The sequence below is a fragment of the Haemaphysalis longicornis genome, unplaced genomic scaffold, assembly GCF_048455015.1.
Source record: "Haemaphysalis longicornis isolate Haplotype H1 unplaced genomic scaffold, Haemaphysalis longicornis Haplotype H1 scaffold_12, whole genome shotgun sequence".
Lineage (NCBI taxonomy): Eukaryota > Metazoa > Arthropoda > Arachnida > Ixodida > Ixodidae > Haemaphysalis > Haemaphysalis longicornis.
The window spans coordinates 81,554,622-81,835,250 of NW_027526225.1; the positions used below are offsets into that span (position 1 = coordinate 81,554,622).

General features: G+C 47.2%; 5 protein-coding genes, 1 long non-coding RNA gene and 1 pseudogene across 6 annotated transcripts; 4 read left to right on the top strand and 3 right to left on the bottom strand.

Moving 5' to 3' along the window:
* Positions 1–39,494: 39,494 nt before the first annotated feature.
* LOC144162861 (uncharacterized) lies at positions 39,495–45,605 on the bottom strand. Its single transcript, XR_013320785.1, has 3 exons — positions 45,398–45,605; positions 42,457–42,533; positions 39,495–40,813 (listed from the first exon to the last, which is right to left on the bottom strand). It is a non-coding gene; the product is annotated as an uncharacterized LOC144162861 (long non-coding RNA).
* Positions 45,606–53,545: 7,940 nt separating this feature from the next.
* On the top strand, positions 53,546–89,394 carry Yip2 (yippee interacting protein 2). The gene is made up of 10 exons (XM_077693575.1): positions 53,546–53,768; positions 56,759–56,925; positions 61,740–61,871; positions 65,097–65,213; positions 66,712–66,859; positions 67,920–68,095; positions 70,202–70,304; positions 70,419–70,516; positions 83,684–83,838; positions 88,998–89,394. Exons 1-10 carry the CDS (start codon positions 53,750–53,752, stop codon positions 89,077–89,079), a joined length of 1,197 nt encoding a protein of 398 aa, XP_077549701.1. The 5' UTR covers positions 53,546–53,749; the 3' UTR covers positions 89,080–89,394.
* Positions 89,395–93,226: 3,832 nt separating this feature from the next.
* Elob (transcription elongation factor elongin B) lies at positions 93,227–95,755 on the bottom strand. The gene has a single exon (XM_077693576.1). It carries the CDS (start codon positions 95,615–95,617, stop codon positions 95,261–95,263), a length of 357 nt encoding a protein of 118 aa, XP_077549702.1. The 5' UTR covers positions 95,618–95,755; the 3' UTR covers positions 93,227–95,260.
* Positions 95,756–96,100: 345 nt separating this feature from the next.
* Positions 96,101–97,665, top strand: LOC144162863 (S-adenosylmethionine synthase pseudogene; annotated as a pseudogene).
* A 7,043-nt stretch (positions 97,666–104,708) lies between these two features.
* On the top strand, positions 104,709–111,744 carry LOC144162866 (uncharacterized). The gene has a single exon (XM_077693577.1). The coding sequence runs from the start codon at positions 104,984–104,986 to the stop codon at positions 106,361–106,363; it is 1,380 nt and encodes a 459-aa protein (XP_077549703.1). The 5' UTR covers positions 104,709–104,983; the 3' UTR covers positions 106,364–111,744.
* Positions 111,745–113,509: 1,765 nt separating this feature from the next.
* On the top strand, positions 113,510–217,163 carry LOC144161691 (uncharacterized). The gene is made up of 38 exons (XM_077692314.1): positions 113,510–113,945; positions 115,073–115,111; positions 116,798–116,949; positions 119,219–119,307; positions 122,322–122,472; positions 124,136–124,282; positions 126,102–126,259; positions 129,558–129,921; positions 130,660–130,836; positions 132,819–132,911; positions 134,457–134,591; positions 136,334–136,450; positions 138,500–138,780; positions 141,475–141,743; positions 147,579–147,803; positions 149,649–149,916; positions 152,641–152,823; positions 154,828–155,049; positions 160,132–160,208; positions 160,566–160,762; positions 161,677–161,867; positions 164,809–164,938; positions 166,918–167,055; positions 168,478–168,684; positions 170,577–170,779; positions 174,123–174,481; positions 175,891–176,015; positions 176,702–176,881; positions 180,472–180,729; positions 186,561–186,720; positions 189,269–189,468; positions 192,951–193,282; positions 194,929–195,100; positions 196,207–196,513; positions 201,356–201,620; positions 207,880–208,057; positions 210,825–211,055; positions 216,822–217,163. Exons 1-38 carry the CDS (start codon positions 113,897–113,899, stop codon positions 216,981–216,983), a joined length of 7,191 nt encoding a protein of 2,396 aa, XP_077548440.1. The 5' UTR covers positions 113,510–113,896; the 3' UTR covers positions 216,984–217,163.
* Positions 217,164–227,951: 10,788 nt separating this feature from the next.
* On the bottom strand, positions 227,952–237,889 carry LOC144162869 (uncharacterized). The gene is made up of 4 exons (XM_077693581.1): positions 237,763–237,889; positions 237,015–237,334; positions 231,483–231,661; positions 227,952–228,537 (listed from the first exon to the last, which is right to left on the bottom strand). The coding sequence occupies exons 2-4, from the start codon at positions 237,324–237,326 to the stop codon at positions 228,327–228,329; spliced, it is 702 nt and encodes a 233-aa protein (XP_077549707.1). The 5' UTR covers positions 237,327–237,334; positions 237,763–237,889; the 3' UTR covers positions 227,952–228,326.
* Between the last annotated feature and the right edge of the window lie 42,740 nt (positions 237,890–280,629).

Here is a 280,629-nt window from a genome sequence, read left to right on the forward strand (position 1 = left end):
GGGAGTTAAACTTCCTATACCTTGCATGGGACGCGATATTCGTTCGCAGCGCCGCACAAACCCCTGGTGTTTGGGGGCGGTACTAAAAACATGGCGGCGTGTTGCATACATGCACTGGAAGACGCCATCTTAATGAGGACTGAAAAGCCGAGGGGGAGGGGGGGGCAATTTAGCGCCAAATTCAATTGGGATGCACATGCAAGGTAAATTGAGCGAGTGAAATATATTCAGATGGCCAGCGCACGACCTCGTTCCTGTTGCGCAACCCGCCACATTATCTAAAGGGCAATTGTTTTGCTCTGATTGATGAAGTTTTGCACGCCCACTTCTTTTTGCACCACTTATTCTAAGTACGACTTTGTTTTGGATTGTTAGTACACACAATCTAGACAAGACTAAAGAGTCCAGGAATATTAATTTTTATTGCCTCAATGTACCATTCATACAGTAAAAACACAACTTGGATATTTTGCGCTTTTAGTCGCAAACAAAAGTGTATGGCACATAGCCGCATGCTAATAACTAGGTATCCAGCCAGCGCATATGTGTCCAGTGCCTTGTTTGTCCAAGATCCACATATTCTCTGCTGGTGAAATGGGCAGGACAGCCGGTAGCTGCTCTAGATCTGTCTTGGTGGTAAAGGAGCCAGGTCCTGCCTTCTCGCACACTGCAGCCAAACGCGAGATCTGGAACATCAAGAAGCACGTTTGTATATTTGGGTTAGAATGAATACTAGCTTTAATGCTGCTTTCAGGCGCACATAGTTTTGAGTGAAAACTGGCATCTGTATTCGAAATAAACGTGATCTGATATATTTGGAATCTTTCTTTCTTAAATTAATTTTGGCTACAAAGACGACTTGTGACAACACCAATCGTAAAGGCACATTTTAAATAAAAATCAGCCTTTATTATTGAGACACGCGGATACGTTTTTCTATTTGTGCGATCATAATGCTCGGTGGCAACGACCCACCTTTCCTCCTAATACAAAATACATTTCTGCAGACAAAAGCAGCCATCCCACACTAGAATCGCTGAGAAATTATTCATGCATGTATACACTCTTAGTCAATTCCTGGTTATACGACCCGCATGCAGGCGGGCCGCCGCGTCATTTTAAAGCCACTTATAAAGCGGCGGTTCAGGCGGCCTCGCGCGCAAGCGGCCCCCCAAACATGCGGCCCACCGAACACGCGGCCCGGCGTTTAAGCGGCCGTATTGAGGGCCGCCTAACCAGCGGGCCGCCTAACCAGCGGGCCGCCTAAACACCGGGCCGTGTGTTCGGCAGGCCACTGGCCGTAATTTTTTTACGCGGCCCGTTATGCTAATCTATTCCCGCTTACGAAGCGGCCCCCAAATCATACGGCCCCTCAAATAAGCGGCCTTGTTGCTTTCCACCAAAAAAAGAAAAAACCAGCCGATCGGCCAGAATTGAGTCTATCCAGTTTTTTTTCTTTGCTCACATTGCCAGGTCAACGTCAGCATCCCGTGACGAATGCTCTAACACATGTTACATCATACGAGACACACAAAGTGCACATAGGCACATACACACAACCCTACGGAGACTCGAACCTGGGTCTACTACAACACATGAAGAGGCGGGTATCATACCCACTGCTCCACGACCCACTTTTTTTTTTTTTTATTGCACATTGAACAAACAGTCCCTACAATGTCTACAATGCTCTTCTAAAACGCATCAGTGTCGGTTTAAAACCCGCTCACCGAACTTCGGTTGGCGAAAACTATTATAAACATCGAAAGAAGACAATTCCTCCAAAATGGGTAGCCACGTAAGCTCCGGGCCCTGCATATTAATGACTTCCTTCAGCATACTGACATTCTGAGCAAAGTACTTGCTGACAGTCTTCGCGTCAGCATCAGAGTGGCGCACCGCCATCCGACTCAGCCAGATGGCGTGTAGGCCCAAAAGCATTATCAGGTCGTACGGCACACTGTCATGTTTGTCTACGGGAAGGAAACGGATTCCATGTGGTGTCACAGGCAAGTCTTTTTTCAGGGTACGCTGAAGAACGTCCCAAAAAAAGACGGCATCCCAGCAGTCTAGGAAAACGTGGTCTATTGTTTCGGGTTTTTTACACAAGAGACATACTGTTGTCCATGGCACAAACAACCCTTTTTCAGCCATCCATGTTTTGACTAGAAGAGTTCCCGAATGAAGCTTAAAAAAGAATGTTTTCATACATGCTGGGACTGCCATCTTTTTGACGCGACACAATACATCTTGCCCTGGCCCAATGCGGTACATAGTTCTGTACAGCGGTACTGGAAAAAGAACATCTCTAAGATCTTCTAACAGACGTTTTCTTGAAACACTTGAAAGGTATTCAAGGGAAAACCTTACACAGAGGAATCTTAAAGATTCAACGGTTTCCTTCAGGTAACCTTTCAATGTGTAACGTTCATCAACACTGGAAACAACAAACTGCGGGAGTGAACCCACCAAGACACTTTGTAGAAATGTGCGCAGAAAGGCATCACTCGCATCGCGAAGAAACATAAATCTGCTGACAAGTTGTCGCAAAAACAGATGTGATAAGCCCACCCCTCCCGTTCGAACTTTACGAAAGAGATTCGTACGGCTGGTTCTTTCCCATTGGGAACCCCAGATGAATACAGCAAAAATACGGTGCATTTTCTGCACATTTACTCGCGAACAGTGTATTACTTGCATCACATACCATAGCTTTGCCAGGAAGAACATGTTGCAGACAGTGGCACGAGCGAACATTGATAGGTTGCGGCCTCCCCACCTCGTTGCTTTTTCACGCAATCTTACTGCTTCTTCCTGCCAATGCTTGCTACTATCTTGGTAGCACTCCAGCGGAGCGCCAAGATATCTTTTCGGTACCTGAAACCACTGGATGTTTTCAAAAAAAACTCTGGTTTGGTGGGCCATACTCCGTGCCACAGACCCGAACATTTTTCCCAGTTTACAGCACTACCGGTTTGTGCGCAGAAATCTTTTGTAATCTTTGTCACTTTTTGCACGCTCTCTTTATCTGTAACAAACACTGCCACGTCGTCCGCATAAGTCAACAACCGCACTTCACTTGAGTTCAAACTAAATCCCCTAACTTCATTACTTTGGATTATTTTTAAACAAAAAGGCTCTAAAACATGCTAAAAAGGAGTGGCGACATCGGACAACCTTGCCTAACTGACGATAACACAGGTACGCATTTGCTGACCTTTTTGTTTATAACTAACTGCGTGGTACACCCCTGGTAAGCCATATGCACTCCATTGTATAGCACTTCCCCCACATTTGCTTGTTTCATAATACAGAATAACACTTCGTGACACACTCTGTCGAAGGCTTTTTCAAGGTCAATCTGCATCATCGCAACGTGGCGGCACATCAAATCACAGCATTCCAACACACTCCGAGCAACATGGATATTGGTGACGATACTTCGTCCCCTAATGCCGCACGTCTGATGTGGCCCAACTAAGGACGTTATGACTGTTTGCAACCTTTTCGCTAAAACTTTCATGAGTATTTTATAATCAACGTTCGCTAACGTGATCGGGCGGTAGCCATTAACTGACTGCAGTTTAACCGGATCATCACATTTGGGTAATAGAACCGTATATGTCCGTGAAAATGACACCGGGAAACTATTATTCTTATATGCTTCTTTAAAAACGTTCAGCAAAATAACTGAAACTCTATCGTTGAACGCCTTGTAAAACTCCGCATTTATGCCATCCGGTCCTGGCGTTTTAGCCCCCTGCAATTCGTCAATTGCTTTTTTCACTTCGCCGAGTGTAAGCGGCTGTTCTAAGCCTTCCTTAACGTCGTCTTCTAACTGTGGTATCAACGGAAGAAATTCTCTTTTGAAATCTTCCATTCGCGGAGCACTATGACCAAACAGTTTCTCATAATGCTCCACAAATGCCTTTTCTATGTTTTTTTCTTCCCTTGTAAGTGTTCCGTGAAAAACTATTTCCTTAATTTCATTTTTTTGTGCATATTTTCTTTCATCGCCTAACGCCCTTTTAGTGGCTGTTTCCCCAGCTAATAATCTTTCGCCACGGGCCCGCACTGTGGCTCCCTGATAGCGTACTTTATCTATTGCCTCTAGTTTTCCTTTTATAGCTGCTATATCTTCGCCAAATAAACCAGGCATTTCACTCTCTAGTACAAGTAACTGGTGTAGATTGTTGCGCAATTTTTTTTCCGCTGCTCTTTCTATCCGTCTTAATGCGGTTGACCTGGATATTGCACACAACTTTACGTCCTGCTTTATTAATTCCCATTTTTCTGCCCAGGAAGGACCCACTGCGCTCTCGTGCTCGACGAAAATTTTCTCTACTTTTTCTTTAAACCCTGAATCTTTCAATAATCTACAGTTTAATTTCCACAGTTCCCAAGAAAACTTCTTATCCTCTTTTCTGCCGCCTACCACGAAGGACACGAGACAATGATCACTGAAAGATACATCCTTTACCCTACCAGATGAACCATGTATGGGCTGCGACGTTTAACAACGCCGAAGCTGCGAAGAAGATTGTCGCCACTCAGGAGATAAAGGTGAAAGGACGGAAATGCCTCGTGATTGATCCGTGCAATCGGGACATCCGTGTCAAGTTACATTGGGTGTTGCACAATGTGCCAGACGAAGAAATCAAGAAAGCGTTCCAACCCTACGGCCGGGTGACCGAGCTCACAAGGGAGAAGTGGCGCGTGCAGGGTTGCGACGCACAGTGCACCATGACACGCGTCATATCGCTGCAACTCAAGGCGGGTGTAGCACCCGAAGACATCCCACAGCAGATGCGCATCGCAGGAGACCGAGCCCTCGTCGCGGTCCCAGGTAGGCCGCCGCAGTGTCTGCGCTGTGAGCAGATCGGGCACATCAGGCGAGACTGCCGCGTCCCGCGGTGTAGCGTCTGCCGCCGCTTCGGGCACGAAGCGCAACACTGCGTCAAGACCTACGCCGTTGCCGCAACGACGCCGTTTGGCTCGGAGAGATCCGAGCTGACGATGGACGAGGCGGAAGCGGAGGAAATCAACAAGGCAGCAGACGACGCCGGGAACGGCAAAAGCGGCCAGCCGACGCAAGATAACGAGAAACATCCGAAGGATATCGGCAGTGAGACGCAGGAAAGCGTGCCGTGCCAGCCTGAAGTCATCGTGAGTGGTAGCGGGAACGCGGGCTGTGTTGAACGCGCCGCGGCGTCTCCTAGCGAGGACGACGACTCCAAGCCCGACATAATGGAGGTGGAAGCCAGCGGTGAGGCCTCTACGGCAGCCAAGCGGTCGCGAGAAGAAAACGGCCCCGAGGAGCACGAATCCATCGAAGTCATCGGAGAGCCCCCGCGAAAGGCGGGACAAGGGAGGCGTGCGACACCCAAAGCCAACCTTCATGTCCCGCCAGACCGAGCGCCGAGAAACGTCAAATGATAGCCACAACGGTACCGAACCAACCAAAAGGCCTAAAAAAAAAAAAAGTGCGTCGACGGACACTGGCGAGGTGTGCTGTTCAAGTGGGGGCAACATCACGTGAAATGGTGTCTTGTGTTGTCTGGTGTGGGGGCATCAACCATGACAGAATTTCCAGGGTGAAAGCTATAGCTAGAACAATGCGTGGAACTACATCACGTTGTAACGATTCTATATTTGATGGCAGTGTTGTCAGTCTTTTCGCCGTTAGTGTAGGGATTTAAAAAAAAAAAAATGCCTCTCATCATAGGTACCCTGAACGTGCGCGGGCTAGGTGCCAGGCGGAAACAATGCCAATTGAAGCGCCTTATGATTGAGAAGGAACTTGACGTTCTGTGCGTACAAGAAACTAAAATAGAGACAGAGGACAAGACTAACAGCATGGTCAATACATTCGGTAGCAGCTTTTACGCGTGCGTAAGTCACGCTGTTGGAACATCGGGAGGGTGTTGTATACTTATAAGATCAGCAAGCGGTGTGCTGGTTAAAAATGTTCGTTCCGGCGAGTCTGGTAGATTAGTTGTATGTGACTTTCTGTTTGACGGAGATGAATTTCGGGTGCTCTGTATTTATGCTCCAAACAAAATACAAGAACGAGAAGAGTTTTTTCAGGACATTGAAACCTATCTAAATTGCGAAAAACATGTAATGCTTTTGGGAGACTTCAACTGCGTTTGTGCGAGAGAAGACCGAATAGGCGGGTTTGGACAGAAGGATCGAAGCGCCGAATTCCTTTATGAAATGTTAGAAGGCCATGAAATGGAAGACGTTGCTCACATTGCGTCAAAAGAAAACTGTTTAAGATTTACGCATTTCCAAGGTTCTGCTCCACGACCCACGGGTTGCTGGGGAGTGCAACCATGGGCTTATAAGTATTCTGCATGCTGTTGCGCGTCAAGCAGGAGTCTTAAATAACACATTCCGCTGCGAGTGACTTTCTTTAGACCACCGTTTTCGAATCACGCTACCAAAGAGGCATAATACTACGGTTTGGAGGGCTTTAAGTACATTGTTACGAGCGGAAACCTTTTGTCATGCTGTGTGCCCGTTTCAACAGTATGATGCGCCATGCGGTGATTTATTCCATCGATAAAAACGGAATTGATAACAGTTCTTCTGCCTTGTAACCAAAAGTATTCTTGGCCATTGGCGGAAAGTGCCTCCTATGACAAAGCATGCAAATAACTAGCACGTAAGGCACACTGTCGTGCTGAACATAAGAGCTGTTTGGTCACGAGTGGCAAGTATACCAAGCATTCAATGGTGTACTGAATTTTTTCTGCTCGTCGTAGCTCTTCTGATGGTGCGGTTACATGCCTTCACCTTTATTTTTGTAAGAGGGGGCGGCAGTAAATTACGTCTGTGGTAATGTAATGAACCAATAATGAATTACTCATTCTATATAACATTGTGTCGCGACGCGAGCAGAATTGCTGCGTCGCCTGAAGAATTGGTGATCGCGAGCACACAAAGAATATCTTAGCGTTTTCTCGCGCAGACCGGATAGGCGCTCGGCCGTGTAACTTGTAACCCCCTGCATTTCCAAAAAAATGCAGTTTTCGCGGAAGTTCCACCTTTAATCGTTATAATATCGTAAAGATCATTGGTCGAACCAAATTTTGAGAAACCAAAAAATAAAAAAAATGTAAAAAAATGATGGAAACTGGCGAACAGTATAACACCCTGCATTTCCACAATAATGCAGATTTTGCGGAAATTCCACTTGTAATCGTTATGATAGCGTAGATCGAGAGAATTGGCCGAACATAATTTTGAAAAACGAAAAACCAAAAAAAAATAAAAAAATACGGAAAATGGTGAGCCGTGTAACGCCCTTCATTTACAAAAAAAAATGCAGATTTGGCGCAAGTTACACCTGTGATCGTTATAATAGTGTAAATGGAGATAATTGGACGCACAGGACTTAGAAAACGCAAGAAATTTGGCTCTACAAGACTCGCACTCAAGAATGCTGAGCATTAGTAGACAATTCTCTTAATTCCTGCAATTTTTTTAAGTGGCCTCATTTAACTCGCGCTTCCGTTATTCGCGAGTTATATTATTGTACGCGGAAGCGCAAGGTCGCGGTTAGGCATTTTCAACATTTTCAAGGCCGTTCACCAAAACCATTGCACTTGGTAATGAACGCATACTTGTGCATCTGAAGTTTAGACCTCATAAAACAATGCCACCAATAAATGGGTTACAATGGCTGCAATTGCACTAACACATTCGTGATTTGTGCACTTCTGGAACACGTTCATGACCTCAGTTTTCATGCAATGAGGTTTTACCTTTATAATCTCAGTGTTTTGCCACCTGATCTATCAGGCCTCAATGCACATACCACGAATTAAAAAAAAACTCCCTATATTTATAATGCCATGTTACAAGCAAAGCTGTAAAGCAAATATCTGCATACCTTAAACCTATCCGGATCTTGAAGTGATAGTCTACTCATACGAGCTTGGGACATGAACAGAGAGCTGAGTTGGGTATGTAAATTTTAAGTATTTTGTCATTCTCGAATTCATGAGCATGCACAAGTGTGAGATTAAAATGACATGACATGTCGAAGGAACGATGTTTTCTTTTTATTTGATATCAAAAATACAAATACGAACACGAAATACTTATACTCAAATAACAAATACAAATATAAGCAGATTGCCCGTATGGAACACACAAATGAAAATATTTTGTGGAAGGGCAAAAAAGGACCTGTCAAGATGAAATTATTTTTTTAATTTATGGAGTTTTCAGCAGCTTGCTGAACAGGGAGGAAACTCATCTTTTTTGCAGGCTGCTGACTGTATAAAGCCCAATGTTTGGCCTAAAGCTGACGGGTATACCTCATGTCCTAATGTGATATATTACCAAACAAAGAAAAAGTACTTTCTCCGGGCTTCAATTATGGTCCAGGTGAGGTGAGGTGCCTGTGAGAGGGAAAGAGGTTCCCAGCCTGCACCACATATGTATCGCAGGGAGAGAAAGGGAAGAGGAGGGGGTAGAAATACACCACTTCCGATGATGTAGAAGGCCTTTGTAGAATCCCCCCCAGCAATCTTTGGCCCGGCAGCTGCTGCTTCTGGAATTTTGTTTTTGTTCTGGAACAGCGTTTTACACATTTCAGAAATGTTGGGTCACGGGTAGCATTCTGTTGTGTTGGCACTGCGTGAAGAAAAGAAACGGCAGTTGAAAAAGTGACCAGGTACAAAATTGTGGCGTTATTTATCGGCGGTAAAACAGTATAGCCTGTAGGGGCGCAGCAGAAGTATCACCAACACCTTAGCAGATATATGAAAATATCATAAATCAGGCAAGTGCATCGCTGTAGTTTAGGCAATTATTTCTTTCTTACTGCTTTTTATTCAAAAGCTCTCCAAAAGGACGTTTTCTTCATATACATAGGAAGGCCGAGCGCTTTTTCAGTGCAAAGGCGTGCGAGAAAACTTTGGCATAATTTTATTTGACGCCGGCACGTCAATTGGACGTCGTAAAAACACCCTGTTCGCTGTTACACGCGGAGGGTAATGTGCCCTAGTTTCTTTTTATGAAACAATTTCCACCAATAGTATGGCGCAAAACATTTTATTAAAGGTCGAATAAAACTGCTAGCAATATATTTTGCTAAAGCATAGGTAAACTGCGCGCACCGACCAACAGCCAACGCATCTGTAACCATAGCCTCCTGTATAACGTCTTTACAGGAGGCTGAGTAATAACATTAGAAGCCACCGCTATGAGCAACCTCCACGCCGGCGCCGCGCCGCGTTTGCGCTGCCGCGCTGCCAATGTTTCTGCAAACCTCGAGTTGACACTCCAGACAGACGACAGCCGTGCCGAACACCACAAGATGGGGGCTGGTGTTACTCGTGAATGTTGGTTCATGTGAAAACTTTACCACTTAAACGCACCGTAAGAAACTTTCCAAATCGCCACAGGATCCAGACTACTCAACGTGCCAGAACATTCACTAGCCGAAACGACACCGCGAAAACCTAGTTACGATAGAACGTTATAACTAACTTTTTGCTACTCTTACCGAAAATGGCAAGCAGTGGCCATAGAATATTGAAAAATACAAAACTCAAACTGTGTTTTATGTGGCTTGACCTTGACAATGGGACGCGTGCAAAAATGCAAATTCTTTATGGCACCACGGTATACTCATTACGGCAACGGAAGTACCCCACATGTGCAAGCGTTTTCGTTTTTCTCCTGGATCCCAAAACGGCCGCCGCACTGGGAAACCGAATCCTCTCTATAAGCACGTCAAATTTACCGTACGATCCCGGGTATCGGAGAATGGGTTTGGCGCGGGCTTATTACGACGACGCAAAAGGCATAATTTCATGGTACTTGCTACATTGTCTGCAAACACAAATTCTTACAGTCTGCGCTCCCCCACCACTCGTAAAAAAAAAATCCAGGGACTTACCTATCAGCTCGTGTTCAACCGGGCTATGCCCATAATACACACACCAGCTGGCTTGACATGGCGCCGCTGCTTGGCTTGCGTTCCCGGTGGGCGGTGTAACAGGGTCGGTGTAACAGGGGAAGCCACTGCAGTTGCTTCCCCTGTTACACTGATACCGGTGCACACATTTGATGTCAGCGGAAGCGAACGTGGTCAAGAAAGTGTGAGCGCTCGGAACTGAGTATGAACTATACAGAGCATGTGTCAAAGCGCGGGACCCCAACTTGCTCCGCGCTGAAATTACTCCATACTGCGCACGCGCGCTAAAGACAAATCACCGGACCACAACTGCCACGCGCGAACTTTTTTCCACTCCTACTGCGCATGTGCGCGCAAGTTTTTAAAGCAAGGCTTTTTACCTCTACCCCCCAAGGGTTCTTTCGCGACCGTTGGTGTCACCAGAAAACTACAGCGAACAATAAAAGAATTTACTGGCACCGCCGGGAATCGAACCTGGAATTAATAGACCAACAAAGCGAGAGCCCGTCATCTTACCGATTTAGCTACGAGACCACGCGAAGACGGGGAAGACAGGTGGTGTACTCACCAAGCACATCTGCGGGTTTACACCCTGCGTTCTTGCTGAATGCCACGTGAAAGCGCCACGCGACCACTCATGCCCGTCTAGCGGCCCTGTGCGCACCTTGCTTATGTGCTAAGAGTTACAAAAATTGAAGGAAGCTCACTCCAAAGCATGGCATCTCACTTCAAGTACGCCAATGAGCTAGAGCCTGTGGCCCCCAGTGTTCACGTAAAAAATCACAGCTCCTTGTCGTCCGCCCTCACGCCAAATAAAGGAATACATTCAAATACTTCTTGATGGCCAGGCCATCACTCCAAGCCCCAGTATCAAGATCCTGGGCCTACATCTCAAGGCTAACACCAAGAGTGACGTCTCCTTGCAGCATTTCTAAAACAGCATCAATCAAATTATTCACATGATCAGGCTAGTTGCCACCAAGAAGAGAGGCCTAAAGGAATACTGTACCTTTTGATTAATTCAAGCTTTTGTCCTCTCGAGAGTCACTTACGTCAATTCCCTGTCTTCTTCTCGACAAGGAAGACTAAATAATGCTTAGAAAGGCGGTCGAGCAGACCATTGGTCTTCTCATGAGTGCGTCCATATAGAGGCAGCTTAGCACGGGGATCCACAACACGGTGGAAGAGCTGATAGAAGGCCATTTTTCTAACTAGAAGATCCCACTCAGAACTGCGGTGGGTAACCGCATGCTTCACCAGATTGGCTGGGCAGCCCAGAATGTCACTCCGCTTGACGTACTACCAGACTCTTGGCGACCAAAACTAAAGATGCTCTTTTTGCTTAGAGATATGAACCCCTCACATGACGAGGGTCACCGAAAAGCACGGGCTCAAGCGCTAAACACCACCCTCGGTGGGGACCATGCAGTTATCTACACAGACGCCTCCAAACATCGAGGGCAGCAATACGCCGTCATCGTGGCTACCTCCAGAACCAACCTCCTTGCGTGTACCTCGCTTAGGACCCAAGAAATGACGGCAGCAGAACAGGCAGCCATTACCTTGGCTCTCACTCAACCAGGGGTTCGGAGGGTAGTCACCGATTCCCAGCAAGCCTACTGGTATAACCATTCGAGTTGGGCGTCCTGACCTGCACTGCGCGTGCTACAAAACCACTCCCCAAACGGTTACATTCAGATCATCTGGACACCCCCTCACGCTTCAATGGAGGGTAACAAATATGCCCACCCGACAAGCCTGCGCTTTTACCTCCCGTGCTAAGGAGCTGCACGAGGACAGTCATCCGCTTGTCACACTCAGGGAGATAACACAGCATTATCGCCTTATGAGACAGTCCGTACCTTCGCCTTACCCTGACCTTTCCAGGGAACAACAAACTACCCTACCGCTCATACAATCCCGGTTCTTTCCCACAGCCTACGCGTTTTCACTTAATGTATCCGAATCGCAACGACGCTGAATGTAAATTTTGCACAGAAGTAGGAACACTCGGCCCCGTAATCGGGGTGTGCGACTTTAGCCGTGAGCACCGTCCTCTCTTTCCGTCAACTACCCAACAAGAGCAATGGGAGATACTGCTGTCCAGGCCCTGTCTACCTACACAGCTCCAACGGGTGGGCAGAACACAGTCCGCGCGGAATGAATATGGACCCCACAGAAGAAGGAATTACTCCCCAGGGCTGCACTTTGGGCCGTTCATAAATGTGAACAGAAGTATTTCTTCCGGCTCCTCCACCTTCTCTGCCGCCAATCTCGCCGCCTCCGTCCGCTGCGCAGAGACGGAGAAGACAGATCGTCTAACACCGGGTTGGAGCTTTATGTTATAAAAAAAAGTTTCCACGCTTGTGCTACACCAATACAACTCAACCAAACACCGTTCATGCATCATGCATTGATTTAACCTTACCAAGAATATCTCTTTGAAGTAATAACTGGTGTTGTTAGGTGCAATTCACTTTTCTCTGGTTTTACTATTTGTAGAGCGATGTGAGTTAATTTAAGTGACGTCGCGTGGGAAATCGTCATGGGTGCCGTTTACAGCTTTGCTTTCCAACCACATTCACGGGGTGGATTGGCGCGATTTTTTTAAAAATGTTTTTCGGCTTTCGCCGCGTCGTCGGGCGCGTGTCGTCGGCCGCCGCAAAGGAACGTTGCGGGCCATTGTGTGAGCGGGAATACGCGCATGCGCCGCAAGCCACACATATCGCTCGGAGCTTCACTATTGCCCCTCTCTTTTTATTTATTTTCTGGCGTCAGGCTGTCCGCTAGTATATAGCCGTGACACGGGTCGTTGGCGCAGCATATAAGCGTGCTGTAACCACCTGAGGTTTTGTCACGGAAAAGAAGTGTCAGGGCCTCTTATATCACAGTATTGAGGCTGCCCACCGCATATAAATAGGACGCTATCTGGGACGCGACTAAGAGTGTACTTTCGCACACTGTGTATTCCTCAAGTAATTCAAGTAAATCGGTTATAAAAACATTATTTAAGAACCTCTAATAAATTACCAGCAAAAGTTAAGCCTGCATTGTCTAAATATTTATCGGCTTTTAGCTGTAACTGCGTTTTTGAGAATATATCGATCTCGTACTTAAAGCTGAAACTCGATGCAGGGATCTGAAGCGTAAATCATAATTTATAAGTGGTGGAAATATAGTTATGATTGTATTATATAAACATATACAGTGATTGCTTAGTTTGTATATTTATTGCTACAAATTCATTCTTCTATGTTCCGTTGATTCACGTGAAGAGAAAATGCAGAACACACAATTGAAACGTAATAAAATAATGTATGTAGTCACTACTGAGTTAACATAGTGCTAACAACACGATATGAACCTATGGACCCACCCTTTGATCCCAAAGTGTAGGAAGATGCCTTCATCCCGCTGTAGACATACATAGGCTGATAATATTAACGATAACAATAATACTGGTAGTATTTATAATATTCGCAATAATAATAATAATAATATATTAATAACAACGCAGGCAATCAAAAGCTAATAAAAATTGCAGATAGGCTCACACTGTTCCAATAGTTATTGTATATGTTGCCTCATTTACATTTTTCTGCATACCGTGCATTTACTTGCGCTAAAATGCAAAACGCACGATTGAAACACATTAAATCAATAACGGACGTATAAACAAACGTGTGTAGTTAATGTAGAGACTGGATTAATTGCCAGATGCTCTGCCACGCATTTCATGCGTAATTAAAAGGTCAAAGAAGACAACCTGAATGTAATAAATAAATAGTGCACGTGTATGCTCTCTTAAATTTTAAAGCTACTGCTGCAACCGCATCCTGCTATCTCGTGCAAGCGTAGAAAAGCAAAACGAGCAGCATGCAGATCCTACCTTTCGCCACCAGTATCCAAAAGAATTTTATGCGGCCTGGCGTGAAGAATTTTGCCACTACTCAGTACAGCACGATCTGTGATGACGGCACGAATCCATTCATGCGTCTGGTTCGATGAAACGAACTTTACGGTGGTAAAAACGTCCCTCGGAACACCGTGGATCGTAGCATACCTGTGGGCGCGACAAGAAACGCCCCTTTTCAGCGGTGCGAAGCAGAAAGGCGCGGTCCTCGTTTTCCACTCCGGGCGGCGCTCGTATTTTCGCAATCTCGAACTGCACCTTTTAAGTTCACTTCCATATTAAAAACTGTAATTAATAAGTAACCTGATAATAAATATAAAATGCAAAAACAGCGTTCATTTATGCTCGTATGTAGTACAGCCCCCAAACGTTAGGATCGCGGCAGTCACGGGACAGAAAAACGGCGGAGTTTCATCCCCCTGCCTTGGCCGCCGAGTTGCGCAGTTGGCTGCAGTGTCTTAGCCGGGAGCGGAAGAATTTTCCACGAGGCAAGGAAGGTCAAAATCTGCACAACAAAAGCGAAAGGGTCGCTGTAGATGCGCATCGTTGCTGCACTTCCATGCCCACTGATATCGGCTTGTTTGACTTCATGTGAGCACTAACGCAATTTGCTTGGTAGTCGAGGATTTTTTACTTTTCTAGATATAAGCAGTACATCTAAGAGCGGAACTTTTGTTATCTGCAGTCATGATGGAGACGTCGGTAACAAAACCCAACCTAATGTTGCTCACCGAAGGGCTAGGTATCACACGGAGAGAGCCCACGCGGGAGACAGACGGTGCACTCACCGAGCACATCTGCGGGTTTACCCCCTGCGTTCTCGCTGAATGCCATGTGATAGCGTCACGCTACCTTTCGCGCCGCTGTGCGCTCCGCTCACGGCACGTGTGGCGGCCGTGTGCGCTCCTTGTGCATGCGCTAGGATGTGGTTATATAAATATAAAAGGAAGCTCACAACAACGCAAGGCATCGCACTTCTCTTTCGTCTCTGCCACCGATCCCGTCGCCTCTGTCGGAAGCGATGGAAACAGAAGTGAGATCGTCTAACACCGGGTTTGAGTTTCCTTCATTTTGCAAAAAAAGTGTCCACTCATGTGCTACACCGATACAACTCAACCAACCACCGTTCATAAATCCAGCATTCATTTAACCTTAACAAAGAACATGCAAGAAAGGGTATGGTTAAGTGCATTTCACTTGTCTCTGGTTTCATCTTTTGTAGAGCCACGTGTGTGAATTCAAGTGACGTTGCATGGGTAATCACTGTGGGTGTCGTTTACAGCTTCGTTTTCAAACCACCTTCGTAGGGTGGATTGGCGGGCATTTTTTGCCCACAGGGATCGTTTTTGCTCACGTCGATGAAACCGTTGGGGGGGGGGGGTAGAGGTATACAGCTTTGCTGTAAAAAATACCTGCAGTATGTGTTGTATTCCACTCCATGCCCATGATTCCACTCCATAGAGCCAGTAATGCGCAACGGCTCCTGGCCTCCCTGGAGGTGGTACCTACATTTATTAATTGGTCCTTTCTACAGTGATCTTTTTGTAACTATAATAGTATATAACGGGTGTGATAGTATTGTTTCGCGTGCAGAGTATGTTATCCTAACTACAAATTCAGGCCGACCGATTACAAGCAACTTCTGAATAGAGTAGTTCCATATGACAAGTCTCAAGCTATGAAAGCTTTGAATATGGGCCGTTTGTTTATCCTTGCTCCTGATTTGTTCTTATGCGTGCCAGCACGCATCGCTGCGTAGTTTATGTAACTTTTGCTGTGCTCATTCATACCTGACCTACAGAAGCAATAGGTGCATGCGTCCTCAATTATGGCGCGGCCTTGATAGTTTCCGCGCCACAATACGTTTCCCCATTACATTTAGCACGCGCCTTCTTACAAGTGCAACTCATGGTGCATTAAAGTGAGGCGTCTTAAAGGGACAGACAACCGATTATTGTCGAGTGTATATTCTCTATCCCAAATGAAAGGGCATCACTTAAAGCACCTTGACGAGAAACGGTTTTGCTGATAACGCCCTAGAACTTTTTAAATCGAAATTTTTAAATCTGCGAATTTTTAAAATGTTTAGAAATACATATACAATTTAACATTGTACAAATACTTGTGTTGAAAGGTTTTCAATACGTACATAAACGTTTCAGCAGTTACAGTAGCTGCTAGGTTTGCAGGTCGGCTACCGAGTCGGCTTTCTAAGTAGAAAGCCACAACGCATTCACAAGGCCCACCTTCACCTGGAACCATAAAACACACTGGCGACGGGGATGCGTACTGAGATCGCATTTTAGGCGTGTGTATTATTCCCATCCAATCCCGAATTTTAATTTTAAAAAATCTGAGAGCTGACACTATAGCTGATTAGCGATCGCAGTGACATAGTTTGTCTCGGGTGTCTGCTAGTTTCTGCATAGTGTGTCTACTAGTTTCTACCTTTAATTTTATGCGTGGTGAATAAAACTTCATGTAAAGTTCATTTCAATAGCCAACACGCCCCTTCACCAAGTGTGTAATCATTTCCTTAGCTGGTGCAGTATTGCATTCTGGGTCAATTTTCCTGCTTGGAACTTCTGATTATGCTAGGTGGCAAGTTGAAGGTGAACTTGAGTGAGTTTGTGTTGTGGGTGCCCAAGAGTTTTTGTGAGGGTGTAAAGGTGGGCAGTCGAAGGGCCGTTTTGTAGGCTTTCCATTTAAGGAAAGACTGGTTCCAGAAACATCTTTTTTTTTTTGCTTTCCAACCAATTCTGATGAAACTTTACAGGCTTGTTCAGTTTTTTTAGCTGATTTCAAATATCTAATTAGTTTTCATGTGAGGCAACTAGTTTCTGTGTTAATTAAAAAATTCTTTGGTTGTTTATGAGAACAGTAGAAAAAAACTATTCAACAAGATTGCCAGCAAGACATGAATAGATACCAGAAGTTGTGGAGAATGAAACATGGGAAGCAGTTTTTTGTTTTGCAATCACATACAAGTTTACACCAATTCTAACTTCTAGGTTTGAACTACTACTGCTAACCAATTAAAAATAATGCTAATTAAACAACTACTGAAATGCAAGATCTGCTTCCCTTATCGCATGGTTTACACATTCAGCTTCACAGTGCGAAAGAAGTGATCATTTCTAGATGCACTACATGCTGGGATGTACTGCCGGCATCAAATGAAACGCGAACATGAAAATATGGACCAGAACCAGAACGGGCTAGGGCAAAGGCCAGTTCTTCGTCCTCCTTCGGGTGTTTGGTTTGGGTGGAGCAGGGGTCAAGAACTTTGCTCGAGCAGTCGGTGGCGGCTGAAACCATAGCTCCACGTGGCTGTATCAATACAAACAACGTGCAGATTTCCTCGAGTTCCTGGACTCGCAGCTCTCTCCGCAGGAGTGGAGATCTTGTCGAAGGCGGTCTTCTCTTGTAAAATGCGGAGGCTGTCTAATAGGTGCCTGCTCGCGGTTATCTTGGTGAGGTGCTCCAGGTGCGCAGTGTGTTGCACGGCTTGCACCTTGATTTGTTCTTCGAAAGTGTTGCGCGCACCCAACGCGTCATATTTTTCGTTTGGAGCGTGCATGGGTATTCCTAGGGCTTAGTCATGCTCATTTCTTGATGAGGCTGCTTGGTTTGCAGTCATTTTAAAATATTTACGGAATTGTGGAGTTGTTAGGGGTTTGTGTGAGGGAGAGGCTGGAAGATGGGTACTTGTTGTTAAGGGGGGATATGGCGATCCACCCGCCCCAGTTGACTGAATATTGCTTCACTACAGTTCGCAAACTGGGGTCACTTCAAATGTAAGCTGAATAATCTTGCGCAAGCGCTGTTGGGTAATGAAATTGCAGGTGTAAAACTATATTATGACCATTGATCTAAATTCCTGCGTAGGCTAAATAAATGGTGGGAAGCGGCAGCGTCCCGCGGTGTCCTACGGCTGCGGGTCGAATATGACAAGCGTTAGGTCGGTGGGGGAGCGGGGGCGATGCTACGATATGAACTAGACATTCTAGCTTCACCGTACTATCAGATCCGTTCGCCCCTAACGAGATCCGCGGCTTGTTTGGTTTTAATAATCAGTATCCTGGAGTAGCTACCTAGCGATGATAAATAAGAGTATCTAAACAAATGGCGTAAACATGCACAAGCAAACCGCGGTATGTACGTGCGTTGCTTAAAATAAGCTGCCGACAGTTTTTACCTACGATTGCCTTTGTACAGTCGCGCGGGCGCCGGCTGGCAGCTTGTTATGTAGCTTTGTGCTTTACACAAATATTGACGCCCAGGTGCAACATACGACGCGGGGCGCTGCGCGTTTCTCGCGCAAGCACGACCATTGCCCAGGTCAGGTTAGTTTTTCCAGACTGCTCTCACACTATAGTTCGCGTAAATCCATATCGCGGCCTCTCAACGCCGAAAGTGCACAACAAACGTCTTCGAATCGAGCACGCATTAATAAAAAAAAAGTAAAAGCATTGCACGCACGGCATTGGACTCGCCGGCCAATAATATGGCTCTAGCGGCGCCGGAGTGCGCGGTGTGCCGGAGCACGACCGGCTTTATGAATAGCGACCTGCGCACGCGCCCTTTTCCTACGGGGCTACGCGGTCCTGTTTTTTCCCGCCGTATACATTTTAGGGTTTGGACAATTTATTAGGCTTTGTTGACATTAACAGAGCGATGACAATGCTGACAACCTGGCAGTTGTCATTAGCTTCGCGCCACAAAGGCGGTGCGTTCGGAGAGCTATTTTTCTGCCCTACACTGAAGGTGCGGGGAGTTTCTTTGTGCAGCTGAGCCACCCAGGCTTGGACCACATGATGGAGCGTGTTTATGCTGCTGACTACTGCGCCGGACGACGGGTCGTCTGCAGCTGGCGAGCCTGCTGAAGCGGAGTGGTGCAGCCTGGCCGAGGGAGTCGGCAGTCTCTACTTTGCGGCCACGGGCCATCACGGATGCACCGCCACCATAGCAACGCTTGCTTGGGCTGGCTGGTGCGATTCTTCACGGATCTACTTGCCTGCAGACATCAGCGGGTGATGACCGCGCCTGCTGGAACATTGCCAGCGGTGGCATTGGACAAGCGGAAGCCGGCGTAGGGAACGCTATGCAGTGACTAACGATTTAATCGACGAACGAACTTTCCGTCGCCTCTAGTCCTGTAGTCAGCTCTCGCCGGCGTACGCAAGAAATTTAGGAGGGAGGGATGTGGGGATCGCGACTTTCACGCGAACCCCTTTCTGGCTAGCTTCCCATCGCGGCTGGCGTTGCACAATGCGCCTCGCTCGCGCGACGGGAACCATACGAGAGGGCGCCAGCGACCGGAGTCTTCGTTGTCGCCAGGGTGGAGGCGTTGACCCTTTTCCCCTCTGCCTTACCTGAGAACCAGTTCTTCCTCGGTACTAGCGCCACCAAATGGCGAGGTCTGGTGGGTTGTCGCATGACGAGAGGACGCTCTCTTCTCTTGGGGATGCGGTGGCGCGCGGACGTTTCGGCGGCCAGTCCGGACCTGGGAAACGCGCCACAATGGGACGTGTCCGGGCGAGCTGGGAGACTGCAACCGCGCTCGCACGCGCAGCGCTCCGCTGCTCCGGTATGCCATCGGTGATTCAAACCATCTCGATCTCTAGCGTTGTTTAATGCCACGCTCCCAGTGTTACCGTTATGGCCTACGAGTAGTCTGTATGCAGTATATTTGATTTGCACTTTGCAATAAATGCTGCCATATGGTGTTTTGCCCTCTCCGCCTCCTGCCTTTGTCTGCCTCCGCAAACAACGGACCCGTACGCAGCCGGCGCTCGCAAGGCATGTTTGCTGAGCGCGGATGGCTGCGGGGTGGGAAATAACTAGTGTGTGAAATGTAGAATCCTACTATATATATATGTATATGTGTATGTATATGTATATGTGTATATGTGTATATATATATATATGTGTATATATGTATATGTGTATATATATATGTATATGTGTATATATATATATATATGTGTATATATATATATGTATATGTGTATATATATATATGTATATGTGTATATATATATATATATATATATATATATATATAACACCACGTCCGATTCTCAAGACGCCATGTGTGTTCTCCCCAGGACGGATTCCCCGCTTCTTCCTTCACTTCCACTCGGCGGCTGTCCTCCTCGGTTTGGTAGTGGAGTGGCCGGTGACCTAGGTCTCAGCTTTTTGCTTGATGTTTTACGTCTCTACACTCGGCCACACTGCAAAGAGGTGCACCACCGAGCTATTTGCGTGGGCCCCTGGCTCTGTCTCGACAGACCCACGAAAGGCTAAAGAGTCCGTTGCAGGTCTCTTCCCGTTGGTTATGTCTCGTGGTTCGGTTCTCTTTCTTTCTGGCCAGTGCTAGAGCAAAGCTTGTTTCCATTGATGAGGAATTCTTCACTGCATATTTCAGAAAGATCCTCTCCGGCGTTTCTAAGCGGCGTGTTCTGCTGTAAATGCTGTCCGTTTGTTTGAAGGTATTCCTCCCTCTCATGGTCATTTGGTTCTCGTTTTCATTTATGCGTAAGTCCGTCTTTTGTCCACGGGCTTGCCTTCAAGATTTTTGTTGTCGGTATCGGTAATTGTCGCAAAAGCATCCTTGTCTGTAGCAGGTGTATCCTTATGGTCGTCGTGCTTTTCATCTTTCGTTCGGGCGTTTGATGCTACCTCGCCGCTGGCTTCGGCCTCATCATTTTTAGCTGAAACGATGTCCTGATCCTCAATGGATTCTCCATAAACGTTTGTAGATGAGTTTCCCAAGATGTTGGTATCGGTCGTCTTTTTGCCTTCTGGTCGCCACAAGATTCTCTTCCTGGGGTAGTTCATGTTACCCATCGTGGTAAGCGGAATGTGGTCTTTCACCGGCACCTTGGAGTTGTTGCAGGGCTTCATTCCAAGGCTCACGTTATCTTTGTTCAAGGATGTGGGCGTCGTGATGTCTGAAAAGTGGTAGGACCCGTCCTCACTTCGTTCTCTGGGCGGGGTAGGTGTGAGCGCCACCACATGCGGCTGCTGCTCCGCCAGACGTCTTGATTGCAACCGGGAGAGCGAAGAACGGTGAATGGTGCTCCTCACATTCATGTCATCGAGCTGCTGAGCCGTGTCCTGGGGATGCTGCGGAAGGACCTCGTCGCCAACGCAGCTGTTGACCGACGGGGGACGGTGGCATTACTACAACTACAAACTACAAAACTACACAACTACACAACTACACAACTACACAACTACACAACTACACAACTACCATCCTGCGGCTGGCACTGCGGCGTAGCTGTCTTTCTTACGGTGGGTATGGTTGAAAGACGGCTGCCGCCTTCGTGCCATCCTGCGGCTGGCACTGCGGCGTAGCTGTCTTTCTTACGGTGGGTATGGTTGAAAGACGGCTGCCGCCTTCGTGCCATCCTGCGGCTGGCACTGCGGCGTAGCTGTCTTTCTTACGGTGGGTATGGTTGAAAGACGGCTGCCGCCTTCGTGCCATCCTGCGGCTGGCACTGCGGCGTAGCTGTCTTTCTTACGGTGGGTATGGTTGAAAGACGGCTGCCGCCTTCGTGCCATCCTGCGGCTGGCACTGCGGCGTAGCTGTCTTTCTTACGGTGGGTATGGTTGAAAGACGGCTGCCGCCTTCGTGCCATCCTGCGGCTGGCACTGCGGCGTAGCTGTCTTTCTTACGGTGGGTATGGTTGAAAGACGGCTGCCGCCTTCGTGCCATCCTGCGGCTGGCACTGCGGCGTAGCTGTCTTTCTTACGGTGGGTATGGTTGAAAGACGGCTGCCGCCTTCGTGCCATCCTGCGGCTGGCACTGCGGCGTAGCTGTCTTTCTTACGGTGGGTATGGTTGAAAGACGGCTGCCGCCTTCGTGCCATCCTGCGGCTGGCACTGCGGCGTAGCTGTCTTTCTTACTGTGGGTATGGTTGAAAGACGGCTGCCGCCTTCGTGCCATCCTGCGGCTGGCACTGCGGCGTAGCTGTCTTTCTTACTGTGGGTAGGGTTGAAAGACGGCTGCCGCCTTCGTGCCATCCTGCGGCTGGCACTGCGGCGTAGCTGTCTTTCTTACTGTGGGTATGGTTGAAAGACGGCTGCCGCCTTCGTGCCATCCTGCGGCTGGCACTGCGGCGTAGCTGTCTTCCGAAGCATAATCGGTTCGCGCTTCATGAGCTGCGCTTTTTTTTCTCGACGATTCTTTCTATTTGCTTTCGTGTTTGTGTTCCTATTCTTGCCACTGTTAAGCCAGGTTTCCCGTTGTAAATTTGATGTACATAATAAAAACAACTACACAGAGGGACCTGGTGATTTGTTTCTGAATTGTTTTGCAAGTCCCGTAATTGCTTCGCAAAATTGATGCATTTTGTTTATTGTGCCTCGCGGTCCAATTTTTGTTTTATAGATGCATTGTACAGGAAATTATTTAACGAGTGCGGATTAAATAAATGAGTAACGTTAAATAAATTCCTCTTAAAGGGCATGTATAAAGCAGAAATCGGGCAGCGAGGCATCCCATAAAATAGGCATTGGTCATAAAAACTGGCCACAAAGCCAAAAATGTGCATGAGAATTCACGGGGTGCACCCATAGGCATTATCATGGCAACATACTTTGCCAAGATTTGTTCAATATTGGCCTTCCAGAGCTTGGCCATTTGTTGGCTTGTCAACTTTCCCAAGCGCCAGCCAATAATGGCGGCCGAAGTATTGCCAAGCTCGGACACATTGGCCAGGGCCGTACCCAGAAATTTTTTTCGGGGGGTGTTATGAATTTTGGGAAGGGGGTAATTTGGCTGAAAGCAACAGTAAGTATTGTTTACGTGCTGCCTGGAAAAGATTTCGGGAAGGGTTCGAACCCCCAAACCCCCCCTCTGGGTACGGCCCTGCATTGGCCACTGATGATTTGCCGTGCTTGGGCTTGGCAATTTCTGCTGCTTGGGAACGTCTTGTACACATTGAGGTTCGTACGTCTTCTAGTCATCTTAGTAAAGATTACTTATCAACATCTCACGGAGCTCAAGACGTCGGAGATCTTGCACAATTGTCCTGTAGATATCTCTCTTAAGACATCTTTGAGACATAAAAAATAGACGTCTTATAGCTAACTCGCATAGTGCAAGATGTCTAAGACCTTGCGTTTTGTGTTCAGTGGGCTTTTAGGCCTCCAAAATTGTGCTGGTCAAGGTAGTGTAATTAGGTTACTGAGTAGTTACTACAACATATTTTACTTATTTCTTGCCTAAATTTTTTGGCGCGTGGGCAAATTCTATTTTGCAATAGGCAGTTTTAGCATATCGATACCGTGTTTGCGTTACCGTTTACCGTGTTGGTGCACAGCGCGAGAGTTACCGCGAACAGTAACTTACCGGCACAGGCTTCACCGTCACCAGCGGCTTCCGGTAACACGGTAAACGGTAAAGAAAACGTGTCGGAAGGACCCTTTAAACCTAGTAGAGTTAGAGTCAATAGGCAGTTTTAGCATATCGTTACCGCGTTTACGTTACCGTTTACCGTGTTTGCGGGAGTCCACTGCGCAGCGCGAGAGTTACCGCGAACGGTAACTTACCGGCACAGGCTTCACCGTCGCCAGCGGCTTCCGGTAACACAGTAAACGGTAACGCAAACACGGTAACGATATGCTAAAACTGCCTATTGACTCTAACTCTACTAGGTTTAAAGGGTCCTTCCGACACGTTTTCTTTTTAAGCTCTACAGGTGATGGCTATATTGTCAAAGCAACTACAGTTATTGTGAACGCTTCATCCGAAAAGTGAAATATTCCAGCTACTTTAAACAAAAGCAAATAGATATCAGCAAAAAAAATTATGCGTGATTTGCTTTGACACTAATTCATCAGATGTCGCTACTTGCGCCGCGGCGGCCGAAATACGCAAACCGCAAACGGTGTGCTAAATAAAAGAGAGTTTTAGCATAGCGTTACCGTGTTTACGTTACCGTTTACCGTGTTTGCGGAAGTCGACTGCGCAGCGCGAGAGTTACCGCGAACGGTAACTTGCCGGCACAGGCTTCACCGTCGCCAGAGGCTTCTGGTAACACGGTAAACGGTAACGCACACACGGTAACGATATGCTAAAACTGCCTAATACATGCCGTTTTCAGCGGCAAACGGAAACTCCCGCTCCCGGTAACACGGTAAGTGGTGACGCAAACACGGTAACGATATGCTAAAACGCTATTACAGACTGATAACTACCTAAATGTGTGGTTTTGCTTTTCCACGCACTGCGTGCCCGCTTATGTATTACCCGTAAAAAGTACACGCAAGAGAAAACGGCTTGGGGTACGTGTTCTTAACGCCTGGATGAAAAATATGTGCGAACCGTTTCCTCCGAGGAAAAATTTCAGCTTTAGACTTCAATGGCCATTCTTCTACAGACATTTGCATATAAAGTGACCGTTAGCGACGTACACATTAAAATGGATCGTACCACCATGGCTTGGCCCTTTCTCGCTTTCATAAAATAAGTTTTTTCTGTAGTTAGTTAAGATTTGGTAATAATATTTCGCGATATCTTTTTCCTGCAAATAAAACAGTATACCTGTACTACCCCTAATAAATTAATAGTTGCATTTGTTAAAACCCCAACTTCATTCTTGAGAAGAGCTGCGGGCGCTACAGACTGGCACTGCGACCGCTGAAAGGTTCTATTTTGTTAATTCTCGCTCTTTCTTTTTTTGTGTGCGTTGCATATAAGTGCATTCGTTTATGCAACCGTACGGACTGGCACCATCACCGCTGCCGCGGCGTACGCATGCGAGTAACACGTTCCAGACCGCGCTCGACCAACGCAGAAGCAGACGGAAGGTGTGCTGTACCGGGTCGGACGTAACGCAGCAACCTACGTGTTGTTTTTTAATTGGCGCCGCGTATCGTAAAACGGACCATTACAAAAAGGTTGCAGGTTCATAGGGCGTCTTCATACTTTGGCTCCGCCAGCCGTAACGTTTTTTCGCGGTGAAATACGTTTGACGTAACTTCAATTTAATTTTCAGGTTACGGCGGGCGCAAGTTTCTGACTTTCGGTTACGTCGAACGTAACTCAAAACATGAGGTTAAAATACAGTCGGACGCAACTTTAATTTTAAAAATCGCACGCCTCGGTTCGAGTCACCTGAGTCGAAACTGGGTGCGTTATTCCGGGAAGGGGCTAAATGGGAAAATACGAAACGGGAAGGGCGTTTTGTACCGGGTTGAAGCGGCAGGGAACAAACGAGAAGGTTCAAATGGGAACGGGTTCAAATGGGAACAGGGGAAATGGGAAAGGCGAAGAGCTCTGATTCTCATCGTTTTTTCGCGTTCGTTGTCATCTGCATGCAATTTTCTGCAGCCAGAGCACCGGACCGGAGCTCGCCGGAACATCAAGAGCGCTCGAATAAAAGGGCTCGTTTTGGGGACGCAGGGTGCGCTGACGCTTCGTCAGCTGTTACATCTCGCTCTATCCCGCTTCCGTGTGCTGCCACAACAGAAAGCCTGCCTGACGACGCCCCCGTGGACACGCTACCAGATGGATATTCGGGACAGCCTGGAGCGGTGATCCTTGAAGACAAGCATGATGGAGGTGTTTATGTTGACAGCAGATCGGCGTCAACCTTGTTGACTACAGAAAAAGTTAAGTGGAAGAGGAAGGAAAGCGACCTCATGAGTCAAATTGTGCGACTAAACCGCTGCAACAGCTGAGAGAGGATTCCTTCAGTGCGGACCTTTCGTACATACGGCAAAAGGCCGCTGAAAACGTGTCTTCCGCATTATTCTTGCTTGAACAAGTAAGGAATTTTAAGAAAGTAAGGCCGACATGGTCCGAGGAAACAACTTGTCGCTGTGTTGTTCTCAGCCCCATATATCTACAAAGGCATTTGAACGTATACGAGGTGAAGCACTTCTGAGGCTGCACTGCAGAAGTGCTCAGTCCGGGCTTATCTGCATCCAAAGTGGCGATATGGGCTTCACAAAACTGGTTGCAGAGCGCTCGCCTTAAGACTGAGGCAAAAATCCTAAGCAAGCCACAATCAATGGGTGTAGCCCGAAAGAACCCATTCCCGTTTGACCCCTTCCCGTTTGAACAAATTCCCGAAACGCCCGTCCCGCTTGACCCGTCCCGTGTGCGCCAGTTCCCGAAACGACCTTCCCGTTCAGCTGGTTGGCTGCCTAATAGTCTTACTATGATGTCTTCTCGCTGAACGTCTGAAAGGCCCTTAGAGGTAGTATTCCCGCGACAATTTTAAGTTTCTCTAGTAAAGAAAATTTAGGCTAGAGACGACCCTGTGCTGCTTACGTTTTTGAAGGTTTGCCCTACTATGCAAACTGAGTACGCCAGAGTGACGGGAATAAACAGAATCAATAAAACGCAAAGCTAAGTTTATAGTTTTCGCCGCTTCTCATGACTGCGATTTTTTATAGCCAGATGTGGCATATGTATCCAGATACATAGGGTTACTTTATTTTTATACATATTTTTATCTTTTATAGTTTTCATCTGTTTCTTTTCGACATTGATGTACACTTGCGCTATTATAACGATTACATGTGTTAGTCCGCCAAATACGATTTCTTTCAAAGTGAGGGTGTTTTTGCGATTTTTTATTTGTGCTTCCGCGGCGCTTTTCTGGGCTTTTTTATTTTATCATTTTTTGGTTTGTTAGTTTAAAAGACTTAATTGTTTGTTAATTTAAAAGATTTGTTTATTAATTTGTTAATTGTTACTTTGTTTGTTAGGCTTTGTTAATTTAAAAGATTTGTTAATTGGTATGACGAATTGTAACCAAATGTCGTCGTCTCTAGATTCAAAAAGTGAAGCCCAGGTTTGAAAAGCAGTCAATTGAGGACTCTGGATGTACTGAGCATGCTATCGCAGCGGCTGTAAACAAACGGAAATAAATGAAAACCAATATGAAAATGTTTTTATAACGTTTCATAAACTGGGTACGTTATTCCTGGAAGGGGCTAAACGGGAAAATGTGAAACGGGAAGGTTCTTTCGCCCCGGGTTGAAATGGGAAGGAACAAACGGGAAGGTTAAAATGGGAACGGGTTCAAACGGGAACGGGCCAAGTGGGAAAGGGCGAAACGGGAAGGTCGTTTTGCGCCGGGTTGAAACGGGACGGAACAAGCGGGAAGGGTGAAATGGGAATGGGTTCAAACGGGAACCTCCCCGCTCCATAGGTGTAATCTGTCACTTGTACGATACACGACGTACGATGTACGATGCAGTGCTGTGGGTTCGAATCCCAGCTGGGTTGATGGATTTTTCAATTAAATAATTCATTTTTTTTTATTTATTACAACCTACCCGCCGTTGTCGCTTGAGCTGCGCTTCACGTATACATAGCACGCTGCGCTCGCGCTCTGCTTCCAGAAAGACTCGTTTCCGCTCCGTCCGATGCGCCGTTCCCACTTAGGGTCGGTAGAAGCGATAGTATAGCTACGTCATCTACAAACTCAGCCAATCTTTCTCCCCTTACTTCTAACTCCTCTCCAGCCTGTATTTCTTTTTTAGCGTATGGCATGCGGTTGCGCCGGCGGAGTTTTCTGCGTACACGGCAGCGCCGGATGTTCCTTTCGCGTGTCCATAAAAAGCTTCGCTTTAACATGTCGTGTATGACCAGCATTTTTTTCTTGCCTTTATTGTAGCAAATCGAGGGTTCAACACGTCAAGTATTCATCTTATTCCCCGTGCGTTTGTTTTTTACATCGAAACTGTATATCGCTAGGATACAGCAGGTCGTCCCCGTGGACGGAGACGAACGATTTTCAGCGGCGGATATATATACTGGGTGTTTCCGGGAAGACGAAGTAATTTTTAAAAATAGGCTTTCGGAGCTAAAATTGTTTTAATTGCGCCAAGTGAACAGGAACCGTGGCGGGAGCTATAAAACGGTTTCAAGTGCCATGGCATACTTAACTAGAAGTTATTAATTAACTTTCTATTTATTCTAGTTAAGTGCTTGGTTGTAATAGGGAAATTGTAAAGGATCATGAGTCCATCCGATATCGATAATTAGATTTTTGAAATTGTAATTGCGTGCAGAGCCACAGCGCTCAGAACCTCAGCTCTCCAGATGCGCACAGCGGGCTCCGTGCGGGAGCTGAGCGCCGCAAAGCCACGCCCACGCGCTCATGGCACTCAGAGCTGTACACGTCACGCGCACGCCGCGCTTTTTCTTCGGCACGAACAGAGGCAAGGGGAGTAGTTTTCATTGAACTTTCTCGCCCGCCCAAATGGGAGTTGGCATCATGCTTGCCGAGTGTGGCCGAGAACTGCCGCCATTTGCGTGCGGCGGTCACGATTCACCCACAGATAATATATAAGGAAATACAAGTAAAAGAAACTGAGAACATTGTAATCCGGAAATCCGGCTATTAGATGCTTTTCGCCTGTTCAGATGCCCCTTGCCTCTGTTCGTGCCGAAGACAAAGCGCGGCGTGAGAAAAAATGTGAGTGACGAACGAGCTGATAAGCGTCGCGTCCGCATCATGCGCCGTGATTGTGACGTACTTACCTCATACGGAATGTGTCTGAACAAGTGTATGAGCATATTGATCTGATATGTACTACTACATAATTATTTTTGGTCATTTTTTTTCTAAAAAAACCACACAAAATAATCCATGCATAATCGAATTATTCGATGCCAATTAATCGAGTTGAAATATTAACTGACACCCAACCCTATCAATTACTCTTGAACCATGTAAATTGGTTCAAGAGTCTTCAAGAGCTGTAAATTTTTTGTGCTTTACGTTATGCCGGACGTAACTCAAAACATTGGCCTAAAGTTCCGTCGGACGTAACTTTAGTTTTCAATTTGGGGTTCCGTCAGACGTAACTCTAGAAACCAGCTTAAAGTTCCGTCGGACGTAACTCTAGAAACGGGCTTAAAGTTCCGTCGGACGTAACTCTAGTTTTCGATTTTGGGTTCCGTCGGACGTAACTCTAGACACTGCGTTTTTTTATTCACCGATATTTCAGACAAGCAAAAACGCAACAAATAGAAAAAAATATCAACTGGACTTTTTCTATGACCTGAGGGGTCATCTTGGGGGTACAAATTAAAAAATTGAAGGAGGGGTCAGGACATCCGGAACCCCCCCCCCCCCTCTGGATCCGCCCCCACGGGACTCAGCGAGAGCTGATCCGCAGAGCGAAGATCGGGGCAGCTGAAACTGGGGCCCTGGAAAGAGGGCTCCACTCAGTTCTCTAGCCCCACCTTCCCCTTCCCTCCTCCCGTTTCCCATCGATAAAGTTTACTTACTGAGGAGCCAATGAGAGTGCGCCGCGACCAAGCCCAGAGGGGTTTTAGTTCGCACGTCGCGTACAAACTAGAAGTAAAAGTTGTTCGCACGAGGCGTGCGAATATGGACACTCAAACGCTCAACGTTTATAGATACTTTTTCAGTTCCGTATCTCCCCGCCGCGGCCATGGAGAGAAGGCGGCCGGCCGCGACTCTCGCCACCGCGGCGCTGCGGTTGCGAGTTGCGCTAGGAGAGCGAGCGTCGTCTGCTAGCGGGGAGCGTTCCGCTCGGCATCTCCGGTCCTCGCCGCTTCTGGCTGCGTAGTCCAAAAGAAATGACTGTTCTCGGACGTTGCTCATCATTTTGTTGCGGCCGTTGCAGTTCGAGATCTATTCGAAACGGACGGTATTATGCAAGGAGTCGTGTACGTACGCCCAGGGATTTGAAGCGGTGGCTAAAATATCAAGAACAACAGCGTTTTAAATGGACGTTCGCGTAGGCTGTCACGCGTGCACACAAATTCTCTTGCCATGCCAATTGCGCAAATTTAGTGCATCACGAAAGATATTTCCTCACACGACTGTTGGAGCAGCTTCCCTTTTCGTAGACAACATAGGTGATATCGTCCCTTTCTAACCGGCCTAGTAAAAAACAATTTGCCGACGCTGCCCCGGTTCTTCTTCGAATGCTGCCGTTCTCCAGTTGGCTGGGAGCCGTATTGCCGCACTATTCTTGACTATCTGAGCAAAATCGGTGCATTGCTGGGGAACAGGCGCCTTGGAGAGCTCCTCTTGTCGCTCCTTGGGAAAGTGCTCTCCTTTTGTAATCTCATAGCTCGTGCGCAGACGCTACCTTTCTCTTTTTAGGAGACCGCCGCCGAGTCTGCTTCTTCAACAAGTTGCTGGGAAGGTTGGGAAAGTTAACGGAAGCTGCACCTTCCTTCAGCGCCCAGTGAGCCCGGCCGAACTCGATGACGTTACGTTAATGATCGCAATATCCTCTTCGAGAAAATGAAGTCCACATACATTGCGCGTTTTGCTCATCTATTTGACCGCGCGGGGAATCGCTCTTTTTCTATTGGTTGAGAAGCTATGGATCCGATGACGGCGCTAAAAAGTGACACTTCTGAGTGTTGCTTCTGCGTCTGCTCGTACAGCCAGGTGCGGAGCACGTTGGCATTGTGGTAAGCCAGGTTTATCAAAGAAAACAGCGTCTTGACGGAGTCACGAAATCCTCGATGAAATCGGCACTGTTCAATAGCGTCACAAACTGAACGCATTGAAAGGGCAAGGGTTCGCGCACAGGGTTCAAAAACACACGCAAACGAAAGGAAGAAACTTGTAGAGACACGCAACTACGCCGAAACTTTGAGCTCGAGCCTACTGGAGCACGCGTATAGGCATGCTCTTCTGCAAGAGTGAACTCGGAAGAACCACACAAGTGGCGAAAAAAAAAATCGTTGTCTTCTGTTTATTGTAGCTGTTTGCTTTCAAGAATGTACACAATTACCAGATGTGTGCGCCCACCCACGCACGCACAGCAAACTTGCGGAGCGCTTAACTATAGTGGTTTCGCTTTCCTGCTCCAGTCGGAAGGAAAGCATAACGTAAACCGCATGTGAGCGCTGGGATGTCAGCGCACAAGAAAAGCTCTGTGCGCTTAACCTATAGAACAGGCACAGAGAAGAAATATCGGCACCACATCAGAACCTCGACTTGCCGGAGAGCGCGTGCAACGCCGTGCAAACGCAGCGCGCGCGCGAGGAAAAAAAAAAAAAAAAAAAACAATGGCAGAAACATATAACATAACCCGCAGGAAAAAAAGAAACTACGTGGCGTAACGCGTTACGTAGGGTTGGTGGTCACGTGATTTTTTTCGCTCTTGTACTCCTTCGCCTTCATGCAAATGCCGGCCCTCCCGTAGTGTTCCACCCCGGCATCTCGGATTGTGATCAGCGTACTCGAAAAGAAATAACTGTTCTTGGAAGTTGCTCAACATTTTGTTGCCGCACTATTCTATTTCGCGATTTATTTGAAACGGGTCGATTATGCAAGGAGATGTACGTACGCCCAGTGATTTTTAGCGGGGGCTAAAATACCAAGAACGACAGCATTTTAATTAAATGAATTTTCGCTGAGTATTAGCTGTCAAGAGCGCACACGATTTCGTTTGGCATGCCAATCGTGCAAGTTCGTTGCAGCACGAACGATATTTCCTGATAACCATGCGCAGCAACTGCATGTATGCTTCCTTTATGAAAGACATCCGCGCATGCTTCGTAGTTTCAAAGAAATCAAATTGTTCCGCGGGTAAAGCTAACCCAATAAATTTGGAAGTTTTGTATTGAGATTTAAACTGTATGTTTTCTAGTTATATTATGTTAGCACTAAGAATTTTTGTTTTTGTTCATTAGTCAGTTTTGTTTTATTAATACTTTCGAACTACATTCTGTCCTCCTCCTCACAGTTGTACATTTTGCAAAGGGCATAAGCATGCGCTCCATGCACGATGCGTGTGCACAGCCTCCTCACAAGCATCACTGCTAAAGTGAGCTGGAAAATCTCGCAGAGCCCACTGCGAACTACGCAAGTCGGAATTGCACCAAGCCCGGCACATGAAAGAAAACACGGCATGTTGACGGAGTCACGAAATGCGTTCGAACGCGGCCGCACTGTTCAATAGCATCCCAACCGAATGCACTGAAAAGGCACGTTTCTCGCACAAGGGCGAAGACAAACGCAAGCGGAAAGAAGAAACTTGTAGGGAAGACACGCAACTACACCGCGGCCGCAACTTTGAGCCCAGCGGACCGGCCGCGCAGGGTGTCCCTATTCGCACGCCCCGTGGGAACAATTTTTATTTTTAGTTCGCACACCGCGTGGGAACAATTTTCGCACACCGCGTGGGAACAACTGAACAGGAGAGGAGGAATACACGTCCAGTGGTCCAGCCAGGTCACTGTTCAGCGTTCTGTGGTTGTGGGAGGCCTCGTGTTTGTGCTACTTCAGGTGCTACAGGGAGGAAAAGAACAATTATTTGTAGTTGGCCCTCAACGTGTAAGTATTAGTTAATTGTATCGGCGTTTGTGACTGTATTGCAACGCTACTTGTGATACATTCAAGCAGTGCTCAGAGATCTGTCTCAGTTTGGCGGGTGGAGTTGTGACGACGGCGAACGGTACCGATGTTTGTTGTCCCGCGAAGGTTTGCGTCGTCTCAAGTGTGCGTTCGTGCCCAAGGAGTGTCGTTTTCTCCGCGCATGTGCCAGCTTGACGCGGTGGGCAAATCGGCTGCCTACGGAAGTTATGTCAACGCCTTCTAAAAATGCGTCATTGGCATTGGAGGCAAGTGAGACAGGCATACTGATGTTTGGCCTTCATCATCCTCGTTGCACTTTCAAAAGTGCCTTTTCGGCGCCAAGAAGTAACCTAGCGGTCCTGTTGCCTGGCCTGTTTCTTAACTATTCTGAAAAGTGATTGATTCGTGGTTGTTGTGATCTGAAATGTTAGTTTTTGTGTCGTGTTTTTTATCAGGCGATATGCGCACCATCTAGCCCAACAGCATATATTACTGAAATGTGACATTAGTGCAAAATTTTTAAAATAATGGAAATAATGGGAGTGGTTTTGCTTAAAACTTTTTTTTTTTTTCATGTGTGGTGCAACCCTTTTATGTATGTTGCAGGGTGTTGCAACATATAAACTGTATACCGCAACACCCTGTATATTTCTCATTAGAGGGCAGTATTATAACTGTAGATCATTGCGTAAAAACAGACTTTTTGATAGCTCTGCAGGATGGGACCCTAGACAAGCGCCCTTCCCCTCTCCTCTCAAAACTACCTGTGGGCTGATCCGCAAATATGCGCATGAGCACAACACTGAATGCTGTTCGTACTGATTAGCGTCCGCTATTGTCACTCCTTTTAATTTTTCCTGTATCTAAAGGTACTCGGACGTACCCGCAAAATTTCTTAGCGATACGGCGGACGTATCGGCAAAATTTTTAAAATTTGTGTTGGCACACTGGACTGCTCTTGACCTCTTCGATTATCAACCACTAATTGTTTGCCACCTTAGCGAGCTGATCCAGGAGCTTTAAGCCACTTGAGACACCGGCCTGGTCATAATTGTTCTAATGCCTCGTGATCATCTTGTACAGTTTGATGCTTTCCATACAGATCTGTCCAGACAGAACGCCAGCTGTCAGTAAAGTTCTGTCTGATGGAAACGCACCTCATGGTGGGAGCAGTCCTTCTTGCTTTTACTCAACCGGCCAAGCCCTTTCGGCGCACTGACAAGCCATAATCACCGCTAATTATTATTCAATACTAATAATTACAGTTGAACCTCAAAATAGTTTCGTGGCAGTAAATTAGTTTATTGTACCCGATAGGCGTTGTAATGGTAGAGGTAAAACTTGGCTTTAATGAATCGGTAATCTGGTTAGTGCAAAAATCCCAGCTACAAAAATGCATTCTAGGCTTTGAACTTACTGTAAATGAGTTAATCCTTAGCTGTCTCCTTGTGGTATTTCAAACTAAATAGGCCCAAACATGAGAACATGAAATTACAGCAGGGCAAAGATCTTTTGACAGAACAGGCCTGCATTATTATTTATTTGAAGAAGGATGTGATCTTTGTACGGTGGCTTTTCATAGCACCGAACAGGACAGAGGTTTCTGCAGTGACCACACACAAAAGGGCCTTTTCTATTTCTACAGTTTTGTGCGTCGGGAGGTTTTTCTTCGTTACAGCCGGTATCGCGTGCAGCTCTTGCAGTTCCACTTTTCGGCACTGAAATGATGCGTGACCAACCAAAGTTTGTATTTAGTTCGTTATAGCCGATAATTTGCTATATCAGTGTTCATTATAATGAGGTTCAACTGTAAAAATGATTGGACTAACTCTAGGTCAGTCCAAGCGGAATTCCAAACCGCTACCCCATGCCCGCTTTACAACATGCAGCAACAGCAGTTTTAAATGCGAATGCATTTATTAGCCGGGGGTTGTCTTGCTCCGTTGGCCGGCGTGCGCCTGCATTCCTCCAGCGCGAGTGCACGTGAGCGCGCGCCTCGTAGTTCTGCCTTCGTCGTCGTCGTCGTCGTAAATGCGAATGCATTTCTTAGTCGGGGGTTGTCGTGCTCCGTCGGCGTGCACCCGCAGGTGTTATCTCTCCGCGCTCCTCCGTTGCCGCGCAGCTGGACGCGGCTATGGAAAGTGTGCGCGTGCGCTCCAAACCCTCTGACCCCATAGTCTTGGTTGGCGACTTCAACGTTGACGTGCGCAAGAAGAGTGGCGAGTGGCTGGTTGAGTACATGCAGACCAGGCACTCTATGCATTGTCTCTCTGCCGGCTTCGACACGTGCCCCACTACCATTCACGGGAGTTGCATTGATCTGGTCTTTACGCGAAACTGTGACGCGCGTATGCTTCTCAAAGACCCTTTGACCGTGCACTTTAGCGATCACAAGGCAGTGATTGTGGCCGTCAGGTACAACGATAACACAAACAGGTGCTTATGAATAAATGATTACGTTCATACTCTCGTCATTAATTACGCCATTACTCGCAACACACTCATCGGTGCACCCAATGCATTCGCATTTCTGCACGATTCCCTTCGGGGAGGTGCGGGGGAATTTTTTAGCTGGCGATGGAGCCGCTCAACGATGCCGTTGGCACATGGATGGTACGCCGTGGTATGGCAGTGTTTTTCTTGATATTCACTCAAACTGCCAAAATGCGTCTCCTCATTGACTAGCCAGAGTCCCTGTTAATTATTAATCATTGTTATTATTGATGATTGGACTAACTCTGGCTTAATTCGGGTGGAACTCCAAGCTCCTACCCTAAGCCCATTTCACAATACAAAGCAAGAGCTGTCTGCCATGATTTTACACAACTAGCCAAACCGCTTCCATTCACTGACTAGCCTGAGCCACTGTTATTAATAAAAACAAATGATTGGACGTAACTCTTGCGATGGCTACGTCAGCCTTAGCTTCAGTGAGCAATAGCAGTTTGGCCAGTTGTGTAAAAATCAAGACCAACTGCGTGAATTGTAAAGCGGGCATTAAGTATAGCTATTACAAAACGCTATCCACGGGCATGCACACACTAAAGGAAAACTTGTGAAGATGCGAATCCATCCGAGTTCAACCTAGTGCTCCAAACTACATTTAGAGAGAGAGAGAAACAACATCTTTATTTGGCCTGCGAAAAGGGTTACCTACTACCGCCGGCCTCCTGGGGGGGGAGGCAGCGGGTTCGGCCGCTGGCGCTCGATGGCCGCTAGCGCGAGCTGAACGACCTCTCGCTGTAGATTATAGTCCGTGCTGGTTACCGCACTTTGCAGGCGCGGTGGTAGCGGATCCGCGGTTGAGTCCGTTGGTTGGCATTCCCAGAGCATGTGCTTCATGGTAGCTCGGTCGCCGCCGCACACCGCACACGCGTCTGTCTGGTATATCTCAGGGCACACGTGTTTTGCGAACACTGGCGTCCATATCGCGCGCACCTGTAGTTGGCGTATCAGCACTGCCTCTCCTCGGGTGAGATTTCGGTGCGGTGGCGGGTAGGCTCTCCTGCCCTCCCGATACCAAGCCAGCACCTCCTTGTACGTGTCGATCGGCGTCATCTCGGTGTGATCGTCCTCTTCTTCGCCTTCCGTAGGACGAGGGCTCGGGGCAGCGTCGTGGCTGGTGAGCACGCGCGCTGCTCGGTCTGCCTCCTCGTTACGGTTCGCTCCCGTTCCCACCGGGCCCATGTGTGCCGGGAACCACTTGATGGTCACTGGCATTGTTCGTTGTGGTAGGGCCCCGCACACCCTGGACGCGCACGAGGACACTCTGTTTGTGGCGTAGTTTATGATCGCACTGCGTGAGTCGCTCAGCACTGTCGCACACTTTGGGTTAGTCAGGGCAAGCGCGATGGCCAGCTCTTCCGCTTGTCTGGGGTCTTGGGCCCGCACGCTGCCCGCCGTGTACAGCTCCCCTGAGGTCGCCGCTATCACGGCCACGGCGTACGTGCCTTGGCGGTTCGGGTACGCCGCCGCGTCGACGTAGTAGGCGTTGGTGTCCGCCGCGTGCGTGGCCGTGAGGGCCTTTGCCCTGGCAAGGCGGCGTTCCCGATTCGTCTCTGGATCCATGTGCTTGGGGACTGGCGGAATCTGCATGAGGCCGAGCAGCCCGCGCGGCAGCGACAGCAGCGGCGCCCGGTCCCCCTCCCCCTGCAGCCTCGTTTGGTAGCCTACTCTCTGCAGTATCGATCTGCCGGTCCTAGTCAGTGTTAACCTCGTAAACTGCGCTGTGCGTTGTGCCTCTGCTATTTCGCTCAACGTGTTGTGAACTCCTAACTCTAAGAGCCGCTCCGTGTTGGTGTGTGTGTAAAGGCCTAATGCCATCTTATATGCTTTGCGTATCAGAGCGTCAACCTTTCGACTCTCCGCTGCTGACCAGTCGTGGAAGGCCGCGACGTAGGCCACGTGGCTTATCGCAAACGACTGAACCAGCTTCAGGAGGTTGCCCTCTCTCATTCCTCCGTGCCTTGTTGCCACTTTCTTGATGAGTCTTACTGCCGTCATTATCTTCGTTTCGAGCTTGGTGACGGTGAGGCCGTTGTGTCCGAGTGCATCGACGTGTAGCCCGAGGATACGCAGCGTCTTCGTTCGCGGAATTGTCGTTCCGTCTCGCGTTCGGAGGTTGATGTCGGGTTCCGTCTTGTTTCCTCGACTCTTTCGTTTCGGTGGTATGATCAGTAGTTCAGACTTTGTCGGGGAGCACGTGAGGCCCGTGCCTTGCAGGTGGTCTTCGACTTCGTCGATGGCGCGTTGCAGAGACGCCTCGATCTCGCCGTCACTGCCGCCGGACACCCACAGCGTGATGTCATCTGCGTAAATGGTGTGTCCGACGTTCGGGATGCTCTGTAGTCGTTCAGCAACCCCGATCAACTATGTTGAACAGCGTCGGCGAGATCACGGCGCCCTGCGGTGTTCCCGTGCTTCCCAGACTTTTCTTGGGTAGTTCCATGTCTCCTGCCACTATCGTCGCGGTGCGGTCCGTCAGGAAGTCTCTGATGTATGCGAAGGAACGCTCCCCCATGTTGAGGCGCGAGACCTGTTGTAAGATGGCTGAGTGGCGAACGTTATCGAACGCGCTCTTCAAGTCCAGGCCAAGTACCGCTCGATTGTCCATGGAGCTGGTCGGTCGGTCTAGGACTTCGTGCTTAATGAGCAGCATGGCGTCCTGCGTGCTGAGCTTGGCTCGGAAACCCAGCATCGTGTCCGGATATAGGCCCTCTTCTTCCAGGTACGCTTGCCATCTGTTTAGGAGGACGTGTTCTAGAACCTTCCCTACGCAGGACGTCAGGGAGATGGGTCGCAGGTTGTCGATACTCGGCGTCTTGCCCGGCTTTGGGATGAGAACCGTTCTGGCTTCTTTCCAGCTGGTGGGGAGTTTGCCCTCTCGCCAGCATTTGTTGAAGTATCCCGTCAGCGCCGTTATTGCCGCGTCACTGAGGTTGCGCAGCGCTTTGTTCGACACCCCGTCCGGCCCCGGTGCTGACTTGCAGTTGATGGTTTGAATGACTGCCCGGACCTCCCATTCCTCGATGTCGGCATCGAGCTTGGCGTTGGCCTCGCCCGCGTAACTCGGGAGGGGGGTTGGCGGAGTGGGTGGGAGGTATTTGTTGTCGATTCGCCGGCGTACCTCAGCTTCGCCGAGATCCTGCTTCGCCTTGTGTAGTGTCCGGGCAAGGACGTGATGTTGTGTCCCCTTCGTCTTGTTCTCGTCTAATAGATGGCGTAGTAGGTGCCAGGTCCTGCTCTTGTGTATCTGGCCATCCGCTTCCTGACAGACCGCCTGCCATTGCTGACGGCAGAGCACCTCGCTGTGTTTCTCAATCGCGATGTTCAGCAAGGCGATGCGCTTGCGGAGCTTCCGGTTGTGGCGTTGTCGTTTCCATCTGGCCCTCATCGAGTGTCGCGCCTCCAACAGGTGCGCTAATCGGCTGTCGACTTGTGGGGTCTCTTCATCCGCTTCCACCTCTGTTGTGGCTGCTTGTGTCGCTGTGTTGAGAGCACGCGTCCATTCGTCGATGTCTTCTATGTGCTCGGTCAGGGCGTCCAGCTTCTGTCTGTACTTGGTCCAGTCCGTCATCGCTTGCTTGCGGGGGGTCGGCGCTTTGCCGCAATCTCGAGGACGCAGTGGTCGCTGCCCAGCGTTTCGCCCGTGTTTCGCCAGCGAGCCCCGGCGGCGTTGCAGAATGCCAGGTCTGGGTTAGTGTCTCGTTGCGTGGATGTGCCGTGTCTCGTGTGTGTCGATGGGTTGTTTAGTAGTTGATACTCCGCTTCCATGGCTTCCTCGTAAAGGCTTTGGCCCTTTGTCGTGGACTTCGGGTACCCCCACGCCGTGTGCGGTGCGTTGAAGTCTCCGCACACGAGCGCGGTGTTGTCCCCTGCCAACTGCTTCGTCTTGTGCATAAGAGTTCGAAACCGTTGTTGGAATTGCTTGGGATTGCTGTATGCGTTCACGATGAAGACGCTCTCCTTTCGCTTGCGGCCCGTGACGACCTCGATAGCTAGGTGTTCGATGGCACTGTTTTGAAGCAGGCCGTGCTCGATGTATGTGAGTCCCTTCTTCACCAGGGTACACACCCCTTGTCCCGCACCTTTCCCAGTCGTTCTTGCACTGGGCGGGCTGGCGTACACTCTAAGAAAAATGGTAGTCAGTAGTGACTCATTTTACAGAGTCATTGGCTTGCTACAGAATTGACTACCTTTGGACTCTTATGGGGAGGGTCACCAGACTCTCTTTCAAACAGAGTCCTGGGACTCTTAGGGAGGGAGTCGTGACGAAGAGTCAAGAGTGAGTCTGCAGGACTCCTGAAAATTAGTCACAGTGACTCCGAAATGGTAAACGAAAAGAGTCTGCTTGACTACCTTGTGGCCCAGCAATGAGAGTCGTCCTGACTCTGTTTAGAAAAGAGTCTTGTGACTCTGTTAGACCGAGTCAAAAAAGGCTATGCAGGACTCTGTAAGGGAAGTCACCTCGACTCCTAATTTTCAAACGAAGAGAGTCTTCATGACTACTTTGCGAGTAGTAAAAGTAGTCACACAGACTCTCCGTTTGGCTATAGAGAGCCCGCTTGGCTACTTTGGCTACTACATGACCCCAGCCAAGTCGCCCTGACCTGCTGAAAGGGAATCCCGCGACCCCTGAGATAGAGCATGCAGGACTCTGCAGCACCGTCACCGACACTGAAAATCTGCAAAGAAAAGTCCAGTCGATTATTTTCCGACTCGAGCAAACAGAATCGCTTCAGAGTCGATAGGATAAAAAAATACCATACAGATACTATTATGACCCTATAAGGACAGCCATGCATACATGCAAGAAACATCAATGCAAAGTACCAAAACAACCATTTTATTGAAATAAAGCCTACAACCGTTTCAAATTATTCATTGGCTCAATGACTAGAAAAAAATTGACACAAAATAAAAATCACGAGTTTTTGTCTTAGACAACATACAATGGACTATAAGAAACGTGAGAAATACAAGATTCAAAATTATCACCTTAAAATTTGTGTCTCACATAACAAAAACTTGTTACATTGAACGGGACAAGCAACACTGAGTTCACATATACAAAACACAACCCTACAACAGTGATCAGCCATCAGCTGGTTGCTCACTAACTTTACAAAATGATAAGTGAATATGAAAACACAATTTTTTTAAAAACCACATTTATAAAAAAATGCTACAAGAAATAAAAATCACGAGTTTGTCTTAGACAACATATACATGACTAGAAGAAACGTGAAAAATACAAGATTCAAAATTATTACCTTAGACAACATTCGTGTCTCAAACAACAAATTGTAACATTGAACAGGACAAGAAACACTTGAGCTCACATATACAAAACACAACCCTACAACAGTAATCAGCCAACAGCTGCTGGCTCAACAACTTCACAAAATGTTAAGTGAATATGAAAACACAATTTTTCTTAAAACCACATTACATTATAACAAATACAAATATTTGAAAATGTCATTTTAGACAACTGAAGTGAAAAAAATTCTAGAACAATACAACTGGCAAATTGAAAACAGGACAATAAAATACACAAAACAGAGTTCGGGAGTGTTATTGCTTAATAAAAATTTCATATTGAACACATTCATATTTCATGCATACAGCTAGGTTCGGCTTTATGATAAGACCACTTTGACCACTCATACGCAATGCAAATGAACATTAAAAAAAAGGGTGTCAAAGAATTATTAATGGATGATTGTTATAATTTTCCTGAGAATATTTTGTTCATTTTAGAACACAGAAATTTACTCGGAGGCTATATGTTGCAACACCCACCACTTGATCTGCTGGCCCTGGACAGTGTATTTATTCCCTGGCTGTCCCTGCACGAGCTCTCAAGGTAGTGACTACCTTTGTCGCCGGCATTTAGGTGCTCAAGCATGCGCCCTTTCGCACCACCATCAATTCCTCCAAAACTGTAAAGGTCTGCTTTGCAGACTTCAAGTACTGCAGGTTGTATGCCCAGTACATGGCACATACAAGAGCGATTCCTGACGTGAAGTCAAAGACGTTAACGGATACATGTTCGCACACCACCTTAATTGAGTCGGACCACAGTGGGCTGCTCCCCGTGTACAGCAGAGTCGGTCGCGAGTATGCAGTATCTGGGTCCTGTAAAAAAAAGACAAATAATGCTGAAATTTAGCTGCTGTAAAAAAGTTCTTTATGTGGACAGCCATCAATATGTATAAATTATTACTCTGACTGTCTTTAGTATGCCACGTGGACTGAAAACTAAAATACCTGCGATGATAAGTTACATGGAAAGCTCAGTTATAGTACACTCCCCGGTTATGCGAAGACCCGCTTCTTATGATTAATCATTGGGGTCGCAGCAACCTGCCTTTAGAACCTACACATTAAATACGCCGGTTGTATAACGCACAAGTACACGAAGCTAGCTTCATGTGATGCATGACTCGCAACCTGACACCCTTATAGCGGTTCCGAGGCGCAACCCCTACACCAAATATGAATACTCAAGGTCGGGTCTAATCAGCCGGTTTTACTTTCGCCTGGACGGAACTGTACAAATTTCACGCCGGCTCCGTCTGGACGGAACGCTAAGCTCTCAGTTGTAATCCGTCTGGGAAGGATAACTCACAGCGCTCTGTTCCGTCTGGACGGAACTTTAGCACTTGTATATCGTTCCGTCTCGACGGAACGCTAGCCACAGCCTTTACTTTAACATTGCGCTATCTCCCGGCTTGTCTCTTTGTGGCACCACTTTTTTTCTACTCGTTTCTTTACTACCCCAGTATGCTCAAGGCATTATCTCAAGCAATCGCGACTGCAGCCGCTCGTGCCTGTTTTTCTGTTAGTTCACAATCGGTGAAGGGTGCTCAGAGCCACAAGGTCAATTTTTATTTTTCTGGATGAGCACAACAAACAAATGCTTCAAATGCCACTCACGCTTGGTGATAAGATCAAAATAACCGAAGAGACCGAAAAAACGCTGAGCTACCGCCGACCCTTCCGTCTACATTCGTTGCTTCTTTGTTCACGAATAACAGCAGGCAGTTCCATTTAGCAAATGTCCTGCTTCACCCATTGCATTGGCATTCTCGCACTTTTGCTATGTTCAGCTTTATCCCATGGCACACAGCTAACACAGCAAAACGTTTTTGGAGCGCAGATATTGTGGAAGTAAATTTTTTTTTCAAGAATAGGTGCTTAGGTCACGCACTCACAAATTACATGAGGACAAGTTACACAGTAAATACCATGTTGCGCCGAACCATTTACAAAGCGCTGTTGTCTGTTCATTTTCGACTTATCATGTCTGTATCTAGTCTGTGCTACTTCAAGATGTTAAAAAGCACTAGCAACTACCCCGCTGTGGATCTTCCCAAAGCTTGATTTTGCTGGCTGATATCTTAAACACACTGGTTCCTTCCCAGGGTCTGGAGTTCCCCTTAAGGCTTCTCTTTATGGGAAGTTACAAAATTGAGGTTATCAAGACACCAAAATTTTGAGTGCACTTTACCTTTAGGAAAGCAAAAAAGTACATGGTCAGGGATATTTCGCTACCGGTGGTCAAAGTAACCATAAACGTTAAGCCTAAACACGTCAGCCAGCCTTTCTAAAGAGCAACAATTTTTTCCCAGTTGCTCTCTCTTACATGTACAGCATTTTTTTTAGTTTAATATTGGGTACACCCTAATATTTTTAATGCCGAGGGCAACTCAAGCCAAGAGCCATTTTTTTTTGCCAATGTTGCCATCTAATTCGCAAATTAAGCTCACTGTTCTCACCAGTATCGTGAAGATGTCATCCTCTCTTTCCTTCACCAAATGGGGCAACCAAACGGTAGCGCTGACACCTTTTGCATCTGTAAAGAGAGCAAACTAAAGTTGTACAGCCGAACCCAACTGATGGAAACCATTTTCATCGATTTATCCAGTATGTCGAACTCCTTCCGCTAACAGTATAGTTGCAGTGAAAAATATAGCAAAAATTACGTCTATATCGAATAAAAATACAAGCGAAACCCGCTATATCGAACGGCAAATGACGCAGGAATGCGCCCCCCCCCCCCGCCGCGGTGGCTCAGTGGCTAAGGCGTTGCGCTGCTGAGCACGAGGTCGCGGGTTCGATTCCCGGCCGCGGCGGCCGCTTTTCTGATGGAGGGGAAAAGCAAAAACGCCCGTGTGTACGAGATTTCGGCGCACGTTAAAGATCCCCAGGTGATCAAAATTAATCCGGAGCCCTCCACTACGGCGCGCCTCATCGCCTGCGTTGCGTCGGCGCGTAAAGCCCTACAATCAAGGAATGCGCCCCCCTCCCCCCCCCCCCAAGTTGGCTTTTCCTCAAGGTGAAAGAGAAATACCGCCGGCCCATTTATCTCGGCCGCTCATCATCAGTTGGCGGCTCCTTACCTCCTTCTCGCTCTCCCTTCCTATCGTAACGCACCTGCGCCGTCTAAGGCGAGTTGTTGCACCCCCATGCAAAAATATGATCGTGGGCTGTCCACCAGGTTTTTTTCGTTCTTTGAGTTTGTACTGCTCGCGCTTTTTAGGCTTTTTTTCCGAAGTGTAGCTGTGGTGGCTAGCGCTTGATTGATTGTAAGGTTTAACGTGCCGACGCAACGCAGGCGATGAGGCGCGCCGTAGTGGAGGGCTCCGGATTAATTTTGACCACCTGGGGATCTTTATCGTGCGCCGAAATCTCGTACACACGGGCGTTTTTGCTTTTCGCCTCCATCAGAAAAGCAACCGCCGCGGCCGGGAATCGAACCCGCGACCTCGTGCTCAGCAGCGCAACGCCTTAGCCACTGAGCCACCGCGGCGGGTGTGGTGGCTAGCGCTAGAAACGTTTATTTGACGGCTCAGCTAGCGCGAAGCGGCCGAATTTGCATTTCGTCGTGAAGTTGGCAATTATAAATCGAGTCAAAAGCGGTGTAGAGCTATAGTACTACAAAGGAATTGTCATCTAGTGCAAGATAACGCTGAGTGCACACATGGCGTGCACACAAATTTCCTTGCCTGCTTCCTTGTGCCAGATTTGCACGTACGTGTGCTCGTTAAGGAGGATATTCCCCGCTTTTTGCTCACGAATGTGGCCTTGAAAACGCTCCTGCGCCACCCTAACGCATAATAATAGTTCACTGCAAAGCCCACACAATGCTAATATACCTTTAGACCGGCGGCCTATGAACAAAACGCTTACGGTGTGCAAGCTGCAGCAGGATGGTGCGCAATTTCATGTTTATACAAAAAACAAAACATCTACGCGTTGCTGGAGCAGGCGAGACCAGGCTTGCGAGCAAAACATAGAAATGCTCTAGTAACGAGCACAGTCTCTGCGCAAGAATCAGTCACAGAAGTAGCATTAAAAGCGTTCTGCGCACCACCTATATTCCTCTAGCACCAGCCACTGTAAGCTTACCCACGCGGTATTCAGACATCATAACCTGAAAAAGCTGAAAAATAAAAGCCGCATTTCACTGTGCCTCGCCGTACCATTTAACCACAAAGCTACGCCAGCTTCCTCGAGGTCCGTGTGTGCGGGATTTCGGCGCACGTTAAGGATCCCCAGGTGGTCAAAATTAATCCGGAACCCTCCACTACAGCGTTCCTCATTGCCTGCGTTGCTTCGGTGCGTTAAACCCTTCAATAAATCAAGCTTCCTCGAGGTACCCGGCGTTTGCTTTGGTTGATGGCTACTGAAATGGAACAGTTGATACACTTTCAACCGTTATCAAAGGGAACTTATTTAACACTAGTTTACCTTCGCAAACATTATAGTGAGAGTGAGGGATGGGGAGGGGAGGAGGGCAGGCCCATTAGTGCTAGTAAAATCTGCGGAGCGGGCAGTACTGAGCATGGTTTGGGTGCGAAGCAGGTGTCGATCGTTATTTGCTCAAGTTACTGCACCCTACATGCAAAGCTATGTCGGCAATGTGACGCCAGCACACAGGGGGAGCAGGCACTCGTGTGAGCCGAGCACACAGTGGCCGTAGATACCCTTATACTATCTCGCGCCGGATCACTAACAATTGTTGTCAGCGCTCTTGCGGCATGGCGACAAAGCAAACATGCGAGCGAGCAGACAGCAACATATCGCAGTGGGACACGCAGCCTCGCTCCCGATATCTCAACAACGCATGTCCGTGCGTTTTCCTCGGCCGCTGCCAGGAGACGGCACCGGGATCTTCGGCTGTGCGCACCGCGGTTCGTATTTGAATTGCCCATGACTGTACGCGCAAAATTATATTCTACCAATACATACGCGTCCCGCATTTGTACGAAGTGACTGCTGCTTGGCGCCGAAATAAGCCGCTGTCGAGCACCTACTCGTTTCTTTTCATGTTGACATTTCGCCCCTCTGTCAGCCTGAGCCAAATTCATCAAAGCGCACTCAGCATTCCGTGTTCAGGGTCAAATAAAAGCGCCAGAGGAAGTGAAACAAACTTTCACTGCGCCTTGGCCGTGGAGCGGCCATCGTGTTCAAGGTCGCCGTTTCGTCGGCGGCGAGCCATCGGCGGCGGCTCGCGCCAACGGTCATGCTGCCCTGTTCGCATACTGAGGCCGTCGAAAAACCTGCCACTCACGCAGAAATTAGGTTGGACGTTTCTGCCACGACTGTCCGCATAGTATTCAAGCAGCATATCTTACACAATTGAGCGTTATTCGCAAAGTGCACGAAGTTTTTTCACGAGGGAAAATCTCTCGCCGCGGTGAATACTTCACTTACCTCTATCAGATGCAGTTGCTGTGTTGCCGCAGCTCCGTCCGTATATCTTCCCTTATCATGGACGCTGTCCTCACGTGGAGCACGGCAAAAGCACTGTAAAATTGTCGCGACACTGACCAGCGAAACCACGTAGTTACGAAAACCGCCCTAACGGCCACAATACAAAGAACGCCTCGCCGGCGGAGCGCGCAGGCAGTTCAAAAGCTTCCACTCCGGCTGCTCGCCTGCTCGCGGGAAACGCCTGACGTCACACCTGCGGCGACCAATCAGAGCGGCATCTCTTTTTTTTGTTTTCTATGCTCCTCGACTAGGTTCCCCTCTCCCGCCAAGTTGCGCCCCGTACCGAGTCGAAAGAGAGTCGCCAAAATTATGACTCTGATCGGTGACTCTGTTCTGACTCACCAAGCGTTAAAGGTAGTCGCGGCGCCGGGGACTCTCTTTTGACCACCTTTTTTCTTAGAGTGTAGGAGCGGTACCCCGGCAGGCCCGGGGGAGCCTCGCTGTGCGTTTCTTGTAGGAGTATTACGTCTGGCCGCCGGCCGGCTTGTCTGATGTACTGTTGTAAGAGTGCCTTCTTTTTGCGCAGGCCGTTCGCGTTCCACTGCCACACCACGAGCTCTCGCGTTACCGCTGTTCGGGCCATGTTGGACGACTCTTGCTTGGGTGCTGCTGCTGCTGCTGTTGGTGGGTTAGCTCGTCGGGTCGCGTTAGAAGTTGTTGTATTTGCGCTAGTATGCGTTCCATGTTGGTCATGCGAATGTTCATGTCTGCTGTCGTTGCCTCCAGCGCCGCTAGTCTTCGGTTGATTGCCTCCTGGTCCATTCCAAAACGGTCCATGCGCTCTTCCAATTGCTGGTGGCGTCTTTCGATCGCGTTTGTCACCGTAGCACGTCTTTTCGCCCTGGGGCCGAAGTCTTCTTCGGTTGTGTTTCCGTTCTGCGTCGTTGTTGTTGTTTCTTCTTCAATTGGTTCTGCGACTCGCGGTTCGGCGGCGTGTGCCTGTTCGGGTTCCTGCGTCTGCATTTGTTCTTGGTCTTGCTCTTGCTCCTGGGCTCGCGCTTGTCTCTGTGCCTGTCTGTGCGCTGTCCTTGGTGATAGATCTGGGATTTGGTGTTGCTGATGTTGCGGCTGTTAGTCGGCAAGGAGCATGTCTAGCTTCCTGCTGACCTCTTGTAGATGCCGCTCTTGTTGTGCGAGTTGTGCTTTAAGGCGCGCGTTTTCATTGCGGAGTTCAATCATCTCCGGAGTTGGTTGCGGTGGTTGTTGTTGCGGTGCATTACTCTTGAGTTCCTGCGGGTTGGCTTCCCGCTTCGGTCGTGGCTCGGTCACGGCGGCAGCCCACGTCACGCCCTCTCTCGGGCTTGGCTTGACCTGATTTCCATTGCCACTACGGCGGCTCGTTTCGCCTCCTCCGGGTGCTGCCGGAGCGCCGCCAGCCGTTGTTGTTGTTGCCGCCGCCGCTCTGTTGACGTCAGCGTTTCTATGTGGCGTCCGTTTCGCGCCATTTCCGACCGTTCGCAGCTGCGGGAAGTCGGCTAGGCCTAATGGCGGCGCTCGCCGCTGCTCCTCCGCCCGCTTGCGCTCCCATCGGCGCTGCTTGACCACGTGTGGGGTCTTGTAACGATTCTTGCATCCCGCCACCCCGGTGGGGTGCGCCCCGCCGCATAGCTTGCAGCGGGGTGTGCATTCTTGTTCGTGTGTGGGGCCCGGGTTGGGCGCTCCGCACGCAAAGCATATCTCGGTGTCCGGATAGGGACACACGTCTACGCGGTGACCTAGTCTGCCGCAGCAGTGGCACACCTCGTAGTGTTGTCTGTATAAGGTACATCTCGTTAGCACAGCTCCGTATTTCACTACGTTAGGTACTTTCGTACCCGCGAAGGCCACTATTACCGTGGTGGTGTTTCCGATCCTGTGCGCTTCGAGCGCGAGTGGGTTCGCTTCGTTCACGATATTTTCTTGTAAGTCCTGCTTCGTATCTGATAGCGAGATGCCTCGAATGACGCCCTTTACGGTGCCGTCTGGCGCCGACGAGTACGCGCTGACCTCGTATTCCCTACCCGCGATTCTGAGCTGGCGAATGCCTGTGTACATTCGAGCCCTATGTTCGTGCGGGGTACTTATCACGATGATGTTCTGAGCATTATTGGTGCAAATAGTGTCTTTTCTAGACTCCTGTAAGGTAGTTCCCGCCGTCGCGAAAATGGCTTCCATGAGCTTAGTTGCCTCGGTGCGCGCCACGTTTAGCCCGCCACGTGGCCTAAGTATGATTTTGATCTCCTCTTTCGGCAGCGCATGCGGCATGCGTGCTGCCTTGGTGAGTCTAACCGCGACTTGCTTCGCGAAACGCGCCTGATTTATAGAGGCTGCAGGAGGAGTAGCCAAAGCAACAGGGACCGACTCACCGCTGCCGCCGCGGCCGCCATCGCCGCCGGCCGCCCCGATCGCCTGCCGCCGCATCCGCCGCCTCGCCACCTGCCATCCCTCGTCGTCTTCTTCCTCCGTCGTTGGGTCCGTGCCGGTAACTGCTACCGCCACCCGTCCGTGGTCGTGGTTCACGTGCATCGTAGGTGCTTGAGGGCTATCTTCAGGTAGAAAAGTGGTGCCGATGTCCATTGTCGTCGTCATCTCCTCCAATGTAGCTGCCATCTCCGTCATGGCGGCCGTCGTCGACGCGCCCGGCCCGAAGTCGTGCTAGGCCTAGGTTAGGCCTAGCTGGCCGACCACGTTGGCCGATCTGTCTTCGCCAGTAAATAGATGAAAATCGATGCAGCTCACTCGAAATTGGTGTCGATCGATTCCGTAGGTCGAGCAGCGTTGCCCTATAGCAGAAGTTCGTCGATATTTCCAATTGGCTAGGCACAAATAATCATAACCGTCGGAGCCGATGTGAGACACGTCCGCTCACTGCGGCGATCGCAGCGCCTCCCCAAACTACATTTAAAAAATTCTGCGTGCAGCTTTCCCACTCATCGCAGTCCTTTCAGCAGTGATTACTCGTAGTTATTTAGCAAATGTTAAATTTTTTGCGCAGCTAATATTGGGGGGAACTTGCTTTGTGCACAGTTTCAAGTCTCACACGTTGCGCGACTAGGTTCCTGAGCCATGGAAACTATCCCATAGAAATGCATGGGGAATAATTACACAAAAAATATTCAGAATCCTGGAAAATTATTTTACTGTTTTCATCTTCACGTTGACTTTTGCTTTGTGCCAAATATCACTTTCTTGAAGTGGTTTTGCTAGGTTCCTGAGAGGTCGGAATTTTGAGCGAGAAAGCTGGGTATGTCTGGCGTATCCTTAAGAAATTTTGCGGGCATGTCTGCTGTACCTTTAGAAAGTTTAATTTTCTGCCCCTTCCACCTACCGACACAACGATCAACTTGCCAGAGCTTTTCCACTATTTGACCTGCTCATTTTCTTCCATTAAATACTCTTATGTTGCCCTGCATGCATGCACATTTTAGGTGAAAGATCAGTGTTTCTGACCCTGTTGCTTGGACAGCTTAAGTGGTTTAGCTGAACATTTTGCGTATGGGTGCTCATATTTTTTTTCCCTTTACATATTTTCGTTTACTTGTGTAAGGCATACAGTATGTAAATTCATTAGGCTGCTGTTCTTCGCCATGGTTGAATTTTCTTCACATGCAGGCTGTCCCTGTCGACGTTTGCTTCAGCGAAGGCACGAGGGCCATCGTTGTGGCTGGTTTTATGAAAAACAGCTAATTCGGCACCCTCAATTAATTCATTCACAAGAAGTTACTGAGTGTTTTAAAAATATCTTTGAGGTGAGATTTTTCAGCAGAGGTAGAATTTCATCCTTGGGGCATTCCTTCCTCTCAACCGTGCATGCTGAAAAAGTGTGGTGTGCATTATAAACAACTGGAGGGACCGCACTGTTGCTCAGAACAGGCTTCAGTTTCTCATTGCAGCATGGTGACCATCACTTTAGCTGGGACTTTAGAGATAAAGGGCACCTATATATTTCTAGGGGCAAAGATTAGACACACAGACAGGGTGATGTAAACTTTTATTGAAGCAATAGAGGAATGTGGTGTGGGAGAAGAAGCTATGGGCAACGAGTGACCATCTTAGTCCGATTGACTGTACGCTGCAGTTGCCCGAGTTCAGGGCCCTCTGATCTTTGAGCGGGTAATAGGAGAGATTTTTTCAATTGGTGCATGTATGTTAAGCAGCTATCTGCCTCTGACTGTGGCTGAACTGACACGAGATTCTCTAAAATAATCGTCGTCATTTTGAAGTGATGTGGTATTGGTGCACAAATGCATGTGTGCCTTGGTTGGAAGTCCCGCAGAGGAGTGGAAGATTGTAGAAATCGCACAGTACGTCTTGCTACTGTGCACATCTACTCAACCTTAAAACGACAGGCAGAACAATGCACCCTCATTCTCCTGCTCCTCCACAAAATTCCCTAACCAAGGAAAACGTGCACATTATAATGCCATTTTGCTTAAAAATTTCAGCCATAATTTTAGAGAATTTAGCCCCATAAATGTGAAAGCAGTGCTTGACTAGGTAGGCTGAAATCCGGCATCGCAACAGAGAAATGGTGGGCAAAATGAATGACAGCCTGGTTACACACACAATGCACCCATGATCTTTCACAGATCTCCAAATACTATATTGTACATAGGCTCGTACCGTCAGGCTCAATTGTTATAACCAATAATAAGTGTAATTAATAAGCGGTTTATCGAAGTTGATGGTGCCGTGAATTTATTGTTATGTCCAATGATGTTATGAGTGGGTTGGACTGTATATATAATGTTCCTGTGGGTTGTTTTTATTGCTTCGAAATAATCTTTGGCTGCTACAACTCCCTTATTTCTTCTCTCCAAAACAGCCTTATTGCTGCTCCCAAACAGTCCAAAATGACGGGCCAACCACATCACTTCCAGTGGGTTCCAGTTGCTTTGAGGCCTCTGGACAGCTTGGAATGTACCCCAGAGCTTGCGACGTGTGGATAAACCTCCGAGCCAATGCGCGATCCAGCTCATCCCTGCCTGCCAGCCAGTTGGCATGACATCTGCAGGCAGTGTGGTGTGCTGGTAGGCCATCCATTTAGCAATGGGACTTGGAGCACTTTTCCCTACTTTCCACACTACCGCCTTCAGCTGCAGTATCCTCTGGTCCAGCTTGACATTGGTGACGTGGCACAGTGGACCAGATCCTGGAACAGCTCTACCTCCTTCACCAGCTCCACCATGGCAAGGCACTTGCAGAACTGGACCCCGTTGGCGACATGGTGCTGTGTGGAACGCAGGGCTGGCTTCCCGAGTGGTGTAATGTGCAGTGGTTAAATAAAAACGCGAACTCTCAGCTGCAGAAACTGACGACACTGTGGATGAATTATCTGAGGCGCTGCTCTGTAACCAACATGGGCTGGGCTTCATGCAATTTGCCCACAGTGAGGCAGCACATGTGACCTAACCCTTGTTGTAGCTATCTTGCAGCTGTCACTAGAAGCAGTTATTCCTTGAATAACTTTTAAAGAAGTCATGAAAGTTAATCGTGAGCCTCACTCGTTGCGTCCAATGCTGTGCTCGGCACCAAAGGTGATTTTACGCTCAGTAATCAGTTCTAGTACCAATGGCCCTTCAGAACTTTGGAAAAAAAACCTGTTTGGCAAATGTAACAAAAATGGCGTCAAACATGAGGAATGATGGTGGTGGCATTGTCTCTAGAGAAAAAAACAGCTTTTTTGCAATACTTTGGGCAGCGTCTGCTTAACACCTCAAATTTGTCCCCGAGAGTGAGTCCGACTTTCTCTGTGACTGCACAATGGCTTCAGACAATGACAAGAACGACAATGATCGTGGTGATGCACTGGGTAATGCTTGTGAGTAACTATGCATAAGTAACGCAAACCTACTGCTCCCTTTTTGTTTGGTGTCCGGCAGGCATTGAGGCAGAGCTGCCCTTCATAGCAGTTTTTCCTTCACAGTTTTTAAGTTAATTCTAAGCTGAAACCCATCTTTTCAAATCATAATGCAAAAAAAATTATGATTAGAGAAAATTTTGAGAATTGAATGTTTTTGTTTTTTTTTAGAAACAATGTGGAGGTGCTTGGGCTATATACCGAAAAGCATGTAACGATAGCAAGGTGAAGCCTTCTGAGATTTGGGTGCACCCATTGTGGTGAAGGAGAAGGTCAGGCTTGGAAGAGTTCGGGCGATGCAGTTGTCCCTAGTTGACAAGGTAGCGACAGTGCAGTACAGCTGGTCAACGTTGTCAAGGAAGAACCATGAATGTTTGAGCAAGGGCCAAATCTTCACTGGTTTGATAGACACGTGGTAGTTGGGTCAACCGCTAATGACAGGTGTAGACATTGGGTAGGACACCGCAATGAGATCTGGCTGCTGGTACCCTATGCCACTGCCCTTCCATGGTGTCGCCTAGAAGACACATGGCAGGTTGTGCGACTGGCAGCATCAGGTACAACACTGGGGCCTAACGTCGTAACTACACTGGATTTGTTGCAGCACTTCCTGCCTCACCATCTCAGGTAAGAACACTAGAGAAACCAAACTTAACTGTGTGCCTGCCCCTCTCAATTCCAAACATTTCAACAAAGATGGAAAAATAAAATGCACGTAGCGAACCTGTTTGCTCTCTGCTGCTAAAGACAATATACCATTTACAATATACAATATACCATGTAGTTAATAATGGTCACACTAAAATGTGTGCAGGATCCCTTGCTGGTTTACAAGTTCCCCTATCCCTCTGTAGATATCCACAAATCTAATGGTCCTGTGCATAAAGTATTAGCTGTGCATAAATACATTCGCTCCAGTTGGTTCTACCATATTGAACGCAATGAGATGACAGCGGTGCTTCCTTGGCGAAAACAACCTGCCAAATTCTAACCTCTATTACTAAAAATATTTCCTATCAACACAATACATATTTGGATTCAGCAAGCTGACACCAAAACGACAAAATTTTGATACATCTTTCACATTCCAAGGTTTCTTCTATTTAATCCTACCTAACTGTGGCTTTAAAACGTTGAGAAGTTCATGTTCTGCAAAAATTTCCGCCCCGCATTTCGTGTCTCTAAAAGATATGGTAAACAAAACACTCGGAGAATGTAAAATCAATATGTACCACTGCTTTTCCTCACCACAGTATCTTGCACGTGCCTGCTTTCCTCACATAAAGTATCAAGCGCTCTATTTCTAGAAATATGCATATTTGAATGAGCAGCACAACCGCTGAACACGATGGTTCTCCGAGAACTGCTCATCGGTCGCATATGATAGAGGCCAGAAAAACTACAGGGGTAGAGATTTTTCCGGTGGAGCAACATCAGAATGCCTACCGGAATTACAAAATAGAAAAATTAAACGGCGGAGATAAGTCAGCTTCAACACTGAACTCGCCGAAACACAATTCAAGCATTCAACCAAGAACAACTCGACGTGTGGCTCCGCGGATCCAACATGTTTACCAACGTGTTTGTCAAATTTACTGCTGCAACTAACAAACTATTGAGCTACTTACCAACTAAGATTAGCCAACAGCTGCGGGCAGCTTGACAATGCTAAGCTTGAGGTATGCCAACAGAGACCAGAGTGATTCGAAAGGGACAGCGCAAGCCGCGCTGGTCGCGAAGCGAAGCGGGCGAAGGCTCAAAGGCGTGCGAACAATTTTTATTTTTTGTTGGCACGCGGCGTGCGAACGAAAAATAAAAATTGTTCCCACGCGGCGTGCGAACTAAAAATAAAAATTGTTCCCACGGGGCGTGCGAATAGGGACACCCGCCGCGCACGCCGTCAACGCTGCCGCCGGAGCCGCCGCCGCAGCCGCCGGCACAGCGCAACTCGCGACCGGAGCGCCCTCTCAGCGCCTAGGGTAAAGCCGCGCCCGCTTTGGAAGGCGCAGTTCCGAAACTGAAAAAGTATCTATAAACGTTGCAAACGCTTACATTCAGCGCAGCCGCAGACGCCGAGTCGCAGACAGGTTGTGGATGGGCACAGGTGCTTCAATCAAGTTTCAGCATTATTATTACTTACTGATGAGCCAATGAGAGTGCGCCGCGACCAAGGCCAGAGGGGTTTTAGTTCGCACGTCGCGTACAAACTAAAAGTAAAAGTTGTACGCACGAGGCGTGCGAATATGGCCACTCAAACGCTCACATTCAGCGCAGCCGCAGGCGCCGAGTCGCGGACAGGTTGTGGGCGGGCACAGGTGCTTCAATCAAGTTTCAGCCGTTTCAGTCTCATCGCAAATCTTGCCGTCGTACAGTGTAATATTTAGGCACCAAGACATTACCCAACTACTGTTTGGACACTTTATTACCTCTTTCGCTCCCCGCTTGGCCGTGACATGACATCACTTCTGAGAGGTAAACACATCGGTTTTTCGAACTTCCTACTGCCTTGCATGATCACACGCTTGAACGTCGTGCTGTCCTTGTTGAGAAGTTACCGCAGTTCGCGGGGAAACTTTGTTATTGTTAGAACTCTCGTGTAGCTTGCTGCGAGCTGACCCGGCCGGGGCGCGGAGCGATAAAATTCTTCTCGGGAAAACAGTCGTCCAGTTAAAATACGACATTGTACGGACCGTCGCCTAGAGCTAGCATTCACCGTTAACATTGGACAAGTTTTGTTTTTCTTGCGACAGTAGAGCGAAGAGAGTAGGGCGAGGATGCATTTTGCCAGGGAAGGCAAGGTCACCACTAGTGTCACTAAATTTACTGACACTAGTCACCACCAGATCTCCCGTGCAGATACTATTTGTCTTGCCTTATCTGGCCGGTGTAACAAGCGGAAAAACTGGCTCTTCAGTGAAAGATAACCCCACCCGTCCGCTAAGCCATCTGCATTATTACTTCCTGCTCTGCGAGTTGCTTCGCGCCTCCTCCGTGCCGGTAGTGTTTTGCGGTCCTCCCGATCACGGAATGTACGGGCACTTGTAGCTCGAGCTTATAATCGACGCCTCACCAAAGGGACGCTTGCAGCGCAACTGAACCCAGCGCAAGGGAGGAGCAAAAATAGTTAAGATAACAAAAGCTCCACAAGCGAAGACTGCCATTAGCAATCTGGAATGTTCTTAAGAAAAAATGTATAAGCGAAGACTTTTCCCCGTGCACCGCATACCCCCGTGAAAATGGAAAGAGCATTTCTAGCAAGACATCATAATTTCCGGCTTCATTTCTGACTAGATTATTAGATTCTAGCTGGAATCGACAGCTTCTAACTAGACAAATTCTTAATCCAGCTGGAGACGATTATTTCCAGCTTGCGGGTTTTTTCCCTTCTAGTTGGACTGACAAATGTTAGCTAGAAGTAAATCTCGATCCAGTTAGAAATGAACTAGAAACTGAATTTCTAGCTAGAAATTCTGCCTATTTCCAGTTAGACTATTTGTAGCTAGGGGAAATTTCTGGTTCAATAACGCAGCTAGAAAAAAACATATATTTTCATTTAATTGGGAAGCACTCTCAGCCAGTCGAGAGAGCGCCAGCAGAGTACCCTGCCAGTGTCGAACGCCCGGTGCCAGCGCAATACTCACTCCCAAAAATTTAGGCATAATCCGTGCACATGAGGAAAGATGCTAGCCTGTTGCCTCCTGAGCAGCAGCAGGGCTGTTTTACAAATCCCCCTGTGTCACTCAGAGGGGAAAAAAAAACCGGCAGGCGCAGTGGCATAGTGTGCGCTGTGTGAGTGTGTGCGTGTTTGTGGTTTGTGCGTGTGTTTGGGTCCCAGGTTGGGTACGCAAGCCTAAGTATGGGCAATTCTGCCTTCTGCGGCCCTGTACGCCTGGCTCCACCCACAATGAGTACAAGTAAAGTATTATTAGTATTATCATTATTATGGGGGGTTTGCAATTTTTTGTGGGAAATATCGTGTATTCGTTGCTGCTCCCTCTTTGCTGGGGTTATCAACAGCCACTTTTATCATGTGTCGAGTCACTGACCCCCACAGCGAGACGGACCCACACTGTTATAGGATAACGACGTGGCAACAAAACTGGAGAAAAGATAACGGTTTGGTTGAGGGGGCCATGGAGACAAATACAAGTTCGTCTTATTCGAAAGATTTGGCATTTTATAGTTCCCCCCGCACTCTTTGGCTGCAAGTGATGCTTTAGTCACCAAAAAATTAATCAATGTAAGTTAAAGTTTTCATTCTACCGCCAAATCGTGTGTTTCGTGACATTTGTCACGATGTCACATGTACAGGTCTTCAAGCGAACTTCTAGTGAGCTTCTTCTAGTGCGGCGAGCTGCGGGGCCTTGTTTACCGTCATTCCTCCTAGATGGCACCACCATACTGATCCGCACCGCTATTCGCCTTTGCTTTGTTTTTTTTTTTTTACTGTATTTCGCCTGGCCTGTTTTTATTACGGGAGGTAGTAATCATTTCGGGAAACATGGGGTACGTTCGACAAATATGGCCGCGTAAGACAATGTTGCTTACGCCAATCAGTCAGTGCCGTCTGAAGCAACCCCGAGGCGCTGCACTGTTGTGCAGCTATGAAAGCATAGTGCGCGCAGTACCAACAGCAGTACGCACTATGGTACTTGTAGGTTTACTTGTATGTTTGTTTCACCCTACCATTCTTACTACTGTAAAATGAATATGCTTTACATTTAAATGAAAATAGCTCGTTCTGCAAGCTTATAAGTCCTGCCTAACTTGCATTTGCTTATTACGGCCTCAGTCAATCGCACGGCTGTGCATATGACTTCATCTGTTCTAGTGTGGGAAATGAGCTAGTGAGCCTCATGGCCCTTCCATTTTTTCCTGATTATGTAGCTTATTTGAGTGAAGTTTAGGTTAAAAATGGGGCCGTATGATTCCAACGAGGCAATCTTTGGATTTTGTTTTGTCTGCGTGGCCCCTTTAAGTGTTGAAGATCACATGATGTGAATAGAGGATTTTGTAACTGGCCAAAAATAAGGCAATTTTTCTTCTTGGCTTGTCTTACAAAGTGGCGGCGCACCTCTTAGGCACAGCATGTCAGGCACTGGGGCTGACACAGCAAGTGCCTTTCTTGCAAATTAACGTGAAGGAAGTAAGTTTCACAGAATCCTACCCGTGTTCTGAGGCCTCTGTGGTGGCACGGTTTTTTGTGCTGGTGCGTCGAGCATTTCACATTGCAAGGGATTGAGGTAAAGCTTTGGCAGATGTCTGTCTGGTTGGGAAGGTATGACTGAAGTAACAAAATAGCAAATCTCGGATTCCCCGTTTGTTGTACTTTTGGTCGGACTTTTTTTTTTTTTCCTCTGCGGATTAGGGTTTTTTTTTTTTTTTTTTTATCAACCGCATACATCATCCTACTGGTTGTGTGGAGTAAACGAACCAGCCGCTGCCTCTATTGTTCGTTCCAGGTGTGTACATAGTGGGTGCCAAGCGTACCCCCTTCGGCGCCATAGGTGGCACACTCAAGGACCACACGCCAACCCAGCTGGCCGTCATAGCTGGCAAGGCGGCCCTCGAGAGCGCTGGCCTGAACCCAGAGAATGTCGACGTCTGCGTCGTTGGCATTGTCAACCAGGTACACTGTTTGGCAGTTCTTGTACACGTGCTTATTTGTTGGCACCGGGCACATTATCCACAGACGTCTACGTGGCCAAGGAACTATACTTCCCCCTCCCCTGTTCCCTCAAAAGCTGGGGCATTTAAAAATTGCTCTGTGAGCGAGTTGCGTACTCTTTGGCCATTGAAAGCATTAAAATGCAAAGCTCCTGATATTACTTTTCTGTTATATATCGTATTTGAACTTGCGGTAAACATCTATTAAAGCTTTTTATTACCAAGGGTAAAATGAAACCTTGCACCCGCCACAGTGGCTCAGTGGCTAAGGCGCTGCTGAGCACGAGGTCGTGGGTTCGATTCCCGGCCGCGGCGGCCGCTTTTCTGGTGGAGGCGAAAAGCAAAAACGCCCATGTGTACGAGATTTCGGCGCACGTTAAAGATCCGCAGGTGGTCAAAATTAATCCGGAGCCCTCCACTACGGCACGCCTTCTCGCCTGCGTTGCATCGGCACGTTACAATCAATCAAAATGACCCCTACACTCAATCAAACCCTACAATCAATCAAAATGAAACCTTGTTCATCAAAATGAGGTATTTTTCGCGTTGGGATCTGTAAGCTTCAAGGAAACAGTGATGTTTGCGGGGTATAGGGACCGGTCACTGCTCAGAGGGCGCGACAAATAAAGTACATCCAGCACCACCCCGCGGAAGCCTGAGCTAACTTTGGGTCGGTGAGAGCCAGACTGCGCACGCGCGTTCATATATTCGGCACCACTCGGTTGTTTGTTTTTGTGATACTGCGATAGTTTTTTAAAGGTGTCTTGTGCTTGAAAACTGTTCTGGCATATAGTTTCCCCATGTCTCAAGTGCTTCTGTGCGATTTCCGGACAATTACAGGGCTGAACTACTACTGTCGGCCTCGCATGCGCGAGAAGTTAGAGATTGTACATTCCCGCGCGCGTGTGCGCCGTGAAAGAAATGGGTAGGACAGACATCGTTGCGAAGTCCTATTCTCAGCAAGGGAAGCTTATTTACAGCGCCAATTCTGGTCAGTATTAATTTTTTCTTGTTTTACAGCCTAATAAAGTGACCCCAGCGTATACAATGGCGCTCCACGACAGAAGCATGTTTGTGTTGTTTCCTCTGTTCACGCAACGACACTGCAGTTACTTTTCTGGTTGCCCTGCTTCAGCTCGGTTGGTGTTGTCACTAATTAACAATGGATTCCAAATGTTATTAGCTGATGACAAAGTAAACGCATTTCACACAGTTGGAAATCTGCTGCGGAGCTGCGGTTGTCTTTACGAAGACTCCGTTTAGTTTCGGCCTCTATCTTGTGAGTAATGTTAGAGTCGTCTTAGCGGCTAATTGTAATACAGTTTGTTCAGGCTGTTCAGAATTCTCCAAAAAAGTATTTCCTCCTCCTTCCCATCCTCTGATTAAACAATAGTAACCTCAACTTTCAGAGTATGCAAAACGCATTAAAGAAGTCAGCGCGAGTGAATGCAACCTTGCCTTTGATAGCTTGCCATGCTCTCGTTTGGAATGCGTGGCCGAACTCTGTACACTATAGGGAACAAAGTAGGGCAGTAAGCGGGATGCGTATTGACAGTCTTGACATTGCTTTTGGCATCACCCGCGAAGTGCAGTGAACATATTCTTGTGCCGCCTTTTGGCATCCATTCGGTGCAGTGAATGTCGCTAAGAAAAGGTTACTGCTGATAAAACAATAGTGGCAGAAGCCGTAATACTTTGTGTTATGCAAATACTATGACGGCATGCGATTCATCGCAGCACGCGATGTGTATCGAACACTGAAAGCAAAGGTTTTAGTTTTACGGCCCTTCGTGTCTGCGCTGCGCATAAACAGTCGTCGTACTCATAATTTTACACCTTCCACTGACAAAAAATGTCATGGCTTTCTTACAGCTGAAATCCATTTCTTGCGACGCTTATTCTCCAGGGCTACCCGAGAAACCTGTACAGAACGATGGCAGGCTGCCTTTCGCAATTGTGGCAGTCCTTCACGCAACAGTAGCTGCGTGGCCACCAATTCTTTCCTTCAGCATTTTGATCCTTTCGGACCCTGCAACTTGCAATTATAACTATGTTTCTTAAAAAACTTCCCCCACACAACGTCGAACCACATGCAGCGCGCGTGTTTTTACGTGCGCTGAACGGCCGCTCGCGACATCCACCGACCCAGAGTTGCTAAGCGGCGGCGAGAGATGGCGCTGTAATCGCGCGCAAACTTCAGTGTCCGGTGCCTATAGTGAGAATTTGTCTTGACTGAATACATCTTGACACGAGGCCACTTTATTAGCACTCAGTTACATTTCCACATGGTTTGATACATGCTTTTCTCTTGGGAAGTATGTTGGGCATCCCTTGATAATGGAAGACTAAAGCCAGCGTATCTCGTCGCTTGAAATGAAAAAGCAGGCTTTTTATGCTCTTTCAGCTTTGCTTGATCACAAATGCGATGTAATACCCGTGCCACACGTACACGAAAAATGACATTAAATGCTTAAGGCCTTATGTTTTAATGCCATTAATTTGCTGCTACATGCAAAAAATATAATGCCATTCGCTCTAATGTCATTTTTGGTTTAGGGAGTTCTGCACATCTCATTCGCCTTCACAAACGCCTTAAATCTGCCTACTCTCGAACGCGATGAGCACCAAATGAAACTAATAAAACGTTTCCCGGCCGCGGCGGCCGCTTTTCTGATGGAGGCGAAAAGCAAAAACGCCCGTGTGTACGAGATTTCGGCGCACGTTAAAGATCCCCAGGTGGTCAAAATTAACCCGGAGCCCTCCACTACGGCGCGCCTCATCGCCTGCGTTGCGTCGGCGCGTTAAACCCCACAATCAATCGAAACTAATAAAACTCTCAGCACCAGCGCGTTGACGCGGAAGCGTAGCTGAACTTAGACATACGACGATTTTTTGTGCACTCTTGGTGGAGGAGTTCTGAGGAAGACGAAGTTCACTAAAACAGCAGCAAAAGGCAGGATGTGATGTTACTCGTTGTTTTGAATTTTCTGTATTTGGCTACCGCTGGCAGGCGACGACAGCTGCTGCAGCCACTTTTAGGAACGGCTCACACCATTTTTTAGAAAACACTACTTGTCATAGCGCTTTCTTTCACAAAAAAACATTTTTAACCCTTGTAAGACATTTTTCTCTGCGTCAAAAACTTCTAAAATTTGAGTGCATTTCTCTTTTTGGTCATCATCACCATCATGCCTAACACATTTAATGCCTTTGTGTTTTCGCGTGTAGCACGGCCCGTCCAAATAATGTCATTCAGTATCTTAAGGCCTTAAACAATTAATGTCATTTTTCGTGTACATGTGGCACGGGTATAAGAAGTGTTTAGGGTGTGGAACGGCCATTGACTTTGCATGTTATTAATGAATAACTGCCAACAAGTGTTTATCTATCCCAGGCAATGCACTAACCCTAATTGACTTTGACGTCTGCTTTCTTCACCACAACGGTTAGCCACTCTGCAACGCCCCTGAAGAAAAATAAAAATGAAATAAGCTTTTGGAAAATTACATAAGATGCCTTCACTGCACCCTGAAGTTTCTGGTGCGAGAGCACTAGGTTGCCCCCCTTGTAAAGTCTTGTCTGTTGTGTGTGAAGCCTGTCAGTCAGGGTCACAGAGAAAAAGAATGCTGCTTGACCGAGGAAGACGGTCGCTGTGAAATCAAGGTCACAGTGGGAAAGGTCGTGGGATGAGCCGCTACAGCTGTCGGGGGGCATGGCTTAGCAAGCGCGGTTTTGCCTTTTGTCGTGTCACTCAAAACAACGCTGCAGTTGTCTTGAATGAAATAATGGAAGAAAAGAAAAACAGTTGCTAGGCTCGGGGTCATCGACGCTTCGGGCAGGCGCATTCTAAGCGTCATCTGCTGCCATGCTTTTCTCCACTGTTGCTTCTCTAGGCAGCCCTGCGACTAATTTCTGAACTACTTAATGCAGCTGGATCAGAGGCTATGATAGGAGCAGCAGCTGTCATATGCGCTGATGGGGAGGTGACGGGACGGTGAGAAGACTGGTGTGTGTGTGTGTTAAATATATAGCTGGGTTCTGGCTCATGTGGCCCCTGTGCAGCACATCACCTCTGTAACCTTCCTCTCGTATGATAGTTCTAAAGAACAAACGGGCCAAGTACTATTTGGCCGAAGTCAGTGCTCAGTGCGGCACTCGTTGATCCGAACAAGCGCCTAGACAGTGCAAAGCTCAACATGTGCCTGTTGGCCCCGAAGTGGTGACTAAACTAATCTGAAACAATAAAAACAAGAACACTAAGTATAACCAAGTGGTGCTTTCTTTGCTTACTGCAGCAGAACACTGTTGATACGTTCCCGGATCATACGACTTCTCAGTAACTACGCTCTCAATTGTGAAAACTAAAAATTCACCACACAGTACGTTTCTTCCCGGATAGTACATCTTTCCGGATAGTACGTTCCCCCTCGCGCTTACTTTAAAAACGTATCAGTGAGGTGTTACTTTATTACATTGCTTGCATGTGGTATATGCGCATAAAAAAAAGGAGGCTGTAAGCTGTACAATTGGCTGTACAGCAGCTGGTCTCATAAGAGAATAGGTCTTCCCATTAGTAGCAAATGAAACTAAACCAGTTGTAAACTATCCAGCAATCTGTTCTGATCAAGAAACGGCATCGGCAGCTGGAGTCAGAATGAGAATTTAGCCTTTGGCAGCACATGTACCACACGGTGAAGTCTCTGCAGCTGTCTCTCTACCTTCCGTGTGGGAGTGTTGTGGGTGTGCCTCTCCTCCTCCCCCTCCGCTGCCACCCAGGCGGCTGCCAAGGACAGCCCCTACTGTTCCCGCCACACGGCCCTCCAGTGCGGAGTCCCGCTCAAGACGCCCTGCCACAACGTCAACCGGCTCTGTGGGTCGGGCTTCCAGTCCGCCGTAAATGGATTGCAGGTAAGGCGTGATCCTTGACAAGTTGAAGGGCCTGGCCGCCTTCTCCCGACCCAGTGGACTGAGGGAATGAGTCGGTTATATTGCCACGAATCATGCATTGGGTTTATGTTTTGTTTTTACCGCCCGACTGCGCTGGGCTGTGTTATCTGTGTCCCAAGTGAAGTGCTGTTCCATTTTTTCTTTCTTATGGTGCGCGGGTTATCTCATTTGATAGGGAGAATGTTTCGCCCTAACGCCACTACCCTAAAACAGTCTTCTTTGAACTACAGTGTTCTCGATGTAATTCGACGGTTCGAGAAACACTCGCGCCGAAAGATAAATGCACACAGAGCAGACGCGGCGGCTTTCGATTCGCCGCCACTCGCGTGCGCACATCACTTTGTTGACTGCTGCTTCGCCACCTGTGTATTCTTACAGTTGTTAGGGAAGCACAAGTTTGCTCCAAATAAACTTGTTTCTCCTTCAAGACAGCTGCGTCGTCTTTGGCTTCGTGACAATATTGTTCTTTCCAGAGAGACTGCTTTGAAGGGTCAACCCTGTTGTTTTGTTGTCCCAGCCGGTAGGCCGGGAAGGTCATGATTTTGTTTTGCTGAGGTTATGCATGTTGCTTCGCTGCTAGTGCGTGTTTTCTGTGGTTGGAAAATGTTGTCGTAATTAGAAATGGGCAGTAGTACCGTGAGTCGTGCACCATTATTTCGTGTCAGCAGTGTCCTTCTGCTCTTTCGTCCTGCTCTCACATAAAGATATTGCTGCGAACCATGCGTTGGGTTTGTTAGATGTCACGAAACCAAAGACGAAGCAGTTGTCTTGAAGGAAAACACGTTTATTGGGGCGAACTTGTGCCCCCCTAACAACTCAAAGAATAGACAGGCGGCAAAGCAGCAGTCAACTAAGTGATGTGTGCAGGTGAGCGTCGGCGATTCGAATGCCGCGGCGTCTGCTCTGCGGGCTTTTATCTTTCGGCGCAACTGTTTCTCGAACCGTCGATTTACATCCAGAACATTGTAGATCAAAGAAGATTATTCCAGGCCAGTGACATTAGGGCGAAACGCTTTCCTTATCCGAACGAGATAACCCACGCGGCATAAAAATAAAGAATGGAACTTGCGCTTCGCTTGGGACACAGACAACACAGCCGGGCGTGGCTGGCCAGTAAAAACAAACCATAAATAAACAAACCCAATGCATGGTTCGCGGCAATATTAACAAGGTTATGCTGTCTGTTAAGAGAACTGACTGGGGCTGCCTCATTTTCATACCCATGCGTGTCCCAAATTATTTTCATAAATGGTTATGCTGCTCCCACTTGTGCCCTCATTCATCAGGGTATTTTTGTTTCTTGCAGGCTGACTTCGTTAGCACCATGTTCCTAGCTTCTTCGAAACAAATGGAGTAACAGTGATACAATGTCTGGATGATAGTACAACGTTTTTAGGCATTTGGCAAAGATAGAAAACAGCGCCCTCGTATTTTATTGCTTATGTCTGGGCATGTCATAGAGCTGCGAAAACTTGGAGAGTATAGTATGTTAAAAGGACAATGGGTGGGGTAAAACAGCGGATGAGACAACAAAGTCCAGCTGCCATTTTTGTATGGCTGTGGCTAGCGTTCCGTCCAGACGGAATACAACTGAGAGCTTAGCGTTCCGTCCAGACGAAAGCAAAACTGGCTGATTAGACGCTATGCTTAGTCTTCAGATTTCTGGTAGTGGTTGCGCCTCGGATAATTGCACCAATGTACCAGGTTCGATTCCCCACAGACATGTTTTATTTATTTATTTTTTTGCGTTGTGCCAGCGTTTTGTAACAGCTAACTTCACGCCCACCCTACAAATGACGCGGTGAGAGCAGTCGGTCAATTGATTTTGCACTCAACCGGCCGCTCTGCTACCGCTCACTAGAGCCACGGCCGACGTGTCCATCGCCAGAGTTCCGATCACCTCTAGTTCGTAATGGTGATTACTAATTAACGGTTATTCTGGCTAGTCAATGAGTGTAAGCAGTTCGTTCGACTGGGTAAATATCAAGAAAGACTGCTCTTGCTGCTTTTTGTGAAGCGGGTGTGGTCGAGCTTGGTGGTTCGTTTGACGGCCGATCATCTGTAATCATTGAGAGTGATTATTAATCAAATGTGACTCTGGCTAGTCAATGAGCATTAGCGGTTTGACCGGTTGGGTAAAAATCAACAAAACTCAAGAAAGGCGATCGGACTAACTCTAACTCCGTCAAACAGAACTCCAAGCCGCTACCTCGACCACGCCCGCTTCACAAAAAGCAGCAAGAGCTGTCTTTCTTGATATTTACCCAGCCGAATGAACCGCTTCCACTCATTGACTAGCCAGAATAACCATTAATTAGTCATTCGGAAGCTTCCGGCAGCTTTCACGTTGAGTGGAACGTCTTTAATTTTTTCGCTCTGGAACTGTGGAATTCGGGAATGACTAACAGAATTATAGCATAGTTCAGTGTAATTGCAGTTACCTCCTTTTGTGGCTTAACTGCAACCACATGGCCTTTCTACCATGGTCACCTCATTGCTTGCGGCTTGCTCTGTTTCTTTCACTCAATTACCGTACTTTCCGGTCTATAAGTTCGCTTTTTTGTATAAGTCGCACCCCCCTCAAAACGGCCATTTTTCCCAAAAACAAAACGTATATAATTCGCAACGGAGTATAAGACGCACCGGTGTACAAAACACACTTGTTCATCAGATAAATGGATAGGGATCAGTTCGTTAGAAAGTGTGGCGAAAGTACATGGTTCCAGCGGCCACCGCCTCTCAACTCATCTCCCGGTAAGCAGTACTAGACACATGCATCTGCCGTCCAAAGACTAGACAGAACCAACTTCTCAAATATGCTTTATTGATACACACAGATGGCATGTACTTACAGATGGCGTTTAGGCAAAACCATCGAAGCCTTCTTCCTCCGACTCGCTAACAAATTATTCATTCATTTAGACCGTAGAGCTGTGTCTCTTAACGTGCGCTGACATCACACAGCACACAGGCACCTTTTCAAGCGCGGACCATGCGCAGCCGCCACGTACCAAATTTATTCCATACATAAGTCGCACCGGTAGATAAGATGCACCAACAAAAATTTCAGGAATAAAATGCAGCTTATACGCCAGAAAATGCAGTAATTTCGTGCTAATTCTTACAGCAGCAGCGGAGCTGTTTCCGTGGCTTGAATTACAGCATGAATGTATTTTCCGTATGCAGGAAATCCTCCTGGGCAATGCGGAGATTGCCCTGACCTTTGGAACCGAGAACATGAGCATGAGTCCGTTCATAGTCCGCGGCACCCGCTTTGGCGTCAAGTTTGGCATGCAGCCAGAGGTGAGCCCGTCTGTCCCTGCCCCCTCTGCTCACTTGCACGAAAAGAGGCGTCTGGGAAACTCCTCCATCATGGGCTCTCGTTACGGGGGAACATCATCATCACCACCAGCCTATGTATGCCCACTGCAGGGCAAAGGCCTCTCCCATTATTCTCCAATTCCCCGGTCCTGTGCTAGCTGCGACCAATTTATCCCCGCAAACTTCTTGATCTCATCTGCCCACCTAACTTTCTGCCGCCCCCTGCAACGCTTGCCTCCTCTAGGGATCCACTCTGTTACCCTTACTGACCGACGGTTATCTTGCCTTCGTATTACATGCCCTGCCCACGTCCATTTCTGCTAATATGTCCTTAACACGCGTTTGTTCCCTGACCCACTCCACTCTCTTCTTGTCCCTTAATGTTACACCTATCATCTTCCGTTCCATTGCGCGCTGAGTCGTCCTCAATTTAAGTTGAACAGTCTTAGTGAGCCTCCAAGTTTCTGCCCCGTAGGTGAGTACTGGTAAGATGCAGCTGTCGTACACTTTCTTCTCAAAGGACAATGGTAGGCTGCCATTCATTATCTGAGAATGCCTGCCCAATGCACTCCACCCCATTCTTATCCTTCGAATTATCTCTGCCTCATGGTTGGGATCTGGGGTCAAAACTTGGCCTAAGTAGATATATTCGCTTACTACTTCCACGGCCTCGCCACCTATCTCAAACCGCTGTGCTGTGCTCAAACGGGGCAACACTGCTCTTTAAAAAAAAACTTCTTTGATTTCTAAATAAACTCTGTGAAACTGGTCAATCTTGCTGCTTTTCCCCCCACTGATTTCAAGTATGCCATTATTATTTGAGTAAGTCAATTAGTTTCTAAGATAAGCAGAGATAATTAACCATTTTTGGAGCAACAATAGACAGAAGTGTTGGCCATAGCACTGTAATCTTTACATTTTCCAATACTATAAACACTGGTGAATGCAATAAGGGAAGCGGTTTTTTGATGCACTGCTTGGAACTAATTTTACAGCTTCTTAAACTTTGGTGGGACCGCTGGCAAGTAACTATTTCGAATGCCCATTTCAAACACCAAAGTTTAATTTAAAAGTACCAGGTAAAGCAGCAACCTGTAATAGTAGGTGGTAGTACAGGAGGAGGTAGTCTGCATCCTTTGTACTGTTCCCATTCCTGCTCCGATCCCCCTGCACCTGTCTCGAGGAGGACCCTGCAGCATTCCAGCCCGATTCCTCCGGAATTCCATCTTCCCTGTGACATACGTGCACTCTACCACCCCAGTTGGGGTTTTATCGTAACATATTGTGTACGTCGTAACATATCGTGTATGCATTGTGGAACTACGTCCCGACTGATCGTCATCACACTCCAACAAGGGATGCTGACAGTGATGTGGGTGCATCGCGACGCGTTGTCACAGTAGCCGTAGTGATGGTTGGTGTTGTTGCCTGTTCAAACTGGCCCAGAGATGACGGACGCTCTTTGAAATGACCCTTGCAGATGGAGTGCTCCCTGTTGGCCACTCTGACGGACATGTACTGCAAGTTGCCCATGGCCATCACGGCGGAGAACTTGGCTGAAAAGTACAAGATCAGCCGCCAAGAGGTGGACCAGTTTGCGCTGCGGTCGCAGCAGCGGTGGAACGAAGGTGGGTGTACACCTTTCAGCTCCACTCAACACCTTTCCATTCAGCTCCATTCAGCACCTTTCGCCTGTGTACACCTTTCAGCTACACTGGTGCTGCAGAGTAACTCTGAAGTTGTTGTGTTTGGGGAATTCCTTTTTCTGCTCTGTGAAGGCAAAAAGAAATCGGGTGGAATACCAAAACTGGAGCCACCTCGTCACGAAGGATACATTCAGGCTGGTGGCACGAGAGATATTAAAGTTCCACACATTGCTGAATCTATTTAACGTTTTATTGGCTCCTTAAAAAATCTTTTTCAGTAAAAACATGTGTGATAATACAGTAGAACCTCGTTATAACAAATGCTGATATAGCGAAGTATCAGCTATAGCGAACAAAATACAAACTTTGGTTGGTCATGCTCTATTTCAATGACACTTATTCCTTTATAATAAAACTGAAACTGTAAGAGTAGCTCACGGTGTTGGATGTAATGAAGAAATGTTTGACCAGGAGGCTTAGAAGCTGCTTGGAAAAAAATCACCCGTAGTCCGGAACTGCAGAAGTATAAAAGCCCTTTTGTTCGTGGACAATGTGGAAAACTCCATCCTGCTCAGTGCTGTAAGTAGCCACCAGACGGAGATCACATCCTTCACCAAATAAATAAGGACGCAGGCCTGTTTTGTCAAGTGAACTTTGTTTTGTTGTAAGTTCACATACTCATGTTCTGGTTTATTGAGCTTGAAATGCTACAAGAGAAAGGTAAGGGTTACCGTGTTCATAGCGAGTTCGAAGCCTTAAAAAATGCATTTTTGTATGAAGTTTTTTGGCGCGAGCCAGATTTTCGATTTGTTATAGCCGAAATAACGAACTAATTTTCTGTCTCGATACTACTTCGTAGTGATGAGGTTTGGCTGTATAGTAGTAATAAATTTAAGACCTGAAAGACTTTGTGTACCTTGAATAGTAGCGATGAACCAAACCAAATAGTGAAAAAAATATTTGGAGTTTATGGTCTCTAATATATTTGTATATCTGCACACCTCTATTTAAATTTTGAGGTCCTTTTGTATTTCTTGCTCAGCAAACAAGGCTGGTCGGTTCAAGGAGGAGATCGTGCCAGTGGCGGTGAAGGTCAAAGGCAAGGAGGTGGCCTTCGACACTGATGAGGGACCCAGGCCGGAGACGACCATCGAGAAACTCTCCAAGCTTCCCGCCTTGTTCAAGAAGGATGGCACGGTCACAGCTGGCAATGCTTCGGTGGGTCCTACAGGGAGGTCACAGGCACCCTTGTCGAATTGTGGGCACGTGTGCATCTGCATGTGTGTATGTTCAACGTGGCCAAAGGCATTTTTTTCACGCACGCAAGAATCGAATCCGCAACCCCCCATATACGTGCGCACGTGGGAGTGGGAGGTTACGCCGACTTGTTCTTAAGGGGGTACTGACACCAATTTTCGGCGTTAATATCATTGTACTGTTCGCTTCTGTTACTCAACAGAATACCCTGGCTGAAATATGAGCGGCCTGCGACGCGAAGGACATACTTTAATTGGATCTCATTTATTGCACCGACGGAACAGCACGCGGAGCAGCACTCAGCAAATGGACATCAGCGTGACATCATCCCGTAGTAGCTAAAAGAAGTGATGTGGAAAGTGCTCATCAAAAACTCGTGACGCATTCACAAACGGGTGCATGAAGCCAGAGATATAGGCATAACCGCTGCCCAGAAAGGCACTGTTGGCAAAAATAAAGTTCCACACTCGGGGAAAGGAAGCAATAATATAGCCCGAAATCGCAATAGAAGTCACCATGAGGACTTTTATTGAAAGCAATCATTGAATTTCCGCCGCAATGGTAGGCCTAGCACCTTCAGGCAGATCAGCCGTTCAGCTCCGGCGGTGGCGCGGTCGAAACAACGGCCCCTCCGGCCTCCGCAGTGTTTTGACGTCCGCACAAAGTGGTGAGGTCATGCCGGGATTCTGTGATATGCACCTTTCGGGCTGAAAGCGCGGGACATTGAAAGGAGCCATGAAGAGAAAATGCAAGTTGGTTTTATTCGAAAGATTTCGTGTTTTATAGTGCCCCCAGCGCTTGTCCGGATACAAACGGTGCTTTATTCACTGAGAAATTAAACAATTTAGGTTAAAATTTTGATTTTCCCGCTCAATCGTGCGTTTTCGTGGTCCCAAGTGACATCACGGGAACCGACCGCTCTGCAGCCTAGAGTACCTTCATTCACGCATCCGCCGTACAGGGTAGAGACACGTAACGCTGGCGCCGCCATGTTCGGTTGCTCGCTCGCCGCCGAAGCAAGTCATTGTGTCAAAACCGCGCTAAAATTATCGCCGCAACGCGGTTTACTGAAGAAGTTTGAATCATATTGTCTGTTTCGCGTTGCTAGGTCTCGTGGGAAACGAAAAGAATAACGCGTTGAGCCCGTTGGCCCAATTGCGGCGGCACGGGACCGTTCAAAGGTTGTCTCCACCCTGTAGCGGTGTTGGTTTGTTCCCGCGTTTCTTTACGTTCCGTAACCTAGATGGCGCCACCATACTGTGGCAAGCGTTTGGTTGGTTTTTGCCCGCATTTAAACCTGGCTTGTTTTTGTTCTGGGAGAAAATATTCGTTCCCTGAAACAGTGCTCGCTCGACAAATGGGGTCACGTAAGACACCGTTGCTTGTGTCAATCGGCCAGTGTCGTCTGAGACAACCCCAAGCCCCATAGTGCTGTGCAGCTAAACCAAAGCATGCTGTGCGCAGTACGAACAGCAGAACGCATCAGTACTTCTATGTTTACATGTGCTTTCGTAACTTCCACTGTTGGTCCCATCATTCCTATTGCTTTGTAAAGAATGTGCTCTAAATTTAAGCGCAAATCGCTCGTTCGTCTAGTTTGTAAGCTCTACCTAATTTGCGTCTGCTTCTGCCAGCCTCCGCCAATCGCAGAGCTTAGCCCATGTGACATCACAGGTTCTGTTGCGGGAAATGAGCTGGTGGGTCGCATGACCATTCCCGTTTTTCCTAATTATGTAGCTTATTTGAGCGAAGTTTACGTTAAAAGTGGTGTCAGTATGATTCTAACGAGACAATCTTTTGAATGAACCAAACTTGTGTTTTCTCTTCATGGCTCCTTGAAACAAATGATTTTCAGGCCGTTCAATGTAATTATCGTGCGCTGAAGTATTTAAAGTGCTTTGTCGGGTTCGCCAGACCATTAACCATCGATAAAAGGAGTGAAAATGGAACATAAAATTTTCTTGTCAGTACTCCTTCAGTGTCGGGGTTGTTGTTCTTCCGCTGTGAGTGGTGAGCAGTTATTGTTCAGTTTCGGGCCATGCACCTGACGAATTCTGGTCTTCCCAGGGGATCAGTGACGGGGCTGGCGCCACCTTGATTGCCAGTGAAGAAGCCGTCAAGAGGCACAACTTGAAGCCACTGGCCAGGATAGTGGGCTACAGCTATGTCGGTCAGTGTCTTCTCCTTTTATCCGGCAATTTGTAGCAAACTCGTTCACCTAAAATGACATTTGGCCACGCAGTGTCAAAAGCGATTCAGTGCGTGTTCTTGCCACTGGTGGCAGGTGTCGACCCAACCATCATGGGCATTGGGCCCGTTCCGGCCATTCAGCAAGTTTGCCAGAGGACTGGAGTCAAGCTGCAAGATGTGGACGTGATCGAGGTGGGTGGGACGCCTCGAACGGAGCTGAATAACCACTCGGCTCGATCGATTCACAGTTGCCAGCTGCATGGATGCGAAAGCGCAAAGGGTGTCTGGGGAAAAAGGGGGGCTCGTATAAACGGTAAAGTTCCGAAAGAACGCTCACCCAAATTGTAAAGATATCAAGTGAAAAATACGGGATGGGCAATCTGTCGGGTCAGGTGCGAAAAACTACAAAAAGTGGCCGCACCACCAACCAAAACTGCGGAGATATTGAGAAAAAATAACAGATGGGCGAACTTTCAGCTCAAGTGCGGAAAGGACAAATAAGTGACCGTATCAACGCATGAATAGATGATTCGCGTTTATTTTGTTCACTCATCGGCACTAAAGCCATCGGTGTTAAAGGGTGGACGATGTTTGGGTCTTTTAGTAAATTGAATATTTCACCCCTAAAAGGGGGTGGGTGATGTTTTGGGGGTGGGTGTTCGCTTGGAACTTTACGGTAGTGCAGGGGTGAGACAGCTTTGAATATTGCGCAGTTTTGATACAGTTCCATTTTTCTGTGCCAAGCTGCTACAAAAGCATAGAAATCACAAAAGTTGCGCTGAGCTACTCCAAAATAGCCTGAAAAGTTGGGATTCTAATGCTCCCCTAAGTTTCACTGGGGGAAAATGCTGACTTGGCATGATCTTCCAAGCAGCCCCAGGCAACGCTGTTTTTAGTGGTTTGATTGACAACTATTAAAAAACTGGCACCGAATGTTCATAAAATTGATTGATCAATCAATAATTTAAAAAATGCGGGGATCAGATATTAAAAAAACGTCTCAGAGATAGTTTTTTTACAAAATCACAGGTTCAGATTTCATGTTTTATAGCCTGTGTGTTTCCAGCTTTTCCATCGAAAACTATTACAAAGTGCCATAGAAAAATACTTACCGTAAAGTTCTGAAAGAAGACCCACCCAAAATACAGAGATAGCAAGTGAAAAATACGAGATGGACGATCTGTCACGTCAGGTGCGCAAAACTACAAAAAAGTGGCCGCACCACCAAACAAAACTGCAGAGATATCAAGTAAAAAATACGAGATGGGCGAACTTCCAGGTTAAATGTGGAAAAGCCAAATAAGTGACCGCAGCGGCACATGAATGGATGGTTTGCGTTTATTTTGTTCACTGATCGTCGCTAAAGGTATCGAACGATGCGTCGCTGTCGGAGTCAAACACGAGCTACCGCACTCCATCCATCATGCTGTCCCCAGCTTCAGGTCCCCGTGCCGGCTACGTGCGCACGGAGGCCAGGTGCTGGTTTAACTCGCCATGTTCAGGACCGTCAAGGGTTGTTGAGATGCCGCACCGCTTAAACAATGCCAAGACAATATCTTCCTGATCTTCTATTTTTCCCATCTACTACCCTTTCATCCTTTCTGTTCTTCCCATCTACTATCCCTTCCTCCTTCTCATTCGAGTCAAGATGGTAAGGTGTCTTTTTTTGTTCATAATCGAGACATTGCCAGTGTTCGCGGCCGCGAGACGTTTAGCTCCCAGGGCGTTTGGAAGTTGAAGCTAGCACGACTTTAGGGGGTGGCCGACGTTTGGGGTCTTTTAGCAAATTGAACATTTCACCCCTAAAGGGGGGTGGCCGATGTTTCGGGGGAGGGCATTCTCTTGGAACTTTACGGTATGTCAACGGAGATTACAAACTATTGGCACAAGTTGTTTTAACGGGAATTTTTGGAGCGCTATGTCTCGGAAACATCACTGGGTGCCGTCACCTTTGTATGGTTAGATTGGCTGAGCCCTCATCTTCCACTTTTCAGCCGTCTTTTTTTTTTTTTTTTTACTTTGTCCACTCGCAGCTGCACGAACTGCAGGAAAGGAAATGTGGTGAAATAAAGAAAACGTTAGATTTAAATGCACAACTGTCTCTCTGCCCAGGCTTGCTGAATTACCTTCCCAATTGGGTGTCACTATAGCAACAAAAAACGTGCCCGGCGGCCATGTCCAGGCTACGGTGGCTTTAGAAGAAGCGACAACTGGGCTAATTGGTATTGAATTTGGAACATCTTGATGGTAGTACACTTACACACGAACACTAAGAAAGGAGACAACAATCCACAGCGCTGTTTCTTAGTGTCCGTGTTTAAGTGTGCTACCATCAATATGTTCCATATGGCAGGGGTGAGACAGCTGCGCATATTGCGCCTTTCTGATACAATTCCATTTTGCTGCGCCAAGCTGCTCCAAAAGCACGAAAATGGCGAAAATTGCGCCAAACTGCTCCAGAAGAGCCTCAACGGCACGGATTTTGATGCTCATGTCAGTTTCGGCGGGGACAAAAGCCTCCCGCATCCCGGTCACCGCTTTTATCGTCGGTCAATCGCAAACACAGAAATGGCACAAATAGAAAGACTGAAACGAAGCAAGCGATAGCTTCTAAAACTGGATTCGTTTTCCGTCCGGGTTCGCAGAAACAGCCTTCTCGATTAGGCATCGCTGTGGCAACAAACATGGCCGCCGCCTGATCTTGCTGCTACCAACGCGATCAGTGCGTATCGCCGATATTTTCCCTGGTTTATTTTACGCTATCATCTGAGTTCCAGTCTATTCATTCTATCTGTTGTGGCTCTGAACAGTGACGTTAACGCAAGGATATGGTTTGAGATTGGTGCCAGATTACGGGAAGTTGGGCGGCTGGAAAAAAAATTCATTGAAATGTGGGGCCTACGACTTCGGCGTGGTTTGTCCTTGAGTGCGAAACGCGGTGCGCGCGTCTATAATCGGGTTCGTGAAGTGAATTTTTTGGCTTGTTGTGCTGTTGTAAAATGTTGAGGTGTTGCTGTGCTTCGAAGCGCGATCGCGAGCCACGGGGATGGAACGGTCGACACGAAAGTTGCGGGCTGTGCTGCGGCGCCGTGACCTGTTCAGGCAGCGCCCAATAGCTGCAGGACTACACGGTTGCCATAGAACGCGACTATAACACTTGATGTATGCAAAGTGAAATTTAATGCAAAATCTAGGTGGCTAAACATTAACGCTACTCAAATGACCATAGGGTGAACCTGCGGCCCGGGGGCTGAAACGGGTAGGCTGGTTGGGCTATGCGACTGTTAGCTCGAAGCTGCTCAACTGTTGCCGTGACTACAGTCGGTCGTACAACACAGCCTGGGATTACAAAAAAATAATTTTAGCATTAAAACAGCAAAAAAAAAAAACGCCACAATTGCGGAGCCCTTAAAGGGGGCCTGAGATGGATTTCAAGGGGTTTTTGTTTGTGTCAGAAATCTACTCTATAGTTCTTGTAGAAACAAGTCCAAAAATAGTAAGCATATTCGCTCACGCTAACAAAAGTTATTACCCCGACGAGACAGAACTATTTGTTGGCTCGGCGGCTTGCGATGACGACATAGTCCGACCTCGTCCGAGGCGACGCACTCATTTCATGGTTGGCCGCCGGAATGTCCGCGATTTTTGACGGCGGCGGTTTGGTTTAGAGCGTCGTCGTTACCATGGTTACTTCAGCGAGTGGGTCGCACATGAGACGACGACGTCCTTTTTTTTTTTTTTTTTTAAGCTACGTTTTCAGTCTTTACGGACTTTGAGTAGGAGATACTGGTGATTGCGGAAGTCGACCTTGCATGCGCGAGAGTTTCCGTTAACGGTAACTTATTTTTACCGTCGCTACATAGCGATACAGAGGCTAGAATTTCTACCGACTGTAGTAGCGAGCCCCCTGCGCCGGCGAAATGTACGCTCGCGTTTTGATTAGATTACCGGAAAGTTCCGAGTGAACGCCCTCCCCCGAAACATCGCCCACCCCCTTTTACGGGTGAAATATTCAATTTACTGAAAGACGCGCGCCCACCCCGTAAAATCCATGGCTTTAGCGCCGATGAGTGAACAAAACAAACCCGAATCATCTCTTCATGTGTAGATGCGGTCACTTATTCGTCCTTTCCGCGCTTGACCCGAAATTTCGCCCATCTCATATTTTTCACTTGATATATCACTGTACTTAAATTTGGGTGGGCGTTCTTCCGGAACTTTACGGCACAGCAAATGCGCTGTGCTCTGCGCTTCATGCAAGCAATCTTAGTTGATGTTGTTTACTACATTCTTGCTAAATGGTGATCAGGAGCACGATAAATGACAATTTTTTTTTAGAATGAGCGAGCGAAATTTCCGCCCCTACTCCAGCTTCCCACGCTTCCAATGGTTCAGATGCCTTTATGAACTAGCATAGCTATTTTATGCTTTCAAAATCGTCTTGGGCAAGGTAATATAGGTAACTGCGGAATCATTACAATATATCTTATTCATTTTATATCGAAATATTTAGCGGTGGCGTGAATTCTGGTTAATGCAATACTTGGTCCTAATTCTTCCCACTAGATGGCGGCGTCAACGTCATGTTTTCGATTTTTTAAGCTCTACAGTAGAAGTATACGGCTCTTTTAAAAAAATGTATTGTATTGTGAGAGTTCAATCTAAGACGTCTATGATTCAAGCCATTTCAAGCGTAAGCGAACAGTTCTGGGCAACAAACGTTTGTGTCATTTGCTTTGCGACAAATTCGCCAGATGTCGCTACTCGGCAGAGCCGGTAAGCCGGAATGCAGAAACCGCAGAGTGCAATCCTTTCGTTTTCAGCGGCAAACGGCTACTCTTGCTTCATTTAACACGGTAAACGGTAAAGCGCGCTAAGGACACTAGGCAACAGGTTCATTCAGAAGGCCGGTGCAGCAAACCACACTTTCCTGCGATCATGACTTGATGGGAAGCAATGAAATGAAACTCTTTGGCAGTTGTCATTACGGGATGAGCATGCTCTTGCCGTTGTCGCGACCGCTGCAGAGAATCAGCTGCGACAGCGTTTGGGCTTGAACTGATTTATTCAGCCCGCGTGAGCGCACTTGAGCGTACGCCTCATGATCACGAGCAGTGCCCGGCGTCGTCCAAGCGCTGCGTGCGGAGCTCCTCCCACGGGGCGGCCTCTCTCGCATCCACCGTGGTCCCACGTAATTCGCGCCAGCAGCGCCAAATCCTCCCCTAGTAGTACGTGGCCTCTGAGAAACGTTGCATTAATCGCCATGGCAACGAGTGGCGAGGGGGGAAAGGGCGTTTGCTGACGTCGCGAACGCTGCTGACGTCATTCATCCCGCGGCAGCCAGGCCGTGCCGCCGCGCGCCGGCCCCTGAAACCGACGCTCGTCCAACTTTCGCGTCTGTCGCCGGTCGCTGCCTCATGGGCCGCTCGGCAATGGCACCAGGCGCGAAAGTTGGTCGAGCGGCGCCGATGACTCGAAATGGCCGCCGCCCGTCATTTGTTATGTGTGCAGTAACGTGTTTAATAATTGAACGAAGAAAACATGTAGGTAATAGTACGTTTTCTGGTGTCAAATTGTTGTCTTTGTGGTGATAATAATTGGATTGTTACACAAACATTATTTTTGCTATGCATTTATTCAAAATTCATATGAGGACGTCTTTGATTCGAAGTCATGAAAACACATGTACTACACCAATATATTGCACATACATTTTATGTACACAGTATTGGACTAAGCAAAAATATGACATATGCAAATTTAGGCATACAACATTGTACAATAGGGAAAAAACGTGCTACATACACATTTACAATAGCACGGTTAGGCGGGCTAGTTGGTATTCTGAATTCATGGCTGTAACTTTTGCGCAACTTTACACGATGACAGGTACAGGTCTTCGAGTCCCTTTTTGTATCGGTCTCCGTCTAAAGGTGCGCAAAAGTTACAGCCATGAATACACATTTAGGTACACAATACTTGATTACGAAAAAAGAACTTCGAAAGTTCTAGTCCCTTCACAGATTTTTTTTTTTTTCGCGCACACCGCGGCGGGAGAAGAAAAGAACTTGAAAGTTCCACTCAATGTATACTTATTTCTTGGGCTCACCTCGAGACAGGAGTGTTATTTAGACATTAAAAAAATTCGTTTCAGTTCAGAGACACAATACAGTGTAGACCATTTATAACGTAACCGCTTATAGTGCGGGACCGGATATAACGCGGGTTTTCGTGACCACCGGTTTGGCTCCCATAGAACTCAATGCATAAGCATACCGCTTAAGATGCGGTTGGCCGAAGCACCATACCGTTTATAGTGCGGTTTTTCGGCGGGTCTGCTCATCGATCGGCGCAGGGGGCATCGTTTTGGGGTAGCAAAAGAAAAAAAGAAATGATGAAATCGGCCATCTGACGCAGCGCGCACCCCTTGCTCTCTAACTTCGACACAGAAGCAAAAAATAGGCACCCTTTAGTTCGCGCGTACGTGATAACCACAGCTGTCCTTGCTTGATGCACCTCGGAAGATAGCGACCGGCTCCCCGTCCGCGCGTGGCAAGTTATTTCTATTAATCGTGAACCGCATGGCTCGTTTTCGCACATCGGCGTTGCGCGTGCGTTTTTTTCATGCTCGCGTCTACGATTCCGCGCTCGCGGTGGCTTCTTCGCGTGGCAGTGGGAGGAGCCTGACGACTTGCACCAATGGAAAGACGCGCACCTAATGGCGGGAGATTCGAAGCGCTCTGAGCCGGCTAGCCGCGCCAAAGGTGTTTAGGCTAAAGTCCCTCGATCAGATGAAGGGACTTTAGTTTAGGCTTACCGCCGCGGTATTTTTTGATGGGCGCTTTCACAAGCAGCGTGGATGGCAGTCTATATTCCACTTTGCGGTCACATTAGCAGCTCTTTTCTTGCATGAGTATCTTCGCTTGCGCCTCGTGCGGCATTTCAGCGAGCGGTTAGAAGTGCTCGCTGGAGCTGCCTGCACCGCTTCACGGCCAGTGCCGACGCCATGTTGCCGCCTCTTACCGCGCCGCACACATTACGTCAGTTTACGCGCCGGCGTCGCCGCGCTTGCGGCGTGCGCTGCACGTTTTCGCGAGGAATCGCTCCATGCGGTTCACGCTTTAGAACGTTGTGCAGATAAGCCACCGCTCTTCCCGAACAAGCGAGCCGCGCGAAGATTTCCACCACCAGTACGTTGCGCTGATAAGCAGCCGCCTTCGGCATCGTGAACGCAAGGTGGGGTAAAAAAAAAAAATCCCGCTGGCCTTTCTTATCATGTCCTGCGGCATCTTCATAGACGCAAAAAACGCAGCCATGGTCTTTCAAAACACAAACACAACGGAAGTTAAAGCCGCACTCGCCGTTTGTAAGACCGCGCTTTTGCAATGTGTGAGACCCGGCAGCAGCGGCTGATGTTAAAAATAATACGAAATAAAGACCCTTCCTTCGTTTTTAGGCGCTGTGCGTTTGGGTGATAAAAAATTTAGGATGACTTGAGAGGTAGGTGGCGATTTGGTTGAATTCGCGCACGTTTTGGTTATAGTGCGGTACCGCTTATAGTGCGGATTTTTGCGGCTCCCGCGACATACGTTATAAGCGGTCTACACTGTAATTGGGAATCTATATGTTAAAAGAAAGCACGCACACGTATGCTTCAAGCCCTGCCTTTCGGGCGAGTTAACGCAAAATCTGAAAGAAAGCGTTGACCCGCCCATTAACCTGCATACACTTCCGAGAAATCATGTTCACACCAACAAAATGCAGCCATAAAAAACTGTTGCAACACAATGACCGCACTGTAGACACTCTTTGCTGGATTATATCTACGTACAAAAACAATGCCCAACCATGTGCACGTCGTAGAACACAGAACACAAATCGAACGCACCCGTCTTTTCTTTGAATGGCGCGTGAATTAACAGTCTGCTTACCGGGGGTGGGAGGGAAGGCGGGGGGGAGAAGACACCCAGAAAAAAAAAAAGAAGCTTTCCTGTATTTTAAGCCGCTGATATCGGCCAGGTTGTTACAAGCAACCCTCTAACTCGCGTCTGGGCAGCGCCTCTTATCTCATCCTGTCCGATACGGCATGACCATTCTAACTTCAGAACTATGGAACACCAAACCCATTCGCGATAAGATGACAAGGCGCGGGCGCGCAGTTTAGATTGAACAGCAAAGCCGGCGATGCTACTTGGTTTTATTTATTTTTTAATGAGCGAAACGCTTGCAATGGCGGCTGAAGACAACGCATGTATTTCGGTTTGGCCTTCCTTTGCTTCATGTGAAAATCGACTTGCATTGAACACCGCGGAGTTACGTCAGATTTTTCGGAGCTCTGAAGCAACGCTTGGCAGTAGTTTCGCCGCAAATATACGTTTTGGAGCAAGACGGGGGAGGAAAAAATGCTTAGGGCGCAGCACCTCCACGCCATCAATCGATGTGGTAGTATGTACGCCATGAAAGGCAAGAAGCGCGTACAGTTGAGCTTGCCTTCTTTGTGAGCAGGTGCGTCGTGATGACATTGGATGGATTGAGGAGAGTCACCGGAGGAAACGTCCAATGAAGTCGCAAACCATCCTCGACTTGGGGCCCAAACCTAGACTCATACCTGCTGCACGAAACAACAAAAAATACCTTGATAAGTATACTGAATCGACGTTCCAGCAGTTACTAAGGCAATCATCAAAAAGCGGCAATGCCACCACAAATTGATCTTGCGAGCAAGTGTGTGCGTGCCAAAGACACGTTTACTTCTACTAAAACTTTGCGTACCTGCACAGCTGGGATATATTTGCACATTAGTTTCCACTCCAAGACGAGTGACATGTCTCATTAACTTCACGTTACATGCGCGAATATTTTGAAAACAGAAGAGTGCAATCAGTCGGCTTTTAAGGAATTCACTATAACTTGTACAAAGCTAATTTGCTTACCTGTCGTCTTTGGAGAAGGCGAGAAACTTGGTCCAACTGTACCGCCCTGTGTTGCTGCACCACAGAGCTGCGCAGGAGTGGTAACACTCCTTCCTCCGCTGCCCCATATTTAGAATACATTCGAATGTATTTTATAATGCAGCGAAACTTTCCGCCCGTGGAAGCGTTTAGGCAACCCGCGCAACCCTTCGCACGCCGGCTCGCTCACGCACGAACCGAACTGGCCCGCCGTGCGCGCCGAGAGAAAGAAAAAAAAATATTGGCGCCGGTGAGCTGTTGCGCATGCGTGAGGAGGCGCGGAAGCGTTGACGGTGTGGAAAGAAAGAAACATTGAGGGAAAGAGAAGGGCCACGCCGCAGCGCCGTGCCGCTAGGAGCGCCACAATTTCGGAAACCGAAACTAGCCAAAGTCGCCGACCAGTGCTCCTCCTTCGTCGTCGGCGCGGCGCTCCCTTGGCGCGCCGTTCGTTACCACCTCTGAAACAACGTCGAGGCTACGCTCGAAACACAGATGGTGCAAAGAATCCTTTCGGGTACAGCGTCCAAGAAAGCAAATGCAAAGAAAACTGATGATACTCTAACACCAGACACGGAGCGCTGAGCGATCACGCTGGCTGCAAGCGTCGTTGCTCCTGCTATGACTCCTGCGCTCACTGTATCCTTCCGCCGAGAACGGAGGAGCGTCAAGCCCGGTTTGGCCCGGTGTGTAAGTGCTTTACACTCCGGTATAAAACAAATATGTGTGACTGTGTAAAAGCACCCACACACAAAATATGTTTTTTGTAGCTTTCTGATGTTTTTATGCTCGTAAACAATTGATTAAATCAAGAGCGCACAAACACGTCACGATTAGTTCAAGAAATAGCCGTTGCGCTCCGATACCATCGACCCCCCAAAAACCCCCATCTCAGGGGCCCTTTAAATTTGATAAGAGTTTTAGCAGTCCGTCTGTTCCGTCGTGTACGTATACAGTTACCGTGCTCACCGGGACTCGTCTGGGCATTTGGGCATTCGTAGCCGTAGGGGGATTAGTTGCCCGCGCCCCCGCGCCCTTTCGCAGGCGCGGACCGGTCCGGACAACCCGGTAACAAAGTAACCAACAGAACAGACGGACTGCTAAAACTCTCTAATGTTAACGGCAGTTTTGTTGTCAGTGTTGTGTGCAGGCGCAACACAATACCACCAGTTAGGAAAAAGGTGGTGCAGTTAGTACTTTGTGATACTCTTAAAAACTCTTTCAGGTAAGGCTGTTTGAGTGTTCTGTGTATTCAAAACTTATAGAAATGTGCACTTGACCCTGCAAATTGATGAAATAATGATTTTTTAAGCTCACAAGACGATGTATTAAATGTCTCTAACTGCTCCAAATCAAGATTCTTCTGCTCCAAAATCGAAATTTTGCTGCTCCGGAAACTGCTCCCAAATCTGTTTGGGCTGTCTCACCCCTGATATGGTGGCTTAGTGTGCTTCACTGATCTTTTTCTGTGACGTTTAGGTTACGCTTCTGGCTGGGTTCTCGTTTAGTCATTTTATCTGTTACGGGAAGTTGTGCTGCTCAAAAGACGCAGTTCATCGCAAACAACGTGGCGGCCGTGACTTCACGTGGTTTGTCCTTGAATGTGAAACGTGGTGCATGCATCTATAATCCAGGCATGTGAATTTAAATTTTGGACTCATTGCAGCGTTATAAGACACTGAGTCACTGCAGTGTTTGGCAGCGGGCTTGTGAGATGTGGGAATGGGACGGTCTACGTGCCAAAAGTTGTGAAAGTTGCATTGTTGGGAAGTGTTCAGGCGGCGCCCCATAGCAAGGCTGGTTACTATTGCACGCAACTAATAATGCATCCCAAGTGAAGTTTAATGACAGAGGCGAGGTGTCTAAACATAGCATGATGATGATGATGAAGACGATGATGCTATGTTTAGACATCTCGCAACGCCCAACACCTAAACACCTCGCAACACCTAAACATTGAAACGTCACTCAAATTACTATTGTTGTAGACATGTGCCTCCGCGACTGAAATGGGAGGGCTTCAGGGGTGCAACGACCGTCGCCTTGCTTTGCGCCATTTTCGCCGTGGCACCACACTCCTTCGTTCAATGGTGTCTGGGGTTACAAAAATAATAATTTCAGTGTTCAACTTCCAATGAAAACATTTTACGATTGCAGTTTTTTCATTTGATATTTTTAATGGCACTCTACGTTGTCTTGCAAGTTCAGCCCCAATAAAAAGGCTGTACGAAGGTAGCAGGGTTCACGCCTTGTGTTACTATGTTAGAAAAAAAAATTTTCTCCAAAGGCGGTTTTAGTGCTGTGTTCATTCCAAACTGATTAAGAAGTGCTTTGTTGCAATCGTGCCAATGCTCTATGATTTGACAGGACTGGGGAAATTGCATATAATATCTCGCTTTACATCACATATCCCCTGAAAGTTCTGTGAAAAGTTTGCTGCCTAAGCTGACCACTCTCTTGTAATCAGTGCTTTGAGATAGTAATTTAGCGGCTGTTTCTAGCTGCCAGAAATAGAAAGAGCCAGAGCAAGAGTTTTGGAACCAAACATGGGGCCACTGTTTGCTTGGTAGTTGTTGGTCTGCTCGCAGCATACAGCTCCATTCTACTAGAATGAGTGGTTTCATGATGTGGTACATAGCATAAAACTCTTTCTGCACCGGAGGAAAAATGCCCTCCATCATCCTAATCACCATCAGATTCATTTCTGTTGGAATCATCGAAGAACCCCATTGCAAACAGAAGCGTATCACGGGATTCACAACGGTTGTGAGTGTTTGCAGCGATCACAGAGGCCTTACTTTGTTGCTTTCACAGTCGTATCTGAAGGAAAAAAAAAAAAAAAAAAGAAAGACTGAAAGTAAATCGTTGTCATACTGAACATGTACCATAATAAAACTAAAATTGTGGTTTTAAAACTGCCTACTAGGTAGCAGGACGTCCGTGAAACTATTATGGGAGGTCTGGTTAATACACCTCTGAACCTGTCGGTACTGTGCTATTGATGCTGAAGGGGCAGGTAGTGCCCCAATAGAAATGCTAGCTTTCAGTGAGTGGTATTTTTGGAATTGACAAGCATGTACAGTAGCTGACCGATTTTTCGGACCTGTATGGAAACGAAAAATAGTCTCAATAAAAGAGCAGCCGGAAAAATCCATGAGTCATTACTGCTATGAGACAACTGGGGGTTCCTCGGTAAAGTCCGGAATGTCCAGCAAGCCCGAATTTTCGGAGTCCGAAAAAGCGGTCGGCTACTGTACCATTGTCCACCTTGCTGTTAAAACATGGACTACAGAATCTGAACCATGTGTACATATGTTGGTTTGATTTGTTCCTTTTTAAGGTTCTTGTAGGAGCGATACAACACTCAGTATTATCTGTATGGTTAGCTCTAATTAGAGTCACCTCACGCTCCCTGCAACATCAGGTTTCCTACTGTAGGTAGCTCCCCCGAAAATTAATCCAATTATCGTTTCAATTATCAATGCTTTTCAGTCCATCATCATTAGCTCTGTGAAAGGCATGCACTGCAGCAAGTGGTCCAAGATAGGCCCTCCCCAGCATTCAGTCGCATAGATGATTGGGTAGCTGTGACTTGACACTTTTGTGCTAATGACAGAATCACTGCTTTACAACAATATCTATGATCTCATTCATTCCCTTGTATGTAGGACTTTTCAGTGGTGCATTGGACTGAAAGTTGTGCGGCAGATGGGCAGATGAGATCAAGAAGTTTGCGGGGATAAATTGGACGCAGTTAGCACAGGACCGGGATAAAGGGAGATTCATTGCCCTGCCGTGAGCATAAATATGGTGATGATGATGATGATCGGACAGAAGGTCTCCTCTTCCCGCCTTTTCCCCTTCCCGGTTAGCTTGACCGGTGACGGTTCCTGTAAAGGGACAAGGGAGGGGTGTGCTGTCCACATCCTTTGACATGCCCCGCTACCAACTAGCCCAAATGTCTATTCCGGCAACTTGATTTCTGTGGATGGGAGCAAAGCCGTGGCGTGATGCACACCCAGTGGAAATGGGCGATTTGAAAGGCCCAGCTCGGAGAAATAAAACGGGTCCCTGTGTGCCCTTGCTGGTGTCTGCAGCCCGAGTGTTGGCCAGTAAAGCAGTGGCACCCGCCACGGTGGCTCAGTGGCTAAGGCGTTGCACTGCTGAGCACGAGGTTGCGGGTTCGATTCCCGGCCGCAGCGGCCGCTTTTCTGATGGAGGCGTAAAGCGAAAACGCCCGTGTGCACGATATTTTGGCGCACGTTAAAGATCCCCAGGTGGTCAAAATTAATCCGGAGCCCTCCATTACGGCGCGCCTCATGGCCGGCGTTGCATCGGCGCGTTAAACCCTACAATCAATCAATCAGTAAAGCAGTGGCCCCCTTCTGTCCCTGTCCTCTCCCACCAACAGGTGAACGAGGCGTTCTCGTCGCAGTTCCTGGCTGTTGAGAAAGAGCTCGGCTTGGACCCGGCCAAGACCAATGTCAACGGAGGCGCCGTGGCGCTCGGACATCCCGTCGGGGCCAGCGGGGCCCGCATTTTGGCTAATCTCACGTACGAGCTGAGGTGTGTACGTGTGCTACGATAAGCGCTTGCATTGACACTAAAGCTTTTGCTGTAAATTTAAATTGTGTATGCCACCCGCCGCGGTGGCTCAGTGGCTATAGTGTTGTGCTGTTGAGCACATGTAGGACGCGGGTTTGATTCCCGGCCGCGGCGGCCGCTTTTCTGATGGAGGCGAAAAGCAAAAACACCCATGTGTACGAGATTTCGGCACATGTTAAAGATCCCAAGGTGGTCAAAATTATTGTGGGGCCCTTGACTGCGACGCACCTCATCGCCTGTGTAGCGTCGGCGCGTTAAACCCCTACAGTCAATCAATCAATTAATGTATACTTCTGTTTAGTGCTTTCATGCAAGGCAGGGTGCTTTCTAGTCAGTTCTGTCAGCGCAAGTTAAGTGCTTGATGAGCGCAATTGCGAAGCACATTCGAGGCGCCCCAAACAAACGAGGCATCCAGATTGAAACAAGGGTTGTCTACCTGTTCAAAGAAAAAAATTTCTCCCACCTCCCCTCACGGGAACCCCTGTGTAGATGCGACGCATACGTGGTTCCGTTGTTGTTTCCGTTAGGTTGATTCTCCCATCGCGTGAAACATGCCGTGAACCCCCTGCCACGGCTATGACGCAACACAATCCAACACAGTCCACTTTAATCCAATCCAAGCCAGGCCAATCCAATTGAATCCAATCCAATGCCCCTCGCGAGAGAGTGTTCGCTATCGGAGAGGAGAGGGGGTGAGCGGCGGAGAGCGCAGCTCGCGCGGCGAGGAGAATGGGGGAGGGGCGGACGACGACGACGCCGACGCTGCATGGACAAGGCGAGTGTATGAGATGCAGTCGCATCTAAGTGTTGTGGGATACGCCTTCTTTACAGGCATTTGCACACGCTGTGTTCAAATCTTGCCAAACTTTTTGGCAGCACCTTGTAAGTGCCCTCCTATTTATCTCTCCCCTTGTAACTGCGTGCTTGGGTGTTCAATCTTTCACTGAAATGTTGTTTCTCGGCGAAGGATATTCATTGGCATCATGATAGTAGGCCACAATAGTGCCTTGCTCTCCCGTCAATTGTTAGAAAGCTGGCATCGCTTTATAGTCCGTGGATTTATACCGTAAAAAAAAAGAAATGTAAAGGAAAAAATGCTTGGTTTGTTGTACCTAATGACAAGCATTTTTGTGTTGCATATATTGTATCATGAAACTCTCGCCCGAAATGTGTATCACCCGCAACCATTTTTGTATGTGAAACATATGTTTAATTTTTTTCTTAAGATTATGACAACGTTTTTATGATCTAAAAGGACCTCCGACGTAACAAATATGGAGTCAGAAAAAAAAACACTGGGTGCTAGCCGCTCCATATTGCAGTTGAACAAGAAAGCTATCTTGATTAGCTTCTTTTATGGGGCAAGTTAAGACGAAAAAGTAAAGTTTGTATTGCTATCATTTGTAATGACAACAAAATTGCACAATTTCGCTTCCCTGTCGCTAGCCCGTTCAGCCGCCAGGCTCGATGCAAGTTACACGCATAAACAAGACTTTTTTTTTTAGCATGCGGAAGTAGATGCTGCCCTCTCTTTTTTAATTTTTGAAGGTCTGGGAACCTTTCTCTGTCAAACCACAAATTGCGAGAGTAAAATATTGTTTGAGTTCTTGCTCCTCAGCAACATTTGGCATCAAAGGGATAAGCATATTCTTTCTATGAAGATATGAAAGCAGGCTTTGAACCATGCAGTGTTGTCATGGTGCCTCTTGTGTGTTTCTTGGTCAGTCTGCGATGTGGATGACCAGTATGTGGTTGCTGAGAAGATTGCCAACACTTCCCCATTTGCAACATGGCTACTTTTGGAAAAATTCTGCCTAGCAATACCACACAATGCATGGGCCATGTCTGATTAATTTGAGTTACAATGCTACACAGAATTTTTCCAAAAGTAGCCATGTTGCGCCTTGTACCCTGCATTTGACATCCTCCCGGCTAGCAACCCGTGCCCGTTTCCTCTACCGCGCCATGTCGGAGCCTCTCCTTCTGATGCCGCGGTCCGTGGAATGCAATCGGCTTTCACCATGGCAGAGTTCCTGGCTGCGATAGACCAGGCGAAAATTCGGTCATCTCCCGGCCCAGACGGCGTTACGTACGAGGTTTATAAGAACCTCGACGATCCGGCCCTGAGCCGTCTCCTCGATTCCATCAATGAGGTGTGGCTGTCGGGCCAAATACCAGAGTCATGGCTCCGGGCAGATATCGTCACTATACTGAAGCCAGGCAAACCACCCGAGCATCTCCCCAATTTGCATCCAATCGCATTAATGTGCACCTTGTGGAAACTGTTGGAGCAAATGCTGGCTACGCGACTTCAGTGGTGGATGGACACTTACCGGTGGTACCACCTGGCACAGATTGGGTTCAGACCCCGTCTGGGGACAGAGGATGGACTTGAGCATTTATCATCAATGGTGCTACTGGGCGGCCGATCTCACAAAGTGCGGACGTTGCTTGCAATGGACATTCACAAGGCATATGACAACGTCAGCCACAGTGCTATCCTGGAAGTTCTCCAAAGCTTACTTGTGCCGGAAAAGGTCCGATCTTTTATCCGGACCTTCTTGTCTAAAAGATCATTTTCAGTACGGATTGGTGGAGCTAGTTATGGCCATTTTATGCCCGTCCGTGGAGTGCCTCAGGGATCGGTGATTTTAGCCTTCCTCTGTAACGTAGTTATGCTGCCGCTTGCCTGGCATCTTGGCTTTATATCAGACCTACACCTCCTGGTGTACGCGAACGATATTACAGTATGGACTCCACCCTGACCTGTCTCGGCAAGCCGCGAGCCTGCAACAAGCTTTAACCGACACACAGAAGTGGTGTGAATACGCTGGTCTCTCGCTTTCAGTCGAGAAGACAGCCCTTCTGTCCGTGGCCAATGCTTGGGGCCGTCGTAGATTGGAGATATCCCCGATCGCGCTACAACTATCCGGCCAGCCTGTGCGCACTGCTACCTCTCTTCGCGTGCTGGGATTGGAAATTTCGTCGTCAGGGTCAGCTGCCTCGTGGCTTCGATCTGCCCGCCAACAAGCAGGTCAAATGCTACACCTTATCCGACGCATGTCACAAAAGGCTGGGGGCTCCTGCTTCAAAATAGCCCGACTCTTAGTGCGGTCAATACTTCAGCCTCGACTTATCTATCAGGCTCAATTCCAGCATATGACCCAAGTGGAGTGGGCCCGACTTGAATGAATTAATAGAGCTGCAATGCGGACAATCACCTTCCTCCCTCAAATAACGCCCATACCATCTCTTCAGGCAGAAGCTCAACTGAACACCCTGGATGAGCTTGTACATCAGCGCCGCTCCCCGCCAGCACAAACTTAATTTTGTTGCGGAGGCAGCGGCGTTGGCAATTTACATGGGCCGTCCTCTACCTGCCTTTCCAGCCCACCCTGTAACTAGGCCGCCCTGGCAATACCATCAAGTGACCGACAACAGGCCGCTAACTAGATTCCACAGTCGGTCGACCGGGAACGCAGACGCGCAGGCCTCGGGCGCACCATTACGAGCGGCTGCGAACCAGCCCCAGGTTGTAGAGGCATTTGTAGACGCTGGGGCCCAAGACGGCGTTTTAACTACGGAGATCCAATGTCCCTCTCATTCAGAAGCGAACCAAAACTGCACTTATGAATCACTTCGCACCTGGCCTTCTATGCTGGCGGAGCTTACAGCCATCCGGGACGGACTGCAAGCGCTACTACCAGCACTTCAAGCCCCTGGAAGTTTTACTGTACAAATGTACACGGACTCAACGGCGGCCATACGGGATTTGCGCCGTGTAGCCTCCAACTCGTCCGTTTCAAGAGAGATTCATAAACTGCTGGACACGTACCCCTGCCCTCTCCGACTGTCGTGGATCCGGCGTAATACTATCACCGCGCATATTGCGGCGGATACTTCCTGTCACCTCTCCTCGGTTCCACGACCGCTGCCCTTGCTGGCAATGGACCCACATGAACAATTTGTCCAACTAAAGGAAGATCTGCGTCGCGCCACACGCGCTCTCATCCCACCGTGTGGAACAGACCTTCCCAGTGGGCTCGCTCGCTGGGAGGAGGTCCTGCTGCGTAGACGTCGAGTTGGGGTGTCCCTGTCTCCTGCGGTAACCCGGGCGTGGCCACCACGATACCATGCCCCGTTTACCAACACCTGCCCCTTCTGTACGGTTCCTGCTGAAGACGCCGACACCAACCACCTGCTATGGACGTGCCCTTCCCTGAGTGCAGCGAGATCCAGACACCTTCGCGGCACAGGCCTGCATCCTGGGAGACCTCCTGATCTGCAACGATGGCTGTGGGGGCCCCACCACCGCTGTCTTCTGGATTTCCTCCGGGAAATGGGTACCAACTTGTACCTCTAAGCCTTTATGCCAAAGGGCATACTATCGCCAAAAAAAAAAATGCATTGTGTGGTAAAGCCTACTTTGTTTGAGATTGTACCAGCTACTCTTTGAAAAATGTGTTTGCTACTTTGTAATAATGCTTGCCAATGTTCCCGGCCGCGGCGGCCGCTTTTCAGATGGAGGCGAACAGCAAAAACGCCCGTGTATGCGAGATTTCGGCGCACGTTAAAGATCCCCAGGTGGTCAAAATTAATCCGGAGCCCTCCACTACGGCTCGCTTCATCGCCTGAGTTATGTCAGCGCGTTAAACCCTACAATCAATCAATCGATCAATGAAACCAATTAGACGTAGCTCATGCATTGTGTGGTATAGCCTACTTTGTTTGAGACTATACCAGCTACTCTCTGAAAAATTTATTTACTACTTTGTAAGAATTCTTGTCAATGTGCAAAGGTAACAATCCATCTGCAGATTGATTATTTAGACACCAAGCTGAAAGGTTCAGTGCAATTTTTTTTAGAACAAACCTAGCTTAATATTGGGGTTTAAAAAAAAAATCTTTCAGCTTTCAACCGAGGCACTACTTTGTTCTGACCAGTTTTATGCATCGTTGATTAGTGTTTTGTATAGTCTGTCAACGGAAAGCAGCTTACAAGCAGTGACAGAAAATTTTGTCACGGACAAAAATAAAAATTGAATTTTACGGGATATTTTTGCGTTTGTTCGTGTTTCTGACGATTGCTTCCACGCTTTCTCTGCTTCCTTCACTTGCAGGAACCGCAAGGGAAAGTACGCCATTGGCTCGGCCTGCATCGGCGGCGGCCAGGGCATCGCCGTGATGATCGAGAGCATGTGATGCTGAGGAAAAGGTTCAGCATGATCAGAAGAGGCCTGAGCAAAGATGCCAGTGCAAACACCAGCTCACAAGTGCTTGTCACACAGTATGCCACCCCGCATCAAATTAGTCGACAGCTTGGCATTTGAAAATTTGAGCTCTCGCAAGCTTTTTTCTAGGCTTTTTTTACAGTTTACAAAAGAGGAGTGGATGTATTTTTCTACAGTACAGAAACAGTATTTTCTAGGCTTTTTTACTGTGGTGTGTGTGTTTTGCAGGTTAGGCAGACATGCACTTTGTTGTTGTTGTCACATAAACACGCTTGCTCCAAAATAATCATCTGTGCCTTTGACTTACTGCGCACAAAGCTTGGCGGTGGCCTGTGGTCTTGCAAAGTGGCAAGCCAAGAGTGAAAGTCCTGTTGGACGTGGTTTCCAGGCTGTATTAATGCTGGAAGGGCAATGCGATGGGACTTCTACCTCAAGAAATCCAAACGCCAGTCACCGCAATGGGAGGCCAAGGAAATAAAGTTTGCGTCATAGCTTGTTTCTGGCAAGGTGAAGATCAGGAGGAGGGGGTGGGCATGGGGGGGGGGGGGGGGGGGGGGGGGGTGGGGGGTATTGCCGTGTTTGTCCATTTTGAAAACGTCCGTTTTGCATCCGTTTTATTGTGATATACTTCCAGTTGTAGGTGGGCTTTGGGATGACTTTTGCGAAACTTTTCTCGTAAACACATTTTAAATATATTTTAAACTAGTATCTTTTATGTGTTTATTGTTCCGCCAGCAAACCAACAAAAAGGGGAAGAAAAATCATCTGCTCCGAGAAGCTGCCGCTCATAGCTCTGCCGTGCTTGCGTGGCATCGCATCCGGGTGTTCGCTTTTAGCCAGTCAGGGCTTGCTCAGAACGGACACTTTTGAAACGGACACAAAACGGACAATACACGAGAATACCTTCCCTGGTCTCTCCAATGTGTCCTACAGGACTGCCCAAAATGGCTCCAGAGCAGACCTGTATTTTTTTACCTGTAGAATTAATTCCTATTGTGAGAGCTGTTATTGGCTGTTCATGAGCTGCTTGGAATTGTAAATAAGGGAGACCAAGTGCTTGCGTAAGGCTTAGTTATGCTGGAATCGAGTGGAAGGAAATTACTTGACAATCGTGGCCAGCCATGTCGCTTGTGTGCAGGTGTGCGTACAATACTGAGCTGATCGACCAGATTTGAGGGAAATCTCCAAGGTGGAGTAAGTTTCTGTGAAGTTACAGGGCTATCCTGGACCAGGACGAAGTTTTCTTCAGCTGCCAAGTTTCTGAGGAAGCTGTACAGCTTTCCTTTGTAGCCATATGGCTGCACTGAGGTGGATGTCAAATTTTTCTTCACACAATAACTGAGCTGTGTTCATCAGTATGGCCACACAGCTAAGTTGTTACATGTGCTGTGCAAAGCCCATGCTACTACGGGACCTGTACAAGTGCACATAGGCCATTGCTCCATTGCCAGCACACATATTGCTGTTGTGTTTTTCAGATGGCAACGAAAAATGAAAACACCCACGTGTTGAGATTTCAGTGCACGTTAAGGATCCACAGGTGGTCGAAATTAATCTAGAGCCCTCCAGTGCGTTGTCCCTCGCAGCCCAGAATTGTATTTGATGCTTATGCGCTTGAAAATTTGCAACGGGGAAAATGGGCTATCTTTAGCAATTGGTCATACTTATACTGCTTGTATTGGGCATGCCTGGTGGAGTGATCAACTGAAATGGTAAAATCGGTGTCTTTAGTGTGGATTTCTGCTGTGCTTGCACTTTATGTAGTAAAGTGCTTGCTTGTTAGCAAAATTTTTTTCATTAGCATGGCCGACTAGACGCACTGGAGCTTTTCTGACGTCCGTTCCTGAGAGCATCCTTCTGCAACCTGCCGTGTACATGCTTAGGCATAGTTCTTACACCAGTTAAAATCCAATTGAGTTTAGTGGCCATTGTGGTACCGTTCGTCACGACGCCGCCGACTACAGGCAGTTTTTGCATTTTGTGAGGCAGCCAACCCTTCTTGAATTCACAGCGCAAACAGGGACGACAGGTAGAGTGAGACACACTCTTCCTGTTGTCCTCATTTGTTGTTTGCACTGTGAATTCAAGAATATAAAACACCAACTCACCCAAGCATCAACATTGACACCTGCCCACAAAAGTTGGTCATCTAGTACATGACCTTGGCACTGTGGTCTTGAGCAGAGTTGAGCTATTGAGGCCACTTGACAGCTGGTTACGTTAAAGGGGTCATGCAAACAAAATACAAGTTTGTTTTATTCGAAAGGTTTGGTGTTTTGTAGTGCCCCAACACTTGTCCGGCACCAAACGATGGTTTATTCACTGAGAAATTAAACAATTTAAGCCAAAATTTTGGTTCTCCCACTAAACTGTGTTTCGTGACGCCTGCATTGACATATCCAGAGCAGGTGTTCAAGCGAACATTAGTGGACTGTTTAGTCTGCAGTGTACTGTGGAATGCCTTTTTACCGTAAGTCCTCCTATATGGCAGCACCCTACTGCTCAGGAGCGCTGTCCACACTTGCATCTGGCTTGTTTTTGTTACGGTAGGTAGTAATCGCTTTGTGAAACATGGGGTATGCTCGACAAACAGTGTCACGTAAGCCAATGTCGCTTATGCCAATCAGCCTGTGTCACATAAGACAACCCCAAAGCGTCAGACTGCTGTGCAGTACCAACAGCAGTACGCACTGGTACTTCTATTCGTAACTTTCTTTGTTTACCCCACTGCTATAAAATGAGTATGCATAAATTTAAGTGCAAATAGCTGTTTCTGCAAGCCTATAAGCTGGAGTTTGCTTTTGATGGCCTAGGCCAATCGCACGGCTGCCCATAACAAGGTTCTAGCGCAGGAAAACGAGCTAGTGGGTCGCATAGCCATTTTCTTTTTTTAGATGCGGCTGCATCTCATTCACTCGCCTTGTCCCTCCATAAGGCGTTGTCGTTGTCTGTCCACACCCCTCCCCCATTATCCTCGCCGCGCGAGCTGCGCTCTCCGCCGCTCACCCCCTCTCCTCTCCGATAGCGAGCTCTCTCTCACGAGGGTCATTGGATTGGATTCGATTGGCTTGGATTGGATTAGATTAAAGTGGATTGTGTTGCGTCATAGCCGCACCACGTCGCGTCATAGCCGCGGCAGGGGGTTCACGGCACGTTTCACGCGATGGGAGAATCAACCTAACAGAAACGACAACGGAACCCCCTATGCGTCGCATCTACACGGGTTCCTGTGAGGGGATGTTGGGAGTAATTTTTTTCTGATTATATAGCCTATTTGAGCGTAGTTTGCGTTAAAAGTAAAAGTGATGTCAGAGTTATTCCAACGAGGCATTCTTTCAAATCAACCACACTTACATTTTGTCTGCACGGCCCATTCAAGTGCAGAACATAGGCGAAAACAAGCAAAAAAAGAGCAGGTCTTCAAGCAATGCTTCCCAAATTGCCACACTGAGTGTTATCAACGGAGGCTTTGTTTTTGAGGTAAAGTTAAAACCTTCCGTCCTGCAAGGGGCCTTAGTCTACGAGAGTGGCAGCTTCCCAGGCACGAAGAATGTCTTGCAACAAAAATTGATGCAATTCCAGATGTTTCTGAAGGTAACTCTCCGAGTTTGGCCCCTAATAAGTTGCCGTTGTAAAAGCAGTTGTCAGGACAATTTTTCTAGCAATGCAAAATACTTGCCCCTTTCTTTGGATTCGGTCCAGAATAAGCCAGCAAAGCCTATGGCGTAGCATCCAGGACCCAGAGTGGATGACAGGTTCAACAGCGCACTTGTTTTTTTTTTTTCAATCACCTGAATGGTAAAACTGTGTACAGGCATGATCAGAGGCGCGTTCAACTGCGAGTAGACCACGTGCTCCCATCAACAGTGGGGCTCTTCGATTTAGTCTCGGACTCGCCGCTGATAGTCCGCGGGTAGTCCAAGGATTCCCCGAAGCCATAGGGATACATGGGAAAATCGAATCGAAGGAGTTTGCAGTTAGTCAGGGACAGTAAATCGAAGATCCCCAGTGACTGGCAGCACATTTGTTTTCTTACGATGGGGCCGTGCGATGGCACACGGTTTGCACGTGCCGCGAAGCTTCCCAGTTCGCAGTGCATTTACTCATCTTTGCAAGAATTTGCACAATCGTAAAACAACTGCTTTAATTCGCCGAATGAGTTACAGCACACCGCGAAACTCTCTCAATTGTTTAAGTACAAATTTTCTTTCATTCGATACAGTGTATACGCAAACATTCCTTTGGGTTCTCCTATTAAATATGTGCACGTATCCTCCAGCTTAGCAAAAGAACACAACCTCTCGTCACTACTCACACTGGCAAGCAATAGGTTTCTCTGGCTTAATAAAGAAAGCCCAACCGGCATTCTCTCCACCTCGTTTACACGCTCGTTCTTCTTGGCTAAAGAAAGCGACAGAAGCTCCTCGTTGCACATTGCGTTACAGAAAGAAGAGGTGCTGCAGTGCTGGTCAGGCATTTATCGGCAAGTGTCGAGGAGCAGAACCCCTCGCAGTGGTCTCCATTTGAGCCAGCGGAAAAAAGCCTTCAGTGGAGCTATCACAATTACTGCAGGGACAGCACTCGGTACTCGAAAGCATCGTTATTAGTTCGAAATAAGTGCACCGTACGTACTGGCAGACTCGTGTGGAAGGCTACACTATTTTCTTGCAATCCAAAAAGGAGGAAATATGTCCTAAGGAGTGACAGCAGTGTCAGAAGTTGGTTCTGTGGGGCCGTATCGTAGTGATGTGCATTTGGGTCAAAGGGCGAGGTTTTTTTTTTTTTTTAATCAGCTGAAAATGCGGCCTGGTCGCTCTCCAAACATACCGCAGGGTATCGCAGCAGGTCAGTTGCGAGCAAATTCAGTGAATCTCTTTTTAAAAAAATGGCAATAACCCGCTGACACAGGCAAACAAAATGCACTGTACATGCTAAGCCCCCAAACAAGTCGTGCTTATTGCAAACCGTAGCCGCCAAGCACACCTGGCCTTTACACAAGGCAGGGCCATGCACCACTCATTTGAAACCAGAATTACTCGGCCTCCAGGGTCTTGCCAAGAAAAGGTTTATATTTAGCCCCCCCCACACCAACCCCTGCAGGTCGGGAGATCGTTTTTTTTTTACAACACTGGAAATCTTCATGCACTTTCACCAACTCATGCCACCACAGTTACCCAAGCTCGCGATATGCTTTCGCATGGCCTATTAAAAAAATAAAATTGCAAGCAATGCCAATATTCTTGTGACATGTTCGGCCCATCTTAAAGATCTCGGCAAGATGCAGTGTTGTTTATTTCAGCCTCAGCATGAAACAGAACAAGTGATGAAATAAAAGAAAAACCTTTTTTCCCGGGTGAGACAGATGGGTAACAAATTTTCGGCAAGTTACTCTGACAGCAGTCCTGCGGGAATGGTGAACTTTGAAAGCGCGGGATAAAAAAAACAAAAAAAAAACCATACGTTGAAAATAAAAGATTAGTTTGGGGGAGGGGGGGGGGTTACACAACACACGCAAGAGGGGGAGAGGGTTAATGAAGAGCCGATTATCGGATTATACTTTTTTTTTTTCTTCCTGGGCCACGACGAGGATGAAACCGCAACGTCACCCCCGAATCGCGCGGCTGGCTGCCTGTGACAGAGAGCACGTGACACACGGAGGTTGGGACAGACTACCAAACAAACGTCCCTTGAAGACACTGCTTTGTGGAACGCACTTCTCCGCACCGCGTCACCCGTCGGAGCAGTTCGGTGACCACATCTTGCTCTTTTCTTTTCCGAATTGAAAGCAGTTCAGCACACAAAATCCAAGGAAACGAAGGCGACGCACCAAGTCGCAGCTGCGAGTGAATAAGTCACTGGTGACGAACCAGGAGAGCGGGGGAACGGGTGGGGGACATTTGAGGACGGGAAACGACGACGGCGAATGAGGCTGAATCCAATTGAGTCTCCAAAGGTGTAGGCACTAGCACTTGGCGGTGGTGCAGTATGGCAGGCGGGAAGGTAGAAGAAAAAACATCAGCCATCGTTGTGATAAGGACAAAACAAAAGAAAAAAAGGCGTAAGAGAGGAGAGCTCGGAGGAGAGGCCGCAGGTGCTTGGAGTGTGGTGGATGGGGAGTAGTAAGTCTTCGTGGGGCACCGCAAGCTGGTTTCTCAAGCCACCGTTTGTTCGTGGGCCTGCGACTCGGGCGGTTTCATTACGTCCGGCAGCTCCGGCGGGCTCGACAGCGGCGTCACTTCGAGCGGTTCGAACTTGCCCGTGTCGGGGTCTCGGAACGCCAGCCCCACGGTCGCCGGGGCTTGGGCCTTGGCCGTGCTGCTGTTCAGCCCGTACTCGGTCAGCACCTTGTTGTCATCCATGCACTGGTCGTCTTTGTAGAGCACCTGATTCTCCGGTGCGACCTTGGTTATTCCGGCAATCATCTTTTTCAGTTCGCGCACCGAAGTGGTTTCTTTGGCGTCGAGGAAAATGGTGGTTTTTTTCCGTCGCACCATCAGAAACACATCCATCGCTGCAGAACTCGCCGTGCGGCCGAGGCTTGGGTTCGATTGTAGGGAAAAGCAGCGTTCTTTTCTTCGAAGGCGAGCTAGCCTCTTCGTCGCACGCACTGCCCGCTGGAGGGAAGCGCTTCTTTTTTCTTTTTTTAGAAGCGCAGTGTTACCGCTTCACAGCCTCCCTTTACAGCTTGAGGCCACTACATTTAGTTAAATTTTACTTGCATCGTAACAACAAAACTTTCTGAAATATGCATACAAGTTACGTTAACAAAACCTTTTTTACTATTTATATTCCGAAAGGTTGTATGCATAATACACGCTGTTGGTCAGCAAATGTTTTGAAACACTTGACTAAGACTTGTAAAAAAAATAACTGAAACTAAAAATTTTAAGTAATGTGTCATAATTTATTCACAAATATTTTATACAAAACATTTCGTAATTTTTTTTGTGTGTCAACGCGTGCACGCTTGCACCGACGCCAGCTGCCAGGTTCGCTGTCATCTCCCATAGAATCGTCGTCTCCCGCTCCTGTGGCTTGCAGCACTTGCAGTCTTCGCGCTCGTGCACGTTTGCCACGCTTGTGAAAAATTCGAGCGCAGCGATGAGCAACGTCGTTGGGGACCACGTCCTTACGAATGGCCAAATGCCGCACGACGTTCACGACAACGAAGAGCTGGAGGACGACTCCCTGGAGACGTTCCTGTTCACTTCGGAGTCTGTCGGCGAGGGCCATGCCGACAAAATGTGCGACCAGGTCAGTGACGCAATCCTGGACGCTCATTTGAAGCAGGACCCCAACGCCAAAGTCGCATGCGAGACGGCCACAAAGACGGGCATGATCATGGTGTTCGGAGAGATCACGTCCGACGCGGTGGTGGACTACCAGCGCGTGGTCAGGGACACGGTGAAGAAGATCGGCTACGACTGCAGCACAAAGGGTTTCGACTACCGCACGTGCAACGTGCTCGTGGCCATCGAGCAGCAGAGCCCCGAGATCGCTGCCGGCGTGCACCAGCAGCGCAGCGAGGAGGACCTCGGCGCCGGCGACCAGGGCCTCATGTTCGGCTACGCCACGGACGAGACGGACGAGTGCATGCCGCTGACCGTCGTGCTGGCGCACAGCCTCAACAAGCGGCTGGCCAGCCTCCGGCGCGACGGCACCTTCCCGTGGGCGGGCCCGGACTCCAAGACGCAGGTGACGTGCGAGTACTACTTCGACCACGGCCGCGCCGTCCCCATCCGCGTGCACACGGTGGTGGTGTCCACGCAGCACTCGGAGGACATCTCGCTCGACGAGCTCCGCAAAGCCGTCATGGAGCAGGTAATCAAGTGCGTCATTCCGGCCCGCTACCTGGACCGGCACACGGTGTACCACATCAACCCGTGCGGCAAGTTCGTCCAGGCGGGACCCATGGGCGACGCCGGCCTGACGGGCCGCAAGATCATCGTCGACACGTACGGCGGCTGGGGCGCCCACGGCGGGGGCGCCTTCTCCGGCAAGGACCCCACCAAGGTGGACCGGTCGGCGGCCTACGCCGCGCGCTGGGTGGCCAAGTCGCTCGTCAAGGGGGGCATCTGCAAGCGCTGCCTGGTGCAGGTGTCGTACGCCATCGGCATCGCCGAGCCGCTCTCCATCACGGTGCTGCCGTACGGGACGTCCAAGTACTCGCAGAAGGAGCTGCTGGACATAGTGAACAAGAACTTCGACCTCCGGCCGGGCGTCATCATCAGAGAGCTCCAGCTGAAGAACCCCATCTACCAGAGCACTAGCGCGTACGGACACTTTGGCCGCAAAGAATTCCCTTGGGAGGTTCCCAAGCAGCTTGACCTCTAGCTGGCACGAGCCTGCCCCCTTCAGTCTGCTTCTGCATTTATTCACTTTGTTATGTTGATATTCCTCATAATAATCTCATTCCCGATGTTCCTTGCCCCCATTTTTTTGTGCGAGCGGCATTGATAGCTCGCAATTGTGGCATTACTGTGATTTATTATTGTCTCACCCGATTTGTGGGCATCCTGATGTAACGAGCGTGAATAAATTATGTTATACAAGCGTACCGAGTGTGTGTATGCCAGTTCATTTCGATGGCGATGAACAAGTGCAGTGCACTGTCATGGCTTCGTAAGAACTCTTTTCTCCTGTCTGTAGAACTGCACGAATAGGACTCGCTGAACCCAGACAAGTGTCTTTTGGCAAGTGACGGGAGCGTTTGGTGACGGAAGGAATGAACAGCAGACTACTGGTGTGACCAGCACTTGGCACTTTTGGGGGAACCAGTGTTGCTTGTTTTGATTTCTGTTTCGCACACAAGTAGGTCTTTATCAAGTTGGACAGTTTTGTGTGAAAGAAACCCTTCCAGAAAGTGTGGTGCAAAAGGGGTGGGAAGTGAAAGTAGAAAAGGCTGGTGTTTATGCAATCAGTGAGCGAAGATGGCCTCAGTAAGCTGCTCAAGGGGCTAGTTTTATTAGCAGTGTGAATGTAGTACTGCTGTAGAGGATGTTGAAACCACCGGTGATTACTTTACATTGACGCATGAGCAAACCACAGGGGTAGGGTGGTTTTGGATACATCTTTGTAGGCGCAGTGAAGGGTTAAACAAGCGGGGAGACTTTTCTGGAATTGTCGAACATGCAATAGTCAGACGAAGGAATGTTTAAAGCTTATTGGATTAGGTAAACACTGAAAGTTTGGCTTGACTTATAAATTGATTGCAGCAGATATGGGTGGGTCTCTTTACTAGTTCCTCAGCCGTGGGTTATCATCACTGATGTGTCAACAGTGATAGCCCAGTAGTGACATAGTGGGGATGGTCACCAACCAGATATTACAAGCCACGGGTAGTTCACGCGGACTGGGAAGGGGGAGCAGTGTCAGTGGGCAGAGGCAGGAGAAATGCTAGTGTTTTTAGACATAACTTGCTGTGAAGCAAGCATCCAATTTTGACATTGCGTGCCAAAGCCCTCTACTGAACAGCCCAATGCCATGGAGCTATCGCATGCAGGAAGACCTGAAGGAACTCCCACAGTATCACGATCGACCTCATTTGGCCAGCGATAGCTCCCAATCAGTTGCAGCTATGCTGGAAGTCTTGACAGTCGTGGCCGCCAGTACCTTATCTGGGGCCCATTCTGACAGTGATTCCACGGATGGGTCTGTGTATGTGGATAAGGTATGGGCAAAGAGGAAGAGATTGCCGTTTGTACGCATGTGTTGTGGACACACTGGATTGAAAAACGATCGGGAACTTAGCTGTGCTCTGCTGCATATACTCGCATAAAGTTCGACAACATGCATCTGCCTTGTATGTATTACAGGTTACGTAGGTCTCCTTGCTGATGATGCTAGTAATGTTGAAAACTGAGAAGCTCTCGGAGGTTTCCACGAGGGGTGGGTATGCAGTGTTCAGTTCAGCCAGGCAGCATAAATTTTCTACTTTGTTCATTTGTTTACATTATGTGAGCATGTATCCCACAGTGGGCGCGTTAGTACATGAGAATATCATTTATGCAAGGTGCAATAGCTTTGAAAGCGCAGTATCACAGTATAGTAGAACCTAGCTGTTATGCTGCCCAAGCGGCTGTGAAACACACAAGTATGACTAAGCTTTCACAGCTTTAAGGGAGAGACAAATGCAATTCACAGGAATAAAAATCTGGAATAGTTGTCCCACTGAATTGAAGAGGTCACACAATGCTGTGGTAAAACTAAAAAAAAACAGTTTTTGAGCAGGCTGTAACTGCTTTTTTTTCTTTGGTGGTAAACACTTATTATTTGCACAATTATACACTGGTGAATCTTGTAAACCTAGCCTTTTTTTGTTTTTCCTCTTCATAAAACCCGTGATAGCTATCGTGGTTTTTTTATTTTAACTCTCTCATGTTTCTGGGTGTGTCCACAAAGTGCTCTGTCGAAACTTTCTGATTGTATGCGCACAAGTAGTTTTGTTTTTCTGGGACCTGATTGTTTAAGGAGAGAAAGACTTCTCTACTGTGTGAAAGGGTACGCTCATATTCACACGGAAGTGATGGTTACAGTGTTTGTACAGCTGTACCTGTATTACGTGTAATTGATATTTCCCATTTCTGTCCATTGTTTTTCTTATTGGACCCTGCACTAGCCTCTGGCTACGGGTCCAATCAGTGTTTGTAAACTTCATGTAACAAATGGTAATAAACGTTCAATCAACCAATCAATCAAAAACAGCCAGTACAACGCACTCACCAAACTTATGTATCTCAGAAAAGTTCTGCTCTGCACCAGAAGTACGTACTTACTACTAAAAGCGTTACGACAAGCATATTATCCTAAGTGCATGTATTTGAGCCCCCAAGTATACTGCAAAGGAGATTTTTTGCAAACTTAGTATCGTAGGAAACAGTCTGAAAGCTTTACTTGCAAACACTAAATTTTACGAGTTACGATAAATAAAGAATGGAAAAAGATGGGAAGTTTCGTGTATATTGAGTTTCCAGCACGTTCACACTTGCAACAATTCTTTATTAGTGTCCTTGTGTTCCGTCAGACATGATGGACTGCAATCAGCTGAACTCGGACATATACGGTTACATGAACACAGAAGTGGCTAAAAGCAGAGATAGAGTTGGGAACTAGCCAGGGAAAAGATGTGCAGTACACTCAAACATCGTTTTAACGTAATGGGATATAACGAAATATAATGGATATAACAAAGTAAATGAAATTCCCTTTTAAAGCTTCATAGAGACCCATGCATTTGAAACCTCATTGTAATGAAGTAAAATTGACCTGTCAATGGATATAATGAACTAATTTTAGGCTCCCCCCTCCCACTCAGAAAAAAACCCGACCACGAAGCATGAAGTATACCGCGGAGTGTGACGCTCGTTTGGCGCGGCCGTTTTAAAATTTATGCGACGATCACACAGCCAACCGAAGATGCTATTTTTTATTTATTTATTTACTTATTTCCAGGGCCCATTTGCCCGTACGCATAAGTTCATGATTAAGTTCCCGCTTACGAATAAGACGCCAATAAGTCGAAGTCGGCCAGGGCAAGTAAGCCGGTTGACAGAAAAGCCGAGGGAAACGCTACCTTAACGAGCGTTTGTATCAGTTTCGGGCAAACGACTTACTACCTAGACAGCACTGAAGTCTTGAGAACTTATCTCGCACTTGTTGCGTTCACGCAAACGGGCCCAGGTACTGTTGGCCGATTGGGCCATTACAGGGGTTGGGTAAAAAACTGACATAACAACCACCATGTCAAGCGTAAAGAAAAAATGCATAGCCGATACAAAAAGAATACATCACTATACTACATTCTACAACTTCCATGCTACATCACATACATCACAAAATACACTTCACAGTACTACATCCTACAATGTACATTGAGACAATTTACAGCAAATACATTCAAATTTACAATAGAACACAGGCACACACACACACAAAAAAGCAATCATCGTTCACGAAGATTCACTTAGAAAATATTTAGTAATATTGTTTTCAAAACGTTCTGCAGTTTGAGAATCACGTATAGCATCCGGTAATACATTCCAGTCTTTTATTGTTCTAGGGAAAAAAGAGTATGCATATGTGTTCACACGACATTGAGGAACTAGATATTTTCTGGGGTGGTCACTTCGTAGGTTCCGCACTTGACTCAGATGTCACCAGACAAACTGACGCAAGTGACGACAAAGACGCCACGCGGTCTTCCATGCACAGGCATTCGACGTGCCAACGTCGTCGGAGGCACTCGATACGGTTGACTTTCTACACCGTTTCTTCGGCGCTCATGGTGACGGCGAAAACACATCAGCACGGTGGCCACTGCTGAAAACAAAGTCTTTCACTTGCAATGTCCAAAACGAAGGAGCATTGCAGGCTGTTTTCCAGTTGTCTTGTGGACAATAAAATGGCAAGTGTGCGCATTGAGCAAGCAAAATATTATTCTATTCGATGTCCATCGCATGCGTGGTCGCGTAGCAGTGCAATGGGCTGCAAGGCACTTTTTTTCTTTGCATGCTTATCGTTTTGCACCGAACTGAGCATACATTGCGGTAAACTGTTATAATTGATATAACAAAATAATGGATATAACGAAATAATTACGGGTCCCCTTCAGCTTCGTTATAACGAAGTTTGAGTGTACACGTAAATAAAGTGCCAAACACCTCAAGAATCGTTAAAATGGACACAAAGTGGTTATTCGCTCTGGCAAGGGCATTGCTCGAAGTGAAAACAACGCCCATTTTATTGTCCGAAGCAGTGCTTCACTTTCAAATATAACTATATTCGAATTGCCATACGTGATAATGTGATGACTTCCTCCTTTAAAGAGCTAAATGCCTGTTATGAAGATAGCAGCTAGAGTATACCAGTATCGCTATTCTTTATATGTTAAAATCCCGCGAGGATTGTTTGTGGGACAATAATTTGCAGATCATGGGCAGTTCATTCTTAATTAGGCCATTTACAACAACCAAAAAATTACAGCACATTTACAGTAACGCACAGAAGCACAAAAAAGCTCTTTGTGTACACAAACAGGTAAGGCAATCAAATCTTTGGTATATTAACATGGTGCTATTTCAAAAGCCTTCGTACTGGGCCGTTTTTAGCATTCTATTGTTACATGCTGGCACTGGGTTCCAAGTCCCGCTGTTTAGATGGACAGATGGCGTCGAGGCTGGCCCGAATTCTCGGAAACACGTACCAGGTCGGGTCGCATGAATCTATAGCCCCAAGTATGGTCATTGCGAACACTGCCCAGTTTGAAGCGTACGCTACACAGACTCGTCCTCTCGGGCATTGGAGTTCTCCAAGTTCTTTGATGCCAACCTTCGCAAAAGCAGCTTGCCGGGCGGATCATGCCACCTTTGCAGGCTTTCATACTAATGCACAATCTTGCCTCCTACCAACCATCCACATATGTACTTTCTCCTGTCGAGACTGCTAGTCAATGGTGCATGCATCAAGTGCAACAGTAGTGTGTGCTGCAGCTGCTTTGGCGTGTATTCAGATGCTAAAGCTTATTTCTTGTTGCTTCGGTTTCAGGTCGGTGACCAAACTAATCCCCGATAGACGCAGAGGTGTGTATGACACTGAAAGCAGTGTGGCCACTTTGGTAGCAAGGATGTTTGAAAAACCGGCTCGGCTAAGCACTATGATCACTGAAGTCCCCTCCTGAAGTTCAAAAAAGCTGGTATATAAAAATCCAGCCCATTCCGTTACGATTCCACTCCAAGTAACCTAATTTCACTCCCATTTCATTCTGGGGTAAAGGCAGGGCGAAATGATTCCGGAGTCATTCCAACTCTGGAATGGTAAACCGCAAGTCTGACTGACAGTTGTTGACTCAAAAAGCAGCTAGCCTTACTCACGCTCCAGACAGCCAACATTGATGCTATTGAGGCGGCCACGTTTGCCCGTGGTTTAAATTCCCACACCGACCTTGAATATGTCACTATCCGAGCAACTCACAATCAGCTCGTCACCACTACCAAACAAGCTGCATCTCTATTGTTCCCCATCACCCATTGTCCCTGACACCCAGTGTAGACTTTCGGGTCAAGCATTACCCCCAGGAAATGAGGCAGCTCATGCGTTTGCTTCGTGCTAATAACTTGGGCGTCCTTGCAAATTAACGACTCGCACAACCACACACCACAAAAATTCTCAATGCCATATCAATACGATGACATCTTGGCTCATTATCGGCTTCAGCGATGAACTCTGCACCTTCCTCATTTCAAGCTACTCAACAATTAAGAAACAGTTCTTCGCAAAGCGCCGGCAAATACCTTTCCCCACGAAACTCAACCTGACGAGATTTATCCCTCCCAGTTCTCCCCAACATGCAAATTCTGCCCACCCTGCACCTGCACCTGTATATGCTACCATGCATATACAGGGTGTTGCGACGATAATAGGAACGCTTTAAAAAATTTTCCTGAGCGAACCGCCGCTCTGTTCATGCTCAAACTTGCCACGAAGTTCGTATTTTGTGGTCTATTTTGTTTGATACCGGGAACAACGATGGTACTTACCTCTTTATTCTGACAATAAATAAAAACAATTTCGCCTATGGCAAAATGGCGGCTGATTTGGACGTGCGAGCCAGCGCAAGTTGATGTTGGAACGACGGAACCACCTGCAGAGTGAAACGCACGTTTGGGATTCACGTACGGAGCCAAATGGTACAGCAGACGATCAGAAAACCCGGTTTTCGTGCTCGCACGTCCAAATCAGCTGCCATTTTCCATAGGCGAAAATCAATTTTATTTATTTTCAGGATAAGCAGGTAAGTACCGTCGTTGTTTCCGGTGTCAAACAAAATAGACCGCAAAATGCGACCTTCGTGTGAAGTTTGAGCGCGAACAGAGCGGCGGTTCGCTCAGGAAAAAAATTTAAAGTGTTCCAATTACCGTCGCAACACACTATGATATGGGAATGCTCTCATACTTCGAATATGCCTCATTTCTCAACCCCTTTCCCGAGAGCACAGCGAGAGCCAGGTGCGTCCGCCTAGAACAGGTCTCTTCAGAGCAGCTCCAAGCAGCCCAAAGGCCGAAATCTGCTCCCGCCATAAACGTTCTATGGGCTAATAAAATACGGAGAAGCTTGGGGCTGCTGAGAGCTGCTTTGAGCAGGAAAAAAAAAAAAAAAGAAAAGAGACCAAACATCAGTTTCAGCTGATCCCTTGAGTGCACGTGCACAGGCTACCAAAGGCATCCGGAACAACGTCACGAAAAAAATGGAAGGGAAACAGCCGGATGCTCAGATCATGTAGGAAGGCCCAGATCTAATCAGTTAGTTCCCAGCAAACGAGGCATCTTTGGTAGTCGAACAAAAGCCAAGAAAGCTACAAAGAGCACGAAGAGAGCTAGGCCACTGTAGGCCTAAGTAAAAACAATGCCCACATGGCCAAAAAAACTTTGTAAAATAACGTTTGTTTTATTTTGCGCAGCAAGATTCCAGGCTTATGTTATATATGAGGTCGCGGTCATGGAGGAAAAAAAAGCTTTTTTTTTCATCCATGGTCGCGGTGAATGCGATATTATTACCTTAGGCGTTTTGTGTTTCTTTGCCTAAGTATTATCATCATCAGTAACATGCGTTGTTGTTTTGTTGTTGTTTGTGCGTGCGTGTTTTCCCTACGCTGAACACAAACTTACGTCAATATTTTTTTCGTTTGCTGCTTAAATAATTGCGGAGTGGTGCCCACCGGACCTGCTTACTCAGTACAGTCGTTACAAAGGAAGCCCGAAGTTGGTGAACGTACTACAAGCGCTACAAGTAAACTCAAATGCAACGAGCCCGCCAGCGATGGACATTTTGCGGAGCCGCTGAGGTCGGAGGAAGCCCTTCGAACTGTGTGTGAAATCTTTATGCCGGACCCAGGCAGCATGAAGAAGTACACGCAGCTCGCCCTAATCGTCGTGTGCATCCTCTCCGTGCTGGCGCTGCTCATCTGCGAGCGGCGCTACGCCAACATGAAGGTGATCCTCGAGGTGATGGACGTGTTCGAGACGAAAGAGGCCGCCGTCAAGTGTGACAGGCAGATTGAGCTTCTGCGACGCTCCCAACTCGACTCCGGCGCTGCTGTTACGCCCGTGGTGTTCCCTGTCTGGCGAGAAGTATTCGTCGACGAAAGCTTTTCCCTGCACGTCTATTCGGCGTTCTGGGATGTCGCAGAGGACGGGACGAATGTCTCCCGAGTCGTCGCCGTTGTCGAACGGGATTTCCCCGCTGACTTCAAGTGCTTTTTGTGGTTTGACAGCGTGCACAGCGTCCGAAGCGACGCGATGGCTGTCGTGAAGCTCGACGCTGACGGGTACTCGACGTCGGTCCTGCTGGAGTGTGCTGTACGCGGCGTCTCGATCGAGCCTGTTGGCGTTTCCTTCTCGTTTACCTCTGCGTCGGGGCACGTCGAAAAGTCTCGGGTGATACCGCTCGAGTCGACGCACAGTTCGGCCGTCGCTCGGAACTTCACCGTCTGCGTGCCGCCCCTCGTCTCTACGGTGACGCCTCTGACTCTAGTCGAGTTCGTTGTCTATCATCGGCACGTTGGAGCCGACGACTTCATATTTTATGACTCCGACGCGCTTCCTGATGCCAAGCGGCTTCTAGCAGCCGTCCCCGGGAGAACTTTGGCCAGTCTAAACCTGCTCGCATGGAACCTCCCCAATAGGTTCTCCAACGTCTCCGACTCAGTTCGCATCGCCGACTGCCTGCTACGATCTCGAAGGCGAGCGCGCAACGCCATCTTTCTGGAGACGAACCAGTACATCTCCATGAGGGCGGCGAAGGACCTAGGCCAGCTCACGCATGGACTCAAGTCCTTAACTTTGCCCAGGCACGGCCGCAATGAGACCCCGCTTGTGCTGTTTCACACGCACTACTTCTGTGACGAGTTCTCCGATGACATAGTGGCGAGCTCGCTCCAAATCCGCTTTTTGACACAGCGTAAGGTCAAGTACCACCGGCTGTCGGAGAAGCACAAGGTATTTCTGGTTGCCAGTGGCTTTGCCAAGGATGTGGTCGCTTCGCTGAGAAGTGCGAACCACCCGGTGGGTGACAATGTCCTCGTGCCTGAACGCTCGGCCGTGGTGAACGTGTACCGTGAGTGCGGCTCGCTGTTCCCAGTCAGGAACACTCGGGAGCACTACGTTCCAGATATGCACATGACGAACTTTCGAAGCCTGCTCTACTCCTCCAAGCTGTATCACTACTTTGAAAAGCAACCTTATGCGAGCCTGTTGCTCTAGCGACGGCAGCGAGCAACCGCAAGACTGCAAATAAGTGTATGATGCACTGGAGGCGAGACTGGATAGCTCGCTCTCCGTGAAGTTGCTTCGAATGACAGCAGACGAGAGTGTGCCGAACTGAGCTGATGGCCGGAGACCTGGATTCATCAACTTTTAGGCTGAATCGTCAGGAGTGGCAGTGAAAAAGGAGGAAACTGCGTGCTCAACTTGTGCTAGGTCAGGGGGAACGAGCTGACCCCAACATTGAATTGACTACGTACGGTTGCCAACGTCGTGCATCTTGGATGTGGCATTAAGGCCCCGATCTAGCCCTAACCTTAGCATCTTTGCAACGAGCTGCCACCTGGGGACACATGGACTTCCGTCTGTTAATGGCAAGCAACAGTGAAACTGTGACCCTCCCATTGCTATTCCGTGAGTCAGTTTGATGTGGTAGTAATCGTGAGCACAGCCTCGGAGCCCTGCGTACCTAGCCTCCTCTGTGCAGAAATCCCGCTCTTCCTGATTACTGACCACGTGTGAATGCACGTTCATACTGCCATCCTGAAACTTTGAGATGTGCCACCTCTGCAACACATTCGAGTGAGGTAAATGTTGCCTGTGGGACATGTAACCAGCTGTGGATAATTAATCCCGGCCACGCTGCCGCTTTTCCGATGAAGGCGAAAAGCGAAAACGCTCATGTGTAGGAGGTTTCGGCGCACGTTAAAGATCCCCAGGTGGTCAAAATTAATCCGAAGCCCTCCACTACGGTGCGTCTCATTGCCTGCATTGCATCGGCGTGTTAAACCCTACAATCCATCAGTCAAATCAACGTAGATAATTACCCTAATACCACAGTATGTATGAAATGGCAGCTGTGTTACCGTAATTCCTATTGTAGTTCTTGCCAAACCTTCTTCAATCTGCCCACAGCATTGCAGCCACTGCGTGCTTATCGTTCAGAAACAAAGCACTGTGCAAGTTTGCTTCGTTAGAAAGGCTGCACCTTTCAAACTTCACTACATTTTCACTTGACGGGAGAAACGGCACCATCGCTGAAAAATGTGCACCTACAGAGATGTATGTTGAGTTGCGCTCATTTTTCGCCATGATTCGTGATGCAATATGGAGAGCAGCCGCAAACAAATAGTCACTGTTCGTTTGAAAAAGCATAACTTGTGCCCAACCCTGGGCCACCGATCTGGTGGTCTCTGAGATGATGAGCAAAGTTCCCTCATGCCATTATAGCCACTAAAAAGAAGCAAGAAATGTCGAAAAACTTCAGAATTTCGTGTTACCGTGATGTAATATCAGCAGGAGTCCCGTATTATGGGGCAGCACAGAAAACATAGTTGTCAGTGCATTAACTGCATGTTAGCATTCAAGTGATATGGGTTGGTGGCCACCATTGCACTAACAGGATTCTGTGACATACACTGGCATCCGAATGTCATTCGAACCAGGTGTCATGTGATTCAAATGAGGAGCTTCGAATGTCATTCAGAATCCGTCGTGCTCCACTACAATTTCGATGGCATTTGAAAGCTTTAGCAATCGCTCGCCGTGCTGCTGTCGGTTTCTGCTTTTACACAATAATGCAACAATCAAATTTAGCAGCAGTCCTCGGCATTAAAATGGTACCGAATTATAAATAGCGTAAGCCTTGACACGGTTTTTGGTTAATTCTGAATCGCAATCGAGGTTTTTTTGTGCTGCCTGGCCACGCCAGTTTGTCGCTTGCTTGCACTGGTGCTGAGAGTATGGAATCATTACATCTTGATATCGTGGTTTAAGTGGTCGAGAAGTGAACAAAGTCCCACACTTAACGAGTATTTTGTTTGTTTTAAGTACGCCAGTAATGTATCTGTTCATGCTGACTTGGAACGCTGTGCGCGAGAGTGCTAGAAATGGCATTTGGAAGCCTTAAATGTCCCTCTGGGTGCTCATTTGGCTCGAATGACATTTGAGCCGAATGGCATTTCAAAACCCAGTGGTGCAGCACAACTTTGCATTTGAGTCAAATGACATTCGGACGCTAGTTTAGCAGGGGAGAAAAACTGCCAGAATGTAGCTGGGGAGTTGCCGCTGCTTCATTAGTTCTTTTTAAAACCTCGATTACTTGTATGGTGTTTGCAGCAAAATTGGAATCGTTGTTATCGGAACGAAGCAGTCTTTTTAACGAGCCAAACTTGTATCTCGTCTTCGTGGCCCTTTTAACCATAACTCATTTTGCTGGTCTCCAGTCCTGTTCAATTTGCAGCTGCTTTTACTGAGGTGAGGTGCAGTAATGTTGTTGGTACAGGTCTTTGTATAAGCGACGTGACTGGGGAAAAAAGTTCTGTAGTGTTGCCTGGGTGCTGCCGCCTCTTCTTGTGCTTCTCAACCAAAGTTGTGTCTTGTGTTCGTGGTTCCTGTAGAGTGTGGAGTGACTCTACGTGTGTACCTTTCATGTCGGTCGCATTAGCCCGTCACGCCAGGAACTGAAGCAAGTATGGATTGTTGATGACCTCTCCACTCCTGTTCACTTTTGGTTCGGCTTGGCATGTCTTAGGTTAAGCATTTACTAAGCGAGTTGGGGTATGTCGCACAAAACGGACAAGGTTGTAAAAGTTGCGTATAAGTGCAGCAGAAGCTTGTTGACACTGAAGGAAGGGGAGGGAGTTGAAAGAAAGGGAAAGGGTACAGATGGCTTTCACTCGGGGAAACTTGCAATGTGATTGAGCTTTTTTAAAAATGCAGAGCAACAAGTGACGACTTGCCAGGAACCACACAGCTCTTTGTTTAAACTACTGGCAAAATTTTGTCATACTCCTCCTTTGCTTTTGCTCCATGGTTTCATCTGAGCGACAGAAGTAGTGGGGTTTTTCGTATTTGCCACTTATGAAAAGCTTTTCTAGGGTGTTCCAGATGCAGAAATTGGTCGTCTGTCAGTGCTTGTCCGGCCTCTTTTGGCACTGATGCAGGGTGTTGTTTGAGACAGCACAATCTGCAACCTGCCAAGTCATTAAGGAAGAGTGCTACAGTACTACTGCTTAATTGTTTGAGGTGAGTCACTTAGTGCAGACCTGCCGTGGCTGCTCGGTGGCTAAGGTGTTGTGCGGCTGAGCCCAAGGACGTGGGTTCGATCCCAGCTTCGGTGGATGCTTTTCAGGTGTAGGTGTAAGCGAAAACGTTTGTGTGTTGAGATTTGAGCACGTCCTAAAGATCCCCAGGTGGGCAAGTTAATCTGGAGCCCTTCACTACATACGCCTCATAGCATGCTTTGGCATGCCAAACGTGCCAAATTTCTTTTCTAAGTGCATTCAAAATGGTGCAATTTAAATTGATGAATAATTCAAGCTGGCCCACTGTTCCTAGCATTGTTATTGAACTTGAATATCAAAGAAAAAGCGTTAGTCGAAACTGCAAAAACGCTGGTAATTTGAACGACGTTTTTCGTCGGCACAGACTGCTGTTTGGGCTGAGATGTGTTGTGTGCAGACAATACAGGAAGCTGTGCCAAAAAAAAAACACGCACTCAAGCGATTTTACTGACAGATTTACGTAAAAAAAAAACATTTAAGGTAATACGGAGGCTTGTGCATCCTTGTAAGTTGCAGGCACTTTGCCATGTAAACACTCTGGAGTGGCCCATTTGCATGCAGTGTATGTCACTAGACGTTCGAGCCCAGTTTTTTCATATGACTCCACACAAATTATTATAATGATAGGGGTGGATCGTTTTGCTATCAGTGGTACGTGTTGAGAGAGAGAGGAAATTTTATAATCTCGACAGCCCTAGTCCGGGCCGTCTCGCCACAGCCTCTTCATTAGGAGACGACCGATTCGTAGAATTCCCGTAGTCCCTCACTAGCCCAAAACAGTGAGCTGCCAGGAGTTTTTGCGTTGACTTCACGTCCTTGCCGTGACGAGCGCTCGTATGCCGGCTGTGATTGTAAGACGTATAAAATATTTACTTTGGATGAACTTGATAACGGCATCGTCCGACATAAGCAGCTGTTGCTGTAGGCCTTCCTTTTTGGAATTGAATGGCAGCATTGTCAGCGATTGTAATTATTTTTTGTTCCACCAAGTTCCAGAAATGCGCACAGTCTCTATCGATCAGTATTATCTCACTTGGTCAACCTGCAAGAGTGGGCCATATGGCAGAATCCTGTTGATGCACGGTTATGGGAACAGCGCAAAGAAAATAAACAATACGGTAAATCATGTTATATAAACGCATTCGATTCCATAAGTTACGGCAGAATTGAGCTTTTACCACTTGACTGGCAGGGTGAGGAGAGAGGACTGGTCCTGCTTTTTAAACTGTCTTCCTTTTTGGCATTGAATGGCAGCATGTTTCATTCTTGCAAGTGTTGTGAGGCAAATGTTCAGCGAGGAAAGATTTCCTTCATACTAGTTCAGTTGGGATTTTTGAGCTGGGGCCGTTCTAAAATCTTCTGGCACAGTTTTGCGTTACAAGCCACACAGAAGGCCCTCCTCATTTCGTCAGCCGCGCACTGCACTGCCCTTCTTGGTGTTCGCTGTGTTAAAGCTATGAAGATTTCACTTAGTTCAGGGCAGTGCCTTTTAAATCGCCCTGGGGTTAGTAAAGCCATTTTCATCTGATATAACCTAACAGCAGAACCAAATAACAAGGCATTCCTTTGTAATCTTGATATCCTAACACAGCCGCTCGTCCGGTTGTTAGGTGCTCGGGCTGTGTCGCTCAAGTTTGAGCACGTTTGCAGTATGCACGTTTGATAAGCCTCAAATTGAGTGCAATCTGACTTCGCAACTGGTCACCTGAAGTTTATTTATAGGGGAGGGAGGTACAATGAGATAGCCCACCCAAAATGAGCTACAGATCTACTTAAAACAGTAGGTGGGCTATATAGCGGGCACAAGCTCTGGAACTGCTCAGACTGTTAATGCGGATAAAGAAAGTTCAAGGTGATTTGTTGTTTGGGGAGGTGGGGGCATCTGTAAAGATTTTACAACGTACAAATTTGGTCGGTAAATGCTTCCATTTTGGTCTTTGTGTTGAAATAGTACGGTGGCTTTATTTTGCTTTCTCAGTGTTGTATTTATTGCTCCATGTACGTACTAGTTAGCGGCAGTGCTCTCGTGAGTGTGAGGCTCCGACAGGGCAGTCGCGCCCTGCCATGTCCAGTTTTCGCCAAGAGTTGCTCGCGCCTAAAATGCTGCCTCATCAAAACTACAGTGGCAGATGCAGTGGGAAACCTTGATGAGGAGAAGCTCAAGAAAGCACTTTCATAGGTGTATTTCACAAAGTGCAGGTCATTGAGCTACTTTGTGGAATTTATAATGACATTTGATATGACCCACCACTACGTTTGGCAAAAACTGTACAATTTTATTTTGTGTAAGTTTTTCTTTTTGAAGTAGCTATTTCACCAATACTGTGTGCTCTCACTCTCAGTAGAAGGCGGCTATATTTCAGTAGTTCACAAGTGTTGTGTGTGTTGTAAGTTATTTATAGTATGTTACTGACCACATTTGCTATGTGTAACTTACGAAATTGGGTCTTCCAGTAGCAAAGTGAATATTCGAGGGTCTCTGAAACAGGTTTCGAAAGGTTTGATGGGTCTGGGCAGCCCTGAGCTTGCGTGATCGAGAACATTTGAGCCAGGCATTACAAGGTTACGTCCAGTGCAAACTTGGTAATTTTGGGCACTTTTTTTTTTTAAATTATTGGGTATTTCTGGGTCCATGCACTTTTTAACCTAATGCATTCCGAAACTTTGTTGAAACTTGTGTCAGAGCCCTTATAAGGCTTTTTTTTTTGTTTTGTTACTTGATGCGTGTGTGACGTATTCCCACCATTTGTTCCTGCAGTTTATTTGTCATCGAATTTTGCCTTGTCACCTTAAAAGTTGTTGTACTCATGGCACATTCTTTTTTTCCAATGCAAAATATATTCATTCAAGTGAACGTTTGTTCCAGTCGTCGTCATTTTCCTGGAATGCTGTAAGTCTCTTTTACATTAAAAAATGCAGTCTTGTTCTAAAACAGATTATGCTACCAGGGCTGTTGCACATAAATGGAAAACTGGTTCGCTGCTCTATTTTTTAAGGGGGTACACTGGTCTTAAAACAACTTCTTTTAATTTTCGAGTAAACTTTGTGAAACTGGCCAGTCTTGCTGCTTTTCCCCCACTGATTTCAAATATGCCATTATTTTTCCAGTCGGTCAATTAGTTCCCAAGATGAGTAGATGTAATAATTAGCCATTTTTTGGTCATACAATAGACGGCCATAAAACTTTAATCTTTATATTTTCCAATACTATGAACCCTGGTGAATGCAATAAGAGGAGCGGTTTTTTGATGCACTGCTTGGAACTAATTTTACAGCTCATTAAACTTTGGTGGCATCTTTGGCAAGGAACCATTTTTAGTGCCCCTTTCAAGCCCCGAAGTTTAAGGAGCTGTAAAATCAGTTCCAAGTGATGCATCAAAAAAACGATTCTCTTATTGCACTCACCAGGGTTCATAGCATTGGAAAATATAAAGATTACAGTTTTATGACCGTTCATTGTTTGACCGAAAAATGGCTAATTATCTCTAATTATCTTGGGAACTAATTGACCGACTGGAAAAATAATAGCGTATTTGAAATCAGTGGGAAAAAAGCAGCAAGGCTGACCAGTTTCACAAAGTTTACTTGAAAATTAAAAGAAGATGTTTGTGTTTACACTTTGATGGGAAGAGTTCATCCTGGGCTAATTGAAACCTAATAGGCTAATTAGCATTTCGGAGGCATCTTTTGCTGGCCACCGAAATCTGCTTAGACACAAGATGAGCCGCTACAAAAAAAAAAAAAAAGCACCAAACAAAACACAAAACACAAATCCTGCAAAGCAGTCTGAACGGCTGAACGTAACAAGAAACCCCTAGTTCCTCTCATGGGAAATGCATTTTTACTGGGCAGCTATAGTTACGCATTTGTCACGGTCGAGATGAAAACAAGAAAAAAAACTGGATGTTCGTCCAGCTGTTTCTAGGCCAGAGTGGACACGGCAGTCTCCCGTTTCCGACTTCTCTTTGTATCGCACACTCGAAGCCTGGAAACAGGCCCCGGTTATCTGCTCCCGGCGCTCCGTGCCAAAACAACGGACGGCGCGAAGAAAGTCTTCTTGTGGGAGCACTATCTCCTCGGCCCGTTATCACCTCTGGCCGCGCGATCGGAAAGCTGCAAGTTGTGCGGCTGATTTGGTCATTTGACGGTGCAAGATGTCCCCGTGTTTTCTTTCTTAGCAAGTCGGTCCAGGGACGCGAGATTGGGGCCTCTTGTGTGGTCGTTTGCAAAGGACTCGAGTTTGGAGTGCTGTCGTAGTAGCCCCTGGCCGCACCTTCTGCACTTGCGTTTTCAGGAAGGCGGCGGGCCGACTCGACTCGGACAAGCCCTTCTTGGGCTTTGGAAGTTCTCGTGTACATGCAACAGGTTTCGGGGAACGAGGGGTGAGGCGTTCTGGTGACCCCCTGCCCGTTGACTCGAGCTGTGCTAGAGTGTGTAACGTGCCTACTCTGCCCGTTTACCTGCAAGAATGAAGACGGTGCCTTCTTTTGTCCTCGTGGCCTTCATCTTGGCAAATGGTGAGTGGTGTTTGAAGCGAACTGATGGGGGGGTCCTGTTTCTGCGGTTTTGAGCTTTGTAACCTGCGCATTTGATCTCTGCCTTGACCCCTTATTCGCGTAACATTGTGTATCAGAATGGCGAGTGGGTGAGCTGGTGGTGCATGTTCATATTTGACGAACCGGCGCACGAAAACGCACACAAGAAAGTGGGGAAGACAAACGCGGCGCCTTGTTTCACATCCCTCTCTGCTTGTTTACACTTTTGTGCACTGTTTCTTCAAATAGCAACGTTGTGTGCGACTGTTATTCATTTTTGTCACTGCTGATAGATGCGCTTGTCACGGAAAGGTTGGTTGTTCCGTTTTTCCGTGTTGGACAGTTGTCAGCAGAAAGAAAGCGCCGACACGACAGTAGTCTTCCTTGTCTAGGAATTGTTTTGCATGTCTTCTTGTTGGTGGATCAAGTAGGAAAAATGTTTAATATTCAGCAGTGGAATTTAAAATTACGCACGGAATAAGGCTGACACTCTTTTCCATCCTAATTCTTCATCTTTAAGCGAGACCACTTGGCATGCATGCATTTATTACTTGCGTAGTAACTTGTTCTTCATTCCGTTGTTCTTAAATAGGCGGAAATGTAGCTAAAATAAGTTTGGGGACATTTATCATTTCAGTGGTTTCCTTTGCAGCTTGAGTGAATGAGTCCACTTCAATTAGCGAGCTTTGCAGATAGGGGCTATTTTTTTATTGTTATCAAAATGAAAACAGTCTAGGCAGGCAGATGGCGCTAAGAACTTGTGTACTGGCGCAATGTAACTGGAGGAGATTGTTTTTTTACATCAAAAAGCGGGAGGCAGGTTTTCGTGCTACCCTTGGTGCAGTTGACTTGATGCTTCGTGAAAATGACGTAAGAGAGGCTTTGCCGCAAGTTCTGCTGGCGCAAAGAGTGCAAGCAACGCTTTCCCGCGTAAAAATGGGAAAAGAAAACATGGGGATGCGCCTGTTCGTACCAGGATTGTGTGATGCTGTGTGTTCCACAAGTTCTGCTGTCAACAGCGCCCAAAAAAAGCACGTCAAGCTTTCACTGCTGAAGACTCGCTTCTTTCTGATTTTCCGTTTTCTTATCTCATGGGCACTGCCCTCTAGGCCGGCACTCGACTGCTGCTGAAGAATGTGACCAGAATGGTGAGCTTTCTCCGATACTGAAATTCTCTGGCCTTGCCTTCGTTTTTTTTTTTTTTTTGCACAAATGTTTTGTCGCTCATTGATAAGGCCCACAATGAAGCAAAAGGCTGAAAGGAAAAGTTGACAGTCCCCTCAATGCAGCCGTACGTCCACACTTTTCTGTTTTGAAAGCTTGCTTTTATCTTGGGAGCTTCCCCCAAACCGGTTGACGAAAAAAGCTTCACTGGATAACTTAGCCTCAGCAATTTCAAAAATTATTCTAGTTTTTAGTACTAGTAGAGTCCTTGTGACATCGCTGCATCCTTTTCTTGCAAGGTAACCCGTCAAAATTTTACAATCAAATGGTAACACTAGTTTTGTTGCCACATTAATGCACGATTACCATACGAAACATGTAAAAAAAAAGTTGGAAATGGGGGGATTTGACTTTAATAGCATACGTCAGCTAAATGAAGGTCTGGACACACAGAGAACTCTCCTTACCCTTTCCAAGTGTAACTGCTAGTTCCAGAAATCGGTTTTGCTGTCTTGGCCGAGCAACTAAACACAAATCCTAGTTGAGTCATAAAGCAGTGTGGGAAACGAGACTGTTACTGTTTTATAACTCAGTTTTGTACCAACTGGCCCGCCTTCAATCTGTGTTGCAGACAATTCTTGCTGTTATGCTATTCTTCTGCTCAGTGCTGGTGCTTTATCATTATTGCAATGAAGCAACAAAACTGCACGCTGAAAGGGGCTAAAGTGTTGATGTCCGTAGCAAGGTTGTACTATTTCTGAAAGCCCGAGCTTAAATGTAGGCAAACATCTGGCCCGGTCGTCCCCCAGTGCGCAAAAAAGTGCAGGTGTGGGCGACCAAAAGGTGGGAGCACTCTAGTGTTAGGCTCTAACTAGCCTGAACTGGGCCTGGAGATGTTCTGTGTGCACTTATTTCTTGCACACTCTGATGGCAGCCAAAGGAAGCCCTAGTGGTGTTGATGATGATGATTGCTCTTGGTTTCCCCTTCGTAGCTTGGTGATGACGTGTCATCTTACCAAAAAAAACTTATGTACCCATGTTTTATACTCTTGGTTTAATACTAGCGCTGCTTAGGGCAGGCACAAAAAACGTATTAGGCACAAAATACTTTTTTTCCTGTCACAGGTGGTAACTGTCCTAGGCAATATTCCCCTCTCTGCTTTTCGTCCACCAGCGTTCTGATCTTCTTTTCGTCGCCTCGACAGCCTTGAAGTTAACTCCCTCAGGGCTACCTTTAAATCTCAGGGCTTCTGGAAGCCGAGTATTTCCCTCATGTAGATTTGGATGGATACCCTCGCATTCTAACACTATGTCCTGCATAGTTTCTGTTTCTTTTCCGCAAACCACGCATACCCCGTCATTTTGTGAATACTTCACCACAAAACTCTTAGTTCGCAGGCAACCTGCTCTGGCCTCAAAAAGCAAAGCACTGCCTTGGGATTATAGTAGAAAGCTTCCTTTCTGGTGTTTCTGATGTTTAATTTCTCAGCCCTGTACATCTCTAACGACGTTTTAGCTTCCATTTTTTCTCTCCATCTATTCGTTTCTATCTGCCTTGCCTCTTTTTTGGTTACCTTGGCTGTTTTGGATTCTCCACTGTTCTCTCCGTATTTCATCGTTAGCCTTCTAGTGTGAGCACTGTGTCCCTCGCTGCACTCACCCCTTTTCAGAGAACATGCTGGCCCCAGGCCGCTGGTACCAGTACGGATTCGACATCAGGGCGGAGGCTGCGTCGGTGGGCAGCACCGATGATGTTAGCGACATGAACCTGACCTGCAGAGTCAGGGTCTCCCACATTGGCAGCTGCAAGTACCTCTTCCAGGTGGGTCCTTCTTCCTGGCGTGGTGACAGCGATTCCCCCTGCACAGCCGCTAGCCTTGATTTCTTTAAGGAGGAGACACTCGTCTTAAAACAATTTCTTTTAGTTTTCAAGGAAGCTTCGTGAAAATTGCCAGTCTTGCTGCTTTTTTCCCCACTGATTTTAAATATGCCATTATCATTTGAGTCAGTCAGTTAGTTCCTAAGATAATTAGAGATCATTAGCCATTTTTGGAGGAACAATAGACAAAGCAGCGTTGCTCATAAAACTCCAATCTTTTTATTTTCCAGTTCTATGAACCCCGGTGAACGCAATAATCGAAGCGGTTTTATGATGCTTCGCTTGGAACTAGTTTTACAGCTCATTAAACTTTGGTGTTTGAAATGGGTGTTCGTAATGGTTCCTTGCCACTGGTGCCACCAAAGTTTAATGAGCTGTAAAACTAGTTCCAAGCGATGCATCATAAAACCGCTTTGATTATTGCATTCACCGGGGTTCATAGCATCGGAAAATATAAAGATTACAGTTTTGTGACCAGCACTGTTACGTCTATTGTTCCACCAAAAATGGCTAATTATCTCTAATTATCTCGGGAACTAATTGACCAACTGAAAAAATAATGGCATATTTGAAATCAGTGGGGAAAAAACAGCAAGACTGACAAGTTTCACAGAGTTTATGTGAAAATTAAAAGAAGTTGTTTTAAGACCAGTGTCCCCCCTTAAGGGGTCACACTGGTCTTAGAAAATTTTCCTTGTTTTCCAACCAATTCAGTTGAACCGTTACGGGCTTGTTCAGTATTTTTAGCCGAGTTCAAATATACAATTAGTTTTGATGTGAGGTAACTAGTTTCAAGTTAATTAGAATTTTCCTTGCTTGTTCTTGAGAACAATGAGTAAAAACTATTCAACAAAAGATTACCCGCAAGGCATGAATAGATACCAGAAATTTTGGAGAATGAATGTAGGAAGCTTTTGCGGTCACATGCAAGTCTACATCAATTCTAACTTCTTGGTTTGAAGTACTCCTGCTGACCAATTAAAAATAATGCTAATTAAACAACTAGGGAAACACAAAAGACAAAATCTGCTTCCCATATTGCGGTGTTTAAACATTCAGTTTCACAGTGCAAAAGAAATGGTCTTCCTAGCTGCTCTACATGCTGGGATGTACCTCTAAAAAATTTCGTATCACTGCGGCACCACTCGTGGCGAAAAAGTGGGGAATTGTGGGAAAATTGTTATTTTTGCTGTTGAAATCGGGCCTCTATGGCTTTTGTAACTACCTGGTACTGTTCCACGTGTGGAATTTTCAGAGGAAAAACTGTACAAATCAAGAAAAAAGTGATACCTAAAAAAATGCTCTTTTGGGCATTTTTTCGGTGCCAAAGACCTATGTGCCCACCACTTGTCCCTATTTCGCTACCTTCCCCTTACCCTCCCCTGCTGTGCTGATCCCCTGCCTTCTGCGATTTATTCTCCTCGGGAATATGTGGGGACTCGGCACGTGGGTGGCTGTTGTTGTTCTGGCTTTCATTTTTACACTGTGGCACTCTCTCCCTTCAGATCTCTGTTTCAGCTTTGGTTTATGCATTTGCTCCTCAGGTCTCGTAACTGCTTAGTGCAGCAAGGCAGCTTTTGTGTCTGCATGCTCCTTCATCAGCCCTCGATGCGCCTGGAAGCATCACCTGTAACGGGACACCTTGCTGCTTTGCCATTTATTTTTGTGTTTTGTATCTTTTTTAGTTAAAATGGTATGCAGCTTGGTGGAGGGCACTGGTTGCTGTTTATAAGTAGTGTAGACAAATACGGGCAATCCTCTCAGATATTGTATTTTGTAATTTGGTGCATACTTTCTTTGTTCTGCACCGGAGCTGTTGATGGCTGCAACTATGGCTGCAACTATGGCTGCAACCATGGCTACAACCATGGCTGCAACTATGGCTGCAACCGTGGCTACAACCATGGCTGCAACTATGGCTGCAACTATGGCTACAGTTATGGCTGCAACTATGGCTGCAATTATGGCTACAACTGTGGCTGCAACTATGGCTGCGGCTGCAACCGTGGCTACAACCATGGCTGCAACTATGGCTGCAACTGTGACTGCAATTATGGCTACAACCATGGCTGCAACTATGGCTGCAACTATGGCTACAACCATGGCTGCAACCCATATACTGCATCCATACGAGGAAGGTGTAACCTTCCTCGTATAAGGTGTAACATTGTAACATTGTGTAACATTGGCAGGTGTAACATTGCTCGCTCAGGTTCAGCAGTGCACATTCTCCTCTGGGGGCGGCCCTCCTGGCAGCAAGGAGCTGTGGATAGAGCACGACGACCTCTCGGAACTTGCCAAGTGAGCTGCCCGTCCGATACCTATATGCAGGGTGTTACGACGGTAATTGGAACACTTCAATTTTTTTTTCTGAGTGAACCGCTGCTCGGTTCGTGCTCAAACTTCCCATGAAGGTCGCATTTTGTGGTCCATTTTGTTTGACACTGGGAACATTGACGGTTTTTACCTATTTATTCTGAAAATAAATAAAAAATTTAAAAAGGTAATTACTGTCGTTGTTCCCAGTGTCAAACAAAATTGACCACAAAATGCGACCTTTGTGTGAAGTTTGAGCACGAACCGAGCAGCGGTTCACTCAGAAAAAAAATTTGAAGTGTTCCAATTACCGTCGTAACACCCTGTAGTAGCCAAGCAGGAAGGATGTGAGCGCACAAGCTGTGTGTTTAGTCACACGCTGCTAGAAGGGCAATGCCAGCCTTGGCCTGAATTTTTCGTAGCAGGTACTGTTTCCCCCTACAGTTGGCTGCAATGTAAGAACGACAATAGCACGCAGGGTTCGCACAGGTCCTTGAAAACCTTGAAAACCCTTGAATTTAAAAGTGTCAATTTCAAGGCCTGGAAAGTCCTGGGATTTTTAAATGGTCCTTGAAAACCCTTGGTTGTTCTGGAGAGAACCAATGGCCCTGTCTTTTCACAAGAATTTAAAGTGTTTGTCGTGGATTTTAGGTGTTAAAAAGTTAAAGAAAGATTGTAACAATCAAGTTTCAGTGTATTGCGTGAAATTACGAGTTTGGTGGACTCCATTATTGCGAGGCAACATTGGGAGCAGCACCCCTCAGTAGAATTCATGTCGCGAAACAATCCAGTGAAAGCTGGCTTCTGTTCTCTATCTTGCATGTTCCATCTAGTCTGTGGACGGCCGCTCATTGCATGTTTGCTGTGCCTCATACGCTCCATCTGTGTTTCCTTTTACATGCAAATGGTGGACGTGTACATAGTTCATCCTGCCTTGCAGCAACAGTTGCTGAGTTAATTTCAGCTGATACTCTTGCTGACAAAGCAGGAGATGCAGGCAGCATTAACCAAGTTTTGTAATCAAACAGCCTCGGCAAAACACCAAGAAAAAAGAAAAACCTCTAAATACCAACTATGAAATCAAAAATAAAGCTGGGGAGCATTTACGAACCCGTTAGCACCTATCTAAATGGGCAATGCTTAGGTATTCGGCAGTAAAATTTTGCATTGTGTTGGAAAAGTTATAAATAAATAATCCCAGAGAAAACATTAGATGGGGACCTTGGAAATTGCGTTCTGGTCCTTAAAAGTCCTTGAAAACCCTTGAATTTTTGCTTTTGAAGCCCGTACGAACCCTGAGCATGTGTAGTGTATCACTCCGCCAAAGCGGCGAACCTGTGTCATCAACGTGCGCAATGTTTGAACAAAGGTTGCGCTTAGTGCGTAAGACCGTCTGTGTTTCTTGCTGAGTTTGATGTTAAAATTTACACTCGCATTAACATTTGTTACCGGTTTTTATTTTGTGCTCCCAAAGCAGTCGCAGTAACCCTTACCCCATGTGCTGTGCGGAGGAACAACCGAATGCGGTGACAAGGTGGAGGGGCAACTTCTGTTGCTGTTCCTAAACTTGTAACTGAGTACACTTTAAACAATAGCTCCCTTCCAAATCTGTCATAGTGCAAGGCCGTCTCATACTGTCCTTAATTGATTGATTGATTGTAGGGTTTAACGCGCCAACGCAACGCAGGCGATGAGGCGCGCCGTAGTGGAGGGCTCCGGATTAATTTGGCCACCTGGGGAACTTAACGTGCACCGAAATCTCCTACACACGGTTGTTCTTGCTTTTCGCCTCCATCAGAAAAGCGGGTGCCGCGGCCGGGAATCGAACCCGTGACATACTGTCCTTAATTAAGCCAATGCTAGAACAACTTGGCAGCCTTTGTGTTTTGGCATACAGGTGTCTGATTTCAAGCACTTTCTGATTTCAGTCTAGGGAAATTTCAGTGGTGTTCTTTTGTTGTTTTCTTCATTAAAGGGGCCATGAAGACAAAATACGATTTTGTTCTATTTAAAAGAACTAGGCTTAGCTGGCTCACTCAGCTCCATTCCAGCAGCGAAAGATTTTTTTTTTTTAACTGAAAAAAATGCAAAAATTATTAAACAACTTTTAAATTTCCCGTCATAGTGGCATAATATGGGCAGGAGTGAGGTGTTATGGACCGGCACTAAAAAAATTTAAAGTGCAGTGCACTTTAGGAGCTCACCTTGTCGTCATAGCTCGCTCGCTGGACCCAAGGCTTCGAAAGCCAAGTGGTTCATATAGTCGTAAGCGTTCGAAACTCGTGAACCGCTGGTGCTCGTCATACATCTCCCCGTTGTTTAGCGCAAAGAAAACTGCAGGTACATTTGAGGCAAAATGTACGTAATTAACCTGCAGTGCCCGCGTTCATTTAGTTAGGAACGCTCGTTGGGTTGGTCTTTACGATAGTGGGCGAAGAAAAGTGGCAGTGCAACGCCGGCACATGCGGAAGGAAATGCAAGCGCGAAAAGAACAGAACTCCCGCTGGCGCAGTTTCAGGCAGGGGGCGCGCGAGCACTGCGAAGGTGGGAATTTTGAATTGCGTTAGGTGGTAGCAGTGAGCGGCTAACGGCGCTGCAGCCCATTATGGCGAATCACTGCTCTGCACTTCCAACAGCTTTCAAATTGAGTGGAACGGCTTTAATTTTTCTTCAATGTGTTACCATTCAAGTGAACTGTGTGTTACCATTCAAGTGATACAATCAAACAGAACTAAATGCCCCACTACAATCGCCCAGTCATATGTTTTTTGGCAGTGTGTTAGGTCGATGAACGCCAATCGCACAAACAAGATGCTGAGACGTCATAGAGAAGTCTCAGGAAAGTTACTAGAGTGTCGCCACTGCTGAATATGTTTTCTTTAATGTCTCGATTATTTCTCTGAAACTGGCGATAAAATTGGTATTGTTGTTATTTGTATGGTACAAAACAGCCTCTTTAATGAACTGAACTTGTATCTTGTGTCCATGGCCCCTTTAAGGTTCCCAGTCGTGGTGTCCCTCTCTGGAGGAGTGGTGAATGGGCTCAAAGTTTCGCCTTCGGAGCCCGAGCATTTTCTCAACATCAAGCGGGCACTCATCTCTGCCTTTGTGTTGAGGAAGTCACACATGACAGAAGGAGCTGAACTACAGGTAAAGATTTGGTCGTACACACTTCTATATTTTTATTTTTTTAGTCATTATCAGTCGGGGTGCAATTGCCCATGATTTAAATCTGATCCGGTTGGTTTATTTGGTTCAAAGGCAACATAACATACATGTACATATAGAAATGAGAATACCTATAGCTCTAAGGAAAGCTGAATTATAATTTTTAGAATGGGCTTTATTAAAGGGAACCTGAAAACCTTGACCGGACCTCCTAACAAAAATGTCATTGATGTTGCTTTTGCTGTGTTTTGAGCCTTGGGCTCAACACTGTTGATTTGCATTTTGCGTGGTGCACACAATAAGGCCCGTGTTGTCTTACAAGGCAAGCTTGGATCTAGGAAGTGCACGGAATAGAATTTAACTGGCACTGTCAATCCAACATTTTAGCAGTAGAGCTGTTTAACCTTTTCGTTCAGCTGTCCAGTGTTACCAAAAAAAATACCAAGAAAAAAGACCGAGTGCACGTGAGCATGCACCTCACGAGGAATTCCCGGTTTCAGCCAGCTCGACCTTCGAGAACACTCTGCCTAGCGTTCGTGGCATGATCTCTCACGTGTTCTTTTATACCCCTGCTACACTAGCATCCGAATGTCATTTGAACCGAATGTCATTTGACTCAAATGCCAAGTTGTGCTGCTGCACTAGGTTTTCAAATGCCATTCGGCTCAAATGACATTTGAGCCAAATGAGCACCGAGAGAGTCATTTCTAGCGCTCTCGCACGCAGCGCCTTCGATCGGCAATAAGAAATATAATACTTCTGTACGTAAAACAAACAAAATGTTTTTGTTTGTGGAACTTTGTTCACTTTTCAAATACTTAAAATACGAAATCAACCTATTTAATTTTTCATACTCTCAAAACCAGTGGGTCAGTTGCAAAAAAAATATAAAACTACGCAAACAGCCACAACATTAGAGTCAAAACTGGTGTCTCTTCTAATTTGATATCATTTTACTGCCTTAGACTGCTCCTAAATTTGATTGTATTACTGTATGAAAACGGAACGGGGCGACAGAGTGCCACTACAGCACGGCGAGCAATTGTGAAAGCTTTCAAATGCCATCGAAATTGTAGTGAGGCACGGCAGATTCTGAATGGCATTCGAAGCACCCCATTTGAGTCAAATGACATTCGGTTCAAATGACACTCGGATCCTAGTGTAGCCGGGGTATTAGTCGCCAGTTCATGTGCGTTGGCACCTGAAGTGGGGAGCACAGATGCCGAGTTTGCGAAGCCGGCTGCTGCGGGTTCTGGCGCGTGCTCACGCTATCCGCTTTGGGAGAGGCGTGAAAGGCCGTGGAAAAAACAATCCGGGCCTGCTGCTAGTCATGAAGAACTTTCAGCGGCAAGTTCGGAAATCCCAGTGAGGTGTACTAACAGCCGGGTCTCCGACGACTGCCGTTTCTTCAGCCTTGCACCACAGGGGCAAGCGGCGCAAATTTTTATTCCGTTTCATGGTAAATTTAGGTGTGTCGAATTTAAGCGTATGCAGGGAGTAAACAGTCAATGTTGCCCCCTTTCTATGTTTTTTTTTTATTCAACGTGTGCCGGTAATAAAACCCCAATGACTGGGTGGGACTCGCTTGTTATCGTTCATGATGCATTGCCACCTGCCGAAGCCTTTGTTTACCAACCTCCCGCAGCGCGTCGACATCCACGGGACCTGTCCCTGGAAGATGTGGCCCGGTGCTGATGCCGGGACTGCCCACAGCTCGAAGGACATGCTGTACTGCGCCTACCCCGAGAGGCCTGACTGGAATCTAAGTCCCTGGGCCTTCATGTGGAACCTGGTGAACCAACTTCCCTCTCTGCCAGCTTCACTGCGCTTTGTTGTGCAGAAGGAAATTAGTTACTTCCATGTTTTGTTAATTGTGCCACAGTTAAGGGGGGGAGAGGGAGTGAAAGGAAGAGTATAAACGTGTTATGTGAGATACCGTATTTTCGCTCATACAACCCGCCCCTGCATATAATCTCCACCCCCACTTTCCTTCGACGAATGAAAACAAATATATCCCCGCATATTGCACGCATATTTTATACTTAACAGGATGGATCAAAGCTACTACTCAAGCAACATTACACGTTTGTTTATGCAAAAGAACTTGCCTAGCTGGCTACGTAACTAGATGACTTGCCGTTATACATTTTTTCAAGTTGGTGTCATACATTTTTTCAAGTTGGTGTATTGTTAAGCTGTGTGCGAAAAATAAGCACTGTCTATGGGATAACAGTAGCTTGGTCGCTGTTACTGCTGTAGGGGCATCATGGACCAACGCGCATTGCGGGGAAGCTGCACCAAAGGAAATACCGCGCGTATAATCCACACCTCTAATTCACCCCTGAAATTTTTGCATTTTTGGTGCGGGTTATACGCGCGAAAACACGGTAACATGTGCTAGCTATTTCTATGCCAAAAGTATTCGTAATACAGATTACATGAGGGGGAGTGAAACAAACGCAGCTGCGAAGCTGGCATTACACTGCCATGCAATGAGGGCATGCCGGCGAGGTTTTAGAGATCAGGCTAGGTAAATTATCATGTCTTGCATTGCCAAACAAGTTAGTCAACATGAAACTCAACACAATCAATAAAATTAGAAGCAGTACGACAGCTTTTTTTCACTTAAGTTATATCCACAAAAGGAGTTTTTTTTTCTGTGAGCTATGTACAGTTGAGCCCGCTTATAACGAACACTTTGGGAAACTGAAATCAGTTCGTTATATCCGCTTTTCGCTATATCTGGACACAAAATATATGTATACAAATGGTAACGGGGAACGAAGGTTTGTTTGTTATAGCCGCTATTTCGTTATAACCGGGTTCGCTATAAATGGGCAATACTGTATATAGTTACTGGAACATATGCAACAAATTGCAAATATCAGCTTTTGCATAAAGAAATCATGAAATATTTGCTTTGACGCGCAAATACTTGCCTTGATGAAAAAAATATTTGATTTGATTTGAGCTACCGTATTTATTTGAATAGTATAAGGTGAGGTTTTTTTTCCAAAATCTGTAGTTAAAGTCATACCTTGCCTTATACTTTTTTTTTTGGCCCTCCAAACTACACCCTCACCTTATAGTCACGACCACCTTATAATTGAATAAATACGGCATGTGAACAAAATTATTATTCAATTCAAAAGCAAGACTTACTAATTTGTACTGGCCTGGTTACTAGCCCGGCTTGCTTTGTCAGTGCTAGAAGAGGCTGCTTCAGAAAGGTCAGTTTTTAGGTGGAGGTAGAGGCCTCTGGTGCAATGTTGGAACAGGTTCCATTGTTCCTATCCTCAGTGTTCCATCACTTGTTTCATCATCATCATCACCAGGCTATCTACGCCCACTGCAGGGCAAAGGCCTCTCCCATGCATCTCCAATTATCCCGGTCCTGTGCTAACTGCGACCAATTTATCCCTGCAAACTTCTTGATCTCATCTGCCCATCTAACTTTCTGCCGCCCCCTGCAACGCTTGCCTTCTCTAGTTTACCATCACTTGTTTACCACCAGTGAAATCAGAACGTCGTCAGTGGGTGTTGCAGCATGGAAAATTTTAAAGTGTGATATCGGTTTGGGTGCGAGCACTTGGAAAAACCTTTTTGTGCAGCACTTTGTGCAGTACCTGATAAACTCTACGGTTGAGTGCACTTACCGTGCATCCCCCGGGAGTGGGGACCACTTGGAGTCGTTGCACTGCCACGAGAGGCACGCCATCAAGCTGGAATCCACTCACGACACCACCACAGCCGTGCAGACCAACGTCTTGTGAGTTGCACTGGGGACAGGCAATCATTGGGGTGATGGGGGGGGGTCATCTAGCAGTTGCCACGGTTAAGGGGGCACATGGGTCCTTGGGATTGAAATATTTCCCAAAAAAGCATTTTTATAGGTATCACTTTTTCCTTAGTTTGCTCAAAAGCTTGATGTGGGCGAGTTGGTACATACTGCTAAAAATTAATCGGCGCTAAAACAGGGACGAGAGGAACACGTAACTCACAACACGGTTCCTCTCGTCCCTGTTTTAGCGCCGATTAATTTTTAGTAGTTTGCTCAGTTTTTCCTCCAAAACGTCGGTACTTGAACAGTACCAGGTACTTATAAAAGCCGAACAGACCCGATCTCGATGAAAAAAATAGTGGTTTCTCAATAATTTTTTCCTTTTTTGCCATGAGCAGTATTGCAGTGATAGGAAATTCTTGAGAAGCACATCCCAGCATGTAGAGCAGCTAGAGAGATAATTTCTTTTGCAGCATAAAGCTGAGTGTTTAAACCATCCAGTAAGGGAATTAGATTTTGCGTTTTGTGTTTCGGTAGTTATTTAATTAGCGTGATTTTCAATTGGTTAGCAGAAGTACTTCTAACCTGGAAGATAGAATCAATGTAAACTTGCATGCAATTGCAAAAAAAAAAAAAAAACTGCTTCCCACAATTCATTCATCACAACTTCTGGTATCTATTCATACCTTGCTGGTAATTTTATTTTGATTAGTTTTTTTTTTCTATTCTTAGAAACTAAATACCTTACATAAAAAATAATTAGATATTTGAAATCGGCTAAAAAAACTGAACAAGCCCATTAAGTTTCATCGAGATTTGTTGGAAAGCAAAAAAAAGTTTTAAGGCCAGTGTGGCCCTTAATGCTTTTGTTTTGTATACTGTTGAAGCTGTTGTGTTTGCATCAAATGTCGCAGAAGGGAATTAAGACGTCCTTGCTACATTCATTCTCAGCTATCATAATGCATAGTTTTGCACACTTAAAGGAGCCATGAAGAGAAAACACAAGTTTGGTTAATTCAAAAGACGGCCTCGCTAGAATCATACTGACACCAGCTTTAATGTAAAATTCGATTAAATAAGGTATATAATTAGAAAAAAAAGGGAATGGCCGATGCGACCCGCTAGCTCATTTCCTGCAACAGAACCTATGATGTCATACCAGCCAGCTCTGCAATTGGCTGAGGCCAGCAAAAGCAAATGCAAATTAGGCAGAGCTTATCAGCTTGCTGAATGAGCTATTTGCGCTTAAATTTAGGGCACATTCCTTTTATATCAGTAAGAATGGTGGGACAAACAGGGGAAGTTACGAAAGCACACATAAACATAGAAGTACCGATGCGTACTGCTCTTGGTACTGTGCGAACTATGCTTGGTTTAGCTGCACAGGACTGCGGGGCTTTGGGGTTGTCTCAGACGACAGTGGCTGAATGGCGTAACGTAATGGCGTTTACTGGTAACGTGCCCATGACTGGAATTAAGCATCGTTTGCTTCCGGACAAGCGCCGGGCACTATAGAACACGAAATCTTTCGAATAAAGCAAACCTGTATTTTGTCTCCATGGCCCCTTTAAGCAAGCATGTTTATTTTGTTTGGGAAAACATATATGTGTTTCGAAGCCTCAGTGGTAGTTGTTTATGTTTATTAAGTATTTCAACGTTGACAAGAGCCCCATAGTATTGCATTAAATAGAAAAAAAGGGAAATCTGCACGTATCACCCAAGTCAGTGCTGGGCAAGCAAAGCCTGTTTATTAGGAACCACGATTTGTAATAAAGCAGGGCTTTGAATAATCGTTCTCGACTTGGTTTGCATTGTAGTTCTTTAATTGGAAATGGTAGAAGGGAATATTGAAAGGCTCTGCTTGTGGTGTCCAGAGGCTAGCTATAAATAAGTAAATAACTGTATAACTAAATAAATAAATGAATATATGATAATCTGCCTGGTGTCTTTTGCATACTGTGAGCAGAGCAAGTAAAGGCTGACAGTGAGTGTGGCAGTTTTGCGATGAACAAATAGCGAAGCTGCAAGAAGATGTGTTAGTGCCTATGCAGGGAAATCTCTTTACAAGCGACACTGCTACAAGAGACCCTTGGTTATAAGAGACGTTTGAACAAAAACAGTTTGGTTGGTTTTCCAATGTTTGCCATGTTAGCAACATTGCGTTCAAGAGGCCTTGGTTACCGTATTTTCCGGTCTATAAGTTGCACCTTTGTATAAGTCGCACCCCCCTCAAAAAGACAGTTTTTCCGAAAAAAACGTATATAAGTCGCACCGGTGTGTGCTCTCTCCCGCACCGGTGTGAGCTGCGTGCTCTCTCCCGAGGAGGGGGGTGGCTCGCGGCGTTCTCTTCCGCGGCCTTCGCTATATCACAGGCCGGGGAGTTTTCTCCTTTTCTCCGCAATGTGGAGGGGTCTGTTTCCGGTCTGGTGGCACAAAAAGGCAGGCATAGCTGCCTGCTCGCAAGTGCGCACTCAGGCTTGTAGGGCATTTTTGAAGCATTACACGTTTGTTGTCGAGGGATTTTGTTGAAAGGAAAGTATTGAGTTCCTCACTCAAACTCCGCGCGCACTCAAAACACAAAAGAAACGCCAAAACTGTGCATACAGGATCAGGCATAGAAGAGGTTGGTATACAGCGCCGACGACGCTGGATCGTCACAGGAAATGCAAGAAATAAGTCGCGAAGTTGACCAGCGACAGCCAATAGGACAGCCATGGCCACAATGACGTCATTTAGGCCATGCCAGGGGGGTATAATGAGGAAAATTGAAGAGATCGCGGTTGGTTTTTCCACGTCTTTCACAACGATTTGCGCGCTCACTGCTTCACGTGCACGTGTAATATTTAGATCAGGTATTCCTGGCAGTGTAATCTAAACGTCGCGCAGAGACCCGCCGCGGTGGCTCAGTGGCTAAGGCGTTGCGCCACTGAGCACAAGGTCGTGGGTTCGATTCCCGGCCGCGGCTGCCGCTTTTCTGATGGAGGCGAAAAGCAAAAACGCCTGTGTGTACGAGATTTCGGCGCACATTAAAGATACCCAGGTGGTCAAAATTAATCTGGGGCCCTCCACTACGGCGCGCCTCATCGCCTGCGTTGCGTCGGCGTGTTAAACCCTACAATCAATCAAATAAACGTCGCGCAGAGTTACTTGCACTGCTCAAAGAGTGCTGCAGGGTCTCTTTAAATATGCACCTTTGCATTTGCTTCTGTTAGACCCGCTTCCTTTGTTCGCATGCTTTCAAAGAAGTGTTACACGCCTGTTTTTGTCTTCTTTCTTTCTCTCTTAGCTACAAAATGTCCCTGGAGAGCCAGGGAGTAATCGAGACGCCTGCCAGTGACTTCGGGGATCTTCTTGACCTGGTGCCGGCAGGCATTGCTTTCAAGCACCTGCCAGCCCCAGACCCAACTCTGGCGAACTTTGAAGGCGACGAAAAGTCTCGGCTGGATGAGGCGACGCGAGACAAGTTGGCAGAACTTGTTCTGACGGCCGAAACAGAGATCAAGCTCTTCACGATCCCGCTCTTCCACGAGTTTGTGGAACTCCTGAGGAAGTCGAATGATCTGGTGGGCGTTGTTGAATCTGTCGCCAACTGCAACAGCAAACCTGACAATGTTGATGTTGGTGAGAAGTTCTGCACTGGAAAATGGAAGGCGAGTTCCCCCTGGTCTCCCTTTTTTTTCTTCTTCATAAGTGCCTGCAGGCACGCTTATAAGCTGTGTGTATTTGTTTTATTGAGCTTGACCCACACATGGTGAAAATGTTAGGACGTGTAGAACAGATCAACTGTATTAGGTCTTGTTTGTGTTATGCCTATGCTACTCGTTAGCTTTCAATTGACACTTGCACTCTCACTTACAAGTGCGCCCTTTGTAATCAGAATGTGACAATCAATAGACGATTGGTTCGAACGCCTTCCAAAGGCCTTCAGACCAGTTGTGTATCGATTGGCTAATTGACTATTCAATAGCTGCGCTTGTAAGTGTGCATTGAACTGTCAGCCGAAAGCTGCGCAGGCATTAGGCTGTTGCTTCACTTAAATCGATGGCAGAAACTTGCAATCCTTGAAGGGAACGCTCTCCTCGAAACTGGAGATGCCATTTTCAATCATTAAGGGACTTGGATGAAACCAGCACATCTAGCGTATCGTGATGTGCTAGCTCTAAATTTGCATAAGCAGTAAGCACTCTCACTGCATGCAGTTGGATGTGGTGCTACTAGAGCACTCTTAGTAGAGCTTCAGTGCCTGGCAGAGCATTTCACGTTAATAATAGCTTAGCCACATGTTCAGTGTGTGTGTGAGATGGTGAACCTCAAGCTCTCCTATTAGCTAGGACTGTCTCGATTCTCCTTTGAAACGTCTAAGTATGTGCGTGTGATGTTCTGTGCAGATGCTGGCCATGTCTTTCCTGCAAGACGCTCTCATTCAGAGCAACACAGTCGCGGCGATGCGAGCCTTCCGCCACCTGGTGGCACATGGTCACGTTAACCGCGCCTACCTGCCGCTGGCTTTCCACTCGTGGAGTTTCCTATGCAACAACGACACGCGGTACCTGGAAGAAGTCTTTGTGAGTAGTGTGCACTTGTACGGTCAGGGTTCCGTGTTGACCCGCCGCGGTGGCTCAGTGGCTGCTGTGCTGCTGAGCCCCAGGTTCAGCAGCAGGACACCTGTGTGTCGAGGTTTCGGCGCACTTTATAGAGATTCCAGTGTGGCAAAAATTAATCAGGAGCCCTCCACTATGGCACATTTCATAGCCTAGGTGTAGCTTCAACATGTTAAACCCCCGTAATCTGAATCTCAATCAGGTTGGGCTTCCTGTTTGGTGCTTGCACTTGCCGGCGAATATCCGGTGAGAGTGTGCCACGTATGCAAGTTTCATCTAAAACCTTGTGGGCATATTGGGTCTAGCTACGGGATAACAAACGACCCCGGCTAGCTTCGTTAGAGACGTCGAGCGCCAAAGTGGGCTCGTTGGTCCCCTGCGGGCTAAGTGGGGTTCAGGGTGTTCCCCCTTCGCCCGGAAATGACCCATCCAAAATGCCCCAGATAGGTACGCGGCGTCCACAAGGGAGACGCCGCGACGGGTTCGACTCACCGACACAGGCGACGACAGGCTCCAAAGGGCCAGGGCGAACCATGGGGTTTATTGGCCGAGTCGTACAGTGCATAATAACGCCAAGACCGGGTTAAGAACTACACTGTACCGACACGCGTCCTACGGCGTCGCCCAAACAGGCGACCATGGCCGAGGTTGCACGCGGGCCGCTCGCAAGGTGACCAGAGGCCTACCCTGCGCGTCCGATCAGGGCCAAAACAGCGCCCGACCGGCCGGCGCGGCGGGGAGGAGACGAGCCAGCCGGGGACAAGGAGCGCCCCGGTATCCGACTCCCATCTCCTCCATTCCCCCATCTCCCCTATCCATGGGGCCAGAGCCGGAGCAAGAGCCCCGAGCAAAAGCAAGAGAGAGCGCGAAGCGCACGCGCCGCGCTTATAAGGAGCGGGGGAGAGGAGGCAGGTTCCCGGGCGAGGAGGAGCGACCGCGGCGGCAGGACAGTCGGTGCCCGCCGGCGCGTCGGCCCGCGAGGTGACGTCACGTGCGCGAGAAGCGCGCTCGTTCGAACATCGCGCTCGCGGGAGGGGGAAAGGGGATCAAGCGGATCCCCACAACCTGCACGTTCTCTTGCTTGTTGGTCAAGTTGAGGAAATGCAGTGCAGTCGCATAAAGGCTGAAAGGAACAGACGATAGAAAAAAAAAAAATCCTGGGCCATCTCCATTAACGTGAAGCCTGAGGAGGGGGGAAGCATGCAGTATACAAGTGGCAACTTGGCGACTTGGTGTTTTTTGCCAACGGAGATGAAACCGTTGGGGGGTAGAGGTGTACAGCTTTGCTGTAAAAGTCTCTTGTCTTTGAAGCACGAAGATCTCTTGTACGAGGCGTAAACAAGTGTCCCGATGTTTTTTAGCATGCGTTACGTTCTAGTGCGAGACATGAACGAGTTTCCCGGTGTTTTAGTACCGTAACTACACGAGACGACGGTTACAACGACGAGGACGACAGGAGATGCCAACAGCCCCAGCCCCTAAGTGGCTTCACCCCTAACAGAGGTGGAACAAACAATTGTTGTTTGGCATCCGCATGATTTCTGGCCCAAGATGTGGAGAAATACTGGAAAACTTAACCCACAGTATAACATTGATTTTACAAAACTCAGTATGCAATAATGTTTTCATTTTACCCCGAAAAAAAAAAAAAAAAAACTTTCATTTCGCAGCATTGATTCACACAGTTCTCATCATTTTTTTGTTTAATAAAACTCTATTTTGTCAACGTAACTTCCTGCGCATGATGACTTGGTTAGCCAGAATTTTGAATGAAGTTTGCGTAGGACCATATACGGCTCGTAACTTTTTTTTTAATTAATAAAAAGCAGCTGTTAGGAATGCAGCACCTGCTTTTCGTGAACAAATTGCTGATTGTGCTGTATGTTTTTCCCTGCAATCAAATCTGACCGTCTTTTCTTTTCCTCTATTTTTGTTGAATGTCCCAGGAAATCTGCAAGTCAACCGAGCACAAGATGTGTTGGCTTCTTGCTGGACGTATGATACGGAAGTACCACGCAAACAACGTAGACAAGAACACTGTAAGCAGCGGAAGTCTTGCATGCGTTCAAAAACAGCGTGCATCTGACAGCAACCGCAGTGAAAAAGTTGTTGCATTTTACCATAAAGTCACCGTAACGTACAGTTTTTACTCTTGCCCCACCGTTTCACATTTAAAAAGCCCCGAGTCCAGTTGAAGCTTCATATTGTGAGCTCTAATGTTGTGAAAAGTTTGAGCAGCCCAATGTCACGTAATTTGTTTCAGTACAGTAATTTGTTTCAGCATGACTTACAGCAGTCTTCTCGAACCATACTCCTCTCATAGAAGCCTGTGGTATTGACAGCAGACCGGAATTACAAATTGTTTACAATTCCGTGGGAACTAATTAATTATGGCAAGTAAATGAAGCACAGCTGTCATGATAGAATTGTCTTAGTGGCTAATTGCAGTATGATTTGCTCCAAGACGGCTGGCTACATTATGTTGAGAGTGAGAGTGCATTCGCAAGAAAGTTAGCTTTGCTGTAAAGCGTATTCTGCTGACAGAGACAAAAAAAAAAAAAGAAATCTCGGGAATTGAACCCTAGACTGTTCCGCTCTAAAAAAAGATGAATCAATAACTGCATGGGGGGGCCATAACAGACGCACTATCTAAGCAGTCAAACACGATTTAAAGGGACCCTGCAACACTCTTTGAGCAGTGCAAGTAAACCTGCGCGATGTTTACATTACACTGCCAGGAATACCTGAGCCAAATATTACACGTGCACGTGAAGCGGTGAGCGCGCAAATCGATGTGAAAGATGCGAAAAAACCAACCGCTCTCTCTTCAGTTGTCCTCATTATGCAACCCCTGGCATGACCTAAGGGATGTCACATAGGCCATGGCTGCCCGATCGGCTGTCACTGGTCAACTTCGCGGCTAGATTCTCCCATTTCCGTTGTCGTCATCACTGTGTACGAACCTCTTCTATGCCTGAACCTGTAGGCACAGTTTTGCTGTTTCTTATGTGTTTTGAGTGCGCGCGGAGTTTGAGTGATGAGCTCAATACTTCCCTTTCAACGGGACCACTCGACTACAAACGTTTATTGCTTCAAAAACGCCCTACCAGCCCGAGCGCGATCTTGCGAGCAGGCACTTATGCCTGCTTTTTTGTGGCACCAGACCGGAAATAGGCCCCTCCGCGTTGCGAAGAAAAGGAGAAAACTACCCGGCATGTGATATATCGAAGGCCGCCGAAGAGAACGCCGCGAGCCGCCCCCCTCTCCGGGAGAGAGCACGCAGCTTTTGTCGCGTTGTCCGCGGTCGAGTTGAGAGGGAACGATTATGCGCGATTTCTCATCGCGCGTAGTTTCGTTAATTGTGAACGGATTTTCATAATTCTTGCGGGAGGACATTTCTGGGACAATAGACTTTATCCCAGAATACATTACTAGTAGTCGATGGCAAGTGTTGCAGGGTCCCTTTAAAGCAGGCTGTTAGTGGCCATGATAAGCGGACTCTGGTCGCATTCACCAGTTGGCTAGTTGGCATAACCAGCCTAATGCTACCTGGCACCCAGGGCTTACCAGTGCACTCTTTCCAGGTGCCTCCCATTTCCGTCACCATCATCATGCACATGAGTGCCTTTCTGGGCTCAAAGTGCGACATTGATGCTGTCTCCTATCCGGCCAAGTACAGCAAACCCCAGAAGATGGACCACCTGGTCACGATGCTCAAGGTAAGAAACAACTTTGGTGAGTGGGCTTGTATCATGTGAGGAGTGCCATTTTAAGTTCCCCAACAAGCAGTGCTACTAAATTTCCTCCGGGAAATGTTTAAAAGTTCCTCGGGGCACTGAAGTCTCTGCTTACGTGCTTGGAAAGCGAAAGCCTGGAGATACTTATTAACAACTTCTCCACCACTGCGTGGTATTCGGGTATTTTTCTTTGCTTCTGTTTTTTTTTTCTTTTGGCATGAATTACTTTGGCTGGCTTCTTTTCTGCTGCACCGTGTTTGCGTTTCTTCCTTCACTTTCGTTTCTTCATCTTACAGTGCAAACTGCACCATCAAGCAGACTGGCACACGTCACAGCTCTCCTAGAATCGGGGTTCTGTGCTGCTGGTGTGCACTTGTCCTACTCGCGTGCCCATCATGTCCAGCCATCACATGTGGCACGTGCCGTTCTACATCTTTTACGTTTCCAATTCGTGTTTCTGTAAATTTTGTGGAGCGGGCACATTAGTGCCCCAATGCTCCCAACTCCTGGCCAATCCCCCAAGAGGGTATGTGCCACAAAAAAAAAAAAAAGGGACCAACAACGGCAACAACTTTTCTTCATCGGCGGCAAGGTGCGCAGAAAACACAGCTGTGGAGCATTGGGCTGCTAGTGCGGAGACCCAGTTTCAAATCCCGTCAGATCACAAATTTTTATTTTCTCTTTACAGTGGTGGCCATTTTCTCGACCGCTTTTACATTGGCGAAGGCGTCCCCGAACTGACCGAGAGCAAAACTTGACTGTTTAATACATGACGATACGAGTAGCGATGATACAGGAACAGCAGCTCGCAGGCAAGCTTACAACAAGACTTGGGCGTAGCAACGCTCTTTACGAGAGCCCAAAGCAATCTCTTCTGGGTCGCCGAAATGGCTAAATTTATAGCCGAAGTCTGAACCGTCAAAAGGCGTTTGCGCACGGCCCTAAAAAGTGCAAACACAGAAGTACATCCTCCACCAATCTTGTGATAGTCGGCACGCGGGTTCCCAAGTGAGGGGTGAGAGGACGCTTCCAACTGTCGTTCGGGGCTTGCTGATGGCACAAAGTACAAACACAAAACATCCTCAACAAACTTCTGGCATATTTGGCAGAGCTTATACACGCCATCCTGGAGAGAAGGCAGGAGAAGGGGACTCCAGGCGTTGTTCGTCCGGATTTGGTTGGTCCTAGGAGTGGATCATTGCCTCGAGTGCGAATGCGATAAAAGGGCTCCGTCGTGTCAACACCTGTCTGATGCACTGGCTTTACCGCGCTACACACCGGCATTCCACGTGCACACACAGTAGCTGCGAAGCAGTTGGCACCGAATTGTAACACCACACAGCTACAGCAGCAACAATACAACAACAACAACAGCAACAACAACAACAATGCTTTTTCGCAGATTGCGGCATTGAATGCCTTCGTCTGCCTATGTTTATTGCGCTGAGACTTTACATACAGGTTGTTAGGAACGTTCGATGAAGTATTGAGCTATATTTCTTTGGTGGCGAACGTTGCTTCGCTTTTTTACTATGAATTCCTTTCCACGAAAGGTTTGTGAACGAGACAAGTTTGAAACTGCTTTCTCTGGTAGGAATTTACAAGCACACCATTCAAGTTACGTTCTAAATGTCTTTCGATCGAGCCCTTACATTTTTATCTTCCTTTTTCAGTCAGAAAAAGAAAGGTCTGAGCTGCCATTGACCTTTCATGTGTTTTCACAGGCTCTGAAGAATGCCGGCAGTGCAGTGCAAGTGGCCAACCCCGTCCTGGAGCAGATATTGCTGGCTTGTGCTCAAAACGGGGACCTGCCCATTCCAGTGGCTGTGTTTGCAGTAGAGGTAGGCAACAGCGCCGAAATGTGTTAGCTAAGGACATTCTTTGGACAAAGTGCAATTCATTCATTCATTGTGCATACCTGCCAGGTTTCCCGAATTTTCCGGGAGACTCCCGAATTTTCATGGTTTTGTACTATTGTACGACCGAAACAAAAGTCTCCCGAAAACGCACCCGTCTTCGGCTTAATCCTTTTCCCAGTATGGCCACAATGGGCCGTTGCGCCGGAGGTATACCTGACAATCCAACCCGACACCAGTTCGCATCGTTATCAGTGAAGTGCTTAAAAAGTGTAGTCGGCCATGCGCAGACGGTGAACCTGTTCGTCCCATTGTTAGTTTACTGTTTATACAAACACAGCACCGCCGCCGCTTTCATTTATGCACGAGCACGGCTGTTTTGAAGATTTAGCAAGTCTCCAGTGGTGTAGCTTGTTGTTAGTTTAGATGAAACAGCAAAACAGTTCAGTTCCTGCTGTTTTGTATTGCGCTTGCTGTTCTGTATTTCCAGGACTTTCTGAAAAGGGTGGCGTTAGCAACGTCGAACACTTTAATTAAGTGGTGTAGCTTGTTGGTAGTTTGGGTGAAGAAACAGTTCATTTCCTGCTATCTTGTAAGTAAATAAAAAATGTGTGTAAAGTTACCCATTCTGTTGTTGCTACCCCCCCCCCCCCCCCCCCCTCCCCGCCTTCCCCCGCCCCTGGTAAGATCTCCCTATTGCCATCCCGGCAAACCTGGCAGGTATGATTGTGTGTAGCTTCTGGTTCTGTGAGGAGAGGTGGGTCTCAATATAACGTGTCGAGAGGTTGCCAAGACGGATGTGACCTAGAAAAGGGAAGAGGCTGTTGATGCGAAGGTGCTGTCGTGTAGTCACGGAAACCCAAGACACTATCTTTGCCTCACGTAATTTTGTGAAGCTCCTGGTAGACAGCTGGGAAGCAGCCTGAGATGGAGAAACAGATAGCATGTCTATCAAGAGAGAAATAAAGGGGGGGGGGGGGGGGGGGAACACCAGGTTCTTTCAAAACTAGCTCCACCAAAGCTGCAGTGTGTGCTTTTCGAAACGCCACTTTGAATTTGCCGCTGGATTTGGAACTGCTAAGGGGGAGGCATGATAAATGGGGTGCACTTGACTATGTAAGGGGTCCATTTCTGAGGGGAACTTCAAAACTTACCGTGATCTATAAGGGCGGGTACTGCTCTTAATTAAAACAGCTTCCTTTAATTGTTAAGTAAACTCTCTGAAACTTGTCAGTCTTGCTGCTTTTTCTCCACTGATTTCAAATACATATGCCATTTTTTCTTGAGTCAGTCAATTAGTTACCAAAATAATTACAGATTAGTCATTTTTGGAGGAACAATAGACAAGACAGTGCACTGCTTGGAATTAATTTTACAGCTCATTAAACTTTGGTGGCACCAACCAGTGGCAGGGAACCATTACGAACACCTATTTCAAACACTAAAGTTTAATGATCTGTACAGCTAGTTCCGAGCAGTGCATCAGAAAACCAATTCTCTTATTGCACTCGCCAGGGTTCATAGTATCGGAAAATATAAAGATCGCAGTTTTATGGCTAACACTGTCTTGTCTATTGTTCCTCCAAAAATGACTCCTCTCTAATTAGCTTGGTGACTAATTGACTGACTCAAAAAATAATGGCATACTATTTGAAATCAGTGGAAAAAAAAAAGAGCACGACTGGCAAGTTTCACAGAGTTTACTTAAAAATTAAAAGAAATTGTTATAAGAGCCGTGTCCCCCTTAGAACAAGAATGCATTGGGGCTAGGATGGGCTGCTTGATAAGGAAAGGCGTAGATGGTTTGACTCTAGTTTGACTCCAGTGCAAAGTCAAATGAAATAAGAAAAGGCGTAGATGGTTTGACTCCAGTTTGACTCCAGTGCAAAGTCAGATGAAATGTTCGAACCGTACTTTACACTGATGGTCGGAGCTCCCGCTTTCTTGTCGAACAGGGAACAAGGCCTGTGCCCCCACGCTTCCACAGCAGGTCCGTAATAGAGCTCCTTTGATTCAAATTGTCTCTGTTTGCAGGCAGTGCAAGAGTTTCCACTGCTGGCATACGACACCCTGTTGGCCGTGAGGGAACTTCTCGTCGATCGCTCCAGGCCTTGGGAGCTGCGCATCGCAGTCTACAAGCTTCTCACCCGAGGGCCAGACCGCTGGAAGTTGGGCATGGCAGTCTCGAGTGCTCTGGCCCAGGAGCCACGGCACTCGGAGCTGGTGGACTACGCGGTGTCGGATTTTCTGGACTCGCTTCCGAAAGAACTGAGGACGGCACTGCAGGAGGGCCAGTTTGACACGGACAGTGTCATGTAAGTCTCGCATGATTCCTGGCAATAACGCCAAACCTTATTTGAGGGACAGAAAGAGACGACATATTGTCCATAGATATATAGTAGCTGACCGTTTTTTTGGACTCCTAAAATTCAGACCTGTTGGATGTTCCGGACTTTCCCGAGGAACCGCCAGTCGTCCCATAGGAGTAATGGCTCACGGACTTTTCGGGCTGCTCTTTTATTCGGACTATTTTTCGTTACCCTGCAGGTCCGAAAAAAATCGGTCGGCTACTGGACCGTATTTTCATGTCTACAACCCTTCCCTGCATCATATAACCCACACCAAAATGTTGCAGTTGGAGCGAAACTAAAAATATTGCCCCCGCATATTGCCCTCGCTATTGGCCACATACGCAATGTAACCTTTCAACCTTAGTAAAAAAAGAAGTGCCGAGGGATTACGTTGTGTTTATTCAGATAACAAATGTACGAGTGGTTATGAAACTGGTGTTTGCATAGGGGCTGGAAATTTTAGCGTGACGAGAAGTTGTTGTTCCTCGAAATTACTAGCTGGCTGAAATTGGTTCATTCATTTTTGTAATTGGTCGAAATTCACCGAAAAAAGTATAAAAAGTATGTGCCACTCTGTGTGCTTGTTATGTATGTACACTGCAGCGTTTAGTACCCAACTGGGGCGTGCGTCAGGTTGGTTAATCTTTGGCAGACATCGTCACAATGTTTCCGAATTTCACAGCTGACACTGCAAGAGTGCCCTGGTCTTTTTAAGCCTCTAATATTTTAGGGGGGACACTGGTCTTGAGGATGATTTTTGTTATTTAGCGGCATATATGCTTGAGATGTACACATGTAGTGTATTTTAACATCGTGAGCACAAATATGCAATCAGCTTTTATCTATGTGGTGTAAATTTAGACTTGTTCAAAATGTTATGCTGTTCCGTTTCGGGCAACTTTTTCGTTACCAAGGAAGTACTCGAATACTTTTTATTCCTTTGTGCTCTAAAAGGACCAGGGAGTGCAACTATAACACAGAAGTAATTTTAGCATTGTTTTTGCGAACACTGTAAATTTGTTAAATGTCAGGTCATGAATTAACAATGTTTCTGTAAAGTGGAGGGTATAAAATCTTGTGCTAACAACAACAACAAAAAAACTCTATATTGTTGTGGCTTTAGTGCCCTGTTCAGTTCATAAGCTTTCGAATGCAGCAATCATGATACAAATCCAACCAGTACCTCCCAAGATATTGTACCTGATAGTTGACCTCGTGGGAAAAAAATTGGTTCTGAGAAAACAAGGCACAAAGTTTGAAAACATAGGCAAAAATGGTCATTTAGGCGACTTCAAATGGCGACAGCTTTGTAGACAATTATGGTAGAGCCATAAAATTTTGCAGGTGCATTCTTTGGGACCTGTAGACTGCAAATAAAATTAATACAGAAAATTTATTTTTTGGCAAATTTTTGGTCTTCACGACCAGTGCCCCTTAAAAAGGGGCACTGACACAAAAAGTTTGCATCTTGTTTTTCTTTGTTGCGATAAGTAGCTAACGACCTATTTATCACGTGCAGAAACCCCATTGGCTTTAGTGTGTGGCAGTTGTTTAATTAGAGACGTTTTTAATGCGGCCAGTCACAGCTTCAGTTCCAGCGGGTGCCGCGAAAGGCTGGATTTAGTATAAACTAAGCTGCCCACCTGACTCGCAGAGGAGAGCTGCCATAGCACTGTCGATTTTGTGTTGGTGGCAGTTTATGCTCATGCCCCCTACGTACTGATATCGTCAGCCGCTTAATTCAAAAGCGACCGTGGACGTGATGCAGGCGCCGCGAGTGCAAATTGCTGCCACGACTAGAGAACGACGCGTGATGCTCGGGACAGTGGGTGGTGAAATGCACACTGGGAGCAGCCTGCTGGTCTGCCTACAGGTCTGCCTACAGATGTGTTAGGCTTGACACTGCGGCAGATATTCGATTCAGGTGACGATTTTTAATGCAGTCCGCCATCGCATCATTAACTCCTTTCTCGTATGTGCTGCCTTGTTTGGGACTTGAGTCCCATTTCGGGCAGCGGTAACAAGCTATCGCTCGAGCCGCCTGAGCCGGCCTGCGTCACTTCGCGGCTGTGGCCGCCGCCTGCGCAGCGACCGTGCGGCTCGCTCGGTGCACTTTTCGTGCCCCCAGCGCGTTTTCGGGTCCAGCGAAATAAAAATCAATAAAAATAGAGTGCCTGGATCCGGTATAGAACTTAGGTAGCGGCCAGCTGCCCGATGAGCCAACGAAATCTCGGCACGTTTGCCGCCAACAATCGGATCGTTTGTTGCTCGAGAGCAAAATCACCGGCCTCTGATCAGAGCGGCGAGCCAGCGAGGAATGCCGGCAGTGCGGAAGCGGCCAAAACAAAGTCGTGACGTGTTTGGATGTTGTTTATTTACTCCACATCCGGGGAATGTCAATTGCACAAGTTCCTCCGCTGGCTGCTTAATTGGTTACGTTTCGCACTCTTTAAAATTGATTTTAAATATGTACTAGGCTGTATTTGCTGCTTATATTTTGCAGATGATGTATGTGTGTTCACACCCATCTATCCGTTATCTCGCCTTTAAAATTTTGTGTCAGTACTCATTTAACAAAATTCATTTTTGCAATTGCAATGGTCACACCCTTCCTTCTCCTCCTCATCCTTCTCTCTCTTTTACATCTTACATGTCCAGTCCTGGAGAAAAGTTCTACGCCTCTGACAAGCACTATGGCAGCAGCACAGGTGGCAGTGACCAGCCGCGCAAGTCCGGCCGACGAAGCTACGAAAGGCGGGTGCGGCTGCCGTTTATGCCACCAGAGCTGAGTGGCTTCGCTGTCAAGGTGGACTCGGAAGAAATATTTGGCGGATGGAAGAACCTCCTCCCGGATTTGTCCAGAAATGTCACCCTCCAGTTGTTTGGTACCGAGTTTCACTTTGCTGATGTCACCGTCTTTTTCAAAGGCAAGGGAAAGACATTTTTCCTTTTTCTTTTTGTCATAATTAGGCTGCAAGGAAACTCTTTGAAGGGGCCATGCAGACAAAACACAAGTTTGGTTCATTCGAAAGATTGCCTCGTCAGAATCATACTGAGCCCACTTTTAACATAAACTTCACTCAAATAAGCTACGTAATTGGGAAAAAAGGGAATGACCGTGCGACCCACTAGCTCATTTCTCGCAGCAGAGCCAATGATGTCATATGTGCCGGCTCTGCGATTGGCTGAGGCCAGCAAAAGGAAACGCAAATTAGGCAGGGCTTATAAGCTTGCCAAAGGAGCTATTTGCGCTTAAATGTAATGCATATTCATCGTACAGCAGTAAGACTGGTGGGGTGAACAATGGAAGTTACGAAAATACACGTCAGCATAGAAGTACCAATGCGCGCTGCTGTTGGTACTGGGCACACTATGCTTTTTTTAGCTGCACAGCAGCCTACCGCTTTGCAGTTGTGTTATGCAACACTGGCCAATTGGTGTAAGCCATGGTTTCTCAAAGTGGGTTCCGTGGAACCTAGGGGTTCCGCAGGTCCCTCCTCAGGGTTCCGCGAGCCTCTGATAAATTTTCCCTGGTTCCGCAGTCGCAAAGTCTTATATGGTAAACTTGAGGTGCGGTCGAGCTAAGGAACCTCCATTACTCACGCCCGAGTGTCAGTAAGCACATCTCGTCGCATAACAGAAACACGCGAGCTGCGCAATAAATCTCGCCAGCAGCTTGTAGCCAGCCCGACTCCGAAAACGGGCCACGTGGTTAAACTATTGCACTTGAATCTTGGCCTTATATTACCCCCATGCGCATTTCTCCTGTTTGGAGATAGGTGCCGCTAGCGTACGCATTCGCGTAAAGTCGACGAGAAAAAAAAACGATACCCCTGCTTGCTTTTGAATTTATTGCACGTTAATGTAGCATGAACGGAATGGAAAATGCCGAGAGGGGGGGGGGGGTTCCTTGGCACTTAACGGAACATAGCAGGGTTCCCTGGGACCAACATGCTTGAGAACCCCTGGTGTAAGCGACAGTGTCTTAAGTGACCATATTTGTTGAGTGAACACCATGTTTCACGAAACGATTATTTTCTACCTTAACTCTTTCACGACGGCGCCATAGGCAATCGGAAGCCAGCGTCCGATGATTGTAAATCTCCAGCAAAATCTGAAACCCGCGCTTTACAGACAACTATCGCCATCTGGTGTGTTCATTGGCAACTTCTCTTTCAATTTCGGTTTCGTTTGTTTATGTGTCTCGTGTGGTGGCGGCGTAGCAAGAGAAATTTGAACCGAAGGGGGAGAGGAGGAGGAGGAAAAATGGCGTCGGGTTCGCGTCGCGCTCCGCACAGTCGGACTGCTGTAGCAAGCACTTCGGCAGCTCCTGCTGTCGATTTTTCTTATCCCAGCAGCAGTGAGGGGTCAAGCAATGATGTGGGATCTTCAGATTTCAGTTAGGACGACGAAGCTCCGGTTCAGGTGCCTCGCACTTCAACAAGCGCTGGCAGGTAATTTCGTTCTGACTCCGTGCTGTATTTATAAACAAAACGTGCTTCTTATCTGACGACTGCGGTTTTGATATTGTGTTTAGGGTCTCGAGAACGTACGGCCGGGATATTTTGCCAAATGCACCGCGCCGTATCGCGCTATCACCTTCAAGATAACCTTGCGCTCGTGTCGGATTAGCGCTGCAGGGTTCAGGTGCGACGCTTGTCGAGAGCGCTCGATTTTTTTTTCTTGTTTTTTACCACCGAACTGAAAGGATTTTGTGCGAGGACACAAAAGAGTACACCGTAATTACCCGATTCTAACGCGCACCTGATTTTCCTGACAAAAAACCGAAAAAACTTGCACCTCCGATTGTAACGCGCACCGAACTGTGTGAGCAAGAAAAACGAATGCGAGAGAAACGGGTGATTTATTTCCCGAAGTAATCTCACTCATCTCACTCCTCGTCACTATCCGCTGACCACAACATCTCGTCCTCGGTGCCGTCAAGCACATTTGCGATGCCACACTTCTGAACTAACGTTCAACCATGGTTGATGGGATCGTGGCCCACGCCTCACACGCCAATCCCGCGAGCTTCTCCATAGGCGAACGCTTCAGCCGACCGCTCGTTTTGAACGCGTGAGAGCCGCTACTGCCATGGCTGTTATCAAGCGCGCAAGTGGAACGATTTGACGATTTGTGTGAACGCCGATAGAAAAGCCTATGCGCCTATGCTTCCTGAGTGCGAAAAATCGTTGCTAAAAGCTTTAGTGCCATCTTGACTTGGCGATGGCGATGGGTGGGACAAACTTTTTGCTGTTTTGGTTTCGTATCCGATTCTAACGCGCATGTGATTTTTCGACCTATTTTTCCGGAAAAAAATGCGCGTTAGAATCGGGTAAGTGCGGTACTTGGATGCACATTTTACAGAGACTCACTCACCCTTGAGTGCCCTCGCGGCGTGGCACAGCCGTCAGTTGCGCTAGGTTGACGGGCCCTCAAAAATCCAAAACTTGGTGTACACTGTTGATTTATATATTGAATCATAGCCAAGAAACGTAGGAACAATTTGTATATTTTAAAATACCTGAAATAATTTTTTGTCTCGGTAAAAGGGCCGATTTGTGTTTTTCGTATACTTTTCTTGGGGGCTTTTTTCTGATTACTTGATGAATAAACTGTAAGTAATTGTACCTTTATCGAAAATGCTGCTTTGTGCTTGGAAGAGCAATCTATAAGCTACAATTTCATGCATAGCAAGGCTACGTGTGTCCAGTAGCTCAAGAGAAAAAAAACGTTTTGTGGAAGCCCTTAAAATCGGCCGTTTTTCCGCCGTAACGAAAGAGTTAACAGAAACAAGCCAGGTAACAATACGGTTAAAAACAAAGCAAAGGCAGAAAACGGCCTGCCGCGGTATGGTGGCGCCATCTTGGTTGACTAACAGTAAACATACGGTGTCATTGCAGACGTCACGAAACGCACGATTTCGTGGGAGAATCAAAATTTTAACTTAAATTGACTAATATCTCAGTGAATAAAGCATCGTTTGCTTCCGGACCAGTGCTGGGAGCACTAGGAAACACAAAATCATTTGAATAAAACAAACTTGCATTTTGTCTGCATGGCCCCTTTCAGCCGCAGTATGCCCCGACGGGGAACAGTTAACGAAACTGAATGCTGGAAATTCTATACCCTATTCTAAGTTGTGGCTCTACTGTGGCTGTTAAGTGGGTAAGGCATTATGCTTTTGACAGTGTTTGTTTACCTGGTGGAGCAAGGAACCAAAATGCTTGTGACAAGATTTTAGTGCATGTTAAAAAGCCCCAGGATGAGCTGAATTAATCCATAGCCTCTCACTACGGTATTCCACATGGCCAAGGGGCAGCTTCTGTGCATAAAGCCCCCAAATTTGAAATTTTTCTAGGAAGATTTGTCACCTTAGGATTTTTGCGTCATCTTTGACACTGTAATCATGTTTTCCTTAATGCAACAGATACACTGTGGTGCTATGTGGTGCCCTTTTTTTTCTTTTATGTAACCTTTCTATGTTTGTAAAATTAAGCACAACATATATCTTGATGAGCAAACACAGGCTTTGCGCGAAAAAGACAGCACGTACAGGAAGGACGGGAGAAGCGCCTGTCCCTTTCTTCGTTTATGTGTTGTCTTTTTCACACAAAGCCTGGGTTCGTTCACCAAAGATGCACCAACTCACCCAACAAGTTCATCTAATGCCTCAAGCTTCGCGATCGCTGCGCCTCCTGCCGCCGCCGCTTCTCCGCGGCGCTTACGGTAGCAGTGCTGCATGGCTGATAGGGGCTCATGCAGTGTTTTGGTTCTTTTTCGCTTCTTTCTGCCTTTCCGCGCCCGACGCAACTTGTTACGATGGCGTCTGTGAGCAAATAGCACATTTAGGGCATTTCAAAAAACAGCTACGTCTTGGTAGAGTTCTCGAATGCTAACAAGAGCTATCCGGGGACACGGTTCTACACACTTCTAGGCCGCTCTTATGGGCGTCGGCGACCGCAGCAGCATATGACCACTGTCACCTCCGAATACTTCAGGAACATGTGAATTCTATCGTTGCCTTGTTTAGACCTTATACTGGCAATGAGAGGTGTGTTTCGTTTTGCAGCGCGGACAACGAATGTGGCTTTGTATAGAATATACATATACATCATAGAAAAGTATGTTTCGGGGATGTAATTACGCAACACCTCACAATAACTTGTGCTTTTTATGGGAATATAAGCCACATGAAAATGTTAAGCATGTTCTAAAGCTGTGGTTTGTTAAATATGTGCCCACCCACGCCTTACAGCAAGGACCAAGGAAAGTTAATGAAACAACAGAAAAATAACTGGTCTGGTAAATCCGGAAGAAGCAGAACAGCTGGTATGGGAATGAAAAAACGCAGTGCAGCTTCGGAAATGCTAAAGAGGTTTGTCGAAACTTAAGCAAGGTAGCACTCACCAGGCCAACTAGATGTGAAATGCACTGATATTTCGCAAGACATTGGCAGCAGGATGCTTAAGTATTGTTGTTTACGTATGTGAAGCGAAATCAAGGAAGGAACGTCTTAAATCACACACATGAGCTGCGCATTCACTTTCCTTTCATTTTTTGACTTTTAGACTTCAACAAATGGCTAATCACTCCGCGGACGCATTTTTTGAAGTACACTGTAAGTTCACAAGCGATAAAAGGTGTCGTTGGAAGAGTGTGGTATCTGATAAGGCCTTCTGATTTCAGTTTGTGCTAGGTTTTGCAGGCTCTGTGTGTCATATGACGATGCTTCGAAGAAGTGTTTAGCCGCGGCTGCGGATTACTCTAAACGCCCGTCTCTGCGCTGCTCGCGAAAGCTATATGTAGCAGATAATCGATTGCGAGTGCTCACCTTGCGACAAGGCAACCCAGCATTACATTTTTTGTCGTGCGCTGATGCCTGTGTAGAATTTTGCATTATCCGTTGCACTTACTTTGTTGAATGCTCGTGAAATTTATGCCACACTCGCTTGTCTAGGGTAGTGATCAATATCAGGTATGAAGCTTAACTGGCATGATCAGGTATGAGTGCTCTGCTAAATTATGTAAGCACACAAAACCGATTTACATTGTAGTGTTTAGCCATAGCATGACCATCTGAAGAAACGCTGCTTATGGAGGTACTGATAGTAAATTTCTGGGCAGCGGAATTACAATCAGCCCCATGCGTATGCCGGTTTCACGACGCCGGGTTGTGACACACGCCTGGCGCTCGTACGGATCGAATGTACAGCACTAAGATCGCATCAGAAACATTTACACTCTCATGGATACACCACATTTGTGAACAGAGTGACTCCTCCACATAAATATGTGCTTACAACACATACAAACGGTAAATCTCAGCCGTGAACAAGTTGCAAAAGCAGCAGCGACAGTGGTGAGTGGGCTGGAGACTCCCGTGACTACTTTCGTAACGGGCCGCTAGGGGGATTTCAGTGGCACCCCTACAGGCAGCGTTCGAGGCGTATAATACCTTGATATTTTACAAAGTACCTGTCAAATGTTGGCAGTGGTAGGTGCAGTTGCAGGCTCTTCTAAAATCTGATACGTGTAAGTGTTCATTTATGCATATATTGAGCAGTGTGGAGACCCGAAATATTCACAACCTGCTTAGCCATTCATTCTTGCAAGCTTTGTGTACAGACTAACCATTTATTAATTCCAACTTGCAAGTTGTTTTGCCAGTAAATTGAGGGATGTGCATTGTGGGCGTTTTTCTTTTTTTGCGCGTTACTCGAAGGAATTGTGTTCTAACGGAGAGCGGACGATTCTTGCAGAGATTGAGCAGCTTGTGCTGAGTGTGGCCAGACTCAGCGAGGGAGAGTGGCGGCCTGACTGGGACGTCTTCTTGGACCTGCTCAAGCCGTGGGGAGGCTCTTCCAGGCTCAAGCGGCCCCTGAAGCACTTCCCGAAGCTACAGACTGGGCTGAAGAAGATATTGGACCTGACGCCGCCGGTTGGCCGGATGTCGCTCACGCCACTCGTGGACTTGAACATGTTTGGTACGTGGGACGGGGTCATTTTGTTCAACGATAGAATGAGCGCCTTATCACGGAGTGTCGTGCATGTGCCTGGTTGCAAGTGACGTTTTGTTTGCATATAGCTGCGTGCATTTGTGTGTCATGACGCGTTGCTGTGATCATCCCGGTGTGTTCGTACCCTTTACCGAGGTTGGAGTAAGATGTGCTGCTCAGATAAGCTAAGATGTGCTGAGCTAAGATGTGCTGCTCAGCATGAGGTGACAGGCTCAGTTTTTGACCGCAGTGGCTGTTCTTCGAGCAAAAAACACCTGTGTTGAGATGTTGGCACATCAAAGATCCCTAGGCGGTCTAATCTAGTCCGTAGCCCTTCATTACAGCATGACTCATAGCCCTGGCATTGTTTCGGAATTGTTGACTGACCAAGTGGTTATCTGCTCAAGTGAAAAAAATTAGGGGTGTGCGAATATTCGAATATTCGAATACGAATCGAATAGTACCCCTGCGAATAATTCATTTTCTTTTCGAATAGTCGAGTGGAGCTTCCAAACATTCCCTGGCTTTGCGAAAGCGAGAGACGTCGGCGCACGCTAACGCACTGCTGCTACACCGTCTGCTCGGCAAATTTCATCCAAATCGCGCTTTCGACGAGCGCGCCTTGCAAAGGCTGTAAATTTTATCCCGCTGTGTGGAGTAATCTGCGATTGTGTCGATTAGAACCTTTTTTCGAGCCGTCGCTGTCGACTCTGGCCGCTATTTTGAATTCTGTGACCGGATGTTTACTTGTTAGGGCAGCTTCCGGCAAAGAACGCCGCCGTTTTGACAGCGCTTCCGTTAATTTAAAATCAGAAGCCGTTCTGACTGTTTTTAGTGCAGTTGGTGTAAGGTTACTGCGTGTTTACTTGTTTTCTAGACCACATTGGATAGCGCAGGCTTGTCCACGGCGACTGTAGTATGAGCTTTCCATCTGCTACATACATTATTCACATCTCACGCTGCCCGTGTTCTTGCGAAGAAGTGCCTCGTCATGGTCCGTGATTGTGGCTGTGCTGTGTTTTCGTGCCCTATTGTTCATGCCTACAAAGTGCTCGCTTCTTAATTACAAGGCGCTGTATAATGTTGCCTGTGATTGCAGTACAGAAACTCCAGTGCAAATCGTCCCCCCCCCCCCCCCCCCCCAAATGCGTATCGTGCCCGCTTCGGATTCCTAAAGTACCGCCGATAAGAGTTGAAAAGTGCGTTTTCTGGGTTGAAAAAGAACGTCATATTTCCCAAACATGCGAGTAGCGTCTGCTTATCACAAAAACCTATGAAAAATCGAGGCCTGTAAAAAAAAATTGACATTCGATATTCGGTTCGATATTCAGCTTTTTTTCCAAATTCGATTCGATATTCGATTTGAAAGTTACCATTTGGCATTCGCATACCCCTTGAAAAAATGCCAGCAATGAAGAGTGGGGTGTTGGGGACAAAAGAAAAAGATGCAGGTACTTTTTTTGAACAGGCTTTAAGCTGTGGCTATACACTTTCGACGGGTTGTTCTTGGAGAAGATTGCATTGCATGTGGCAGTCATATTGACTTTGCGCAGTTTGATAAAGGAGAGCTTTATGTCTTGGTAAGTTCAGCACTGATATGCCATGTTCAATGCTGACAGGATAGCAAGCTTGACTGCATCACTGAGAAGCCCTAGAATTTTCACATCTCTCATCGGCAGCACAAAAGTACTGAATTGGGGTGCAAGAGCTTTAGCCAAGCTCAGGCGGTTGACACTGTTTCAAGCTGTTGATGGTGTTGCTTGAATGTATTTCAAGCGCAAATACCCTCTGCTGCCTAAGCCTGGCATCCTGGGTTCCTCGCTTGTCTTGTAGGCACTGATCTGACCTTCTCGAGTTATGGCGAGATCCTGGTGGCCCTGGCCAGTGTGTTTGTGCCCCCCGAGCCACTGGACCAGTTCCTGCGGCAACCGCGGTCATTTGACGTTGTTCGAACCATCCGCATCATCGAGGGGTACCACCAGGTGCCCACCATGCTGGGTCTGCCGCTCAACTGGACCACTAGTGCCACACTGGTGGCGTCCCTGAGGTCCGAGGCGAGCTACACCGGCCAGGGCAACATCAACGTCAAGCTGCACCCCAGGTCTCGGACTGCCCTCTTGTCTTAAGGCCCGTTCACTCTTGCGACGAAAGCGGCGGGAATTTCGTCGCTTTATCGTGCAACAATTGTTTTTGTCGAATGGTCAGGACCAATTTCTGTCGCTGTGCGAGAAAGCGACAGAATTCCCGTCACTTTCGCTCGCTTTTCTCGCAAGTGTGAACGGGCCTTCAGAATGTGACGATGTGCGCATGCTTATCGTGTTTGCATGGTTCTTCGTGTTTGTGTCTCACACGGTGTCACTTTCCGTAGAGAGGTTTTTTTTACCAAATCGACAACCTTTGTTTTTTAAAAAAACAGTAAGTGCCAAATATAGAAGCATGAGCAGAAAGAACGTGTGAGGGAACAGAAAAATACGCTGCTCGCTGCTTTGTAGTCACATATCTTGGAGTGGTAAAATGTTGTGTTAAATGTGGGAAACCATACATGGAGAGAGAAAGAGAGAGATGACTTCAATGATGCCCCGAGATGGGCTTTAAAGGAAATACGCCTTGGACAATCTTAGCTGTCAGCCAGAATTCCTTGGATCCTCACGGCGGATTCCGCCATCTGGACTGCTGTGAGTTGCGACTCCGGAGAGGAGCTGATCAGAGCAGTCTCTTGTTGTTCTGTAGTCTTAATATTGTATCTTTCAATGGGGGACACTGCTCTTAAAACAACTTCTTTTAATTTTTAAGTAAACTCTGTGAAGCTTGTCAGTTTCGGTGCTTTTTCCCCACTGATTTCAACTATGCCATTATTTCATGAGTCAGTGAATTAGTTTGCAAGATAATTAGAGAAAATTAGTCATTTTTGGAGGAACAATTGACAAAACAGTGTTATACTCGGTGACAACTTAAGAACGGCACCGGAAGTTGCCGCTGTGCCTTATCACCGTAGCCGGATGTTTCTTCGTGCGGCGCAAGTAGGGCGTTACTGGGAGTATTTTGAACATGACGTGAGCCGTTCCCGTGATTTTTTTGTACTTAATATGCTTATAAACGACTCCAGTGACGACAAACAAACTGCGTGAGACAAGGCAGACGATATCACGCATTCATAGCAAACCCCTTTCAAAACGCGCGCGCACTGACGTCACGGGTCCGGCGCTTTGGCGGAGTGATACACTACATGAGGTGGTGCCATTCTTGAGTTGTAAACGAGTATAGTCATAAAACTGTCGTCTTCATATTTTCCAATACTATGAACCCTGGTGAGTGCAATAAGAGAATTGTTTTTTTTATGCACCGCTTAGAACTAGTTTTACAGCTTATTAAACTTTGGAAACACCTGTGGCAAGGAACCATTTCGAATGCCGATTTCAAAAACCAAGTTTAATGAGCTATAAAACTAGTCCTAAGCGGCACATAAAAAAAAACGCTTCTTTTGTTGCATTCACCGGGGTTCATTGAATTGGAAAATATAAGGTTTACAGTTTTATGACCAACACTGTTTTGTCTATTGTTCCTTCAAAAATGATAATTATCTCTAATTATCTTGGGAATTAATTGACTGGCTCAAGAAATAATGGCATATGTGAAATCAGTGGGGAAAAAGCAGCAAAAGATAGACAAGTTTCACATAGTTTACTTAAAAATTCAAAGAAGTATTTTTAAGAGCAGTGTCCCCCCCTTAATTAAGTGTATTGATATCTGCATTGCTACAGTAAAGTCCGCTTATATCGAACAGCGCGAGGATTGTAAAATAGTTCGATATAGCAAAAATTCGATATAGAAAGTAAAGCAAAAAAAGAACTTACATGAGAGCAATCTTGTCAACGGAGCCACGAGCTAATGCTGAACTCTTACCACCCTGCAGTTCACCATTGATGCGACACTTTCTCGGAAAGAAAACATTCATTTATTGGGGTGGAAGAACTGCGTGAGTGTAGCCACCTGCTTCTTGGAGTGCAACACGTTGCTGGTGACTGCTCGCTCCACGGTAACTAAACAGTCGACAAGCACAATACCGCTGCCCTCAATGGCACTGCAGTATTGCTGTAGCAGGGCCACGGCAGCGATGGCTTCGCTCGTGCTCGGAAGCGGTACAGATTTCTCGACGTCTTCGACAGAGTGGTGACAAGCTTGGATAAAAGCGAATAATGGCGAACCGAGCAAGTGCGGGCAGCGAGTGGCGGGAACTTGAAGATCGGTGACACCGCAGCCCGCAGCGCCCAATGTGGCCCTTTTGGCACCAATGGCAGGCATGCGTGGAACTGGTCCGCTCTGTCACGGCCGGTTTGGAAGCGCTCGACAGGGCATGGGCGCTTGAGCTCGCGCGAGAGTCGCAAGCGACACCTGCGCCATCGCTGCGCGCCGATCTATTGCGGGAAAGCGTGCCGCATGCCTAAGGAGAGCGAGAAATCCGGTGCGGGAGAGTTCGATATATCCATTGTGAGAAAAATCGCGTTCGATATAAAAAGTTTAAAATGCATGTAATTTTTATCAGAATTATACAAGGATTCGATATAGGCAATAATTCGATATATCCATGTTCGATATAAGCGGGCTTTACTCCATTATTGTTGGCTGTATATCTTTTTTGAGCTCATGGAAGGACCATATTATGTGCTGTAGGTCCGCTCTGCTGTTGCAGAAAGTGCAGAGGTTTTTTTTTTTTTTTTTTTTTTTTTTTTTAAAGTAAACTTTAACTTAGGGCATGGTCAACCTCTCCCCTATTTCTGCTGGCTGGCAGCCTTAACTGAGTTCCTCTGTCGCCTTGCCTTGGCAGTGGCGCGCTGACGTTCCTCAACCGCATGCTGTTGGACTTCCCGACCAAGACGCGCATCGGGGTGCAAGCCAACAGCTCGGCATACACATCCACTCAGCTTAGCGCCGTCGCCAACCTCCAGAGAGAGTCGGCCCGCCTGGAAGTCCACATCCCTCAGGGGGAGCAGAAGATCCTCCAACTTGTGTGAGCAACGCTACACACTAGGGGAGAAACTGTGGCAAACGTACCCACAAAGTAATTGATTGATTGATTGTGGGGTTTAACGTGCCAACGCTTTACAGGCGATAACATGCGCCATAGTGGAGCGCTCCAGATTAATTTTGACCACCTGAGGATCTTTAACGTGCGCCGAAATCTCGCACACACGGGTGTTTTTGCTTTTCGCCTCCATCAGAAAACCGGCCAGTTTTCTTATGGAGACGACGGTGTCACGGCAGGCAGCCGGTAAGACACCGTCGCTTACACCGATCGGCCAGTGTTGTCTGAGACAACCCCAAAGCGCTGCAGTGCTGCTCAGCTAAAACAAGCATAGTGCAAGCAGTACCAACAGCAGTACGCATCAGCACTTCTATGTTTACATGTACTTTCGTAACTTCCACTGTTTTTCCCACCATTCTTACTGATATAAAAGGAGTGTGCCCTAAATGTAAGCGCAAATAGCTCACTCGGCAAGCTTATAAGCGCTGCCTAACTTGCATTTGCTTTCGCCGGCCTCAGCCAATCGCACCGCTGGGCATATGACATCATAGGTTCTGTTGTAGGAAATGAGCTAGTGGGTCACATGGCCATTCCCTTTTTTCCTAATTATGCAGGTTATTTCAGTGACGTTTACGGTAAGAATGGTGTCAGTATGATTCTAACGAGGCAGTCTTTCGAACGAACCAAACCTGTGCTTTGTCTGCATGGCCCCTTCAATCTCACGCCAACAAAGTTCTAGTGTATTGCACAAGCAATATCCTCGTGCACCTTGGGTGGCATCGAAACGCTTGTTTTACAGCTCCATTTGTCGCAAAGCTTTGACTAGGGCATTGCCTTATGTAAGCCTATTATGCAATGGTGTGTGCTATGCAGCAAAGCCAGGCTTGGAAAAAAAAAGCAATGAGGGCGAGAATGGGATTTTGGTGGGAATTCAGGGTTCTGCAGGCCTTTAAAATGCTTTCATAGAAGTAAAAAATCTTTGAGGCGGTGGAGGAGTGAGTAGTTTTCTACTTTTGAAAAAATAAAGGTAGTTTATTTATGTAAGAGTGTGCCTTGACAAAGTTGCCTGAATTATGGACTAGCTATGCAGACAGGCTGTTTGAGTACTGTCTAAACAGCCACAATTGTACTCGTCAAGAGAGGCAAGGTTTTGCAAGTCATGATCTCAAAAGGACCAAAAATGTCCATCTGTAATAACAGGTTGATTTTCTGAATTAACGTGTTTAATAAAATAGAGTTCATCCTAGCAAGCATGTACTCTACTGTGGTCACACTAATTGTGCTGTAAAAAAAAACTTCCATCTAAAAAAAGGTAGTGAGAAAAATTTGTAACTTTTATTTTACTCTTGAGGCACTTGGCTGTGACACTTGAGACAGTGGGGATAAGGAAGTCGTCTCAAGACGTCACCAGCACCGGCTGCCTGTCACCCTCTCTCTTTTTTTAAGGGCACAGCACTTTAGGGGCTCGCCTTGTCATCGTAGCTCGCTCGCTGGACCCAAGTAGAGCCACGCGGCATTCTGTCGTCACGGCGTCCCACAGAGGCTTCGAAAGCCAAGCAGTTCATATAGTCATAAGCGTTTGAAACTCGGTAACCGCTGGCGCTTGTCATACATCTCCCCGTTGTGTAGTGCAAAGAAAACTGCAGGTGCATTTGAGGCAAAATGTACATAATTAACCGGCAGCGCCCGCATTCATTTAGTTAAGAACGCTCGTTGGGTTGGTTTTACGATAGTAGGCGAAAAAAAAAAATGGCAGTGCAACGCCGGCATGTGCGGGAGTAAAAGCAAGCACAACAAGAACAGAACTCCCACTGTTGCAGTTTCAGGCAGGGGGCATGCGAGCACTGCGAAGGCGGGAAATTTGAATTGTATTGGGTGGCAGCAGCAAGCGGATAATGGCGCCACAGCCCATTATGGCGAACCACTGTTCTGCACTTCTGGCAGCTTTCACATTGAGTAGAACGGCTTTAATTTTTTTTCTCTTTCCAGCCGCACTAACCAGCTGATCAAGCACGACCGCTTCGAAGAGATGGGTGACTGGAACGTGCAGCGCGTGAATGTGGACTGGTGCACGGGTGGGGGCCTGGGACGCGCGACGGGCCTGCAGCTGTGCCACGACCGATCGTACGCCAACGTGACGCACCTCATGCGGCCGTGGTTCCTCATGGCTGCCCCCGCCAGCTGGCAGCTGGTGCTGCGGCCATTCAGCGAGTGAGTGGGCCATTGACCCTCACTCGCGTTGGAGGTAGGGAGAGGAGCATGGATGGGGCAGCAAGGGCATAGGTGGTATTCACTGAAAAGTTTAGCTGTCAATTTCTTCGCTTGGCAACACTCAAAATGCTATGGACATGGCGCGACTTGTGCCACTGCGCCTTTGCGCCACAGAAAAAAAAAAACACTGGCGTCTGCTCCGTTTCAACCCGATTCTCAATGGTGGTTTCAACCGAGATGTAATAATCACACTGACATTGGATTAGAGGCATTACTTTTCGTTTAGTGAGGTAGAGTTTGGGGTAGCATTTCGGCTGGCGTACCCGCAAATTTTCCCGCCATTTTTTCGCGGGGCTACCATGGTTGCCAGACCAGGACTGTCGTCCCCTTTACGGACTGCCTTTACGGGCCCCATACGTTTGTAGTACCTCCCCTAGGGGAGAAGCGAAAAAACAAAAAAAGAACGAACCTGGGCCCGAGCCCGATCCGCGAGCGCGCAGGGGTTTGAAACCAGGGTGGGCTGACAGATCCGCGGCCTTTACGGGCCCCAAGACGTTTGTAGTACCTCCCGTGGGGACGAAACAAAAAAATAACAAACCCGGGCTTGAGCCCGAGCCCGCGGCGTGAGCGCGCAGAGGTTTGTAACCAGAGCGGGCTGACAGATCCGAGGCCTTTACGGGCCCCAGTACGTTTGTAGTACCCGCAAATGTATGATGCGAGCTAATCAACAGAGGGCACTCCTGGTCTGGCAACCATGGTAGCCCCGCGAAAAAACGACGGGAAAATTTGCGGGTACACCAGCCGAAATGCTACCGAGTTTGGAACATCCGACACACATCATGTGCTTAGCACGGACAAGCACCGCCATACTGCGGAGCTTGGCGTAACCAGTGACGATGAACTCACATGGTTGCCTGCATGTGTGCCTCGCCAGTGAATACAATCTATAAACAAGATGCAAGGGAGGGGGCAGGTTGCAGGCTTCAAGGGGGAGAACCCTGCTCAGATTGTATGTAGCCTGTCTGGCATGCGGAGGCATACCTGCCAGGTTTCCCGAATTATCCGGTAGACTCCCGGATTTTGATAGTTTTGTACGATTGTACGGTCGAAACAAAAATCTCCCGAATACACACCCGTGTTTGGCTAAACCTTTCTCCCAGTCTAGCCACATTGGGCTGGAGCTACCTGACAACCCAATCGCATCCTACACCACTGGACATCGTATTAACTTGTAAAGCATAGTTGGCAATGTGTGCAAGTTGAACTGGTCAGTACCATAGAAATGCTGAATGCGAGAGGCATTTCAGCATGGTAAAACAAAATTGCCCCCAGTTCCGAGCATCAAGTTCTCGCACAATCCAAGCTCAGTCGCGTTCTTTTGGCGAAGTGTATACAGGAACGAACATTGTTATGCTCGGCAGTATTCCCAGGGGTTCTTGAAAAAGGCGGCGTCAGCCGCATCGAAGATTTAGCAGCTGACCAGTGGTGTAGCTCGTTAGTAGTTTGGACGAAACAGTTCAGCTCCTACCCTGTTGTAACTAAATTAGAAAGGCATGTAAATGTAAATCATTCCATTTTGTTGCTACTAATTTTTGTATCCCCCCCCCCTTCCCCCTTAGGACTCTCCCTAATGCCATCTCGGCGAACCTGGCAGGTATGCGGAGGGCACATATCGTGTTTTAAATGGGACCATGGCTTGCGTGTACTATCCAGGGTTTGCTATGCTTACTATTCATTGAGGAGAATGTACTCCACTCAGAAAAATGTGCTTTGAGGGCTAAAATGCGAGGGCTTTTATGCAAGAGGAAGGTGAGAACGATAGGTGGGACAACAGTGTCACGAGGACTAGCTGTAGAGAAGACCAACAAAAGTAGCCAATGCCGTAACCGTGAAGCATTGCCCACGTCATTCCGGTGCTTTATCTTTTCCGCATCTGTAGCATTGCACATGAAGTTGTTAAATGTGGATTTCTATGAGAGAGAGAGAGAATAATCTTTAATGATACTGGTGAGGTTAGCCTGGCCAAGGCGCCTAGCTTGCTACACCAGATGTATAAAAAAAAATGAAATCGATGAAGAGATGATGATAATGACTGTGCTGAAGATGATGCGCTCATTAAGAGAGTCCTGTTTAAAAAGTCTGATCAAGTCCTGTGCTTCGCAGGAAAGACAGTAGAGCTTTTGTCGCTCGAGATGCTCGTTTAGAGTTGGTCCAAGGGCCTAGCACGTCACTGAGAGTTAGGCCTCTAGACAGCGGAAGACCCAAGGACACTAAAAGGGACGTTTTGGCGGCTCTATGCCGCGTACACTCACATAGCACGTGGTTCAAGTCCTCGCGCACGTCACAAAGAGTGCACAAGGGGGAAGCGGCCTGTTTTGTCTTGAATCGAAAGTAATTGGTGTAAGCGACATTTAGCCGCACACGGTGAAGAACCCCTTCGTCATGCTTGGAAAGTCCTTCAGGCATCCTAAAGGTCCCGTGCGGGTGTATGGAGTGAAGAGGCGCGTAATTATGCGGCGCAACAGCCCACATGGATCGCTGAAATCTCCAGGCAGCCTTGGACGCAAGGGCAGAAGCATCTTTTCTGGAGAACGATCGGTATCACTGGCCCGTGCAGATCATGTGCTATCAATGCCGCAGTGTCCGCCTTGACGTTTCCAGTTATACCGCAGTGGGCAGGAATCCACTGAAGCTCTACATGATGGTGTGCATTTAGAGCTTGTAAGTGCAATGCATGGATGTCTGAAACAAGCTGTTCTTTCGGGTACGATTTTAAGCACTGAAGGGCCGCCCGAGAATCCGTGAAGACTGCCCACTGACGTGCTGGTTGCTCGATGATGTAGGCGAAAGCAGCCCGCAGAGCGGCAAGTTCGGTGACCATGGATGTCGTCCTGTGGCTAAGCGTTGCGCTGAAGGTGGTACAGGTGGACGGGAACCAGATTCCTATAGCCGATGAGCTAGCTGTCACAGACCCATCCGTGTATAGATGGGTGTGGGCCCTGTATTTTTGGAAGAGCAGTTCCAAGGCGAAGAACTTTAAGGCAGGGGTGGCGATATCCTGTTTGCGGGTAATGCCGGGCACTCCAGTTGTAATTTGCAGACGCGGGTACATCAAAGGCGGTTGTAGCGATGGAGAATGGTGCTGGAAATGCAGAGGCAGAAGGTCTCGCACTTCAGTGGCTGAGCTGAGTGCTAATGGGTGACCTTGCTGCCGTGCTGCAAATCTCAGTTGAGCCCGAAGGACCTCCTGCGTGCCAAGAGCAAGTGGTGCCAGTCGTCGACACTCCACCATAGTTCCCACCGTGGATGTGGTCTTCAGAACTCCAATGCACACCCTCAGGACCTGCGCTTGCATACTTTGCAGGGCTCTGGCATTTCCTTTTGAGAGGGGGAGAAGAACAGGAAGGCTGTAGCGTAACAATCCTACGCACATGACGTCATACAGCCGCAGAAGAGACGGGACGTTGCATCCGCCGGCGTTACTAGATAACATGCGGAAAATGTTGACGAAGGACGCAAGCTTGTCTTTTATATAGCGGACGTGTTTTGACCAAGTCAGAGACCTGTCAAATGTCACACCCAAAAACTTACGGTGCGGAACATAGGGGATAGTGCAGCCTGCAACGGTGAGTCTATAATTTGATGCATCACACTTTGTGAAAGCGATGGCAGCGCACTTGCCAGCTGATATATCTAAGCCTCGGGTTCCTAGAAACGCTGCAATGGAATTGATTGCCCGTTGCAGTCTCGCACGCAGTACCCGCCTGTTGCGTCCAGCACTCCATATGCAGATGTCATCCGTGTACAAGGATATTTCCACTGACTGCGGTAAGCACATCTCTATGCCCATCATAGTGATGTTGAAGAGCGTTGGACTGAGGACACCACCTTGGGGAACACCATGGGTCACTCTGTATAGCGGTGTGTCACCGCTGTCTGCTGACATGTAGATGCATCTATCGGTTAAATAGTCCGAGATCCATGCATACATGCGATCCCCAAGGCCCGAAGACCTCATGGCCGAGCGTATAGCTTCATGGTACATGCAGTCATACGCTGATTTGATATCAAGAAACACAGCGATTGTAATGTTGCGCTGTGTTTTGGCTTGTTTAATGCTGTTAGCAAGGGCTAAGGCATTATCAATGCTACTCCGTTCCTTGCGGAAGCCGGATTGCTATGACTGTCCCAGCAGAAGCAAGGCCCTGTGAATGGGTACTGGGGCAGATGGAGCAATCTTTTGGATGACCTAAAAATTCATTACCTCGCAATATAATCCTCAAACAGCTTTAACTTTTGCAATGCTGAACATTGGTGTCCTAATGCTCTCTAAACATAGACAATATGAATGCATGCAGAGAACAGCACATTTTGCTGTAAATGATTTAGGCTGGATTTCCTGAAGACCAACAGACAATCGATGTACCTGTGAGCCTTTGAGCTTCTACCCCTTCTCGGCGACGCTTTCTTTTTTTTGCCAGGCCAGAACCGAATGATACTCCAAAAGTTGGTGACAGAGAGCGGCAGCATTCGCCTGATCTTTACGCTCGTCGCTGTCGCACATCAAGTCACTCGCAAAACATGCTTCGTGTGGTTGTGCTGGTGACAAGCGAAGTTTCTTTATTGTAGAATCGTAAGTTGTGACAAAGATTAGTGATGAAGGGCCGCGGCGAAAACCAGATCTTGTCACTGTCACCCGTAATGTAGCTCGCAAAAATTGCTCTATGTGGTTACCCCTTCGCAGTCAAAGGTTAGAGGTCATTTTGCCCTCTCCATGCAATGCTTGGTTATTTTTTAACCATGCTATTCAAGTGCTGTAGAATGCCTTGCAGCTTAATTTGCCTGCAAATAAATGAGAGGGAAATACTGGGGTAATTCCTACTTTTCTTACTCAAATTTGACCTAAGCTATATATAAATTTTCTAAACTCTCATTTTCACTTGGGGTGATGCATATGTTCAAATTCAGTGTTGCTCTCGGTCTTTTTTTTTTTTTTTTTTGCAAATGGTAATTTAGCAAATGGTAATATTGCTGATTTCAACAGCCAAGCTCATGTTCTTTTTTCTTCTTCTTTTCCCCTAGGGATATATCGTCTGTCGTCGTCGCTGCCGTCATTCCATCGAGGAACAAGCAATTTAGGATTGACGTACTCACAAAAGGTGAGCGATGCTTCAACCACACTAAGAACAAGGGTGACGATCTGTGCTCCAACTCGCATGACAATCCGGCACTTGGGAATCACACTGTCTTGCGCATTGCAAAACTGGAAAAAGCATCTACTGTCGCGATCTTCGAAGTTTGTAAAACTTAGTACAACCTATGAGTGCTCCTTTCGTGAAAAATTAGCTTCAAGTGTTGGAGCGGGGCGGAGAAGAAGGTGATTGAGACATACAAGCAGCGTTAACAATGCCTTTAATTAACAACAAGCAAAAAGCTTTTCCCAATAGCACGGGGTCGATCTGTGTTTGCGTGTATTGTCCCCTGAAGGGAGGTGTCTCCGACCGCTCTGCTTCCAGGCGTGACAGAAAAGACCCAGCTGACGTTGCAGAGCCAGGAGAATGGGGGGCTTGTGGCCTTTGTTCCCGACGCCCCCTTCCTGAGGGCAGCTATGACAAAGGGAAGCGTCGGTGAGGACCCGGACGCAAGCAACGCGGTGGTGACCGAGTACGCCCTGGGCTACGCACCGGGCCAGCAAGTGGTCCTCACCTATCGCGTGAGCAGGCCTTCAACGTGTTTCTGGCATCTTGAGCTGTGGCTTATATGGTACTGGGGCCTTACATTGGGGCATTTGCACTTGAAGCCTGTTTGTGCTGACGAGATTGGAAAATTATTCCATGAACGGGGAGATCCTGTTTGATGAGGAAGACACCAGACCACCCGCTTAGTTCACTTTTGGTAATCGTGAAGTCTTCGCCACTAAATTTTTTTTTTTTAACAGCGGAAGCTGTTTAGCAAATGGTAATTTTTCGAGTCCGCAGTTAAAAATACAAAGAAATTTGCCGAGCACGCGCACGTGAGTGCGGCCTTGCGGCGACTGCTCAGCAGTTAAAAAAAAAACCAAGAAAATGCAGAGCGCTCGTGTGTGCATGCCTCGTGCCAACCGCCCAGCATCCCTGGCATACGTTCGTCGTGGCGAGCATACCCACTTAGGGAGATTGGCTAAGATTGGCCAAAAAAACTTCGGCGTTCACTGTAATTGCGACAACACTTGCTCGGAATGAGAAAGACACATCATAGCGTACGCCCCTCCAAGGTGATGTCCAATGATTATCACTTCTTAAAAAATGAAAGAAGCCCACACTTATAGCAACAATGATGGAGTAAAGGTCATTGCGGCAGCGATGTGGAAGCAAATCGGCTGCAATCGTGAACTTGAACTGTCGTGATGGTCGCGAAGGTTGCATGCAGCTTCGCTACCTTCAACTCTCACACATTAGTGTGAGCTTCCTTCATTTTTTTGTTTTGTTTTGGAAGCCCCAAAGCTTTTTACCGGCCTTCTCTCCCTGTCCCTTTCATTGTTCCGCATGTACGTACGCGGCCCTCATGAGTTGAGGTTTAAACGAGGGTGGCAGGTTGTAGCAGATGAGGAAAAACTTGGCCCAACAAAGTCCCTTAATGGTGCCACAGGACCTGGCCAAGGAGGAGAAGCGGCAGAAGCCTGCCAAGGAGACCAACCGCTTCCTTAATTCCGAGGTCACGGTCGGCGTGAGGCAGCGCTCACTGACCCTGCGAGCTGGGTCCAGCAGCTACGGACTCTCCTGGAAGACAAACACGCAGCCTACGGGAGTCAAGCAGGAGCTGAGGATCAACTTTGAGGGGTGAGCCTCCCAGCTGGGTTGTTCCTTATTCTGTACTGGCGACTGTAAGTTTTGGCTGTCTTGGTACCCCGGAAGAGTTTAGCAGTCGTCTGTTTTGTTTATTTTTCAAGCAGTACCATAGTACTCAATTATAAGGCGGTCACGATTGCTATAAGATGAGGGTGAAGTTTGAAAAGTATAAAAAAAATTGCCATATATATATATAATACATACACACACGTTTAATACATTTCGGCCGAGGGACCGGCCTTCGTCAGATGTGACGAAGGCCGGCCCCTCGGCCGAAGAGTTATTGAACCTTAAACCCGTTCTTCTTTCACTGTGGTCGAAAATGTCTTTTTGTGTGTACAGTCAAATCTCGGTACAATGAACACCACATTAACAAACTTTTCAGATTAACGACCATCTAAGAAATCCCACGCTGACTGCTTGTAGTTTTAATATAAAATTATTTCACTACTACATACTTCAGAATAGCGAACTTTTCAAAATAACGATCATTTTATTTAGTTCCATGTCATGTTAACAACGCCTCAGTACTGCGAACTCATATTTTCAAGGCCGGAGATTCTTAGATTTCAGTTAAACAATCGCAGCAACTGGAGCCATATGCTAGTAGACGACACGGCAAAGCGCAGCACAGAAGAGGACGTCTTGCAACTTTCTCCGCGGAATGCGCGAGCCAATGCGAGAGAGAGAGAAAAGAGGGTGAGGAGAAAAGAAAAAATGAAGCATGGGCAGCCTTCTCCGTTCAGAAAGCCGCGGCTGGGCTATTCGCGCCCCACCCCAAGTTTTTCTACGTTGCGCCGCTGCTCACGGGGCTTGCTGGATCTTTACTGACATCAGCGGAGCTCACAACAGAGTACATCATCCAGAGCGTGAACGTCCAGGATGAAGAAGGCAGCGAGGACGGCATGAACGACGATGCCTCTGAGGGTGCCGCGGCAGCACTCGAAGACTACGACGAGCACGTGATTACTGCGGATGTGCTGGACAACATACGAAAACGCCACACATTTCCGGGGGAAAACCGCACTGTCACTGAGTCAGTCCACAGGAATGTGGAAGAGTTGGAGTCCTTCGTGCTAGGAAGCTTGTGCTGCAGGGACCAGAAGAAAATTGCCAACTACTTTAAATAAACGTTCATTGTTTCATTATCACTTGTGCATTTTTTGTGAAACATGACTTCAAAGATGCACTGGTGTACAGGTAGGTCGTTTTAGGCATTGAAGTACTATTTGTTGTCTTAAATTTTGCAATTTTCGCTACAACGACCTTTCAGAATAACGAGCAATTTTCCGCGGTCCTCTGAAGTTCGTTATATCGAAATTTCACTGTATATATACAGTTAAACCTCGTTATAACGAAATTGAAGGGGCGCCGCGATTTGCTCGTTATAGCCAATATTTCGTTATAGCCGTAGCCGACATTTACTGCAAATATTGTGCATTGTAGTTACCTAAAACAAAAAGCGGGCGAAATAGCATCTTGCTGCACGGCGATAGTCAGTAAAATAAACACATTTCGGAGGTAAAAAGGAAAAGTCACAAACCTACTTTATTGCAGTTCAAAACTCGTATTTCAAACAGACTTGGCTACGAAAAAGTCAATAATTCCTACTGCGAGCGATGGCTCCCTCAGCTGCGGCCGCTACGTTCACGCCATTTTCGCCGCCCTCGTGCGCGCCGAAGTAGCGACGCAGCGCGTCCACCGCATCTAGTGCCTCCGACGCCGTCCTTAGCGCTTCTTTTCAAGCCATGTGCAACAGCGCTGACGATGGACTCTCGGTTGCTCACGATGGTGGACAGCGTACTCGTCCACACGTCAAAGTCTCTTGCCACCTTACCACGGAGTGCACCTTACCTTCCTTCGCGCCCGATGCGACGGCTTTTGCCGTCTTCTGTTCAAGCGTGATAGTCTTTCGCTTTCGCTCCCCGCCTGTCGCACTCGCGTTGTTGGAATCACGCCGGCAGTACGATATAAGATAAGGCTGAAGACTGCCAAAACCCACGCACACACAACTACGCAGCGACGTCGGCGATACGAACAGGGGAGGAGGAGGGGGGTGGGGGAGAGAGGAAGGAGTCTAGGTGGTGTTGCGCAACCGCGCGCGCCGTGTGCATTGGGGTTCTCGGGCTCACCGCGGATAGTCCGCGGGTTCCCCGAAGCCCTAGGGATACGTGGGAAAATGGAACGTCGGACTGCACCTCGGGGAGCCCGCGGTGAGCCCGACACTGTAAATCGAAGGGCTCCATTGTCTGCAAGCTGTGCGCAGCGAGAGGAGGGTGGGGGCTTCGCGGGCGCAGCGTCCGCATGGCGCGCCAGCCAGCTTCGCGCGCGTGGCGGGAGTTTTGAACTGCTAATACAGTTGCCGCGTCACGCACTGTCTCAAATCCGCGTTGCGCACTGTTGTAAAATTAACTCAAAATTTGATTTCTCAACGAAATTTGTTCGTTATATCCCGTAACGGGGAAATTTTACCTCGTTAAAACGAGGTTTTAAATACATTGGTTTCTATGGGGACTTTCAAGGGGAATTACGATTTGCCATTATTTCGTTATAGTCCGTCTCGTTATAACGAGGTTTAACTGTATATATATATATATATATATATGTACTGAGCTTCGAATGTAATGCGGGGCATTACTTTGAGACTACGGATTTTGGAAAAAAAAAAACCTCACCTTATGTTCGAATAAATACGGTGTGTTTTGTAGTATTTGCCAACAACCTCTCTACATTGCTCTAGTGATAATTTTTCACCCCCCTGCTTGTATACTAGTACTGTAACCATTTCTTTTTTTGCTATCTGCCCCGAAATGCCCGTAGCTGCTCCAGACTGGATTTTATCTTCTTAGAAAAGATAATAAAACCTCTGAAACCTCTTCCATTCCTGGCAAACTTCTGCATTTGTTTGTTTGCTTGTTTTCTTTATTAACAGGGGGACTGATGGTCCTGCCACCTGGCTGAGGGATGTGGTGGCTGACGAGTTCTTCACCAAGGATGGCTCCGGTGGATGGGCCCACTTGCTGTACCATTGGAAAGCACCGACGACCATTGGCAGGCACAAGGTGGGCGGCTGCAGGTTGAGGCCACATTGCATGCACATTCACCATTTGCGACGCACGAGCGTCGAATGACAACTTAGGCTTTCTCTTATCAGTGACGAATAAGTGGACAAAACTGAGAGGTGCTACCTTTTCTTTGTACACCTTACACCGTGCACCTTTTAAGTTCAATTACACCGACACGTAAACACGACTGACGACTCTCGCATTGATATTATTGACAAGGTGTCCCACAGTTCAATTCCAGTTCGCAGTTTTACATTTAATACCTGTGCCACACGTACACGAAAAATGACATTTAGTGTTTAAGGCCTAAGCGACCGAATGACTTTATTTGGGCGGCCCGGGCTACACGCAAAAACACAAAGGCATTAAATGTGTTAGGCACGATGGTGATAATGACCACAAAGAGAAATGCACTCGTAATTTAGAAGTTTTTAATGTGTGAGAAAAACGTCTAACAAGGGTTTTAAAGTGTTTTTTTGTGAAAGAAAACGTTATGAGGAATAGTGTTTTCTAAAAAAATGGTGGGAGTCATTTCTAAAAGTGGCTTCAGCTGCATGCCGTCGCCTGCCAGTGGCAGCCAAATCGAAAAAATTCAAAATGGCGAGTAACACGATGTTTTGCCTTTTGCCGCTGATTTAGTGAACTTTGTCTTCTTCAGAACTTCGCCACCGAGAATGCACAAAAAATTCTCTTATTTCAAAGTTCAGCTACGTTTCCACGTCAACACTCTGGTGCTGAGAGTTTTGTTGGTTTCATTTGGTGCTCGTTGCTTTCGAGAGTAGGCAGGTTTAAGGCGTTCGTGAAGGCGAATGAGTTGTGCGGAACTCCTTAAACCAAAAATGGAAAATGGCATTAGATTTTGCGTGTAGCAGCGAATTAATGGCATTAAAACTTATAAGGGCCATGCAGACAAAGTACAAGTTTGTTTTAGTTGAAAGATTCCGTGTTTTATAGTGCCCCCAGCACTTGTCCGGCAGCAAACGATGCCGTATTCACTGAGAAATTAATCATTTTAGGTTAAAATTTTGATTTTCACGCCAAATCGTGTGTTTTTGTGATTTCTGCCATGAAGTCACAAAAGTGGGTATTCAAATGAACTTCCAATACGTCATTGGGCTGTGCAGCTTTGCTTGCTGTCAGTCGTCCTAGATGGTGCTAACATACTCAGCCATTGCTTTGTTTTTGACAGTATTTGCACCTGGCTTGTTTTTGTCCTGATAGGAAGTACTAATCGTTTCGTGAAACATGGGGTAGGCTCGACAAACAGGGTCACGTAAGACAACGTCGCTTACACCAATCAGTCAATGTCGTGTACAAGACAACTTCGGAGTGGCTGCCTGCTGTGCAGCTAAAACAAGCATAGTGCGCCCAGTACCAACAGCAGTGCGCATCGGTGCGTCTATGTTTATGTGTATTTTCGTAACTTTCATTGTTTAATCCCACCATGAATGTGCATTGCATTTAAGCGCAAATAGCTTGTTTGGCGAGCTTATAAGCCGTGCCTAATTTGCGTTTGCTTTTGCCGGCCTTAGCCAATCGCACAGCTGGGAACATATGATATCGTAGGTTCTGTTGTGGGAAATGAGCTAGTGGGTCACCTGCCCGTTCCCTTTTTTCCCAGTTATATAGCTGATTGAACGAAGTGTGTGTTAATAGTGGTGTCAGTATGATTCTATCGAGGCAATATTTCAAGCGAACCAAAGTTGTGGTTTCTATGTATGGCCCCTTTAAGGCATTAAGCACTTAATGTCATTTTTTGTGTACATGTGGCGCGGGTATATAACTCCGATATGGCATAATCCGATTTTGAACTTTTTTGTCCAACTTAGCACGCATGTGCTACTTTCAAGCTATTCTGCTGGTATTAGTAATTGGCAGGTTCATTGAGTTTGTGAGGCAAGATGCACTTAGAGAGGCATTGCGACTTTCACAAATTTCTCTCGGGTTTCTCTTCTCTCTTCCTGCTCTGTCACCAGGTGGCTCACTCCTCGCACGGTCACATTGCGACACCAAAGACAGTGTTGGACCTGGCGAGCTACTTTCTCGAGTCGGGATCACGCCAGCTCACTCAGATCAACCTCACCAAGGTGGAGAAAGGGACTCAGCGGCTTCTGGTGAGATTAAGCGGCTCTGTCATGCCGTTGTCTGGGACCGAAACCACTAAAATGCCAAATAATCTTGTAACATTATTATGAAGGTGTCAGCAGAGGAAAGGTGTAATTCTGGGTATTAGATTAGTGCAATTACAACAATGCGCTCCTCCAAATCACAATTAAGAGTGAAAATTTACTGACAAGAAATTGTGCTTCAGTGTTTATGCCTCTAAGTTTCAAAGGGGAAATCATCTGTGCTAAAGGCCTAACTGTTAGCTGATAGCCACACTGCTTCAGTTGGTGTAAGGAATACGCATATTGTTGCAATAATAAAAAAAATAATTGAATGAAAGCTTCTACATGGGTGAAAAAATGTCATAGGAGAGTGACACAGGCTGCTTACTTGTCAAAGTGCTTTCCTTTTTCTTCCAAGCACTTTTATGTTTTTACTCGAACTGTAGCATTTTGAAGTTGGGCCTGTCAAGAACAAATTCACTCAGCTCCACATGTGATGTTTATTATTACGGTCTGTGTGTGCCTCACTGTCAAAAATATTTCCCATGTTCCACGAAAGGGTCGCTCAAGCCGAGCTTCTTTTCTTTATTTGTTGTTACACCTAGTAAAAAAGTGCAATGTGTAGAGAGGGGCAGTATGGGAGCACTAGTGGGCATATAACGCTGTATTTATGCATGCCTGTTTCTCAGCACCTGGCTTTTCCAAGCACCGCATCCCTTATTTGGAGGAAACAGTAAGAAAAAAAAAATACAGCATTTTTACTTTAACATGTTCCATCTCGACCAGAGCATGGCATAATGGAAGGAAGATGTACGTTGAAAAGAATCGAGCGGATGGAACGACTACTAGTACTGGGCTTTCCAGTAGGGTTGCCACCTGCCCGGTTTTGGGCCGGTCCGACCGGTTTTTTAAACAGCGGGCCGGTTTACGGTCCGTACTTAAAACCCGGTTTTTTGGCCCTCGGGCCATGAATATGTGCGTTTGGCATTCTGTAAGCGTCAATTGAACAACTAAGATGACAAACATGTGTCGACAAGCTTCGCAAAGACAAGCGAGCAGAGAAAATACGCGGGCGAGCGCGCTGCCTGACATGGAGGTGGACCTAAGGGAGGAAAAAAAAACAACGAAATTCTTCCGCCGCAGTCAGCAATTGCGATTACTTTCCAGTGAACCACATACAGAGCAATAACCAAGCTCTCAATCACTTTCAGTACAAACGTCATGTTGATTTCTCTCTAAGAAAACGCTATAATAAATGGCACTGCATGCCAAAAACATGGCTCTTTTTTTCAACCCAAACTAAACATTCTATATATCCCCCCTTCCCCCCCGAAGGGCCGGTTTTTTTTCTGTGGAAAAGGTGGCAACCCTACTTTCCAGGGTGCCCTCAGCTGCTCCGGTTTCACTCGTTTCTCTCTGTCGTGGCAGGCCTTTGCCAACTACACGCAGGAGCACTGGCGTCACGTGAAGGGGGACGTGGCCAGGCGCAGCGCCCGCTACAACCTCACCGTGTCCCACCACTCGTGGGCGCTCCACTTTGACGAGGAGTCACGCAAGAGCACCGCTGAGGTCATCGGACAGATTCGTCTGCTCAGCGAGAGAATGCGCAGGCGGCAAGATAACTGGGGCTTCTTTGTGAGTTTGCGTTTCTTTTACACGAAGGTGTTTTATTCCGGGATACACAAACGTTTGAGGGACACCACATCCGTCACGGAAGTGGCGCCAGTACAACGAAGCAAGCGGCCTGTAAAGGGTGCACCCCTGCACACAGGGTCGTCTTGCGGGGACGCAACCTTTAGAACTAAAGGGTATGCTATACTTAGGGTTGTTCGTTTTCGGGTTTAATATTTTAACACGAAAGTGTTTTATGCCGGGATACACCAAGATTTCACTGATGCCATATCCGTCACGGAAATGACACCAGTACACCTTTGCCGAAGCGACCCGCCAGCAGGACGTCGCTTGCCAAGCACACCCACAAGACAGCCGCCGACCCGCAAACCATGCTCTGCTGCAGATTTCGCTGCACATTTCACTTTCGGGTTTTACCGATTCCTATGGCAGAGGGCTCAACCACAATTTTTTATTAAAAGCCACAGGTCTGTTGCTCTGTTTCGTTGCCTGTTGTGTCACTTAGCTTATAATGGTTACTCACCCCATTATATCGTACAATTCATTGCCATTCGCTCGTATCACGTGTTGCTTGGTTACTCGATCTAATTTATTGTTTGTTATTATTCATCGAGGGTTCCGTTACAGTTGTTAACTTTGGGACCCTTGTCTGTATAATACTATTACTATAATAATTTTTTGGAATGACTAATAAACTGAAACTGAAACTGAGGTCGTTGGTTCGTAGCCTGAGAGAGGAAAGGCATCCTTTTCTCGCACTTGTGACTTTTCAAGCTGGTCTGCATTCTGGGTAGCCTGTACCAACTAGGAGCAAATGTGAGCTGAACCAGGCTTTGGAGCTTGACCCAACTGACCTTCAGCTTTACAGTGAAGCCTTTCAGTGCACAGCCCTAAGTTGAGGAAACAGTTTTTGCCCGTATGGAGAGACTTCAAGAATTGCTTGATTCTATCGTTCAAACATGGTAGGTGCAGCGGTTTCCACTTTGACCAGTTACGTGAGCTCAGGCAGGAAGCTTACACACGGGGGTTGCAGCAGTGGAAGCAGTGGAAGATGGGGATCAGAGATTGGGCAGGAGGAGGAGGAGGAGGAGGAGGAGATGTTGCCCTGTTGCCCCGCTCCCCTTGCCTTCCCGTGCTTTGGGGGTCCTGGGTACACACAAGCTGGAAGGTTCAGTTGCAACCCACAGTGGCCATATTTTTTACAGTGGCAAAACACAGAACCACCCAGACTTACGATATTTTGGCATGTATTAAAAATCACCTGGCAGCCTGAATGTTTGTATCTCTCCGTAGCTCTTCCATTGTAGTGTAGCCTCAACTGCCGCACTTCAGACTCGAGACTTGAGCTGCAGTTCCACACTGGTATGGTAGTCCCTTGATGGCTCCCGAGGTGCGACCGATCTAAGGAACCTCCATTACTCATGCCCGAGTGTCAGTAAGCACATCTCGGAGCATAACAGAAGGGCGCGAGCTGCGCAATAAATCCTGCCAGCAGCTTGTAGCCAGCCAGACTCCGGAAACGGGCCTCATGGTTAAACTATTGCACTTGAAGCTCGGCCTTATGTTACCCCCATGCGCAGTTGCTCGTGTAAAATGGACATTCACGTGCAATAAATTCAAAAGCAAGCAAGCTTGCTTCCTTTTGAATTTATTGCACATGAATGTAGCGTGAATGGAATGAAAAATGGTGAGGGGAGAGGGGGGAAAAGGGAGGGGGTTCCTTGGCACTTAACGGAGGTTAGCAGGGTTCCCTGGGACCAACATGCTTGAGAACCCTTGGGCTATGCCAAAACATATAACGCACGGCGTCGTACATTTTTCATCAGAAAGTGTTCATTTTACCGAACAGGACAAGGCCTAGATTTCGTGTTTCTGTTGTTTCTTTGGCCCAGCAGAGCACGTGGTGGCACCCGAGCACGAGTCATCTTTTCGAAGCTGAGCTTGGGAAGACGGAGCTGTTGTGGTCGACCAGGCCAGTTCGTAGCTCCAGGAAGGACCCCGGCAGGACAGCACTGGAGGCCACTCTGCGGCATCACTCTGGGGACAGCGAGCCCTTTTCGCTGCAGCTTCTTGGCAATGTGACGCTTTTGCCTTCTGGGTGAGCACTGGCCTTGCAGAGCTCTCGCTTCTAGATCAGACTGAACGTAGCCACACGTGGTGGTTGCGACGATAATTGGAACACTTTAAAAATTTTTCCTGAGCGAACCGCCGCTCTGTTCGCGCTCAAAACTCACACGAAGGTCTCATTCTAAGATCTATTTTGTTTGATGCCGGGAGCAACGACGGTGCTTACCTGTTTATTCTGAAAATAAATAAAAACGATTTTCGCCTATGGGAAAATGGCGGCCGATATGGACGTGCGAGCCAGCGCAAACTGATTTTGGAACAGCGGTGCCACCTGGGGTATGCAGAGCTAAACGCGCATTTGGGATCCACAGTAGGAAGGAACCAAATGGTGTAGCAGACGATCAGAAAATCGCTTTCGTCCCTAGTTTATGATGATCACAAATAGTTGCATAGCAGCTGATATCAATCATAATAAAATAACCCCACGGTTCATCCTTGCCAATAAACATTGGATTTGTTTCCTCACCTGCATTCACATTTCCTGATCGTTTGTTGCCTTATTTGGCTCCTCCTTACCGTGAATTACAAATGTGCGTCCATACCCCAGGTGGCGCTGTTGTTCTAAGATCAACTTGCACTGGCTCGCACGTCCAAATCGGCCGCTGTTTTCCCATATGCAAAAATGGCTTTTATTTTCAGAGTAAACAGGTAAGTACCGTCGCTGTTCCTGGGGTCAAACAAAATATACCATAAAATGCGACCTTCGTGTGAAGTTTGAGCGCGAACAGAGCGGTGGTTCGCTCAGAAAAAATTTTTAAATTGTTCCAGTTATCGTCGCACCACCCTGTATGTGCAGGAGCATGTGCAGGATTTTAGCTGGGATTGTGAAGGGGTTGAGGAAGTGGGGAACCTAGAAAGTGGCCTTACACCTCTTCTTTTCACACTGAATGTCTGGGTAAAGAAGAAGAGGCTGGACATCGGACTTGGCAGTAATGAAATGACAGTAATTAAATTACTGTAATTAAGTTACTATCTTCTCTAATGAGCGATGTAATGAATTACTTTTGAGTGTTGGCAATTTGGTAATGTAATAAATTACTTCAGGCCACTAATTTCATAGAAATGACTTATTACTTTCCCAATTACTTTTGACTACAATATAGCCTGTCTGCTTCTCTCACGGCATAAAAATCTGACCAAGAAAAGTTGACCAAGTAGAGTTTTAATGCCCAGAGAGTTACTGGGCATTGGAACTCTACGAATGCGAAAGAAACAACGTTTCAATGAGAGCTCTGCCTGCTTTCTCGTGCCGCTTCGTTCCCTTTTCATGCGTTTTAAAATAATTTCATTACTTTTGAAAAGTAATAGTAATGTAATGTCATTACTGTCGGCCACCTGTAATTTCTAATTACATTTTAGAAAATTCTAGGAAAGTAATGAGTAATGTAATTTAATTACTTCTTAGAAGTAATTTTGCCATCTCTGGTGCGCATCTCCAGCATCAGTCCCAGCATGATAGACTACTTACTCAGTTACGTCCAAATTACTCTTGGGGCTGAACTGCATGTGCTGTGACGATGGCCTGCGGCTCCTAGAAAGGGCATGCCCTAGAAATGCATGCCCCCCTTCCCCTTAGCATGCATTGCCTAATCACGGATTCCACAAGGCAAAGTTTTAGACACGTTACCAACGTAAATATAGCCTGCTACAGATGGTAGCGTGATTAACTAATAGCTAAGTATCTGCAGATGTGACGCCTCATATGACTGCTGCAAATTCATTTCACTAAAGTAGGTAATGTTAGGCTGTTTGGATCGAGGCAATTTGAAAAATTTAGCATTTAAATTGATGCTCCCGGCTTCTTGCAAGGCCAACTCAAAACTGCGCTTTTAACCCTTTCAGACGCTGTGTACACAACTGTGTACATTTCAGTCCTGCGTTCTTTTGCAAAAAGAAATACCAAAACTGAAAGTGTTAGCTGGTTTAGCATAATTTTGTATTCGTCGTCGAACAATGAAGATTTTAGGGCCATCTGGCGGCTAGTGTGATTACTACTACCGTAAGCAAACAAAATGGCGACGCATGCGACGGCTTGAGCGACAGAGCTTTTTCAACCCCTTCTCCTCGTTTTCTCAAGACTTGCGACCCCAAACAAATATAGAAACAATGCGTATCACACAAATGTATAGGTACGTGGAAATATTCAGCGCTGTTTGATGATCCTGACCTCTGTGACGCTGTGTACACAATTCTGTACGTGACTGTAAAAGAAACTAAGATTGTGTTGGGGTCAGTAATTTGCGTAATTATCTTATTTGGTGAGGAACACATCATCGAAACAACAACAAAAAAATTGTAGGGGAAAATAGCGAGCAGCGTCTGAAAGGGAACTTAATTAAAGCCTTTGTGAGAAATTATGGTGCAGAGCTTCTGCTTATGTCTCAACTCTCATATGCAGTTCTGATGTCTCGTGGGCAGCACACTGTCACGGGCTCTGTTACATGGGGCTTTTGTTGCTGTATATTGTGTAAATGTTCCGTGGCAGAGCTATGGGCTGTTCTATACTTTGTCATTCTATACTTTGTTAAGGAGCAAATAAATGAAATGAAGTGAAATCCCCCAACCGATGGTGTGTATAGTAGGGTAGCTTCTGGTCATTTAGTGCAGTACCACAAGAGAAAGCGGCATTTTCAGGCTGTGATATTCCTTAGCAGGCAGCACGCAAGGCTATGGTGTCTGCAGAGGCCTTTTCTGCAGCCCCTGCCCCACTTGCCCTGGCCAAGGCCTTTTAAGTGCAGAGTACATTAGGGGCTCGCCTTGACATCGTAGCTTGCTCGCTGGACCCAAGTAGAGCCTCATGGCGTTCTGTCGTAGCGGCTGTCAGGGTGGCGTAACCCAGAGGCTTCGAAAGCAAAGCGGTTTACATAGTCATACGCGTTCGAAACTCGTGAACCGCTGGCGCTTGTCATACATCTCCCCGTTGTTTAGAGCAAAGAAAACTGCAGGTACATTTGAGGCAACATATAGGTAATTACTGGCGGCGCCCGCGTTCATTTAGTTGGGAACGCTTGTTGGTTTGGTTTTTGCGATTGTAAGCAAAAAAAAAGTGACAGTGCAACGCCGGCATGTGCGGGAGGAAAAGCAAGCACAAAAAGAGCAGAACTCCCGCTGGCACAGTTTCAGGCAGGGGGCGCGCGAGCACAGCGAAGGCAGGAAATTTGAAATGCGTTGGGTGGCAGCAGTGAGTGGATAACGGCACTACAGCCCATTATGGTGAATCATTTCCCATAGCTTTCACATTGAGTGGTACGGCTTTAATGTTTTGAGCCCCTGCCTCACTGGCCCATGTCTATGGCTTTGTTCTTGTCATGCAGTCTCGAAGCGGACTGGCTGCTGGGCTCTGCCAACAGCGATCTCAAATGGGAGGCCCACTCCAGGATTCTCGGCCTGGCGGAAAACAGCGCCTTGCCCCGCGAACTCACCTATCACTACACACTCCATTACAAGGGCAAGCCGTTTGGAACCTACCGCCTGCAAGTGCGCTCGTCTGACAAGCCCTGCCTGACCTGGGAGCTGAGGCACAATGTCACCTCGGAGCCTTGGCTGTATACGTCCAATGTTTCGTATGCTTGCGACCCACTCACGCACGGGACCAGCGCGGCCAAGGCCTACATGAACTTGACCGTCTTCTCGGCATCACCGGTGTGGAAGCTGCTGGACACAGACCTGAAACGTGAGTGGTTCCCTCTGCCCATGTTGGTGTTGGGTGGGCACATGGGTCTTTGGTACTGAAAAATTGCCCAAAAAAGCATTTTTTTAGGTATCACTTTTCTTTTGATTTGCACAGTTCTTCCTCCAAAAATTCCATACGTGGAAGAGTACCAGGTACCTATAAAAGCCATAGAGGCCAGATTTCAACAAAGAAATAACAATTTTCCCATAATTTTCCCATAGTAGGGGACTATAGCCTGCTAGTCGGCTAGCAGGCTATTTTTCGAACTTTTACCAAAAATTCGGCTGGCGAAACGCACCAACTTACTGAATACTAGCACTGCATTATAAGGAGCCAGCAGCTACAAAAACGTCTCGAATCGCCGAAAAGAAAATTTGCCATGATGATGATGATGATGAACGGAGCGGCTAGTTGCATCCGACGGCTAACGTAGCACCCACTTGAGGTTTTGCTTGTGTAGCATGACACCACGTCGCAAGGGTATAGCTAAACTTCACTTTTTTTGCCCGCACCGAAAACGACCGTGCGTTCCCATGTCTGAGTGCGATTTCGATTTGACACAAGTTTTGAGGGGCTACTAAGCTTGCTTGTCGGCGTGTATAGTTGTGCGTCTCCGCTGCTATCTGTGGTGTTGGTTCGCTTGTGATGAGTTCTGCTGCCAGAAAACAAAAAAGTTTTTTTTTTTTTTTTCAAGACAAGAAAGTAAATGCCATCGCTGTCCGGTACTACTAAATCCCAGCTAGTACCCTCTCAACAATTTTGAGTGCGGAAGTGGGCATCAAGTTTGTGAAAAGAAGGCGCCCTTTTCAGCATAACTTTGGTTGTTGAAATGCTTTTGGAACCGAAAAGTTTCGAAAGGCAAGTTACCTACGCTTGTGAATACGGGGGGTAAGTGACCTTGCCTCTTTGAAGCACCATGTAGTGCCTAAGCTAGGCGCAAATCACGAAGTTTTCTACTGTGAAATAAGTCTTTGAAGGTTGAGTTTACTACCTTGACCGATGTCTAGCACTCTGGTTTCGTTTCTGCTTCATTCCCGCAAGCCTTAACTCCAAACCTGGATGTAACGAAAAATTGTGAGATTTTGTCAGCTTCGTCGTATCCAGGTTCAACTGTAATGGGTCGTGCAGAATTTGTAAAAACCGGAAGATGGGAAAAATAGAAAAAATAACATTTCGACAAAAATGTTGTGGCGGAAAGTTAGATGGGCAGATGAGATGAAGAAGTTTGTGGGGATAAATTGGTCGCAGTTAGCATAGGACCGGGACAATTGGAGATTCATGGGGAGCTGCCTTTGCCCTGTAGTGGGCGTATACAGGACGACGATGATGATGATGATGATGATGATGCCGGTGATGATGATGATGGAAGCACTGATGCGTCAGCTTTGCTCTTTTGGGTTTTTTCACAGAGGTCTTTGAGTTTGGCCCTACTGGCTACGAGTCGATGAACATGTCCTCTGGCCTTGGCGATGTGACGGTCAAAGGAAGGTGGGATGCGCACTCTTACGTGAAAGAAGCAAAGTTCAGCAACACGGTACGCCCTGATTTGTACCTTATATAAAGCCTGCCTTTTGATGCGTGGAAGTAGGGCGGTGGGAATATTTAAAACTTCGGACTGTTGAAGTGGCTATACAATAAACAAGTTGGCTTTAAGATGAAGAAAAGCCGTATTCGAGAATATTTCAAATATTTTTGGAGTACATATTTCGAAGTTCAGTGAACTTGGGTATAGGGAATTCTAACATGTTAAAATTGGGAAATGTCCTTCTAAAAACGCATGCAAAGAATATCAGTGTGTTAACGTAATTACTGGATCCTGTCTTTTTGCCGAAAGAGGGGACATTTAATTAAACAGACTTATTGGGGTTGGATGTGTGTTAGCATTTGGACTGCTCGAGAATTTGGATCCTCGGTGATTATTTAAAGCAACTGAGCTCAACTTTACTTGCAGTATTCACTACCATTAGGGTTTTTCTTTTAATGTTGCAAGTGTCATTCAGATCAGTGAATTCCAATCACTGCAGCCTGCGACGATATATGAGAGAGCGTTTTCCAGGCGGTATATCATGTCTAGCTGTTTGTTTTGGCAGCTCATATTAACTGAATACCACTTGGCTAAGTCGAGCTTGCCGCCATGCAAGGCAGCACGATACGTGCCTGCAACATTTTTCACTGCTTACTGGGTAGCTGCGTGGTCCCATGCTGTTCTCTCGCGTGCAGCACATGGACTGGATTCCGGTGGAGCTCTTTTTCAACGTCGAGAAGCGCGGCTGGATCTTCGACGCCAAGTATCGCCCCCACAGCACCTCTCACGGCATACGGGTGATCAGCGTCTCGAAGAGGTCTGTGCGCAGTGGAGCGGCCACCATTTACGACGCCAAACTTATCACCAATCGACAGGTAATTAATTCCCAGCCCTGCTGGAAAGCTGTACTAACAAGTAAGGAGTTCAACCTGGCTACAGGCAGAGTTGCAGTCACTGTTGTGCCGTTGTTTTTTTTACCCCTACCCCCCTCTTTTCTTTTTTTGAACACAGAGTTGCGTTTTTAGTGACCAAATTGAATGAAGGAGGTTGAAAGGCATTCTTTGGGTTGTCTTAATAGTGACTGGAATTGTGTCTAAAGATATGATTTTTTTTCATTGTGCAGCCTGTGCAATTGTTTACTAAAATCCTCCTTTTTTACATGCAGCAAATGCAGGCAGGAGGTGTCAGTAGTGTGGCAAGGAAGTTTGTAGGCCAGTCCCCTCTTCTGGCTAATATATATACAGCTGCGCAGTTTAACACTTTCGTGACTGTGGAAAGATCGGTTATTTTTGGGTAGTCCAGGAAATATTTTTCCTTTGCCACAGAAAATAATTGACGCTAAAGTGTGAGGTATGAAATGGTAGAGAAAGGATAGGGCTTTCAAACAGTAATAATTTAGAACAACAGATTTATTACAAATTTTATTTAAAAATATCAAACAAAAAAGTAACAAAGAAAAAAATTGATGTAAACATCAATGCTACTTTGCACAAGGTGCACTTAAAAAAAATTTGAACTATACAATTTGAACATAAGGCCCTGATAGGATAATACTGCAAATATGAGCTGTGTAAAATATTCACACACATACAAAAATATAAACACAAGTGCCTGTCGATTGTTTTTGGGTAGACCAGGAAATATTTTTGTTTCTTGCCACAGAAACTGATTGATGCTAAAGTGTAAGGCATGGTTTCTCAAAGTGGGTTCCGTGGAACCTAGGGGTTCCGCAGGCCCCTCCTCAGGGTTCCGCGAGCCACTGATAAATTTTCCCTGGTTCCGCAGTCGCTAAGTCTTATATGGTAAACTTGAGGTGCGATCGATCTAAGGAACCTCCATTACTCACACCCGAGTGTCAGTAAGCACATCTCGGCGCATAACAGAAACGCGCGAGCTGCGCAATAAATCTCGCCAGCAGCTTGTAGCCAGCCAGACTCCGAAAACGGGCCACCTGGTTAAACTATTGCACTTGAATCTCGGCCTTATATTACCCCCATGCGCATTTCTCCCGTTTGGAGATAGGTGCCGCTAGCGTACGCATTCGCGTAAAGTCGACGGAAAAAAAAACGATACCCTTGCTTGCTTTTGAATTTATTGCACGTTAATGTAGCATGAATGGAATGAAAACTGGCGGGAGTGGGAAGGGGTGGGGGGGGGGTTCCTTGGCACTTAACGGAACTTAGCAGGGTTCTCTGGGACCAACATGCTTGAGAACCCCTGGTGTAAGGTATGAAGTGGTAGAGGAAGGATAGGGCTTTCTAACAGTAACAATTTCAAACGAAAGATTTATTATGAATTTCATAAAAAAAATATTAAAACAAAAAAGTAACAACAACAAAACAATTGATGAAAATATCAACGCTACTTTGCACAGGGTACACATAACAAAAATTTGAAATATAAAATTTGAACATAAGGCCCTTATAGAATAATACTGCAAATATGAGAAGTTATTTACATACATACAAAAAATAAACACTAGTGCCTATCATGCTACCGTGCGGATCAGTTTCTCGACACGGTAAAACATAGGTTGGCTGCGCATGTTTCGGAGGCAAAATTTGTTTTCTGCTCTACCTTCCTTTCTTCGTAGCCCAGTTTGCAGTTCCGGTGTTTTTCAATTTTTTGTGGTTGGTGCTAGGGACCCTGAAGTGCAGCTTTAGGGTAGACAACAGAAGGGACGATGGGGCCCGCATTGCTCAGAACAGCCCAGCAGCTGTTCAACGAGCTCGAGTCTAAAGTGAACTGATCGAAGTGCAAGCTCGTTGACAGCTCCAAAACTTCTGGATGCTGCCAATGAAATCAACGGCTCTGACAAACCGCTGTGCGCTACTTGGAGCGCTACGCCAAGGTCAACTCCGAGCCGCTTTCACTGAGAGAACCCGACTCTTTGTGCAGCTGGCGCCAAGTGGTCTTGCCCGAACGAAGCCAGAACCCTGCAGATAAGAGCTGTGACCTTTAGAATAGGCTGGATCTGTTTACATCAATGCGCGCTCGCGATACAACGGCCGGAGGAGAAAGTGGAACTCACTGGCGGATACCTGTCTATGTTCTGGGGCACTTTGACACACTTTCGCCATCTGTACTAAAGTCTAATGAATCGAAGTCGTCTTCCGTGTCTGTGCTGCTACCGTCATCTACAGATTCCAGCTCAGATTCAGCGGAATCCGTCGAAATTCGCCGGTCACGTAAAGCATAGGCGAGCGGCGTCGACGCCATAACTGAAACCACGTGAGCTTGTCTCCCCGCCGGCAAAGGACATTTCAAAATCCCCGCCGCGGCGGAGAAAAGAAACTCGAAAACGAAGCTGATGAAATACTTCCTCCTTTAGGCTTTGGATGGTGGTAGCTGTCCAGAAGCGCTCGGAGAGCGGCAAAATTTGAATTGGTATTCATCAATTACATACTATCGATGGGAACGGGTGCAGTCACGAAAGTGTTAAGGTGAACAAGAGGGGCATCTTCTTACTTGGGGTGTACCATGACAGTGAACGACCAAATGTTAGGATGCCGCACCTTTCCTAATTGACACCTAATTGTGAAATGTCTTGAAACTTTAGAGGCCATGCAGACAAAATACAAGTTTGTTTTATTTGAAAGATTTCGCGTTTTATAGTGCCCCTAGTGCTTGTCCGGAAGTAAATGATGCTTTATTCACTGAGAAGTTAATCAGTTTATGTTAAATTTTTGATTCTCCTGCAAAATCGTGTGTTTTCATGACGTTGGCAGTGATATCACAAGAACGGGTTTTCAAGCTAAACTTGGTGGGCTGCCGAGCCTTCTTCACCAATCGTCAACCTACATGGTGCCATCATACCGCGGCGGGCCATTTTCTGCCTTTGCTTTGTTTTTGACCGTATTTGTACTTCGCTTGTTTTTGTTACAGCAGAAAGTAATCGTTTTGTGAAACATGGTGCCTGCTCGACAATTATGGTACCATAAAATGCCGTCGCTTACGCCAATCAGCCAGTGTTGTCTGAGACAACCTCAAAGAGGCGCAGTGCTGCGCAGCTAAAACAAGCATAGTGCGCGCAGTACCAACAGCAGTACGCATCAGTACTTCTATGTTTACGTGTACTTTCGTAACTTTCACTGTTTATCCCACCATTCTTACTGCTATAAAAAAAATGTGCTTATAAATTTAAGCGCAAATAGCTCGTTTGTCAAGCTTATAAGCCCTGCCTAATTTGAATTTGCTCTTGCCGGCCCCAGCCAATTGCAGAGCTGGCACATATGACACTATAGGTTCTGTTGCAGGAAATGAGCTAGTGGGTCGCATGACCATTCCCTCTTTTCCCGTAATTATGCAGCTTATTTGAGCGTACGTTAAAAGTGGTGTCAGTATGATTCTAATGAGGCGATCGTTCGAGTGAACCAAACTTGTGTTTTGTCGGCACGGCCCCTTTAAAGAAAACTGCTTGGTGCACCTCAGACCGCGAGCACTGTACTCGCGTTTGTCATTGCAGGAGTTGGATCCATATGCCCAGGAGCAGAGCCTGTTCCAAGTGGTGGTTGTGCCTCGTGAGGGTGACACAGTGGTCACGGCCCTATTGAACGAGCCTGCCACTCAGAGTCTGCTCACCGTTGCTGGTGCCACCGCAGCCAGGGGCATGAGAGAGGTTGTCGCTGCCCTGTACGACCCCGGGCACCCCGTCCACCGGATGCTGCACCCGCTCACGGGCGGGACACCGCTCGGGGAATTGGCCGACATGCAACGCTACAAGGCATGTGGCCACGAGTCCGTTCAGCTGATTAGTGCCGAACAGAGTTTCTCCATATACACCACTTGTGAAACTCCCCATAGGCCCTGTGGATCAAAAGCCAGTTCGCGGTTGGCTCTGCCACGCTGAGACAAACGGGGGCGAGCAGGGGGAAATTGACGAGCCTGTCATCTATTGGCGGGAAGTTGAAGTAGTACTCAAGTGCTTGCGGCTGCTGCCGTGAGTCATAAACGGAAGAACTGTGGAATCATAAGTAAATATAACCTACCGTATTTTCGCGCATATGACCTGCACCAAAAACGCGAAAATTTCAGTGGCAAAGTAAGGTTGCGGATAATACGGGGCTTTTTCTTCTTTAGTGCAGCTTCACGGCAATGCGCGTTGTGCCGTGGAGCTCCTATGCAGTAACACTGACTAAGCCTTCCATGGCAGCGATTGCGCAAGACATACAAGGAAGAAAAAACAACGGCGAGCGCACTCTAAAAATTGAATTTTATTAGTGAATTGTGACTTTCGCCTCGCAGCCAGTGTATTCTACTTGCCAAATGTACGCTTTTTCTGTCTACATAGTATGCGATGTGTTGCTTGAGCAGTAGCTTTAGTGCAGCCTTTCCAGTATCAAATGTGCGGCAATACGCGAGGATTTTGTTTTTCTTTTACGGCAGGCTGAAAGTGGGGGTGCAGATTTATATGCAGGGGCGGGTTATATGCGCGAAAATACGGTTGTTTTGATGTTTTCTAACTTGAAAAGCAAGCTTTATTTTATCGAGTTTCGCTGTTCAGTAAGTGTTTAGCAAAGTCCAGTTTTTGTTTGCCCGGTGCCCCGCCCTTAAACTTTCCCCTGAGTTTCAATGAAGCAGGAGTACTCACACAGCCTGGGTTCCAAAGAAGGGCTTCACAACTGTGTGTATCAGAGAACTCTGGTACTGAGGCACAAATGGAAGGGGAAGTTTAAGGGGGTGCACTGGTCTTGAAACAACTTCTTTTAATTTCCAAGTAAACTTTGTGAAACTTGTCAGTCTTGCTGCTTTTAAATGCAGAGCATTTGTATAACTCACGGTGTCACCCGTGCGTCGGCGTCCGCAGCAGCCAGCCTCCCCCTACACTATAAAAAGAAATAACAGTTACCGGCGCCTGGTTTCGATCCCACGACCCTGCGGGCGGAACGCAAGGTACATGGTGCTCTACCCACTGCGCCACAAAGCCGACACAGAATGGAAGGCTACGAACGCACCTTATATCCTTGACTCATTCAAACTACGTCAAGAAGCTGCTGATACAACGCATTCACTACCTGTGGGCGGAACGTGAAGTACATGGTGCTCTTCCCACTGCGCCACAAAACCGACACAGAATCAAAGGCTACGAACGCGCCTTATATCCTCGACTCATTCAAACTACGTCGTCAGCGGCGTGCGTTGGCGACTCAGCGGCGTGCTAGCGGCGTGATAGCTGCGTGGTGTACACGTGATAGCACCAACCCCCTATGCGACTCATTTACTCGAGTCCCCCTCACTGGGAGATGGGCCCATTTTTTTTACCCTCTGATTTCAAATATGCCATTATTTGTTCGGTGGGTCAATTAGTTCCCAAGATAATTAGAGATAATTAGCCATTTTTGGAGGAGTAATAGACAAAACAGTGTTGGTCACAAAACTGTAATCTTTATATTTCCCAATACTATGAACCCTGGTGAGTGCATTAATCGAAGCAGTTTTTTTGATGCATCGCTTGGAACTAATTTTACAGCTCATTAAACTTCGGTGTTTGAAATGGGCGCTCAAAATGGTTCCTTGCCACTGGTGCGACCAAAGTTTAATGAGCTGTCAAATTAGTTCCAAGCGATTCATCAAAAAACTGCTTCAATTATTGCATTCACCACGGTTCATAGTATTGGGAAATATAAAGATTACAGTTTTGTGACCAACACTGTTTTATCTATTGCTCCTCCAAAAATGGCTAATTACCTCTAATTATCTTGGGAACTAATTGACCAACTGAAAAAATAATGGCATATTTGAAATCAGAGGGTAAAAAAGCAGCAAGGCTGGCAAGTTTCACGAAGTTTACTTGGAAATTAATAGAAGTTGTTTTAAGACCAGTGTCCCCTCTTAAAGTTAGTGCACTAGTGCGATGTTGAATGCAGCAGCAGTAGTGTGAGCAAGTCGTTTGCAACAGGCACCTCTGCTACGCTAATTGCCCTCGTCTTGCATAGCATTGAATGGGAGAGAATTTTTCGGGACAGACCCCATCGTGCATTCGTTACCTGACAACCCACTCCCCCTTCCCCTTTCATTTGTACTGCTCTAGGGGTGGCAATAAGCTATTGGCATTCAAGTTTCATCTTCAAACTGAATAATGACTGCACAGGTAACTCGAGTCCAAGCTCGAAGTCCTACTATTGGAATTCACAAATAATTCAGAACTTCGAATATTATGAGTTTTGACACGAAAGTGTTGTATTCCCGGATACACGAAGATTTCAATGACGTCATATCCGTCACAGAAGTGACGCCAGCACAACGAACACAGGAGAAACGCCAGGAAAGGTTCACTGACAGGGATGGTGCTGCCGTCTAGGAGAGGTGAAGCGAAGTAGTGCATCATGATGCTAACAAGCGCCGACAGTTGGCGTAAGTTGCATCGTAGAAACGCCAACGGGCGAATTGCGCGAACGCCGACTGATTTGATGTGAAGAGAAATGCCATCTGGTAGCGGAACGCGTTCACGCGTGCACTGTTCAAGCCACAAATTCTACCTTTCGCGTTCCACAAGCTGAGCTCGTCGCAACGCAACGGTCTGCCATATACGCCACGGAGCAGGAACGGAGTGGTCGCACCTTTCCTGAAGAGACCCGTTAGCAGGACGTCGCTCGCCAAGCACACCGGCAAGGCGGCCGCCATCCCGCAAATCATGCTCCTTTCGCTGCAGATTCCTATTCGCTGCGAGCTCGACATGTAGGTGGCGCCAGCGTCGCGCTGCTAGTGTGGATGCTCCGCTGAGCGGCCCGTAAGAATGCACACTGTGGGCGCGCTTCGTGCCTTTTTCTCGCCGTACGTGCGCTCGAAAGGTGCAAACAAGAGTGGTATGCTGTAGTTCGGTTACTCAACGTTCAATGTATAGCATGGAACCGGCAGTCAGTTTTCATTATTACGCCAAAAAACGCGACGACTCATCGGGAATTTCAGAATGGCCGTAATTGTGACAATGAACTTGTACGCTGTGGCTCGTAAGAAGCTCGATTTTTCCAGACTATGGCTTTGAGCCTTCAATAAAAGCATAAATAGAAACAAATCAGGAAGCCTCGATCTCTGAAATTCTGTTTACAACGGCAATCTCAATCCCTTTCACTGGTAGCATGACGCATTCTTGCATTTGTGGGATGCTCTGAAATGGTAACACTACTTAACTGCCCCGAAATTCTTTCTAAGAGCGTACGATATTTTTTGTCTGTTCAAAAGGCAACATAAAATTACTGAATTTTGATCAGCGCAGAGATATAAATGTAACCGTTCTAACGGGTCTTTTAAATGAAATTTTAGCGACTCTGAAGGAAGGTTTCATGAATAACGGTTTCGGATCACTTATTTAAAGCTTTCGTCGCAAGTGAACTTGCGAATTGAATTGTCAACGCACGCAGTACAATCAACATCTCATGTTTAGCTAGGTTTTCGCAAAGTGACAAGCAGGTTTACAGTGTGCAAACCAAGCTTCTGGGACCTCAAAGTGAGCACAAATTTTCTGTGACGGCTGCTCTGTTGACCATTTGCGTTCCTTTTAAAATCTTACAGGTGCCTGCAACAGAGAGATGTGTTTGCATTCTTGCGTATAAGGTCGCTTACGAACCCTAAAGATGGCAATAAATGAAGTTGCGCTGTTGCAGATGTAGTAAAACATTTCCTTTTTATTTCTAGCTGCAAATCAGCGTAACGGGTTCCATCGCCTTTGTCTTGGCATTTAATTCTTGAGGATTGGTTAAAAAATGAAATTCTGGGCATTTCATTTTTTTTTTCGGGAAGGGGAGGGGGGGGGGGGGTCCTGCCAACGTTGCAAGAGCAGCGACAAAAGAACGCATGCAACACGCGCGAAAAGCCAAACTATGGTTATCACTATTACTTACAATCGAAACTACACTAGGCGTCGTGTTCTGTAGCAGTGAAAAAGCAGTACACGTATTTTCCAAAATGATTAACCCCCCTTTGGTCCCAGATTGTCCAGGAATTGTGGGACGCCTTTTTCAAAATTGCATTGAAAACAGGCATTGTGGGAAAAAATTAAAAAAAAACAGCGAGTCATGGCACACACCCCACACACATGTGGGCAACAACGTGCATTATATTACGCTTTTTCTCCTCTTTCTTTAAACTTAGGTCCACCTTAAGAGGTTAAGACGTGAACAAATTAGGCATTTGGTTATGCTGACACGTTTCTGGACAAGGTGATTCATGTCGGATTTGAAAATGATATATATGAAAATGACACACGAAATGCCATATGACTGACGCAAACTCACAACGGCTTAATTTTACCGAACAATTCCCCTAAATACTCTTGCGCATCCATAGAAACGTATTTTAAATAATACGTAAAATTAGCAACTCGATACAGTTGAATAAATGTTTATTCCTCCTCCAGAGTATAACCAAGGACTGTCCAAAAATGGTATTTATTTTAGAAAAGGTACGGGAAGGACACGATCACACAGGCGCTTGCGGGTGTAAAATACGTGTCCGGTAATGTATGGGTGATAGCGCACGGGTCGTGTGCAGTGTAAATGTTTTTGTTTGTTTCTTCTTTCTATAAGGACACAGCTCAATTTTACAAGGGTGTGGAATTTGCACGCGTATGCACAGGTCTTGTCGCTTCTTACCCGTTTCGTGTACTAAACGTTTATCTTTGAAATAATCGCCACGCCAGCTTCAAAGATCACCCTTCGACGTTCCCGAAACGGCAGACGACTGCACTCAACAATAAGAAAAGTGCAATGTGTGGAAGCAATATTTATAACACGTTTGACACTCAACCGGTGACCACAGCGAAGATGTTTCGTGGAATTAAACCAGCGCATTAACCCGCAACGGCCGCTGATTAATGCGTTTGTAGAGGAAACGAGCACTCAGAGGTTACTATGTCATTGCTTACTGCCAAACGAGCACACATATTGGTTGTTTTGTCGCGTGCAGCACGCGTCTTTCGCCGCACGCAACGTGAAAAAGCAGACGATGCGAGAGCGCCATCCACACTAGGAGCGGTTCGTCCCGGCGCCGCCAGGGGTCAACTGCGTTCGCGCTCGGGGCGAATAACAGAGGAATCAGCCTCAGTTTTTGTAGAACATTTGAACCTCACTACTTCTCTGAACCCGACACACAAGCGTGATCTTCTAGGTCAAGTCGAGCTGACTTGCACTTCTGACCTTTGTAAAATTCAGGAAATTCTCAAAGTGTCGGCCGATGGGGCTCCGCAGTTGTGTGTTTGTATTCAGTTGAGTTTTTACCGTGCTCACTTGCGCTTCCCTTGTTAAGCTAGTGAGTAGGTTTTGTTCACTTGAGGTTACCTGCCCTTGCATACAGGACGACTCATAATGCATTTTTTCTGCCGTACTGGTACAATATCGTTCCTCACCACTGGAAGAAGTGCTGCTTTGAAAGAAGCCACTATCCTTTCTAAACTCGTGCATCCATTGCATTCAGGGGAGCCATACTTCCCTAAAACCTGTCGTGAAGCAGTGGCTAAAGCTTTAACAACGCCCATGAACAGCTTAATTTTGCACTGGGAACTACAAACTGCTTTGCTTGTTTGTGTGTTTCCTCCAACTTGCTTGCATTTACGTTTAGGCGCAAGACTTTCTGGCCAAGGTTTGGACCACATCCGCAGAAGTGCTCGGGTCTTTCCACTCCATCTACGAACCTGTCCTCTACACCGGTTCGGGGCTCTTCAGGAAGGCGGCGGTGGCTTCCGGTCTGGCAGAGGCCGCCTTCAGGCAGACTATCCCTGGTGTGTGCCATATGTTTTTCTGTGACAATGCAGAGGCGTATTTATCATTAGTAGTATCTGTTTTGTCTTCTACAGTGTAAAAATTACATTGCTGTCATATTAAGAGAAATAAGCAGCAAACATTTGCTGCTGCTGCTGCTGCTGCTGCTTGTTTCCTCCTCCTCCTCCTCCTCCTCCTCCTCCTCCTCCTCCTCCTCCTCCTCCTCCTCCTTTTCTTTCTTTCTTTCTTTCTTTCTTTCTTTCTTTCTTTCCTTTTAGGGAGGAGCATCTAGTTCCACTGGAGACATGTTTGGTAACCAAAACTTTATTTTCAGCAACTTGTTTAACTTCTTAAAAGAATTATTTGCTTTACTTCAAAAGGTAATTTTCTTAATAAACATGGAGGCAAGCCGTTTATGCTTACCCTACCTACTCCAATCTCTATGACAGGCCTCCAGTAGTATCTGATAAAAAAAATAGTTGCTGTTAACCTGTCTCTAGGAGCGAGGGCATTGAATCAGAAATAGTGTTGATTGGCTCCCAAAGGACACTCCTGTTAGTAGCAGGTACAAAATAAAAGCTCCACAAAAAAAAAAAAAAACTGTTATAGAGATTGCACATTTCAGTTGCCCAAGCTGTTCTCCCAAAAAAAAAACTTTCCAGCGTGTTTGATGCGATGTCAGTTAGCTGAAGCCTACTTGGTAAACATGTAAACTGAATCTCTATGCGTTGACCTAGCAGGTTAAGCTAAATTTTAGCCTAAATTTCTCCAGCAGGTAAGGTGGGTGGTGCCAATTGCACCAAACACCACGCACTGGTTGTGTTGGTTCAGTTTTGGTGCTTTTACATTCATTACTCGATTTACGGGTCATCCATGAGTGAGTGTACAGGCAGAATTGTGCTTTGGAATGCTGCCGTGGATGAAATCCACGTAATGTGAGATCTGCAGTTGCTTGCAGCCCCCCCCCCCCCTTCACCCTCTAAGGAGCGTGTGAAGAACATGTACTATGCCAGCAGTTTCAGCAAACCCCATACATTTCTCTCGCAGGAATTTAGGTTCACGTATTGCCAACGAGTACATAACCTGCTTGTGTGTAAACTTGGGCATAATCTGCAAATTGGGCAGTTTTGCACTGACAGGGTTGTTTGTTCAGCAGATTCATTTTAGCTTGAAGAAGAGTTAAGCAGTAAAGAGGTAATGAGATGAGTATAGATAGGTATCCATGTCTTTTTAAGTGCAGAGCACTTTAGGGCCGCGCCTTGTCGTCGTAGCTCGCTCGCTGTACCCAGGTAGAGCCACGTACACGACGTTCCGTTGTTGCGGCTGTTGTCGCGGCGTAACCCAGAGGCTTCGAAAGCCAAGCGGTTTATGTAGTCATAAGCGTTCAAAACTCATGAACCGCTGGCGCTTGTCATACCTCTCTCTGTTGTTTAACACCAAGAAAACTGCAGGGGGATTTGAGGCAAAATATACGTAATTAACCGGCAGCGTCCGCGTTCATTTAGTTCGGAACACTCGCCGGGTTGGTTTTTACAATAGCAAGCGAAAAGAAGTGGCAGTGCAACGCCGGCATGTGCAGGAGGAAAAGCAAGCTCAAAAAGAACAGCACTCCCGGTGGTGCAGTTTCAGGCAGGGGGCGTGCAAGCACTGTGGAGGCGGGCAATTTGAATTGCTTTGGGTGGTAGCAGTGAGCGGATAACGGCGCTATAGCCCATTATGGTGAGTCACTGCTCTGCACTTCTGACAGCTTTCACAATGAGTGGAACGGCTTTAATTTTTTTTTTTTTGAGGGGGGTAGTGGGGACTTAATTCATCACCAGCCTATCTACGCCCACTGTAGGGCAAAGGCCTCTCCCGTTATTCTCCAATTACCTCGGTCCTGTGCCAACTGTGACCAATTTATCCCCGCAAACTTCTTGATCTCATCTGCCCATCTAACTTTCTGCCGCCCTCTGCAACGCTTGCCTTCTCTAAAGATATACTCTGTTACCCTTAATGACCAGCGGTTATCTTGCGTTCGCATTACATGCCCTGCCCACGTCCATTTCTTTTTCTTAATCTCTACTAATATGTCCTTAACATGTGTTTGTTCCCTGACCCACTCCGCTCTCTTCTTGTCCCTTAATGTTACACCTATCAATTTCCGCTCCATTGCCCGCTGAGTCGTTCTCAATTTAAGTTGAACCCTCTTAGTGAACCTCCAAGTTTCTGCCCCGTAGGTGAATACCGGTAAGTTGCAGCTGTCATAGGATACCTAATTATTGTAGAACCTAAAAGAGTGCGCGTTTACCACAATGCACGTTGAACATTTGAGGGGGGGGGGGGGGGAAGAACAAGATGCTGAGAAATGCCAAGCCAGATAAAACAATCTCCCGTAAGATGCGCCAAGTAGGTCAACTCTGCCCCGTCAAGCGTGCGAACTTCCTCACCGGAGAAACATGCTCCCCCTTCACAACACCCGTGCCTGTGGATGCTCTCGAATTTGGGGGCCTGTATTTTGGGGCTTTCAAAAAGTGTGGTATGACTATCTGTCTTTTAATCTATAGGGAACGCTGTCTCTTCTGGCAGGTTGGGCCTTCTACTACTTCCACCTCGACTGGGTCCTCACCCACACGGTCAGCCACGCCCCTCAGCTGTCCGCCAAGGTGGCCAAGATGTACTTCACCACACCCTCCGAAGTGCCTGGCATCACAGAGGTCTCCGCACACGTCCCCCCGGCTTCTTTCGTACGACCACATCAGGGTAGGTGTCGCACTCCATATGCGCTCGTCGGCAGAACTGTTGCCGATAATCGGAGAATAACGTTGTCTTCTAACAACAGGGCTGATCGATTGATTGATTGTAGGGTTTAATGCGCCGACGCAACGCAGGCGATGAGGCGTGCTGTAGTGGAGGGCTCTGGATTAATTTAGACCACCCGGGGATCTTTAACGTGCGCCGAAATCTCGTACACACGGGCGTTTTTGCTTTTCACCTCCATCAGAAAAGTGGCGGCCGCCGCCGGGAATCGATCCTGCGTCCTCGTGCTCAGTTGCGCAATGCCTTAGCCACTAAGCCACCGCGGCAGGTTAACAACAGGGCACTCGCATCATAATGTGAGCAGCTGGAGCCTCTGTCAAGCTGGATCCGCAGCTTTTAGCTCCTCCAGCCTCCTCCTCCCAAAGGAAAATAAAGAATATAAATAATGAATGATGCAGAAAAAATGAACGAGCTTATACGTTAACCTGCATTGATGTTGGTACCTTTGAAACATTCGGGCTGCCTTTCCAAAGACTTTGCACATTGCCGGTAGTGGAAAGAAGGAAATGATGGGCCATTATCATGTTAAGGGGGGACACTGCTATTAAAACAGCTTCCTTTAATTGTTAAGTAAACTCTGTGAAACTTATTGTCAGTCGTGCCGCCTTTTTTTCCCACTGATTTCAAATATGGCATAATTTTTTGAGTCGTCAACTAGTTCCCAAGATAATTAGAGATAATTAGCTATTTCTGGCGGAACAAGAGACAAAACAGTGTTCGCCATAAAACTGTAATCGTTATATTTTCCAATACTATGAAACTTGGTAAGTGCAATAAGAGAATCGGGTTTTTGATGCACCGCTTGGAACTAATTTCACAGCTCATTAAGCTTTGTTGGCACCAGTGGCAAGGAACATTTTCGAACACCAATTTCAAACACCAAAGTTCAATGAGCTGTACAATTAGTTCTAAGCGGTGCATCAAAAAACCGATTCTCTTATTGCAATCATCAGGGTTCATAGCATTGAAAATACAAAAACTACAGTTTTATGACCAACACGGTTCTGTCCACTGTTCCTCCAAAAATGGCTAATTATCTCTAATTATCTTTGTAACTAGTTGACTGAGTCAATAAATAATACCATATTTGAAATCAGTGGAAAAAAAAGCAGCAAGACTGACAGGTTGCTCAGAGTCTACTTAAAAATTAAAAGAAACTGTTTTAAGGGCAATGTCCCCCCTTAAGCCAACCTCAGAAATTTGTTGCTTTGCATGACACATATTGTAGCAGCATATTTATACTAGGGAATGAAGCAGATTATCGTTAAAATACCACTTGTTCTCCCCAGTCTGCTTTGGGACCATACAGCCTCAGCAACGAAACCATTAAGTTGATGCAGTGAAATGGAAGACGTGTGTGCCTTTATTAGAGCAAATGGTCATAACATGCGCCCTCGGGTGCCCCGACCCGCAAACTTATGTTCTTAGCAGGGGTGCACTGTAGCACACCTATATAAGCGTGCGTGCTTCTAGGTTGTACGTTACTCAGATGAAGACTGGTCCTCCACTCGAAATGTCAGTAAACCATTGTTTTTATTTTTTTTTCACGAGTCAACCATTTTCTCAAATATTCAAATATTTTTTCTGGCTCCTCTGCTTCTACTGCTTATATATATATACACACACACACACACACACACACACACACACACACACACACACACACACACACACTCACAGAGAGAGAGAGAGGAGAGAGAGAGAGAGAGAGAGAGAGAGAGAGAGAGAGAGAGAGAGAGAGAGAGAGAGAGAGAGAGAGAGAGAGAGAGAGAGAGAGAGAGAGAGAGAGAGAGAGCTTCGAATATAAGGCGGGGTATGACTTTGAGAGTACAGGTTGTGGAAAAAAAACCTCACCTTATATTCGAATAAATACGGTATTCTTGGCCTTTTGCTTGTCAGAAGGGATGCCACCAGTTTTACCACCCATGGAAGAACGCAACTGGGCAGAACGGCAGTGTGGTATTCTGTTGGGGATTGGGGGGAGAAAAAGTGTAGGCAAGTTGAGCGGACGGAGCTGAAATTGAGGCATTGCGCACTACCGTATTTACACGATTGTAAGTCGACTCAAATGTAGGTCGACCGCCCAAAATTGCATCTTTAAAAAAAAAAAAAAAAATGTGAGTGCCGCCTAGAAAATTGTATCACAAAGCATGGCCTCCGCAATTTGCTGCCGGCGGCTGGCCGCGGGCAGCATCGCCGGCAGCACATTGCGCAGGCGCCGCCCGCAGCAGATTGCGGAGGCCACGCACAAAGAGAAGCTTTTCCGTCAACCCACACCGCGGCACAACCCGCTCGCGGTATGCGCAGTTGATGTTAAGAAAGAAAAGCTTTTGTATAAGCACCCGGAATAAGAAGAACACATTCGCTGCGAGATGACAACCATCGAAGCAACCGGCAGCGGCCACTGCCGCGCGATACCAAAACAAACAACATGGCGGCTGACGGAAGCGGCCACGCGCAATTTACTTTTGAGCGACTAACCTCTCACCAACGTGTTCGGAAGTGTACTGAACAATGTGATATGATATGGGCTACGTTAGCGCCGCGTATTGAATCAAGGGATTCGCTAATACTCATTGTGTTTATTAAAGTTGAATAAAACACTTGACGCGTTTTTGCACGCGATTCGTGCGCGTCGGCGTTGCGCGGGTGACTTTTTCACGCCCGCGGCGACGATTCCGCGCGCGCGGCACCTTCTACTGCTTTTAAATTCTACCAGTTCTACCTCGGCAAAACGCACGCCGAGCGCGGCAGCGGGAGGAGCCTGACGACGCGGACAGCCGGCTGGCGCCGCCGGAAATGTTTAGGCTTACCACGGTGACAGATATTTGATTGGCGCTTTCCCTAGCAGTGCGGATAATGCTTTATAGTGTCGTTTTCGACCACATTATCAGCTCCTTTCCTGCACAAACGTCTTCGTTTGTGCCTTCAGTGATATCTGAGAGAGCGGTTAGAAGCGGTTGCTGGAGCTACGCACACCTCTTCGCGAATGGTGCCGCCATGTAGCCGCCGCCGATCGCGTAGCGTGCAGCATGCGGATGGTATTCGCGGCAGCGTCAGTGCGGCGCATTTTCACGAGCAGAAGACGCCCCATGTGGTTCATAGTTTAGACCATAATTATGGGAACGAGGGTGCAAAGCTGTCCCCACCTCATAGCACCCCCGATTTCTCGTTTCTCTTGCCGTTACTAGCGGTAGACGGTTCAACTTCGATTCTAAGTCGACCCTCCAACATTAGATTGTCAAATTTGAAAAAGGGGGTCGACCTAGAATCCTGTAAATACGGTAATTGTGGAGAGTTTAAAGCTGACACTGGCCGAGCGAGCTATTGACTTGGGTAGCCTCTGCGCCATAGCCACCAGTGCTGTCACAATCCAAGCTACTCCTTTACGACTGCCAAGGAGCAAGGCTGATTTTTTTGTAAAGCTTGTTTGCTCTGTCGCGTATTCCAGAAGCACATCGGAGGCGTCTTCCAGGAGCACCGTGCCCACTCATGGACCCTGCCGCGGCTGGAAAAGGGCCAGAGGGTGGCGGCCATCTTTGGCGTGGGCCACGTGGTCACCTTTGACGGCGTGTTCCTCGAGTTCCCCAGCTACCCGGCTTCGTACTGCACCTACCTGCTGTCCACTGTTGTGGGCGGTCGGCTGTTCACGGTGGCGACCAGCGCGGAAGACCTGCTGGTCGAGTTCCCCGAGGTCACCATCTCCATCCTTGGCAAGGAGGGCAGGGTCGCAGTGAATGCGGGCGACGCACCCGTCCACCTTCCCCTGGTGCTCGCCTCCGGGTGAGTGGGCCACCCTCCTTTCTTTGCCTTTGGCCACCTCTGGGCTGGCCTGAAAAAAAATTCTGCCAATGCTTGATCGATTGATTGATCGTAGGGTTTAAGGGGAGACGTGGCTCTTAAAACAATTTCTTTTAATTTTCAAGTAAATTCTGTGAAACGTGCCAGTCTTGCTACTTTTTTCCCATTGATTTCAAATATGGCATTATTTCTCGAGTCAGTCAATTAGTTACCAAGATAATTAGAGATAATTTAGCCATTTTTGGAGGAACAATAGACAAAACAGTGCTGGCCATAAATCTGTAATCTTTGTGTATTCCAATGCTATGAAACCTCGTGAGTGCAATAAGAGAATCGGGTTTCTGATACACTGCTTGGAACTAATTTTACAGCTCATTAAACTTTGGCATTTGAAATGGGCATTCGGAATGGTTCCTCGCCACTGGTGCCACCAAGGTTTCACAGAGTTTACTTAAAAATTAAGGGAAGCTGTTTTAAGAGCGGTGACCCCCCTTAAATGCTGAAGCTACACCTAGGTTATGAGGCACTCTGTATTGGAGGGCTCCAAATTATTTTTACCACCCGGAGATCTTTAACATGCGCCGAAACCTGGACAAGTGACTCCATCAGAAAAGCTGCCACTGCGGCCTTGATTGAACCTGCAATCTTGGGCTGAGCAGCACAGCTCCTTAGCCACTGGGCCACCGCGGCGGGTGCTTTCAATAGGTTCCTAACTGGATGGAAAATTTCGCAGCAGGCTTTATTGGCAAGTTGCTAAAAAAAGCCACAAACGGAAGACACTTCGGAAGCTTGTTGAGGTAAAAAGCTGTTTTTTTTTTGGTGGCGGTAAGAAACAAAAGCAACTTTGTTCAAAATGCTGAAAGAGCGTTAAAGAAACTGCATGTTGTGCAAATCAATCTGATGCTGTCCACTGAGACACTTTCACGTCGAACTCTAAATTACTGTATTTTCGCGCGTATAACCCGGCCCTGCTTATAATCCGCACCACCACTTTAAGCCCATTAGAAAAGAACGATAAAATCTTCGCATATTGCCCGCCAATTTTACACAGAAAAGGCTGCTCCAAAGCTACTGCTCAAACAACACATCACATACTATGTAGACAGAAAAAGCGTGTACGTATTTAGCAAGTAGAATACACTGACTGCAAGGCGAAAGTTACAATTCATTAATAAAATTCAGTTGTTACAGTGCGCTCGTCCTTGTTTTTTTCTTCCTTGACCTTTTATGTCTTGCGCAATCACTGCCATGGAAAGCTTAGTCAGTGTTACTGCGTAGGAGCTTCACGGCACAACGCGTATTGCCGTGAAGCTGCACTAAAAGAAAAAATCCCCGCGTATTATCCGCACTGAAATTTTCGCATTTTTTGTGCGGGTTATACATGCTAAAATACGGTATATAGGACGTTTTTCTGAAACATTTCTTATGCTTCGTCTTTTATTACGATGCTAAGCCATGAAGGTTGTCTCTCTAGTCTTGCTATTGGTCACGATATGTCCTCCAAGCAGTGTGATAGAGCACAAAATTTGTTTAGTCAAGCCTGAAATGTCGTAGTGATGCTCTCATGTGAAGTTGCCTGCCAGGTTTACTGAAACACCTGTGGAATAATCTCTGCTTGGGCCTTACAGGAAGGTGAGTGTGTACCGCGAGGGCCACCTGGTCAGGGTTCGGGGACACGGCCTGGCGGTGTACTGTGATGTGGTGAAGTTCTTCTGCACTTTCGTCTTGGACCGGTCGGTCCACGGGACCCTCCTGGGTATCCTTGGAAACGCAGATGGCAACCCCAACAACGATGACGAGGTCAGTCAGGGCAGTTGGTGAAGGGAGGGAAAACAGAGTGTCCACTTGAGTAAGCCACATAAAAGCACTCGCATGCCAAGCAATCGTCTCGATATTGGCCTTGCGCCATAAAAATCCAACCATAATCATCATCAATCATCTTGATATATCAAGGTTGGACGTGAGCTCTTGCAACTTCATTTATACTGCACGTAGGCAACACATCTCCAGGATGCATAGCGTAAACTGAAGACCAAGTGCTCGGTTGTCCGTATTGGAAACTGTCATGACTGTGCACTCAGTAGACCTTATTAAAAATGTGTTCCAACAAGGATGCACTGCTACCGTGTTTTCCGGTCTATAAGTCGCACTTTTGTATAAGTTGCACCCCTCTCAAAACGACAGTTTTTCCAGAAAAAAAAAACGTATATAAGTCGCACCGGTGTATAAGTGTGTACAAAACGCACTTGTTAATCAGGTAAACCCATAGAGGATCAGTTCGTTAGAGAGTTCAGCGAAAGTACATCGTTGTGGTGGCCGCTGCCTCTGAACGCATCCCCCGGTAAGCAGTGCTAGACATGTGCATATACCGTCCAAAGTCTAGACAGAGCTAACTTCTCAAAAATGGCATTTAGGCAACACCATCGAAGCCTTCTTCCTCCGACTTGCTAACAGATAATTCATTCATTTAGACCATAGGGGTGTGTCTCTTAATGTGCGTTAACATCACGCAGCACACAGGCACCTCTTCGAGCGCGGGCCACGTGCAGCCGCCGTGTTCCAAATTAATTTCATACCATAAGTCACACCGGTAGATAAGATGCATCAACAAAAATTTCAGAAGAAAAACTGCGACTTATACACCAGAAAATACAGCATATGTTTCACTGGATTACGAGTCGGTAAGTCAATAACTTGGCGCTTTTTGTGGACCAATTGTATCAAAGTCAAATTGCAAAGTGCGAATGTACACCGCAGCATAAGGCAGCCGCGAGCACTTCCTTCCGCCAGAGAGGGAAATGTTGTTCCACAGTAGGTTGTTCCGCAGATTGTTGTTGTTCCACGAAAGGTTGTTCTGCAGATGCGATGGTTGACAACCCAAATGACCCCCAGCGTATTTCTTGCAGCTTCCCGATGGTGCGACAGCGCAGGACGCTGCACAGTTGGCTGCAGGCTATGAGCTAAGCGGCAACGCTGAGTGCCGAGCACTCGTGAACCCCGTCAGGAGCGCCCCCGTGTCGGGCGCCGCGAAGTGCTGGCAGCAGGTGCCCCAGGCACTCAAGCGCTGCCTCACCGAGACCAAGAACGAGGAGCTCTTCCACGAGGCCTGCTCGTGGGACGTCAGCCACCGGAGCAGCCCTTGCACCAGCATCAACGCCATGGCCGCTTACTGCACCCACCATGGATACTGGGTGCCTGACAACCTGCACTGCGGTAGGCTCCTTCCGGGGGGGAGGGGGGAAGCCGGGTTTCCAGCTGTGTAATATCCACTTCTTAAAGGAGCCTTGAAGACAAAAACAAAAGTTTGGTTCATTCGAAAGATTGCCTCGTTAGGATCATGCTGACGCCACTGTTAACACGCACTTCGCTCAGTTAAGCTCTATAATTAGAAAAAAAGGGAATGGCCATGCGACCCACTAGCTCATTTCCCGCAACAGAATCTATGATGTCATTTGTGGCAGCTCTGCGATTGGCTGAGGCCGGCAAAAGCAAAAGCAAATTAGGTGGACCTTATAACCTTGCCGAACGAGCTATTTGTGTCTAAATTTAGGGTACATTCCTTTTATATCACTAAGAATGGGGGGATGAACAGTGGAAGTTACGAAAGCACACGTAAAAATTGAAGTACCGATGCGTACTGTTGTTGGTACTGCGCGCACTATGCTTGTTTTAGCTGCACAGCAGTCCGCCGCTTTCGACTTGTCTTACACGCACTGGCCGATTGGCGTAAGTGACGTTGTCTTAGGTGGCCCTGTTTGGGGAGGATATTCTATGTTTCACGAAACCATTACTTTCTGCAGTAACGAAAACAAGCCAGGTACAAATACGGTCGAAAAACAAAGCAACGGCAGACAACGGTCAATGCATGAGTATGATAGCGCCATCTGGGAAGACTGACGCCAAGCAGCGCTGCAGCCGAATCACGCAGTGCAAGTTCGTTTGTATACGCGCTCTTATGACTTCATTGCTGACGTCCCCAACAAGCACGATTTGGCAGGAGAATCAAAATTTTAACCTAAATTGATTAATTTCCCAGGGAATACGCCATCATTTGCTGCCGGGCAAGTGCTAGGAGCACTATAAAACACAAAATCTTTCGAATAAAACAAACTTGTATTTTGTCCTCATGGCTCCTTTAAGCTCTGCACCATCACTTAAAGGGACCCTGCAACACTCTTTGGGCAGTGCAAGTAAACTTGCGTGACGTTTAGATTACACTTCCAGGAATACCTGAGCCAAATACAGTGGAATCTCGATGATATGATCCTGGGTAATACGAATTTCGGGATGATACGAATTTCTGAAAAGTCCGGGCGGAAATGCATTGTTTACAATGGGAAAAATTTTGGCTGTTACGAACGGACCTGCGCGGCCTCGTGGATGATCGAATGAGCCGGCGAGGTGCCCGACTGCCGAGCGAGCAAGCGACGGCGGCATACGGGCTCTCTCTCCCCTCCTTGTCACTCTTTCTCCATGAACGGCCGGGCTGTTGTTTTCTGCACGCGAAAAACGCGCTGCGCATGCTACAGGCGTGCTGACTTCGCCGCAGAACCACCCGCACGCTGCACGCAGCGTGGGCGGCGGCAGCAGCAGCATGGCAGTGGCTTTGTTCATGAAGTGGTGCGAGGTACTCGGGCGACAGCTTCTAACCACTCTTTAAAATGCTGCTCAAGGCACATAACGGAGTTGCTTGTGCGGTAAAGGAACTGATAATGAGGGCGAAAACGGTACTATAAAACATCATTCGTGCCGCTAGTGAAAGCGCCCGTGAAATATTTGCCGGGGTGCTAAGCCTAAACATCTCCGGCGGCAGTTCGACGGAGCCAGCCGGCTGTCTCGAGCGCTTCGAAACTGCTGCCACGAGGCGGGCGCAAGTCATCAGGCTCCTCCCACTTCTGCGCGTGAGGCAGAAGCTGACTGTGGCAGAAGCTGCGGTGGGCCCGGAATCGTTGACGCGGGCGTGAAAAGATCGCATGCGCAACGCCCACGCGTGCGAATCGTGTGCAAAAATGCGCCGTGTGGTTCACGCCTCGACTGTTGAGGCATGCAGGGAGCTTGGGCAACGTAAGTGAGGAGATGGATGCGAAGTTTTACGCTCTCCAGAAAGCACCGCTCGGTGAAATGTAGGTTAAGAAAAGCAGAAAAATTAACGGATTTCTTCACGCGAAAGTAACAAAGGAAATAAACGAAAACTCTTTTTAGTGCTCAATTTTTTGGTCTGTGTTGTTGGAAAGGAATTTCGAATGATACAAATATTTTTAGCGGTCCCGTGAGACTCGTATTTGTATCATCGAGATTCTACTGTATTACTAAACGTGCACGTGAAGCGGTAAGCGTGCAAATCGCTCTCAAAAATGTGGAAAACCCAACCGCGCTCCTTTCAATTTTCCTCATTATGCACCCCTGGCATGGCCTAAACGACGTCATTTGGGCCATGGCTGTCCTATTGGCTGTCACTTGTCAACTTCGCGGCTTATTTCTCTCATTTCCTGTGACTATCCACCGTCGTCGCCGCTGTGTACCAACCTTTTCTATGCCTGAACCTGTGCGCATTGTTTTGGTGTTTCTTTTGTGTGCGGAGTTTGAGTGAGGAACTCAATACTCTCCTTTCGACAAGATCACTCAACAACAAACGTGTATTGCTTCAAAAACTGCCTACCAGCGTGAGTGCGCGCTTGCGAGCAGGCAGCTATGCCTGCTTTTTTGTGCCACCAGACCAGAAATAGACCCCTCCACGTTGCGGAGAAAAAAAGAACACTCCCCGGCCTGTGATATAGCGAAGGCCACTGAAGAGAACGCCGCGAGCCATTCCCCTCTCCAGGAGAGAGCGTGCAGCTTTTGTCTTGTCCGCGGTTGAGTTGAGAGGGAACAATTATGTGTGATTTCTTATCGCGCGTAGTTTCAGGGATAGTGAATGGATTTTCATAATTCTTGCGGGAGGAGGTTGCTGGGACAATAGAGTTTACCCCAAAATACATTCTGAGTTGTTGATGGTAAGTGTTTTAGGGTCCCTTTAAGTGCAGCGATAAGCTGCGTCCCATACCTGAGGGACGCACTGTAAGGGTGTTAATAGTGCATTTTATACATGAGCAGAATTTATTTGCCCAAAGGAAAAAAAGTTGCCACGTCTAGAACCCAGGTGGTTAGTGTGGAATCATGGAGCAGGGCTGCCACAGTGCAAAGCTGAGTGCTGAACTTCTATTTAGTGGTCCCTCAAAAATGTACAGGTGATGCCCGAAATGAACCACTAGATGGGGTCGGGGTATACGGGAAAGGATACCGTATTTCCGCGCGTATAACCCGCACCAAAAACGCGAAAATTTCAGGGGTGAAGTAGAGGTGCGGATTATATGCGAGGTATTTCCTGTGGTGCAGCTTCACCGCAATGCGCGTTGGGCTGTGATGCCCCTGTAGCAGTAATAGCAACCAAGCCACTGTTATACCACTTACAGTACTTATTTTGCACACACAGCTCAACAATAAGTCAGCTAAGTAGGTTCTTTTGTATAAAATGTCCAATGTTGCTTGAGTAGTAGATTTAGTCCGTCCCCTTATGTATAAAATATGCGGGCAATACGCGGGGATATTTTTTTTTAATTTATTCGTCGGCAGAAAGTGGGGGTGCAGGTTACCTATATGCAGGGGCGGGTTATACGTGCAAAAATACGGTATTGCTGCACAACTTTGGTCTCACTTTTTCCCACTGTAAGAAGCAATAATCGTTGCAAAGTTGCGCACAGATATTTCTTATTTTGTGTTGTTCACCTTATTTTAAATGTAGCAAACTCCGGATGCAATGCACATTTCTGTTGGGCTGTCAGGATTTATATCGAGGAGAGCACGCACTGTCGTGAGCTTCACTAAAATGGTGCAGTTTGGTTATCAGTATGATATTGTGACGGTGAACTCACACGTGGAGGGTTGTACCAGGTGGAAAGAGAGAGTTTATTCTAAAAGGCGAACTTGTGCCCGACAGCAAGCCAGTCCAAGTAAGCTTCGACTTCTTTCTCGTCTTCTCCCTTGGCCCCCAAGCGGCCCGAAACCTTCTTCTTCTTCTTTGATGCATTATCAAAATCCCTAACAGGATTCCACTGAGAACGGAATCAACCTTACAGTCGTGGCAATATGTAGTCAAGAGTTCGACGAAAGTTCGTCTGGTGAGGTATCACGATGAGGACGAAATGCGGTCACTGACCAAGTCGAGGTGAAAACACAGGGACGTTTCGGAACCCGTACGGTTCCGAAACGTCTCTGTGTTTTCACCTTGACTTGGTCAGTGACCGCATTTCGTCCTCAGTTTGGTTATCAACGGCTGAAAAGGCAGTGACACTTTTACCTCCAGAACTGCATTGATGAGCAGGTGTGATGCAAAAGGACAGCAAACTTTTATGGTTCGAAATAGCGCGAAAAGATAACAGACTAATAGAGGGAAAATAGATGAGGCAAGTGCTGAGCTTTCTTCAACATACACAACCATTTGCTTTGTACTCTGAAACCATTCCAAACATTTGAAAGACGCACTTCAGGTGGTAGCTTGGTAGAGGATGGTTCATCCACAAGAACACTGAGACTGCCAACAAAGACTCAGCAATTAATATGCAAAAAAGAAGATAGTTTTGCATGACAGCAAAACTTTCTGTCTAGCATATGCTGAAAGACATTTTAATGATTGGCATACACTGCAAGGATGTCATTGGGGAACCCAAAAAACACAGAGCCATAAATATAAAGATGCTTTTTAGTGCACTCAATCACACACAAGGATTTTTCTTTGTGTGTGTACCGAGATGCACAAAACTCTTTCTGACCAGAACTTGCCTGCACCCACATGGCTGGCATTTGGGTAAATGACAATACTACTTCGTTTTCAAAAAACTTGAAATGCTTAGCGAACTCCCGTAAATATCCCAGTTAAGTGGGTACGAGTGCCTGCGACCGTAAAAAGCTTATCAGTCATTAATTTCACAAATCGCGAGTTAACCCGCTGCCAGACATGTCTCCATTTACAGTCTCTGCTGATACGCTCTCTGTGCTCCACAATAACCCCGCATGCAGATCACTGCCACAACTCGAGTGAAGCCGCAGGCAAGAAGAGCTTCCGGCTCAAGTCGGCCCCCATCTTGGAGGTGGTCGTCCTGCTGGCCGAGAGTTCGTTTGAGCCCCGGGTCGCGACCTCCGTGCTGGCGGGCACCCAGAGACTTGTGGACGCTGTGGACGCGGCGTTCAAGGCTCGGGGACACGACACCAATTTCGCCTTTGTGCTCAACGGCGGCGGGGAGGGACCCCACTACCGAAACCCGCACCTACGCACTGGAGCCAAGTGAGTGTGCGCCAATCGGAGGGCCCGTAAAAATGGAAATTGCTGACGACGTAATACCCGTGCTACACGAGCGTTTCGAAGGCCTCAGAGTCGAATGTCATTTGACTCAAATGACACCCTCGAGCTGCTACACGACGTTTTTCAAAGGCATTTGGTTGAAATGGCATTTGAGTCAAAGGAGCACGACAACTGACCTTTGAGAGTCTCGAAGGCCTTTGAAACGCGAACGGTCGTACCCTCGGGCTCAGTTTCTGTGAGCCGTAATAACAAAAACAATTATTTACGAGTAAAACTTTGTGTTTAAAGTGCACGATCTTGATAATTTTTCACTTGTTTTTGTTTTCTATCACTCACTCTACGATTACGAGGTAACTTGGTACTGTAAACACCGGCGGTGCGAAAATAGACTAAAAGAAACTGGCTACCTCGTGCATGTTTTGTGCACGCTTGTAGATAATTATCAAATTGATCTCTGATGATTGATTTTTTGCCCATTTTAACTCTAAAGTTACATTTTCGCCAAGAACGAAACATGGCAGCAGTGGCGACACCGAAACATGCCGGGCGAACGCGGAGACTTTCAACTGCCTTTGAGAATGGTCGTGTAGATCGACCGAACTCCTTCCAGTTCGAATGACATTTGAAATTTCGAAGGTCATTCGACTGAAATGTCCTTCCAAACGCTCCTGTAGCAGAGGTATAAGAAGCTCTGTCAGGTGCACAGACAACAGTGGAATCTCGATGATACGATCCTGGGTAATACGAATTTTGGGATGATACGAGTTTCGGAGAAGTCCCGGAGAAATTGCATTGTTTGCCATGGGCTAAATTTCGGCTGTTACGAACGGACTTGCGCGGCCCGGCAGATGATACGAACGAGCCGGCGAGGCGCCCGACGGCTGAGCGAGCAAGCGACAGTGACGTACAGGCTCTCGCTCCCCTCTTTGTTACTCTTTCTCCTGGAACAGCTTGGCTGTTGTTTTCTGCCCGTGAAAACGCGTTGTACACACCACAGGCGCGCTGATGAAGCCGCAGAACCACTCGCGTGCTGCGCGTGGTGAGGCCAGCAGCGGCAACATGGGGGCGACTTCGGCCGCGAAGCGGTGCGGGGCTCTCGAGTGACCACTTCTTGATTGATTGATTGATTTAGGGTTTAACGCGCCGACGCAACGCAGGCGATGAGGCGCGCCGTAGTGGAGGGCTCCGGATTAATTTTGACCACCTGGGGATCTTTAACGTGCGCCGAAATCTCGTACACACGGGCGTTTTTGCTTTTCGCCTCCATCAGAAAAGCGGCCGCCGCGGCCGGGAATCGAACCCGTGACCTCGTGCTCAGCAGCGCAACGCCTTAGCCACTGAGCCACCGCGGCGGGTGAGTGACCACTTCTAACTGCGCTTTAAAATGCCGCTCAAGGGGCGATCCCGGTTCGCCAAGCCGCATCTACAGCCAATCCGTATCCAGCTGAAATCGCGCGAATGTGCTCTGCTGCCGGTGCGGCGCCGTCATGTATGCGTTGTGAGCAGCTGTCCTTGCAGTTTTCCTTCTACAGTTCTCCTAAGTCAAAAGCATACCTAAGTAATGTTTTCGTGTTTAGTCTTGAACCCGCGTCATTCTGTCTTAGTCGCGAGCTCACGGTCATGTTAAATGCCAGCGTGCGTGGCTTGCCTGCCAAGGTCAGTTGCTGCCATGCCCAGTCAGAGGGTAAAATAACGGCACCGCTCCTGCCACGAACGAGAGAGGGGCTACCTACGGCCTAGCCGCTATCTGCAAGTAATCAGCTCGGTGCATACACCTTGTTTTGCGCCTGCATTTCTTCACCACCCCATCGTGTAATGCGCTCTTTACATGCGGGTAAAAAACAGATAACCATTGGTGTCTTTGTTATCCGAATAAGCACTCATCACTCCTTTTTCAAAGCATTGCATTATGCTGTCAGTGATGCGGAAATATCCGGAGCTATTTTTCTTTCCCCTCTGAGCTGTGTCGGGGCAGATTTCGCCTCAACGAATTTTCGCTTCAACGAAATTTTTTGCGTGTCCCGTCAATTTCGTTGTGGCGGGAGTAGACTGTATTCATTTTAAATGTGCGATGAGCATTTATCTTTGGTAGCAAATCAGGCGAAATTTGGTGCAATTATCGAGGATTGTTAAGCCAGTGTTTCGGGGTTCTATTAACCCTGCTAAGGAACGTGTCTGGAAGTGGGCAGCTGATGCATGCGCATACAAAAATTCAATAATTGTTTGGGTTTTACTAGTGGGACTTTGTGCTTAAAGGAGCCATGAAGAGACAATACAACTTCATTTAATTTGAAAGAACTAGGATTCAGTATCTCACTCAGCTCCATTACAGCCACAAAAGATGTTTTTTTAACAAAAAAAAGCAAGAAGTATTTAAAAACTATCAAATTTTGCGCCACAGTGACGTGTTATGAGCAAGAATGACGTCATACGGGCCAACAATAAAACAATTTTCAGTGCGTTAACTGCACGTTAGCATTCAAGTGATGCGGTCAAATGGAACTAGAGGCCCCATTACAGACGTCCAGTCGTGTGTCATCGCGACAGGTCAGTTAGGCGGCCATCAATCGCACAAACAAAGTTCCGTGACGTCATAGAAAAGTTGCGGGAAATTGGCTAGGGGGTCGCGACGGCTTCACACGTTTTCTTTAATATCTCCGTTATTTGTTCGAAGATTGCGATGATATTGGTATCATTGTTATCGGGACTAAGCAATCTTTCTAATAAACCAAAGTTGTATTTTGTCTTCATGGTTCCTTTAAAAGGCCATGCAGACAAAATACAAGTTTGTTTTATTCGCAAGATTTGGTGTTTTATAGTGCCCCCAGCGCTTGTCTGGCAGCAAACAATGCTTTACTCACTGAGAAACTAATCAGTCTAAGTTAAAATTTGTATTCTTCCACCAAATCGTGTTTCATGACATCTGCAATGACGCAGTAAGGACAGGCCTTTAAGCGAACGTTAGTACACCGTTTGGTCTGCAGTGGACTCCAAAAAGTCTTGTTTACCGCCAGTCCTCCCAGATGACGCCAGCATACCAACATACTGTGCAGGACCGCTGTCTGCCCCCGCTTTGATTTTGACCGTGTTTGCACCTGGCTTGTTTTTGTTGCGGTAGAAAGTAATCGTTTCGTGAAATATGGGGTATGCTCGACAAACAGGGTCACATAACACGGTGTCGCTTATGCCAATCGGCCAGTGTCGTGCGAGGCAACCCCAAAGCGACGGACGGCTGTGCAGCTAAAACAAGCATAGTGCGCGCAGTACCAACGGCAGCACGCACTGGTACTTCTATGTTTACGTGTATTTTCGTAACTTCCATTGTTTACCCCACCCTTCTTACTGCTACAAAATGAATATGCATTACACTTAATTAAGTGAAAACAGTTCAGCAAGCTTATGAGCCTTGCTTAACTTGTGTTTGCTGTTATTAGCCTCAGCCAATCGCACTGCTGTGCATATTACGTCATATGTTCGAGTGTGGGAAATTGAGCTAGTGAGTCTCGTGGCCATTCCTTTTTTTTCCTAATTATACTATAGCTTATTTGAGCAAAGTTTCTGTTAAAATGGTGTCAGCATGATTCTAACGAAGCAATCTTTTGAATGAACCAAGCTTGTGTTTCATCTGAGTGGCCCCTTTAAAATGAAATTCTAACTAGGGCCCGCTGGTGACAAGTTATTTTTACTGGACTCTTCCCACATTGCGGGGGTCCCTACACAAAAAGGTCTCTGCCTATCGGGACTAAATTGCCAGGCAGTGTTCCTCGAAGCAGTAATGGCTGCATTTGACTACACTCACACAAGCAGTACAGTGTAGACCGCTTGAAACGTATGTTGCGGCAGCCGCAAAAATGCGCACTAAAAGTGATACCGCACTATAAACGAAACATGTGCGAATGCATTCGCATCGCAATCTTCCTTTCAATCGTTCTTTGTTCATCATCACCCGTAACGAGCACCACTGAGACGCTGCAGCAGGGTACGTCGTACAAGCTGCCGAACAGTCTTACAAACTGTGAGCGTGGCTTTAACTTCTCGGGGCTTGTGCTTTGAGGGAGCACGCCTACGTTTCTTAGTGTCTATGAACAGATGCCGCGGGACGACATGATAAGAACGCAAGCGGGATTTTCTCTTTTTTTGCTTATCAGCACAATGCCCAGGCAGGGGAAACCTTCTGCATCGCCGCTCGCTATCTTCAGATGTTCGAAAAGGAAAAGGGCGGTTGCTTATCTGCACAATGTTCTTAGAGAAACAACTTACTACAAGTGAAAGGGGAAGGGCGGGACTTGCTATTTTCCAAGCTGTGTTATGCGAGGGCAGTTGTGGTTATCACGTGCATGCAAACAAAATGCACAAACGAAAAGGTGCCTATTTTTTCTTTTGGGTGTCGAAGTCAGAGGAGAGCAGGAATCAGCCAGCCACTGCATACGATGGCTGATTCCTTTTTTTTTTTTTTGGTTGTGATCCTAAAACGATGCCCCGGCTACACCGGTCAATCAGCGGAGCCACCAAAAAACTGCACTATAAACGGCATTGCGTTTGCTTCGGGCAACCACGTTTTAAGTGGTATGCTTACGCATTGAGTTCTATGGGAGGCCTACCGGTGGCCAGGAAAACCCGCGTTTTATCCGAACCTGCACTATAAGCGGTTACGTTATAAGTGGTCTACACTGTATTACTAAAGCGAACCAAAGCGGAAAGTTGGGAAAGTCGGTGACCAACTAAGGAATTCGTCGTGCTAGCGAACATCGAACGGCACTAAGTGAAGAAGCGCCGAAACACGGGCTAGATTTTAGACCTAAAATTCAACCCTACCGGGGCTTGCTGGTAGCAAATTATTTTCAGAGGGACTAGTGTGTGTTTCGTCTCTTGTACATAGCACAACAATAGTCCCAAATTTCCCGGCAGTCCTAGTACAGAGGTTTATTTATTTAATTAAACAATACTGCGGGCCACGAGTGGGCCTAAGCAGGAGTGGTGGTGTTACATTGCGTTAAGACCAGTTACACAATTTCTAGCAGGTAAAAAAAACTGTGTGAACAAGGCTGTACAAACTTATTCGGAACATATGTGAGAATTCTTTTTTTTTTTTTTTTTTTTTGTAGAAATCAAATGTTTCATCGGTACATTTCAATATGCTACTGGAAGAAAGAATTTCAGGGGGGAGATTGTTCCAGTTGGTTATAGTCCTGGGGAAAAAAACGAATACTTAAATGTGTTAGTGCGCACTGAGATAGGCGTGAACTTAGCGGAATGATAGTGGCTCGTGGGACGCGATGATAATGGAGTAAGTCCAGTGCATCAAGTCGTAAACTTCCTTGTGCTAAATGAAAAAGAAATTTTAGCCTGGCTATTTTTCTTTGACATTCCAGTGTTGGGATTTCGTTAATTTTCATTAGATTGGTTGGGGAGTCAAGACGGCGATATCGATTGTATTGAAAGTGGACAGCTAATTTTTGAACTTTTTCAATATTATTAATGTCTTTTTTATTACGCGGGTCTCAAACTATGCATGCATACTCTAAACTTGGCTGTATTATTTCGAAGCTTTATGTGGGAAGGTGAGTGTTTCAGTTTATGTCTCAGTAAACCCAGTTTTTTCCGAGCTGACGCGCGTGCTTAAATGATATGTGTAGACCAAGTTAAATTGCTATTTATCGTAACTCCAAGGTATTTGAAACTGTCGATTTGAGAGATAGGAAGGCCGTTAATTGCGTACTGATATTCATATGGCTGCTTTTTGTTAGTAATACGCATGAATACGGTTTTGTCAGCATTTAGTTTCATGTCTTAGTGGTTGCACCATTTATTTATTGCTTCAAGCAATAAATTAATTGTGTAACATTGGAACATTGTAACATAGGTGCAACATTTTACCGGACTTGGAAGAAGAATTGGTTCAGGCGCATGATGCTGTCAGCACTGCTGCTGTCAATACAAGCCCTCTGTTTCCACCCCCTTTGCCACTTCTCATGTTCATTCATTCATTCATTTTTATTTCTTCAAACATGGGTTTACAGAGGACTGAAGAGTTCATCTGGGCCCTTAGCAGTAATGCTAGTGTCGGGCCCATGCAGTTAATACATTTATAACATTGCAAGCACTCAGTTACACTACATGTAGAAACGAAAGAATACAAAAAAAAGAACAAGCAGACTATAGCATATTCAAAATATACGGTTTATAGCAGGACATAAAGAAAATATCTCGTAAACAAAATGTCCCCGTGGTCTCCCTTCAGGGACGTCTTTGTGCCCCACGTGAGTGCTGCTGGCAAGCTCCTGAAAAGTATTGGCCGGAGCAGCAGCAGGAGTGTGACCACTGACCTTGGACTGACCTTGGGCTATGCCCTGGACACCGTGCCCTTCAGTGCCGAGGCAGCCCGGGTGGTCTTGGCCATTGCAGCGAGCGACTTCAACGTGAGCGGCACCGTTCCAATTCTTCTTGTAGTTGCCCATTCCCTTGTACAGACTCGCTGTGTGCTGTTGGATTGTCGTGGGAAGTGCAGTGCATCTCTCCGTATCTCCCTCCTGATCACCCTGTGCCTTTATCCTCGCATCTCGTTCGTAGGTTTCATGTTCATATGTACAGGGTGTTACAACGACAACTGGAACACTTTAAATTTTTTTCCTGAGCGAACCGCTGCTTGATTTGCGCTGAAACTTCATCGCATTTTGTGGTCTATTTTGTTTGACACCGGGAACAACGACGGTACTTGCCTGTTTATTCTGAAAATAAATAAAAACGATTTTCGCCTATGGGAAAATGGTGGCCGATTTAGACGTGCGAGCCAGTGCAAGCCTGATCTTGGAATGACGACGCCACCTGGGATATGCAGAGCGAAACGGATGATGAGGATTCACGGTAGGAAGGAGACGTGACCTTATCTATTCCTTTCCATTGTATGAAGCAGTGCAATCATCGCAGCTGCATGGTAGTCACGTTATCAGTGGTGCTCGAGACGAAAACTGGACGCAATCTCGATTGCAGCATCAGATGCTATCAGTAGAAATCACTGGCTAATTGCAAATGGGGGATTGTAATTGCTGCTCTTTGGGTGCATGCTTTCACCTACTGTTTGTGAATTCCCCATGTGGGCAGGCATCGCGTGGGCAAAGGGAGAACAACATTTATAGTTTGTTTTCACTAGCGAGGCACGCATGCAGGCAACCATGTGAGAGTGCGTCATCACTAGTTACATCGGGCACCGTGGGATGGCGCTACTTGTCCAAGCTAAGCACATGATGTGTGTTGGACGTTCCAAACTCTACCCCGCTGAACGCGAAGTAATGCCTCGACTCCAATGTGAGCGCAATTAATAACATATCTGTTGACACCACCATTGAGAATCGGGTTGAAAAGGAGCAGACGACGCACGCCAGTGTTTTTCTTTTCTTCGGCGTGCGGGGCACAGTGGCACAAGCCGTGCCTTGTCCGTGGTGCGTTGGCCATGTCCGTGGCCGTTTCCAGTGTTGCCAAGTGAAGAAATCGACAGCTAAACTTTTCATCGAATACCACCTATTGAAGGGAAAAGATGTCGGCCTCAGGCACAAATCCTTTGCCCGCCACTTCTCAGCCACTTGAGTATTGGTGTGGGCGTGGCTGTTTTCAGTAGGGTATCCATTGTGATTGCAGAAACTATGCCGCTAACTGTTGACTTTGTAGAAGTCCGTTAACTGGGCTGCTATAGGGAAGGTTGTGAAGTGCCTCTTCAGATACAGCACAACTCTTTGCAGTGTAAGCGTTCTGTCTGGCCATGACATGTTTACCGTAACAGAAGCCTCCTGTGTAAAGGTACTCATGCTGGTTTTTCACAGCCAGTCATAAGAGTTTCCTGCAGCAGTCTAACCTACCAAGTATACTTGGCATGGGAAATGCACCCCAGACATGACTCAATTTTTAAGGAAAAGCAATGCTTTGCTCTTGGAGTGGATGGGTTAAGCTTGTACAGTAAAACTTCGTTACAAGAGACACTCAAGGGACCCAGGAAACATGTCTCTCATAACCAAGGTCCCTTGTATGCAATGTTGCTAACACGGCAAACATAGGAAAACCAACAGAACTGGTTTCATTCAAATTTCTCTTTTAACCAAGGGTCTCTTGTAACACTGTCTCTTGTAACGACGTTTTACTGTAGTTATATAGAAGTCTAGTAGCCTCAGTGTTGTTTTGTCCTGAATTTTTTAATTTAGTTTGAGTATATCTTGCAGTATTTGTTGTTCCTACATTAGCCTACCAAAACTTGTGGTCGACGGCGTTACAGATTTTTGACCTGCTAGATTTGAAATTGTTCAGTGTGCTAATTAAAGTTAATTGGCCTACAAACACTTTGCATTCAAGAACCCTTATCATCCATGCATGTTAAATAGGATGTACAGCCACGATCAAAAGTTTACGGACAAGGGAAATGGCAATTTTAGGTTATTTCTCTTCCTATACCAGTCCGACAAACTGTCGAATGCATGCGAGATGTTGTATAAGCACTGAACTAATGAAAACTTCTGCACTTGGTACTCTGGGCTGCCGTGCGGCAGAGAAATAACTCAAAATCGCTGCTTTCGTGGTCTGTAAACTTCTGCTCTTGGGTGTATGTATTGTCACAAAGCCAAAGACGAAGTTGTCTTCAAGGAAAACAAGTTTATTGGAGCGAACTTGTGCTCTGCTCTCCTAACAACTCAAAGAATACTCAGGTGGCGAAGCAGCAGTCAACAGAGTGACGTGCGTAGGCAAGCGTCGTCAATCGAATATTACTGCATCTGCTCTGCACGCTTCTATCTTTCGCCGCAAGCGTTTCTTGAACCGTCGATTTACATCCAGTACATTGTAGATCACAGAAGATTATTCCAGGCCAGTGACGTTAGGGCGAAACGCTCTCCTTATCAAAATGAGATAACCCATGTAGCATAAAACTAAAGAATGGAACGTGTGCTTCGTTTGGGACACAGATAATGCAGCCAGGCACAGCTGGACAGTAAAAACAAACCATAAATAGACAAACCCAATGCATGGTTTGCGGCAGTATTGCTGGGATAGTCTGTTCCTATTTCAAGCAAAACAGGGTACATCTGCAGTCATGTTTATAGTATAAAGAAGGGGCAGGACAAAGATCTGCTCTTGTTGTGCTGCTGTCTTTTGGAGCTGCTATACTTTCCACCTAAGGTGCGCCATTAGTTACGTCGACCGCAGTGCTCCCGCCACGAGCTCGACCGGCTGCACGAGAAGACGCACCGGTCAGGCGTGACCGTGTATGCCTTCTCTCACTACCCGACGGTCGACCAGCGCGGCCGGGTGTTTGGGGTGCGGGCCGACGGTCTCGTCTTCCCAGAGAGCACGGCCGGAGAGGAGTACCTCAACTACCCATCGCGGGCGGGACTACTCGCCAAGCTGGCGGCCGCCACCAAGGGCTCGGCCTTCCAGGTAGGTCCCCTCTGCCGAGGCTGGGGTTTCTTCGAGTTTCATACATACTGGTTCATACTGGTACATACTGGCACATAATGGTACATACTGGTATATGCTGGTGGGAAATCTGGTACCAGTGTCTAGGCAAGCCACGCTTCAGCAAGCATTCCGTCATCTAGCATGTAGGAACGTCCCAGTTGTCCTTGGCATGGCTCATGAACCGGCTGAAAAGTTGCCTGTGTCTGCAAAAACACAACTACAGTTGAACCTCGTTATAAGAGACATGGATGTAAGAGACAAATGGGTATAAGAGACACTATTCACCCACATGGCTGGCTGCCCTATCTTTCCCATTAAATTGACCTCTTTTATAACAGACATCGGATGTAGAAGATTGGTTATAAGGGACAAGTCACCCTTGAACTTTAGTCAATAATCTCGCTTGTAACAGACATTTTAACTTCAGATCCAGTGCCACCAGTCACTAATTGCAGTTGCTTCCATTGTGGAAACACAGGTGGGCGACAGATGCCTGCAGTCGCTATTTATTATCACTTCAGCAAACACACAGTGGTTCAGTCAGCTATGAAATGACGATGAGAAGCCCTGCCAATGGAAATGCAACTTGCAGAAGTGGTTGAAGCTTACTGCCATCCATTGGAGCGCGACCGCACATGCGGGCTCTCCCACTCGCGTAGCTCCCAATCAAGAAGCATCGCAGATGTTGAGTCCTGCTAGCGTAATGAACAGCATGAGCACACAGCGGAAGAAGCTGTGCGCTTTGGCTCTTCATCAGGCTTGTGAACTCAACATCTACGATTCATCTTCCACAAACAGTGAAAGGAAAAAGATTGTGTTGTAAAAAACAGTGTAAATACAGTCATGAAGCAAACAAAGATTCAGAACTGTTTCATAAATTCTGGGGGCCAAACAAATTAGAATGAGCCTTTTGCAGCATGCTGTAGCGTTCTTTTGAGCTTATTTTAGTCATACAGTGCCCACAATATAGTAGGGTCTGATTAGTAAGTGAAAACATGGTACCCTGCTTATAAGAGACATCTCGTATAAGAGACAGAAACTGCTCCCCGGTATGTGTCTCTTATAAAGGGGTTCACCTAATAATTGCTTAAATTTGTTTAATTATCACGAGAATAGAGCTCCGAGAAGGTTTTTTTGTCAGGGATTATTTGAAAGCTTCATGTAACGAGAACAAGAAAAAAAAAATGTTGCCATTTTTAGTTGATTTTGGCTTGAAGAGCAAAAAAGAGCCACATAGATAGCCGAGCCAAGTTGGTGGGAAACGTCACTAGCTGCTATTGTGGCGCCCACAATGGTGCGCGATCGCAGTGACAGATTTCCCTCTAGTATATGTTAGTATGAAACTCATTGGCATACACCTTTTGGGGACAAACCGCGAGAAAGCAAAGGGGAAACTACAGTCCCCAAAAATGAGCTTGTCTGCTGTTAGAGACAGTTTTCCTGTGGGCCTCATGCACTGCAGTTTCAAGCGAACACGTAGCGCCACCTGGTAGCGGTGGCGTTTTTTCCAAAGAAGAAAATAAACATACACAAGAGTTCGCTACAGGGCTTGATTAGAACAATAACCAGAAAATTGGTGTACAACACATCACCGCGTTTAATTACAATCGCAGTTGTTATATCAATATCAATATTCCTCTTACGAGTTGTGTGGGAATGCATGCTAAAACATTTTAGGAAGAGCCTCTTGTCTAATGCAAGCAGACGACAGTACACGGATCAGGTGCTTGCGACGCCGACGAGCACAAAGTGCATAGTACCCGATAAGAAATAAAAAAGCAGAGCCATAGATGGATTTGTTCGCTACTTGGCACGCGACCGCTGCGGAAAAAAAACATCGTGTATCCAACAAAACAGAACGAGTGTTTATTTTTGTAGCTTCCCATATAGCTTTCTGGTGTCTGTATAACTGCGCATGCATCAGAAAATGCATGGAGCATCCCACGTATATGCATGCTTCCTTTGTACGTATTGTTGCGCCAGCAAAATATAAAGACAACTTTAAAATGAAAACACAGGAAACATAGATGTTTACACTATGCAGTGGCACAACAATAAACAGATGGACACACACCAGCCACAATTCAGACTCGCATTTACAACTTCATTGAAATGACTGTCCAATATCTCTAACATTACTGTCCTGTATAACTTGTAGTTTGCATTTCTGCCACAGTAAGACCAAGGAAACAAGTTGAGTGGAGCTTGCTGCGCAAAATATTTTGCTGACACAGATAACATGCACGAACTCATGTAACTACGTACGCTGGTGTGTAGTTGCATGCTCTATCAACTTCGAAACGATCTCCATTATTCCTAATGGCTTTTTTTTTTCATCAGCACTATGCATGCGAGAGGAACAATGTAAAATCATAGTTACTGTGTTGTGCTCTACCATGTCCATGCCCCTGGCTATGCTGAGTAATACAAGGGCGAACAACACGTTAAATGAACATATAAAGGCTTTCATGAAAGCTTCCTGATGCGTATTTACATCCAGCGATATTCGCATGTTAAGTATGTGTTTATCAACATATGAACGCATTTAAAAAAAAGCATCAAACGACATTTTTTTTGAGCCCATCCAACGAACACTAATCGTAGATTCAGCAGTTTCATGTAAAGTTTTGCTGCGCAGTTGTATTTTCAAAAAACCTACATCTTCAAACCTGAATCTTCGGCTCTTGAAGCCGTGTATCCTGCGTGTCGCAATATACACACAAACATTTCGCCACAATTCCATATGCACAAAAAACATCAAATCACTTCCTGGCATTGAAAAGGTACGATGGAGTTGCGCGGGAGACATTCGCTTCTACAAGCACCATGAAGTCGCTTCACCGTTCTTCGCCTCACTAAGTTGTCCACCAACTGCTGGGTTATGCCAGTTATGCCCTATTCGGGATCCAAAGCTGAACAAATGGAAACCATCAAAGCGATTCCGGCGCCTTGGGACGTTGTGCCGTCATTGTATGCTCTTCAGGGGCCCGCGGCCCCTCAGAACAGTTTCTCCATTGGCGAAGCGATCACACCTTCTCTTACACATGCTTCCAGTAGGCGATGTACACACACGCGCGCACCTTTCTTCCTCCTCATAAGTGGGCTCGCAAGCTTTCATCTTTTTATTTTTATCTATCGTTTGGGCGGTGCCGCTGGTGCTCAGTTGAAGCCGTTGCGAAGCGACTGTGTGTCCACGCAGCGCGGAGACAGTCCTGCGCTTGAATACAACTGGTTTTGTCGTGATGAATCGCTTTCCCTTCGTTCTCGTGAAACCTTTTCAATTTATTAAAGTACCGTTTCGCTGTTTGTATCGCACTTCAAGAGAATAGCGGCCATTCGTTCTTTCTCTTGCTGATATTCGTACTGCGCTGAATGCCATGCTACGGGGCGTCGTCTGCTTGCGGAGCAGAAAGGTTATGTCTTCGTTGTCCACAAGGTGGCGCTGAACACAGAACATCGTGGCGCCACCACACTGGCGCACGAGGCCCGTACAACGACGTGTGGCGGCAGGGATGAAAACATTTGAGCTAACTGCACACCTATCGACTGCAGTGCCCTCTTGCTGCACCCACCACAATTACCATTGAAAGATCTTTGTTGAACGAACTGAAATGCGGTTTTTACTCTTTTTTTTTTTTCTTAGAAATGTTTATTGCGCATTTAAAATGTCGAACAAGAAGCGTCGTCTGCTCACAACTTCGCCGCCCACTGCCTCACCTGCTTTCCAGTTTTAGCGAGTAGATGAGCAAAACTTTTACACTTTTTAAAAATGCCCAAAGAAAAGTTATCCTGGCAATAAAATAGGAAAAAGAAGTTAGGTAAGAAAAAAATTCACGCATCTCCACGAAGTGAATCATTACGAGTGGGCGAAGCACTGGGGATCATTCTTACCGCAAATCACCCATGGCATTGCCCACTCCCGCATGTAAATGAGTGACAACGCGTGTGTACAGTATATACAATTCCAGTCCAATCCAATCCGTTACAATTCAATTTAATCCAATCTAATGCAATGCAATGCAATGCTTCTCACGCATGCGCACCACTGTGTAAACGGACGCTAAGGGACAAGCCACGGACAAAGCAAGGTCCTAAGGTGCCTCGCCCCTAAAAGTTACAAGGACAGCAATTTACTCCTCTTTAAGTGAGCGCAGTAGAGGCGACCAGTGCACTGTTTTCCCAATCCCACAAAGGACACACTGAGGGCCTTGAATGGCAGACCAAATAAATTTCCAGGGCTGGCTAGCTAGCCGGCTGCAGAACTGGTCGAGCCCCACTTTGTGCACTTCTCCCCGTGCTTCTCCACGCTACTGTACACACAGTGTGTGTCTATGTGTGCAGCCGCCTGGCTGGGGTTTGTTTGAGCCGCTCGTTCGGCCAGCTATGACGTCACCTTTCCTGGCTTCAATGGCCACTTCTTTGTCAATTTTGGTTTCAAAAGCGCCCATCTCTGCTGGTCATTTGCAATGCACTGGAGCTTGCTTAACGAGTGATATTTTAAAATTGCAGTCTTTTTGTTTGGACTGGTTGTAAAGTGTATTTTCAAGAGTTCGAAATTTTCACTGCAAGTTGGCTTGGCTGGTCTAAACCACCCAAACATTTTTTTTTTTCTTCTCCTTTTGTTCTTAGCCTTGTTTAGAAGCATTTGTACACATCAAAGGACTGGTTTGGAAATATTTAACTCTACCAACAGTCAGTTTTCCTTATTTGTATTCCACTCGTAGTCAGAACTTTCATGTCCACACACCCTTGGCATTTTCTATGCCATGCGTAAACCATTCAAAGCCCCTTGTACAATATTTTCGCACATATAACCCGCACCAAAAATGCGAAAATTTCAGTGGCAATCTAGGGGGGGGGGGGGGGGGGGGGGGGGGGGGCGAATAATACGGGGGTTTTTCCTTTAGTGCAGCTTCACAGCAATGCGCGTTCTGCCGTGAAGCTACACCGTGCGTCGTGCCGTGAAGATGACCTTGCGTACAACAGTGAGGACTGCGGCTCAAATGATAGCTGTAGCGAGAGCAGCGACACTGAGTGAATTGTGACTTTCGCCTTGAAGTCGGTGTATTCTACTTGCTAAATATACGCTTTTTCTGTCTACATAGTACAGTATGCGATGCGTTGCGGGAGCAGTAGCTTTGGTACAGCCTTTCCTGTATCAAATGTTCAGGCAGTACACGAGGATTCTTTGTTTTTTCTGGTGAGCTGAAAGTGGGGGTGCCGATATTATGCAGGTGCGGGTTATACGCGCGAAAATACGGTATACTCGTTTTTTGATGATGGGATAAACTGATGATGGGGATAAACTGCCGCCTTCTGGTTCTAAAGACGACCTTGAGGCACTTGAAGCAGACTATCTAAGCTCGTTCCCTAATGTGCACTCGGCACCTTGGGATCGCAGGTCACCTGCTTGAGGACGCCATCAAATCTGTCTCACTTCCACGCGTGGAGAGGTAAAGGCTCATGGCCGTAGGCCTGCTTTACTCATCATTTTGGATTGCTGAGAACTACTCCGAAGCAGCTCCGTATTTTATTTACCTGTAGAACGGTGCAAACAGTTTCGGGCTGTCCAGGAAGCGCTCAAAACTGCTCTGGGCAGGCAAATAAAAGTGACCATCTATTGAACCCTCCTTGCTGCTGCTTCTTGGAGGGGGTGATCGTCAATCGGGAGTAGCGCCTCCACAGATTTTGATGTGAAGCGGAACAAATGGCAGGGGGCCCTGATCCATCCTGTTGCCATTGCAGGTGCAGTTCGTCGAGGCAGGGCTGCCCGCCCAGTTCTTCGAGGTGGTGGCGCAAGAGATCTTTGCCAAGGTTGGCAAGGAGGCCAGGGGATGCCGGGATTGCACGTGCGAGCGGGGTCGCGCCTGGGGCTCGGTGGCTCGCTGCCGGCCGGTCGGATGCTGAGACGCCTTCCACCTGCGTTCTGTCAGGGGCCTTCACACAGTTACTGTATTTACTTGCGTAATGAGCCCACTTTTTTCCAGGAAATTTGGCATGAATTTAAGGGGAGGGTTCATTATGGGAGAACAAATTGCAACAGATTTTTAGAAGCTGAAATTTCGTACAATAAAGTTGCTAAGAGAAGCGCTGTCAGAGCCTAACCATTTTCGTAAAAACACGTGGGTAATTATGTAATCAAATTTCTTTTTTATTCCCAACATGCTAGTGACCCCCTGCTCGCCATGGAGCTGTCCTCCTAACTGAAGTCGCTTGCGGCTTCACATTTGTCGTTGGCCTACAGCACACCGTCTTCCATGCCGTCAAGGCACTCCAAAACTTTTTTTCAGACACGAGAAACTTCCCTTCTTTGGGCCCACGAAACACATGGCGATCCATGCTCACCGCCCAAAAACCTCTCGTTTTCGCCGGTAGCGTACACGCACTGGGGTTACCACAGAAGTACCGCCCAGCCGTGCGGTTTCCAAATGCACCAATGCAGGCTCCACCACCTTCAGTTTACAACCAGCTGTGCAGCTCATGTACTGTCCCATCGTACGATGCACACCAGGAGCACAAAAAAAAGTCGCAACACAGCTGAACAACAAAACCATGGCGCTAATGGCGAAGTCGCAGAAAAGGAAGAGCAGAGGAGTGCAGAGTGCGTTTAGGGCTTTGTTCGCACACTGCCGGAACCAGCCGGAACGGCAAAAACGCAGGAAAGGAGTGCGGAGTATGTTTTGTGCTTTGTTCGCACGCTGCAACGTTCTTATGGCACAGGAAGGTTTGTTTTGCGTTCAGCGGGCGGCGCTCCGGGAGTGCGCAATTTTTAAATTGTGAGCCACGGCTTTCGCGCTCACGTTTCTGGCCACTGTTGAGATTTCTTCCCGTTGGAATGTCTTTTTAGCATTTCTGCAGTTACTGTAGCATGATATCAAGTTACTGCGATGATCTACGACAGTGGTTCTCAAATGGGGCTCCGCGGACCCCAGGGGGTCCGCGATAGCATTTCAGGGGTCCGCGAAGCTTCCCGCCAAACGTTTCACCCGCCATTTTTCTCTCGATTTTCCCAGCATTTGCTTGCAAAGCAAAAAGGTGGATCCGCCGGATTAAATGTACATTTAGCTTCTCTGCGTGACACATATTTTGACATCTGCATTTTGTCCAACACGCCAGCTATGAAAGACAAAGAAAAGAAACCCACAAAAGGCAGCATATAGGTGTCTAGAAGACTTACAGATTCAAGTACAAATTGTTTGACATTATGGCACCGATCAACATACGCTCCATCGTGGGGTCCCCCATCACTATCGCAAGCCCAAAAGGGGTCCCCGGGGCAGTCATGGCTGAGAACCACTGATCTACGACATCAGCAACCATGCTGAGATAAAAAGTTATTCCCACTGCATTTTTCATTCAAAGGGACAAAAAAGTAAATTCTGAAGAAGAAAATGGGGGGGGGGGGGGGGGGGGGGGGGCAAGGGGGAGGGTTCATTACGCGAGTGGGTTCATATTATGCAAGTAAATACAGCATTTGCTCCCAGCCTGAGAGAGAGAGGGAGGGCTGGGGAAAGTGCTCACGGTGTTTGCAGCCTAAGATTCACAGCTCTCGCGTGTGTGTTCCAAAGCCAAGGAGTGCGTTAAAGGAGCTTTGAGAATTCCCACTCTCAGCCCGCAATAACCTCTTTTGCTTTACAAATTTTTCTTGTATTTTAAAGAAACAGATAACAGCAGTGCAGAAATACTTATATATCTTCAAAGAGATATATTGTGAGAACGCATTTCGTGTAGCATTGTGAGCCACAGTGAAATTTTTAAGGCATTTATTTGTTGTGATCCACAAACACCACGTTTGTGGTTTTTCGTCTGGGTAGTAGAGCTTTGCTAAACTGATTAGCAGCAAGGTGAACAGGCCTTCTAATTGACATCCAAGAAATCAAGTTTTGCCTCACAGTGTGTGCTGCGCATAATAAGCTCGCCGTTTTGTAGCAGCCCTCTTTCCTTTCTTTTTAGGTAGTGTCTATTATCTTGGCAACCGGTAGAATTACCGTCAGAAATTTCTCACGGCAGTCGCCTCTTATTGGCTAAGCACGCTACGCGGAGATTTAGTCTGATAAATATCTCCCTAAATGCCTTGTCTGCAGCTGCCCCTGTAGCATTGTGGTATAGCGCTCGGTTTTACACGAGAAGGCTCAGGTTCGAGTCTGGCGTTGGGTTTTTTTTTTTTTTTTTTTTTTTAGCTTTCGGAATTTTTTGGGCATCGTGATTTTGTTAGTGCTTTTTTTACTCTGGTTTTTACTATATCAAGAGATCGACGCACAGGACTTCTAGAATTGGTTGAATTATGTTCATTACAGGTTGTGTTCTGTGTCGTTGGGCAGGGTTAGATTAGGTTTGTTGCAGTTTGGCAGGATTTGGGTAGGTTATGACGCGTTCAATTAGGTTGCGAAAGGTTCGGTCAGGTTATGTTACGTTAGGTTATGTTGGGACGTAATAATATTCAGCAAATTACCGGCCAGCCAGCTTTTATGGAAACTGCCGTGAGAATTTCCCAGAGGTAATTCTCACGGCTGCTGTGAGATTAGACACAGCCTTCTTTTTACTCTCATCCTGGATGCTGGGAGCAACAGCTGTGCACAGTCTTTTTATTCTTGTTGAAAGACCTATAGTTCCTTCTTGCTAGTTTGTTATTTCAGCTGTTGAGCTCCCTTTTTTTTTTATGAGTTATACAAAATCTAGTGCAGTGGGCTACATTTGCTGCAAGTTGTCACTTGGAACGAAGTTTTATTGCATGAAGCTTTGGATGTGCGTGAAGATGCTTACTTGCACACTGGCATCTCCCATGCTGTGTGCTTCTTGAAGCTCAGAAGTGATTGCTTGGAGATGTTCTGCTAATTGACTTATGGAGATGCTCTGGGACATTGAGGCTAATACCCCTGTCACACGGGCACTTTCAATTGCAATTGAGTCGATCCGGATCGAGCTCAATCCGGATCGGGCGCATGCTACACATCAGTTTCAATCGCGATCGAGCTCGATCCCGCTCGAACTCAATCCTGGTTTCTCAAGCGCGATCGAGGCTTCCAAGCGCGATCGAACGAAAGCGGCGATACTCTCGTCCCCGCTCAGTAATGACACAGAAGGTGAAAACTTCAACTAACACTACAAAATGTGTCAAATAACTTGACCCAAATAAGCATGAGGTAACATTTACATAGTTACTACGACCGCGAGAAGTTACCAGACGCCGGCCGCAAGTACAATTTTAGCGCCATCTAGCGTACACGAGTGCAACCGGTGCAACTTTTCGATCGCAATTGAAACGGGCTGTGTAGCAGTGGCAGTGCGTCGAGCGCGCTCGAAAACTCGATCGCGATTCACTTCAATCGCGATTTAAAGTGCCCGTGTGACAGGGGTATAAGCGGTGCTTTCCACAACCACAGCCCATATGGACTATGTAATAACAGTTGTGCATGGTGTGATTTTATATTTGTTATTTCATTAAAGGGGCCATGCATAAAAACGAAATGCAACATAGCTTTTCTTAAGAAAAAATGGGAACATGGGAGCAAGTAAATGTCGTGCCGATTTTCTCACAAACTGCATTTTTAAGTTTTTATAAGTTTTGTAATGTTTTGTATCTTGGATAAAGTTTTGTGTGCTTTATAAAGTTTTTTGAAGTTTATGTTTTGTGTGCGTGCATGGCTGTAGTTTGGCTAAGCTGTCAAACTTTAACCCAATAAAAGAAAAACACTCTGAGGACACCTGAGTGCTTACAAGTTTTGAATGCAAAAACAGGGATGTCGAACTGAACACCGCTAGGTGCTGCAGCACATGATGTTACATCACTCTACACTTTCCATATCATTCCTTGCAGGCACTTATGTGCTTAATATTGTGGAGCTCGTGCTATGGAATACTTCGCAGTGGCGTGGGAGCCATTTCGCAGATTTTGGCACCAACGCCCGCTTTGTTCGCACCCTGGGCCGCTTTACACGTTCACACTAAAACTACCGGGGAGGCTTTCACTAATTGGAGCAAGACTTGAACGCATGGCTTCACCCTTGCGGTGTGTAACAGCAGGTTTAAATTGGTGGACACCCTGTCTCCAGTTTATGCGGGCGAGCCACGGAGCAAGAATATATAGGAGGCGAAACGGCCCATTGCGGCAAGCGCGGGAGAGTGACCAGATAATGTCACAATGAAAACCAAGGCGTACTGCAAAGCTTCGTACCTTCGGTGGCGAAAGAGAGGGTAGCGGCACCTGATGGACAAAGTGATAGCGGCTGCACTTATTTTGGGGCTGAGCAGTGAAATGCCGATTGCGATGGCCGCGCAGTTTCTTCACCCGCGGCAGATGCCGCTAGCTTAATGTATGACGAGCGCTTGTGACATTATCTGGTCGCGCTAGGAAGCCTAGTTTCGTCTCCTATCTTGTTCTTGCTCCCTGAGGTGAGCACATCTAAGTGTAGAGTAAGCCTGCTTGACGTCAGTAAACAGTTTATTTGACCGTGATGTCATTGTTATGCGATGTCTATTTTTGTGCATCATTTCAAATCTCGCCTCGCATTCCTTGGCAGTTTCACGGCTGGACAGTTATTGATTGGTTTCCTGCTGCTGTTGTGAGAGTCAACGCTGTTTTCTCTCGCGGAGCTCCTTTTCCGTGTGTGGAAGTCGCTTGCGAGACTTCATCCATAAAACTGACTAACTTGCCCCGCCACCCCAAGCCTGACAAACTTGCCTGACAAACTTGCCTGACAAACTTGCCTGACAAACTTGCCCCGCTCCACCTCCAAGTGATTTTGAATGCGAAAACATGAAGTGACTCATTGAGCGAGGAACCCACGGTCCCCAAAATGCAGTGCATGAATTCTCATTCGTCCACGGCGTGTTCCATAGCAGGTGCCTGAGAAATAAAAGACCAAGTAGAGGCACCATTGTTACTCTGTTCTGTGGTCGTCAGCAAGTCATGGTGCAACGTATAGATCGTCACTCAACGTGTCCTCGATGACATCACCAAATAAAGGCAATTGACTCAGCCATGAGGTGCAAGTGTCTGATGTTTGGGGCCACTTTGCACGCCTCAGAGCAAACTTCAATTGCAGCGAAAAACGCAGGATTTCTCAGTAAGTCACAAATGCTTTCGCATTCACCACATCATAAGAAATGCTCAGGTGTCCTCATAGTTTAGCTTGCCTGTTGGCTTTTCAGACACAAAATATTGCACAATTTTTCATTTCGACCTCAAGATAGATGGTAAAAAGAAAAAAAAAAGTGTTTGTGTATGCCTTTCTACATCAGTATGGTGGCTACCTGTAGCGCTGAGGTAAAACCGGCTGTTGAACGTCCTTTCTCATGCATCCCACCTTCAGTATTGCTCTGTACACACCTTCACTCCTGACAAATTTGAGAGTTGGAAGCTCTCAGCAGAAAGAGCATGCTTGGGTTTTGTGTTCAAGGGAGCATGCGATCTCGCCTGTTGGGTGGGCAGGTGGAAAGTGCATTGAAGGCCAGGGCTTGTTTACCTAATGTTGGATTTCAAGATGGTCGCCCTGGCTGAAACTATTTTTGGAGCTGCTGCGGAAGTCATGGTACAGTATATTTTTTCCTGCGGTGCGGCAAAAGTTGCAGATCTCGTCAGCCTACTCTGTCAGCGGTGTGTATACATGTGAATGCTGTGAAAAAGAGTATGACGAAGCACTTTAGGCTTGGTAAGGCTAAAAATGAACGACATTGATGCCCCTGTTGATAGCTGGGAGGCTGGTGCAGCGAGCCTTTGGGCGCTCCTCAAAGTGTGCGCTTGTTCAGTTTCAAAGAACTATCCTTTGGTTGCTCACTCAGCTCCATTACAGCCACTAAAGGTGCTTTTTAACCAAAAAAGCACAATAAATATTTAAAAACGCTCAGATTTTGTGATTACAGTGATGCAATATGGGCAGGATTGTTGCAGTATAGGCCAGCACTAAAAAGGCAGTTTTCAGCATGTTAACTGCTCAATAGCATTCAAGTGATACTACCAAGTGGAGCTGCAGGCTCCACTACAATTGCTGAGTCATGGTTCGTGGCCGTGGCTTCGCTCGGTGACGCGAACAGAACAGTGGGCCTGCAATGCCGATCGCAAAAGACGTCAGCGCTGTGGCCAGAAAAAAATTATCTGAATTGGGATGTGAATGTAGTCGTATCATCTTGACACCAATACAGACTCGCTGTTCAACAACCTTCACAAAGTAGAATGGCCAATGAATTTTTTCACTGTTTACAGTGGCGGCAATTTTCGGTTTTAGACAACTACAAAAACAACAACAAAAGTGTTTCTTTTTTTTTTCACACAATAGGGCAGACACATTTGGGTTCGCATGTGATTTGAACCCAGGCATTCACACTTGGAGCCGAGTGCGTTACCACAGCATTATCCTCACTCATTGGTATCCGCGGTGAAACAAAGGCCACTGTCATTCCTTTCTTCCGGGCCTATACCCACTTGGCAGATTATCCAGGAGTCAGGAACTTTGAGGAACTATAATGGGCCCGTTTTACAAGACTAAAAAATAGACCTCTGAAACAGGTCTTTTCTATAGTCTTGACTATAGAAAAGACCATAGAATAGTGCACGCTGCACGACACGTGATTGTCATGACTTGTGAGTAGGGAAGGTGCTTACCAGCCACGTAGAGTGCTGTTTATATGGAAGCTGGGGTCTGCTCGTTGAAGTAATTCGCGCCAAAAGACAAAGAAATGAAAGCGAATAGAGAGACGCAAGTACAAAAGAGTAGTTCAGCAGTTGCTTTGCTCTCAACTTTAAAGCACGTAAGCATACTGAAATGTTCCGAAGAATTTTTGTCGGGCTCGGATGGCCAGCCAGAGCCAGGGACTCGTGGACTAAGGAGTCCCTCCACTATGTCTGTTTCCACACACACGGAGTCGGATAGAAATTCAATAAAAGTTTATTCATCATCATCATCATCATCATCATCACTAAATACTGGTTCGTCTAGTGCAACTAATTCACTTATCATGACTCAGAGTTGTGACAGCGGCAGAGAAGCAAATGCCGATGGTGATGATGATTGCTATTGGTTTCCCCTTTGTAGCGGGGTGATGACATGTCATCTTGCCAAAAACGACTAATATACCTGTTTTATACTCTTGGTTTAATACTAGCGCTGCTTAGGGCAAGCACAAAAAGCTTTAGGCACAAAATACTTTTTTTTCTGTAACAGGTGGTAACGGTCCTAGGCAATATTCCCCTCTCTGCTTTTCGTCCACCAGCATTCTAATCTTCTTTTCGTCCCCTCGACAGCCTTGAAGTTAATTCCCTCTTTGATACCCTTAAATTCTGGGGCTTCTGGAAGCCGAATATTTCCCTCATGTAGATTTGGGTGGCTACCCTCGCATTCTAACACTATGTGCCGCATAGTTTCTGTTTCTTTTCCGCAGACCACGCATGCCCCATCATTTCGGGAATACTTCCCCACAAAGCTCTTAGTTCGCAAGCAACCTGCTCTAGCCTCAAAAAGCAAAGCACTGCCCTAGGAATTATCGTAGAAATTTTCCTTTCCGATGTTTAATTTCTCAGCCCTGTACATCTCTAACGACGTTTTAGCTTCCATTTTTTCTCTCCATTTATTCATTTCAATCTGCCTTGCCTCTTTTTTGGTTACCTTGGCTGTTTTGGATTCTCCACTGTTCTTTCCGTTTTTCATCGTTAGCCTTCTAGTCTTCCTTAACCACCGCATGTCCATGCTTTTCAAGTATAGGTACCTAAAAACCCACCTACGTTGATCCATTGCTCTCAACCTCATCTCAAAACATATTTTACTATCTGCTTCTCAAACTTCAAACGAAGCCTAGCCCATATCTCCCTGCACTGCTTCGTTAGTTGTTTTTCCATGCGCGCCTAAGGCCAAACGGCCGGCCTACCGTTCTCTGGTTCACTTCAAGGCCTGATAAAACGTATGATTTTAAGCAGCGTACAGCATTCGCAAATGTGAGACCCGCGGAACCATTACTCCTTTCCACATTGCTCTCACTGCTTCATATTTGTTATACCCACACAGGGCTGTATGCTTCATTATAGCTGCGTTTCGCTTTCCCTTACCCTTAAGTTGCTCCTCGTGAGTTCTCAAGTAGTTATCCCCTTAATTTATCCGCACTTCCAAATATTTATATTCCTTCACTCTGGGTAATTCGCCTTGCTGGATAGACACTGCGTCAGTGGTAGTGTCATGCCGACTAACGAGAAAAACAATGCCGACACCTCATTTTCTACTAGACGCAGAGGAGGCCAGAAATCTTAGGAAAATTCAGACAAATACCTACCCACATAAGTCTAGATTAGCACTCATGTTTCCGGATAAGTATAACGAAGAATGCCATCAATGCCATCAGAAGGCAGACCTCTTCCACACTATATGGAACTGCCCGACCATATGGCAACAGAACAACTACACTACATCAATAGAGTCCTGAGAAGCGGCACTGTCCAGCTCGGACCTCTCCAGTCAGCGAGAACTGCTGGAAAGAGCCAAGCTATGGGCTTTCGCCACTGGAGTCCTGGAAATAGGATTCTACCCTTGACTCCACCCCCTCCTCTTCTACCTTTGTTGTGAATAAAGTTTACCACCACCACCACTGAAAACCATTATTGCCGATTTTTCTGCGCTAAAATTTAACCCGAGGTCGGTGGCTTCCTGGCCGCTAATTTTTATTAACTGTTGCATATCGCTCTGGTTATAAGCTAAAGGAACAATGTCGTCTGTGTGTAACATTCCTGGAATACGCTGTTGTACCACTTCGGCTTGCAGCATATGGGTTAGGCTGAACCCTACTTAACTTTCTTCGTTTTTTTTCTAACCCTGCCATGAGCATAAACAGTGTTGGGTTCAGAAGGCATCCCTGTTTCAGTTGCCGATGGGTGTTGACCTGCTGGGCGCCTTTCTGTCCTTCTCATGTAAGATGCACTCTGTTGTCTTTATAGATTGGTATAAGGAACTGTATTAACTCGTCATCTATTCTCTGGAGTTTCAGCATTATCCACAGCAGTTCTCTGTTTACGTTGTCATATGCCCCTTTAATGTCCAAGGACGTAATCCATAATTGTCTATTCTGCGCTTTCGCAATTTCAGTGCATTGCGTTATCACGAACAAATTATCCAATCGCCCGTCTTGTCTAAATCCATTCTGCAGTTCCCCAAGTGGCCACTGGTGGTACAAGCAGGCTTCTCCACATCGTTGGTGGGTGCGTGGTGAAGTACCCTCTACAGGCGAAGGAATGGTTTTCAATGACGCTACCACCGACGTAGTGTCTATCCAGCAAGGCGAATTACCTAGAGTGAAGGAATATAAATATTTGGGAGTGTGGATAAACGAAAGGGATAACTACTTAAGTACTCACGAGGAGCAACTTAAGGTTAAGGGAAAGCGAAACGCAGCTATAATGAAGCATAGAGCTCTGTGGGGGTATAACAAATATGAAGTACTAAGAGGAATGTGGAAAGAAGTAAACCAGAGAACGGTAGGACGTTTGGCCTTAGGCGCGCATGGAAAAACAACTAACGAAGCAGTTCAGGGAGATATGGGCTGGGCGTCGTTTGAAGTTAGAGAAGCTCAGAGTAAAATATGCTTTGAGATGAGGTTGAGGGCAATGGATCAACGAAGGTGGGCAGCTAAGGTTTTTAGGTACCTATACTTGAAAAGTGTGGACACGCAGTGGTTAAGAAAAACTAGAAGGCTAACGATGAAATACGGAAAGAACAGTGGAGAATCCAAAACGGCCAAGAGAACCAAAAAAGAGGCAAGGCAGATTGAAACGAATAAATGGAGGGAAAAAATGGAAGCTAAAACGTCATTAGAGATGTACAGGGCTGAGAAGATGAACATCAGAAAGGAAAATTTCTACGATAATTCCCAGGGCAGTGCTTTGCTTTTTGAGGCTAGAGCAGGTTGCCTGCGAACTAAGAGTTTTGTGGGGAAGTATTCACAAAATGATGGGGTATGCGTGGTCTGCGGAAAAGAAACAGAAACTATGCGGCACGTCGTGTTAGAATGTGAGGGTATCCATCCAAATCTACATGAAGGGAATATTGGGCTTTCAGAAGTCCTAGGATTTAAGGGTATCACAGAGGAAGTTACCTTCAAGGCTGTCGAGGGGACGAAAAGATCAGAATGCTGGTGGACGAAAAGCAGAGAGGGGAATATTGCCTAGGACAGTTACCACCTGTAACAGAAAAAAAAGGTATTTTGTGTCTAATAAGCTTTTTGTGCCTGCCCTAAGCAGCGCTAGTAATGAACCAAAAGTGTAAAACATATGTATATTAGTCCTTTTTGGTAAGATGACATGTCATCACCCCGATACGAAGGGGAAACCAATAGAAATCATCAATCATCGATCATCATCACCGTGTTTTTGCTAATTTCACCTGAGCAAGCCGTGAGGGCACGAACCAACGTTTAATTTTAGGAACTAACTTCGTAGGAAACAACGGCATTAAATCCATGTTCGTCAAAGCACAAATTTGCCTAGCTTGTGAAGCTGCTACGAGTTCTGACACCAGCAGTAACGTCAATGCCAAGGGGGTTGATAAGCTTCTCTGCTCAATGCCTCTTCACGTGGTAAAGTATCCTTTACAGGCGAAGGTCCATCTTTTCGGTAGAGTTGTTCTCACACCTGAGCAAGTCGCTAGTACAACGAATATTTTATTAAAACTGATAACTTATAACTCTTGGGTGGAAACATTATGGTGCCTAACACTTCATGTGCATCACTGTATGCGCTTCCCTCGTCTTTGCGGCTGGCACGGTGAGACGTAGTGTGCGATGTGGTGGGGTGTAAAAGGCGCTGCAGGGGTAAAATGCCGCAGGCTGACTGCTAGGAGATTTATAGCACGGCGCCATAGCCAGGCAAAAACTGGCGACGCAACTCCGTGTTGCACCACTTCTAGCCAGTTGCAGGGGCAAGTTGCACCCTACATAAGGTTGAGAATTACCGCCCTCTTTCTTATAGAGCTCGTGTTAAATTATTCCTCCGGACTTGTTACAAGCACTGAGGGTGCTGGGTGCGTCGACGCTGAACTAAAGCGAGCCACAGCCGACCTTTACGCAAGAAATACTCGCGTCGCCGCAAGCAGCGAGGTAGTGGTTGATACGGTGACCGCGCTGCTTCCGATTCCTGTCTAACGGCCTGAAACTATTTGTCAATCTAATTTGGTTCACAGCAAGCACAGTTCGCCTCCTTCCGCGCCCCACCGCACTTTATTCCGGAGCTTCGCGGAACAACGTTCAGAGGTGGGGGAGGAGGAGGAGCGGGCCTGCTCAGACTCCGAAGGCGACGGACACGGGCGTCTTGCTGCGGTAGGCGGTCAGGTAGGCACCGAGCGCGATGAGGCTGGAGCCGGTGCCCATGGAGACGTAGAAGAAGGGCGTCGCCTGCACGAACACGGTGAAGATCCAGCCGAAGGCCAGGATGGCCACGCCCGACACCAGCGTCACCCAGATGGCGACCAGAACCAGGGCGGCCAGGCTCCTACAAGATTATTGATTTGATTGATTGGTTGTAGGGTTTAACGCGCCGACGCAACGCAGGCGATGAGGCGCGCCGTAGTGGAGGGCTCCGGATTAATTTTGACCACCTGGGGATCTTCAACGTGCGCCTAAATCTCGTACAAACGGGCGTTTTTGCTTTTCGCCTCCATCAGAAAAGCGGTCGCCGCGGCCGGGAATCGAGCCCGCGACCTCGTGCTCAGCAGCGCAACGCCTTAGCCACTGAGCTACCGCGGCGGGTCTCCTACAAGATTAGAGCAGGGGCATTAAGAGGCGCAACGGCTGCGGGCTGCAAGGTGATCGACCGCGAAAGGGCGCCTCGGCAATCAAATTTTCCCACCTTTCAGCACTGGCACTGAGGGAACGGTAGTCTTAGCAGTCGTCGTCAATGTCATTGTCGAACCGCGCCACTGGAGGCACTTACTTTGAATTTTTTGTTTTGCTTTTTTTGGCCGTGTGATTCGGTGCTTCACTAAACCGATTCCATTAAGATTGTGCTTAAAATGTGGGATTGAGTGGCGGTCAAAATTTTAATTGCATCCTCTAGCAACGGTTGCCCGGTCTAGTTTCACAGTTGCTTTAACTCAGTGATAAGGGTTATACAGTTGGAAAAACGGTATCGTGAGCTGTCTCCTAAGCTGAATTACTGGTTACTATACTTACAACGCGTTTTCCGGCCGCGGCGGTCGCTTTTCTGATGGAGGCGAAGAGCAAAAACGCCCGTGTGTTCGAGATTTCGGCGCACGTTTTTAAGATTCCCAGGCGGTCTAAATTAATCCGGAGCCCTCCTCTACGGCGCACCTCATTGCCTGTGTTGCGTCGGCGCGTTAAAAACCATTTAATAAATCAATCACTTACAAAGCGTTTGCAAATGTCGAATTTACAGAATGCGTAACAAACCAAATTGCCTTATGACGTGCGGTTTAACTTTGCGAACGCGCGCGCGCGCGCGCGCCCACAGGCGAACTAAAGTACAAACATTACGGCCTCAGTAAATACTAGACCTTTCAACCTATTCATTGCGCTTGAGCGGTTGGGGGAATCGTTCGCGCAGCACTCTAATTTTTAACGCCACGAAGCTTCAAGCTTCGAAGGCTCAAGCTGAGGCCACGGCCTTTATATAAGGGTAATGACAACGCGAATCATGTTACGAGCTACCCATCTCCGCGGTAAGAAGCTAAATTTGTCTACAGCTACCACTGAAGACTGGGTATGGGCTTATCCTAGCTGGCGCAAGCGCCTCACGGTGATCTTAAAAACAGCGCCTCCTTTGCGAATTTCCAGATGTTTTCCTTGCGGAGTTCCCGAGTGAAGCAAGCATTGTTACGAAACTATAAAGGGCGTGAAGAAAAGCGTGAAGCGGCCTTTATTTTTTATTTTTTTTGTGCGTGTATGGCGAAAGTTACTTGGGCACCGTTTTCGAAATCCTTTAGCTTCGTTTTGTTGCAACATTTTGCTGAGGCTTTGAACAATAACGCATCAACAAAAATGGCAGCATCTCCACTCCGTGGATGATGCCGAAAGTGAGTACTACAGGGACTCGAAATGACATCCAAGTTGCGCCCCGAGTGACATCCCATTTGCGCCATGACCGCCATTGGATTTGAGCCGTGAGTTGCACCTTGATTATTCCCCAAATGAAACTGCAACTCACGGCTCAAATCGAATTTCGCTAGATTTTCGCTTGATGGTGGTGTGCGCACGGCTGGACGCGGACGGACATTGGGAGGTCCTAAGGTACTCCGCACCGTTACAGGCGAGGGAGTAAGCCGTTTGACTCTCGGGTACTAACTCATGGGGTTGTAGCCCAATGGGTAAGACGACTGGCACTAACTCTGGTCCACCAGACACAGGCTCGAATCGTATACCGTTGCCGTTGTGATTTTTTGCGATTGTAAATACTATGCGCACGGACACGGACGGACATTGTGCGGTCCTAAGGTACTCTCCGCACCTAAAAAGCTACCAGAAAGCTTGTGAACATACTAGCGCACGCCGGGGCTCCTCCAGAACCCCCCCCTCCCCCCCCCCCCCCCCCCCCCCCCCCCCCCCCCCCCCACACACACACGCACACCTCATCACCTGGGTTCGACGACCGTCGCTGAAAACCAGAAATTTAGTTTAAGGGGCCATGAAGACAAAATACCAGTTCGGGTCAATAAAAAGATTGCTTTTTTTTTCCCGATGACAATGACACCGATTTTTATCGCAGACTTGGAACAAATAATCGCGATATTAAAACCAACATTTAACAGTGGCGTCTCCCCATCCACTTTTCGGCAATTTTCTATGACGTCACAGAATCGTGTTTGTGAGATTTGCGGCCGCCGACATGATACACCGCCATAAAACGCGACTGGGTGATGTATACCCCGTGAAAATGGAAAGAGCATTTCCGGCTCCATTTCTGACTAGAATATTAGATTCTGGCTGGAATCGACCGCTTCTAACTACAAAAATTCTTAATCTGGCTAGAGAAGATTATTTCCAGCTTGCGGATTTTTTTCTTCTAGCTGGACTGACAAATGCTAGCTCTCAATCCAGCTAGAAATGAACTAGAAACTGAATTTCTAGCTGGAAATTTTGCCTATTTCCAGCTAGAATAGTTCTAGCTAGAAGAAATTTTTGGTCAACAATCCAGCTAGACAAAACATTTTCATCTGGGATACTGAGGCAAATAGTTCCGTTTGATCATGTCACTTGCATGCCAACGTGCAGTGAACAAACTGATAGGGATATTTTTAGCGCTGGTTCATAGCACGTTATTCCCGCCCATATTGCGTCACTCGCGCGCCATCTTTGAAAGTTCAGTATCTGTTGCGTTTTTTGTTAGAAAAGCGCTTTTCGCGGCTGGAATGGAGAAAAGGCACTTTTTTCTTTTCACACTGAGCAAACTTTGTGAGTTCTAGAACAAGGAGTTGCACTCACGGCGCGGCGGTGGTCCTCTCGCGCATGGCACGGTAGTTGGCCAGCTGCTGCTTCTTCTGGAGCTCCTTCTGGCGCGCGATGTAGACCTCGCGGTTCTTCTCGATCTGCGCCTGCAGCAGCCGCTCGCTGGGCACGATGCCCGGCGCCCTGGCCGCCATTCCCATGCCCGCCGCCTCGCCCTGCGGGTTGGAGAGGAAAAGGAACGCATTAAAGGGACCCTGCAACACTTTCGATAAGCGCTTTCACTCTTTCCTTCGCGTTTGGAACCACTGCGAAAGCTATAGTTATCGCCAGAACATATCGGCACGGCGTGATTTGCCCGCCGCACCAGATACGCCTTCCATTTCTGCTTTGTTTTTGTGTATTTTTTAAGTTGCTATCGAAATGCGTTCATTGCTGCAATTGAAGGAAAACCGGCCAGCAGCCGCTACATGGCTTTAGTGACGTAATTCGAGCCGTCGAAGAACGTCATGACCGGGAAAGAGAAAAAATCTTTTGAGCGAGTTTACAAGTTATCTGATGGGCATAGAGCAGTAATTTTTGGCTGAGGTACTTTGCGACCCCCTAATCTAAGTACTGGGTGTGTTGGGTGACTACATTCTGCAAGCATTTAAAGGGACACTGAAGTGATATGTAAACATTGCGGGATTACTTGCGCAAATTGTAGTCCGGAGTCCCCAGGCCATGTTTCGACCACTCTAGGCGCGTTTACGCGATTTTATTTAGTAGAAAAACTAATTCGAAAACGCTGTCCTCCTCTCTTTACGCTCGCCCATTTTCTGCGGCGTTTTCGTGTGACGTCAGGAGGGGATGAGCTGGCAATTGGCTGCGCCACGGCTGCGCTACTGCACGGCTCCCCGTCCGACAGAGCCAGTCAGCCCAGCGTTTCGTCCGCCGGCCGCCGGCGGGTCGTCGCAATCAAGGAGGTTAAAAAAAAAAATTGCTTGGTCGCAATTCGTTCGCTTAGTTGAAACGAAGCCAGGACACGTTTGTGAATGGAAGAATGTGCCTTTCTTTACTTGGTTTGTTTGTACACTGTATCTAGCTCCAAGTCAAGGTCGCTTCACACAAGCGCTGCACATGCGACGCTTCGCTGACTGGTACGCCAGTAGGAAAATATAAGGCCTCTTGAAGGCGGGACAAGAGTCAGCGAAGTCAATATAGGTACTAAGCAAATAAAATCAACTGATATTTTTACCGTACAGCGTAAAACTAGGGCGCGGGAAGCACGTTTTTGCGCTGGGCGAACAAGCACAGCGGTCAGCAGCACGACTACGCATCTGCGAACGCTTTTCCGTCTACGAAATGCAATTGCTAGACGTGAGCTACTGTGGAAACTCGGGCGACGCTTACTGCACGATCGCAGTACAACAAATAGTCACCTAAGCGGCTTGAAATGCCAAAACTAAATAAAAGTGTAAACCGGTTGTACAATATATACCCTATATTAGCGAGGCATTTGCGTCCCGCTCCTTGGCCTAGCGGTCTGAGGCGCTGGGAATACACGGCGAATGTTTTGCGAGTGACAGTTCGAATCCCCGTGGGTAGGTGCTTTTTTTTTTTTTTTTTTAAGTTAACTTTTTTGTTTTCCGCCGATGTTTTCTATATTGAGTTCACCTTTTTTGGGGCCGCAACGTTCATGGCTACACGAACTAGTTCACAAAACGCGCGCAGGCTGGTACTGGCGCGCTAGCGAGTTCTCGTTGGCGTGCTGTTGCCATAAGCACCGACTGCTTGCAGGCAGTGGGCACAGGCCAGAATGAACAGACCCTTGGCCTCGTGCGAACACGCTTTTTACGATACAGGCATGAGGGAGGCAAGCTCCAAATATGGGGGAAAAGCGCATGACATTTGGGCGTCTGCGGGTACGCGGAGGGCGTTCATGCACTGCGTAGGTCTCGGCTAGTGAATGCTACGACTACAAGCCGTCCTGGGAGGCTTATCTTGTGCATTTTACAGCCGACAACATGGCAGAAGCGCGGTACGATGATTACTGAGATATTGAGAATGCCCATCCAACAAAGCCATTGGTTATGTTTTACAGAACCGAAACCGAAACCGAAACTTGTGTGATTGCTAACCTTGGGCATCGTCCAATCACGGCGCCCCTCCTCTCAACGTCACAGCCTTAGTTGGTGCGGCCGCCGCAAACCGCGCATGGTAGTTTTTCTTCTTTCGCGCTTTGTAAAATAATTACCGATTTGTCAACCGTATAAACGATGAAAAGTGTGCTAATTTGAGCCAGTCTACGCAGTGCAAGAAAAAACGGGAGCTTGACAAATTCACTTCAGTGTCCCTTTAAGATTGCAGAAAAAGATGAAAAAAGTGTTTCAGGGCCCCTTTAACCCATTCGTGGATCCTGGGGAACGTGTGAGCCTCGTGAACTCGAGGAACGGGCCGATCTACGCGTACGCTTAAGCCTACTTTGCCTTCCAGACGTCTCAGTGGTCAGCTTTGTTCGCTCAGCTGCGGCAGTATAGCTCCGCACCGAAGACGACATGACCGTTTTCTTTTTGGTAGTGTCTTATCCTGGCAGCCGTGAGAATTACCGTCAGAAATTGCTCACGGCCGTCGCCTCTTATTGGCTAAGCACGCTACGCGGAAATTCTAAGGGACAAATATTCCCTAAAAAGCCGCGTTTGCAGCTATCCGTACAGAGCGCTGTGGTAATGTACTTTGTTTTAAACGAGATCGAAGGCTGAGGTTCGAGTCCCGCATTGCGATGTTTTTCTTTTTTTAGCTTTCATAGTTTTTCGGTCGTCGTGATTTTGTTAATACTTTTTTACTCCGATTTTTACTATATCAAGAGATCGACGCACAGGGCTTCTAGAATGGGTGGAATTACGTGTAATATAGGTTGTGTTCTGTGTCGTTTGGCTGGGTTAGATTAGGTTTGTCAACCCGCCGCGGTGGCTCAGTGGCTAAGGCGTTGCGCTGCTGAGCACAAGATGTCACGGAACACCTATGTGGACAATGACCCATAGCGCCATAACCCGTCACCGAAGACGACGAAGAGGATGCGGCTGGCCCGAGCGATCATGGCCGCTTGTAAATAAATCGCATCGCTCTGCGGCAACATCTTGTAAATACATCACTTCATCGTCGCCCATGGTTCGCCTCGTCATTGACCTGCCGCCACGTAACATTTTGGTGGAGGGTGCTGGTTTCAGTCCCATCCCGGCCCCGAGCTTCACCCCGTCTCGGCTCATGATGCGGTCTCGACCATAGGTCGGCAAAACAGAAAGAACTCACTCAAACTCAATCACAATTTTTTTCATTCGCGCGGTACTCAATCAAACTCATACTCAAAAAGTTCATCTGTTCACAAAATCACTCGTACTCACTCATCAAATACTCATTTGTAATCGTACTCACTTGTACTCAAACTCATTTGTCCTCACGAGTATTCGTACTCAATCTGTACTCATGAGTACTGAATCTGTACTCAGGAGTACTCAATCTGTACTCATGAGTACTACTCATTCTGCACTCATGAGTACTACTCATTCTGCACTCATGAGTACTCAATCTGTACTCATGAGTACTCAATTTGTATTACTCACGAATAATCAACTTATCTGCACTGTTAGCTAGGTCGTAGCTCGAATGAAAAACTAAGTAGAAAAATAATTTGTTTAATTGATTAGAAAAACACAGGTTACATATAAATCAGGACAGAGGAAGAAAACGTCTGACGCGGTGCACTGTCGTTGGGCGACTTACTGCGCGAAGGCAAGTACATGTGAGAAAGCGAAACGGAACGTAAGCACTCGCGTTGCGTCTGGCGTCTCCTCTTGTTCTAAGGCCGGGTCGGGCTCAGGGGAGCTCGGGGCTTAACGGTGCAGCCGTGGCCGTAAACTGCGTTTTTCTGCGTGTCTTCGGGTGGCAGCTTTTGTCGTCCGTTTTCTTGTTTGCACTACTGTATTCAGGAGTGCATATACTCAAGAGTGCAAGCACTCGCAAAAACAGTATTCATGAGTATTGTACTCATGAGTGCTGTGTACTCATGAGTACTGTATACTCATGAGTACTGTGTACTCATGAGTACTCATACTCATGAGTACTGTGTACTCATGAGTACTCATACTCATGAGTACTGTCCTCACGAGTAGTGGACTTACCCCTGTACTAACTCGTCATCGTACTCACTGTTTTTTTCTGGGTGTGTGATCACTCATCATCGTACTCACTCGTGAGTTTGAGTACAAATGAGTACAAATGAGTGTACTCACGAGTGAGTACGCCGACCTATGGTCTCGACCTGGCTCTTAGAAAGCGTCGGCCCGCCCCAGCCCCGGTGAGCCACGGACGCGACATTCCCCAGCCCCGTGTCCCCTGCCCATGCTCCGCCGAGACCAGACGAACTGACCAGCCACGACCAGACGTATAGCCGACGACGTCCCCCCGCCCAGATCTCCGGCGCTTCGCCGAAAGCTGTGGACGCTGCCTCGTGGGTTCGGCGGTGGTCAAAGCTGTTCTGGGGCCGGTGCTCATCGCGACCATCACCACCATCAGTGGCGGCAAGGACTACATTGTGCATGTTCTCATCACATTGCTCATCCGCGTAGCCCCCCTGTCTTTGACCTGGCCTCGACCGGGACGGTCGTCCTCCGCCGGGGGTGATGTCACGGAACACCTATGTGGACAAGGTCGCGAGTTCGATTCCCGGCCGCGGCAGCTGCTTTTCTGATGGAGGCGAAAAGCAAAAACGCCCGTGTGTACGAGATTTCGGCGCACGTTGAAGATCCCCAGATGGTCAAAATTAACCAGGAACCCTCCACTACGGCGCGCCTCATCGCCTGCGTTGCGTCGGCGCGTCATTTTATGCCAGCCAGCTTTTGTGGAAACTGCCTTGAGAATTTCCCGGGGGTAATTCTCACGGCTGCCGCGAGATTAGACGCAGCCTTTATTTTTACTCGACACAACCTTTCCAGTTTGGGCGAGATCACGCTGGAAGGACAAATCAGCTACAGGAAGCGTCGAGGGAAAGGAAATGCACTAGGGATATTAGAGAGTTTTAGCACTCCATATGTTCCGTGTTGTACGTAGTTACCGTGTTGACCGGGACCCGTCTTGGCACTTGGACATTCGTCGCGGTGGGGGGATTAGTTCCGCGGGCCAGCCCTCGCCATGCCGGTCAATTCGTCGCTGTGGGGTGCGCCTCCTCGCCCTTCCGCCCACGCAGGCGCAGTCGGGTCCCGGTAAACACGGTTCTGTTCATGACGTTCTGTTCATGACGTTGTTACCGGGTTGTCCGAGACCGGACTGCGCCTGCGCGCGCGGAAGGGCGAGGAGGAAGGGCGAGGAGGTGCGGACATGGCGAAGGCAGGCGTGCGGAACTAATCACCCTACCGTGACGAATGCCCAAGTGCCCAAACGGGTCCCGGTAAACACGCTAGCTACGTACGCGACGGAACGGACGGACTGCTCGGCACGGAGCTACCCGCATACAACCCAGTACGGCGGAGGGGGAGTAGAGGGGAGTGAGAGGGCAGGGTTAAAGAAGGACGCTGCCGGAAGTGACGTCCTCACCGATGGTCCGCTGACCGTGGAGCCGGACTTGCGGTGGCTCCCGAGTGATCCCTGCTTGGAAGGGACGGTGGTGATGGCCGGGCCCCTGGCGAGCTCGGCCGCCGAGTGGCGCATCATCGGCTGGCCCATGGGCATCAGCGGCGGCGGCGGATGCCCGTACATGGCGCGCGACGCCTCTTCCTGGCTGCTGTAGTACGGGTGCCGGGCCCAGGCTTCGCGAGCCTCGGACTCGGCCGTGCGGGCCGACCCGTAGCTGCTACGGCGCGCGGCCGTGTCAGCCGACGAGCGAGAGGCCAGCCTCTGGGCCTCCATGGCGCCGGCTGCGGACGATGGATCGAGAGCACCTGTCAGATATCACTCGAGTGGGACCATGTATCACGTCATGTCCCCAGTTCCAGTACAGCATCGTTGGGGGCTTGCGCTGGAACGTCATGCAGGCGACACAGAAAGCGCAGACTGACGTGAAGGCGGCTCACTTGCAACTGCCCCCTCTTCTTCCACAAGAGCGCTCGGTTCCTAGCGCGCAGTCCTCACTCAAAGTGGGCGTTTTGTTTGTGTCGTCTGTCCCCGTAATACGTTCAAGCGCAAACCCCCAACCAACTAGCTCGACACGAAACTTTACTCAAGTTCACCCTGGATAGATGCGCATTCCCGTTCCCCCCCAGCTCCCTTCGCCCCCAGTTATCTGGTTTCAAGCCAAGCAAAGTCCCCCACACGTCCCCCAGCCATCGCCCCCGTTTGCGCTCACCAACGGCGCCGCTGTGTCGCCGGTGTAGTCGTTCTCTGCTTCCGCTGAAGTCAGCGTCGCCGCTGGGCTCCGAAACGGTTCCGTCGGGTCGCAAGGGAAACTCCTCGCGCCCTGCGAACGCGAGCCGCGCGGGCCGGAAGACAGTGGGCGCATCTTCTTCTTCGTGCACATCAGGCCGGTGATTTTTTTGCTCACATATTTTCTTTTGCGAGTCTTGATCCCTTTCGCGTTTTTCGGGAACAAACTGCAGGCATCTAAATAAGTAAACCTTGCCTCCAACTCATTTCCTGAGCCCTGCGTCAAGCGGAAGCTTTGCCGACACGCCGAATGGTTACGGCCAATTTCTCGACGCACACAATCATCACCGCTTCCATCGCCACCCGTCGTCATCGCAATATTCGTCATCGTTGTTGGCGGTATCGTTATAAATATTTCATTCGTTTGCTGGTCGCCTTGGCTCTTTTTGCGTGCGTGCACATGTGTGTGTGCTAAAGCACAGAATGTGAGATGACGCTTTAGCAATAGTTTCGATTCCCCGTTTATAAAAAGCCAGCCAATCTGCTGGTGATAATAAAAAATCTGGCACCGACCAAGAATGTTTAAAATAAAAAAAAAGACGTTTAGGCTCCTGTTAACAATGAAAAGTGGGGGCGAAGACTGTGAAATTTTAGTGCTGGAATTAAAGCTACCTGGTTGCCTCCCCTTCTCATTGGCCAACGTGTACTTTCCTAGTGGCGTCGTTGATTCCGAACCACTTGATTTGGCTATTGCTTCGGCTGTACCTCCCATTATCTTGGCAGGAGACTTTAATTCCCACCACGTTACTTGGGGCTTCCGGACGGATTCTTGCGGTAATCGCTTGTTGGATTGGATTACAGATAACAACTTAACATGCATAAATTCGGATTCTCCAACCTACCATAAGGGACAAACGCAATCTGTTTTGGATTTAACTATATCTTCTCGAGGTGTTTCCGTGCCTTCTTGGTCGACTGTTGATGGCGGGTCGAGTAGTGACCACATCCCAATAGTTTTTGACATTGGGTGTCCCATCCGTTCCGTTAACCGCCAGAGCCGTTCTTTTGTTAACTATAAAATGTTTCAAACCTCTCTGAAGGAGTCCCTGTCCTCTCTGGTCACACAAAATGAAGCTGAATGTGCGACAGGCCTTTGTTCCGCCCTTTCCTCTTCAGCTCAGTCGTCATTATTTGAAGTGGTGTCGAAGAAGTCAGTATTGCCGAGTCCCTGGTGGGACGAAGAATGTTCGCGCTGCTTTAGACGTAGAAAGGCGGCCTGGAAGAAACTTTGCCATAACCTATCCCCGCTTAACTGGTGCAACTACAAATATTTTTCAGCGGTATTCAAACGCGCTGTTTCTAATGCTAAACAGACTTATGACACAGATCGATCTCTGTGTCTCTCCAAGCCTAACAATAAGCGTGCGCTTTTTCGCTTTCTTCGATCGCGGAAAGCAGTACCCTCTCCAGATAATACAGACTCCGTGGTGCTATCGTCAGGTGAACTCTCAAAGTCCCTAGAGTCGATAGCTGATGGGCTTCAAGCTCGTTTTTCATCCTTCTTAGCGATGTCATTTACTCCGCCAGACGTGGTAGACGACTTCAAAGAGGTAACGCTATCAGAGCTCGCTGACGTCATGACTAAATTGACTGCTGCAGCTCCTGGCCCAGATGGCATTACAACTGAAATGCTGAAGTTATTATTTGACGAGGCTCCCAATCATTTACTTAACATGATCAATTATTCTATTCGACATGCATGGATCCCCGATGTCTGGCGTGTTGCCAAAATACTTCCGGTACTTAAGAATGCTGGTCAGGGCCTCTCGATTGAAAACGTCAGGCCTATTGCGTTGACATCTAATGTGGTTAAATTAATCGAGCGGATTTTGCAGCAGCGCATAATGCAATTGGTGTCCAGTTCTAGAATCTTTAGCCCAAGACAAATTGGTTTCCGCCCTGGGTGTTCGATTTGGAGTGCGCATATGGACCTTGAAAGCCGGATTAAACTTGCCCGTCGCACTAACCAGTTTTCGGCCCTAGTAACCCTAGATGTAGCAAAAGCTTTTGATAGCGTCGAATACCCTGTGTTGTTGTCCCGGTTACAAGTCTTAAACTTCCCAAGGTATATCATAGCTTGGATTTGTGAATTTCTGAGAGACAGGCAGTTCAGTTGTGTAAAATTTAATGTTACCTCCTCACAGCGGCCACAGTCTAGGGGCGTACCGCAAGGGGCGGTCCTTTCCCCTGTTCTTTTTAACATCCTTGTAAGCGCTATTCCGGTGGTTTCTGGTGTTTCTACATATGTATATGCCGACGATATTGCGTTTTTTGCATCAGCACCTGACATTCAATCTCTTCACAAATTATTGCAGTCTTATCTGAATATTATTGCCTCGTGGTTGGACAGTATTTGTCTCTCTATCAATGTGAACAAATGTTCCTTATTAGTTTTTCCAATCTCAGGTCCTGTTAACATTACTCTCAGTTACCGACAGTGCATAATTCCTCAGGTTCCTTCTTTAAAGTACCTCGGGATTATTTACACCAGTGAACTTGACTGGACCCCACATATAGCCCTCATTGAGGCCAAAGGTGCACGTGCTGTTGGGATGTTGAGAAGTCTCAGTCATAGGAAGAAGGGCATGCGCAGAGAGACCCTTCTTATGATATATAGAATGTACGTTCGCCCCATTTTAGAGTTTGGGTGCGTGTTATTCTCTGGGTGCGCCGCGTATAAGCTTCATCGTCTGGTTATTCTGGAGCGCCAGGCTCTTCGCTGCTGTTTAGGGTTGCCTAAGAATGCAGCAAATGCAGTAGTTTACTTGGAAGCGCGCGTTCCTCCTCTGCTTAATAGGTTCCGGATTCTGACGGTTGAAACTTTTCTGAGAGCTTATAGCTCTGAGGTGAACAGGGAGCAGTTTATTTTTATTGCAGAACCAAGTGCGTTTATGGTGCACCAATGGCCCAGGTCCTTATGTCCACAAAGCACTTTGATACAGAGCTTCCTTTCTCCATTGGGTGTAGCAATAAATCAGATTATTCCATATACTGACAGGAGTTCACCTCTTTCTATCAATTTCCGGAACATTTTCCCCAAAAATGCTAAACTTTTACCAGCCCGGCTACTCAATCGCCTTCTCGAAGATTATTTGGCCTCTATGCAGCCAGGTGCTATAATTTATACAGATGCCTCTCAACGAGAAGAAAAATCCGGTATCGGAATATTTTCCCTTTCCCTTAACTGGACCTTTTCGGTTCGTCTGCGTGATTTTATCCCCATATTCTTTGCGGAATTCCTGGCAATTGTCCTGGCGCTACGAAAGCTGGATGTGTCAATTACATCTCCAATGATAATTTCCGATTCTTTTTCTGTATGCCTAGCCCTTTCTTCCCCTAAAGACACTCCCCTTCTGCGGACGTTTCGGTCACTCCTGCCACCTCACTTCACTGAAATTCACCTTGTTTGGGTTCCTGGTCATGCAGGGATCACATACAACGAGACTGCCGACTCTCTAGCAAGGGTAGCACTTTCTGGGCCTGTAGTAGACGTCGTAGAGCCGACACCTTTAATAACAGCAGCTAGGTACCGTAGGATGCTGAAACTCCAAGTACAGCAAGAATCGGTTTTATTATCATTAAGGGATTTCAATCATCTTAAATTTTCATGGAAACCTGAATGGTGCCCTTCACGCAACTTAGAGGTGATTATTACAGCCTTACGTTGTCGAGTACCCAAGTTAAACAGGTATTTGCACAGGTCTCGTCTGGCGCCAACAGCTCTGTGCAGCTATTGCAACGAAGACGAGTCTGTCGATCACTTCCTTTTGACATGCCGACGTTTTTCCCGAGTCAGACGTCAGTCCCTGGAGGTGCCGCTTAACAGTTTGGGGATATCCCTAACAGTGCCGGCTATTCTATCGTTCGGGGCATCCGAAACGGGGTTCTGCCGCCGGGATGTATGCTCTGCCCTCCTGCGCTACATTGAAAATTCAAAACGATTCTCTTTATGATTGCGATTGGTCACCCTCGCTTTGATTTTTCAGGGTTTTTTTTTCTATTTTTTTCCTTTTCCCTCAAAAATTTTTCAAACCGGTCTAAATTATCTTTCCTAAAAGTCGCGTGATTAGAAAAGAATTCCATTCATTTTAACCATCCTCTGTTGATTGGCCGATCCCCTGATTGGGTATGTGCCATAGCTAAAGGCGCAACAACAACAACAACAACAAGTGATCCGGTTATGTCTGCTTCAAGATGTGACGTAGGCAACGTACGTGGGGGAAGTTGCCGTTATTGCGATTAAGTGTGTGCTCCGTGGTCTGGATTGTCAGGGATTCAAGATAAAGCCGTGAGGTGCAATTCTTCTCTTTTCCGATTATTTCTGCATGGGCCCAATCTATTTCATGGTGAGTTGCTTCTGCGTGCTCAGCGAGAGCGTTAGAAGACACGTTCTTCTTTCTTACGTCGTACATGTGCTGCTTGAGCCTTTGTTGAAAATTTCCTGTCTCGGCGACATAGCTTCGGTCGCAATCTGCGCAGGGAATGCTACGCCTGGGAACGTTTCCTCTGTGAGCTTGTCCTTCACGCTCACCAGGGAGTGCCGTAACTTTTGAGTTGGCACATGCGCTACCTGTACACTGTAGGAGCGCAGAACACGCGCCAAGTGCTCGCTAATTCCAGGAACATACGGTATCGGAGCACGACGATTGATTGGGACGAATGTTGCCGGACAGCGCAGGACGTTCTAGCTGACGTTCCACGGAGCGCACAAATGACTCAGGGTAGCCACTTGCAAAGAGGTCCCGATGCAGTGCATGATGATTCCATGCGGAGACGATCGACGCGGAGACGACGCCGACGTCTGCCCTGTGAGCCCGGTCGCCATCCCCTACGAGATTTGCGACGCTGGACCGGAAAATGGAGGCCCTATTCGAAAGGCGGCGCATCGTCCGACAATCTATCACGTCCATCATCGGCAAGGTTGAAGACCTCCTCCCAATCGAAAGACCACCAATAAGTGAGTTGAGAGCGCTTATTCTGAGTTTGAATGAGAATCATGACGCACTGAAAATGATTAACCGAGCAGTTGAAGACACCGTGGACATTGATGAATTAGAGGCCGAGGTTGAAGATGCGCTTAAGTTTGAAGAAGTAATTTGTATGGCAAAGGCTGAATTTAAAGTGGTCCAAGCGCAGAGAGCCCGAGAAAACCTAATAGCGTCTTACAGAGGTCGAATATATGCAGAGCTGCAGGAACACCGACATGACATGAAAGAATACTGGGAGAGTGCCGATACTTCATACGCGAACCAACGAAAATGCAGCAGTGAATGACCAAAGCCAACTTACGACACAAACCGAATGTGAATTTGTGTGGTGTGTAACGCTGCTGGAAACCAGCCATCTCGTGTCTAACCCCGAAGAGACTGAGTACAACCAGGTTACCACTCAAAATAAAGTACCAGATCAAGGGGCAAGCAAAGCGCAAGCAAAGACCATCAGCAACGACTCGACTACAAACAACATGACCTCACACGCAACAATTTCAAGGAACTGTGTATTCTTACTGCACCTCAAGCGAATAACGAAGGTAAGAGTACACAGCCCAAGATGCTTTCGAATGATGTGCTGATCGAAGACGGAAAGAAATGTTTGTTATGGCGCGACCTTCTTTGTCCTCCAGAGTTAATACGTATGATTCCGAAGAAAAAGGTGCGCCAGACTAGGAAAGCAAAAACTGCCAAGAGGAAACGTGCCAAGATGGAGGAGCAGGAAGCTGTTTTAAATCTCAATTCAACCCCACTGCGAAAGTATGGGCGCCGCAAGCTAAACGTTGCGGATGGGAAGAATGCCCGTGGGCACCGGCAACTTTCAGCGAAAGGGCGTACAGTGCACCGCGAGCGAAGACATGATTTAGCCACCAGGACACGCCTCATGTTCTGTGAAAGCAAGCATACGTCCACTGCGTTCCACGTGCATCCGGCTGCCACAAAAAAAAAAAAAAAAAATGACGTAGGGCGGAAACAGCAAGTAATGCGTGCAACCAAGACCGGGAAAACAAGCTCAACTGGTCTCCCCACAACACTGCTTCTAGGGGCCGCAGAAGTTCGGTTCATGGTCCCACCAACCCCGTGGCATAGTTATCATCGATGGAGGTGGAAGCCACACGATGTCGAACTCATTTAGCTCGCGTAGACTTGAAAGGAACTCTCCACGGACTAAACTTTTCGGACGCGGACTACATGCTCGTTCATCGTTGCGCGGGGGAGGATGTTGTGAAAGAAGTAGCTCTGAAAGGAACTCTCCACGGACTAAACTTTTCGGACGCGGACTACATGCTCGTTCATCGTTGCGCGGGGGAGGATGTTGTGAAAGAAGTAGCTCTGCCTCTCTCGTGCTCCATTATCATATTCATGAGTTCACAGGAGTAAAGGAATCATCAGGAGGGGTCTCGGCGGCTCGTCCCTTTGTCAACAATAGGCTCGGCAGGAGGATATTTCCGGATCCACAACCCTCGCTTGCAAGAATGGAGGAGGTGCTGCTCCCACAGCTTCGCACGAACACACTTCCACTTCCTGAAACCTTACATAAGAACTATACTCGTACTACCAATAAGTACAACACCACAATGCTCCCACTGCGAATAGACGGGAGGTTCACTCCACACGATCTAGTACTGTACACAAAATCCCGACATGAAGAACGTAACACCAAACAACAGATCCACGACACAAGGGGAGGTCGCCCTGTTCAACCCGCATCCAGCTTGTCAGAAACGGCTCAGAAAGCGGGCAGAGAGAGAGCTGCACGTCGGCTAACGGAATTCCCGGACTAGAATGCTCAACCATCGTGACTCTAGAAGCACTGAGCAAATAAACTTTTAAATGCAGAGAATTTGTATAACTCACGATGTCACCCGTGCGTCGGCGTCCGCAGCAGCCAGCCCCCTACACTATAAAAAGAAATAACAGTTACCGGCGCCTGGTTTCGATCCCATGACCCTGCGGGCGGAACGCAAGGTACATGGTGCTCTACCCACTGCGCCACAGAAGCGACACAGAATCAAAGGCTACGAACGCGCCTTATATCCTTGACTCATTCAAACTACGTCAAGAAGCTGCTGATACAACGCATTCACTACCTGTGGGCGGAACGCGAGGTACATGGTGCTCTTCCCACTGCGCCACAAAACCGACACAGAATCAAAGGCTACGAACGCGCCTTATATCCTCGACTCATTCAAACTACGTCGTCAGCGGCGTGCTAGCGGCGTGATAGCTGCGTGGTGTACACGTGATTGCACCAACCCCCAAACACTAAACGTTAACGCAATACACCCACTCCCTATGCGACGCATTTACTCGAGTCCCCCTCGCGGGGAGATGGGCCCATTTTTTGCCTGCAGAAAACACTTCATTCTTTACAGCTTCAATTTATCGATTTCGTTAGCATGACGAAATCTGCAAACTCAAGCAAACTACCTTAGTAGTCCCCGATGTTGGTCGCGAAAAGGTGCCCTTTCACCAATGTCTGGTTTTTGAAAACGCGCTAAGGCACCGAGAAGTGTCGAAAGGAAAAAGGGGTACGGAAGTTAGGTTTGGGAACATGGGCGTTAATGTACGACTGGATGTTGTGTGCCGACCTTTAGCTAGTTTAATTAAGGGTTGTTTCGATTGGCATCTGCGTCCTAATTTCTCTTTAACATGGATACATGTCACTAACGAAAACAAGACAAGAACGAAGAACGTAGGACACTAGATAGGCTTCATCAGAAGAAATTACTCAGGACACAAAAAACATAAACCGATAACATTTACTGGGTTGTACGTCACTGTGTTGGTACAGTAGTTCTTTTTGTAGAAAGAAAGAGAGAGGATAAATGTCTTTGTTTATAAGCCTCTGCTCTGTCAGGTCTCGAGCCGTTTATTGCAGGAACCGGAAAGAGTCCAGCCGCTGGCTGCGGCTAAAACATGGCGTCGGGTCAGTTGCACGCTCTGGCGCGCCGGGACTTCGTCTTCGTCGTCTCCCATTCGTGGGCACGTGCACCCTAGCTCGGTACATAGCGTATATCTGCTAGTTGGAGTCTCTGTATCTTGCAGGGCGACGTCTATTCCTCGGTGGATTTGTGCGCCGTTGCAATGCTGGCTGAGGACATGCGGCTTTGCCGGGCGATAGCTGTTCTCCAGAAGTGCTCCCAGCGGTTGTGATATCTTCAGCATCAAGCCTCTCGTTCCGGGCTAGCTCTGGATTCGATGTGTCCAGGGCTAACGGCATCGGTAAAGAAGACGGCTGACCTGGGTACTCCATCCGCGTTACGCGTAAATGGTTCAGGTGTCTGCGAACCGGTCCAGTAGACGTCTGGACTAACCACGAGCGAAGGCCTTTCCTCTCGAGGAGCACGCCAGGAATCCACCGAGGCCCATTGCCGAAGTTCCTTGTGAAAACTTGCTGCTGTGGCTGCCAATCCTTTTTCAAAGTTTCGGAGTGTTCTGGATGGAAGTCGGGCCTAGTAGGCACTATAGCAGCTGTAGATTTGTCCGAAACTCCCGACCAAGCATCAGTTGTGCTGGGCTTTTACCTGTTGACGAACTAACAGTGGCATGTTGTTTAAAAAGGAACCTGGTCGAGCGAAAGTTGATGTCCGTACTCTTCTCTCGCGCCAGTGTCAAGTCCCGATGCCGTTCATTGCAGTAGCCAGAAAGAGTCCAGCCGCTGGCTGCGGCTAAAACATTTGTTGTTGTTGTTTTTGGTCCAAAAAAAATGGCTCGTACCCACTCAGGGGGATTGGCCAGGAAATGGCCGCTAACTGAGAGAAGAGGAAAAACTAATTTGGATTAAAAGAAGAAAAGTGAATAAATACAGAAAAAAGGTGAGTTAAACGGGAGTAAAATGATAATAAGTAAACTGCCAGAAAATAAGGTGCGGTAGCAGATAGAGCTCACCAACTACAAAATCAGCACAAATGAATAAGGAAAGGATTGGCCGAAGGACAATCGTGGAAATTATGTAAGAAAATTAAAGAAAGAAGATTCGGCAGCGGAGGGGAGGCAGTGAGCGGGAAGGCAGAGGATACAGGCGCAGACATGTTTTTAAGAGCAGCCCGCCATCTTGAATTAGCGGCTAGCACGGTAGACGGCGTGATTCAAAGATGAATGAATGTACAGCGCGGCAAAGATCCCCGCGGCAAAAACCCAGTACTGTCGCCCAGAATGATAATATTAAAGGAAGAGTGATTGGGTGGGCCAATTGATTAAAAGGGTTTTCCGAATATCTTTTTCGTATGGAGGCAAACCGTCGGCAGAAGAGGAGAAAATGTTCTATAGTCTCTAATTCATTGCAAAATACACAAAGGGGTGAAGGGGCCAGATCACAGCGGTACAAATAATAATTTAAATTTGATACGCCACAGCGAAAGTTAGTTAGGCTAACTTCGCATTCGCGTGATTGGCTAATCCGGCACTTCCAGGAGAACCGGAGGTGCTCGAACTCTGAACCTACGCACGCAGTTTCAGCCATGCTTTTTAGGAGGCCTAATCTGCGAAAACGTGCCGAGGTGAGGAACTGTATGTGCGGCAAGATTTCCACCACTGGGCCGTCCAGTGCAAGTCCCGCCAACGTATCTGCCGATTCGTTAATCCAGATGCCAGCGTGTCCAGGCACCGCCACCAAACGCAGCTCTCGTTGTGATGTAGGCAATAAATAATTGAGGGATCTACCTATAGAGGAGAGCTCTTTGGGGACGAAAGAGCAGTGCAAACTGAGAGAGTCGGTGATTACTATAACATGTTGTTTTGTAGAATCTAACTTTCGAAGGGCTAAGATAATTGCCAAGTATTCTGCATGAAAAGAGCTAGTGTAATCAGGTAGTCAGATAGAAAAAGACCAATCTAAACAGGGAGAAACAATACCTACACCTGCCTTCTCATTACGGACGGAGGCGTCAGTGCCGATAATGACGTGACCTGGAAAACCTGTAAGGTGATCCTGCAAAATGCCGGATAAGAGATTTGACGGGAGCAATTTAGCATTCCTGGGGAAAATTTCATCGAAAGCTACATCTAAGGATGAGACATGACGATTAGGTACGGTAACAGATAATAGGGCCACGCGTAACGGGTCTAGTAGGGATTGTGCCAATATCACTTGTGGGCGTTGGAACCTGGGCCATGTGCTGCTGAAAAACAACGACGGCCATGTTACAAAGGCAGTCTGCGGTCTGGATATGGGCGACGCCACTATTCTTAGGAATGCATCAACAGTGAGGGCGTGGCGTCGGGTCAGCTGCACGCTCTGGCGCGCCGGGACTTCGTCTTCGTCGTCTCCCATTCGTGGGCACGTGCAACCTAGCTCGGTACATAGCGTACCGATATGTAGCATGCTCGATAAATAAAAATATTTATTTTCTCTCTCTCTCTCTCTCTCTCTCTCTCTCTCTCTCTCTCTCTCTCTCTCTCTCTCTCTCTCTCTCTCTCTCTCTCTCTCTCTCTCTCTCTCTCTCTCTCTCTCTCTCTACAAAAATAGAGACTATTGTACAAACACAGATGCGCCAACCCAGCACATGCCAAGCGATTGTCTCGCGCATATATATATGCGCGAGCGTATATATAGCTTTTTCTATAAGGGTGAGCAAAACGTGCTTCCTTATCTGCTTCCGTGTGAATGTGGTAATTCTCGCAAATTTCTCGATTGGCTTGGGCGCGTCCCAACACATGGATGGAGGCAAATGCTGGAGCGCTCCCACATCGATTGAATGTCCAGGCAAGCGACGACACTGCTTCTAGGGGCTCCCTAACCGGTCCTTTTTTCCCCACACATCAAAATTTGCCAAAGCGTAACATGGCCTCTTTGTACCCTCTGAAAAAAAATGCCTTTTACAACCTTCTCCGTCCCTCTGCAGGTCATTTATGCAACGCGGCCAGTCTGCCCTACACATAGCATTTGCCCCACGGCAACGGGATGTTTAGTTTTCCTGTCCACAGCCGTAGATCGCGGCTAGACGCGCTAGTGGAGGGCTACGGATTAATTTAGATTACCTGGGATCTGAATCTCGACATGCGGGCGATGCGGGTGTTTCATTTTGGTTAACCCCAGTGCTTATTTGCCAATCCCTCATTAGTTGGTCATGTTGTGCGCCCTTATCAACATCAGGCGTGCTGCACGCCCACGTGAGGTCGGTGGCGGGGCGCGCGTGGCCAGCGGCAAATTCCTGCATAGTGCACTCTTCCATTCTACAAATTCCTGTATTTGTTGTGCAATTATTCTGATCAACATTTTTTTTCTCCAAAATTTAGTCTCCTAAATCAGGCACATTAGCCCCAATACATCTCCCGATCCTCGCCAATCCCCCAAGTGGGTATGCGCCACAAACAAAAAGGAACAACAACAACAACAACAGCCGGTTTCGACGACAGCCAGGCCATGGTGGACAGGGACAAGCTACCACCGGAGCCGGAGCAGCATGGAAGCAGCAGCGGAGAGCGCCCCCCGCTCACCTACGAGCGCCCCATGCTCGCCCACGAGCCCATCGTCGCCCCAACGGACACCAAGCCGGCCTCTGCCGCCTCGCTAGACGCACAGCCTGCGTCGGTGAGTTGTTTCTGTGTATTCTGTATGCTTCACACGGCTGGAGAAACGATGTGACCAAATCTCGGCCAAAGGCGACTGGAAACAATGACCTGGTATGGTCCAATCTGTAGAACACCCTAATTATAATATTGGTGCGTCTGCACAGCCGTGGATGGCTGCCGACGATTTATTAAAGCTCAAGTGTTCGGAACATAGGCAGTAGGTCGAGCCAGCGTTCGACGCGTGAGGTGCGCTTGTGCCACACAACCACTGCCTTTCTCGCGCGCATATCCTCGTTATCGTCTTCTGGCGATATATCAGATATGGTTTTAATCGACCAGATTTAGAGGAAATCTCCAAGGTGGAGTAAGTTGCTATGAAAGAAAGTTTGTCATCCACCTCAATGCAGCCGTATGGCTAGGGAAGCTGTACATCTGTACATCTTTTTCAGAAACTTCGCAGTCTTAGAAAAATTCACCCTGCTCCAGGATTCATACCGGGACCACCGCTAAACCGGAGCAGTCGCTCTATCGACTAAGCTTTCCAGGGGGCTAGCAGTTTGTAGCGTGCGAGCGGATTTTTCTTAAATATGGTCAATTAGCACCTGTCCATCACTTCCAGTTGATCAATTTGCTCTCGCGCTACAAACTGCTAGCCTCCTGGTTAGCTCAGTGGGTAGAGCCACCGCTGCGGTTAAGCGATGGTCCCGGGTTCGAAGTCCGGACCAGGACAAATTTTCCTTCAACTGCAAAGTTTCTGAGGAAGCTGTACAACTTTCCTTTGTAGCCGTACGGTTGCATTGAGTGGATACCAAACTTTCCTTCGTATGATATGGTTTGCAGAGAACTGCGATATTTGATGTTACAATAGTTGTAAGCAAGTGGTAAAAGAGTCAAATCAAAGGCAGCGAGTGGCTTTCGTGCGTACAAAGATATAAAATGGCGCTAACTGTCCTTTGCAAGTAGTCTCCTATTTCCAAATGGTCTTCTGAAGACGTGGGCGTGCCACACGTTTTGGCGGGTGAAGTTGGCGTCAACCTCACACAAAAACCGTTGGGAAGAAGCTAGATGTCGCACGAGGTAGTGGGGCCACAATTTGAGTATTCGAAGTCACTCTTAAGAGGAACCCGCCGCGGTACTCAGTAGCTAAGGCGTTGTGCTGCTAACCCTAGGGACGCGCGTTCCCCCCCGGCCGCAAAGGCAGGATTTCTGATGGAAGCGAGAAGGGAAAGCGCCCGTGTACCGAGATTTCGGCGCAGGTTAGAGAAAGCCCGAGAGTTAATCCGGATCCCCCTACTCCGGCGTTCTTACGAGGAGGGCGACGTTTATATACTTCTTACGGAGCAGGTGACCCCAGCCGATCTCAACCGTGTGGAGCAACGGGGGGCCATTGTGGAATACAAGCCGGTCCCGGCCTCCATAAGCGCTTCGTCGCAGCAGCCAACGGAGGAAGCCCTGTTCTTAAAGGGGGAGGCGCAGTCTCCGCAGCACTACAGGAGCAGGTCTTCCACGTCTCCGACCGCGGACTTGGAGCTGAGTACGCCGCCCCGCTTCTGCCTCCCCCGCAGCGACCCCAGCCGTTCCCGCAACCGGCGTTGTATTCGCCGGTCTCCGAGTCACAGGCACCTCGGCTTTCGACGGCATCACGGAGCCCTCCGGCGCGAGGTACACCGACGGCGTTGTCGCCTTACATTGTCATGAATAACTGGGTCGCTCGTGTCGGGATCTCGGACAGAAAGGGCAAAAATGAATCCTTCTGAGCCGGGAAATATACCTTGGAACGGATACACTGGAAGTAAGGAGAGACCCAGATACCCCCTGTAGCTAATAGTATGTCGTGTTCAAACTGTTATGTGGATGTGGGGATGCTGGCTGTGGTGAAAATGCCGGTCTGCAGACGCCTGTGACTAATTTCTGGTGTGAATGGGCCGGGCGTGGATGAAAGCTCACTTGTCCCTTTTCAGCGGCAACTGTTGGGGTAAAAATGGTGATAGATGGGTTTCCTGGAGCTGTAGCGCGCACACTGGCTGAGTGAACTGGCGGTCAAAACCTTCAGTTTTAGCCCAATAGGATTTTGTGAACGGTCAGTTGACTGAGTGAGCTGCGCAAGCAGGCCACCGTCTTGTAGATTTGTTACCCGTATATGGTTCTCCCGGGTATTTGGGCATTCCGGTGGGTTATTGCGGGAGAGAGACAAAGAGAGATCAAGAGAGATAGAGAGAATACGGAAGTAAAGAATAAAAATTAAAGCAACAAGACAAAAGCATAATGGAAACACAAGTAAAAACAAAAAGGCCTACGCAAGGAATCAGTATAAATTAAAAAGAAGTACCACCTACAGGGAGACACTGCTTGAACAGAGGCTTGGTAGGAGGAGATTTCCGGCTCCTCATCCCTCGCTCACAAGAATGGAGGTGGTGCTGCAACGACAGCTTCACACAAACACTTCCAATTCCAGGAACCCTGCATAAGTACCTGGCCATCTACCCAACACCACAGTGCCCGCACTGTGATCAGGTGAGAGAATTACTCTAGACGATGTGGCACTGCACACAAAACCCGACATGAAGAACATAACACCAGACAACAGATCCCCGACACAAGGGGAGGCCTCCCTGCTCAACCCGAATCCAGCTTGCCAGAAATGGCTCACGGACCGGACAGAGAGAGCTACACGTCGGTTAACGGAATCCCCGCAATAGAGGGCACGACCAGCGTGACTTAAGAAGCACTGAGCCAATTAAGGATTCTCTCTCTTCTGTCTCGGACTGGACGCGGATGCCTCGGGGCCCGGGAGCAGTGTGCAAGTGTATCCGCGTTGCCCTTTGCGATCGCTGCGCCGCCTGCTGCCGCTTCAACGCGGCGCATACGGGAGTAGCCTCCGTGGCTGATAGGGGCTCTTGCATTGTTTCGGTTTCCGTTCGCTTCTTTTTGCCATTTTGCACCCTAACAACTTTTTATGGTGATGTCTGTTGTAAACCAATGGTATGTTTAGGGCAGTTAAAAAAAAACAGCTACGTCTTGGTAGAGTGTTCGAAGTCCAACAAGAGCTATTCGGAGACGCAGTTCCTTCAGCGGTGCTGTCAGAAGCCCTTCATGAACCGCATGCTATGAGCTGTCCGTATTACGTAGTTCAGCACTGTCAAAAAATAAAAGCTGACAGCCACTGTGATCGCAGAAGGCGGGAAGTGCTTGCGTGTGGTAACTGCCTTCCGCGTCCGCGATCAGTGTTCCCGCTGTTAAAGGGACCCAGAAAAGCTTTTTGAAGGTGGCAATCAAATGTATTCAGGTAACGGGGAATTTTTGAGCCAAGTGTGAGCCCCATATGTTGTACAGATAATTTATAAACAATTTTTGAAGATCGCCTTTCTCAGCCGATGAGCGCGCCGACGCAGCGAGCCGACCGCGGCTGACGCAACGCCGACCGCGGCTGACGCAACGGCGAGGCGCCCCCCTGATTCGGCCGATCGTCGGTCGCCGGCAACGTCACTGCCACTGGCTTCCGGCTGCTCTTCTTCCTTCCTGCGCGATCCCGAGGCAAAGCCGGATCTGCAGCGATTGACGCGTGCCTATGCGCAGGAATGTAGCTAAGCGGAGAACGGAAGTCGAGCTCGCGATGTCACATGGCTATTCCCAGTGTTTCCAGCTGCTTTGAAAGAAACAGAGAGGGAGGAGGAATCGATCGGCAAGGGGGGAGAGGTGCACTTAATTGCTTCTGGCGCAGCTAATACTGAATGTAGATCAATAATTCCAACGGCATTGCATCGCTATATTGGTGCTACGCGACAATACAGACCTTTTGTAACTTTTACAAAAGGCTTTTCTGGGTCCCTTTAAAGCTTTCGTTACAGCCGAGCCTACCTAAATAAGGGTGTACGGGGAGCAAAGCTGGCTCGAGTAAAAAAGAAATATGATGGTATTTTTTTACTACCATGAAGTTAACGCGGCGACCTGTACACCTCTATCCTCCTATCGTTTTGAACTTCCTTTTCTCGTGGTGTGCAGTAATTTGTAGCGTAATCTAGGGATGCGGTACAGAATTCGGCCCCCGGTTATTTTGCAGCGTGTGAGATCCACCGGCAATCGCTACTTCATAAGAGCAAAATAGCCACCTGGCTGGACGCATGGAAGTCAACTCCCCGCAAAAGGGCTGCGTGACCCAAATGTTCGTGCCCCTGAAACTAGAGTTTCAGTATATGGTTCCCCTAGCGGAGTAGAGTTGCGCATCCATCCGCCATCTTGAGTTCCAAAGTCGTGCGGGAAAGCCACCCATCACGCACGTGGGAGCCACCGCCGCTGACCTGCGCAGAACTGGAAAAGCGATTTGGTACGCAGCACTTAGAGCGGGCTTTCCTGTCACGGTGGAACTGGCGGCGCTGCGGCTCGCAGAAATCGGACGCGCAACTCAGCGATCCATCTTCAACAAGACGACAACGCCGGATGCACAAATGCCCAGCAGTTAGCAAGAGTGAAGCTGCACAGAACCGTCAAGTTTGACAACGAAATCCAGGCCTGCCTCCCCATGCAACGATGCCGCACTCAACAAAAATAAGTTTTTACTTAACTGGTGCGAAGTTGACACAGCTGCAGGGGCGAGTCACGTGGCAGGTAGCTCTCTTTCGACAGCCAGTCAATTACGTAGTGGGGCTTGCGTGGCATTTTGTGCGTGCCGATCTGTATGTGACGTCACTAAGCATGTTTCCCTATTAACGGCGTCACGGTCCTACCCGGTCCGTGACTTTTTTTGTTGTTTTTTGGTAGCGTGCGTAGGTGTGTGCACGCTGTCGCCTTCCTGTAAAGAGTGCTTTCCCACGCACACGCTAGCCACGTGGAAAAGCATGCTTTCAGTCGCAGCTCTGATGGGGTGGATTATGTTTGAAAACAGGTTCATTCCATATTGTTGCGCTTGGGCGCTGCCTATAATAACGAGCGTGCGAATGAACGTAATTTACAGTACGAATGCAATGGTTCCTACGTTTTGCTTTGTATTCGGTTCGAGCATTTAATATTCTAGATTGTAGAATTTATTCACTATCTAGAATTGGTATTCTAGATAGTGGAATACTCGCTTCCGACCAAAATATCGGCCGGTATACTGTAAATATTGGGTTTTCCATCGACTGCAAATATACGGCAGCCGCAAAATTAATCGTCCGAGTATAAATCACGCTAGGGTTGCCCAATGTAAAGGTGGAGGCCCAACCACAAATTGCTTTTTATGCGTATTATTCTGTGCCTAGTACCCCTACGTCCAGAGCCATGTAACGTCCTTCATTTCCGCAAAAATTCAGATTTGGCAGAAATAAAACCTCTATCGTTATAATGGCTTAAATGGAGGCAATTTGTAAGACAAGGTTTTAAAAACTCAAAACTAAACAAAACACAAAAAATGGCTCACAAAAATGGTCAGACAAAATAAAAAATATGCGTCTGTACATCACCTTCCCCCAAAACCAAAGAATAAACGAGAAAGGTCCGCAAAAGAACTTCAGAAATACGAATAAAAAATATCGAGAATGGACCAACCCTGCAGTACGCGCTTTGCATCTTCAGAAGAAAAAAAAACATAATCAGCGCAGTAAAGACACTTCATCGCAATAATGGTACACATTTACATCATTGGCAAAAAGAAACGAGTGAAAACTTGAGAAGAACAAGATGGTCTACAGTCTTTCGCTAGTCATAGCCATATTTGGCTGTAATAAACTCGCACTCTGTAGACAAGCGGCATAACAATGCTAGGAATTAGTAGAAAATTGCCTGAATTTCTGCAGATTTTAGTACTCCTAGTTCACGTTTGTTCGCTCCCGTTAGTACCTCCGTCTGCAAATAACACTGCGTGGTTTGAAAAATGCAATATAATACAGAGGAAAGACGTTCGGTATTTGATTTAATAAATGCGGCCTTTTATGAAATATTTGTTCTGAATTTCTTTTTTTTTTTAGAAAAGTGCCCGTCCCTGAGGTACTCGTGTCGTTGCCGAGGCGTAATTGAGCGAACTGGAGGAATGCAGGCGAGGTGAAAGGTGAGAAGGCGGGGAGGAAAAAAAAAGGGGGGGGGGGATGATGGTGGCAGCGAAAAGAGCGCGAGGAGGAAAGCGAATGAAGGTGCCGCCAAAGAATGAGGAGGAAATTGCGGGACAGTGCGGATACAATCGCAGTGCGGTTAATTCGTACACTCCGCCCTTATGTGCCACCACGGAGCCGACCAAGGAGAACCTCCTTGGAGCCGACCAAGGCCGCAAGTTCAACGCAGCTGTGCTTGCAAAAACCACGGACGCTGGTGAGGGTCTCGTCCTTACGGTAGCGCTAAGTGTGAAAGGGCCCAGCGCTACGAGCAAAGCAGGGGTGGTATATGTTCTAACCAAAGAACGGTCTGTTTAAATAGAAATAATAAATGAGAAGCTGGCGTCTCTCGTCCCTTCTAACCTTCGATTTCTTTCGGGATGTAAACGAGCATGTCACGAAGTCAGCCGATCAAGTGTTGACCACACCTTGAAAAATATGTCATGCATATACCCAACTAGCCCAAAGTCAAGCTTTATTGCTGACCGTGCGTGACCGCGCACTGAGCAAACCTAGTGAGCCATTGTGATAATGCGGTTTGGAATGTGTAGAAAATATCTCGATCGGTCAACATCAGAGCTTACGAACTATTCGCTCGCGCAGTGGATAATCATTCGATATCTTCGACGCGGGGCGCGCGTTCGCGCCCCCTACCGAGCTGTTTTGATCAAATGAGAAAATTTAAAATGATGCCCAATTCTCCTGCTATAAATTTCTACCCTGGCTGATCGGACACCTGCTGGCATCAAACTGCGAGGAGGATCTTCATGGTCTGCTGTAACCTAGCTGGCTAACCGCAGCTCTTATTTTAGCCATTTCCACTTGAACAGGGCCGCCATTTTCCCCACAATACAGCCAGGCACACGCAACGGCGCCTCTGCGCAGTCGCAGTTTCGGTGCAAGTAAATAGCGCGTCATGTGCGCGTGCAGTCGGGGTCCTGTGGACATCGGCGCTGTGGCGCGAAGCGAGCGGGTTCCTGGTGCGGACGCTGATCGTTCACCTTCTGCCTTGGCTGCGTCCTGGGGCCGTTGCTGAGCGAGCCCTTCATCACGGACCGTAGCATCGTCAGCGCATATTCAGCGATCCCGGCACAGTTGAGCGATCTGAACAACCTCGAGGACAAGGACTTCATCTGGGATACGCGTACTAGGGTTGCCACCTTTCCCAGAAGAAAAAACCGGCCCTTTGGGAGGGGGGGGGGGGGGGGGGGGGGGCGTTGGCGTTGTATAAAAAAAGATTGAATTTGTGTTGCAAAAAAGGAGCCACATTTTTTTCGTTTTTTTGCCCTACAATGCCATTTATTGTACTATTTTCCTACAGCTGAAATCATAACATTTGTACTGAAAGTGTTTGAGATTTTGGTTATTGCTCTGAATGTGCTGCACTGAAAAGTAACCGCTTTTGTTGACCGCGCCGGCGGCATTTCGTTGCGTTGTTCCTCCCCTTGTACCCCTTCCATCTCAGGAATCGCGCTCGGACACGTATTTTCTCTGCTCGCGTGTCTTTGCACAGCTTGTCTACACATATTTATGATCGCAGTTGCTGTGTTGACGCTTACAAAAGGCCCAAAAAAGAAATAACCGCGGCATGATAGTCATAAAACCGGCCAATGCCGGCCGGTTTTAGGTACAGACCGGCAACCGGCCCGCTGCCTAAAAAACCGGTCGGGCCGGTCCAAAACCGGTCAGGTGGCAACCCTAACGCGTACTGGGTCATCAGCGTGTACGCCTTCTGCGTCGCCTTCCTCTCGCTGGTCGCCATGTTCGTGGACCCCGGGCACCAGGACCTGCGGGACATGGAGATCCAGTGCCCCGTGCTCCCCTGCGGCGGCTTCGTGGCGCTGCTCTTCCTCTACCTGGGCGCCTGCCTGGCCTTGGAGACGGTGCATGTGCAGCCAGCTCGTGGCCCCCTTCGCGCTCCTGCTGGGCCACAACAAGACGGCCGCCACGTACGTGACTGCAGCCTCTTCTGGGCCGCCTTCACCGCCGTCGGCGGCGTCTCCATCCCGCAGCGGGGCTCCTTCGACGCCCTGCTCTTTTGCAACGCGCTGCTCGTGGCGGCCACCGGGTTCGGCGCCTTCTTCGGCCACCAGACGCGGGTCTTGTAGATCGGCACGGCCCTCGTGGGCGCATGCATGGCCCCTAGCATGCCGTCGACGCTGCCAATGCTGCACGACTACTCGGGCGTCTCGATCTCGCGTTTTGCCCTGGCGATGCTGGTGGCCTGCGCCAGTTCGGCCTTCCCTCCGCTCTGCGTCGGGGCCAAGCTGGAGCGGCAGCCGAAGCTCTTCCACCAGGCGCTGGCCGCCCTCTCCACGGTCGCGCTGGTCCTGGCGCTCATTGGGAGGACCTTGCTGAGGCGCGTTGCCATGGGAGAGTGCTACGTCCGCCTTCCCACCGACGACATCCGGCGTCTGTCCTACAGGGCTCTTAAGCGACGCGAATAGACGAACCTCGTTCGTGGAGCCATAGGCGCGCGTAATTCGACATGAACGCCATCGCAGACTCAGGCAAACGTCCGTTGAAGCAATTCGTGCCATAAATTTTCGCATATTTTTCGTTTCGTTTTCGTGCCATAATTTTCGCATATTTTTCGTTTGACTTCCGTCAACTTTTAAATCAAAGTTGACGGAAGTGGTGTTACGATTCTTATTAGTTAAAACGCATCTATTAACAATATGTGCCATCTTACCGCTTAGCTCATCACAGAACCTTCAATTCATGCATATTGTCCGCGTTTACGTGACGGATAAAATTTGTCCCGAGTTACTCTTACTTAAAGCGAGCTCTTCATCTGTCACACAGAAGTGTTTACCCAACAATAAAGCCTACTGAAAAGCGCCAACATTGGTTGTTGTTTGATTGATTATGAGGTTTACCGTGCCGAAACTTCACAGGTTATGAGGCGCGTCGTAGTTGAGGGCTCCGGATTAATTTTGACTGCCTGGTTGATTTTGACCCCTCCTCCCATACTAACTCAAATGCGTTTTAGGCGAAATTAAATACACCACTGTGCGGGAAAAACCGGCGTTGTCGTGACCCCATGGCCGCCGGTGTAGAGTAAATAAACGCAGTTCAGTTCGCTTGAAATTGAACGCGGGTCGGCAACAGGTCACCACGCGTTGTAGAGTACACAAACTCAATCCCTCCTCACTCTGAGACTACATTATATTGTAACATACCTACTCTTCCCAAGGAAGATTCGCAGACGACGAAGACAAGGAACCTTAGAGCGTGTAGGGTGATGGCTCATGAACGACGACAAAGAAGACGCTCGGGGACGGGTTATGGCGCTATGGGGCATTGTCCACAAAGATGTTCCATGACCATGTGCCAAAAACTCCGCAGTGATGCTGGTCCATATCGCACAATCTCATCTGCCTCACTTTAACACAACTAATGGACATGCCCATCCACCCCGCCGGAGCGCAAGCACCTACACCCCATTATCCCCCCCCTCCCTTCACCTTCATCATGGGGGCCACCTTGACTCACCAAGACTCAATAGCAACTGTCCAGCCTGGCGAAGGACACTCATTGCCCTGGTGTGATGCGCTTCACCCGTGACAATTGACACGCGGACCCTTGCGCAGTTGGCGGTTTTAAAAATAGATTTTTCTGTCTCTCTCTCCCTGGTAGACCCTCCGACATTGATGTTCCGTACTGGGGCAAAAAATTCCCATTTCTCGGTTCAGGAATTCCCTATTTTTAGCATTTTTTCCCCGCAGCTTTCTCAAGGATTCCGTGCAAAATTCCCTGCGTTCTCGTTCTTCAGCTGACAGATGTTTACGTAGATTCCTGTTCAGTTTTCGGCGTTAGCCAGAGACACCTAGGTCTACATTACGTATTCTTCCCGACGCGGATGCCATTCATGGAATGAGGGTTTCAACGTGAACTAAATTCCTCTACATCTCACTAGTACGGATCCTTGGGCAAGTTGGTGTGGCGACTTTGCCAGAGATTGCCAATCGGATGAACGTAAAGGTTGTTTTCTCTGCACTTAACAAATTGAACAATATTTGCAAGTTGACTAACCCCTTCCGTAAAGCACCAGTTGGGTGTGTAAAAGGACATAGGAAGCCATGTGTTAAATGCGCAGTCGGTGTGGTGTATGATGTTACCCTTTCGTGCGGGAAGCGATATATAAGCCAAACCGGCCAACGTCTTAAAGGGACAGACAACCGATTTTTTTCGCGCATATGTTCTCTAGCTCATATGAAAGCCAGCGTTTTATATAGCCCGGTAACAACAAGCAATTTTTAAACAAACTGGCGGAAATAATTTTAATTTGGCAGCAAAATTCCTGAAATCGGAAGGGTGGCGGTTCGTAGTGTCGAAACTTGACACTACAATATGTGTCCCTGTCACGTGACCTGCAAACCTACCAGCTACTGTAACTGCTGAAACGTTTATTTACGTACTGAAAACCTTTTAATACAAGTATTTGTACAAGCTTAAATAGTATATGTATTTCTAAACATTACTTTGAAAATTCTAAAGACACGCCGCCCGCCGCCGCTGGGTTGCTCTCAGTGTGGCTAACTGAGCCACCATGCCCAGAATCAACGGCAGCGTTCAGCAAACAGACCCAGCGAAGGAGCTTTGACGATTCTGTCTGAGTCAGGGGCGTTTGTTCTGCCAAAATATTTTATTTCGGTCTCCAAATATGCCAACGGCAGCTAAAAAAAAAAAAAAAAGAAAAGCGTCGCGCCCGGGGAGAATCGAACTTCCCGCCTCCACGACGTGAAGCCAGATTCTACCTATCGTCTATCCCAACAGATGGCGCATTCGTGCAAAATAGACCCTTGCATTAAAAAAACACTAAAGGAACAGGATAGCCTGCCATTCAAACTTTTTTAGCTGGGAACAAGTTTTTAAATATTGTTTTTTATTTCGCATACAGACAAAAGTATGTTGCCGAGCATAGAGTTAATACTACTGACTCTAGAGGAAAAGCTGCCCGGCTAGCCCGTGCATACACCCGGGCGCTGACATGATGCCACCCTCACAGCGTTGCCCGCTGCCTTTTTGCCTACTAGAGTTGGCGGCAGTAGTCGGTATTCACCTAGTAACCAACGCATTCCATCATGGCAGCCACCGTTGCTGTGAGTGCGCCGTGAAAACTTTGCTGTGCAGAAACGTTGTGTGAAGTTTTTCCTGTGGTAGGTAGCGAACTTTTGTGCCATGCTGCCGCGTTAGATGCAGTTTTGCATTCTCCGCAACTGAGAAGGGTAGCGCGTAGATTAGCGGGTACTTCGTACGCTCGGAGAGGTAGCTTTTGCGGGTGCGTCAGGGGAGTTCGGTCGTCGCTTCGGAGTTGAGCGGACGTGTTTGTTCGTGCTCCTGTGCTTCGGAGGGGCTTCATTTCGGCGGCCCGTTGCAAGCGCGGTCCGTTGGACGTCGCCCGGCTTTCGCTCTGCTGGTGTGGGCGGTCGAGGAGTGCCAGCTCCTGCCCCCCCCCCAGTACCCGGCCGTCTCCAAAGCGGTCGGGACCGCCGCAGATTTCGCTCTTCGTCGCACCATGCTCGCCTCCGCGCTTCACTGTTCCCTTCGAGGTTTCTCGTCTCCCGGACGCAGCATTACGCCAGCCAACAGTGTTCGTGGTGTGTTGTGTGCGACGGAATCGACCGCAGTGGAACTACTCTTCTCTACTCTTTCCTCACCTTTCTAATCTTTACTTTTCTCTCTCCTATCCTATTTCCCCTACTATTCCCGCTTCCGGACTGTGTTAAATGCAGGTGAGCTCCCATGAGAGCTTAATAATATCCCCAGTTCATTTATTTTCCTTGTTCCTTTAAAAATAAATCACTTCCCCCTGATTGCTTTTTTCCCCTGATTTTTTTCCTGTTGGCTTCCCCTGTATTCGCGCATGCGCTGTTTCTGTATATATCATTTTGTGTGTGCTAAAAGATTTCAGTTGATATGCAGCGCTAGTCCTGTGTATTCTTTTCTTTGTTGTCCCGTCTGTACAGCGCTATTTTAACATGTTTCACACGCCTCCCCCCCCCCTGTATGCGTCAGCTGATTGTTTTCGCAATCTATTGAGGTGCTCTTTACAACTACTTGCTGTTCTAGCGAATGGAAGTTCAAACTGGACAACGCTTCCACGAAATACATGTAAATGGAAATCGTATTTGTGACTGCACTTTATGCTAAACAAACATGCTTTCTGTGCCTTTTCCTGTGCCTGTCTACGAGGCCCCTGCAGCACGTGTCAACTTTTTTCTCCAGTTGAAATGCTTTTAGGTAGTGGCCCTTGCATTAGCTTAGATTCAATAACCTTGAAATACCCAAGCCTAATATTACTAAGTTATGTGCATCAAGAAACACTCTCAAGAGATTTTCCGTTTTTCTAAGTACGCTTAGAAGATGTGTCATTGATTGTATGCTTGGGGACGTCACACAAGGTATATGATTAATGTTGTCAGGTACATTACGTCGCAGTAATTCTAGCTTAAACAAAATCTCGACAAAAGCAAACCAGAGACTAGAAGATATCATGTAGAACGCGCATTTCCATTCTGGGTTTGTGGAACTATAGCTTTCAGTACTTCCAACTACAAAGAAAGTAGTGAAAGTGTTCATTAGTCGCTGCAGGGCTCTTTACCTTTTAAAATTTCATGCCCCCTCTCCCAGAATAAAGAAAGAGGAAAATTGTGTGAGGAACTAACTAATTCCAGCAAAGCTATGGCAGGTTTAAAGCCAATAAACAGACAGGGTTAAAAGCCAAAAAACCTTTTTGAAGAAAAAACAATTTCATGATAAAAAACCTAAGCGCTGGAGAAGAGGAGAAGAACGAAATAAACAAATACAAGCAGAGGCAGCATAAAAGAGCAAGTCACGAAAGCTTCCACGAAGGAGCAGACACTTCAGGAGAAATTTTAAAAAATTAGAAATTATGTACCCTATTTACATTATGTACACAGAAAATGAGACATATTTCAGCGGTTTTAGACAAGATGGAGCTGACGTAGCCAAATCAGTTCTTGCCTTGAAGAAGCAGATTGCAGTGATTAAGAGAGAAAAACAGTCACAGGTGCTGTAGGGGTGTTACCAGCATGCAGCATCCTTCGTTTGCCCATTTTGTCATTTTGCCTGCTTCTTTTATGCCTATCTTTTTTTCGCCCATGGTACTGTCTTTGTACTGGCCATTTCCATGCCATGTTTTTTTTCTCCCGAATTTTTTATCCTTTATTTTATGCTAGTCCTTTCCTTTCCTTTCAAGTTTCCTGTTCCCATTTCCACATGTAGCACAGCCAGCTGGACAGTTCTTCTTCTTCTTTCCTTGGTTAACCTCCCTAGCTTTCTTCTACAGTTTCTTCCTTTCTTTGAAGTCGCACATTAGGTCATCTTAGCCTTGCTCTTACCATCACAAACTTCCCTAGAGGTCTGGTGGTATTACTGGTGGTGAAATAAAATTTGTTGGATAAGAATTGCTTGTACATATGACCCTCTTGCTTTTTCGGTGTTTATTCTTGCTTCTGATACTCGGACTGATGGCATTGCGATGGCCCATTATTTTTTATGAAAATAAGAATGCTGATGACCACAATCTGAATGAGCATTAGCCAGAACTTTCATAATCAGCTACAGCATTACTGGAACCCAGCTTCGGTAATGCAACTTCGTCATCAACCTTGTTGCTGTGAGCACGCTGGAATGGAAGCGTGGAAATTCTACAAGGTCTGGTGTGGCACCTTTGTGGTCACCGGTTTGATGTTGGCATAAATGAGAAGGCTGTGCTACACATATCGAATTCCTTCGTTCTATCGCGTATCGCATTCGCATATCTCATTCCTTCCTTTTATCTAGTGTATACAGCTGAAGAACGTCTCCAGATGGCCCTGGCTGAACCGATACGTGCAGATGTAACTGTCGCAAATAATAAAATTGAGAGTTCAATTTATTGTCGGCTTTCTTAATGACTGCCATATGCAATGCACATTAAGTGTCTGAATACTCTATATTAGCGATTGATAGTCTCATGCTAGGCAGTCTGATTCACCTGCTATAGTTATGTTTGGCAGCTGTTTCAAAATTAACCACTATGATTGAACTAATGAGCGGCAATAACAATTTATAGGTGCACTCAAATTAATTTACTTTTCAAGGGAGACGTATATCCATCGTCGACTTCGCCTTGCACAAAATACATGACGGTCCCATCGCGACCCAAGAAAGCGCATATGTGTGTTACCTCAACATGCTTCCTAGGAGGTTTCTGTTGACAGACATTTCCGGCCGAACCCGCAGGCATTTCAGGCAAAGCCGCCTGCAGGCGGGGTGGTCCTGATAATTGGGCGTGAACAGAAGTGGCCGTTTCCGTTCATTGGCGAAGGCACCCAGGGAAGGACAGAATAATTTTTCTTAATGCCCCACCACACGGGTTCCCATCTCACATGAACGAAGTTTACTCCTCCCCCACCTCCACTGTGCAGGTATATACATGAGCCATATGAGAGCAGAGGTGCAAGTATACGTAATTAAACAACGTCGCTGATCCGCCGAATTTAAGAAATGTGTCATGCAAAGCATCAAATATATTCTCGAAAATTTCAGATTGCGTGTTTCAGCGATCGAAGGAGCATGCACCAATCGCACACACCCATACAGGAGATTTCTGCACCTACATTCGGGATTACCTTTCGGCTTCCCCTTGTCCTCCTCTAGAAAGCCACCTTATCGTGCAAATAAAGTTACCATTATTATTATTAGTTGGCGGTTGTTTTATCTCTGACTCAAGTAAAACACCGTTCATTGAAAGTATAACAGCACCCGTAAACAAGAGCCTAGTTATAAGCTAGGCATGGTAAAATGGTTCGTACATTTGTTTGTTTTTAATTTACGAATCATATACGAATAAAAGGAGCCGATCTGCCCAGACATGTTTCACGTAACATGTTATGACCGGCTGACGGCGAGTTCAAATCGGCAGCAGCCACTACGGACATGTAGAGAAGGTGTCCTTGAAGATAGGCGGCGGCGGCTTTATTCCGTATCGTCAGCAGTCTTCGCAAGATTGTCTTCGCAAGAAACGAAGTGACACAGCAGACACTAAGGCGTGTTAGAGTGAACCTTTGTAAATTAGCCCCACACGACTGACGCTCCTCACAATATACCGAAACTGAATTTGGCGCCTCAGCCCGACGTCTTCTTTTTGCTTATAATTTCATGAAAACTAAGAAAAAGTATACAAACTCGTATAGAAACTCAGTTATTGCCATAAAAGTTCCCTAATTTTTGCTTAGAGCCCTAAATTTGCGCCTCATTTTCAAGAAAAATTGTTAGCCATATCTTCAACTACTGATCTGGCAACTACAGCGTGGCATCATGGCGGCATTCGCGTTTAGGCGGGTAAAGCTGGCTCAAAAATGTGTCTAAACACGAATGCCGCCATGATGCCACGCTGTAGTTGCCAGATCAGTAGTTTAAGATATGGCTAACAATTTTTCTTAAAAATGAGGCACAAATTTAGGGCCCTAAGCTAAAATTGGGCAACTTTTATGGCAATAACTGAGTTTCTTTACAAGTTTGTATGCTTTTTATTAGTTTTCTTGAAGTATTTATGCTTTAGAAAAAAAATAAATGAAATTATAAGCAAAAAGAAGACGTCGCGATGAGGCGCCAAATTCAGTTTCGGTATATTGTGAGGAGCGTCAGTCGTGTGGGGCTAATTTACAAAGGTTCACTCTAACACGCCTTAGTGTCTGCTGTGTCACTTCGTTGCTTGCGAAGACACGCTTGCGAAGACTGCCGACGATATGGTATAAAGCCGCCGCCGCCTATCTTCAAGGACACCTTCTTTACATGTCCGTAGTGGCTGCTGCCGATTTGAACTCGCCGTCAGCCGGTCATATCATGTTACGCGAAACATGTCTGGGCAGATCGGCTCCTTTTAATCGTATATGATTCGTAAATTAAAAACAAACAAATGTACGAACCATTTTACCATGCCTAGCGTATAACTAGGCTCTTGTTTACGGGTGCTGTTATACTTTCACTGAACGGTTTTTTACTTGAGTCAGAGATAAAACAACCGCCAACTAATAATAATAATGGTAACTTTATTTGCACGATAAGGTGGTTTTCTAGAGGAGGACAAGGCGAAGCCGAAAGGTAATTCCGAATGTAGGTGCAGAAATCTACTGTATGGGTGTGTGCGATTGGTGCATGCTCCTTCGATCGCTGAAACACGCAATCTGAAATTTTCGAGAATATATTTGATGCTTTGCATGACACATTTCTTAAATTCGGCGGATCAGCGACGTTGTTTAATTACGTATACTTGCACCTCTGCTCTCATATGGCCCATGTATATACCTGCACAGAGGAGGTGGGGGAGGAGTAAACTTCGTTCATGTGAGATGGGCACCCGTGTGGTGGGGCGTTAAGAAAAATTATTCTGTCCTTCCCTGGGTGCCTTCGCCAATGAACGGAAACGGCCACTTCTGTTCACGCCCAATTATCAGGACCACCCCGCCTGCAGGCGGTTTTGCCTGAAATGCCTGCGGGTTCGGCCGGAAATCTGTCTGTCAACAGAGACCGCCTAGGAAGCATGTTGAGCAAACACACATATGCGCTTTCTTGGGTCGCGATGAGACCGTCATGTATATTGTGCAAGGCGAAGTCGACGAAGGATATACGTCTCCCTTGAAAAGTAAATTAATTTGAGTGCACCTAAAAATTGTTATTGCCGCTCATTAGTTCAATCATAGTGGTTAATTTTGAAACAGCTGCCAAACATAACTATAGCAGGTGAATCAGACTGCCTAGCATGAGACTATCAATCGCTAATATAGAGTATTCAGACACTTAATGTGCATTGCATATGGCAGTCATTAAGAAAGCCGACAATAAATTGAACTCTCAATTTTATTATTTGCGACAGTTACATCTGCACGTATCGGTTCAGCCAGGGCCATCTGGAGACGTTCTTCAGCTGTATACACTAGATAAAAGGAAGGAATGCGATATGCGAATGCGATACGCGATAGAACGAAGGAATTCGATATGTGTAGCACAGCCTTCTCATTTATGCCAACATCAAACCGGTGGCCACAAAGGTGCCACACCAGACCTTGTAGAATTTCCACACTTCCATTCCAGCGTGCTCACAGCAACAAGGATGATGACGAAGTTGCATTACCGAAGCTGGGTTCCAGTAATGCTGTAGCTGATTATGAAAGTTCTGGCTAATGCTCATTCAGATTGTGGTCATCAGCATTCTTATTTTCATCAAAAATAATGGGCCATCGCAATGCCATCAGTCCGTGTATCAGCCAAGCAAAAATAAACACAGAAAAAGCAAGAGGGTCATATGTACAAGCAATTCCTATCCAACAAATTTTATTTCACCACCAGTAATACCACCAGACCTCCAGGGAAGTTTTTGATGGTAAGAGCAAGGCTAAGATGACCTAATGTGCGACTTCAAAGAAAGGAAGAAACTGTAGAAGAAAGCTAGGGAGGTTAACCAAGGAAAGAAGAAGAACTGTCCAGCTGACTGTGCTACATGTGGAAATGGGAACAGTAAACTTGAAAGGAAAGGAAAGGACTGGCATAAAATAAAGGATAAAAAATTCGGGATAAAAAAAAAAACATGGCGAGGAAATCGCCAGTACAAAGACAGCACCATGGGCGAAAAAAAGATAGGCATAAAAGAAGCAGGCAAAATGACAAATGGGCAAACGAAGGATGCTGCATGCTGGTAACACCCCTACACCACCTGTGACTGTTTTTCTCTCTTAATCACTGCAATCTGCTTCTTCAAGGCAAGAACTGATTTGGCTACTTCAGCTCCATCTTGTCTAAAACCACTGAAATATGTCTGATTTTCTGTGTACATAATGTAAATAGGCTACATAATTTCTAATTTTTTAAAATTTCTCCTGAAGTGTCTACTCCTTCGTGGAAGCTTTCGTGACTAACTGCCTCGTAGAATTGCATTTGCTTTGTTGATTTTTTGCTCTTTTATGCTGCCTCTGCTTGTATTTGTTTATTTCGTTCTTCTCCTCTTCTCCAGTGCATAGGTTTTTTTATCATGAAATTGTTTTTTCTTTACAAAGGTTTTTTGGCTTTTAACCCTGTCTGTTTATTGGCTTTAAACCTGCCATAGCTTTGCTGGAAATAGTTAGTTCCTCACACAATTTTCCTCTTTCTTTATTCTGGGAGAGGGGGCATGAAATTTTAAAAGGTAAAGAGCCCTGCAGCGACTAATGAACACTTGCACTACTTTCTTTGTAGTTGGAAGTACTGAAAGCTATAGTTCCACAAACCCAGAATGGAAATGCGTGTTCTACATGATATCTTCTAGTCTCTGGTTTGCTTTTGTCGAGATTTTGTTTAAGCTGCTATTAAATAGAATTATTGCGACCTAATGTAACCTGACAACATTAATCACGTACCTTGTGTGACGTCCCCAAGCATGCAATCAATGACAAATCCTCTAAGCGTACCTAGAAAAACGGAAATCTCTTGAGAGAGTTTCAGTAATATTAGGCTTGGGTATTTCACGGTTATTGAATCTAAGCTAATGCAAGGGCCACTACCTAAAAGCATTTCAACTGGAGAAAAAAGTTGACACACGTGCTGCAGGGGCCTCGTAGACAGGCACAGGAACAGGCACAGAAAGCATGTTTGTTTAGCATAAAGTGCAGTCACAAATACGATTTCCATTTACATGCATTTCTTGGAAGCGTTGTCCAGTTCGAACTTCCATTCGCTAGAAAAGCAAGTAGTTGTAAAGAGCACCTCAATAGATTGCGAAAACAATCAGCTGACGCCTACAGGTGGGGGGGGGGGGGGGGGGGGGGAGGCGTGTGAAACATGTTAAAATAGCGCTGTACAGACGGGACAACAAAGAAAAGACTACACAGGACTAGCGCTGCATATCAACTGAACTGTTTTAGCACACACAAAATGATATATACAGAAACAGCGCATGCGCGAATACAGGGGAAGCCACCAGGAAAAAAATCAGGGGAAAAAAGCAATCAGGGGGAAGTGATTTGTTTTTAAAGGAAGCAGGAAAATAAATGGACTGGGGATATTATTAAGCTCTCATGGGAGCTCACCTGCATTTAACACAGTCCGCAAGTGGGAATAGTTGGGGAAATAGGATAGGAGAAAGGAAAGTAAAGATTAGAAAGGTGAGAAAACAGTAGAGAAGAGTAGTTCCACTGTGGTCGATTCCGTCGCACACAACACACCACAAACACTGTTGGCTGGCGTAATGCTGCGTCCGGGAGACGAGAAACCTCGAAGGGAACAGTGAAGCGCGGAGGCGAGCATGGTGCGACGAAGAGCGAAGTCTGCGGCGGTCCCGACCGCTTTGGAGACGGGTACTGGGAAGGGGGGGGGTGGGGGGGGGGGGGGGGGGGGGTGCTGGAGCAGGCACTCGACTGCCCACACCAGCAGAGCGAAAGCCAGGCGACATCCAACGGCCCGCGCTTGCAACGGGCCGCCGAAATGAAGCCCCTCCGAAGCACAGGAGCACGAAAAAACACGTCCGCTCAACTCCGAAGCGACGACCGAACTCCCCTGACGCACTCGCAAAAGCTACCTCTCCGAGCGTACGAAGTACCCGCTAATCTAGGCGCTACCCTTCTCAGTTGCGGAGAATGCAAAACTGCATCTAACGCGGCAGCATGGCACAAAAGTTCGCTATCTACCACAGGAAAAACTTCACACAACGTTTCTGCACAGCAAAGTTTTCACGGCGCACTCACAGCTCTAAAAACATTGCTCACAGCAACGGTGGCTGCCATGATGGAATGCGATGGTTACTAGGTGAATACCGACTACTGCCGCCAACTCTAGTAGGCAAAAAGGCAGCGGGCAACGCTGTGAGGGTGGCATCATGTCAGCGCCCGGGTGTAGCACGGTTTCAATGCACGGGCTGGCCGGGCAGCTTTTGCTCTAGAGTCAGTAGTATTAACTCTATGCGTTTAGACACATTTTTGAGCCAGCTTTACCCGCCTGTTGCCGAGCTACTCTATGTCATGGTTGCCAGCATTAGTTTTGCGAGGGACACATACGGCTCGTAGATCTAAAAAATTCGTTTAAAAAAATTCTAGGGCGTTATCAGCAAAACCGTTTCTCGTCTAGGGGCTTTAAGTGATGCCCTTTCATTTGGGATAGAGAATATATGCTGGACAAAAATCGGTTGTCTGTCCCTTTAACGACCGGTTAGGTGAGCACAGACGGAATGCCAGCAACAACAGGGATGGCCATTTGTCTGTTCACTGCCACGACTGCGGCTGCCAGGCCACGGTTTGAGTAATGTGTGGTACGTTCGAAATATAAGGAACAAAACATAAGGAACATAAGAAATATAAGGAACATAAGGAGCAGATTCGATTAGTAAAGCGGGGTTGTCCTGTGTGAGCGTGCCGTCACGAAGTTTGTCAGATAAGGAGGCAACTTTTCTGCGCATGGCTGCAACACGTCAGCATTGGCAGTGAGAGTGGCAAGTGTTTGCGGGTAGGCTGTGGATACTTATATGTGCGTGTACGTGAAATAAAACTAGCTGGAAGTTAGCGCTGTGTTGTGCGTCCTCTTTCTTCTCCTCGTTCTTTGCGCTATGAATTCGTCAAAATCCTCTACATCTGCCGCTACGCATCATTTGACTATGCATTTCACGTTTTGTGCCAAACAGCATGCTTACTTTTCATGCAAAAATTATAAGTAAAAACTTCCCGTATCAAAAAGAACGACTTGTTGTACATTAATCTTAAATATACTGGTCTTAAATAATATATTACTAAAATCAAATGTCAACACAATTTCCATTTCCCCAGCTGTTGAATAATGATCATTTTTGCTGCAGCATTTCTACGAGACTTCATAGACCGTCCCTTGATGTACAATCAATCAATAAATCCAGTGATTCTCAAAGAGGGTCCGCGAGAGCATTTTATGGGTCTACGAAGCCTCCCTCAAAACTGCCCTTTTACGCGCCCTCGCCATTCTTTTCTCGATTTTGCCATCTCTTGCTTGCAATGCAAAAAGGTGGCTTCGCCGCATTACATGCATGTTTCGCTTCTCCGCGTAGCACATATTTTAATATCTGCCATCTGCCTTTTGAACAACACGTGAGGTATGAGAAGGAAAAAAAATCGGACAGAAAAGGCAGCGTATAGGTGTTTAGAAGACTTTTAGATTAACATTATGATGCGCATCGTCATCAACGTCACGCAGAAAAGGCGAGCATTCGATAAGTGTGTGGGCAGTGTAAGCTGCAAGTTTTTCTTGACCTCACGGCACCGATCAACATGTTCTCCTCATCATGGTGTCCCGCATCATTTTAGCAAGCCCAAAAGGGGTCCCCCTGGGGCAGCCATGGCTCAGAACCACTGAATCAATCAATCAATCAAATGTTTATTTTATTCGTCAAGAATGTTGTGGGCATCCTACCAAAATTAACTGTGTAACTTTGAGCTACAGTGCTACCAATAGTCTGGATCACTACACCTAGGCCTTTGAAGTGGCAACAATGCATGTTTGTACTGTCGGCCACAAAATAAATCTGACCAAGCGAGCGGTTCGCGATAACCATAGGCGTGATGCCTTCCGGCCGGGCGCCTGCTGTCGAGATAGCCGAGGGCGTACGAGCGTTCTAGTCTTGTCAATGCATGTCAGTTTCCTCGATCTCGGCTGCAACGCCTTGTTTCTCTCGGATGTGGCGCCTGGCGGCGCCTTGCCCAGTGCAGTGGTGCCACTGTTGAACAGTAATTTGGAGCAATTTTTGTATCAGAAAATTATTAATTTTGGAGCAATTTGGAGCACCTAAATGCCAGTTTTGGAGCACCTTGGAGCAACTAAACATCAACTGCTAGATGTGTCCAAAGCATCTCTCAACACTAAAAATTGACCAGTATCGTCCAGTAATTGATGTGGAGGTCGTCATGGAATGCGCTTCAAGGTGCTTTTCCCACATGCGATCGCAAATGGACGGCACAGCTCAAGAATAATGGTCTTCTTGTCCCTACTAGGGGAAGAAATTTTTTCAAGGAGTCACTGAAAACGCTTCATAGTTGGCAGGCTCGAACATGCATTAAAAATAGCTTTCACAGTCAGCTCTCCCAATAGCCCAAGAATAGCGAAATAGCCAATAAAGAAAAGTTCTACAACCACAAGAAGAAGTAGCCATATTTGGCTCTTTATAGCCCAACCTGTCATTCCTGGGGCAATGGGATTTTTTTCCCACTTATTTCGAAACAGTCGCTAGAAGTGGCCAGAAGTTTGATGCAATTAAATCCCCTAAGTTTCCACGCAATAGCAAAAATGCAACAAAACATAATTTGCAAGGTATTTATTTTCTTTCTGGTGTGGATGAAAGACAACATGCAACACGATAATGAATATTGAAAGGCTTCGACAAACCTGCCTAGCAAAAAAACAACGCGCCTCTCGCGCCTCTTTTCTAGTTTATTAATTGTTGAGGCAAGCCCTCGTGTTTGACTTTTTCATTTTATTAGATTCAGGCGCTTGCTATCAGTTCTCGTGCGCATTTCCAAGCTAGCTGGAAATGTGCACGAGAAATGCGCATGGAGCACTTTTGCATGCGATTCGTGCGCGTCGGCGTTGCGCGTGCGATTTTTTTACGCCCGCACACGGCAGTTTCTACCACGCTCAGAAAATGACGCGCATCGCGCGCGGCAGTGGGAGGAGCCTGGCGACTTGCGCCAATGGGGAGGCGCGTGCCTCATGGCGGCGGTTTTGAAGCGCTCGAGACAGCCCGGTCACGGCCGGCTAGCTCCGTCGGCGGTTTTTAGGCTTACCACCCCGGCAGGTATTGCATGGACGTTTTCACTAGCGACGCGGATGATGTTTTATAGTACCGATTTCGCCCATATTATAAGCTCCTTTACCACACAAGCAACTTCGTGCGCGCCTTGGGCGGTGTTTTCGAGAGCGCTTAAAAGTGGTCGCTCGAGCTCCCCACACCACTTCGCGGCCGAAGCCGCCGCCATGTTGCCGCGCCGCGCGCAGCGTGCGGGTGCTTACGCGGCGCGTTTTCGCAAGCAGAAAACGCTCCATGAGGTTCGTGCTTTAGAGAGACTGGCTGTTTTTCACGGCCCGCTTCACTTGCGGCGGTCCCCTCCGCGAGCCCAACAAGCGAAGCGAAAGCTTGCAGACGACCGCGTCATGCATGCCGCGAAACGGCGCTCCCGCTGGCTCTCGGAGCGGAGAGGGCCGGCAATAAACGCCACCCAAAACTACCTATTGTTTATAGCAGGAATTATTGGAAACTACAACAAGGAAAGTTTTTACCCGCGATACGCCAGCGCTGCAATGACTTGCTAGACGAAAACACTGTATCGGCGTACAGTGACAGCGCCAACCAAACTCACCGCGGAAAACACCATTACGGGTGCGAGGGAGTTCAAGTTATCAACCCGATTTAGTTATACATGTCTAGAGACCACTGCGAAGTAGTGCTTGTAACAGGCTGCACGAGATTGGCGCGACACAAATTTTGGCGCACTTTTGGCGCACTTGCTTGCAAAATCGTGGTTTTTTATCAGGATGGCGCAGGATACCTCATTTGGCGCATTTGGCGCAGGAGTGGCAGCACTGCCAGTGCTCCGAGTAAGCGGCACGATTTGTGGCAGCAGTAGAAGCGCGTGGCATGCTCTTAATGCGCGCAACGGTGCCATTCATGCATCTTTGCGATATGTTGCCCGGCGCTTCTTTTATTGTCATCTTAATGACTAAGGAAAACTGGTGTTCAAGTAAGTCCGCGATAAAGATTCACACACGACTAAGCCTGTGCTGGTTATGTGACTAGCGTGCTGTTGATATCGAGCACTGAAAACAACCCTGGCGTTTATTTCGCTAGGGAAAAACCAGAGCGCCCGGCTGAAGTCTTTATTTCGAAATCGTTATTTCGACGTGCCAGAGCGCCCGGCCCAAATTCATTGCACAGGGCGACGCGCCGACAGCGGGGCCGACTCACGCCTCGTCCAAACCAGACCAAACCGCCCGCGGCCGACTTGCCCCGCCGCAGAGACGCCTCATCCTTCTGCGTCGCGGCGGCTCGACCGAATCATGCATCAGGTGAATGACCGGCAACAGACATGTCACTACTCGCCTGGAGGCGAGCTCGCAGAGATGGCGTGGGCGTCGCCCTCCCTTTCCCCATCGTGGCGGCTTGGCTGACGCAACCGCTTCGCTTCCATTCGTCGGATTTCAAACTTTGGCCAGCGAGAGTCCTGATTGGAGTGATTCAAACTTCTAAGGGCCACAACGGATTTACGGGGGTATAAAAACCCGCCCGGAGGCACTTATCGTCGGCATGCTCCGGCGGCACTTTTCGGAGGCACTGAGTGGAGAGGTGCTGTCGCCTCTGTGCGAGCCATGTAACATTTGCTTACCCTTGTAAATACCGTATATAAATGTTACTTCAACTTTTCGTCGGCTTGAGCACTTCATCGCTCGGCTCTGCGCCGCGTCGATAGCGGATGGAGTAAGGCAACGGCGCTGCACCGGTGACTGCGCTTGGATGGCCAGTCGCAACAGTAGTGGCTGCGGTGAGCGGGCCCAGTCCTAACAGCGGAGACAGCGCTGGGATGGCTCCCAACATCAATGACAAGCTGGGATGCGAGTCACAACATTGCTGACTGCGGTGGGATGCCCAGTCCCAACAACGACTAAGCCTGTGCTGGTTATGTGACGAGCGTGCTGTTGATATCGAGCACTGAAAACAAACGAGGCGCTTTTTCGCTAGGGAAAAACAGAACAAAATACGCAGTTATGCTAAAAATAACTAAGGTGCTATTGAAAAGCCATGGGGTGCTTCAGTCCTTTCAAGCCCTGTCCACACACCACGAGCAGTGAGCGGTCTTTTGGAGGACCATGCAGTGCGTCAACTGCAGTGGCCTCCATGCGGGGCAGACCTGAACCCCATCGATAATGTCTCAAGAATAATGAAAATGCACCTCACCAAAAGAAATACACGTATGTGGCCACACGGCTGATGAGTTGTAAAGCTGTAAAGTGCAGTCAGAGAGAAATGGAAACACCTTCGCTCTCGTCCATAAATCATAAAGTCTCTTTACGAGTCACTTCCCCGACACATTCGTGAGGTAATCGAAAATGATGGCAACTTCGCACACACCTAATCAACTTGTATTAAATCACTCGCTGCATCGCCTGTATTCTTTCAGGAAGTGAATAAACCACCGCGGTTGTTTTCAGTGCTTGATATCAACTACACGTTTGTCACATAACCACCAGCACTAGTTCTTTATTGCAGACTTGCGTAAATGCCAATTTTCTTTACAGTCAATACGATGAAAGCAAAAGGAGTGCCAGACAACATGTAAGGATGAATGGCGCCATCATGCGAGTTAAGTGCATGTAACACGATTTCGGCCGCTGCCACAAATTGTGCAGCTTGCTCGGAGCAGCACGGAAGGCGTTGCCGGGATCCACATTCGAGAGAAACAAAGTGCTGCAGCTGAGATCGAGAAAACTGACGTGCATAAAGGACAATAGGCCGTTCATGCACCCACAGCTATCTCGACAGCAGGTGCTCGGCCAGAAGGCGTAGTGCCGATAGTTATCGCGCACAGCTCCCTTAGTCCGTTTTATATTGCGACCGACAGTACGTGTCCCACAGTCCTTCATTTGACACAATGCTCAGATGATGGAGATTTACGTTACACCAGCTATTTGCATTCAAAACGCAATCTGGTGCCTTACAAGCACACACATCAGTAGTTGATTGATTATAGGGTTTAACGCGCCGACGCAACGCAGGCGATGAGGCGCGCCGTAGTGGAGGGCTCCGGATTAATTTTGACCACCTGGGGATCTTTATCGTGCACCGAAATCTCGTACACACGGGCGTTTTTGCTTTTCGCCTCCGTCAGAAAAGCGGCCGCCGCGGCCGGGAATCGAACCCGCGACCTCGTGCTCAGCAGCGCAACGCCTTAGCCACTGAGCCACCGCGGCGGGTCACACATCAGTAGTACTGACAGTGCTTTTAGAATGTTTACACGTACCAACACATGTGATAAAAGTTGACTTTTATTGTTTTCCAAAGTGAGAGTGCCAAAAATGGACACAAAAAGGTCTTCACCCTTGGAATGTGTGAATAAATAGTTACACTACAATGCTTCCGCAACCACTCTGCAAAGTGAGTCGTGAAACCACTACCACATGCCCGAATGCAGCACACAAGTGGCATATTAAGCTATTAATTACAACCCATGTACCACTGTCCTCTTAAAAGACAAACTGTAAACCAGTCATAGGAACTACGTGGTCCACATCATCAAAATGTACATCGAGGGGCAGATGTCTTCGAGATCCCAAACAGTGCAGCAGAGGCTATCTTACACCAGCAACATAACAGGTCTCTGATTAACACCACAGTTCCTGCATAAGTTTGTTCCAACAGTAAAACAAAAATGCAAGAAAAAGGCACCAACCGGTTTTCAGCTCATTTCTAAAAGACCACATACCATCAATGAAAACATGCAACAAGAAATTTCGCAAACGCATTGCAACTAGGGAATTAAATTTCAAGGAATGCAGGCAGCACATATGTCTGTGACCTAATGCCCATTGTTGAGAGCTGTACGCTGCTAACGCAACTAACTAGATTCCTAAGCTTGCTCTACATTTCTCAATGTCGCATCAATGTGTCAACATCACAGACCCGTAACAACACATTTAAGTAGACAACTGAGAAATCAGCTAGGTTATCTTTCATGAAGGAACAAGAACTTCGTCCAAACAAGCAAGGCTAGCCAAACACAAAACAGAGCAATCCCATCGCATGGTCGTTGTAATGGTTGTAACAGACTGGTTGTAACGTTTATGCACAAGCTTTCTTCTCCAAACGGTAAGAGGGCAGTTAATCAGTCTTACTGAAGGCAGAACATAATCTCACTTCATGCACAGTACAGTTAAACCTGGATGTAATGAATTCCTCGATTTAACGAAGTTTTTCAATTCCTCATTGCCTGCCCCATTGAAGCTTGTGTGTTCGTGACCTCTATGTCATGAAGTCGTTGCGACCGTTAACCTCGATGTAAGGAATTCACTATGCTGATGGGCCATCATTTTTTTGCACACTTTCTGAAAAATCGGCCGGAGAAGGGCACTAATTTAAGGGATTTCACCCTCACCGCGAACTACCCTGCGTTTCCACATGTGAGTGCAGTGTTGGTTAAGTGCTGTGTCTCCACTCCTATCTGTGGTGTCGGTTCGTCGGTAATGATTTCTGCTGCCAGAAAACGAAAAGCTTTGTCTTTCCCAGACAAGCTTCCTATTTAATTAAATTGCTCTCTGCACTGGCGAGAAAGAAGAACGTCGGTGCTTGGTACAGTATCCTGCAGCTAGCACCATCTCATCAATTTTGAGTGGGGAAATGAGCAACAAATTCACAAGAAGGCCTCCCCTTTCAGCACAACTTTGGTCCTTGAAGCGTGTTAATTAATAAGGCACCTAAAAGTGGACAAAGCAAAAGTGATACTTAAACCCTTTGAGGGTAGAATTTTTTCGCCAAATGCGACCCCCCCCCCCTTTCTGGGTCAATTTTTGTTATTGCTGATTTAAATTTTTCGGATGCATCTATTTCGAGAAAAAATTACTGTAATTTTTTTAGCGTGATCGTAAAGTGACAAAAAAATCGTTTGCGTTGTTACATACACGTGGTTTATTCATGAGTAATGCAAGAAAAATTCTAAATAAAAACGAGAGTAACAAGCCGGCACTTTCTGAGTGAATTGAAATCAGATAGACATCAGTTTCGAGGGCGGCGCAAAAAGCGGGAAGCGGGAAACGATACCGAAACCAGCCACTGCGCGCCGGCGCACGGCCAGATGCACGAGCCATAGATGGTGCACCGCTCCTATATATGTATATATATATAAAAAAAAAAACGAGAAAAGAGCCTCATCAGTTTCACAGGCGCCCTTGGTCTGTGGCAGGCGCAAGAAGCGCGAGGCGCCCGGTGGGCGATACACAGCACGCCCCCTCATTACTAGATGCGCAAGCGATAGCCGGCGCGCCGCTGAAGTAAATCATAAAAAAATAAAAAAGGAGAGCCATCGGCGCAAGAAAATAGTTTGACGTATTTCCGCAGTGTGGCAGCACATGCCAAGCAAGAGAAGTTGGCTAAAAACGCGCTTTTTAAAGATACAAGCAATGCCGTACAAGTACGTCATTGACCATTTTGAAGGTGTTTGCAGAGGACGTATATGTACGTCCGTGACCCTGAAAGGGTTAAGTTACGTTTGTGAATGCGGAGGTAAAAGACCTCGATTCTTTGTAGCGCCGTGCAGTGACTAAGCTCGTGGCAAAACAGCAGACGGAAATCACGCAGTTTGCCACTGTGAAATAAATTTTTCAAGGGTCAATTCACCGTCATCAATTTCACAATTTTTTTTTCCTTCCTAATCTCGAAACCTGCACGTAACAAAAAATTGCGAATTTTTGTCAACTTTGTTACATCCAGGTTTAACTGTATTAAAATAACCACTTGAAGCAAGCTTACAACAATGTTCCAAGCATTGAATAAAAATGCTTGCTTACATCACAAACAAATGAACAGAACCTGGTCTCTATGACGAAGTATTGTAGCTTGTCAGCAGTCAATAAATGCATGGAAGTCATGTAAATTTACAATTTAGAATGCGCGTTTTAAAAACAGTGTTCTGAAACTTCACTCAACCACGAGAGTGCTTTGGTAATACAATGCAATGTTCGAAACACTTTCTCCAAGAATATGTAAACGTGCTCAGAACCACTAAAGGGCCCCAAAGGCAGCACTGGTGACAAAAAAATTACCACCGGTCTTTTTCTCTCTGTTCACTGACCCTTTCCCAATCTCTTGCCTGAGTAGAAAGGCATGAGTGTTATGTAAGATAACTCCACCATGCATTTTTTCGACATGTCTGAGTGCTGGTTGTGCTTTTTACTGCAATAGCCATTGCAAAATTTAGAAGCACCTGCACTGGTAGAAACCCAAGTTATAGAGTTAATAAAAAGTTCGAGTAAAAATAAAAAGCAATAAATATATGAATATGGTGTTTGGGTTATGACATCATTACTGTTTAGTAACTGATGCATCTATCAGCCAACACCAATATAGCAGCTTCAACCCAACATATGTATCATGGCAGTGCCAAATAAAATGCCAAAACCAGCTGGCGACTTTTCCTGTGTAAGCAGACTAATATTTGGCCCACATGTTCCGGGCCACACTCCTACAGATTTCGCAAGTTCGTTTGCCACACTGGAATAGAGTTTTAGGGCTCTTTAGATATCACAGAGAGCAATTGCCATCACAAAATAGGTGCCTAAGCAATGGACATGGCATCAGGCTGCCAAATTTATAAAACGAGTAAGAATATGACTGGCATTACACATCAGCAAAAAGTGAACACTTTAACATGCACTGAATCAACATTTTCTAAATTAAAATACCGTAAGGTGTGGCCTAAAGGGACACTAAAGGGTGCAAACCAGTTGGCCTGTATCGATAGATTAAGGTGCTGGGAATCCAAGTGCACCATTCTCGCAACATGCAGTTGTTTATAAAATAAGGCAGGAAATGCCAGAAACGTGAGAACGGGTGCCAACGCACTTGCCTTTCCTCCCACACATGCCAGCAGTGCACTGCCACTTTTTTTTTCAAACCAACCCAACCAGTGTTCCCGAGACAATGAACGTGGGCGCTGGCGGTTAATTACATATATTTTGCCTCAAATGCACCTGCAGTTTTTTTTTGCACTTAACAACGGGGAGATGTATCACAAGCGCCAGCGGTTCACGAGTTTCGAACGCTTATGACTATTTAAACCACATGGTTTGTGAAGCCTGTGCAGGATGCCCTGATGACAGTACAGAGGGCTCTACTTGGGTCCGTTATCTAGCTGCGCCGCCCGATTCCGGCAGCCGCTTCACATCAAAGCATTACAGTGAGCTACAACGACAAGGCAAGCCCCTAAAGTGCTCGGCACTGAAAAGTGAAAGCCAGCCTCCTCGGTCAAAGAAACATTTTCAGTGGTCAGCCATGGCTTGGCGACGTTTTATAAAAGCTACTGTTGCCAACCTGAAAGCGTCCAGCACCAACTGTTTAAGCTTTAGACCGCACCGGTGCCTCGCTCAAACTTATGACACAGTGTACATTACGAAAAAATGAAAAGAGAAGCGGGAGAGAGAAATGCCAGCTTTCTTTTTGGATTTCTCAGGAAATAACGCTTCGTTGCTTGTCAACCAAGAACTGAGAGTGCTACGAAACATTTGATCTTACAGTTAAAACAAAATTTCATTCAGCCTTTAGTGCCCCTTTAATACCACGAGTCACGGTACAGCCACTGAACAAAAGGACAGTGCCCAGCACAATGCAAAGCTTGGGAAAAAAGAAAAGAAAAGCCTCCCTGTGCTAGCAATACGATGTGCTGGAACGCAGCCTTTCCATGCATTTGCGCAAGCAGATCAGCCCTGGCAACATTTTTGAAAGAACCAGTGACAATCATGAAGAACCAAGGAAATAACGGAGTGCATTTACACAGGGAATATAACAGCGCTTCAAAACCCAACTAACTGCTGCTGTAGCACAGAAATCACTAAAACCGAAATTTCGATGCAGCTTGTCGCACGAGAATGGGCCTCGCACATCCCGTTCTTGCACAAGCAAAAAAAGAAAGGCAAGGAAAGAGGGGTACCGTATTTACCCGATTCTAACGCGCACTTTTTTCCCGAAAAAATAGGCCGAAAAATCGCATGCGCGTTAAAATCGGATACAAAACCGAAACTGCCGAAACAGCGGAAATTTCGTCCCACCCATCGCCATCTCAAGATCGCGCCAAAGCTTTTAGCAAAGAGTTTTCGGACGCAGCAAGCCTAGGCGCCTAGGCTTTTCTATCGGCGTTCACACAAATCGTCGAATCGTTTCATTGATTGATTGCAGGGTTTAACGCGCCGACGCAACGCAGGCGATGAGGCGCGCCGTAGTGGAGGGCTCCGGATTAATTTTCCGGAGGGCTTCGGACAGTGAAGTACCGTCAAATCGTTTCACTTGCGCACTTGATAACAGCAATGGCAGCAGCGGCTCCCACGCGTTCAAAACGAGCGGTCGGCTGAAGCGTGCACCCCTGGAGAAACTCTCAGAATGGGCATGGGAGGCGTGGGCCTTGATCCCATAGACCATGGTTGAACGTTCGTTCAGAAGTGTGGCATCGCGAACGCGCTTGAAGGCAC

What these genes read in the sequence shown, in the direction of transcription:
- Yip2 (XM_077693575.1), top strand. An exon ending in CCGCCGTAAATGGATTGCAG is followed by an intron (nt 61,872 to 65,096) that starts GTAAGGCGTGAT and finishes TTCCGTATGCAG; the next exon opens with GAAATCCTCCTGGGCAATGC. An exon ending in AGTGGGCTACAGCTATGTCG is followed by an intron (nt 70,305 to 70,418) that starts GTCAGTGTCTTC and finishes CACTGGTGGCAG; the next exon opens with GTGTCGACCCAACCATCATG.
- Elob (XM_077693576.1), bottom strand. Translation starts at nt 95,617, where the DNA reads ATGGATGTGTTTCTGATGGTGCGACGGAAAAAAACCACCATTTTCCTC.
- LOC144162866 (XM_077693577.1), top strand. Translation starts at nt 104,984, where the DNA reads ATGCCGGACCCAGGCAGCATGAAGAAGTACACGCAGCTCGCCCTAATC.
- LOC144161691 (XM_077692314.1), top strand. Translation starts at nt 113,897, where the DNA reads ATGAAGACGGTGCCTTCTTTTGTCCTCGTGGCCTTCATCTTGGCAAAT. An exon ending in GTGACGCTTTTGCCTTCTGG is followed by an intron (nt 170,780 to 174,122) that starts GTGAGCACTGGC and finishes CTTGTCATGCAG; the next exon opens with TCTCGAAGCGGACTGGCTGC. An exon ending in CCCCTGGTGCTCGCCTCCGG is followed by an intron (nt 193,283 to 194,928) that starts GTGAGTGGGCCA and finishes TGGGCCTTACAG; the next exon opens with GAAGGTGAGTGTGTACCGCG.
- LOC144162869 (XM_077693581.1), bottom strand. Translation starts at nt 237,326, where the DNA reads ATGGAGGCCCAGAGGCTGGCCTCTCGCTCGTCGGCTGACACGGCCGCG. An exon ending in CCACGGTCAGCGGACCATCG is followed by an intron (nt 231,662 to 237,014) that starts GTGAGGACGTCA and finishes TCCAACCCGCAG; the next exon opens with GGCGAGGCGGCGGGCATGGG. An exon ending in GAGAGGACCACCGCCGCGCC is followed by an intron (nt 228,538 to 231,482) that starts GTGAGTGCAACT and finishes ATAATCTTGTAG; the next exon opens with GAGCCTGGCCGCCCTGGTTC.